The sequence below is a fragment of the Antechinus flavipes genome, chromosome 2 (assembly GCF_016432865.1).
Source record: "Antechinus flavipes isolate AdamAnt ecotype Samford, QLD, Australia chromosome 2, AdamAnt_v2, whole genome shotgun sequence".
NCBI classification, from domain to species: domain Eukaryota; kingdom Metazoa; phylum Chordata; class Mammalia; order Dasyuromorphia; family Dasyuridae; genus Antechinus; species Antechinus flavipes.
Genome location: NC_067399.1, coordinates 617,752,625 through 618,014,991, shown reverse-complemented (window position 1 = coordinate 618,014,991; position 262,367 = coordinate 617,752,625). Strand labels below are relative to the sequence as shown.

Sequence of the window (262,367 nt, the reverse complement as noted above, 5' to 3'; positions counted from 1 at the left end):
ATAAATGCAAATAGTTTACATTCATTTCCCAGTGTTCTTTCTTTGGGTGTAGCTGCTTCTGTCCATCATTTATCAATTGAAACTGAGTTAGGTCTCTTTGTCAAAGAAAACCACTTCTATCACAATACATCCTCATACAGTATCGTTGTTGAAGTGTATAATGATCTCCTGGTTCTGCTCACTTCATTTAGCATCAGTTCATGTAAGTCTCTCCAAGCCTCTCTGTATTCATCCTGCTGGTCATTTCTTACAGAACAATAATATTCCATAACATTCATATACCACAATTTATCCAGTCATTCTCCAATTGATGGGTATCCATTCAATTTCCAGTTTCTAGACACTACAAACAGGGCTGCCACAAACAGAAAATTCACTTTCAATGGGAAGATGTTCTGAAAACCCTAAGGTCTACTAAAATGATAGTGGAAGTCAAGAGTTTAAATTTGGGTTCTGCCACTTACTAACTTTCTCACCTAATGTAAATCATTTAACTTCTCGAGGCCTCAGCTTCCCCATTTATCAAAGGAGATTTGGATTATTCCAAAGCCAGTTCTACCATTTATGTTTTGGGTTACTCTTGGCTCAAGTAGCTTTTTCTGATTTCTTGCCAGGTATGTTGACCCCTTGGATGCTGCTGTTCTCAGCAGATATTTCTCCAACCTTCTGCTTCAGCAGCAATTAATGGGCAGCTGGTACTCCAACACTTTTGGTAGCTGTTTATGCAGACAGATGGGGGAAGGACAATTGCCCTTCTTCATTCACTGATAGCAATCATATGTGGAGAGAGTTGGACTAGCAAAATATGTTTGCACCCAATTTTGAAAATAGACATTTTTAGGCTTAAATAGTCAACTTTTGTATACTATTATGCTATATTTGGAGCCTGAGATCCCTCATAGCCTTGTAGTCTTGGACAAATCACTTAAAATTTTTTTGGAGATAATCTGGGTTAAGTGACTTATCTATGGTCACACAGCTAATAAGTCTGAAATCAAATTTGAATTCACGTCCTCCTAACTTCAGGATTGGTGTTCTATCTACTGTGCCATTTAGCTGTCTCAAATCATTTTATTTTTATGGTCCTCAGATTTCCCATCTGAAAGGTATTCCTTTCTTGTTTTTTTTCTTCCTCTTTACTTAGTGAACTCACCAGAGGCAACATGGCTTCCTGGATAGATTCAAATCTCAATTTTGTCCCTTACATCTATGTTACCATTACTTAATTTCTGCAGACCTCAGTTCTCCCATCAGATAGCCAATATAATATTTTCCTTATTATTTCTTTTCTTCCCTCTTCTCTAAGCAAGTAACATGACCACTAGGATGGACAACAAAGTAGATAACAACTCTGTCCCATACCATCTATGTAACACTGAAAAGTCATTTAACCACTCTGAGCTTGAATCTCCCTTTCTGTTAAATAAAGAAATTGAACTCAGTGATCTCTAAGCATCTTTTCTGATTAAGCACTTTCTGGTCCTAGATCTATTACCAACACCTATCTCCAAGTACTTGTCAAGCCCATTTGCTGTTCTCTGAACTTAGGGTTCCATCTGCCATCTCACTGCTTTTGAGCAGCCTGCCCTCCCCTCCTGGAACATCCTTCCTCCTCACCTTCACATCTTAGACCCCTTATCTTTCTTCAAAATTCAGTTTAAGTGTCACCTGTTCTCATAGGAAATCCTTCCTGAACTCCATAATCACTAGTGCTCTCTCCCTTCCTCTCCTTCCCCAATTTATCTTTCATTAATCTACATTTATCTACATCTACTCCTCCTACTCAATTCCTAATTTCCAGAATCTCTGCACCTTTTCTCCCTCCTTTTATGTCCAGGACCTAGCACAATGATGTTCACATAGTAGTCACTTAATAAATGAGTTTTTAAATGAATTGAATTATTGATAGTGCCAACTCTAAAGTGTATCTGTTCTCTGTTGAGGTTCATAGGCTTAAAACTATAAGAATGCTGCACTAAGATGATCAGTCTTAATAAAAAAGACAAAAACTATAGTTGAAAGAGACCTGAGTATAATCCCTACCCACATATATAAGTTTCATGACTCTGAGCAAAACATTTAACTTCTCTGAGCCTCAGTTTTCCCATCTGTAAAATTTGGCCTAAAATAACTTACATATCTAGTCAAAGATATTTGGATGGAAGATATTGTGTAAACCTGAATGAGTTATGAAAGTGTGCTATTATTCTAAAATCCATTCCTCTGCTTTCAGAGAGTGTCATGTCTAATCTGTCCATACTAATGAACATCTAAATAAGGAAAATAAATATTTTTTTCTTTGATAAGGAAAGTAGTTAGATGGCTCAGTGGATAGAGTGCCAGATCTGAAGTCAGGAAAAGTCATTATTGTGAATTTCATTCTGGCTTCAAATGCTTTCTAGCTGTATAATCCTAAGCAAGTCGCTAACCTGATTTGCCTACGTTTCCTCATCTGTAAAATGTAAGATCAGCTAGGTGACCCAGTAAACAGAACATCAGACCTGTAGTCAGGAAGACTTAAGTTCAAAACCAGCCTCAGACACTACTGTATGTGACCCTGGGCAAGTCACTAAACTCTGTTTGTAAAATGAGCTGGAGAATGAAATGGCAAATCCCTGTAATATCTCTGCCAAAAGAACCCCAAATGGTGTCACAAAGATTCAGACAAACGAAATGATTGAACAACAAGGGCACTGATAAGAATACTGAGCAAGGCAGATATTGGAATATCCTTCTCTAAAATTGGTTGACACTCTTTCAAGAATTTCGATTTAAATCAAATAACCTATGCATGATCTTTCTAGCTTTGTCATGACAAGACACTAAGAAGGATATGCATATGAACTCCAAGTAAGCTATCAGAATTCTTAAACCGTTTTCTTTCATTATGGAACCATAAGCAAAACTTGACATCTCTCTTGCCATCATTCAATGGGTCTTAAATCAACTAGACTTAGTATACCCTAGCACAATGGAAAATATGACAGATTTAATCAGAGAATCTGCATCAAAATCCCAACTCTGCCAATCACTACTCTGTGTGATCTTGGACAATGACTTAATTTCTCTGGTCCTCAGTGCACACATCTCTAAAGTGAGAGGGGTCAGATTCAATGACCTCCAAAGTTCCTTCCAGTTTTAAATACATAATATTCTGGTACAATCCTAGGTAACTTGCCTCATTCTTTACACAAGTTAGTTTGCTTTGAGACGTTGGCTATCTGGAACAATGATTATATAGGAAATCATTAAGAATAAAGCAAAGTGGAATGTTAACCTTGTCTGGGCTTCCTCAACTAAAATTCAACATGAATCTTCTTTTGCCTAGAGTAGAACAAAAGAAGCAGATAATGTGCAGACTCAATCTGTCAGAGAAAATTGTAGACACTCATTTTCACTGAACAACATTCATTAGAGGGACATCATGGGAGACCATTACCAGTGCAATTCTTCTTCCATACCAAACAGATTGTATGTAGACCTATTCATAGGGGGAAAGGGCCCTGGCCATATATCCTAGATATTCCCAGGGCAGAACAAAAACAAAAGGCCACACGCTGTCTTATGCCACAAGCTTCACTTTCAGAGTAACTGAAAAGCTTAATTTCCATGGTTTATACTCTGCTGATATCTCTGGACTTTTAAATAGCAGATAGAAAATAAAGAGATGTTGTTATGATGGATATGTTTTCCCATAGAAAAACTGGGTAGAAATGACCATTTCATTTCTCAGAAAGGAAACAGCATAGTAAAATATATAGGTAAAACAAAGAAGAAGGGAAAGCTATCCTTTTCTTTTCCCTCTTAGGATTATAAATCAGGGAGCCTTAACCTGACCTCCAGCATCTTGTTCTAAGAAAACTGGGACAGGAAAAAGAATCTGAGAGATAATAACCTTGACTATACTACATTAAATTAGTAGGTTAAATTAGCAACAAAGTGATATGCTGTACTACTTAGAGGGTAATCAATTATCTCAAAATTTGGGAATTAGAATGGGCTTCCTTCAATAAATTTGAATTTCATCATTTATTGCCATTTTATAGATTGGAATACTGAAATCTCCAGTAGTGAAATGTCTTGCTGCAGGTCAAATTTAAAATGCTCTAATTGGTCTAAAGGGCAACAGTGAAAACACCAGGCTAAGGAAAGCAGGCACCAAGTAGTAGATATTCTAAGGAGCAAAATTTTGTTTTGAAGAACAAGAGACATAACACCAGGAAGAAATGAAATGACAGTTATGAGAATTAGGGCAAAACACTAAATATCACCCTCATGTCCAATTGGGACAATAATCAAGAGTGACTTAAGCCACTTAGGAAAAAGGGTTCAACATTGGTTGAGAACCCAAAAAAGGTTTTGTTTCAGGCGGGATGGTCACATCCAATCCCAAATATTTTGTAAAGCAGAATCAACCACTGACCCTTCTATATCTGACCCTTCTATATTCAGTCAAATCATGTGTTATTCCTCTGCCTGACATAAAGGGATGTGACAGTACATCTTAAACTGATGTTTTCCCCTAAGCCAAGGGTGCACGCTCTCATTTAAGCATCCAGTAATGAGTTAAATGGCCCATGACTTAGTAATTGACATAATAACCTGCAGGAGGCAAGTATTATGGCTTTTTTTTTTAACTGAAATCCTAGGTTCTTCTAAGTCTGCTCCAGAGAAGGACATTCATATCAGAATTTTAAAATTTCCAGTAAACAAACTGCCTGATTTCAAAAAAAAACAAAACAAAACAAAACAAAACTAAGGTCTTGGATGTCATAAAGGATCATAGATCCAGAGCTGTAAGAGATCTCACAAGCTATCTAAATTAATATACTCATTTTACAGATGAGGAAACTGAGACTTAAAGACTAGATGATTTGCACAGGGCAAATATAGATAGTATCAGAGGGGAGATTTGAACTCAGGTCCTCTGACTCTGATGCCAGGGTTTATTCTGCCATACCATTCCATCTAAATTACACATTTTCTAGATGATGAATGCAGGAATGAATCTGATAATTTTTTTTCTTTCTTTCTTTTTTTTTTTTTTTTTTTTGCTGAGGCAATCATGATTAAACAACATTCCCGGGATTAAACAATTAGGAAGTGTTAAGTGGTTGAAGCTGGATTTGAACTCAGGTCCTCCTGACTTCAGGGCTGGTACTCTATCTATTATGCCATCTAGCTGCCCCTAAATTTTTTCTATAGGAAACTTCTCTTTGCAAAAAAAAAAAAAAATAATAAAATAAAATAAAAATAAATCTCAGCCTCCACAAAAGAACTCAGATAAAGATTCAGGAGAAAAAACAAAAAAAAAACAGGAATTAATTTCTACTATCATGACTAGAGAGAATCTACAGAAGAAGAAGGAGCCTGACATGTGGCACCTCTTGGTGCTTGAAGAGAGAGGGTACAAGAATGAAAACTCTCTCTCATCCTACTTCCTCTCACTCTGTGTGCTGCTTGTGCCACATTCTCATATTATACGAATAGAGAAGATACATACATATTTTTGCAACTCCTAGTTCTTTAATGAGAACAATACATAAAATCATCTCCATTTTTTTTTCTTTTTTTTTCCTATATAATGTGATATGACTTAGAATGGGAAAAATGTAGCCTCAAAGTGTGTTAGCTGTGTGACTGTAAATAAATCAGTTATCAAAATGGAGCTACTAAGAGCACCTATCTCTCTGGATTGTTGTAAAGATAAAATGAGATAATATTTATAAAACATTATCTAATCCTCAAGATGCTAAATCACCAAAGCACAGAATTTTAGAGTTGGTAGACCTTGATGGATCTGATGAAATTACTGAAAGAATCCCTACTCCAAGTGTTCATCCAATTTGAAGATCCCCAGTGATGAGAAGCCCATTGGTCTCCTGGAATATAATATTCCTCTTTGAAATGTCCCTTGTTGTAAGGAAATATAATAGATCAATATCAGCTACACATCATCTTGCTACTCATTCCAACCATGTTCCCTCATACAAGGGAGTATTTTCTGTTTGCCAGAACATGTCCAGAGGGTATGACAAATGGAGGAAACAGAATCTGGGCCCTCTGAAAATTCAATGGTACATTTTCATTGTCTAATCTTTCTCCTGTGGTTTTTATATCTACAGCAACTATCTGGACAAGAAAAAATGAAGCTCCAAATTATGGCTTTTATATTTCCAGTTACCCCTAAATCCCCAACTAAAGATTAAAGGATTTCAGTGTACTCTCCCACCTCATGGCAAGTTCCCATACTGCATCAGAAAATTCAAAGAGAAAAATTCCATTCCCTTAGCACACTGACTAATCAGGTCTCAGGTGATGAGTGATCTTGTGGTGAGCCACAGACATGTCATCATAAATACTCATTTTTATGATAAAGCCCCAAACAACTCTAAAAAGCCAGGAAGTTGTTAAGTATAAATACTCCAATTCCTCTAGCCTCTCTACTAACAGAAAGAACAAATTTCCTGTTTCAGTTTCTGTTTTCTTCAGCTTTCTTCTCAGTACCATTCCCGAGCATCTAGACCAAAGTGAAGAATAAGGGAGCCATAGATTCAAGCAGCAACCACATTAATGGCAAGAAACTGTCAAGTAGCAACAATAGTTCCCATTGTTAGAATGTTGTAAAGATTACAAAGTACTTTCCTTGTGTGGTAAGGTCTGAAGCTCTGGGAGATTAAGACCTGGCCATAGTCACACTGTAAATGTATCACAACTGGATATACTGGCTTCAAAGTCAGTGAACTCTCTGCAAAGAAGTATCCTGGCAAAGAAGACTATTGATAACTAGATACAAAAGTATCTTCTCCTGACCTTTCCTGGGGCAAGTATGTGATACAGTGGATAGAATACCAAGTTTATAGTCAGACAGACTCATCTTCCCAAATTCAAATCCAGCCTCAAATACTTCCTAGCTGTGTGACCCTGGACAAACTACTTGACCCTGTTTGTCTTAGTTTCCTCATCTGTAAAATGAGCTGGAGAAAGAAATGGCAAACCACTCCAATATCTTTATCAAGGAAACCCCAAATGGGGTCACAAAAAATAAGACACTATTGAAAAATGACTGAATAACAAAGACCTTCCCTAACAATTTAATTTACACGACATTATTCAGAATGAATAACAATAGCCAAGATTTATATATCATTATATTTTAATATATATAAGCTATATATATAGGTTGCTATAGATACATAGGTTACTATATAAATATGTATGTGTGTGTAGATATATATACATATATATGTGTATATATATATATATATTTGTTATTATATGCTAAGTACTGTGTAATATCTTTTATCATTATTATATCATTGATCCTCACAACCACCCTGGGAAATGAGGTGCTATTATTATCCCCATTTTATGGTTGAAGAAACTGAGGTAAAATGCAGGTAAATGAATTCTCCAGGGTCATACAGCTAGTAAGTGAAAAGTTTATTTGAACTCAGGTCTTCCTAATTCCAGACTTGGCACTGTATCCACTGCGCCACCTAGCTGCTGCAATAATTAGATAGAGGGCTACCATCTAACCCTGTACCAAAGATTCCAAAATCCTAACACATCTTCAGTACCCACTATAGGGTACAAAATAAGTTTGTGCTCATTTGATCCTAGCTTCAGTTTCTACTTGAACTAATTAGCTTTATTTAAATCCATGTAGCTAAGAATTAACTCCTTACTCCCACCCATAGCCATCCACCAAATGCAAAGTTCTAATCCCCTGGCAAACTGGTTGAAAATAAAATATACATTATTCATTCTAAAGCCATCACTACTACTGAAAAACAGCTCAGAGAATTGCAGATGGTAGTTATTAAGCATATGAAGAGTTGTGCATAATAGCAATGATAGAACTCAAAAATTCACTACATTTGACATGACAGCCTCTCAAAGGAACCAGCAAGTAAGGTCCTAAGGATAAGAAAGGTGAGTTCCACTTTTTTATAGCCACTTGTATTTCTTTGGTTGATCTCTTTCAATATTTTCCTAATGTTGGTATCCCCAACACAGCACAAATCTTGGTTTATAACTTTAAAATATTTCACAGAATCCTGGGATCCGAGTTGAGACGTGGCATAGTATAGACACAGAGAATGGAAGTTAAAGTCAAGAAACCTAAGTTTGGGAGGGAGAAAAATTTGGAATGCAAGGTTTTGCAAGGATGAGTGTTGGTAACTATCTTTGTATGTATTTAGATAAATAGATATTTTAAATTTTTTTTAAGAAACCTGAATTTGAATCCAACCTCTTACAATTCACAAGCCATATAATCTTGGGCTTGACTTCTGTAGGCCTCAGTGTCCTTATCTATACAATGAGGAGCATGGTTAGATGATCTCTAAGCCCTTGTCCAGCTTTGAACTTCTGTAATACTCAACCTGAGCTTTTGTCCAACTTGACCTAACTTCTGCCAGATACGTAAATCACTTCTTACATTTAAAGAGATCTATTTTTAGGTTTTGTTTTTGTTAACACAGGCATGTCCTTGGATTGTTCAAACAGAGAAATGTTTTAAAATTACTTCTCAAAACTAAACTATCAACATGAGTTGCCTAAATAAATTCTTCATAGCTAAGCAATCTCAAGCTATGGGTATAATGCCATACTTATCTAATAGTTTAAAATATCTCAGATATGTGATTGTCTTCTCCAGGCTCTACTTGTAACTTTCTCCATCATGTTATTGTAGCTTTCCCAGCACCATCCAAAAGCTCACTCTACCTACTTTAGCCCTTTATTCTGATTGGTCCATTCCTCAAAAAAATCTCCATCTTAAGGAGAGTGCACAGACCAGTCACATTTTCATTCCTCTCCAGGCTCCACTTCAGTATCTAGATTTTCTCCACAAAGCTTCCCCTTCCACTCCTTTTCACATTCCTTTTGTTTTATCTTATACCACTAGAATGGAAACTCATTAAGGAAAGAGAAATTTTTTCTGCTTTTACTTGTATCCACAACTCTTAGTACTTAACTTAGTACCATCACCTAGTCCATATTAAATATCTTAATGAATAAAATACAGCTCTCAGCAGTCAAAATGTTGTAAGGTTTATATACTTTTTATGAGTTACATGTATTTTACTCATGGAAAATCTCAGGCAAAATAATGAATAACTGAATAATGAATAACTGAATAATTATTCAGACATTATTGACTCTTTTTAAAAACAATTCTTACTATGTAGGTGATCTTGCTTCCCTGTTCTCAACAAAGTAGAAGCAGAAAATTGTAGGTATAAGAGGGAGTGCTAAAGGACAGAGGGACAAAAAGGAATGTGACAGAAGAATTATAAAAAGCACATATAAGAATGACAGAAGCAATTTAGGGTCATTTAAGTGTAGAGGCAAATATCCCAGGAGCTACCAATAGCTCCCAAAGCCAGCACTATTAGGGGGCAGTATGAAAATAGATGCTACATGAGTCAATTGTGTGATTTGGTAACAAAAAACAAGAAGGTTGAGGGGAGAGTTTATTAATAGAAGTATTAAGAGAAGTCTAGTATGAACAATTAGGGGTGTGATCATCTTGCTATGATACACGCTAGCCAAATCATATCTGAAATATTGTGTTCATTTTAAGGGACCACATTTTAGCAGATCAAGGCAGATCAAGATAAAACCATACTAAGGTCTGGTTAAAGGAAAACTGGAGATATTTAGCCTGGAGAAGAAAAGACTTTAGAAAGATTATAATCCCAACATTCAAATACTTAAAAGGCTGCCATATTGATAAAGAATTGAGTACGTTCTGCTTAGCTACAGAGGTCAGAATGGGACCAACCAATAAAAATTATAGGGTAGTAGATTTTCACTTGAAAATGGAAATTTTTTCCAAAAATTATAGGTGTTATTTTCAAAAATAAATTTTCCATCATCAAATAGAATAAGTACTAATGCTACAAGTTGGGACTGGACAAAAAATCCTTTTGACTCAAGAGTCTGCAGTTCTATGTTCATATGAGGATAGAAATATTTCCCTCAGAAATTTTTTTTCTTATTTGGCACATTTAAAAGATTAGAATTTTATTATCTAGAAAATTCATACCACCATAATATCTCAGAATTAGGAGAGAATTCAAAAGCCATTTAATTTAAATGTTACAAGAACAAGGCTCTCCCTGAAGCAGTGGAATTAAACTCAAATGGAAATAGATCCCTGCAGAAACATATTGACTTAGAAAATCTCACATTAATATTATCTATGTTGTATTGTGTTTTTATTTCAATCTGATTCTGCTGCAGCATTCAGAGTTTTACTGGAGGGATATAAGTTTAACACTCCCATATCATATTCAACAAATGGTCATGCAGCCTTTGCTTAAAGACCTCCACTGATAGAAGAACCCACTATATCCTAAAGCAGTCCATTCCAATTTGGGATTGTGCCAACTATTGGGAATTTTTCTTACATTAATCTTAAACTACTGTAACTTCTACTCATGATTATTCCAGTCTGCTGAGGACAAGTAAACCAAGACTAACCCCTTCAAAGTTTTGAAAATAGACATTATGTGTCCTCCAAAAAATAAACCTTTTCCATTTCTTCAGCTTGTCCTCATATGACATAAACATGGGAGCTCTTGGAGTCATATATAAAGTACTTTTCATCCTTACAATTATGTGTAAATAGGAGCAATTATAGTGGAAGTAGTTGTGGTTATAGTAGTAGTATTAGTAGTAGTGGAAATAATATTAGTAGTAATAGTGATAGTAATGATAGTAGCAGTAGTCATTGGTGGTGATAGTGGTGGTGGTGACAACAGCATATTTTTTATGCTACCATTTAAAAAAATTATCCTTTTCCCCCATGGAATTGACATAAAAAAGATTCAGGGGCAACTATTATCCTACTGCTATTCTGTTATATTTCATTTCCGAGAACTATTACACATTTAGTTAAAAAGAACTGGATTCTTGTAATTGAATAAAAATATTAGGATGGAAGGTCATCTTCAATAGCTTACTCAGTGTAACTTCAATAGAAGATAGCACAACCAGAATCACCATCCTGTCCCCACAAAATTTTTATTTCTTCTACTATGTCTCTATATTTTGCAAGCTTCTCATTCCATACAGCTTTGAAATTATGCTTATGCAATCAAATTACATCTATTCAAAATGTTCTTAAGGCTTTTATACATTATGATAGGTCTAAATGATTATTGATAAAAATTCAGTCTTTGATAATACTTTAGTTTTAGGATTCTATTGGTTGAGAAGCAAAGAATATTTTAAGGTCTATATTTATAATATGGGGATGTTTCATCTATCATGACATAAAAGATGCTATATATTTAACATACATATAACATATAATAACCCCAAGCACGAGGTCATGTCATGTATATATTCAAAAGATGCTAAATTTTTACAGCCATCAGTGTTAAGTGTATCTATATTGTTTCTTTGTGTTGATCATTATCACACTCCTTTAGATATTCATCAGTTTATCAATGTCCACGGGTGGTACCCATAACTGAATGGCCTTGTGGTCTCCCTAGATCATATTAGAACAAGATAGATGATCACTTCCCAATGAGATTTACATCTCATTGATTCAACTCAATGTTCTAGCCTGTTGAGATATTAGATCTTTAGATCTTGATTCTATTATCTAGCATGGTAACTATACCTCCTAGTTTTATGTCATCTAGAATCTGATAAGCATACCATCTATGTTTCTACCCAGATATTGATTTTTTAAATGGCACATTGCACAAGGCTAAGCATAAATTCACTGGAGATATTTCACAGGAGGCCTCCTTCAACATAGATATCAAACCATTAATGACAATACTTTGAATCTGGCTATTTAACTAGTTCCAAATCTGCTTTACTGAACTATGTTCTAGCCTATATATGTCCATCTTTCCCACAAGAATAGCATAGGAGACTCTGACCTTTCTTCTGCTCCTTAAACAGAGTACTCCATCTTTCCACTATGCATCTTCACTACTGTCTTTCATGCCTGGGACTTTCTCCCTCCCCATGCCCACCTCCTGGTCTCCTTTAAGATTCAATTAAAATACCATCTTCTGCAAGAAACTTTTCTGGGTCTCTCTTAACACTGATACTTTATATCTGATATTATCCGCAATTTATCCTGCATATATCTTGCTTGTACATTGTATAATTGTCTGCATATTGTCTCTCCCATTTCAATGTAAGCTTCATGAGAACAAAGGCTTTTTTTTTTAACCTTTCTTGATATCCTTAGTACTTATCATAGTGCCTGACACTTAAAAGATACTTAACAAATGCTTGTTGATTAACCTAAGACTCACTGTTCTACAGGTTTCTAAAGCTTCTCATAATCATATAATACATGCGTATTTTGCTGGCATGAGATTTAGCAATAGCTTTTGTTAATCCATAATCAAATGACACAGAAAAAAATAAATATTTAATGCCCCCATTTCTCTGCATGCGTGGTTGTTTCTGTTTCCCCTTAAATCTATAGGGTTAAGAGAGGATAGCAAATTTCCACATAATTAAAAATCAGGTGAAGAGAGAACAGCACCCAAAAATCTATGGCCTAGTCTCCATTTCTAATTCAGTTAAATTCCACAGTTATCAACTGGGCACCTACTATGTCCCTAGGACAACATAAGTCACATCATACAATATCCCTATTTATGCTACAATTGTTCCTCCAGGAAATAAAACTCTTCTACCTACAAGTAATGTCTTATTCATTCCATCAGCCCATTTTGTAGAAGCATGTGACATGAAATCTTCATATCCCATCTTTGAATTTACAAAAATCAAATGTGGAGTCTCTATTGGAGAGGGAGCAATAAAAACTTTTAAAAACCACTCCTTTTTATTCTATTCTCAGATAGAGAAGTAAATAGACTCTGTTCTTTAGGATTAAGAGTCCTTCAATAGATAGTAAGGAGTAAAATATGTATCCATTTTCAGTATCAATCCAAGATGTCTACTCAAACATTAAATTGTGCATTATCTATAATAAGTATGTTGAGTAAGTATGCAGATCTGGATACATCATGCATTGTTTAGCCATGAACTGTTTTACCCAGATTCCATTTCTACAGGTCTGAAGAATTTCAAATACTTGCAGAGTGTCTGCCTAACAGACTGACATATGTATTTTTAAAATAGCCTTGAAATTCATTCCATCCAACACAGCCAATAGATTCAAACACCAGAGCAGTCTGGAAAAGGAAGAATGATCCTGTCTTACATTTCAAAAGTAGTCAGTGAATTGGTTTGTTTTGAGAACATACTACCTCCTGGATACTAAATTAAAACACACAATTAGATTTCCATTAAGTTACAGCAAATTCTGCTGAATTGATCTAAACCCCCTACATTCCTATATGACATCATGCTTTAAAGGCTCAGCCTGAACATAAATACTTAATGTAATAAATACAGTCTGAAATATTTGATCTACTTGGCAGTTTAATTGATCTACTACAGAGACTGACAGGAAAAATTAAATTAGCTCTGTCTTATCTCTGCCCATAGCACATTTTAATTGCAAAGGCACTTCAACCACAATTTTGGTTACAAATAGAACTCTTTTGCATGGTTATCATGTCTTAATGTTCAGATAAAATGGAAGAGAACAGATAAGTGAGGATGCATGCACTGAATTATTTGATTTTTAGTTTGTTTTTTTCTTTTTAGCTTAAGAAGTTTTCTTTTTCTTTTTTTTTTTAATATATTAATATCTCTCTCTGGGTCACAACCCCAACTCTTCTTCATTTCACAGAAAGCAGTGTTTGGATAGGAATACTCAAAAAAGCCCAAAATATTTTCAGTCACAGATTTTGAGATGCAATGATAAAAATTAACTCGATTTTCCAATAAGCAAAGGCCAAACAAAGCCACTTCTATCTATCCGTCAGCCAATTTGTCAGTTTTTTTTTTCTCTCCTTTTTAGGAGCAAGATTTTATCTGGTCAACACCCTAGCAACTGGTTGCAAGATGAAGTATTTGGGTCAATCAGCCAGAAATATAGTCAGCACAATGCCAGAATGCCAAAAAAACATTTACTGGATTGACCAGGAATGTTATTATCTGCCCAGCTCATGTGTACATAAACATGCTTTTACAGAATAGATAATTGCTTTTAAAAACAAATGCCAATTGTATACAACATAATCTTATACTAGAAGAGTTAGGTTGTAAAGGTTCTACACAGTTCCATCTTTAGATATCTTATCTAAGTAATATTTAGTTACAGTCAATAGAAAGGACATTGACATCCAGAGGGACAGAGTGTTTCTCTGGCAATAACAGAACATTCTTATCAGTTTGACAGGTCAGATATATTACAATTAGATCTCATCAAGCCATCTACAAGCTGCAACATTCTCTACCTAAACTCAGCTCTCTCAAAAATAGAGATCCTTCCCTATATCTGAATATATACAAGAAATCTGCCAGACTCAGCTCCATACATTCCAGTGACCCATTGATTAGTAAGAAGGACAAATATATCCCTGCCCATACAAAATGGCTTATGGAGAGGGAAATGGGATTTTAAAAGCTGAATAATCCCACTCAGTTTCCTGTAAAGATTTCTATAAATGGGATAACTAGAAGTAGAAGTAGGGATAATTGTGGAAAGATCCTGGATTCCAGTCCTGCCTCAGTTGCTTTGAACAAGTCACTTCAGTTCTTCCTGGGCTGGTGTCCTCTTCTATAAAATAGCCAATGGATGGATAGAAGATATCCTGGATAACTGTTATGTTTCGTTCTAGTTCTGACATGTTAGGAGCTTCAGTTCTTTTATCATATATACAGAAGACGCCACTATTATCAGTAAGACATGAGCTTCAGATGGTTTGGGACTGGAATAGATTTGTATCAATCTAACTATAACCTCCTGGTGACAACTGAGCTCACAAACTTAATCTACTCAGCATTTCATTACCTTTCTGACTTCCAACCAACTGAGCCAACTGGCCCCATAGAAATCTATGGACCTATTTATCCAAACAATGATCATCTGTACTACTACTGAATAATAATGATAATAATAAAAATAATAGCTATCATTTATATAGCGCTTATTATGTACCAGACACTGCATAAGTGTTTTACAATTATTATCTCATTTAATCCTCACAATAACCCTGGGAGCTAAATACTATCATTACTCCCCATTTTATAAATGAGAAAATGGAGATGAACCAGTTAAATGACTTGTCTAGAATCACACAACAACTAAGTGTCTCAGGGAAGATTTGAATTGAGGTCTTCCTGTCTCCAGACCTGAAGCTCTATCCACTGAGTCATCTAGCAACCTTTATAACCTACTTGGATATCTTTGAAGGCAAAATTGTCACTTAGGCAGCTAGGTAGCTCAAGCCCTAGAGCTTGAGTCAGGAAAACTACGGGGTCAAATCTCACCTCAAACACTTGAATGCTGTGTAACTCTGAGTATGGCATTTAACTTCTATCTGCCTCAGTTTCTTCAGCTGTTAAATGGGGACTTATAATTGCACCTACATACATATATATATATATATATATATATATACACACACATATAAAATAAAAGGGAAAAAAGAGATATACAAATAATAAATATAAGAATAAAAGGAGATAATATTCATAGTGTTTTATGAATCTTAAAGTACTATATAAGTGCTATTATTGTTGTTGTTGCTATTATTATTATTATTATTATTATTATTATTATTATTAGGAGCTCTACAGTCATATTCATAGATTGCAAGCTGAAAAAGACTGTAAAGGCCAGCTATTTTAATATCTTCATTTTACAGATGGAGAAACTGAGGACAAGAGAGTTTACATGACTTGTCCAGAGTTACACAGATATTGTGGCAAGTCTTTTAATCCCCAAATTCATCACTCTTTCCCACCAAACTGCACCATACAAGGGGGAGTATGTTGACTTTGTATGTTTAAGATTCAGTTGTGCCCTTGAAAGTCTGAAAACTGCTTCAGAAAGAAAAAAGTTGATATTCTATGGAAGAGGCAACAAAATAAGGAGATATGCCTCACTTCTAATCCAGATTAAGAAAACCAAACCGACTTCCTTATCCTTCCCGATCTTATGCAGGTCTCCACCATCCACTGAAAGTTCTCTCTAACCAACAATTTCTAAGACCCGTTGATTGCTGAATATAATACCCTTTCTCAGAAGGATTTACCTTTCATCTTTCTGTAGCTTTTAACATTTTGATAATCCCTTTTACATCCTTCTTTCCTTTCCTCAGAATCCTTTATTGAATCATTATTGATGTCCTCTGTTCTAGCCCCTCTACACTCTCTCCACTCTTTCTCAATGATCTTATCAGTTCCTAACAGTTCAATTGCTATTGCCTTGCAGATGATACCCTTATCTCTGGTTCCATCACTGATCTCTTGCAAAGAGTTAGATGGGAAGAGACAGCTAACCCAACTTCCTCATTTTACAGAGCAAGATATTTCCACATAGATGACCTATAGGCATGTTCAACTTAATATGTCTAAAACAGAATTCATTATCTGCTCCCTAAATCTGCCTCTCCTCCAGACTTTCTAGTCTCCATCATCCTTTTAGCTGCCCAGTTTCAAAACTTCAGAATTATCCTCAATTCTTTCCATTGACCTCAAGCCCTCCATTTCCAGTTAGTTGCTAGTTATGTCTATTCTACTCCACAGTATCTTTTGCAACCACACCCTCCTCTCTACTCACATTCCAACCCTTTTATGTAGTTCATATGTTCATCAGCTCTCAACAGAACCATTCAGTAATGAAGAGATTACAAGATTTCTTCAAGTTTTGTAGACTTCTTTCACCACTCTTCTTCATACAGCCTCCATTTCATCCAGACTAGCCTCCTGATGGTTCCTTCAACTCACTGTAATATTTCCTACTTTCTTACCCAACCCTAGAATTCATTTGTTCCTCACATCGAGGTTAGGTTGCTGGGCTTCCTTGAAAACTCAATTCAAAGAACACTGGGAAATGAATATAAACTGCTTGCATTTTTGTTTTTCTTCCTGGGTTATTTCTACCTTCTGAATTCAATTCTCCCTGTGCAACAAGAAAACTGTTCAGTTCTGCACACATATATTGTATCTAGGATATACTGTAACCTATTCAACATGTAAAGGACTGCTTGCCATCTAGGGGAGGGGGTAGAGGGAGGGAGGGGAAAAATCGGAAGAGAAGTGAATGCAAGGGATAATGCTGTTAAAAAAAAATTACCCTGGCATGGGTTCTATCAATAAAAAGTTATTAAAAAAAAAAAAAAAAAGAAAACTCAATTCAAGTGTCAAGTCCTCCATGAAGCCTTTTCAGATTCTTATGGTTGCTAGTGATTTTTCCCTCCTTAAATCATCTTGAATTTATCTATTTCCATGGAAAACACGAGTTCCTTGAAAATGGGAATTTATTTTTGACTTGTGCCTTTCATCACCAGTACCTAGCACAGTGCTTTTTACACAATGGAAACATAATAAACACCTATTGAATAGAAGGTAAATTAAATAATAGTGCCAGCAATTTGTTTTTCTCCTACTGTGGCTAGGTTAGTAACATTCAGGTCAATTTGATTACTTCTTCTTTTCAATATAAAGCATGCTCCTTGGCCAAATATTGACAGGCTGCCATGCTGCCAGGAACAGAAACCAAGGCCTAGTGGACTTAACCCTCATCTCCAAAATTTCTATCATATGGCCTTACTGTCCTGATAAACTGCTGTCTCAGTCACTCACTACATTTAGACCCAACTTCAGATCACTTCTCAGGCAACATTCTTCATCAACCATCATTCCATGCTTCATATCCTTGGCCTGTCCTTTTCCTTGTTCCCATTAAATCACACAGAACCACAAGTAAAACAATTTTATCATTATTCATGGAAAGGAAATAGTATCAACCTATTGGATTAAATGAAATCAATCTCACTCAGCATCCCACCAATTTCCCAAAAGAAAATATATTCCCCATCTACCATAATGCTCATGAATGTATTGCTTCTCCCATTAGAACGTAAACTCCTTGAGGAAAAATATTTTTTCACTTTTTGCATTTGTAATCCTAGCATTTAGCACCCTGTTGTTGTTGTTCACTCATGTCCAATTCTCTGTAACCCTATTTGGGGTTTTCTTGGCAACAATATTGGATTGGTTTGCCATTTTCTTCTTTCTCTCATTTTATTAATATGAAAATGAGGCAAGCTGGGTTAAGTGACTTTGCCCTGGATCACACAGCTAGTGTCCAAATCATTTAAAACTCAGATCCTCCTGACTCTAGGACCCAGCACTCCATCTACTGGGCCACTTAGTGCCCATTTAGCACCTAGTAAGCACTGAATTTTTTTTTTGTTCATTTATTCACAAAATGCTACTGGCCTTGGAATCAGGAGGACCTGACACTTAATCTGGCCCCAGGCACTTAATACTTCCTAGCAGTGTGACCCTGGCAAAGCAAGTCATTTAATCCCAATTGCTTCAACCAAAAAAAAAAAAAATCCATAAAAAGAACATATGTACTGGATCCAATTCTAGATAGTGTTATGAAAAGAACAGTGAACTTAGAACTGGGGTATCCTGGATATAAACATTGCATTTACCATTGACTAATCACATGATCTTCTGTTCTTCTTTCTTTTTAAAACTGAGAATATTACACATTAGCTATTTATCTCATAGAATCAACTAAAATTGTATACATAAAGTAAAATATTAATATTAGCTATCATAATTCTATTCAGAAGGGTCTTGACACATCCCACTTCCATTTTTTTCTTCATCATATACTGCTTCTATTTCTCTATCCAATGACATCTCCATGTTTGCATTTGATACCGTGTGATGAAATCCCCGTAAAATGCTCACAGCCACAACCATGAGAGCAAGCAATCCAGGCAAACTGCCTATCCGTCTGCTTGGGAAAGATGGGCTTTGATATATGACATGATAGCACTTTCCTATCAATGGCACAGCAGTGCTCCACAAATGGAGGGAGAATAGGGGCTATAACTCACAAGAAGTGGAGCCAGGAGTGAATTATGAAAGTCATTCCCTGGCAACTGTAATTATTTTTCTCCTTATCCCCTGTACTATGGATCACAGGTTAAAGGAAGCTGAGACCAAATATAATAGGCAGAGAGCTTCTTCTGGAAGCAGACTTCAAATCAGCTCTCACTTGCCCTGTGGCCAGGCACTTCCATTGCAAACTAGAGATCCCTGTTTATGCCCATTAATAACCTCCTCCGTATTAATGAATTGTGCATACGGTGCCATCCATTAAGGCAGTGTTTGGAAAATTCTTTGTGCTCTCAAAGTCTTTTTTCTTTCCTCTGGGCACACATTATTGTTATTCAAACCATAAACATAGCAGAGTCAAGCATCTTGTCTTTTTTTTTCCTGTGTTTCCATGAAAGGTTCAACAATAAAAGAATGTAATCATGAGACTCTATGTGCCAGTTTTAGAGAACCAATTTCTGAGACCTACCTCTTTAAAAGCATCAATGGGGAAAAAAAAAAAAAAACTTACCGCTATCTGTGCCATCACCCAAAACAACATTAAAAAAATCGTAGTCTTCTCCACATCCAGCCAACTGGGCTTAATGATAGTAACACTAGGCTTAAACCATCCTCACCTAGCATTCCTACACATCTGCACCCATGCCTTCTTTAAAGCAATGCTTTCCCTATGCTCCAGCTCTATTATTTACAGCCTTAATGATGAACAAGATATTTGCAAAATAGGGGGCCTGCTCATACTTCTCCCCATTACCTCATCAGCAATTATCTTAGGGAGTCTTGCCCTCATAGGTACACCTTTCCTAGCCGGGTTCTACTCAAAAGATTCCATTATTGAAGCCATAAACACATCTCACGTAAACACCTGAGCCCTATGCATGACTATAGTAGACACAATGCTCACAGCTGTTTACAGCATACGAGTTGTCCACTTTGCCCTCATAAAAGAACCCCGATTCTTTCCTATATCACCACTAAATGAAAATTTCTTAGATGGCTACAAATCAAGAAAATGGGGGAGAATACAAAAATTATCAATAGATAGAAAAAAAAGTCTACTCCTCAGAAAGGGGTACAATTCCTTCTTTGAGTTGGGAATGGGAAACATCTCAGAATAATGATAGCTAGCATTAATATAGCACTTTAAAGTTTATAAAGCACTTTACTAATGTCAATTCATTTGATCCTCACAAACCTAGAAGGTAACCATTATTATCATATGCATTTTACAAATGAAGAAATTAATGCTAAAAGAGACTATGTCACTTGCCCAGACTCACATTGCTAGTTTTGTCTGAAGAAGATTTTCCTGGTTATGAGTCTCACATGTTATCCTCTATAATACCTACAGATATCAAGGGTATAGACAAGAGCTATCAAATCACAAAGAAAGAAAAACTATTTTCAATCATTTCAGAAAAAAAAAGCTTCATAAAGTCACAATGAATAGAACATAAGGAAAAAACTCTTATCAAAAAGTGGAATAGGTTGCCTTAGGTAGTAATAGATCTGTAGATAGAACAGAAAGGAATCCTTTTGGGCTTAGAGTTGGCTTAGATGACCTCTGAGTTCCTTTCTAAATTCTAAAATTCTTGATCCTATAGTACAGCAATTTGATCTATTGAAAAATGGAAACGAGAACTCTAGTCAAGGCTAGAATGGCAGGACGCTGAGTGTAGAGAAATTTGCTTCTAGAAATGTTATCAACTATCCCATATCTGAAGGTCTTGTTCATAGAAGGGTCGATTTTCCTCTGCAGTATGACACTTAAGAGTCATATTAGATTCCAGAGTTTCCCCTCTAAAAATAATATGATTAGATGAAGATGGCTGTCTACACAGCCAAAATAAAAATGAAGAATTGAAAGAATTTTCTACATAAATTAAAGAAAAAGATACATATCTTACTCTCAACTATTTGAATAGTTCTTACAGAAGTATTTAAATGGTTTGACTTGGCTAAACAATTGTCTCAGTTCCCCTCATTAGAGACGGCGTCTTGGGATTCAGTATGTCAGTGCTAGGTTTGGCATTACTTCCATCCCGATTCCACCCTTAAATGTCTAGCTACTAGCCAACCCAGCCCTACCTAATGGGATAGATTGCTCAGAGGGAGGCGCTAATGAAATAAAAATAGTATCAGTTGATCTGATTAGAGTGTTTTAAGATTTGCTAAGAGTTATTTCAGTTTATTCTCTTAACAACCTATGAGATAGGTACTATTGTTATTTCCTTTTTACAGATAAGGAAACTGAGTCACAAAGAGACTAAGAGATTTGCCAGTGTCACATTGTAAGTACCTAAAGTGGAATTTGAACCCCAAGCTTTTGACTTCAGGTCCACTGTTCTACCTTGTTTCTTAAAGGTCTCTAGTGAAACATTCCCTGAGTACACACAGTCAGACTTTGGGAAGAGAGAGTGAGTTTCCTAAATCCCTTTAGCAACTTTCATCTAAGGACTCTTAGCTGATTCCACTAGGGGACAGTTTGACTATCCAAACTGAGGAAGGACGTGAGGATGGGAGAATAAAGATAAAATGTTAACCAGAGCAACTGGTTAGGCTCCGGGATAAATTTAATCTCATTCTTGACTTCTGTCACCATAGCCAGTCTGATTACTTTAAATTTGCCATTTTGCTCCCAAACTGAAAAAGATTAAATTTCCAAACAACACAGCCTGATGGATCTGGTAAGTTTTGAGAGAGAGTAGCAGCAGAATGGGAGAGTATGAGTCAAAGAGAAATGTCCATCACAGACTAAAACTGGTCCATGCATAGTCAAGGATCAATTAGCCACACATTGATTATGTACTTTGCAGATTATTCACAAAGCCTTTATCCTGTTCCTTGGACTTGGAACAGACTTTAGAGATAATCTAGTACAGAATTTCATTTTACAGATGAGAAAAATAAAGCCCAGAGAAGAAGCCCAAACTCACAAAGACAATAAATGATAGAGCTAAGGTTTGAATTCACCTCTGAGACTACAGATTGAATGTTCTTTCCATTGGACCACACTGCCTCCCTTCTCAGTTGATATTCACCAGAAAATGCAAATTAATCAAATTATCCTAAGGGACCAGGGTTTCATCATGAATTCCAAAGTCAAACAGAAATGAATTTTGGATTCTCTGCCCTTTCTATTTTCTGTACTACTTACTGTTCACCTCCATTAGCAAGGAAATAGAGAATGGATTATAAAAGCACTAGCAAGAAGCATTATAGGACTTTTTCCACAGGCATTAGTCCTAGCTAAAAGCAGTATGATAAAATAATAAAGGACTCAGTACAGTAGAAAGACATTGTACTAATAGTTAAGAGATCTAGAGTTAAACCGTAATTGTAACACTTAATAGCTGTGTGACTAGAAGTAGCTTCAACTCAGTTTTCCTCACCTTTAAAATGGGAATAATACCACTTGCACTATTTGTTTCATGACTTTGTTATGAGTAGAAAGTGTTTTTATAAACTAAAATTACTGTATACATAGAAATTATTATTAGTGTTCTTCTTAATTCTGAACATATTGATGGAACTTGGAAGAGTATTGCCTGAGAGTCCAGTAGCCTGAATCATCCCAGACTTTCAATCTACCTCATCTGTCCCTCAAAATTTGCTCTGTGGTTCCTTATGCCATGCCCTCCCCCCATTCTGAGGAATGGCAAATATTCAGAGGTGGCCCCATCTTGTCAATACTAAAGTTTTTTCTCTAAATACCATGACCATGAAGACACGTTGATACCAGCCCTAACCACCAAATGAGGGTTGTGGTAAATAAAAGAGAGTGACTCTACTTGACTAACATCACAATGCTTAAAGCTGATATGAACATATTTTCATGTGTTCAAAAAGTTTTGTTGTTGATCTAGAAAGTCTCAGTTGTGTGTTGTTGGGGTTTTTTCAAAGCCTAGAATGTTTTCTACGTGGCATTTAGAATAGATAGGTAAGACGTAGCAAGATCTCTCTTCTATCATCATATCGGTTAACAAAATGCTGAAGGCTCTGAACTATCAGAGAATGGGCGGCTCCCCCCAAGGCTCAATCCTTTTCCACTTCTTACCCCTCTGGAGAGGTTCCAGTGATACCTGCACCTTTGTCAGGCTCCTATTGGTTGTGGCAATTCCAAAAGGAAGGTGAGAGCATAGTAACTAAAAGTGTGGATAAATACAAGCCACAGTCTAAAATGCCCCAACATTAGAAAATTATTTCTTCAAATTAAAAAGACCCAACTCCATCTAAGATGTTCACAGAGTCTCAAGGTTTGAAAGAGACTTCTAAGCTAATTGAGTCCAATTCATATCTCCACTATCTCCAGAGGCTGCCCATCCCACTAGCGGACAGTTCTTCCTGTTTGGAGCTTGCTTATGACAGAGGGAGGCACTCTAAAACCAAATACATATTTCCAAGTTTAAAAGTCAGCAAAAATGATGGTGAAATCAATGGAAAGAAGCTCTTTCAGTGCCAAGCTTTAAACATTTACTTCAACCCAGATAACCCATAATATCTTAGAGTTTAATCCTTTGATTTTTTACCTAATTTCAGATCTCTAGAATGGGAAATAAAAAAGAAGATGATGATGAGATTGGAAGAAAGGATAGATAATGAAGGTTGGAAGAAATTCATATTTTGCTATAATCATCTCTATGGATAAGGAAAAAGAATGTGTCAGAGAAAGAACTATTTGAAGGTCAAACTCCCTCTTGTCCCAAAGTCATATTCTCTCCCTTCCTAATGAAAAGGATCGCGTTCCATAGTGTCAAGACAGTAGATAGAATTTGTCAGGATAAGACTTCTGGAGCAGGATGGAGCCCCCATGTGCTATCTTTTGGTACAAAATAAACAGTGAAGCACAAAGTAAAACTGAGTCCAATCAGCTAGAAAAGCAATCTGGTGTTGTGAAAAAAGCATCAGAATGCAAATCAAAAGACCTAGAATCAACTATAATGCTTGTTTGTTTTTTATTATATGTATGATTAAGAGTCCCAAGTCATTTTGAAATACATGATATTAATACAATTGTGAGTGAACTTTTATGACTAGGTTCCTCCTTCATTCTCAAAAATAGAGGAAGCTACTTATAAGGTACTGAGCAAACAGGGCTTTGAGGGAAACCAATCTTTCAAATGCCCTTCATGGTGTTCACTAGACCCAGAATTATATTAGACCTGGAGTCAAATTGTGCTTCTAACTACATACATATTACACACACACACACACACACACACACACACACACACACACACACACATTTTGTTACTGTTCAGTCATTTTTCAGTCATGCCCAATTCTTTGTAACCGCATTTGGGGTTTTCTTGACAAAGATACTGGATTGTTTCACCATTTCTTTCTCTAGCTCACTTTATAAAAGAAGAAACTAGCAAACAGCATCAAATTTGAACTCAAGAAGATAAATTTTCCTGACTCCAGGACCAGCTCTCTATCTACTGCACCACCTAGTTGCTTCCATATATATCCATAGGTAAAAACCTATTAATAGCTAGCATTTATGTAGCTCTTTAAGATTTGCAAAGTGCTTTACAAATATTTTCTCATCTGACCTTCACAACAACCCAGAGAAATAGATGCTATTATTATCTTCATTTTATGGATGAGGAACATGAGACAGACAGAAATTAAGTGACTCACCCAAATACACACAGCTGGTAAATGTCTGTGGCTGTATTTGAACTCAGGTTTTCCTGACTTGGGATCCATTATGCTATTTGCTGTGCTGTCTAACTACCCTCATGGGTACTTAGATTTCTCTAAGCCTTAATTTCCTCATCTGTAAAATGGGAGTGTTAACACCTATAGCATTTATCCCATAGGACTGTTGAGAGGATTAAATAAGATTAAGGATAAAAAGCATACTTTGTATAAGTGTAAGCACTACTAGCAGTGATTATTTATGTGGTGTTATAGAGACTTATTATTTATCATCATCATCATCAATAAAAATTGGTTAGGAAGTCCATTAGGGGAAACTAAAGTAATTCAGGAAAGAATTAGTGAGTGTGGCTTATAGTATATAAATTAGACCTGGCAATGGGCATTGAAATGAAAAACCAGGAAAATCTACTCACTATTCTTAGGTAGAATAGAGGTTAAAAGGATTAAATTCCTACTTGTTGGGGGAAGTCTGAGAGAACAAGAGGAAGTGGGTAGAATGAGTAATAAAATAGTCACAGAGCAAACCCCACAAGTACCACAAAACAATTGAGTATTAAATATTTGGACATTATTTAGGATATAACTACCAAGCTCATATATTTTCAACCACACGGAAATTCTTGGACTCTGACAGTGGTTTTTTTTTTTGCAAAGGTTTCTAGGGCATATGTGAAAATAATCACCAAGGAGATAAGCAATTGATCTGTGTGGGTATCTTTTCCCCCTGTTCATTTGCTGGTGCCAGTGCAGAAGTCCAGCTTTCCAGCCCACCCAGCGAGTCAGATCACTTGGGTAAGCTATCTGATGGCAAGTGTCCTTAGTCCCAATAACAGTTCTGTGCCTCATCCCACAGAAATTGTTAGCTTTCTGGTCCCCTCATTCTTAGACATTGATCAAAGAAACTCAACTACAGCCTTAACAGACCCATTACCTTTTCAATTTATAAGTCAAACCCAGGGGAATTTTGTTGGATGGCATGATGAGGTCCACATTTACATATAGGTAGATTAGACAATATCTCTGGGAGTACTACAAAAAAACTGGGCTCTGGATTCTCAAAGATTATACTAATGAAAAGCAGATCATAAGCAATTTTAATCTGTATCAATGAAAAATCACAGTTCTTTAAAAATATTGATGAAAAACAAAGGCATTTTCTCTTTTTCTTTTTACCTATCTTCTTCAATGTCTAACCCGACAATAAACTGCAGTCTGAAATCCACCAACAGCAAAAAACTATCTTTTTGAGTTAAGACACTCTATGTCTCTACTACTTCCCTTTTAAAAGGTTCTAGTCCTTAGGTGAATAACAGGGACATCTTAGTGTTAATGTACTGAGTCACCTAGCTAGAACTGAAACAAGAAAGACAGATTTAATGAATGGAACAACAAAGAAAAGTTCTACCCAAAATGAACAACCTGGGTTGGGAACTGCATTCAATTCCCTGAACTATCAGTGAGGTCACTTGAGTAATCAAAGAAAAGTATAAGGTCAGTAGATACTTAGGAATAGGATGATGAACAAATCCGGACTCAGGAAGGAAATGGATATGGGAAATAGAAGGCCCCCAAAAAGGGCCCTGTCTACTCCATGTTTTAAGCAGGATCAATCTTGATTCATCTCCTTCAAGGCACTATCTCCTCTATGAAATCTTTATTGATTCTTGATCTAAGGTCAATAAATCATTTTCCCTCTTGGGACCTCATTTTCCTTAGCTATAAAATTAAAAGACTGAACTAGATGATCTCTAAATTCCCTCCATGATTCTGAATGTCCCCAATTTTGCCAGGGGCTAACCCTGAAGCTCTAAGTGTTCTCTTCCTGCTGATGCTTTTCAAGAGCATCTTAAACATTTCTTTTGTCCACATCACTCCTTGTCTTGCATTTTATTTGTATCTGTTCATGTCATCTCCTTCTCCCTTTTTCAAATAGGACAGAGCAATGTAGGTTATTTTTGTGCCCATTAGGCATTTAATGAGTAAGGCAGCATTCATGCTGACATATAATCCATCTACATCAGGATTGACCAATTTCACATGAACCATATTCAACAAACATTTTTGCAAGTACCTGCTATGTTAAGTACTGTACCCTGCAGTAATTCAGATATAGTCCCTATTCTCATAGAATTTACAGCTTGTTAAAGAGATAGGATGCCAACACAAATAACTATAGTACATAATGCAGAAGAGATCAGTGAGGGAGGGGGAGGCATTTGAGTTCAGTTGTAATGGTTGGAAAACTGGGAATTTCTTCCCTTTTTTAATTTTAAAAAAAAAAAAAAACCTCAGCGGTCTGCTGATGCCATTGACAAATTCTAAGCATGGGACCCAAAAATAACTAGGGAGTATAGTGAGTAAAATGATATATTTAGAGTCAGGAAGATCTAAATTCAAATCCTGTCTCAAACACATATGGGTTATATGATCCTAGTCAAGTCACTTAACCATTTGGCCTACATAGGCCTTCCTGACCTAGAAGGCTGATGTAGACCCTGCATTCTATATAAACCGTGAGGTATTCCCCACTTTCCTTCTGTACTTAGAGTAGCCAGATGCCTACACTGTGCCTATCATATAGAGTAAATACAGTATCCAGCCCTGACTTCTTACAAATTTCTCCTCAACACTTGAGATAATATTTACAAAAGCTCTTAACACAGTGTCTAGCACATAGTAGATACTCTACAAATACTTGTTTCCTTCTTTCTTCCCTCCTTCTTTTTCCTTTCCCCTTTTTCAAGAGCAAGTGTGGCTTTCTATTGAAATATCCCTAATCTTACCTTTACAAAAATCCCTTGACTCATTTTTTTTCAAAATTAGAATCACCTCTCAGAGGGTTTTAGGAGTCTTTATTTAACATCCAGATCATACTAACACACTAACACACAAGCCAGGTCAAAGATGAGTTGGGGGGTTGCTATTAAATGCCCTCTTCCACACTTGCTTTTTCTTTCTATGGTAACTAAAACTTTAGCATTAGAGAATTGTTCCTTTGGGTTAAGATGGTACTATTCCAAGTATTCTCTTTAAAAAAAAAAAAACACCCCAGGGAGAGGTCATACATTAAATAGAAGGACATAGCAAAAAGAGATGGCAAAACATCCTAGTTTAATGACCTTGGGCAAAGGCCCAAAGCACCTCATTTGGGATGTGAGGTCAATAAGTCACTTCCCCTCAGTGGAACTCATTTTCCTTATCTGTTAAATTAAAAGATTGAACAAGATGACCTTTTAAGTATCCTTCCATGCTAAGATTTCATGATTCAGAGTATCTCCAGTTTTGCCAAGGGCCAGATCAGCTAACGCCAAGACCATACACATACATTGCCATTTAAATTTATAGTGACCTTACTTTTTTCCAACTTATATAACACTAATAAAATATGTTTTGTTTTTTTTTAATGTCTGAGGCTTTTGCTGAAACCCTATCCCTGTTGCTTTTATTCAGTTAGGAAAGCCAGGATTTCCCAACCTGGTGTATACACACATATTCCTCCCTAAGGAGGTATAAGAAACATGTTAAAGGAACGTAGGGAATATTTGGTAAATAACTATATTATATTGTTGAAAGTAATCGATCTATTTCTTTGCATGCCTGTGCATGGTAAATGCCAGAATTTACTTCCTCTCATATTGAATAGGAGGTATAGGTAAACCAAGGGGGACAGAAACAGAAAAAAGTTAGGAACTCCTGCAATACCAATCTATCTTACTTAGATCAGATGACATTTATAGCATAGCTTTCAAGAATTCTGATGGCAAAAGAAGAGGATGTATCACCCCACATCTCTATGCCCAGCTGTGCCCAACAGCCCCAAATGTCTCTAGCTGCCTATTGGCCAAGAAGGATAAATAGGGTGCCAAAATACTCCCAGTTTATAGGACAAAAGAAGGGAGAATCTGCTAAGGAAAAAAAAAAAAAAAACGTATTTCCTAATGTTCCTTCCTAACTGTTCCTTTTTCTACCCCAGTGAATTAATGAACTCTTCTACCCAATACTCAATGTAGCTCCAATTGGAATCAGCAGATCCATTAACACTAACAAAAATTTCCTCTAGCCCTTCACTACAGACCACTTTGCCCTTAAAATGTGCATTTCTGAAACACACCTGAAACCTGTTACTTCCTGGTGGCAAATGCTTAGCCACAATGCAATAGGTACCCAAAGGATAAGTTGCAAGTCTAAAACATCTAGTGATTTTTATTCTGCTTATGTGAATGCGGTCTCCATGGCACACTGAAGTCTATGCCAGGCAAAGGCTATATGAGGTATCCATTGATTCCAAGTACAGTCACCATCATTTTGAAAGGCTATAGCTAAAAATAAGAACAATAATTCCAATATGATAGACACTATTATTATAACATCATAAAGCATAAAAATAACTCTCTTTTATATTGTGCTTTATGGTTACAAAGCACTTTACATACTTCCCTAATTTGTTTTTTACAATAACCCTGAGAGGTGAGTAGTTTTCAATATTCTTAACCCTATTTTATCCAAAAGGAAATTGAAATTCAGTGAAGTTAAATCAGTTGTCCAACTGGGAAATGACAGTAGGGACATAACAGGGGGAAATGACAGACTAAGAAACGACAATGGGGACCAAGTCCAAACCCTGTGTAATTTCATGCTACTGCATTGTCCCCGGTCCAGTGACTCAAATGAGAATCTTAGATCCCGGACTCATCACCACTGACCAGCCTCCAAAGTATTGGTCTAAATTTTCCTGTTGCCTTGCCACTGATCAAGGGTGTTTTATAACTGACTTTCACCTGGATTTCCCAACTTAACTCAACAATTGAATCTAGTGTATGATGAAAATGCCTCTCCTCAAATAGTCTAACACTAAAAGAAAAAACTTTAAAGACTCTAGAACTCAGATTATTTCAATGATTAAAAAAAAAGGCCTGAAGGTAAAGAGGGCTACATACTTCTAATAACAATAACAATAGTAGTAATAATCATAAAATGCTTTCCATAACTTCCCAGGTGCTTTCTCAATTGGGGAGGGAGGGGAAGAAAGGAGAGAGTCTAGATCTCAAAGTTTTAAAAACAAACATTAAAAATTGTTTTACATGTAACTAGGAAAAATAAAATATTAAGTAGTAATAATAATAATAATAAATAATGATAGCTAAAGTTAAAAAGTTAAGTTAAAAAATAAGATAAAATATTTTGCTTTTTTTCTACAAAGGATTAGCACATATTTTGCTTGACATGGACTATATTCAATTTTAAAAGAAGATATGCACACACACAGACACACACAGACACACACACATATCCTTCCTGTGCTTCTGAGGAGCAAAGCCAACTTCATAGATAGTATAGGTAGGAGACTTCAAAGTATGATGTGAGGGGAGATGAAAAGACTTCCTTGCCCATAAAAATTTCCCCTACTCATTAATAGTAAACCTACTCCATATTTCTCTCTTAAAATGGCAACCATACCTAATAGGACTAAAACATTGAGTCTTTTGTACTTAGTGTTAATAAATGTAGCAGTCCATTCACTTGGTGAAAGGCAGGAGACACCTCCAGGCATGAGAATACATGGCCATCAGAAGTAGAAGAAGCATGAAGAATCAATTCAATTCTATCAACATGTAGAAGCACCTAATATGTACCAGCCACTATGAATTTCATAGTCAGAAAGTCTAACCTAATTTATCCTAAAATAAAATTTCCTCTACAACATCCCCAACAAGTGGCCATTTAGCTTTTATTTTAAAACCTTTAGGGAGGGGGAAGTCACAACCTTCTCAGTCAATTCATTCTACTTTTGGATAGCTCTCATTCTTAGGAAGTTTTTCCTAGTATCCAGTCTAAATCTGCCTCTTGGCAACTTCTATCAACTGCTCCTAATTCTGGCCTCAGGGGCCCAAATAGTAATAAATCTAAATCCTTTTCCAGGTAGTAGCTTTTCAAATACTTGAAGGACATTAAAATAGGAGAAAAAAATCGCTGACTGAAGCACATTGCCATGGACCAGTCCCACAGAGGAGTATAGATTTATTCTAAGGACAAAAGAGACAGTTTGCGAAGTATATTAAGAGCCAGCCTAGGTCTGGAGAACATTCTAGTCTTCCCTCTCCAATAAACTAACTATGTGATTCTAGAAGGGGCTGCCTAATATTGAAAAAGGAGTTCCCCCTCAACTGAGAATTCCCTAAACCAATGAAATGATAGCTCTAAACCCTAGTCCAGATCTCCAAAAAACAAGACCTATGCATGGGATAAAGATTATAGATCAGCACCATCTCCATTCAGGGTTATTTGCTTGGCTTAATGTGGGCACAATGTAAGAAGAATGAAAAAATGGTTGTTAAATAGCAGTGGAAATGGCACTGGCTCTAGAGACAAAGAATTTGCATTCAAAGTCTGCCTCTGATGCTTACTGGATAACCTTGAACAAATCACTTAAAATCCCTAGTGGTCAGTTTCCTCCTTCATGAGGAGAATGAACCAGAAGACTTCTGAGGTCATTTTCAGCTTTAGCTCTATGGTCCTATGAAGTGAAATCAATTAAATCAGGTGCCAGGAACCTAGAAGGACTAGACCTAAATAGCCAGGAAGCTAGCCCAGTAACCACCAAAGACTATCCTCATGCATCACTTTTCCACTAGTTTCCTATACCCATCGGAAACTTAAGGAATTTTAAAAAAAAAGAAAGAAAGAAAGCAAAGCTATCCTAGCCACAAAAACTCTATCCTTCTGATAAAAGCAACAACCACTAGATATACAGATCCTATTTTCAAAACTGCAGTGTCTTGGAATGCATAGACTGAATCTGGTATAGGTAGGGAAACTTTCAAAGAAACAAATAAAGAATGGCCAATGTTTTATGAAGAAAAAATAAAGTTTGTTTTTTTTAAAGAAATAGTTTTGAGAAATACTCAGTGGCATGTTAACAGACCAGTAGATAAGGAAGGTATGGCCAAATGAGACTGATCTCAAGACAAATTCTATCAAACTAGAGTGGGGCATGGAACAGAGGTGAGGGATTGGGGGTACTCGAAGATAGGGACTAACCAAGAAACTGAAGGTAGTCTGTGGTGGAGAATCCCATATGAAGACTGGCAAGGACTGGGTTCTAATCCAAGCTCTTCTATTAGCTATGGACCTGGAAGGCATTTAAACCTTCTGACTCTCTATTTCTTTATCTGTTAAATGAAGATAACAATATCTGTCCTGAAGATAACAATATCTGTCCTGCTTTTCTCACAGGGTTAACAGGAAGCTTTATTGCAAGAATAATAATATAAGAAATATAAGAAGAAAAAGAAGCACATTACAATAGAAAAGATATGGGTCAATGCTAAGCGATGATGGAAAATGCTGATCACATCCAAAGAAAAAACTAAGGAGTCTGAATGAGAACAAAGAATATGATTTTTACCTTTTTTGGTTGTTTTCTGTTTTTTTTTTTTCCTTCTTGTGATTTTTCCCTTTGTTTTGAGTCTTCTTTCACAACATGAGTAATGTGGAAATATACTTAACATGATTTTACATGTATTGCTTATTGTCTTGAGGAGAAGGGAGGGAAAAGAAGAAGGGAGAAAAACTTGGAACTCAAAATTGTATAAAGATGAATGTTAAAACTATCTTTGCTTGAATTGTGGGTGAAAAGAAAGTATTAGAGAGAGAGAAAGAAAGAAAGAAAAAGAGAGAGAAAAGAAAGGAAGGAAAAGAAAGAAAAGAGAGAGAGAAAAGGAAGGAAAGAGAAAGAAAGAAAGAAAGAAAGAAAGAAAGAAAGAAAGAAAGAAAGAAAGAAAGAAAGAAAGAAAGAAAGAAAGAAAGAAAGAAAAGAGAAAGAGGGAGGGAGAGAGGGAAGGAAAGAGGAAGGGAGGGAGGGAGGGAAGGAGGAAGGGAGGGAGGGAGAGAAAAGGAAGGAAGGAAGGAAGAAGGAAGGAAGGAAGGAAGGAAGGAAGGAAGGAAGGAAGGAAGGGAGGGAAGAAGGAAGGAAGAGAGAGAGAAGAAAGCAAGGAAGGAAGGACAAATCATTAGACTATATTCAAATGCAAAGTCTGATAATTACTAGCCCTAATCCTGTGACTCAAATTACTTAGATTCTCAGCTCAGTTTCCTCATCTATAAAATGGGAACAATAATATTTACAATACCTACTGCTGTGATTAAAGTGCTTTGTAAATCTCAAATTGCTATATAAATGTGGGCTCTTATAGAAAAGCAATATGGAATCCTCTTCTTGAGCAGCTAATGAATTACTGGATTATAAAATAAGAATATCTGATTGTTAATAAAGTTAACAGCTGTAATCATCTATGCTGACAAAGCATGCCTAAAATCCTGAAGAGGGATAGGATGGCACACCTAGAATCCTGATAACAAAAGAAGTTCTCTTGGATGGCCAACTCCTCCCTGAGGAGCCAGATTCCCAAGAGTATCCCTCTACTTACCTTTCAATGAAGCAACATGTGACAAAGCTTGAGCATAGGTGGCTGTGTTCAGGAGTGTTCCAGGTAAGCACGAAGGAAAGAACGGTCCTGTGGGACCCACAGTTCGACTCAGGCTGGTAAAGAAAGAAAATTACTTAGCAATGAATCAAATCTCTGTGAACTGCCACTCGTAATCCCAAGGGACTAGATTGTCTTCCCTTACCTCTGCTGGGCCTCCAAAGTATCCTTTTTGTTTCGAGTTTGTTCTGCTGGGGAAGGGGAATTGATGTTTCTCACTGGTGGGGTCACTTCAGTCATTGGCTCCTTGGGGCCCTCCTGATCAGAAGCCCCTCTTTCTGTTTTCCTCCATTTTGCTCTTCGGTTTTGAAACCATACCTAAGTAAGATATGATTAGAAATCATCACCACCAGAAAGTCAGGAAATTTGCTCCCCAAATAAGATCATGCTAATTTAAAAGGACTTCAATTCCCTAAAATTCTTCTTCTTCAATTCTGCTAAATTCTCCAAAAAAAAAAAAAAAACTTTTTCATTTTTAAATTCATTTGCTAGAGGTATGATTAAGTACAGTCACTTCATCTCTCTTTCCTTTCCATACTGCCAAATGAGGTGTTTTGAGTATTTTGATCAATAAGCAAGCAATTATTAAGTCCCTACTATGGGCAAGCACTAGATTAACAGAGATGGATTAATCTCTAATTCATCATTATTGGGGGGAGGGGAAGTTGAAAGGTAGAGTCAGTAATGCTTTTCTAAGGAAGCCTATCAAATCTCATCTAGTTCAGTCCAAAGCCATCCATAGAAATGAGCAAAATGTTCCAGTTCTTTACATTTTCTGACTTCAAGGATTTTAAGCAAAACTGTTTCTGTTCCCTTGAGGAGGATCTAATTTAACAGCAGCAGTGTAGTAACAGTAGTAGATATATTACTGTTGTTGCTATTATTACTATAATTATAAAGAGCATTTCACACATCGAAGGAGTTTAATAAATGTTTAGCAATTGATTGGCTGACTAATAGGTTGCATTTATAATACACACTGTAAGATAGACTGGGCAGATAGCATTCCTATTTTGAAGATTAAAAAGAAAACAAATTATAATTCAGATTTAGTGACTTCCCCAGGATCACTAACCCATACCTTCTCCTACATCATGTCTCTTTTCTCTATTATCATTTGATAATAACAGACTTTTCTGGCCTCCAATTTGGCTTTTCTTCTTTCTTCCCATCACCCCATTCCCATCATTGACATTGCCTTAAATTACTTTCCCCAGTCCCTATATTTTTCCTTTTCACACACCAGCTTACTGTTGGAATCCTAGAACCCCACAGAGCTTGGTTTGGACACCAACTACACTAGCATGTTAGCTTGCCCACATTGTCCCCCGATTATCATTCTCCTTCAACTCGTTTCTTTTTTTTTTTTTTTTATTTAGTTGGCTTTTAATTGCACATATCAGCAAACGTTGAATAATGATTTTATCTATATTCTAAATTTAGGGCAGTTAAATGCAAAGCAAAATGCAGGCACTTTCTTGCGTCTTAATTGAATGAAGGTCACAGCTATAACAACATTTAATTGAGCCATTTTTCATTATCATATTTTAATGACTTTGCACTGACAGTTCGCCGGCTTCTGAGGAAAGAGCATGATGAAGTCATTTATTTCCCTATTTAGTTATTGTTTGACAACATCAGCTTAGATTAAGACTCTGCTTTAGAGTGCATTAATCATATTTGAATGAGCAAGGGGTACAAATGTAAACATTTTTCCCATCGTGGCTGATGCCCGTGTCCCACGCTAACGCAGACCAAACAACTCGGTGCATCCATTGTCTGTTTGCATAATAGCCAACAACAGCTCCAACAACAATTCCCTGCCTCTAATTGTTACCACCCCTATCTCACCCTTGCACCTTTCAGGGAGAAGTTATGATCTTCCACTTCTGAATGCTCAATAATTGTCCCATTTATCTCAATTTGCAGTTCAGTCTTTAGGCAGCTATCGCCAAACTGGCATTTTAAAAAAGGACCTATAGTATCCTGGAAAAAGGAGATTTTCATTTCCAAATAATAATCAGTTTAATTTGCCCGCATATGACCAATGATTCATGTTCAGATTTAATAATCAGGATCACATAATCTGATTATAGGGGAAATAATTTGTTTACAATCCCCAATTTACTGCTCTGAATTCCATTATCTCTATTCTGCCATTGGGTTTTAAGAGATACTAACATGACCCAGGGGAACAAAAGGCAAACCATTATATTTCCTACAATTAGATCTTTGCATAGCCTTAACCCCAAGCCCCTGCATAAAAAAAGACTAGGAACAGCATACAAGAAACCCCATAAATAAAATGAATCCATAATTGTCCTCCTAGAATGGCTCAGTCCAGACAACCAAGCTTTAATATTTGCAGTTATTTGGGGTATCTCTTGCCCCTACCTATCTTCTGGGCTTAGCTTATTTATGCATGTCAATGTAATAAGTATACAGCTATTGAAAAGAAATCTTGGTAGGAGATTATCATGGTGCCCAGTTTACACTCCTCTTTGTGATTGTTTGCCTCCGCTATTTAGGGTTTTTTAAATTACAAACACATTTTGAAGATTCTTAATTTCGTAGCATTCTGAACATCAGGAAAAGTCTAACTTGATGCAACTTCTAAAAACCAGAAGAGGTCACACTTCCCATCGGAAGCAATGGCACTCTACGATGGATTAGCTCAGCCAGCCTTACAGAGTGTCCAGGGTTGCTTGAAGCATCAGTCTCAGTTTTTTTCCCCCCTCTCCAAAGCAAAGAAATGGATGTGCATTGATGTAATTTAGTACCTTAGAGACGCGGACAAATTAGTGTAGAACATTATCACTAGTTAATTATGAATGACCGATTAATCAACCTAATCTAATATTCCACATTATGTTGATGTTATTAAAGTGCATCATGAAAATGACAGATAGTCTTCATTTGCTTTCTTTGGCCAAATGTACACTCTGCATTCATGATGTCAAAAAAAAAGTTTGCCAGCTTTAATATTAGAGAGTTAAATAATTTAAAACAATGTTTACCTGCACTCTGGCTTCTGTGAGGTTGATTTTCATGGCTAGCTCTTCTCTGGTGAAGACATCTGGATAGTGGGTTTGGGCAAAGACTGCCTCCAGAGCTTCCAGCTGATTAAAAGAGGAAGGTTTATTGATAAGAGGCTGTGGAACAAGGATGGGAATAGGGACGAAGGATGCTGAGGTATAACAGTGGGTTGCTATAGGAGTTGGAGAACCCATTAAAAGCATCTCCTTTGGTAGGGAACCTGCTTCCCAGCTCAGACAAAGGAAATGATGGTGGGGAAGGAGTTATTACAAAATACCAGACAGCACCTAAAAATTCAATCACTTATAGTAGAAAGGCATATAGTAACACACACATATATATAATTGCATATATATTATAAATATATATGTGCAGGGAAATAATATAGTGCAGGGAAAAAACACTGGAGTCGACGGGCTTAAATACAAACCCTTGCCTTGATATTTGCAACCTATAGGGAGGGCTTAAGGGTTAAATTTAGGCTGTACAAAGACCTAATTTTAGGGAATATAACGGTTTCCTTTTTATTCCACAGGCACATGTAAATATCTTCTTAAAATGCAGTGGCTGAACAGAGATCAGAGAACTCTCTGGCTCTTAGTTTCCTCATCTATAAAATGAGGGGCTTGGGTTTTTTGGCCTCTAAGGTCTCTTTTAATTCTAAATTCATGATCCTATAACTTTGTGATTTCTAGACTACAGGTCTGAAGATCTGAATTGGAGTCCTGACTATGGCACTTGGAGAATGCTCTTCACTTCTCTGGGACTCAGTTTCCTCATCTGATTTCTAAGGTTTCTTTCATCATTAATATGATCTTTGTAAGCGTGTTAAGGAGCTTCCTCCTCTCTCTCATTTCTAAGGAGGAATTTGAACTTTGGAAAGATAAATCAACTTAACTCATAATTACACCCTGGTAAGTAATGGGCCAAGGCTCAAACCCAGGTCTCTTAATTTAAAGCCTAATTATCTTACTACCACTCAGAAATATACCTAGTGTATAATAGGTGCTTAATTAATATATGTTGACTGATTTTTTTGTACTAGTTTAACTATGACAAGGATAAGTAATTTGTTAAAGTACTGTTGGACTTTTTATTAAAATTCACATGGATTTAAAATCCAAGGGAAGCTTGTTGTGTGGTAAGAGCACTTTACTACATTTTTAACACTTAGAAGAAAAGACTACATTGACATAGTCTAAACACTGCTAATGATCTTTCACGACTCTTCTGTTCTAGCATCCCATGTATCTAAAGCTATCCAAAATCACTTTTGAATGCTTAGACTTCCTTCCTTCATCTTCAGGAGATCAACAAGTCAGTTCAAATGACCTTTTTAAAGTGTGTTTAGTTGGAGAAAATGGCCAACTAGAAAAGAGAAGACCTGGTCACTGATTTATCAAAATAATCATGGGACTTTAGGCAGCTCACAACCTCCCCAAAAATCAACTTCTTCTGATATCAAATGTGACTTCTACCTTGGGTTTTTTGAGGGAAACAAATGAGATAATGCATGTGAAAGCACTTTGAAATTGACAAAGGATCATACAAATGTCAGAGGTCACCATCATTATTGTTACAACATAGGTGCATGTCTTTATGGCCACCAAAAACAAAGATTCTGGTTGACAATGAAAATGATTCAAGGAAATGAAAAATTAGATTAGTCACATTATCTCATTTAATTTTCCATTTTCTCTTTGAACAATACAGAGATTCAATAGTTTTTCTTTATGTTTTTGTTGGAAAAGAAAAAATCAGGAGAGGCTAGCCAAAAAACTTCTTGAAATAAGGAAATAACACATGGTACCTGCTGAAGAGTAAAAGTTGTCCTATTCCTACGTTGTTTTCTCCGCAAAAATCCATCATCAAAATCACCTGTGGAGTGGTTGCCAAAGGGTGCAGTGCCTACTGAGAACAGAAAAAATCCACATTACAAGGAGAGCACCCAATTTCAAAACATGAGCCCTAAGGTTCGAGAAGAGTTATGGTACAATCATAGAGTATATACAAATCCTCATTGACCTTTTTAAAGTTTAATCTTCAGCATATAGAAACTATTTATTTTTCTTATTCAAAGAATAACTTGACTAAAAGGACTATTTGTTTCTATCTCATACCATGAAGAAAGTTATATTACCCAATTTCAAGAGGTCCATTTATTGGAAAGTTGCCTTTTACTATACTTATTTATGTATTTGTCACGTCTCTACCTCCTACATACTATAAGCTTCTTGAATGTTGGAACTATGCCTTTGTACTGCTAATGCCTTCCATAAGTAGGAACTCAAAAAATACTCATTGAATTGTTACTGGGTTGGTGTCTAACTTACAAATGAAAATGTATTTGGAAAGGAGGTAAGAGCTCTTGTAACACGTCTGGCAAATATCAAGACTCCAGTTTCCAGCTCTCTTACAGCATCTGAGCATTTAAGCTATCCCTAAATAATTGCATATCTATTCTAAAGACAATTTCTTGTTTTATATCTCTACATGTGGCAAGATTACAGATAGGAAAACTAATTTTTTTAAAAAAACCTTCAGAATTACAATAACTTTTTTCTTCAACTATCAGAACATTTAGAGGGTAAAAATTTATGAATGAATATTATTTACAATTGGTTACAATACATCTGTTGCACCTTAATGACTCTGTCACAACAATAACAGCAAAAAGACTTTCAGAATAATGGAATCAATGGCCAATATATAGTCTATAGTCTAAGATGGGAGCTCTTCTTCAGTGCAACAGCAAAATCAAGTAGAGACATGGGTAGTAACAGTTTTGGGCTTCCCTTCAAAAAGAAGAGGTTTTGTTTTGATTTCCTTTCTAAAGTATGGAAAGCTCCCAAAAAGTTGGAGCTGAACATGGATCTAAATGTACCTGCAGATCATTTCCCAAATATGTACAGTTTATTAGTTAGCCCATGATGGGGCCTTAGAAAAACAGGTAAGAATTTCTACATTTACCAAAGGATTTTTCACTTAGCATCCTGGGTTATTATTATTAGGATCAGAGGCAAATTTCATGGACAACACAATTCAGAAGTGCCACACATAAGACAAGGAAGGTTTATATTTTCCTTAATTCATAGTATTCCCTTGACTTTTATTTACATGTTATTGAATATTCAAATTCTTCTTAAAACAGTAAGCTAATTTAAGAACATTTCTCCCCTGGTTCATTCAAAATTTAAAAAGCAAAGCCTCCTATCTGTATTATAGTGCTGAGAATAAAACATTTTTTTTTGGAAACAAAACAAATTTGAGTTTTTTATGGTTCAGGGAGCCAAATAATTTCTTGAAACTAACTCATCAGTAAGCAATATTGACAATCAAAGTTCCCAAAGAGTGTGAACAAATGGGGAAGCAGAGTAACTTGTCCACAGTTCTGGGACTTATTTTTCTGAAAGTGTGCTTTGAATGAATAACATGAATAATCCTAAATGCATACATGACAGTGAAACAATAGCTCTAATTTACACCCCATTTTGAGGTCTACAAACATTATTTAGGGAATGTCTTCTGAACTAAAACACATCAACTTTTACCCTAAAAAGATTTCATGAAAGATAAAGGGATATTAATATTCCAAATGTTGATATTCATAGAATATTTTCCCTACACTAACTTAAACCAAAGTAAAAAGGTCTATTTTGCAAAATTAATCAGGGAATAAGTTTGCATAAAAGTAGAAAATGATTTTAAATAATCTATCCTTGTATTCTGTGGTTCAATTTTATTCAATTTAACAAACACCTATTAAGTATCTACTAGAATTAAAGTTTTAAGCTAAGTGCTGGATGAAAATAAACAGGGCAATAGGAGAAGTGGGACTAAGGACAGGAAGAGGGACATGAGCAAAACCTATATCTTTTCCTTCATCCAGAGAAAGGTACAGTGCAACCAATTAACTAGCCAGCTAGGGACTCTCTTTAATGCAGCATCTATCTTCACTATAAGTTTATGAGGTTTTGTCAAGAAATGACAAAGTTAGCATTGAAATGGACAAAATATGAAATATGTGTGGTTTTCCATCTTGGGCCATAAAGGAACTTAGCATTCACTGTTTGTCAGGGACTTGTATACTCTTCGGTTTTCACCAGAATGCTAGGTTAGCACTTTGTAATTGTTCCAAGTCTAGGCAGGTGCTTAAGAGCAGAGCATGGCACACTCAGTTAAAAACAAACCTTCCCCCTGTGTCTTTACTAGCTATTTTTCTGGCCAAACTGATTTAGCTTTATTTCTTTGAGAAGCCATTGTAACTTAGTGTACGAATATGTTCCATTATAAAAGGTGTGCACAAATATGCTCCATAGGATATGCTCCACACATCCCAAAATAGGAATATTATTTAAGTTTTTTCTTGTTCTAATAATCTCTGGCTTGCTGAGATGGAAAGTCAAAAGGGTAGCTTCAATCTAACAAAATGAATGTATGCAGAAGACGCTTATACCACGGATCCATATTTTAAAAAATAAATAAAAAACAAACATGTGACTATTTTCCCTCTGAAACCTTAATGGATTAGTGAATAGTCTTCTTGCACATTCATTTGATTTTATATGTCCCTTTAATTTCCCGCCTCCCAATAGGAGCACCAAACTGGTTACATGACATTCTTTTCTTATGTATTTTCTATACCATTTGAAAAATAATAACAGCCACATTACAGAATGTGGGATTCAGGTTACTGAAGCTTTAATAACTTTTAAAGAAGTTGTGAAAATGGATCAACCCTTAAATTAATAAGAGCTTTATTTTACCACTTACCTCACAAGACTGTTGCAAAGAAAGCACTACATAAGCTTGAAAGTGCTATATGAACATGAGTATTAGTCATAATAAAGAAAATAATAATAAAAAGTCCCTGCTTCTTGCCCTTATTCAAAGGATTGAAAGATGTCCTCAAAAGAGATAACCCCTCCAAAAAATGCTCATATTGCTAGAGGAACACTGAATTTGACTGTATGGACACACAAATACAAACACAGGCAGGCTCTCAATATAGATGCCACACAAAGGCATCAGCTGATAGCAATTTCTGCTTCCAGGACCTTAAAGGGCAAACAGGCCAGATATCTGGAGATGACAATTCCCTTCCATCTCCGTAAAGGGGAAGTGGAGGAAAGTTGCCAGCACTGAACAGTAGTTTCTTAAGAGACTTAACAGAAAAGCTCTTAAGTCTTTCCATCTGGGAAGCCGCTGTCCATGTTCTGTTGAAGGGAACAGAAGCAGAGAAGAATTGTTTTGCATGTTTTCTATAACATTTCACGGAAGGGATAATAGGCCAGGCTGGACTATGGTGCAGTCTTAGCCTTGTGGATTGTTTTCAAATTGGTTAAAAGAAAATAAGAAAAGGAAAGAAAGGAAACCCTCTTTTTCACACGCACACCTCTCAAATTAAGGGCTTGGGAGGGCCTGGGGAAGAGTGTCGGAGGATATTTTCACCTGTTCATGATTTATCCAAAGACCAACATCTACAGTAGAAACTGATTAAGTTCAAGTCCTTGCCCAGCCTCGTTCCTCTGCCCCATAGCCTCAATTCCACACACTCATCAGATGATTATATGATTATAAATTTGCAGCACAAAAGCTACAAAAAGCTTTGCAACCCCATACAACCTCTCCCCAACTCCTCTGCCCTAATCATTTTACAGACTGTTGGTAAAATAACATTAAAGATTTATGCTGCCCCTTTGGCTTTGGGGAGGAGCCTGGGCGGGTTTAGAAAGTCCCCCGATTAGAGGCGTGACACCAACATCTGTGCAGCGAGGGGGGAATAGGCTTTTCCTCCATAGCCCGGGGGCTGAACTGTAGGCTCCCTCAGCGGAGGAGAGGCAGGTGGCAAAATGTCACTCAGAGGAGGGAAAAGAGAAAAAGGAAAAGAAGGGAAGAGAAGGGGGAAAAGCAGAGAAGGAAGGACAGGAGGTAGAAAAGTATGAACAGCAAGAAAGAAGGAAGGAAAGGAAGAAAGGAAGAAGAGGAGGGAGGGTGGGGGAGGGAGGGAGAGAGGAGAGAGAGAGAGAGAGAGAGAGAGGAGAGAGAGAGAGAGAGAGAGAGAGAAGAGAGAGAGAGAGAGAGAGAGAGAGAGAGAAGAAGGAGGGAAGGAGAGAGGGAGGGAGGAAAGGAAGGAAGGAGGAAGGAATGGGAGGAAGGAGGAAGGAATGGAGGAAGGAATGAAAGGAAGGAAGGAAGAGAGAAGTGGGCATAGTAAACCTAAGAAAATACGTGAACTGCTAGCACAACCCTTATGAGGAAAGAAAAACTCAAAAATGACCCAACCGACTCTATTCCAATCCTCTGGTCCTTTCTCAACCTCTCACTGCTATCGCTTTCTCTTAAGGCTGGGACCTTACAAGAGTCTTGAGGCAAATTAGCCCTACTACCCCCTCCCCCCAAAAAATACACAATCCCCAAACATATCCTTTTAGGTTCCCCTCCAGCCCCACAAAGTTGAGTTTGGGGCTTTCACGCAGTCCAAGACGACAACACTCACCCTCTAACTGCGGAGGACAGTGGAAATAAAACATTGCAAACTGGGAAGCAGGTTCGGGCTGGGGTCCAGGGCTGCAAGGCAAATAACAGAGGTATTTTCTTGCCCATACTTTTCTTATGCTTCCCCGCCCCCTTGTTCTGCCCCACCCCCGCCCCCACCCCCTTTCAGTCTAAAAGTGGAAGGTTCAAGTCAAACTCAAACTGCACCACTTCCTTATAAATACCCCTACGAGGGGCTGGAGGGCCCCTGGTTTCATGAGGCAAAAAGGGAAATTTCCCGCCCTATACAGGGTCGTTGTGTCCCGCTAATGAGACACAGTTACCTTTTCTGCCCCCTCCCCCGAATTTCAAAGTTGAGAATTATCCACTTAACGGAATTTGTCTATGCATTCATCCTTCTGAGTGAGTCCAGGAGAATGGACGCTTTCTTTCTTTCATCTGTACATCTAACTCCCTAGGCAAACATCTCCAACCGAAAGTTCCCCCTCTCTTCCCCTCCCCCTACCCCCACCCCCGACTCCCGCGAGGGAGGGCAGAGACAGACACACAGTCTTCAGTGGGGGTGGACAAAACCAAGAGACAAACACTGAGATCTAACAGTATTATCTTTTCTAAACTAATAGGAGCAGACAGCAGCAGGGGAAGAGTCTCCTTTCCTTTCCTTGCTCATTCTGTGGTTCTCTTCTTTTCCAACGGTGTCGAGATACATCCTGGAAATCCGGTTCCATTTGACAGGCGGTTTCTGTTAAGTAACTAATATTAAAGGCATGTGAGGGAGGGGGGAAAGAGAAAATTAAAAATGAGGCGCCCCATACCTAATGCGAGTAGAGACGAAAGCACCAGTCGGACATCTATGCAGCGTAAGGAGCTGGGAATTGCCGGCTGCAGTCACAGAAGGACTCTACAGAGTTCGGGAAGTGGCCAGATGTCTTTATATCTGTCTACAGCATGATCTGCCTCTCAGCACTTGCCTTTATAATCTCACGCATAATTGGCCTTAATCTGATTATTTCCAGCGCTGTCTACAGTGAGTAACTTGGATAGGTCTATTGGGCCTTACAAATGGCCCACGTGGTGTTAAAAAAAAAAAATCCGTCATTTCTCAGCAAACATCAGGAATGTTGGTTTCCCCCCCCCCCAATAACAAATCAGAAACAAAAAATTATTCTATAAACATTTCTATTTCTCCTTGCTCCCTCGGTCCTCTGTTCAAGCTCCCTTAGACAGAAACCTTATTTAAGGGGGAGGGGGAAAGAGGGAGATAGCTATATATATTTATATAGAGTTTTTTTTTTCGGTACTTGCTCTTATGGCGAAGGCCCAGCGGCTCCCGGATTGGAAATTGACAAAGCGCCGGTAATTGCCCGCCGGATGGGTTTTGGGGGGACGCTTTGCACACGACTTCCCTTTCCAAGCGATCGTACAAAAGGAAAGTTTGATTTTGTTCTCAGCAAGGGGTCCTTGGATTTATGCTCGCTTCCAGTCTGCAAATGATATGCGGTGGGACCCTTCGCAATTACTTTTAAAATGCATCCGAGGCAGACACTCAGCGGAGAGAGACCGCCCTTCCCTCTGCCTGGGTGAAAATTAAACTCTAAAGTACCGAGTTGAAATTTTCAAGTCAGGGGCGCGGGATTGGATCAAATCACATAAACTGCAAAAAAAAGCAAGTCTAATGGCGTATAATTGGTTCTGTAATAGCATTACACAAGGATAATAGCCTGTTATGGCCCCCTGCACTATTAAGTGCTTCCCTGGCGGAAAGCCTTTATGATATTAAAGGGGGAATATAATGATATTTTGGTTATTAAATGCGTGTAATTAATTTATGCACCACTGAAAATAAAGTTGGTATTATGACCCACTCAAGATGCATCAGAAGATGCAAGTCAGACAACTGTTGATAAGTTCTGGTGTCTATGTTTCGTCTAGACTGCTGATTTTATTTTGGGACAATTGCTTCTTGGACAGACTACACAAATTGAATATTTTATAAACATTATGATGTTCTGTGCAGCAACCGAATAAAGGCACAGGAGCCCCGCAAGGTCTCGGAATCCTGGCGTGATCTTAAAGACACAGTATTTGGAACAAAAGAAATCGCGTGTCCTGCACCTATGTGTGTTTCTGAGATGTTGGGGAGGGAGACAGCTGAGCGGTTGTTTGCTGTTTTGGCATACACGGTGGGCCCTTTGAAATAAGAGCTCTTGAGGAGGTGCGGTTTAATTTAAGACCGTTTGGTGGGGTTTCGGCTCGAGGCGCGCCCTCGGCGAAGAAAACAAACTCGGCTCGACCTGGGGGGAGGTTGGCTCTGCTGCTCAGAAGAAACACTTTAAAACTCTTCCTCCGGTCGGAAATGGTAGGTGGAGTGGCTTGTGAGTGCCACATTTCGGGAGATTTCAAGCAGTGAGGGCGAGAATGGGACATCTTTCATACATCTTTTCTGAGGATGAACTTATATTCAGTCAAGTCGACAAGCTGGAGAAAGAGCTGAGGAGCTGACAAAGGTTTGGGCCAAAAGCGAGTTACTTAACTTCCAGGCTTCCTACTTCCTTGTGAATGGGCCCTCAAAGCGTTTTTCAGAGGTCTGTCTGCTTTCCCCACAGAAAAGAATAGAGAGCAGGGATTCCACCACCACTCTTAAACTCCAGGGACAGGACCCATTCAGTAGAGGCTCTTATAGCCAAAAGCCTAAATCTCCCCCACCTCCCACAGAAGAGGGGCTGAAATGAACACCTGATCACTACAACCCTTAATAAAATAGTCATAACTTCATTATAGAGCTCTTGGGACTTATTCGTCGTTCGGGGGTAGGCGTGGGTGAAAGACAGAGTTGTACCCTTTCTAGCAGCTTACAGCTGGGCGACTTTCACTTAGTCCCGAAGTCCTAAAGACTCAGATGTCTGTATAACAAGCATAAACGCTCCAAGCCCTTGTTTTAAGAGATGCGCGCTGTATAGGTGGACATAAATTACTAAGACCTTCATTAATTCCCTTTTCTGAGCGACAGGTTCGCAAGTAGAGCTAGTGAACAGCTCAACGAGAGTTGAACTATAGTATTTCTACCATTAGTATCCTATCTTTAGTAAGTAGTATTTTTCAAACCTGGGTTACACTTCAAAATCCGTTTAATGTTACTGAATTGAAGATAGGTTAGGCGTGATTAAGTTATCCCAATAGGAGTCTTCTTTAGTGCTCAGCCGACAGCGTTTCCGGGATGAGCTAGTTCAGTACCCTGGATAGAGCCACCCGTCTTTTCTCTTTTAATTTCGCCTTCCGAACTCTTGAGTCGCAGAAAAGGGGGAACAGAGGGACTCCTGAAACAGTTTGCATAACTTCTAAGAGGGATTAGTTAAACTCATAGACATTATATCAGATATTAATCCAAGTTCCTCTTTCCCCCCTTCTCCCTTTTGGGAAAGTTATATGGTAACGGAAGCCGTTTGTAATCTTTGCCTTTGTATGGAAATATCAAAGTACCAATACAAGCTGAAAACGGATACTTCCAGAGAATTTTTCTTAGTCTTGTTTCTGAAGTTTTTCAGACAACCAAAAGATTTTTTTCCCCAAACAGCTCTGAGCTTCCCCTTTCAAGGGAAACGGACAACCCAAGTGTATGTGATCCCACTCATTTTCCCTAATGGTCAACAAATCTTTCACTTGAAACAGACCACAGCCGAAAGTCTCAGAATCTGTTTCCCCTGCAGACACTGGCCCCCTTACATCATCCCATTCCTCTGGTGAAATCCGCTAAGGTGGGTGATCATTTCAAGTTGGATTCCCCCTCTTTTAGGGGCGTGATGTGAAGAAGACAAGACTGGAAGCTGAAAACGACATCAAAGTGTAATTTCTTCTCTTTGGCTTTACAAACACTTAGGACTCTACACAAGGTCCAATCCGTATTTTCTCTACTTGGCCACAAAAAGGGGGTGCTGGTAACTAAAAGGTTATTTTTCCTTTATTCATCTGCAATAAAATGTATTTTCCAATTAGCCAAATTTGCCGATTTGTCCCGCTTGGACACTCTTATAATTTATAACATAAAAGTGTACTTTCTTTATCTAAAGACCAAGGTGACTGCTTTTAATTTTCTCTAACCTCTTTACACTTGATGTTCACCAGACTCATCATGTTAATTGGCTTCATATACGGATCATCAGTTTAATGAAGAAATAAATCCTTTGTTGCTTTATGCCCCTCTGTTTTAACAGTGATTGCTTTAATGAAGAATGTGACGTGTTCCCAAATCAAAACTACAGGAGACATTAGAGAGTGGATTTTTTAATAGTATGAGTGAAATGCTTATTTAAAGTCAAAACCATGAAAATGTACTATTTCACCAGATAAACCCCATCACCACCCAGTTATAATGGGAAGCACCATCCAATTCTCTAGAGCCAGCAAAGAGAAAAGAGATTGTGCACTGTTCTATACTTTATACCACTGAAAGATCAAAGGTAATTATTGTATTTAATATAGAATGTCTTGTTAGCATCTTCAAATTCCCATCAGGAATCATCCCCTAGCTAATAAATAGGACTATGTGATTTCATCATCTATCTAACATATCAGAGAGAGAAGAGGAAAAATTGGCAGAGAGGGAAACATAATTCAACTTCCAAGGTTGTTTACTTTAAGTAGGATTTTTTACCACAAAACTACAGAATGGGGGTGGGAGATATAGCTATGGAATTTTTGATTTGGGGAAGCTTTTTTACAGACAGGCCTAATTAGAGAAGACACAGGCAAATCCAAAGTCTAGGATAAAAAATGGAAAATATTAGCACTATTCTAATAACAAAAGGGTATAGCAGCAGACTTATAAGAACCAAAACAAATGAAGTCAGGGGGTGGTGGGATGAGTTATGTATCTCTAGTATTAATTAATGGAGGAGTAATCTTGGTTTCTCTAATAGATATTTGATTTTTCTAATTTTAGTCTTTCTTCACAAAAGAAAAAAACATCATGAAAAATATTAAAAGCAACCCTCCCTCCCCCCAAAAAAGAGGGGGAAACTCCTGTAAAAAATCCTAAATTTTAAGTCTCTCTGCATCTTTTGGTTGGATTAAAAGTCAATTTAAATTGTTATCTAAAAAGTTTTCTGTACTGAGAAAACAAAGCTTTAGAAAATTAAAAGGATCCAAAGCTCAGGTTTGCTGTTTCAAACACTTTTTTCCCTTCATGGCATTTACTTCTAAACTTGTGTTCTTTTTTTAGGGATTTTGAAATTTTTGTAAATATCTTAGGCACCCAAATAAGAACACATATGCTAAATTTACTTAACATCTCAATTCTCTAGAGTGGAGTGATCAAAAGAAATTTTCACCAAACTCCCTACAAACATGCTTGACAGGCAATTTCAGGGTATAAAAGAAGAGATGGTTTTATTCTTATAACACTAAGGCTAAAGTAAATACAATACTCAATTGGTCATTGAAGTTTAGAGGGAGAAATCACTACTGAATTCCTAATAAAGTATTCTGGAAAGGCTCAGGTAATTTATCATTATATACTATAGTATTAATAATTTAATAACAATGCCTTATATTTGAATAAGGCTTTATAGTTTATAAATCACTTTCATATACATTATCTCTTTTGATCCCCAAGATAACCTTATAAAGTAGAAAATTAAGCATCATTACTCCATTTTATAGATCAAGGAAATAAGAGTCAAAGGTGACATATCTAGGAAATGGAAAATCCAGTTCAAGAATATAAATCTTTTGAATTATTTGTTTTTGTGGTACTTTCAAGATATATTTTAAAGAGCACCTGTTGTTTCCTCCAAAATAATATATGCATGTTGTATACATATATACATATATGCCACTGTTTTGTAGTTCGAGAAATTTCTAGTTACAGTTTTCACTAGTTAGCCTAATAGGATGAGGCCCCAAATGGGTGGCTGGAATTCCAGATAAGCAAATGAATGGAAATATATATTTAATGTGTGTGTATTCATTATAAAGATAGATAATTATATATCTATAAACATAAGTATCTATAGATGTAGATATTAGGGGAGAGATTCACATTTTATTACCAGGGAAATTCCATATATTTCGTTATTTTTATTACCATAATGGTAATCAAATCAATGGTCGCTTATTAAATGTAGACCAGCTTTAAATGAGTTTATCTGTGACTTCTTAATTAGTACATATGTGGAAATGGATCTATGGTATAAATATAAGGTGAATCCAGCAGGATACATGAGCTTGGGTCCCTAGTAAACTGAGAAATCTACATAAGTCTACATACTTCCAGATGGGACTTTTAACTAAACTAGTACCTTACAATAAATAATGCTGTCTGCTAGCTCTTTGATAGAAGGCTGTTTTATAGTTGAGTGTTATGACAAACTCCTTCTGGCCCTTTCAGTAATAACATCACTGCTATTACCACTGTCACCATGTCTCCCTAGCAAATTGGCTCCAAGGACATATGTCTAGAGGTGGAAGGGACCTTAGAGATTATTCAGCTCAATTCTCTTGATTTTCAGTTGAGGAAACAAGTTCAGATAATTTACAAGGTTTGCTCAGATAGCAAGATTTGGGTTCAAATCTTAGTCCTCTCACTTCAAGAGCTTTTTTCCATACAAGTTGCCATTTTTTACTTAATTCCATAAGATGATTCCCTTTTCTACTAAATTGCATTTTGTAACCAATGATGTCACAAGGTGACTTTTCAAGGTACTCTTTCCTCACATTCTAGATAAGAATTATACTAACAATTATTGAGATAATTACTGGTTCAAATTCTGCCATTATCCAAAGTAATGGCATGAATATGAGAGTTTTCCATAATAGACATGTAACAAAACCAGTACAAGAACAATACAGATGTTATATTCAACATGGTACTGTAGGAAAAATTCTTTACTTGGTTCTAGACACCTTGTCTCTACTCCCACCTCTTACACTAGCTATGTGAACCTGAGAAAGATGTTTTTAACCACTCTGAGCCTCAGTTTCCCCATCCATAAAATGGGAACAATTACTCACACTTCCTACTTCACAAGGTTAATGGGAGAAAAGTACCTTGTAAATTTTCAAGCATTTTAAAAATGTAGGATATTATTTACCTATAAGGAGCACAGACCAAATTAATTGAACTTAGGCAAATAACATTTATTAGATGTTTTCCCTTTTTAAAATATCTAGAAGAATGTCGATGCTTAATTCAAATACCACCTCTCTAAAGAGGCCTTTCCTGATTTCTGCCCTCCCCCCAGTTGTTAATGCCCTCCTCCAAAGAAACAAACAAACCTGATTTATATTTATTTTTATTTAGCCATCTATTGACATATTGTCACCTAATTCTCCACTCCCTAATAGAATGTAAGCTCCATGAAGAGTCAGAGATATGCTCATTTTTGCCCTTAAATCCCCAATACTTAGCACATTTCTGAGCACATAACAGATAATAAAAGCATGTTGAAATAAATTCTATGTTTGCATGAATTTTGAAAAATAAAAAGGTATTATATATATATATATATATATATATATATATCCAAAGAAGGTCAAAAATAAAAGAAGTTCTCCCATAAAACCAAAAGAAATAAATTCTAGGTAGTCATAATTTTCTGGTGTTGATTTTCAAATGAGACAGGGACAATTGTCCTAAGAAGTCTTGAATGTGATAAAAAAAAACAAGAACCACAAGACGAATTTTCTCTGCACACTAAAAATCTAAATTAATTCACTAACTAGCCTCTGGAAAGTATCATGAAGTGCTTTAAAGGTTGGATTCTTTAAAAGGTGCTTAGTCCACCACTGGTGCTCGATAAATATTAAATAATAAAACAAGTGTTCCTTCTGAAATGAATATTGGAGGAGTGATATTAGCTTGCTACATGAATTATTAGTTGGCAATACTAAAGCTATTCACTTACTAACAGGGCCAGATTGTATACTAGGCAAGATTGCCCTTGCCACCTCTGGGAACATCCCTGCTGCTCCCTCTATCTGGAACACCTTCCTCCTCCTCTCCAACTACCCCCGTTCTATGTGTCCTTTCAAGACCCAGCCCAAGTCACATGTCCTCCCCAGCCATGCTAATTCACCGTGATCTTTCCCTCTCCTGAATCCCCAGAACATTTAACTGTTTCTAATCATTCATTAGGCACTCAGCATAGACTGCCTGGGATTGTTATTTAACTACATCACAGGTATGTGGATTATTGCCCAAATAAAACTGCTAGATTGTCAGATTGCTAAAATGAAGGGTGGGGCTTATGTTTTACACTTCAATAAGCACAAAGTTAGGCAAATCTCTCACAATCTGATGTATGCAAAATGTTAATTCCACAAAGCAAATCAATCAAGGAGCATCTATTAAACTCCTGACACGTGTCAGGCATTGTGTCAGTTACTGGAGATAGAAAAAGAAAAGCAAAATTGTCCTTTCCCTCAAGGAGCTTATCTTCTAATGGGAAGTTGCCTTCTGAGGGAAACATGCTCATATATAGTTATATTTAAAACATGAAAACAAATCTAAAACAAACTAAAACAATTAAAAGGCAAGTCAATAGAAGCTGGGAGGACCAGGAATAACTTTGCAGAAGACAGCATATGAGCTAAGTCATTAAAGAAGCCAGGAACTCCAAGAGATAGAGATGGCCAATATCCTGGTCATGGAAGACAAACAGGGCAAATGCATAGATAAGAGACAGCATTTCTTATGCAAGGAATAGGAAGAAAATAAGTATGGTAGTACTGTAGAGTTTGTTATGGGATTAGAAAGGAAAAGGAGTGGGTACTGATTGGAAAGAACTTTATATGCCGAACAGAAAAGTTTCTATCTTCTCCAAGGCCAGTAGAGACTTTATTGAGTTAAAAAGTAGCAGTAAATGACATGGTCAGACTTACACTTTCAACAAATCACTTCAGATACTTGTATGGTTGAATAACCAGATCCCCAAATGATCCATAATTAATGGATCAATGTTAACCTAGAAGGAAGTTACTAAAGTGCTCCCCTAGGTTCTGTCTTTGGTCTTGTTCTATTCAATATTTTTGTCACTTAGTCAAATAAAGGCATAAAGGACATATTTCATAAATATGTAAATGACATGAAACTGGAAGGGATGGTTAATTACAGACTTGGAATTCAAATTATTTGGACAGGTTAAAATTATGACCCATATCTGATCAGATGAAAGTTGATAACCACAGGGAAAGGGACCTGTATGTGTAAAAATGTTTGTGGCAGCCCTTTTTATAGTGGCCAGAAACTGGAAACTGAGTGGATGCCTATCAATTGGAGAATGGCTGAATAAATTATGGTATATGAATGTTATGGAATATTATTGTTCAATAAGAAATGACCAGCAGGATGAATACAGAGAGGCCTGGAGAGACTTACATGAACTGATTCTGAGTGAAATGAGCAGAACCAAGAGATCATTATACATTTCAATAATAATATTATATGAGGATCAATCCTGATAGAAGTGGCTATCTTTGGCAATGAGAGGATCCAAATCAGTTCCAATTGATCAGTGATGAACAGAACAAGCTATACCCAACCTAAGAACACTGAGAAATGAGTGTGGACCACAAAATAGCATTTGCACTCTTTCTGGTGGTGTTTGCTTGCATTTTTAATTTTCTTCCCAGATTATTTTTACCTAAATCATATTTTTCTTATGTAGCAACACAACTGTATAAATATGTATATATAATACTGTGCTTAACATATACTTTAACATATTTAACATGTATGAGACTACCTGCCATCTAGGGGAGGGGGTGGGAGGGAAAGAGGGGAAAAGTTGGAACAGAAGTTTTTGCAAGGGTCAATGTTGGAAAATTACCCATGCATATGTTTTGTCAATAAAAAGCTATAGTAAAAAAAGAGAAAGTTAATAGCCAAAAACAAAAACAAAAAAATCCTACTTTGGGTCTAAAGAATCAACTGCACAAGTCCAACATAAGTGAGGCATGCTGAAGAATAAGGTTCCATTCAACATGATTGAAATCTTCCTTGATTTTTCCTGATGTTTTGAGGATACCAGCAAACACTCTGGCTATCCACCTGTCATCCCTATCAGTTCCATGAAGACATCTTTAGCTCCTGATTTACTTCAGAGTTCTTCACAAGTTATATGTTGGAACCTGTTCACATCAACCTTACACTTCTTTGAGATAGCCATTTTTAATTCTTTGGAAGAAATTATATTTCATGTCAGTTTTTTAAATCATGTCATAATATGCATATAATGTGTGATATAGCAGCAGTGGTAAATACTAAAAAAAAAATTAGTATTGAGAAACATTTGCTTTTATGAGAAGCTTGGGATGAATAAAGAAGTTTTGCCATTTTCTTAAGGCAATAGAGCCCAATCTCCTCATCTGCCTCCTCCTTCTGTTCAACTCTAGACTCAACTGTCTTTGTTGATACATATATTTATGGACAAACTCTACAGAGTGCTAATCCAAATGCATATTGAAATCTGGGGAAAATACATTCTTCATGTACTTCATCTTTCCTGTATAGATAGGCAGACCAAACTTCTTTGAATTAGATTGCAGATCTCTTCCAGAAAGTATTGCAATTTTCCGATGCTTGATGTAATTGGCCCATCATACACAAACAGGAGCTTCTAAAGGACTTTGCCATGTACAGGGAATGTTTCTTCAATGAGAACCCTGTGTTGGATCTCTTCTACTATATAAGGTCAGAGACTTTTAGTGAGCATTAAAAAAAATTATTCTAGGGCAGCTATGGGGTGCAGTAGACAGAGCACTAGCCCTGAAGTCAGGAGGACCTGAGTTCAAATCTGTCTCAGACACTTAATGCTTCCTAGCTGTGTGGCCTTGGGCAAGTCATTGCCTCAGAGAAAAATTATTTCATGCTACTTTATGATTCTCCTAATGTTACTATTAGATGGACATTGAAAGAAATTATTTCTACTGTTATATATTCCAAGGAATGTTGTGTGATTTTGATGTATAAATGGACACACTTTGAAAAGGAGCTTTTAAGGCAAAGTTGTATTCTATTGAATCAAAAGGGATTTTTTAAATTTTATTTTTGTGATCAACAAACAAAAAGGACAATGAAATCTTATATTCTCTACATATTTCAGGTAATTTCATAATTGTAAAGATATAGTCCACTGTTGAATATTATTTTAAAAAGCCTATTTGGTTCCTATGAATAACCTCATCAAGGTTTTCCTCAATTCATGTATATATTACTTTCATAAAGATTTTATATGGACCGGAAAGTAGATATAGATTGGTTGTTATTATTGTTCTCTTAGTTACCTTTTTTTTATTATTATTAAGATCTGAGATTTGGGGTTGCTTTTCCTTCAGCTTTGGTGTTTTCCTCTACTTTAGATATCTTGTATCAGTCCTTTGATGATTTCACAATTGTATTGTTCTCAGGACAGATCTCCATATTCCTTGTTCACAACATGCTACTTTTCCCATCTTTATTTTCTATTGTGCCAATTCTGCCCTTTCTATAAGCACATCCAGACTCCATGTTAGGGTACAAGTGTGGTGGTCCTAAGAGAAAATAGTCCATCATAATACTTTTTGCAAATATTTTCCATTTTTCTTCTGTTTATCATCTTCCTTCTATCATCCTTGAATGCTCTTGGGATGACTTTACTTAGTTGGATGTCTTGCCAAGCTTTCTTTATATTGGTTTTACCCTCCACTGTTTCTGCTTTATGAAATGAGATTGCTCATAATCACCCATTATCCTTCATAAGATTTTACAAACACATTTATATTCTAAATCTTCACTGCCTTTGCCAAATTCCCTTTCTGTTTGGCAAATAAGTCAGATGTTTGCTGACTAAGACACTTTCTGGGCTCTTTAGGGCTCCAATTGCTTAAACTTCTAAATAAAATTATTATAGTTGGTGTCAATTTCTACTGTCTCTTTGCTATTTTTTAGTTTTCCATTACTCATTTAAATAGTTTAGGGTTAAGTTATTTCATTTGTATATCTTTTTTCATTATTCTCTCCTTGTCTTTTACTAATTCTGATCTTAGTTATGCCAAATCAAGGGTTTAACAGATATATTTCATATTAATAAGAATTCTTTTTCTGTCTGTTAAAATGGCATCTGTTTTATTTTTCATGGTTTTACTTAGTGTTTTCCAGGTCCTATGCCAATTCATTTTTTCTGAAAAAAGGGGTTTTGTGATAGAAATGTGAAACTTCTATGTACAAATCTTTGACTTCTTTCACTCTGTCTTCTGTATTATGTTTTCCCATATATTTCTCCCCATTCTCAACATTTGCCAACTTTATGTTGAATGTACTGATTTAATTTGGAGGGTCTTAACAGTCTTTCACAGAATTTAGATTACTCCATCCCCAGCAACCATGTTGATTTATTTGTTGTGGATCAACCATTTTCAAGCATGTCCCAACTCTTAGTGACCTCATTTGGAGTTTTCTTGGCAAAGATACTGGAGTGATTTGCCATTTCCTTCTCAAATATGTTAATACAAAAGCTATAATTATTTTCATGGACTTTTTTTTTTTACAAATAATTATCAATAGTACTACAATACATAATGACCAAATATTCCATGAAATAATGTTTCTTATTATCTTTAAGATTACAATAAGAAGCAGAAAAGAGCTGGTAAATGTTTAATATCTGGGATCTCAAGAGGGGGGAAAAGTATGCATACCCTTTTAAGTTTAATCTGAATTATTAACACTTTCTTAAGTCTAAGCAATCAATAAATCAAGCCCTAATTTGTGGCAATTGCCTATTTCTGACATATAAAGGATTACATTGAAAGTTTAACAATCAACTAGTAATCTGTCCAGAGCTTGCTCAGCACACTCTTAAGTAAACCCCCCTGTGCTAACTCCTTTTTTCTTCTCTCTGAGGAGCACCTGGAAGCCATCTTTCCAGTTAAGTGAAACTTCATTTTTTATTCAGGTTTTGTTATAGTGAGAGAATGTCAAGATTATTATGACTCAGCTTCTCCAACAATATGCCCATTCAGTGGTCACTGAACGATGATCTCATAGTCAAAGTACCAACAGACAAATAAACATTTATTGATGTCTAAAAACTCTGTGATTCTTAGTCCTCTCTTTCCCCTTTTTCACCACTCATCTACTATCACTGAAGAAGCAGAAGAAAGTGCAAAGCACTGAGACATTTTAAATTTTATTTTGTTCCATCATTGTCAATCCCCCCAAATAAATAAATGAATAAATAAAACTTCTCCAGCTCATTCACCTACCAAAAGTGTTTCCATAGTTAGAGAGGCTGACTTTCAAACAACAGACTCCATGTCTGGCCGGCATATTCAAAGCCTTTTCAGCATAGTAGAAAATTTACAATCTGCTGGCCTGACCTTCAAGAACCCAGGCTCCTCAATTGATTTCCCAGCTTTGGTAAAGGAGGCAGTTCCTTCATTTACTCTCTCTCTCTTACTGGCTCACTCTCATTTCCAGAACCATGATCTCTAAAATGTTTGTCTCAGATGGGAAAGTTGAGGTATTCAACCACATGAAAGTGAGCAAATCTTCATAGCCAGAAGTGAAAAAGTACAAGAAAGCCATGAACTTCTTCTGAACGAAGACAAGAACATTATACTGGAGGAGAGCAAAAGGATCCTGCAAATTGTGTATAATCTTTAGCTACCTTTGTTAAGATATCACCAGAAAATGAAAACCATATCACCAAAGAGAGCAAGAAAAGGGACCCGGTGTTCATCTCCTGGGCCCTCCAATGTGGAAACCTCAAGAGCAAAATGATGTACATGAACTGCAAGAATGCCATGAGAAAGAAACTATCAGGGTTTGAGCCCGAATTACAAGCAAACTGCTATGAGGAAGCATGCAGGGATCTTTCTCTGGAGAAGGACCTCCCACCTCTAGACCCCTGCCTTCAGCTGCTGTGACCCTTGATCTACCCAAGCCCCAGGAAGAGATGCGGGATAGCAGAAGGGTTAGCAGGGAGAGGGCTATCTCTTCATTTCATTTGCCATCCTCAATCCTCCCCCCAAAATTTTGTTCTTCCCAAATCTCTTCTTGATTCCTCTTGAATTGAAGGAGACCGAGCTTCCCGGGAACTCCTAGCTTAGAGAGGGACTTGTATTTTTTTTTAACACTAATTCCTTCCTTTCCCCTTTACATCTCCAATTCTCCCTCCTAGTGCTGCCATCTTCTAACCTTGAGAGCAGCTTTGTGTTTATCCGTTAGTTCTATGTATAAATAGAATATTTTAAAGATGATCTCTCCCCAATACAAGCTCTATTTCCTCTCCATTCCCTTCCCATTAACATGGGAATAGCATAGTCAATAAAAAAGAAAGTTCAACTATTTTTTCAAAGGGGTGATGAGTTTTTGTTGTTATTTGGCTCTTGTTGGACAAAATGACTAAAATGGAAATGTTTTACATGATTGCATATGTATAGCCTATATCAGATTGCTTACCATCTGAGATGGGAGGAGAGGGGAGAAGAGAAAAAAAATTTGGAATTTGGAACTCAACTCTTAAAAAAAACACCTAATATTAAAAATTGTTTTTATATGTAATTGAAAGCAAAATATTATTTAATTAAATTATTAATTATTTAATTAACAAACTATTTCATTAAAATATTATTTTAAAAAAAGAAAATAAAAATAAACAAAATTATTTAAAAGGGAGATGAGGGAAATAACCCAATCTCATCTCCACATCACAACAAGGCACTGAACTAGGATTTGGTCAGAGTATAGTGGAGTTAAGTACAAAATACATACAAAGTAATTTTGAAAGAGAAAGCAATGGCAACTTGAGGTGAGGAATGAGAATCAGGAAAAGTCTTATACACTAGGTGGTATTTGAGTTGAGTACTGAAGTGAACTAGGAAATCTAATGGGCAGAGATAAGTAGGGAGATCCTTCTAGGCATGAGGTACAGTCCTGGTGAAAAATACAAGGTAACATACACAGATCAGCAGGGAGTCCAATTTAGCTGGAATAGAGTGTGTGTAATGTGGGATATTGTGAAATCAGTCCGAAAAGACAGATTGGAGCTAGGCTGCAAAGGACTTTAAATGCCCGAAAGAGGAGTTTCTTCTTGAAGAAGTAGGGAGACAATGAAAATTCTGGGAGGAAATATAGGGACTGTTGGAGACTAATTTTATTTATTTCACAATTTGATGCCCAGATTGGGGGGAGGAGAGGGAAAGGGGGAGCAGGGATTAGCAGCCCTGCTTCATGTCATGGATGGAAACCACCAAGGAATAAAATCCTCTCATTCTGACCCTTACTTAACCTCAAAGGCAGGCTAGACCTTTCCTTGATGGTTCCTTCCAGGAATATTTAGCAGACTCAGATCATGTAAAGAACTCAATAAAATCAATCTGAACCATGAAGTCAGCACCACAGCAAAGCAAAAACAAAAACAAAACCAATCAATGTCAATATACACTCTTAAATGCACATACATCTATTAATGGTATTTACAGACTAAACTCCACATAAGAAACTGGAGTTCTTTATAAATATCCTGAAGATCATTTTCTGACAATGGAAGAAAGAAAAAATGGCAAATATCCTCATTTTACAGCAAAAGTTAATTAAATAATTAGTTATTATAATACTGATAATCATTATCATTAATAATACTCTAAATTTATACCAATCCTGGGTTTGAAGTCTTTGTACCAAAAAACAAATTTTAACAGGTCCCATAAAACTGGGAATGTTCTAAGGAAGCACCCAACAGATTATATTTTCTCTCTCAAAGCCAGCCTAGCTAAGCCCAATAGGGCTAGCTCCTTTGTCTAACCCACTAGGGCAACACAAACCTTTGTCTCGGGTTAATTAATTTAGGGTCATAAAGACATGAAAAGTTGGACTTGTTTGAAATTTAAAGGAATGAACAAAAAAATTCTTTAAAAAGAGCTGAGAAATCATTGGAAGAGGTACCAAGCACAAGGAGTCAACAACAGAACCAGATTAAAATATAACTGAGACACATTTAACAAAATAATAAAAATGTGGCAGAATGTAGACAATATTAATAGGAGGCTTTCTAACTCAATATGCAACTATCCTTACACACAGTTTAGTGTCCCCTGTTTCTATTCGAGTTTGACATTACTGATTACTGTGCTAGTGGAAAGCCCAAACTGGGAGACTCAAAAATAGGAAGTGAGACAAAAGATACATTTTGTCTAGCTCACTATTTTGTTGCAATTTAGACTTGATTGGAAATACTGATTAAAAAAAAACTTGTTGAACCAACTAACATTTGAGATCCTACTATGTGAATAATAAAATCAAGATGATGAAGCTCAGTTCTTCAAATATCCCTCTATTTGGATGCTCAGCCTTTCTCATTTGCTCTGCTTTTCTCTTGAGAAGATTTCCAAGAGGAGGAGAATGTAGAGTAAAGGAGGTAATGTTGTGCCTTCTCCATTATGCTGAGAAAAGATGTGATGGTAAAGAGAGACTATAAAATTCTGTTATTCTCCATTCCTTCCTCAATGTGAGAACTATTCTAATTTGGATTATATCTTTGCTTTTACTGGCTGATATTCACACTCACTTTTTAATTTTTTTAAATTATTTTATTTTTAATTTATAGAATGAAACAAGCATTTCCATAGTCTCTCTCTCTCTATATATATATATAATATTTTTCATTCTACATAATATATTTCCATATATTATTTTTAAGATGATTGCACATGAAGCTATTAACCTGTTGTTCATAATTTGCTATTCCTTTAAATATATAATAAATTTATCATGTAAATTATTTATTTTTTATACCTTGACTGGGTGAGGTAGAATGCTAGAAGGAGTCCAACAAAATGTTGTCCTATGGCCATATCTATGAAGGTGTGCTGTCATGATTTTCCACCCTAAAAGAGTAGAATTAAGATGACCATTCCAAATGCATCTGGGGGCATTTGGTAATAAGATGGGGAAGGGAATAAGCTTAACAAATATTTTAGCATCTACACGATGTTAGGTTCTAAGAATAGACATGGATGGGAAATTTTCAAATGGATTGTGTTTCAAAAGGATGGAGATTTCAAAAATAATTTATTATCTGTATAGATCATATAAGCTCATGGAAAACACAGTAACAGAAATATTAGAAAAATTATATGATATATAATGAATCACAATAACAATAAGGCAGCAAAGTGGTTCTGTGTGTAGAATACTCAGTGTGGAGGTGAGAAGATTCGTCTTTCTGAGTTCAAATCTGACCTCAGACACTTACTAGCTGTGTGATCTTGAGCAAGTCACTTAATCCTACTTGCCTTCGTTTCCTAATTGGTAAAATGCTGGAAAAGGAAATTGCAAATTACTCCAGAATCTTTGCCAGGAAAAACCTAAATAAGACCACAGAGAGTTAGACATCACTGAAAATGACTCAACAATAACAAAAATAATAAAAGAAACCATAGGATGAATGATATATAGTGTTTAATTGTTATGTAGGATTAAGGAAATTAGTACCAAAATGTAGTATGTAGACTATGAATTCTAAAGAAGGAGCTGAAAAAAAGAAATTAGGGAAGGCTTCATGGTAGAAGCAGCACTCAAAATGGGCTTTGAAAAATATGTAAAAAGAAAATTCATGACATTTATTTTATATATTTTTCTTGATTTTCAGCTCAAGATTTTTGGGGAGTTTTAATGACTTTAATGATTAGTATTTTGTTTTTCATCAGCATGTTGTTTGTTCATGTTCTTTGAATATTGTTACACTTGGAAGTGTCTTAAAGTTATTAATCCATTCTTAAAAATCCTAGATATCAGACCATTACAAAATATACTAACTTTAAATATTTTCCCCAATTAGTTGCTTTGCTTTTTATTTTAAAGTGATTGCTTCTGTTGTGCAAAATAGTTTTTTCTTTATGTAAATAAACTATGATTTGCATCTATTTTTGAAAAAGAAGAATATGTAGAACATGGAGATAGAACAGAAAGTTAAAAACAAAAGACATAATTTTTCCTAAACCAACTGCCATTTTTTTTTCCTTTGGTTTTTTTTAATGTTTTTGTTTGGGATTTTTTTTTTTTTTTGCCAACAACATATGTTTCTGCTTGACTTATAAGTAAAGATCATAAAACCCTAGGGATAGAAAAAGATTGTCATCACATCCATCCCTAAAAGGTCCAGAAGGGATTGTTCTTTCAATTGATTTTTTTCCAATTCCAGATGAATAGCTTGAGTTTCCAGCATCTCCCTTGGGAAAGTATGCTATAACCTCCTATTTCTTATGGTCAAGAATGTTCATTCTTGCTCAGTCTCACAGTTTTCCTTATGTCAGTATTTACTTCAGTTTCCATTCATGGCTTACACTATTTCATTCTATTTCTAGAATGAAAAAAAACTGTCCTTCTTAAATACAAAAAAGCTGCAGAGAATAGAAAAAAAAATGCCTCGTTGATTTAGCAATGGCAGCCTTAGTTCATTGCAACAGTTGCTACACAAAGAATAACTTAAAGGGACTAAATTGTAGATTGGTGTATCCTTGATTTACCCAAAGCAGCAGTTTTTCAGCTAATGGGGACTTTACATTTTTTCCTACATACTACTAGGGTCTTAGAATCATCAGTCTGAAATTTATGATTCAAAAAGTCTATTGTCCAATCACAAAGTTGGATAAGACTTTAAATAAATAACCATCTAGTTCAATCTCCACTCTAGAAAGGAATTCTATTTCAATATTTCTGTCAGATGGTTGTTCAGTTTCTCTGTTTAAACACTTCCACAGATAGCTAATTCACAAGATCTATTTTCTATACAAAATTTAATTGTCAAAAGGTACTTTTTCAAGTCAAAAGGTGCTTTCTCAAAATCTACTTTCCAAAATGTTTACTTATTAGTCTCATTTCATATCTTTGAAGCTCTTCAAAATAAAACTAATCCTTTATCCAAATAAAAGCCCTTCAAATATTTGAAGAGAATAATTATTCTCCCTGAATTTTGTGTTCTCATCTTCAGGTTAAACAACTTTAGCTCCTTCAAGTATTTTTAATTTTCTTTATTATATAAATTGAATTTTTATCATTATCATCATATTTATAGAGCTACTACTATATGCTTCTACTACACTAAGTGTTATACAAGTATGTATTTGGAATTCACATTTTATTTAATCATCCATATGATAATCATAAAACAGCAACCTTTGGTAATCAGAGAACTTCTGGCTGATCTCTCTCCTAAGATCTTACCCCTGTCAGTGTATAAAAAGCAAGTTTGACTGTTATCCACAGAATTCCTTGGGGTTTTTTATGCTCCTTGTGTTTTTTAATGGATAAGAAAGCTTTGGTTCAGTTGAAGTTTTAACCTTCCTGCCTCTTTTCTTATGGGGTTCATAACTAGTTTTTTCTTATTTGTCCTTGATTATGTTTTATGCATGTACTTTTTAATCTGAGTTCATCAAAGATCTTCCTGCAAACTCATATTATGTTCTTAAAGGCTATCCAACTTCATTCTATGTTGGAATTATTCTTCATTATGACTCCCATCTTTATTGTGCCAAAATTCTCTCCATTAATGTCATCAGTCATGAAAGCATACCTAGCTTTTCTCCTTTTTTAATCTACTTTCCTAAAGTCCATAACACATTCTGACAAAATACTGTGGTCCCTTTCTTTTGTATTTAAAATTCTGCAATCACACCCTCACTTTCCCCAAGGTTTCCATCAGTTCTTCATCACCAAACAACTTTTCCTTTTGGACCAGAGTACTGATTAAAAGTTCCATTTGTCCATTCCTTTACATTTTGAGAGATGAAATTGTTGGGAAGGAAGAAACTTATCTGCCTTCAGCATAATAATATTTCTGGCACATACCTATTATAATTAAAATTCTTTACCAATCTTATATCTTGCCCCTCTGCTAGATTTGTCATCTAATCAGGAAACCAACATTCAGATCCTCTCTCTGACTGATCAGTCTGCAGGACAATGATTGTATTACTTTCCTTTTATAATCATCCATGGTATTCTCCACAGGTTCTAAATCCAAGTTCATGCATACCTATATAGGTGAATACCTTCTTGGATTACTATGCTGCTCCTTGGATCATTCCATTAGATGAATTATTTTTGCCAAGGTACCTTGTTCTATTTATATATTTTATTTGTGATTGTATTTCACTAAGTCTCAGTGATACCTATGATATAATATCTACATTTGTATGTCACAATATTGAGTTTATTTTATTTGTAACTCATCCAAATATGTGGACATTTTCATTTAGTTATCCAAAGTTACTCAGAAGTAAGGATCAGAGCAAAGACTTGAACCTATTGAGGCTAAAACTAATACTCTTTTCTACCATTCCACCTATCACTTGAGGACTCAAGGATTGCCTTCAACTACTTCCCTTTTATTTTTGCCTGAGTTAATGGATATTCTTCCTGTATTTCAACTTATTGTGGAGATGTGAATAGGATGGAAGCTTTCACTAATTTTCCCAGGTTTCACATAGCATTTAAACATGGGAACATGCTTAGAATTTGAAACATGCTTATAAGAAAGCACTCTGTTGGGGTAAATACCATCTGAATCAGGTTGATTTTGGTCCACTTTCCTTTATCCATGAACATTATTCTTTAGCTCCCATTCAGTCACAGCCACATCCCTCAATTGGCAGATTCCTCATCCCTTTTTATTCATCCCTACCTGTTTTGAGCAAATTATCAAAATAAGCCAGAACATCCTTTTCTGGGGTAGCTATGACTGTTTAGGACTACCTTGAGACAACTAATTTTGCTCTGTAACAAAAGCTACAATAGCTAACATTTATATGGTACTTTAACTTTTGCAAAAGCTTTACACAGATTATTTCATATGATCCTCATAATATCCATCCAATACATCTATTGTTATCTCTATTTTACACATGAGGAAACTGAGGCTGAGAGAGGTAAAGTGAATTTCCCAAATTCACACAGCAGCTAATAGCAGGAGAGAGATCCACTACATCATTTCGCTACCTAATCTCCATGTAACCCATGCTAGAAAACTGACTATAAATATTCTCCATTTACCAGGAGATAAGATTCTTTGAGTTTAGTAATTTAGATTCAACATGTCTATTGACTTCTTAATTAGGAAGAGCATCATATTTATTGGAGAAATCCAAAAACATCAGTTGTTTTTCCTTCTCTTATATGTAATATTATTCCAGGCAAATAACTATGGAAACAGATTTCTCTCTCCCCCTTTGTAATTCTCTTCTTTCTGACTGCCTTTCCTTTGGACAATCTGTTCTCCATAATGTCATTTATAATATAAGCACTTTAGTTTATAATCATGCCTAGTAGCCTAGTGGTACCACATATCCATTTCCAAATGGTTTGATGTGGATGAGAGGATCTGCTGTGAGACAAAATTCTGGCATATTTATTAAAAACAACAAAAGTTGATTTATTTACTTTATAGTCATGCCTCCCAAATGAACATATACATATTTAACCTTTGGATTCACATGAAATCATAGCTAGTGCTCATCCTCCTAGCTCATTGTCTGACTTTTTAACTATGAAGGAAGGAAATTAAAACATAAATTCCAAAGAAAAGCCTAAGTTCTCTCTTTCTTATCATTTTCTCATTGTATGATTTCCACAAAGATGACCCACAAATCTATATCCTTGGTCTGATGAAGTGTTCTCCAATTGCACATTTCTACTTGCATGTTCAAAATTATGGTATATCCTTCAACAACAATACTATATAATGATCAATTCTGATGGACCTGGTCCTCTTCAACAATGAGATGAACCAAATCAGCTTCAATAGAGCAGTAATGAATTGAACCAGCTACACCCAGCAAAAGAACTCTGGGAGATGACTATGAACCACAACATAGAATTTCCAATCCCCCTACCCTTATCTGCTTGCATTTTTGATTTCCTTCACAGGCCAATGGACACTATTTCAAAGTCCAATTCTTTTTGAACAGCAAAATAACTGTTTGAACATGTATACTAATATTGTATTTAATTTATATTTTAACATATTTAACACGTATTAGTCGACTTGCCATCTGGAGGAGGGGGTGAGGGAAAGGAGGGGAAAAATTGGAACAAAAGGTTTGGCAATTGTCAATGCTGTAAAATTAATCATGCATATAACTTGTAAATAAAAAACTATAATAAAAAAATTATGATGTATCTTCCCCCCCAAAAGAAAAAACCTCACTTCTCTTGACTCTATTATCTTTTTCCTATGTTTATAACTTAATTATTTTGACTTTTTCTCCCCTTCACTTCTTAAATTCAATCAATTATCATGTGCTATCAATTTCATTTTGTAAACATCTCTCAAAATCACCCCTTCTTCTCTAGCTCCACTAGTACTACCTTATTTCCCATTCCCATTCTCAGTCTTCTGTAGTCCATCTTTCCTGCCATAAACAGATCTTTCTAATGTACAAATCTGGTCACTCCAATGCTCAAACATAGCTCTCTACTTTCCTCTGAGTCAAGTACAAATTCCTAAAGTTGGCCTTCAAAACCTTCCACAACCCAGCACAATTGTACCTTTTCAGCCATTTTAATAATAATACATATTCTAGCCAAACTGGACAACATCCTTTCCTCCAAATATGCAGTGCTTTTGTTCCCAATCTAGCATTTTTACTTAAAATTCTCTTTTTCCTTCTCTTTACCTATTGCTTTCTACCAATTCAAATACCACCACCTTATAAATACTAGTATAGCGATGAACTTCCTCTTCAGATTTTACAAAGCACTTTTAAAAAAAATTAATGAGTGTACTTACTACCCTATTTGGGTGTCTCCTAGACTGTTGTATCTTGTATGAGTAATAACACTTCTCAATAACATGCAGTAGCTTGAGCCATGGTATTAAAAGAAACTTAAATTCTTCCTTCTAGAAATGCTGCAGTGTCAATATTTCTGAGCAAGACAAAAACTCTCAGCAAAATCTACTAAGAATTGCTATTTTCAAAAATTACAGAGATCTCTTTGGAATCTCAGAATCTTAGAGATGAAAGGACTTACAGTAGCCATTTAGTCCAGCCTGCAACCAAGAAGAATATTTTTACAATATAACCAATGATTTAATTTCTCTTTGTTTCCTTAAACAAATTTCAGCATGTTTAATATACTTTATGACCCAGGCTTTTCTCAAACCTTTAGGCTGGCATGAGCTAAGTCCTAATCCTAGGGATTAATCCAGAAGGTTTCATCTTTCTTGTTTGCTGTCTGTCCCAACTTGGAATTACTTCAGCAAAATCTTCAAATAAAACCTAGATATAGTTTGTGGTTAGTTCCCATTCAGACACTCCAGGGAAAAATTGAGAAGAGAGGTGAGGTGAGGAAGGGAGAAAAAGGGAGGTTGCTAAGACTACATGGCTTTCACTAAACAGGCCAAGCAAATTTACTTAGGCAGTGTTTCTTAGGACAGCAAACCATTTATGATTCCTCCAAAACACCCTTCCCTACTGCACAACCCCACTATTCTATCCTTAAGGTGCCAAAAGAGTGAATTAACCCATAGTCTACTAAGCAAAAGTCAATAATTTTCTGTGCACTGACATATTCTGGCACTGTGTCACCTAACCTACTCAAAACTAGGTTGATCTCTTTACAGATTATCCCTTGAATTGACTCAGTTCAAGGGGTGTGTTGGTCAAATTAAACTTAGAGTAGAAGTTGTGTGTGGTAGATAGAATTTTCTCTTTCTCAAGGCCTTTGGCCTTTTAGTTCACTTTTTTGTAGGTACAGCAAAGGAGGACATATCAAAGCTCACTCCTTCATTCTGGCCCATCTCTCTTTTTTCCAGTTCCAATTCACTCATCTCTACCTTCCCTAAAATCATGGAAGTTGGACATCTTTTATTTTTGAAGTCATTAATTCATGAGACAAGTTAATAAACCACAAAAAGTGCACCTTCGTACCAAAAAAAGGGACTTCTACTTAATTATAATTCTAATTACAAGAACTCAAGTCCTCATTTTCCCCCCGACATTATTATGAACCTCATTTCCTTACAAAGTCCAGGATAAACAATTCCAATATATTTTGTTTTAATTATCCATGTTTAATGGGCCATAATGAAACTATGTTGAGCAGCACAGAAAAGAAAATAATTTAAAGTGTGCAGAGGGCTCGATTGCTGGCTAGTGTTAAGTTCCCTGTTCATATTTCACTGCCTGGAATCCCAAGAGCAGATCTCTAATGCTCAGAAACGCCATCACTTATTCATCTACTTTTCCGGCTCCTCTTCAATAAAGATCTTTCCTTTGGCTCAGTCACTTGCTATCCCAGCAGCATCCACCATTTTGAAGAAACCCAATGAGTCAGAGTCCCAACAAAAAGGGAGTTCTGATATACAGACAGAAAGACAGAAAGAAGGAGAGAGAGACAGAGAGAGAGAGAGAGAGAGAGAGAGAGAGAGAGAGAGAGAGAGAGAGAGAGACAGAGACAGAGACAGACAGAGACAGAGACAGAAACAGAGAGAGAGAGGAGAGACAGAGACAGACAGAGAAAGAGAGAGAGAGAAAGAGAAAGAGATAAAGACACAGAGAGAGACAGAGATAGAGAGAGAGAAAGTACATTTTTTATACACACACACATACATATATGTATACAATATCTTCTAGACCCCAGTTATTGTTCTCATGGGCCACCATGACAAGAAGAATTTCCTTTTCAGCTTAAGTGTTTCTCCTCTCTCTTCTTATCTCCTTCCTCATCCAAATATTTCACTGGACTTGTTTATTTCTAGACTAAGCACCCTTTTTTTTAGAGGTCTCAATTCCACAAAAATCTCTCATTAGGAAAAAAAATGTGGCATAGTGTCTGGTTTGGAGATGAAAAGATCTGGGTTTGAGTTCTACATGTACTTTTCACCATCCATGTGGCAATGCTATTTGTTATTTATCTGTTCTGGTGCTTGGTTTTCTCAGCAAAATAAAGGAGTATGATTTCTAAATTGCTTTCTAATTCTTTTTTTTTTCTGAGCCAATTGGGGATAAGTGACTTGCCCAGGGTCACACAGCTAGGTAATATTAAGTGTCTGAGATCAAATTTGAACTCAGATCCTCCTGACTTCAGGGACTGTGCTCTATCCATTGCACCACCCAGCAACCCCACCTTCTCATTCTTAATGTGTAATTTCATGGCATTTTTAGCCACTGGCCAACCTAAGTATTTGTACTCTCACAGCTTCAGCATAATGTAATGGACAAAGCATTGGACTTAGACTCAGGAAAAAACCTGGGATTAGATTCATCTTCAGACACTTGTTACCTAAGCAAGTCATTAATTCTCTAAGTCCCTTTCCTCATTTGTAAAGGGGAAATAATAATAACAATAATAGTGCAGGGCTGTTGTAAGGAATAAGTAAGACAGAGTACTTCAAAACCAGCCAATATCAGGTGCCCACATCAAAGAAGGTGCTGGGCTCTATGGACAAAGCCGAATTGCAATAACTCGAAAGAAATATGAAGTGCAAATTTAGAGACATCCAATGTTCAAATGCACTACAGTTATCCCTTCTACATCACAGGGGTTATGAGACTAGAACCCCCATGTTTTGTAACAGTCTGCCAAAAAAAATTTTTGACCTCCTTTCATACCAAAGAAGTCTGAATTTTTTCTTTTTCTTTTGTGGGATATTTGCATTAGTTTATTGTAAAATTCGGATTAAGCATTTGGTCACAAGCTCTGTGTTGTCTCCTGGCCTTCATGAGTTATCTGTAGTTCCCACAAAACACCCCCAAAATTCCCCTTTGCTTTTTTACTCTTTCCAGTGATGTATCAAAATTGTGGTAGGAAAAATCGTGATGTGAAAGGGATAACTGTGTTTGTGCAAGATCTATAGTAGAGCCTTCCAAGCTTGTATTGGTCTGTTCAGCCACAGTTTGGTGGCTTTAACTGATGACATTTTGGTACTTTTTCAAACAACTACCAAGTATTACTATCAAACTGACAAAATATTATACTGATAATATTACATCCTTCACACGTTGTCTATAATTCAAAGAAATCAAAGTACCATTTGTTTTTCAAATAGTCCTGTGAATAGTCCCGTGTCCAGAAGCAGGCACTATTATTCTCAATTTACAGAGAGGGAAAGCTGAGGTTTGCTGACTTGACCCAAATCTGATCAATTGGTATAATCAGGTGCTAGCTTAATAGTCTTTCCACTACATCCCTCGAATTCTCTGTTTTCATTTAATATCTATTTTGTAGGATCATGTTCTCAGTTTTTATTAGCAGCTTTCTTTATCTCCAATTCAGCTTCTTACAGATCTGGTTTTCAGTTTTTATTAGCAGCTTTCTTTATCTCCAATTTAGCTTCTTATAGATCTGGTCCAAGTTCTTTCAGATTCAAGAACTAAAGCCCTTTAGTGTATGCATGTGATTAAAAACAGACTTTTCTCTGAAACTGCTGATTTCCATTCATTAAAAGGCAAAGACTAAGGCTGGTAGAATTGTCATCAGTCATTACTAGAGATTGAAGAATTGGGTTTTAGGTTACTGAGGGACTATGTGGCCTTCACAGCAAAAAGATAAAGTAAATTGACTTGAGATAGTACTTCATAAGACAACAGATCACTGTTGCTATCTTCAAAATTTCCTTTCTTACTCTGTACCTCTACCTATCTGTTCCTAAGATGTCAAAAAAAGTAAGCTAGTCCACAGCTTACTGACCAAAAATCTAAATATGTACTATGGTAACTTAGATTTCTGAGCTCTGTTCTTACCTATATTCATGGTCCAAGATCAGAAGTAGCTTGATGGTTTGTCTCATTGAAAGGAGATCGTAATAAAAGACTTATAATACCTTGGTATTTGGAAAGACCTCAATTCAACCTCTCAACCAATGCAGAAATACCTTTAGCAGAATGTTTTCAGTGACAACTGTTAAGGAATTTTTAAAAGACCACAATTCTGATTGGCAGGTCAGATTGTTCAAAGTGTTTATTAGACAACCTATTGCTTAGGAATAGTCTCTGCAAGATTATCTCATGGGTCCTCAGTACTATAAAATTTTTAAATGCATGCATCAAAAGGGGAAGGAGAGCATCAAGAGTCAGACTTCTTGAATTCAGAAATTAGGATGTCTTGTAGATGCTGAAGCAAGGGAAGAACAAATAGCAGTTGGGGCAAGAATGATACTTAAGGTGACTTACAGATCACTAATAGTTTTAATGAAAATTTAAGCTTACTGCTACCCAAAAAAACTCACTGTATTCTCTGGCAGCTTATTCTGTTGTTGCAATTAATTCTTATTTTAAAATTCTTCTTTTTGTCTTCTTGTTTTAGGTTGAATCTTGAAACCTATCCTGAACTTATACTGAAATTTTTTTTTTCTTGTTTTAGTTTGAATTTTGGAACTTATACTGACCCTATACTGAAAAAAAAATCTGTTCCTTGGTCTTCAAAAGATAGCAGTTAATCTTCCCCTTAAATTTCTCTCCTTCAGGCTAAATGTCTCTATCTCCTCACAGAATGTGATTTTTAGGCCTTTCATCATTCTGTTTACCCTTCTCTGACACCATCTAGTTTGTCAGTAAAAGAATGGTCTTCTCAGGAAGTTCCTGGGAAATGTAATCATGTGAGACCTCCTAGAAGAGGAAAGCAGAACATGACAGATCCAAAAAATAGCTGCTACTAAACAGGGAATTCCATGCATTTCACCAAATAATTATTAAGCACCTATTATATGCAATGTTCATGATGCAAAAATTACAAAAGGAAATATCAATAGGAGAATTTTCACAAAAAAACATTTTCAAGGTGATGAACCTAGAAGTTTCCTTACTATAATCTACTTTGTATTATTCTTATTTGTATATATATATTATTAGATTGTAAGCTTTCTATGGACAGGAACTGAATTTAATCTATATTTGCATCCTACCACTATATATAATGTCTTGAATAAAAGATGCTTAATGAACATTCTTTCATTTAATTACAAAGGCAATGCTAGTGCTTTTAAATGGAAAGTACACTCAACTTGGAGACAGTATATCAAGTCTTATGTGTAGTTTTGTTTTGTTTTGTTTTTTGGCTGAGGCAATTGGGGTTAAGTGACTTGCCTAGGGTCACACAGCTAGTAATCACTAAGTGTCTGAGGCTGGATTTGAACTCAGAGCCTCCTGAGTTCAGGGCCACTTCTCTATCCACTGAGCCATCTAGCTGCCCCCAGTATATCAAGTCTTAGATCTGAACTGCCACTTATTAATTGGGTGATAATAAGCAAGTCATTTTATCCTCATCTTCCTCATTTAAAACATGGCTAACAGTCTCTTCCCTGCCAGTCTCACGAGGTTGTAAGAATCAAATGAGATCTTGAATATGAAAGTGCTTTCCATGTTCTAAAAATGTTCAAATGAATTGGTGATCTCCTCAACAAAGAAGCAAACTGCCTTGATGGAGACTTCAGGATTTAGAGATGATGGGCATTTGGGGCAACATGTAAGACAGCAGTAGGGAAAGTGGAATCTCACGAGTTGAAAATATAGCTGAAGCATTGAATGACTGTTCAGACAGCTGCTGAGGTATCCTGACCAGTGGCCTGAAGTGCGGCATTTTTCGAAATGTGTTGTGTTACTGTGTTACTGAATGGATGGTACAGCATCCGTATGAGTTAATACCTGACAAGTTTTGTCTGTACAGCCCAAAAATCGCCAGTTTGACAAATGTGGCAGCTGTGTGCCTTAAAAATATTAAGAGCTAACACTTTCCAAACATCCTTTTAAGGGGGGTGGTGAATTAAAAGAGCTTATAAAGTAGTGAAGAGGATTTTCCTCACTGAAGAGAGAAAAGGATCAGCAGTCAAGCAGTGGGGAGAGAAGAAGCAATTCTGTGTGAAGAAGCAGGTGCCCCTGAATAAGAGAAAAGGAAGGGGACAAATATTTAGAAAGCACCTACTGTGTGCACTGTGTAAAGCACTTTGCAACTATGATCTCATTTGATTCTCATAACTACTCTTTGAGGCAGATGCTATAATTATTCCCATTTGGTAGTTGAGGAGGAAACTGAGACAAACAGATTAAGTGTGTTGGCCAGGTCACATGGCTAGTAAGTATGTAAGGCTGGATTTGAATGAATTCAGGTCTTCCTGACTTCAATTCCAGTGTTCTGTTCATTGCACCATCTAACTGGGATTAGTAACTGAAGCCTTTAGTCATGAGTTATGAATTTCATGAAGTATAAGAATTTTTACTTTTCTATGTTTCCCTTCAAGATTCCTATATATATTTGCCAACTCTATCATTACCTTAAAGTCCAATAATGAGAAAGTGTGGATTCAATTTTATGTCTTTTTAATCTATTTCATTACTTATGTATTTTCTGTAACATGTCATATTTATAATATTATTATTTCTTTTACTTTAAGTAGTAAGTAGTCATGTTTTAGATCTAAAAGTGTATTACTGTAAATGGCTGGTTATATAGATAGAAATCAGTGGATGGGGGCTCAAGAGCTAGCTAGAATTATAAGTAGAGAAGCATGAAAGTACTCAAATATCAGTTTGAAAATAAGTTGAAGGAATCATCTAAACTTAGAGGGTTAAATTATTTCTCATATATACAGGTAAAAAATTGTGAGTCCAAAGTCCTGAACAGTATGGATATTGACTATATCTCAATATAGCATCATATTTGCCTCATTAAGTCTAGAATGTAGTGGAAAGCCCATAGGATAAGATCACTCCATTATGGCCATCACAAGCATATTTTCTGCTGGTAAAAAATTTTATGGCAAGTATCTCTATTAAAGGCCTTATTTCTCAAATATAAAGAACGGAGTCAAATTTACAGAAATACAAGTCATTTCTCAGTTGATAAACAAGCACTTTTCAGAAGAAGAAATCAAAGTTATCTATAGTCATATAAAAATGCTTCAAATCATTATTGATAAGATAAATGTAAATTAAAACAACTCTGAGGTATCACTTCATAACTCTCAGATTGGCTAATATGACAGAAAAGGAAAATGATAAATTTTGGAGGAGATGTGGGAAAATTGGGACACGATGGTAGAGTTGTAAATTGATCCAGCCATTTGAAACTATAAATATTGGAAGTACTTATAAAATGATGCATAACCCTTTGATCCAGCAATATCACTACTAGATCTGCATTCTGTATACCAAAGAGATAAAATAAATGGAGAAAACCTATTTGTACACAAAAGAATTAAGATTATTAATAATCATATGAAAAACTGCTCCAAATCATTAATAATGAGAGAAATGCAAAAATAACCCTAAGTTTTTACCTCGTGCCCTGCAAATTGGCAAAGATGACAAAAGGTATAATAGTGTTGGAAACATTGTTTAAAAAAAAAAGACAGACAAACTAGTGCATTATGGGTAGAGCTGTAAGTATAAACAGTTTGAAAAGCAATTTGTAACTATACAAGTAACTAAAACGTCCATATCTTTTTATACAGAGATTCCACTCCTAGTCTTATACCCTTAAGAAGCCATCAAAAAGAATTAAATTTCTATGTAAAAAAAAATATTTATAGCAGCACTTTTTGTTATAGCAAAAACTATAGAAATAAAATAGGTGTTTATTGATTGGAACACTAAATAGATTGTAATATATAAATGTAATACAATATTACTGTGCTGTGAGAAATGATGAATACAGAAAAGTACTAAAAAAATTACATGAATTGATACTGAGTTAAGTGAACATTAAGTGAAGAATTTCACAAAATTTCACAAAAAATCAAAAGTAAATGTTGCAAAATGTGTAAAGAATTAGCAGGACTCCAAAAAAAGAGACAAGAAGATTCCTTAACTTTACTACAGAGGCTGAAGACTCATGAGTGTGATGCATTTTTTTGCAGACATTTTTCAATGTATTAAATAATTATGCTTATTTTTTCCTCTTCTTTTTCTTTTTTTGTCTTTTTAAAAATACTATTTGTTATTGGGATGGTTCTCTAGGAAGGAGAGAGGGAAAGATTCTGAGAGAAATCAAAGTAATATTTTTTAAATAACAACTTTCTCTTTTTAAAGAAAGAGAAAGTAATTTGTGAAATATATAATCTACTTAAAAGCAGTATGAAATGAAAACTCCTGTTTCTTACATATAACTCTTTGTATTTCTTTATGTGTATGTTATGCTTTTATTTATTGGGGAAGGGGTTTCAGTTGAGTTTTTTTTTAATTTAATAGAATAAGAGACAGTATTATAGGAGTCTCTTTGGGGTAAGAGTTGAACTAGATGGCCTCTGAGGCATTTCATAATTCCACATTTCTATAATTCTGTAAGTAGAATTTAGTCAAGAAGATATAAGAAAGGTTTTGTGATAATTAAACTGAAGGAAAGTTCAGCGGCTCAATAGCTCACACAAAGAGAAATAATGAAAACAAGCCTTGTACCAGAAGAATAATTTGTATTATAATGACATTGTAAAATCTCTTAAAGACTTAAAAACTCTGACCAACAACATGAACAACCATGATTCCAGAGAACTAAAAATGAAGCATTCTACTCATCTTCCAACAGAGAGATGATAGATTAATACACTAGCTAGGTGGCACAATGGATAGAGCACTAGATTTAAAGATAAAAACTTGAGTTTAAATCCAACCTTGGGCACTGTGTGACAAAGGGCAACTCACTTAATCTCTGTCTGCCTCAGTTTCCTCACATACAAAATGAGGTAATAATACTATTCATCTTACAGTGTTCTTGTGAAATAAGATAATATTTGTAAAGCAAAGATTTTTCCATGCTATGGAAATTCTAGCTATTATTATAGGCAAAATGAGATATATATTTTGGATGTGATAACTAGAATTTTTTTTGCTTAAGTGTATCTATTACAAGTGTTTTTTCCTTCTTTTATAAAGATGGGGAGATGAGAGGGAAACAAAACAAATGTTTTTAATTTTTAAAAAATATTTATTAAAAAAATTCTTGTTCCTGAGAATATATGGAAACTGTATGGAATGCTGGGAAGACCCACTGGGAAAGAGTTTCTTGAAGAACATTCACTGAGGAGTGATAAAAGATAAAGAGACCAGAGGAAGCCCCTTCTTGGACACACTTCCCCACTGACATCCACTATCCTGGTGAGCATTAGGCCCATTGGATACAGCAGTCCAAATGCAAGCATTTTACAGTTATTGAAAGAACACAGGATCACTAAGACAAATAAATATAGATAACATAAGACTTAAGAGCTGTCAGGGGAAATATAACTTCAGAGAAATCATTTTACAACTGGAGTTTATTAAACTTTCCATCTCTTGTTCTCTCCAAGATAGGAACCAAGATAGGTGAGATAGAGGATCTTTGTGCTGGAGGTAAAAGGGTTGAGAGAGATTTCATAGGTCTCCAAGTTCTAAATCAGATATGACAGGAACAGTCTCAATATCCAAGCTGTGCCTTACACAGAAAAATGGCATTATTAGAATGGAAAGTAGATAAACTAAGACTTGCAGCAAAGTCTTAATTAAGCAGGATCCTCAGGAATTGTGTTCTCATTAGAATTTTCTGCGTAACTGATACCTAAGCCAAAAAAAAAAACCCTTTTTTTATTTCAGCCCTCATTACTGAAAACTTTTCTAAAGCTTATCAGTTCATTTCCTTTTGCTAACTTTAAAAAGTGTTTATTGAGCACCTACTACTGACCATCTAATACAGAACACAATGTTAGGCATTGAGGAATGCAAACTTTAATTAAATTACTTTCGAATATAGGCTAACAGAGGTATATGACTCATATACCAATAATTATGCAACCAAAATGTTATATGATCATTGCATGAGAAATGCAAAGTAAATGCTATAAGAGGTCTCACGGGGAAGGCTCTTTACAGACCCTGGAGATCAGAGAAATCTTCTTGGAGGAGAAGGGAGATTTTAACAGGTGAAGGTGGGAGAGTATTTCAGGAGTAGAAAGGGAATAACTGTAAGCTTAGAGGGAAAACCACACAGGGTATGGATGAGGTATGGCAAGTGGTCCAGTTTGGACCCAGTGGACCCAGGAAAGAGTGGGTCCAAGTATAGGCTTGAAAGGTTAGAAAGATAGAGTGCTGACACATTATGAAGAACCTTGAATACCAGACAGAGTCTGAAGTCAATTTAACAGATAATAGGGAACCATGAAAGGCTTTTGAACAGAAGGATAACATGATCAGATCTTTGCATAAGAAAAATTTAACTGCATATATATATATATATATATAAAATCTTCTTAAGAGCAGGTATCAATTTCTGTGTGTGTGTGTGTTTGCATCCTCAGGGCCTAGCACAGCAATTTATACATAATAGGTGCTTATTAAGTACTTGCTGCTTGATTGATAGATTTAAGGATACATAATTTTATCACTGGGGCAGCTCAGTAGGCAATGGATAGAGCAGAGCCAGGAAGCCTCATCTTCCTAAGTTCAAATCTGGCTTCAGACACTTACTAGCTGTATAAGCCTGAGCCAGTAACTAAACCATATTTCTTTTAATTTCCTCATCTGTAAAAATGAGCCAGAGAAGGAAATGGCAAGGCACTTCAATATTCTTGCCAAGGATACCCCAAATGGGGTACACACTGAAACAACTAACTAAGAACAATTTTATCAGTGTGAGCACTCCCTCCATGAGGAAAAATCAAAAGGATTCCAATTCCTCTAAACCCTAGTAGAGCATTTTCCTGAGTTGAATAAATAATCATAAAATTTAAAGCTTTAACAGACAGCTTCCTCATTTTTCAGGTCCAGAAGGGCTGACTTTCCCAAGATCACATAAGAGCAAATAATAGTCAGATTTGAACTTTAGTTCTCTTATACCCAATCTAATATTCCCCATTGCTTTTTATTGCTTTCTTCTGTGTTTGTTTGCTTTTTTTTTTTTTTGGGGGGGGGGGGAAGGGGTTGTTTTTAAACTGATTTGTTTTATTTACTATGGCAGAGTGATTAAAGAGTCGACTTTGCTATCTAAAAGACCTGAATTTAAGTCTTATCTCTGACACCCACTGGACATATAGCCCCAAACCATTGTATAAACACTACTCCAAGCCCTTTTCTAAGACTTTAAGTTTCAAATAAAGTGCCATCTTACATTGGGGGAGGAATTTCCTACCTGAATCTTCCCTACACATATCACTGATCTAGTTCACTTTCACTAAAAAGACTTTTCACAGTTAGCTATTTTATCTTTCATTTTGGTTGTCTAGATTGCTGTTCTACATAACTATTTAACTTTTGTGGCACCAATATCAACCTTATTCCCAATAACTTCTTCTATTTCAGAGATAAAAATGTTTCTTTTATATGCAATTGAATTGCCATAACTATGATGGATACATATCTTATATGTTTTTTTTTCCAGTTTGGTTGGTTGTTTGTTTATTTGTTTTTACATCTAAATATATAATTCAGTTGAAATTGAAAATGGTATATTGTTCAAGGTGTGGATTTAAATTTATTTTTGCCAGATGGTTAACAATTTTTCATTACTCTATTTATTAAATAATGAATCCTTTAAAAATCTAAGTCACTTTTTCAAGTGAAAACTATTCCCCTTCTAGCATTAAAGCATGCATTTTCCCAACTTAATGTGAATGAACTTAATCAAATAAATAGAAACTTTTCTCCAAAAAAACAACTCAAAGAATTGGACTTTTGATTAAGAGGTAAGAAGGAGAAGTCATTTTGGAATATGATGATAACTGCAAGAGGTCAGGTTGGGTTGGAAGCAAATCCTGGGTGGCATTAGATAAATTATATTCTGAACTGAATTGGTGCAACATACATGATAGATTGCATATTACTTGCTTTCTCAATGGGTGGGAGAAGAGTGAAAGAAGGGAGAGAATTCAGAACTGAAAATTTTTAAATTAATGTTAAAAAAAATAGAATTGTGTGAGCCCCTTGAGCAAAGGGGCTGAGTTTTGCCCCCCTTTTATATCCCTATATAAAAGCGCTAAATAAATATTTGCTGATAAATTTAGGAGGTAAAGGGAGAGTGCAGAACCCTAAAATAAAGGAACCTTAGAGGACAAAGCGGGAACGTTCTGACACTGAAGATAACTTTCCTGCTGCCCCTAGGTTTCTACCAAACCCTGTCTAAATTATTTCTTTTTGCTTACTAGCTTCTCCAACCAATTCCCCTAGGCCCTCTTACCTTCTATTCTTTCTTCTTGTTCATGCTGACATCTGTTGCTTTGGAGTCTTAAAATTCATTTCTCATTTGACACAGAATCCCAAGGCACACGAGAAACCACAATTGGTGATGTTTAGGGTTTAGAAACAACCAAGAACAAACTCCTGTCACTACTATGCATCTGGAAGTTTGTATACCAGTCTGCTAGATTGAGCTTTCAGAGACTTGGACTTGAGGGTATTGATGACATCACTTGAGGGGAAGTTTACAGCAAAAGAATAGATGAAGTGTCAAGACTATGAGCTACTTAAAGAAATATAAAAAAAATACTAATGTATCTCGCAATCTGAAAGCACTTTTTAATCATCATGGGGAAAACAGAGATTGCTGGTGGGGAATGATCCAAATCCCACAGATAATTTTTAAAAACGTTGAATGTAAATGTAAATGTAAAATGTAAAATGTAAAAAAAAAAAACCTCACTTACTCTGTTCTTTTAAAATCTGTATTTTCTACACTTGACTTGCTGTTTTATACATACAAAACATTTACTAAGCACCTATTTGGTGAAAGATAAGAGGTGGCCATGGGATAGTGGAGAGAGGTTCAGCTTTGGAGTTAAGAAAGTCTGAGTTCAAATCCTGCCTCTGAAGAAATGGCACTAGGAAAAAAATCAACCAAGAGTTTAGTGTCCCTAGGCACTAAGTTGTTTGTCCTTCATTCTAGTCAGGGAGGGATGCCATAACATATAAATGAGTTGGAATTGAGGGAGGGAGGACTGTGAAAGGTCACCAGGTTCACTTTCTCCTCCAGAACCATATGGGTCTAATGGCCAGATATAGATCAGCATGACTGGAGATGGCTCTGGGTGAAGCAGGAGACATTGGTCTTGTTAAGCTAAGGTCTTTCCTTAGAGTCTCAATTTGGCTGAGACAATACCAATTCAGTGTTTAAGGCTAAGTAATAAATGAGGCAAAGATAGAGAGAATCCCCCTCCACTGATGAAATCACAGATGCCAATTAAATATGAAACTAAGAGGATACTTGCTTTTAAAGAGGTTTTATTCTTCCCAAAAGTATCTAATCAGGAGTTGTAGAAACAAAATTTGCAGAATTTCACTTTCTTTTCTTTTTTATTTCTAATGGGAAAATGAACCTGAACCATCCCCTGCTTCTCTCAAGATGCCATCTGGATCAAGTCTCCCATTTCATACTTGAGGAAATTAGGACCTTGAAAAATAAAGTGACTTGCCCTGGAGGGCAAAAATGGCATTTGAACTCAAGTCATCCAATTTCAAATCCAGCATTCTTTTTTTCTGGTCTAATCTATTTTCTTACTCTACACTCCCAAAAGGAGAAAAAGGAGAAACTAAGGAATAAACAGTGAATTTCTGGTTTCTTCCTTTTACCTTTCCCCTTAAATTCAAATCTAAGGTCAATATTTGGAAGTGGTTTTTGTCTGACCTCAGTTATCTGTAAAGATCCTGGGTCAAAACCACAAGAAATTTTTATCAATTATCATTGGCACTCATCTCCTTTCCTTTGGAAGGTGTTTGTTTTCATGGCATCTATTTTCATCTTCCAGGGAGGGATCGATCTGTATATTTTATTATGTCAATTGCTTTCCCAGCAGTTCTACTTTGGTAGCCATTTTATCCATTCTATTTATTGGCTATGCCCATCATTTCTCAATCTCCTGGGCATTTGTAATTATAACAGAAAAGTTTTGCACCCTTAGGACAGACAGTGAATCAAAAAGGATATAAAAACAAGAACCAGCCATCCACACATACCTACATTACTCTCCATATGAGCCAATAATGAATGCTAATAGTTTGCAGGTAGGTGGCACTATAGTGGATAGAGAACAGGGTCTGGAGTCAGAAAAACAAATACAAAGTATTTGTACAAATGAGTACAAATAGGGCCTCAGATACTTACTAGCTGTATCTTTCAGCCTTATTTGTTTCAGTTTCCTCATCTATAAAATGAGCTAGAAAAGGAAATGGCAAATCACTACAATATCTTTGCCAAGAAAACCCCAAAAGATGTCACAAAAAGCCAGACGAGATTGAAAATGACTAAACAACAATAGTTTACAAATGGGAGTTTCATATTTTGTGTCAAATCAAGGCAGAGAAATTTGTGAACTGTTGAAAGTAAGAAAAGATTTATTCTATTAGTAAAATAAAATTTTAATGATTTTATTAATCCTCACATGTATAGCAAATTAAAATAGCTGATCTTCCTTGGAAGAATGAAATATTTTTATATGTGCATTTGTTGGGTTTATTCCCTTTTTAAATAGTATTTTATTTTCCAAATACATACAAAGATAGTTTTCAATATTCATCTCTGCAGAAATATCATTTTTAAGAATTAGTTGAATCCATGGATATTTCTTCCAGTTTTTTTCTGATAAGAGGGATCCTTGTATTCCCAGAGGCCATTAAGAGTTGATACAATTACCACAGTAAAGAAAGAAATACAACTCTTATCAAAACCCTTATCTGTGTATGACCAATCAATTCCAGAAAACAGATGGTTGTTGTCTTTGTTCTTGAAAAGGACCAAAAAGACATCATTATGTTAGAGTCAATTTAGTGTATCTAACTGTGACTGATCAGACCAATATGCTCTGCCACAAATTGTATACAAATAGTCCCTATGAACAATTGGGGTAGAGTCTCTTACTTTGTACATCTTACAATTCTTCTAGACTAATTCAATTTTGTTTTGCTCATAGAGCCCAGCCCCTTCTCTGATGAGGGCATGCCATGCTGGGTGGTCCTGTGCCAGTATCTCCATGTCATACAATCAATTCTAAAGTTCTTAAGAGTGTCCCTTTATCATTTTTTATGAACACCTTGTGAGTGAACTCCCTGTGGAAGTTCTCCATAAAATAGTCTTTTTGGCAAATATTCTTTTGGCATTTGAACAATGCGATCAGCCCAATGGAATTGTCTGCAGTAGATCTTGAATGCTTGCTGCTTTAGATTGAGAAAGGACCTCAGTGTCTGGTGCCTTATCCTGCCAGGGGATCTTCAGAATCTTCCTAAGGCAATCCAAATGGAAGTGACTCAGTTTTCTGGAATGGGCTGGGAGATCGTCCAGGTTTCACAGGTGTACAACAAGGAAGCACAGCACAGTAGTTCTGTGACCTCCAGCTTAGTAGTCAACTACCTCTCCTCCCACACTTCCCTTTGGAGTCTCCTAAATATTGAGCTAGCTGGGGCAATGCATGTGTCAGCCTCATTATTAATATGTGCAACCCTGGAAAGTGTACTTCCAAGGGAAGTGAACATATCCAGGACATTGAAAACCTCTTCATTTGCTGTAACCAATGGATCTGCATATGGATGGTGTGTTAGCGGCCAATGGAGGACCTTTGTTTTCTTGGTGTTAATTGTTAGACCCAAATGAGCATAAGCAGCAGAGAAGCAATCAATCCAAAATTTGTTGCATCTCAGCTTCGGAGGCTGCACTGAGTGCACAATCATCTGCAAACAAATATTCATGTACAACACTCCCTCTTCTTGAGTTTTGGCTTGCAGCCTTTTCAAGTGGAAGAATTTACCACAGTAACTGACTTTGTTTTTCCTCATGGAAGGTATTTGACGACATGGCTGAAAACATCATGTTAGAAAGCACGGGAGCAAACACATTGCCTTGTTTTCATTCCATTGGTGACTGGGAAAGCTCAAGAGCACTGTCCATTGCCCAGAAGCTGAGCAAACAGGCCATGATGAAATTGATAAATACCCTCATCTAAGGAGAAATTGACAAATACCCTCATCTGCAAGTAAAGAATGAGATATATTTTATCAAACATGAATCATCTGCAAAAAAATTTAAAGTATAATACTAGCTTTCTTGGTTACCTAATGCAGCATACAGCACGTATTTTATGGTATGCATTTAAAAACATTGTTCTGAGAATGGGCCATAATCTTTATCAGACTACTAAAGGTTGAAAATTTAGGCTTGGTATCAGAGAAAACTTTTTGTATTTTTTTCTTTTAAAAATTTATTTTATTTTATTTCACACAAAAAGGTTAAGATTTCCTGAACTAGTTTGTCTCCCAAAGCACACAATATTCTATATCCTCAGTTTTCCCCAAATTTTACCAAATTTCTCCTCTCTAGAGCCTTAGATCTACTTCTTTAGTTAAAAGCTCTGCAAAGCAATTATGCAATTTTCTTTTGGGGGCTTGTTTTCTTTCATACCATTTCAAAAACTTAGAAGGGAGGAAAGAAGGAAGGAAAGAAGGAAGGAAGGAAGGAAAGAAAAAGAGAGGAAAGAAGGGAGGAAGGAAAGAGAGGAAAACATAAATCAATGAACAAAACAGATTTATAATGAGAATTATATATAATGGCTATAATCAGCATATATAATGGGCATTCATATTGTTTATTAGTTGAATTAAATAAGGAAAAGGAATAAGCATTTGTATAGTGCCTATCATGTTTCAGGTACAGTGCTAATAGGCATACAAATATTATCTCATTTAAAAAATAAAATGAGGTCTCTTCTAACTTTTAGAAATTGTTATTAACTTCTAAACATCTGCAAGCCCCTTACTGCTGATGATTTTAAACACATGTATCTGCAAAGATTGGTCAATAACATCAATAAGATGCTGTCTTCTGAAGGCATAGGTATATAGGTACTCAGTGAACACTTGGTTAGTTGGTATCATCCATTCTCGAAGAGTACCAAAAGGACATTACCATGTTAGAGTTGAATTACAGTGACCAACTGTGGCTGATCAGACCAAAACAAGCCCAGAATGCTCTGCCACAGGTTGGACACAAATAGTCCCTTTGAACATTTGGGATGGATTCTCTAACTTTGCACATCTTACATTTCTTCTAAGCTATTTCAATTCTGTTCAGCTCATAGAGCCCAGAAACTTCTCCAAGGAGGGCACTCCATGCTGGGTGGTCCTGTGCCAGTTATCTCCCATGTCTTAAATCAATTCTAAAGTTCTTAAGGGAGACCATGAGGGTGTCCTTTTGAAGCAGGAATGTCAGTAAGACCCTTACCAGGTCTTTCCTCGAGATATTCTTAAGAAGGAATAAACACTTTCTAAGATAGAGATTTCACACCAGCAGTAGAAAAACAGAAAATATGTTGACAAACTAGAGCTTTTGGGCCAACTCTCGTTGGAAAATGAGATTTGACATGAAAATGATTTTTTCATAGCCCTGCACCACTAAAACATCTAGATCTATGGACCTCAATTTGGAGCAGATTGATTAGGGAATAAGCATTTATTAAGTGCCTACTATATAACCAGGCATTCTGCAAATATTTTCTTATTTGAGGTCATCTCAAATATCTTATCTGATCCTCACAACAACCCATTCAGGTAGGTGATATTATTGTCCTCATTTTATAGTAGAAGTAACTAAGGCAGACAGAGGTTGAATGATTTGCCCAGGATTATATAGCTAGTATATATCTGAAGCTGCATTTGAACTCAGGTCTTCTCAACTCCAAGTCTATCATTTTATCCACTGTACTACCTATCTGCTTCTATCATATATGTATATATACATATATGTGTGTGCTGTGTTTATGAATGTATATGTTCATATTGTAGAAATATATTAATAAGCAAATATAGATAAATATGAATACCCTATCATACTTCATATGTTTGTAATGTGTATGGTATATAAATTTATAAATATAATTGTATTTATATCATATAAATATACTATATTCATGCATATATAAACTAATATATGTTTATTATATATATTTAAATATATAGAGAAATATATGTATAAATATGTGTAAGTAGATAAACATGGTCCATTTATTAAATGACTATTATAAACCAGTATACCAGACATCATGTTAAGTACTGGGAATACAAATACAAGTAAACAAATTAGCCCTTAGAAACTTTTAAGTTCCTCCAAGATTCTACAGGCTAAGAAGGAGCCACCACCTGGCTCCTCAGAAAACCCCAAAGAGACCTCTACAGGTTGAGGAAGCACCTTTTGCCCTTCCTTGTTCCAGTTGTCCAGCACTGGACAGAGTCAAAGCAATTCAGAAGACAAGAATTAGATTTAATCTTCATTTTGCATATTACCCCTGACCTGTTTTAGCAAAAACATGCATTTATTTAGAAGGATTTAAGTCCTCTTATTCTCTCTAGTAAACTCAGGTCTCAGGAAAACTAGCTCAGGACCTTTTTTCAGGTATTTAAAATAAAAGGAGTTCATTCATAATGAAGCATCAGAGCAATGAAGAAATTTGAAAATCCATGAAAATAAGACAGGATTTCACTCATGTCTAGTCTCCCCTGCTAATCCTTTCTCTTTTCCTTTCTAAAAATCCCTATAGGGTTATAAGATAAGGTTTAAGGACAAGGAAGTCGCTTAACTTCTCATCAAATATAAAATCTTCTGGCTTGGCCCTCCCCACCCTTCCAGCTTCTTACACTTTGTGTCTTTCCACATACTCTACAATCCAGCCAACACTAACCTTCTGATGCTGTGACCTTTTGCCGGCTGTCTCCCATTCCTGGAATGATCTGTCTCTTCATCTCTGCTTCTGGCTTCCTGTGACTTCCTTTCTTCAAAATTGACCTCAAATTCCATTTTTTACAAGAAGATTTTCTCAATCCTCCTGCAGGCACCTATTCACAATCCCTTCCCTCTGAGATTTCCTTCTATTTACACAGCGTATATCTCATAGATATGTAATTGTTTGAATATTTTCTCCCCCATCAGATTATAAACTCCTTGAAGGCAACATGTTTTTTGCCTTTCTTTGTATTTCTTGTGCTTAGCACATAATAATTACTTAACAGGAACAGCTACACAGTGCTATAGGACATAGAGTATTGGGTCGCCCTCATCTTCCTGAGTTCAAATCTACCCTCAGACATTTACTAGCAGAGTGATCCTGAGTAGGTCACTTAACTCTATTTGTCTCATTTGTAAAATGAGCTGGAGAAGGAAATGGCAAACCCCTCCATGTCTTTACCAAGAAAATCCCAAATGGGAGCGAGAAGAGTGGGACACAATTGAAAACAATCACACACCAACAAAAGCAAAAATGATAACACAATAACAGAAACTCTCTACAAATTATAGAAGAATATAATAACAATAATACTTTCCATTCGGATCACCATTTGCAATTTCCAGAGTACTTTCTGTCCATTTTGTCACTTGATCCTCACAATCTGTGATGCAGAGAATCACAATGTTCCTTTTATAGTGGAGAAAAATGAGATTTAGAAGTAGTAGAAATGTAGACTTTGTGTCTTCTGGCAAAGAACTCCCAGTAGTATTGCCATTGTCCATGTGGATTCTCCCATTTTCTTTCTGAGTCATTAGCTGGAATGACTCAAAGAGTTGACTTTCATTATTGGCAGCTGCAGCTATCAGCCACCATATCTTTATACTGTTTGAGAACTACATTGTTAAAATCATCATAATACAAGAGATTGATGGAATTGAGTTTTCTAGGGACACAAGAAGGCCTAGAGACATTTGGGTCTAGCTTGAAGCGAACTACAAAGGACAAGAAACATGCATGATTGGAGGCCTCTGCCCCATGACCCAAGGGAAATAAGCATTTTCCCCTGCAGTAGTTGGCTTGGTATCCTTTAGGTGAAATGACCCATTTTGACCATCCTATTTTCTCAAAATCAACATAGAGAGGAGCCCTCTGGCAGCCTTTTGGAACAGATTCATTCTTAGCGATGCTTCTGGCCTTCCGAATACCACGACTAACACTGAGGTTCCGAGGCAACTCAGGAAGTCCAAGAGACTCCAAATAGCTGGAATTCATCTGTCCATCCAACCGAAACACTGCCAAAAAGACCACAAGGAATTACTTAGCCTCTTGAAACTGAAGAGGCAAAAGACAAAGAGAGCTTTTAATGATAACTATGGTCTTCTGCTCACATATTTTCTTAGCTCCCATGGACTATCCCCATTTTTCTGTACTCAACTCTTAAATCTCTTAGTCCATTTCCACTCCCCTCACTGCATCCTACTTTCTTTCTCTCTGAAGATTCCTTGGGAAATAGGGTTAGTTCTAAAAGCTCACAAGGAAGACATGATGGAAAAGAAGAAATTGGTTTGTAACTCTGTCTACTCCAGTCATTATTCAGATACTGTCAGTTTCTTCAAAAAGCTTGACTAGAGGGTAAAATACAAAATCAGCTAGACTGACAGTTTTTAACATGGGATTTATTAACTTGTTTACTATATTTAAATATTATTGATTTTTTTGTAATTCTATATATTTCATTTTGTTAATTCTAAAATATTGTCTTGAGAAAGGGCTTTAGGTTTTATTAGAACTACAAAAGAGATCCATGATTTAGAATAATGCTCGTTTTCTTTTTCTCACCAATCTTTTTCCTGTACCATCTCAAAACATGATACACTGTGCCTCCCCAAAAAACATTTCAGGGAAAGTGTTCTCATGAGAATTGAAACATTTGTTTTCTTGCTAAGCTTTGTGCCAATGTGAACCCAGGCATAAATTCTGCACCAAATATAATTTGTTATTTAAATAAACCAATCATTCAATAAGTATTGTTAAGTGCCAACTGTGCATTAAGTACCTTAGTAGGCACTGCAGATTCCAATATAAAGAATGTGACAATATCCACTCTTAAGGAGTTTATATACTAATAAAGTTAGTATATAGCTAATATAATATAATATATAATATAATATATAGATCATATATTATAAACTAGAAGTTTATTATAGAAATGATTATAGGAGAAGTTGTTAGAAGTTGTTATAGGAGTTCACAGAATATTTTCTGAATTTTTGCTCCCTAGCTAAGATGCTGCTCCTGACCTAATATCAAGCACGCAGGAACTTTTGTGTTATTTTTCCACAAGTTAGGATGAATTTGTGTTCTTCCCTCCATCTATCCTTGCACAGATTCTCTTATGGTCAGTGACCTATAATTTTTTAAATGGCTGACTAAGGATTAGGTGTGGATTTTGACTATGGAGCACAACAAAGTTAACTGACCCACTTAGAAATACAGCTCCCAGGCTTGACTCATAGTTGTCCAATAGGATGGAACCTACCTAACTCAGCACATCTGCTCCAAGATGCTATTGTCATTCTAGCTCTCCCACTTTTTTTTCAGTCTCTTTTCCACATCCAACTTCCCTGACTTCTCCAACTTAAGTTTCTCTAACATCTCCTCCATTCAAGGTGGGCAAGAAGTATTGTTTCACCATCCCCAGAAAACGTAAGATTTGACATGGCAAGACAATGTGTCTGGTATAAGAATGGGCTGGGGGACTAGTGTTACTGACTGACAGGACAGTACATGGTTTTTATGCGTACTTGGTGGGGGTCAAATGGCAAACACTACTGAAAAAGCCAACAAAATGACCTTCAAAGGAATCCTTACTCATTGGGGGTGCCATGTATCCATTTCTGAGAGGTCCCTGGTCTTCGTTTTGAGTGAAAAGAACAAGTAAAGAATTTCTGTTTTCGTTGTTTTTCCACTTCCGGTCAGTTCTATGGTAATTATAATTCAAGGGCGGGCCGACATTCTTTGTGGTAAGTACCAAAAAGCTTCTGTCAGACAGATTCCCATGAATCCAATCATTTACCTAACAACAAAGCAAATATAGCACATTGTTCAAAATGCTTGACTAGAGGGTAAAGTAACAAAATCAGCTAGACCAACAGTTTTTAACATGGGATCTATGAACTTGTTTTATTAATATTTTGATGACTATATTTCAATATTATTGATTTTTTGGTAATTCTATATATTTCATTTTGTTAATTTTAAAATATTGTCTTGAGAAAGGGCTTTAGGTTTTATCAGAACTACAAATGAAATCCATGATTTAGAGTAATGCTCTTTTTCTTTTTCTCACCAATCTTTTTCCTGTACCATCTCAAAACATGATGCATGAGAGGCATAATTGGAGAAGTAGACAGCAATTTACTGGGTTCAAATCTGTGACCTATGAGTGAACATGGGCAACTCACAGAACCCATCAGCTCACCAGGGAACTTTCCAAGATTACAAGCAGCAAGTGACTTGCATTCCTACATCAGTGGAAGGGGATTGTGCATCAGAAATTCTCTCATGCTAATGAAATCAAAGGTCTAGCACCATCACAGAATAAATAAATTAATAAATCCATAAAAATACTCAGACTGCTCTATCATTCATTAACCCAATGCTGACCTGAGAAGAGACAATGTTCTGTTTTTCTCTTGTATTTGTGAATCCTAGACATTCTTACTCCATTGTCTTAGAATGGCCTTATTTCTGAGCTCCTAGCTATAATTTAAAAGTTTATTCTTTTTCTGCTTACCGTCTGAGTGACATCAAATACCAACCAGCCTTCTGATCTCAGAGACAGATTCCTGGATTTAAGGAGACTACCTCGCTCAGCCTCTGGTGTGGAACCTAAAAGCTCATGGACTTCCACCTGGAAACACAAAAAGCAGACCAATAACTATGTGATAATTATCACCACTCTGTACTCAGAAATGACACGTGTATGTACATATACATGCATGTACGGGCATAGAAATGCTAGATAAACTCAAAGATTCTTGTTAGAATTTTGAATTAAAATAATCCTGTCATTCTAGGACTTTTTCCTGTTAAAACTCTAAGACACCAAGAAATTATCTAATTGGTTTGAGGGACTAGGGTTCTTTTTCTTCTTTGAAGCAGATTGCTTTTCCTTTAGTATCTTATAACTATAATTAGTCTCTAAATTCTGACAAACCCCACTCTAATATTTGTCTCCTGGCTCCAAGTTCTATTTAGATGACACTACCTATCTTTCTCTAATGCTCAGCAACAATACACTGAACAAGTCAGAAAAGTTCTATAGAATAGCACATAAACTGCTTTTTAAAATATCTTCATACTATCAAAATACAAAAAAGAAGACGCAAGATGTAAAAAGCTGGCCATGGAATCAGGAATACCAGTGTTCAAGGCCTACATCAGGCATATATACTGACCATAGACAAATCACTTAATCTCAGTACACCAAGTATTCATTAAGATGTGTAAATTACTCTAATCAGGACATGTTTTCCATGACTACACCTGTATAGCCTATATCAAATTACTTGTCTTCTCAATGAGAGAGAGTAGGGAAGGAAGAAGGGAGAAAATTTGGAAGTCAAAGTTTTAAAAACAAATGCTAAAATTGTTTTTACATGCAAATGAGGAAAATCAATACTAAATAAGTTGTAAGAGAAAAAAATTAAGTTACAAGTTGTCCTATATTAGGGGAAGGAATTTCTATCCTGATTAAATTCTATCCTAGATTAAATCCAATTGCTCCTCCTGACACCCTCCAGAGTCCCTTCTCCCAATTATATTCAGTGTAGTTATGACCATCATATACCAATATTCTACTTGTAGACTTTACAGATACACTTATGAGCATTTGACATAATTGTACTTTTTATCAGATCAAAAAATTAGTTCTATCTCTATGATTTGGGGGTTGATAGTAATGTTTTCTGATGAACGAAAATGAGACTAACAATTTCAAATACTTGTAACATCAATCATCATATCACATAACTGATAGTAAGACATAATAGAAGGAAGGTTGAATTTGGAATACAAGAACCTGGCTCCCCTATTTAGTATTCATGTTAACTTGGGTAAGTGGCTTGGTCCCTCCCACCAGGATCTCAATTTCTTCATCCATAAAATAAATCTACATTTAACTAGAAACTTTAAGGCCCTTTCCAATTCTAGTTTTAATCTAATAATTAGATCTGGTACTTACTCTACTATAATGAAGAGGCTTGTCTTCATTCAGGAACTTTTGTGATTGTCTGAATTTAAATACATGGAGTTCAGCTCTTAATATCTTTTCATATTTACCAACAGAAGAGAGGTTGAAGAAAAAATGAGAATGATTGATATGCACTGCAAAAGATCAGTGAAGGAAAGCCATATTAATGAGTATCCCTTATGGAATTTCCAGCAGTCTTTGGTGTGTCAAGGGGCATCACGTCAATGAATGTCAAGATTCAAGTATAGGAAAAAGAAATATACAGGCAACCATGTTCAAAGAACCATGAGTAAAGTAATAGTGGACTGTCAACAGAAACAGTGACATGGTTAAAGTAGGGTGAAAGAAATTGATTTTAAGTACCCTGGTGATAGCTATTATTCCCTGAGATTTTATTTATTTACTTGTCAGATACTCAAAACCTCAATTTTCCTCAATCTTCCACATCTCTCCTCCCCTACAGCTAAGAACCTCTAACCTTATCAAGAAAATGAAGGCTGCTAGTTATAAGCATGCTTTTTTCCTTTCTTTTCATCTCAAAACTCCTAGATATTCCAGTTTCTGACAGTGTGGCAACACTTTCTGAAAAGCTAGCTCCTTTTACTTATGCCCTTAAATCCTTCCCTTCACCTATTCTCCAGAAACTGGGTTTTTCAGCTGGCCCCACCCTATATAAAATGTTCAGCCTCTCCTTATCTATTAATTCCTTTCCTACTACGATCAAACCTGCCTAGGTCTATTTCTTCCTTTAAAAAAACTTCACTTTCTCCTATTGTCTTTTTTTTTTAGTTATTAATTTTCAACATTTACCTTTAAAGATTTTGATTTCTATTTTTTCTCCATCCCTCTCTCCCCTCCCAAGATGACAATCAATCTGATATAGATTATACATGCACAATTATATCAACATCCATATTAATCATGTTTTGAAAGAAGAATCAGAACAAGAGGAGAAAAGAAAAAGAGGGGAAAAAACAATAAAAAATGAAAATAGCATGCTTCAATCTGTATTCAGATTCCATAGTTCTTTCTCGGGATATGGATAGCATTTTCCGTCATGGGTCTTTTGGGATTGTCTAGGATCACTGTATTGCTGAGAAGAGCCAAATCCATCATAGCTGATCACCACACAATCTTGTTACTGTGTATAATATTCTCTTGGTTCTGCTTACTTCACTCAGTATCAATTCATCTAAGATTTTCCAGGCTTTTCTGAAATCAACTTCCTCATCATTTCTTATAGAACAATAATATTCCATTACTTTCATATACCTTAACTTATTCAGCCATTTCCCAACTGATGGACAATCCACCAATTTCTAGTTCCTTGCCATTACAAAAAGGGCTGCTACAAATATTTTTGCACACACGGGTCCTTTTCCATTTTTTTAATTAATCATTTCTTTGGGATACAGACCTTTGCTGGATCAAAGGATATAAACAGTTTTATAGCCCTTTGGGCAGAGTTCCAAATTGCTCTCCAGAATGATTGACTCAATTCACAGTTTCACTAACAATGCATTAGTGTTCCAGTTTTTCCACATCCTCTCTGATCCTATCACTATCTAAAGCAAGTGACCTATAGCTTTGCTCCCTTTCTCATATCCCCACTATCCTTCCAAATGGACATATAAATGCACTTGTCTCCCAATCACTTCATGACCTAAGTGGCAAAGGGCACAGAGGATAGGGTCTGTAATCAGGCTTAAATTCCAAAACAGCCTCAGCCACTTTGCAGCCCTATAGTCCTAATCATCACTTAATCCCTGTCACCTTGGTTTCCCCAACAAAAAAAATGGGTAGAACACTAACACCTTTGTTTAGTGTTGAGGATCAAAGAAGATAATGCTTGTAAAGAACTTAGCAAACAGGCACAATGTTGTTCAGACATTCAGTCACATCTAACTCTTCTTGATTGCAAGGACCACAGGACATCACTACTGTCCATGGGGTTTTCTTAGCAAAGATACTGAAGCAGTTTGCCATTTTCTTCTCCAATGGATTAAGGCAAACAGAGAAATTTGTACAGAGTCACATAGCTAATAGTCACATATGTCACTCAATAAATGCTTTTTTTTCTCTTTTCTTCCTTCCTTCCTCCCTTCCTCTTCTTTCTTTTCTTCATCCCATTTTTTTCCTTTCTTCCCCTGCTCTTTCCTTCCTCCCTCCTTTTCTTCTTCTTCTTCTTCTTCTTCTTCTTCTTCTTCTTCTTTCTTCTTCTTCTTCTTCTTCTTCTTCTTCTTCTTCTTCTTCTTCTTCTTCTTCTTCTTCTTCTCTCCTCCTCCTCCTCTTCCTCCTCCTCTCCTCCTCCTCCTCCTCCTCCTCCTCCTCCTCCTCTTTCTCCTTCTCCTCCTCCTCCTCTTTCTCCTCCTCCTCCTTTTTCTCCTCCTCCTCCTCCTCCTCCTCCTCGTTGTTGTTGTTGTTCTTCTCCTCCTCCTCCTCCTCCTTCTCGTTCGTTCTCTCTCTCTCTCTCTCTCTCCTCTCTCTCTCTCTTCTCTCTCTCTCTCTCTCTCTCTCTCTCTCTCTCTCTTTCTCTCTCTCTCTCTTTCTCTCTCCTTCTTTCTCTCCCTCCCTTCCTTCCTTCCCCTGTTCAAGGCTTTCCAGAGTAAATCTTTTTTTTAAATACTATCATTCAATACATGCTTATTTTTTCTTTTCTTCCTTCCTTTCTTTCCTTCTTCCCCTGCTCCTTCCTCACTTCCTTCCTCCTTTCCGCATTCCTCCCTCCCTAGAATTCAATTATATAATCTAACAATAACAATAGCTAGCATTTACATAATGCTTTAAGATTTGCAAAGTATTTTATAAGTATTCTCATTTTATTCTCACAATAATTCTGGGAGGGAGGTGCTATCGCTACTCTGTTTACAGATAAGAAAACTGAGTCAGAGAGTGGTTTGCCCCAAATGCCACAGGAGTCAGTGTTTGAGACTGCAGGTCCCTGGAGTTGATTTGATTTACATTGAGATCTTCCCGCCTTCTGGTGGAGTTCTATTCCAATGAACCATCTGGTTTGCCTAGCAAAATGGTAGATCTCTTTAAATGAGCCAAGGAGAAAGAGCTAGGAAAATGTGAAATGAATCCCATTTAATACCCTCAAGCCTAAATCAAATTCTGCACACTCACCTTTCTCCTCAAAACTTCTCACCATGTTTCCTATCAAGATGCCTTCGGTCTTGCTGATACCACTGGGGTGAGCCACCCGGCGGAATAAATTAGTCATGAATGTGGGGGGTCTCCGGGGACTCCCAGATTTGTGGTCCAATTCTTCCATATTAAAGAGATGCTCCATCTCATCGATTAACATTTTCAATTTCCAACTCCTGTGTGGTGCGGAGAGGATCCCTGAGCAGCAAAGTAGGAACAGGAGGCTCTTCCAAAGCAAGGCAATCCCCATTGTGCCCGGAGGGCAGAGCCCACATAGAGGAGAAAGCCAGAGAGGCTTGAGCAGGCAACTGAATGCCTCCAGTAGGGTTTTATTAAGCCCCCGAGCAGCCCCAGGGCAAGGAGTGGATGTTTGTGGCTGTTAAATGCCTCCAATCGGGCATTTCCCATTACATTCCCATTACAAGGGCCAGATTAGATTCCCCTCAGATTAAGGATCTGGACAAACTCTGCAAACTGATCACAATCACGTATTTCTCAAAAGGCCAAAGAAAAGAATTCTTGGATCCTGGCCAGTCCAAGAAGGGAGAGTGCACATTTCGCTTTCATTTCCTGAACCAAGATGCTCTAGGGGAAGATGGCACTCTGCTGTCTGAGAGCCAGAACCCCAAGAGTTTGTACTGTTATTTCATGGATTCTTATAGGAAATGGAAAAAAGGAGAGCTCTAGGAACTAAGAAGTGACTAAGATCTTAGTTAGTGGCAAATGGCTAATGGGACCACATTCAGATCATTTTTAGATAGAAAAGACAAAAAGTCTTTTCTTTTGGCTGATAGATGGCCAGCAGTAGTCTAGTAAAATGGGCTGGATTTGGAGTCAGAAGAAGCTCATATTTGGAATGCTGCTCTACTCCCTGTTGCTTGGGGGCTCTTCAAAGTTTTTTCCTTCTCTATATCAGTGGACTTGATTGATCCAACTATGAGCTTTCCATTTACTGAGATAATTCATATATTACGCCAAATCTAGATGCTTCTACCTTAGTGACTCAGCACCAAGTACGAGACATTGACTCTATAAAAGTATCATCATACCCTTGACCCAGAGATTATACTCCTAGGACTATACACATTTGGTTCATATGTACAAATATCTTAGTAGTTTCAGCATTATTTGTGAGAACAAAAAAATAGAGGGCAAATGTCCGAAAAGTGGGGGAAAGATGAACAAATTCTGATATAGGATATATTGGAATTTTTTGCACTATACTATTAAGATTTAGAGAAAATAGAAGACTTGTATAAAGTAGAGAAGAGAGAAGAAAACATGAACAAAAGAATAATATACATTGCCAAACCATAAAAATTCAGTCAACTTGAATGGATATGAAAATTCTAGCCAAATTTTTCCTGGAATGTAGTTTGTTGATGGGAAGGATTTTATAGAGGTAGAAGGGAAGGAGTGGGAGAAAGATGAGGGAAGAAGTGATATTGTAACAAAACAAAAAATATCAATCAATTAAAAAGAAAAAAGTACATAAAAGGGTTTTTCTTCTTCTTCTTCTTCTTCTTCTTCTTCTTCTTCTTCTTCTTCTTCTTCTTCTTCTTTTAATAATTATAACTTTTTATTGACAGAACCCATGCCTGGGTAATTTTTTACAACATTATCCCTTGCACTCACTTCTGTTCCGATTTTTCCCTTCCCTCCCTCCACCTCCTTCACCAGATAGCAAGCAGTCTTATCCATGTTAAATAGGTGACAGTATATCCTAGATACAATATATGTGTGCAGAACCGAACAGTTCTCTTGTTGCACAGGAAGAATTGGATTCAGAAGGTAAAAATAACCCAGGAAAAAAAAAACCCAAAATGCAAACAGTTTACATTCATTTCCCAGTGTTCTTTCTGTGGGTGTAGCTGCACTTCTGCCCATCATTGATCAATTGAAACTGAGTTAGATCTTCTCTTTGTCAAAGAAATCCACTTCTATCAGAATACATCCTCATATAGTATTGTTGTTGAAGTATATAATGATCTCCTGCTTCTGCTCATTTCACTTAGCATCAGTTCATGTAAGTCTCTCCAAGCCTCTCTGTATTCATCCTGCTCGTCATTTTTAAACAGAACAATAATATTCCATACCATTCATATACCACAATTTACCCAAACAATCTCCAATTCTTGGGCATCCATTCATTTTCCAGTTTCTAGCCACCACAAAAAGGGTTGCCACAAACATTTTGGTACATACAGGTCCCTTTCCCGTCTTAGTATCTCTTTGGGGTATAAGCCCAGGAGTAGCACTGCTGGATCAAAGGGTATGCACTGTTTGGTAACTTTTTGGGCATAATTCCAGATTGCTCTCCAGAATGGTTGGATTCATTCACAACTCCACCAACAATGCATTAGTGTGCCAGTTTTCCCGCATCCCCTCCAACATTCATCATTATTTTTTCCTGTCATCTTAGCCAATCTGACAGGTGTGTAGTGGTATCTCAGAGTTGTCTTAATTTGCATTTCTCTGATCAATAGTGATTTGGAACACTCTTTCATACGAGTGGAAATAGTTTCAATTTCATCATCTGAAAATTGTCTGTTCATATCCTTTGACCATTTATCAACTGGAGAATGGCTTGATTTCTTATAAATTAGAGTCAATTCTCTATATATTTTGGAAATGAGGCCTTTATCAGAACCTTTAACTGTGAAAATGTTTTCCCCATTTGTTGTTTCCCTTCTAATCTTGTTTGCATTAATTTTATTTGTATAAAAGCTTTTTAATTTGATATAATCAAAATTTTCTATTTTGTAATCAATAATGGTCTTTAGTTCATCTTTGGTCATAAATTCCTTTCTCCTTCACAAGTCTGAGAGGTAAACTATCCTATGTTCCTCTAATTTATTTATAATCTCATTCTCATAAAAGGGTTTATTAACCCTTTTTGTTTGTGTTATGAACTTCTTTGGCAGTTTGGTGATACCTACAGGACCCTTCTCAAAATAATACTTTTAAGTGCATAAAATAAAATAGGATTGAAAAAAATTATATTGAAAATATTATAAAAAAAATCTCATCAAAATTTTGGACCTTAGGTTGAAAGACCCTACTTAGAATTTGGAAAATAGGGAGAGAAAAAAAGGAATAATCCATTTTTAAGCTTATACTATATGACAGGCACTGTGCAAAATGCTTTACAAATATCTCATGTAATCCTTGCAACTTCAAGGAGATGATATTATTATTCTCATTTTACTGTTAAGGAAACTGAGGCAAGCAGAGTAACCCCTATGATAGGGTCTGAAGTGGAAATGTCTTCTGGGGCAGATCTTTTTGACACTAGACTCAGCACTCTATCCACTATACCATCAGTTTATAAGTATCCATATAATTAAATCATCCTCCAAGGGCTTGTTTTCTAACTGCCATGACTTTTTCCACTGCAATTCTACATAGCTAGAATGTTCTTCCCCCCTTCTTCACCTGCTAACTCACTGCCTACTCTTTCAGGCCCAGCCCAATATCCATGAATCTTCTCTGATCTCCTGGTCAGTAATGAGCTCTTGGCCCTCAGACTAAATTTAGCAATTTGTTTGCATCAATCTGATGCACTGAACACATTTTATTTTGCAACAAGCATTGGATAGGAAATTAGTAAACCCTGAAGATGTAACACAGACTAATTAGTCTAAAGGAAAACCTTCACTTCACTGAAACTATGAAAACAGGGACAGATTTGATTACCAAGGTCTAATGGAATGTAATGGAAAAGGAAGAGGAAGAGACAGGGCCATTAATTGGGTTTCAAGAAATGACCACCTCAAATGCAGTTCTAGCTTCCAGGATTTCATGGGATTAAGTGAAGGCCATGTGCAGGAAAGGTGGTGAGATCAAACGAGTCAGAGATTTGGAAGAACCAAAGCAGAGAGCATTTAGTACCTTATCACAGCAGAGACAAAATAAATCTCTATTAGTTTAATGAGCAAAATTGATTTGAGGAAGGGTGAGATTGGGGAAAAGAACTGTAGGAAGAAAGCAGGGGCCATAATCAAGTGCTATTTCGTAGCTTCTTGTACTGAAAGTTGAAAGGAACTTTAAAATTATCAAACCTAATCCTCTGATTTTAACTACTCTATCCCTCTCTTATTATCTAGTTCATCCCAGGAGGAAAAGAAGCAGAGAGAACTTCAGTGAATTTCTGAAGATTAGAGTTGGTAAGTTGTCTCCCTAGAATTCAAACCCAATTCTTCTGAGTGCATACCTAATGCTCTTATTACTATTTCCAGAAAAAAATGATCTGCCTCTCCTTTCCTCTCCCTCCGTATCTCTCTTCCTTCTCCCTTCCCTCCCTCTCTGTCTCTGTTTGTCTCTTTTTTCTCCCTCTTTCTCTGTCCTTCTCCCTCTCCCTTTCTTCTCTTCTCTCTCCCCTCCCCTCCATTTTTCTTTTTCTTACATTATTTGGGGAGGGGGAAGAGAGACAGAATGAATACAAATGGAAGAAGTTGATGCCAAAGGGAAATCTGATATTTTTCCCTTCACCTAGGAAGCCCAAGGGAAGAGTACCATCTGATAAGAATGCATGGTCCCTGGGTGAGGCCTAGAAGCAGCTTTTAGGATAAAATGATTGTAATATTTTGCAATCTAAACCTGGATTAGGAACTGAGATCTTCCTGCCTAAATCAAAGGACACTTAAAAAGTGTGTGAAGTGAAGTGAAAGAGAGATTCTGAGAACAGGTATGATAGACTGGGAAGAACACTGCTTTTTGAATCAAAAGGCCCAAATTTGTTTTTTGTTTTGTTTTGTTTTGTTTTGTTTTTGTTTTTTTTAAATTTTATTTAATAATAACTTTGTATTGACAGAATCCATGCCAGGATAATTTTTACAGCATTATCCCTTGCAATCACTTATGTTTCGTTTTTTTCCCCTCCCTTCCTCCTCCCCCCCCCCGAGATGGCAAGCAGTCCTATATATGTTAAATATCTTGCAGTATATCCTAGATACAATACATATTTGCAGAACCAAACAGTTCTCCCGCTGCACAGGGAGAATTGGATTCAGAAGGTAAAAATAACTCGGAAAGAAAATCAAAAATCAAATAGTTTACATTGATTTCCCAGTATTCCTTCTTTGGGTGTAGCTATTTCTGTCCATCATTTATCCAATGTAACTCAGTTAAGTCTCTTTGTCAGAGAAATCCACTTCCATCAGAATACATCCTCATACAATATCGTTGTCGAAGTGTATAATGATCTCCTGGTTCTGCTCATCTCACTTAGCATCAGTCCATGTAGGTCTCTCCAAGCCTCTCTATATTCATCCTGCTGGTCATTCCTTACAGAGCAATAATATTCCATAACATCCATATACCACAATTTACCCAGCCATTCTCCAATTGATGGGCATCCATTCATTTTCCAGTTTCTAGCCACTACAAACAGGGCTGCTACAAACATTTTGGCACATACAGGTCCCTTTCCCTTTTTTAGTATCTCTTTGGGGTATAAGCCCAATAGAAACACTGCTGGATCAAAGGGTATGCACAGTTTGATAACTTTTTGGGCATAATTCCAGATTGCTCTCCAGAATGGCTGGATTCGTTCACAACTCCACCAACAATGCATCAGTGTCCCCGTTTTCCCGCATCCCCTCCAACATTCATCATTATTTTTTCCTGTCATCTTAGCCAATCTGATAGGTGTATAGTGATATCTCAGAGTTGTCTTAATTTGCATTTCTCTGATCAATAGTGATTTGGAACACTCTTTCATGTGAGTGGTAATAGTTTCAATTTCTTCATCTGAAAATTGTCTGTTCATATCCTTTGACCATTTATCAATTGGAGAATGGCTTGATTTTTTATAAATTTGAGTCAGTTCTCTATATATTTTGGAAATGAGGCAAAAGGCCCAAATTTAAATTTTGGGTCTGCTACATGCAGCTAGGGAGTACAGTAGATAGAGCATGAAGTCTAGAATCAGCAAGACCTGAATTCAAATCTGGTGTCAAATATTTAATAATTTTGGGTGATCCTGGTCAAATCATTTAACCCTGTTTGCCTCAGTTTCCACATCTATAAAATGAGCTGATGAAGAAATGGCCAACCACTCCAGTATCTTTACCAATAAAACCACAAACAGGGTCAGAAAGAGTCAGACACAATTGAACAATAACAACTTATTACCTTCCTGAATTTGGACAAACATAACAATAGTTATGTGTGTGTGTGTGTGTGTGTGTGTGTCTAGATATATATGATGCATGTAAAGCACTTTCATATTTACAGAGAGTTTTATAAACATTATCTCCTTTAATCCTTGAAAAATTCCAGTGTGGTAAGTATTTTTGATATTCTTAAATTCATTTAACAGATGAGGAAATTGAAGCACAAACAGTTAAGGGACTTATCTTACAAAGTTATTAAATGCTGGAAGCAAGACTTCAATATGCGAGTCCGTCTTCTTAAAGCTGTACCACAATGCCTCTCATATTAATTTCTTTGGGTCTCAGTTTTTTCTTGTTTGAATAGAGGTGATTAGAATAAATGATCTCTAATTCCCTTCTAGAACTTGTGATCCAATAATCCTTGGACTTCTCAAATGTAACCCAATAATCTGCAGATGGGTTGGGTTTAATGAATATATAATGAATGAATTTTTTTTGAAGTCATCCTAGGCAACTTTCAAAAGAGGAGGCAAGGGTCACTTTCTGAATAACTTACTCTTGGCCATCAGCAAAAGCAGCTTTTCTGAGTGCCTTTTTATGCCTTTTCAAGGGTAAAGAGAAGACATGTACTCAATTTCTTTCAAAGCAGTAGTACAGGAAAAGTTCTGTTCCCTTTGTACAAAAGATATCTAGATAAGGATTTCCTGATCTGAGATGGAGGAGATGGGCATAAGGTCAGTTGTCCATGTGCCCAAAAGTACACAGATCTCTCTGGAAATGGTTTCATGCTTAAGAAGGGCTATGGTCATTTGTTACAAAAATCTCAGGGCTGGAAGGGAGCTCACAGGTCACTGAGGCTGAAGCTTTCCCTAGATACTAATCCTGTCACATCACACTAATCCTGTCACATCACAGCTGGACAAGTGAGGGTCCAGCACTGAAGGTCATCAGTGAGGAAGAACTCACAAGCACATTCCACTTTGGAATATTTGGAATTGCTAGGACCTTCTTTCTTACCTTAAGTCTAGATCTGCTCTTTTTAAGAACTTACACCCAATTCTTTTAGTTGTGCCCTTTGGAGTCAAGTAAGATAAGTGTGATCCTTTTTCCTTATGACAGTCCTTCATGTTTCTCCCAGGCCTTGTTTTATTCAGTCATTGTCAGTGAATAACAAAGCATTTAAGTGATCACTAGGAGCCAGGCATTATGCCAAATACTAGGATTGCAAAGAAAGGCAATATTAGGTACCTGTTCTCAAGGAACTTATGTTCCTTTTTTAAAATTTTTAATAATAGCTTTTATATTTTCAAAATACATGCAAAGATAGTTTTCAACATTCACCCTTGCAAAATCTTGGGTACAATTTTTTCTTCTCCCTTCCTCTACCCTCTTCCTCTAGATAGTAAGCAATCCAATATGGGTTAGACATATATAATTCTTCTATACATATTTCCACAATTATGCTAAACAGAAAAAATCAGATCAAAAAGGGGAAAATAGAGAAAATAAAGGAAGCAAATAACAATAAGAAAAAAGATGAAAATACTATGTTGGAAAATACTGTGTTGTGATCCACACTCAGTCCCTACAGTCCTCTCTCTGGGTGCAGATGGCTCTCTCCATCACTATCTATTGGAATTGGTCTGAATCACATCATTGTTGAAAGGAACTGAGACCATTAGAGTTGATTATGCATAATCTTGTTGTCCCTGTCTTAACTTCACTTAGTATCAGTTAATGTCAGTCTCTCCAAACCTCTTTGAAATCATCCTGCTGATAATTTCTTATAGAACAATAATATTCCATAACATCCATATATATACCCTAAGTTATTCAGCCATTCCCCAGCTGATGAGCATTAATGCAGTTTCTAGTTCCTTGCCACTATAAAAAGGGCTGCCACAAACATTTCTGCACATTGTGGGTCCTTTTCCCTTTTTTATGATTTCTTTGAGATAAGCCCAGTAGAGACACTGCTAGATCAAAAGGTATGCACCATTTGTAGCCCTTTGGGTATAGTTCCAAATTGCTCTCCAGAATGATTGAATTCCACCAACAATGTATGTGTCCCAGTTTTCCCACATCCCTTCCAACATTTAAGGAAATCATGTTCTAACAAAGGAAGACAACATGTAAAAAACTATTTACATGCAAAATATATTCAGTAGAAAGTAGAAAGAGGAAAGATAGGGAGTAGGGTGAGAGAGTGTGGAGAACTAGAAAAACCTCTTACATTTACTGGAATTTGATTTGAGTCTTGAAGGAAATCAGGAAAGTCTAGAGGCAGAGATAAGGACAGAGAGTATGTCCCATGACAAGGGACAGTTAGTGCAAATGCAAGGAAAAGGAAAAAAAGATCAGCAAAACAGTCAAAAGATAATTGGATCACAGGATTTAGTAGAGACTTGGAAAACATCCATGATTAATGTCCATGACCCGGGTAAGATACAACAAAGGAAGTGAAAAAGAAGTAACCAGAAGGGGAGGAAAAGAATCAGGGGAATCCAGGAGAAGGTCAACATCAAAGCATCAAAGGTCGAATAGAGGTTGAAGAGAATGAGGATTGAGAAAAGATCACAGTGATAACTCTCTGAAAGAGTTGTAATCAAATGATGATGTCAAAAGTCAGATGGTCAAGGATTTAGAAAATGACTTTCTTCAAGGCATTTAACCAAGAAAGGGAGGAGGCTGTCCCCTCACTTCTGCCTTTTAGGAGCTTTCTCTAGTAGAAATGAATCCATTCTAGTGTGGAAAAGTGGGAAAAGGTTCTGGAAGACTTTTATGTTGTAAGTCTGTCAAGTCATCCTTTCTAACCAAGCTCACATCTGTTAGGTAGGAATGTCATTGAAGGGATTCTTGTCTTGATTAGGAAATTAGACTAGAAGGGATTCTTAATATTTTTGTGTCATGAACACACTGTAAGTCAGATGTAACCTGTGGATCTTTTTGGAATGATATTTTTAAACCAAATTGTATTGTAAATGAAAGTGATTACATTGAAAGATAGTTACCAAAATATAATTTTTTAAAAGTTTATGGCACCATTGTGTAATGCCTTCATTTTCTCATTAAAATTTTCTGTCTCCAACAGGATGATTTCAGAAAGGACTGGAGAGACTTACATGAATTGATGCTGAGTGAAACAAGCAGGACCAGGAGATCATTATATACTTCAACAACAATACTATATGATGATCAATTCTGATGGACGTGGCCATCTTCAGCAATGGAATGAACCAAATCAATTCCAATGGAGCAGTAATGAACTGAACCAGCTACGCCCAGCAAAAGAACTCTGGGAGATGTGTAAGAACTATTACATTGAATTCCCAATCTATATTTTTGCCTGCCTGCGTTTTGTATTTCCTTCACAGGCTAATTGTACACTATTTCAGAGTCCAATTCTTTTTGTACAGCAAAATAACAGCTTGGTCATATATACTTATGGTGTATCTAATTTATACTTTAATATATTTAACATCTACTGGTCATCCTGCCATGTAGGGGAGGGAGTAGGGGGAAGGAGGGGAAAAGTTGGAACAAAAGGTTTGGCACTTGTCAATGCTGTAAAATTACCCATACATATAACTTGTAAATAAAAAGCTATTATTAAAAAAAATTTCTGTCTTGAAAAAATATCAACAAGATTTATTAATTAATTGGTTATAAGAATAAGGAACAATGAGACTATAATAAGAATAAATATAAATGTAAGAACTCCGAATGAGTTCTGGGAGACCAAAACTCTTTGATGTCTCTTTAAGATCTACCTGGATTATGGAACTTAGGTTGAGAATTCCAAAAGTAAATAAACCATAATGTCCCTTCCAATGCTAAAATTCTGCGCATTTCAGTTTTATAAAAATCCAGATTCCAATGAAGCCAACCTCATTCCCTCAGGTGACTCAGGTGATTTTGACCTTTCTCCAATAATTCCTATCTTTAATTAAATATTAATTTCTCCCTGGAAAGAGAGGAAGAGAACTATAAAAGAAGATCTGTATATACATTTATATAGATATGTGTATATATAGTCAGATCACTCACATATTCAAGCATTTTTACATTTTTGTTTTTCTTTCTCAGAAAATGTTAAATGCATTTACTTTGGGGAGTATTTTTGAGACAGTGAGGTAGTGCTGGACCCAGAATCAGGAATATCTGAGTTCAAATTCAACCTCAAGATACTTGCTGTGTGGACCCTGCTTGATTCACTTTCTCTCTGCCTTCCTTTGGTTTCCTCATTTACCAAATAAGGATATTAAGAGCTTCACAGGGTTTTTATGAGGATCAAATGAGATAATTTTTATAAAAGCATTTGCAAATCTTAAAGCATTATTATTATTATTCATTACTAAGTGCAAAGTAAACTCAGTCTGGGGTGAGTAGAGGGAGTATTTTTTCCCAAAATGACTGATACAAAACCAAAAGCAACCTGTAAAATTTATTTTTATTTGAAAAAAAAAAGAAGTTGTATGGGACTAAACTTAGTTGTGTGAGAAATAGATGTATTTGAAATATGCTATAAAGGGAAAATTGACAAGGCTTGTTGATTAATTGGTTATAAGGATAAGGAAAGACAATAATATTATAATAATAAATATAAGAAGAATTATAAAAACTCCTAATGAGTTCTGGGGGACCAAAACTCTTAAGAGTCTCTCTAAGGTCAATTATTAAGCAATTTTAAAATAATTAAAATAGCTCACATTTATCAAGCCCTATAATTAATGATTTATTAACATTTCCTTCTTAACAATCACATAAAGTAGATAGCTGTATGACCATTACCAAATTCCTTAACGTCCCTGACCCTTGGTTTCCTTAGTTATAAAATGACCTGAAAAAAACAGAACAAAAAAAAGTACTAAGGAGTTGCTATCCAATATATAAGAAGATAAGAAAGCCTCCAGCTACTCAACAAACAAGTCGCTTGGCCCAGATGAATGTATGTTTATTTCTTAAAACTTTATTTTCAATAAACAAACATTTATTTTTCTTCCCTCCTTGTGTCATCACTATCAATGGAAAATGATAAAAAAAAAAAAGTAAAATAAAATTCTCATTGACTTATTCTGGATCATTATCATCAGTTCTCTGAAATCATGAATGGTTGGTGCTTATATTGACTGGTATTCTCAAGGTTTTCAAAGCTGTTTTCTTTTTTAATGTTGTTGTCATTTTATTTTTCTTGGTTCTGCTTGCTACACTCCACATCAGTTCATACAGATCTTCCCAGGTTTCTCTTAACCCATCGATTTCATCATTTCTTATTGGAAAACAATATTCCATAACATTCATATGCCATTCAAGGGTCTTCAAACTTTTTAAATAGGGGGCCAGCTCACTGTCCCTCAGACTGTTGGAGGGCCGGACTATAGTAAAAACAAAAACTTTGTTTTGTGGGCCTTTAAATAAAGAAACTTCATAGCCCTGGGTGAGGGGGATAAACATCCTCAGCTGCCGCATCTGGCCCACAGGAGTAGTTTGAGGACCCCTGCCATAACTAATTCAGACATTCTCCAACTGCTAGATAACTCTTTGGTTTCTGGTTGCTCTAAATCTTTTTGTATATTTTTCTGCCTTCTTTAATCCTTTTTTTGGAGGGAAGAGGAAGAGGTAAAGGCCCAATAGCAATATGACTAAATCAAGAGATATGTAGAGTTAAATAACGCTTGGATCAAAGCTCCAAACTGTTTAACAGCATGGCTGGACCAATACTGTGTGATCCTAGGCAAGACATTTAACCTCTCTTTGTCTCAGTTGAGAACTGCAAAATGAGGACAGTAACAATACCAGGTTGTTGTGAAAATAATATTTGTAAAGTGCTTAGCATAATGTCTGGCATATAGTAGGCACTATATACATATTTATTCCTTTCCCCTTATATAAATTAGGGTTACAGAACTGGCCCAAGAATGCTCAGAACAATATTCAGGAGCTAAGATTTCTAAAATTCTAAATTCAGAGTTAATTCCATAATATCATCAGCTGCTGAAGATTTCAGATTTCACAAAAGGGTTCCAGCCATATATAGCAAGAGGGCATATAAACTTCCTATGGGGTCCTGGGATCTTATATCAGGATTTGTTATTTCTATTTTATGCATGTTCCAATGCTTAAACACAACGACTAACACAAAGGAGCTTAACAAATGTTTGCTGACTGACTGATTGCTCCCCAAGTATTATTAACAATCCCTATGCTCTGAACAGAAGTAAGATTTGATTGGGGGTCAGAGAAAATGAGAGGTGTTTTCAATTCCATTTCTACTTCATTCCTCAATCCTACTCCAATTCTTTAAAAAAAATTATCAAATGTATAGCTTAAAACTTTGGATGACATAATAGTAAGATAGATGAGACTGGATATGGAGATATTTTGGAGATAAGTTTTTAAAGTTTTAGTTGCAGCTAAAAAGCCAGCTTCTCCAAGAACTCTTTCCCAAGCTCCATTAATGCTGGTGCCATCCTTTTGTAGATTACTTCCACTTTATCCGGACATAGCTTGTTTGTACATAGATTATATATTGTTTTTCTCATTAGATGCTGAGCTTCTTCAGTGGAGAGCCTGTTTTGTTTTGTTGTTTTAATTTGCTGCAGTTTTTGCCTTTGCATCCTTAATTAGTTACCATGGTGACTGTTATTTCAGTTCTATCCAAATCTTCATGAATCCATTTGGGTTTTCTAGACAGAGACAATGGCCTGATTTCCCATTTCCATTTTCAGCTCATTTTACAGATGAGGAAACTGAGGTTAACAGGGTGAAATGTGTCAAGGGTCACACAACTGATAAGTGTCTGAAGCCAGATTTAATTTCATCATTGTGATGGAATACTATTGTGCTATAAGAAATGATGAGCAGGATGGTTTTTAAAAAAACCTGGGAAGACTTACATAATCTGATGCAGAGTGAAATGAGCAGAACATTTTGCTCAATGACAGAGGACAATGAACAACTGTGGGAGATTTAATCAAGACAAGGATTCAAGACAATCAAGAAAGACAATCAAGGAACCCATGATTAAAAAAAAATGTTATCCACCACCAGAGAAAGAACTGATGAACTGATAGTGAATTGAAGCATACTTTATTATTCACTTTTTTTTTTTTTTGCAATATGGCTTATGTGGAAATAAGTTTTACATGACTCCACATGTACAATTGATATCATGTTGCTTATCCCCTCAACGAGTGGGAACAGGGCTAAAAAAAGGGACAGACTTTCACTCAAAAATTTTAGTGAATTTTAATAATAAATATATATTTTAAAGGATATTTTGCATGCCCTATATCACCACTTAAAATATCCCTCGTACTCACATACGCAGATATTCAAAATACTCCTTCACTTCACCCCTACATCTCTCATTAGTAGAAGAGAAAATGTAATATAGCTTCCAGGTGAGAATCTGTCCAATGTGAATGAAGGAAACTGATTGTCCTTGAAGAGGGGAAAAGCTAGAGATTTTCTGACTCTTTGGTTTTGAATTAAACTTGCTTTACATCTCTAGTTTTTAAATTAACAGGCTAACCTATCCACACCCTGGAGGCTAATGCAGAACTACTTAAGTATTCATCTTAATGAACTTAATGAAGTGATTTTCCCCACTACCTTTTCCCAAAACCACTAAGCCAATTTGAACTATGATTCTTGAATGACTACACTAGCATCCAAATTCAGGTTCTGTAAGATAGATATATACTTAAATGGGTAATAAATAGGAAAGGAATCAGAGGAGGAAGAGAACAATTCTTTTCTTCTTTTTAGGAGAACTGCCAGCTACTGAATAAACTGGGAAAGAAGAGCTTTTTATTAAACACCTTCTATGTGCCAAGCATTTTAAATATAATATTTAATTTGATCCTGATGACAACTTTGTAAGCTAGTGTTGTTACCATACCCATTTTACAGATGAGAAACTGAGGCACACATTAAGTTAAGTTGACTGGCCCAACATCCCATAAGTAGAAAGTATCTGATGCTGGTAAACTTTAGCCAATGCTCCAGTGGAGGCAAACAATGGTTAAAAGACTGGGCTTGGGGAGATTTCTCTAACTGCTCACTTAGCATCTAGGTCCATCTTTCCATGGGCATTTCTTCTTATATTCTGCCTGGTTTTGCCCTCTGGAGCCAAAAAGAAGTCTAATTCTTTTCCCATATGAATGCTTTCAGATATATTAAGTAAGCTATAATTCTCTCTTGAAAGTGAACATCCCGAATTTTGTCAATCTTCATATGGCACGACTAGAGACCCTTAACCACCTTACCTGGCCTGCTCCAGATGCTCCCCAAGTTCTAGATCCTTTCTAAAATGGAGACCCCAGCACTGAGTCCACTCTGCCCACTCTTGTCTGACTAGGGCAGAAGGAGGACTCCTATCCCACGATCCTCTTCAAGAACAAAGGGCAAACAACTAACTTCTAATCATGCTCATTTCTTTTGATTACTATTGAACTCGACACTGCTACTTTGCTATTTCTCCTTTTTATGAATTTCATAAATTCCCAATCAGATTAAAATCCCCTCAAAGTCAAGGATAAATAAATAAATATATTTTATATATATATATATATATTTATACACATATATGTGTGTATGTATTTATATGTATGTTTATATATATATGTTGTATATTTGTATATAGGTATGTGTGTATATATATATATGTGTGTGTGTGTGTGTATAGAGTGTGTATGTGTGTGTAAGTGTATCTACAGAGACCCCCCAGAACAAGACCTAGGGTTAGGAATATAGGCAATTGCTTACATAAGAAATAGGGCATGAAATGAACACTTTTTATATAACCCTTTATATAGCAGTGGATGAAGTTCTAAACTTTGCCATGTCAGAGCTTTATACAGTGTCTAACACAGAGTAGATGCTGAATAAATATTTGTGATCCTGATGTCATTAGTGAGATCTCACTTAAAATCCTTCCTCAGGCACTTATAGCTGTCACTTAATCTCTCTAAGTCTCTGTTCCTGTATCTGCAAATGAGGGTAATAATAGTACCTACCTCACAGAGCTGATATCAAACAGATGACATTTAAAATGTTTAGCAAACTTTACAGCACTATATAAATATTATTATTTATGCCATAAAATCAGTTTTTTTTTGAGGCTTTCATTTAGTGGTATATGGTTTGGTCCATTCTCAGAAGAATAAATAATAAGAGCTTCTACAAAGTTATAAAAATAACTTTGTAGAAAAAGGAAAGGAAGGCATCCTTGATTTTATCTAAAATGGCACAAAGTTGCTTCTAACTGGCCTCAGGCTGGTATGGCTATGCCATTGTTTTAATTTAATACTGGACAACTTGGATCCTGAAGACAGCTGGTTGATTTACTTTCTCCAGCAGGGAGCACATTTCTCTTATCTTCCCTTTTTCTCCCCACAAAACAAACCAAAATGAGACAAAAAGAAGATGGCAGCCCTTCTAACTCCAGGTTGAGTACGCACTCTGGTCACTTACTAAATGAAAAATGATTGAGTGGACGTCCCTTCTTGTTTTGGTTATCAACTATTTTTGTGTTGACTCTTGAATCATAAGGGATCAGCCAGGAGGTGCTGGTCCTGAGGTCTCAGTTCTATGAGAAGTGCTCCAAATCAGTCTTTTGTACACAATGCTTGGTCCATAGTAGCACTTAATAAATGTTTATCGACTGACTGACACTATTAAGATTGTAGAATGTTAGAGATAGAAGGACCTTATTGAACTATCTCTTTTATCTCGTTTATATATGAGAAGCCTGAATCTCAGAGAAGTAAAGATACTTGAAAGAAGCCACAGAGATTATAAAGGAGGAAGCTAAGTTTTAAATTCAAACACTAATTCTAAATCCAACATTCTTTCTATTAACTATTAAGTGAACTGAATTGAATTGGAATAGAGAAAATTGATTCCTCTAATCTAAGCAAAACTAGAGCATGAATTTCTAATTCAATATTTTATATGCTTTAAAAAGAAAGAGAAAGCCCCAAAGTGATACCTGAATTTTATATTAAAACATGTTCTAATTACCTTCACTTGTAATATTTGCCTGACTGCAGTGAGGGATCACTCCAGTTAAAAAGAGCTAAGATATTTTCCTGGCTTGAATCAAGGTTGCTTAAGGCAGAGAGAGGGTTAGGAAAGCTATCTTGCTCCTGCTTGATATGCTATGACTTGGACAAGATTCTCATGCCCATTAAATAAGCAAGTGGGTAATGGAGTTCTACTTAAAATCAGCAGGAGACAGTTATATCTTCAGCCTCTAGAGCTTTAAATGGAAGTTTATCTTAACCACTGATTTAACACAAAATGAGACTTGAGCCAAGGAATTCAGTTTCACCAAGAATATCATGTCCATAGAGCCTTGGTTTCTACAAGAACAGGAAGTCTATGAAAAAAGAAACACCAACAAATGTTGATACTGGTGGTATTTTCCCTATAAAGATTCAATATGAAATTATAGATATCAAATGATTTTATATGCAATCCTTGTATAAAGGCTTAATTTCCTTATTTTGTCAATATAATTTGAAACAGTGACAGATACCTTTGTGGGAAATTAGGGAAAATAAAGTAAGAAGAGATAAGGAGAAGATGATTAATAAGAGGAGAGTTGACTGCTACTCAAGTCATTTGAGGGACATGATGGTGAGCCTGGGGGAAGAAAAGATAATAGCTATTTTTAAGTATATAATATAAAAGAGGTATTCAATTTCTGCTACTTGGACCTAGAGGATTCAAGCTAGCTATGTGAGGAAGGGAAAGGGAAAGAGGAGGTTGGAGGTAAGAAAAGGGAAGATGCATTTATGTAACACTTAATATGTGCCAGTCACAATGCTAAGTGCTTTACAATTATCCCACTTGATCCTTACAATAATCCTGCAAGTTAAATTGCGATTATACCCATTTTACAGTTGAGAAAACTGAGACAAAAAGGGTTAATTGACTTGCTTAGGATCACAGAGCTAGAAAGTATTTAAGGCTGGATTTGAACTCAAGTGTTCTTGACTGCAGAGGGGGCCCTCTCTCCATGCATCACTTGCCTGCCAAGGTGGAAAGAGGCAGTTTTAACTTTGAGCTAATAAGGAAAAATTTTCCAACCATTGTAATTATGCTAAAGTGGAATGGCCTCCTTTCAGAAGGCTAGTATAAGATTACTGAGTATTTATATGTTGCTATAAGGTTTGCAAAGTAGTTTCCCTGTTCTCTCATTTTATCCTTACAACAACCTGTGTTGTTATCATCCCCATTTCACATGTGAGAAGGTAAATGACAAATGAGGCAGGTAGAACTCAAGTCTTCCTGACTCCAGGCTCAGACTTTACCCCAGTGGTCAGAGGTGTTGGGACAGCAGCTGCTCTCTGATGAACCCGGAGCCGGACGACACCAAAACCACAGAGGAATGCCCCATGCAAGCATTCTTACAGTTTGGAGTTTGACACCACCGGGAGGCGCCGCCTTAAAGAGGAAAGCTCTTATTGCTACGGAGAATCAGCAGCTTCTGAGCTGTCCTATTGTTTTTTGGGGGTAGCAGGGGGTGCCATAGGACATACAGTACCAAGTCTGGAGTCAGGAAGACTCATCAACACGGGTTCAAATCTGGCCTCAGGCACTTCCAGGCTGTGTAACTCTGGTCAAGTCACTTCACCCGTAATCAAGCTAGAGAAGGGAATGGCAAACCCCTCCAGTATTATTGCCAAGACAACTCCAAATGGAGTCATGAATAGTTGAACATGACTGAAAAATTAATGACCACCACCATATTGTTTCTGATCTAGACCCACGTGGGAGTCTGGGTAAGATCCAGTTTTTCACTTTGTGGTCATTTCTACATACCTCCACCAATATTCTATTCCACTCCAATCCACCTTGTACTGATGTGCCTATATGAGCACAACTGCTTGCAATGGGGATTAAAAAACAATAGAAAAAGAGTTTCTGCCCTCAAGGTAAACACATACATACTAGGAGATTGCTCTGTTATTTCCTGAGTGTAATCTTGGGCTTTCAAAGGTCACATCCAAGAAGTACAAACTCTGGCAGGTGCTAATAAGTCAGAGAGATCTGAATGTTGGCTGAGAAAGGGATTCTGGGTCTGTTGTTTGAAAACCACCCCAAATTCAGAACATGTATAACCTTGAAAACTATCTACTAGACATAATTCTTGTTTTTTCTATGTGAAGATCATCTGTGAAGAAATTGAGGATTGTGCCAGTGATATAGCTCTCAAACATGTGAAATCATGGATTCTTGACTTATTATTAAATCTAATTACTATTTTCTAATTATTAATAATTAGAACAAAAATTAGTTTTCTTTGAAGGAATTCAAGAAGGTATCTTTAGCCTGTTACCTGAATAGCTGATTTAAGACCCCTCACTTCCTATGATTCTTCTTTCCTTAAAAAATAACAAAAAAAAATTATTGTCAACATAGACAGTCTGCTTTCAAAGATGCTATAAGACATAGAGAACAGTTTCTTTTATAGTAACTTTCTACTTATCACAGTGTCAAATTGTCTCAGATCATATATTCTGATTTGATTGGGTCAACCAAAATATATGAGGAAAGACTTTCTAAACTTTGTTAAGTTTTCGAGGACCTAAGCATAAAAACTGTTAGGGAAGTTTTTATAATACTAACCATTCCTTAAACTTTCCTCCAATGCATTTTATTGAAAAAATTATCATCTTTCTTATTTTCTAAATTAGCATCAATTTTCATTAAAGCACAACTCTCTTTTAAAAAGATACAAACATACCTCAAAAGAGAATGTAGATAATGATATTTTGGCCTTAAAAGTTTTTTATTTAAAAAATAATTATTAATTCAATAATTGGGGGGGAGGAAGGGACCTGATTCCCAAATTATAGTGGAAGTTTTGATAAATCCATCACTTTGGTAATAGACTTCTTGATTTTTTATCCTGAATCTAGTAATACTTCTATTTAGGATACCAGGCTTGTGTAGAGATTAGGACCATTTATTATTCTGTTGAGTGTTTAGACTAAAGAAAATAGATACAAATAAATTTGAGTTTGTTGTATTACATTTCTTCTCTCCTCCAGAGCTAATGATTAAAACATTTACTAGTATGCTTGTGGATATTAACCATTAGAGTTGGGAATATCACCAATTTGTTACTTTACATTTGAAACATAGCAGAAGTCTACCTAAACTTACTTATTGGATTGTATTGGGTGCTTTTTTTTTTTTTTTTTTTTAACCTGTGTCGAATAGCTCAATTGATTAGATCAGTAATTTCACTTCTTCTGTCCATAATACACCTACCTTGTTCCTGGGATACACTAATTATCTCTGGGTCTAGATCCCCAAACATACATATTTCTATACACACTACAAATATACCAGTATTTTCTCCATCAGAATCCCAGTTTTTCCCCAACTCCTTACCTCAGTGATGTACCTAAATTCCTCAATGCAGTCTTTGGGGAAAAAATCTAGAGTAGAGCAACCAAAGTCATAAATTTGCCAAAAAAAAAAAAAAAAAAAAGAGGTAACCCTACCTCTAATCAACTAATGTAATCAATGTGTGTCATTGATTACAAGAGGGAAAGGAATAAAGGAGTATGAACAGCTTAACATAAACTATCAACACTAGTCAGCTAGTGGAAGAACTGAGAGCCACTAATAGTTACTACTATCATCTCTTGATAAAGGAGATTCCTGCCTCCAATTCACTGCTTTAAGGGGGGGAAATCCCATTGGGCATGAAGCCAATAAACTGATTCATCTTGAGACAGAACAGTTCTGCAACATTATATGAAAACTAATCAACTGTACTTTTCAGGATCATGATAAGCACAAGTCTATAAGGTCAGTTAAAGCTGTATGTTTAAAAAAATTGGTTTATCTTAATTATACTGACCAGTAGTGAATGTACAGAGGATCCATTGAAATAAATTACATACAGATGGGTATATCTATATCTATGCATATCAGAGAAGTTTGTTTAAAAAAAAAAGTTGTGATTAATTTATGTGGACCTACAGCAAGATGTGACTCAGAAAAAAAAAAACTCAGTCAAAAACAGGCAATCCAATGAGATTCAGAAGTACAAAAACCAAAAAGAAGACCTTGAAATTGCCCTTAAAAATTGGAAGTCAAATCATGAGATAAGTAGAGATGGATATTTTTTTTAATTGCAAGACAACAATTAGGTTAAACCATATGCACTAATATTATCTAGGAGAATTAAAACAGAATAAATTGAAAGTTGAAGTGTACCTTTTTCCTTTTACCATTTTAAAACAAATTTTTTTGTTCTTTGGTCTTAGAATCTTTCCTTCCTTGGATATTTTCTATTAAAACAAGAATGCTTCTGTTTCAAGGTTCTCTAATCTCAGACCTCCCCATGCATTGAAAATTTGGTTTAGAAATCAAAACCAAGTTTTATTACTGACAAGTATTTCAAGTGCTAATTTTCACGACCAAAGAACTAAACAAACATAACCTCAGTTAAAAGATCAGATCAGACTTTATCCAAGGATTGCACTGCCTGCCATAAAGGTACTACTACTACTATCTACTCTGGCAGATCATCAAGTTTTTTAAAGTAGGGCAATATAAACCTACAATTCTCATGTGGTTTTCTTGACAAACAAAACACTCCATTTTTATATTTTTATGCAGTTATTTCAAGATTACTTTTAAAGTATGTGATGCCATTTTTATATAGGAATTGAGAGAAAATGTAAGGAATAGTAATGGCAATGCAATCTTGTCTTTATACTAACATGTGAAATACATAATACTTTTTATTATAGGCTGCACTTTGCAGACTAAGGGGCACAGGGTTTCAAAATTAATAAATAGGAAAAACAAAATGATGATAGCCAAAATTCAAACTAAATCGATATAGGAGTTCCTAAAGACTTGATAAAGATACTATAGTATCTCTTCTCTCTTTCAAACAAACCATAACAAATTTAAATATTCTACACTGAAAGAATGAAGAGAGGAAATTATGAATTTTTCCTCCTTCATTTGCCTCAAGACTAAATTAGAGTTACGAATTTACTAAATAAATATTCAAATCTGCAAATAAAGATTTTTATTCTCTCTCTTGAAATCAGCAGCATATACAAAAAGGCAATCTGCAAAATTAATGGATTTAGAGTTCAGTTATAAAACATGCATACCAATATATTTTCTACAGTGAAGTTTGAATTTAATGTGTAAGTAACTGGCACCATAGAATATGGCTGCTTGTGTGAGTCATAGAGATGTAGTGAATACTGTCTGTCCCATTTTGTGAGAGATTTAATCTGTTATGGCAAAGTTGGCTAGCTAATCTTAATGTTAGAATAATCTTTCTATATATCATTCCTTTGTGTGAATGCTGTCACATTTTAAGCTCTCTGAGCACACCAACTTTGTCTTATCTTTGTATTTTCAGCACATAAGATACAATAGGTATTCAATATACATTAAGTGAATCAATCCAAGAGCTTGTGATGTCTTCTGGCTTGTTTTGGGTAGGAATTGCTCTATGAGAAACCTTTACTCTCCCCCTTAACAGAACAGAAAGTTCAATAACCAGAAACCAGTAGTTTTTAACAGATCATTTATATTATTGTCCCTCAAAAAAAAAAAAAAAAGTTCTTTAGCAAACAGGCATCAATTTAGAAACTGGTGGCTATTTATATCTCATCAGTAAGGACTAACCTGAATAAATACAATTTCAAGATCAAATCCTATTAGCATTCATTAGCAAAAAGTACATCCTAGTCTTCTGTATACATTAAATCTCAACTTCTTTTTTTAGACTTAAAACACATATTCCTATACTTTTGGACCAACTTTGCAGTTAATTGCAAATATTCAGCTCCCATCAATTTACTCAGTCACAATATTGAATGTACGATATTCTTGATTTGTATTTTTCCTTCTCCTCTGAAATTTTTATTATTTCAAAGGAAAAGCTGCATAGTAGGAGATGGCATGGAAAAGTTAGAGAGGATAAAACTACAAAGACTAAAAACACAATGTCTGAAAAACTGAAAAAGACAAAGACATAAGTAGAAAATAAGTTTCTACTTAAGTAAAAAAAATATATTCTTAAAAGAACTGCTTTGCATCTAAAAATGGAAAATATGTGTTAATGGCTTTAAACCATTACAAAATAAAGGAATAATTTTATAGGTTATTTTCCCAAGAAATCAATAAGCATTTATTAAGTACCTATTATGTACTAGATACCATGTTGGTCCTCTTACAGCACAAAGAAAAAAATGAAATAGTATCTGCCCTCAAGGAATTTACATTCTAAGGGTGAAATAACATGCACAGTGATAAGCAAATACAAAATATATGTAACATAAATACAAACTAATTTCAGGAGAGGAAATCATAAGCAATAGAGAGGCTTAAGAAAAGTCTTCTTTAGGAAAGAGGCAGTGTTAAGTTCTTCATCTGAGAAAGAAATTAGGGATTCTACGAGGCTAAGATGAAAGGGGAATGCATTCAAGGAACAGATGTCAGCCTGTGGAAAAGCAGAAGCAAGAGATGGCATGTCTTGGGTAAGGAATAGCAAAGAAGTGTTAAGCTGGACTATAATAGACTGCATAAAGGTAAATAATGTGTGGAAAGTACAGAAAAGAGCTGTAAGTCATATTGTAAAAAGTTTGAATTCCAAAAAAGAACTCTATATTTGATCATCAAGGCAATTAGCTTTTTGATGGGGGAATGGTCCTGATTGTAGGGTTGTTGTAGGTTATCACTTTGGCAGCTATAAAGAGAATGGATTAGACTTGAGGCAAGGAGAGTAACTAGGAGACTACTGCAGTAAGACTAGGCAGGAAGTGAGAAGGGTCCAAATTAATGTTCTGACCCCATGAGGAAAAAGAAGAGGATGGATGTGAAAGATATTACAAAGAATCATCAATAAAACTCAGCAACTGACTGACTATATTGGGTGAAGGACAGTGAAGGGTCAAGAATGACTCCAATAATGGCTAGAATCTTACCCCTCCACAGAAATAAGAAAGTTAGAGAGAAAAATTGGTTTTGGCAGAAAAAGAATGAATATTGTTGAACACATTAAGATCACAAAAAGATAAAAAATGTCCAGGACAGCTGCAGAATGTACTCTAATTGAAAGGATGGAATAGGGATGATGATGAACTCACAAAGAGAACTAAGAAAAATCAGACAAGTAGGAGAGAAAAGAGAAGCCGGGGTAAATAACATTCAATACATCCAAAAACTGAATATTACTAAGAAAAAGGGCCATCCAACTTGGTAATTAAGAAAGCATTAGAAACCCAGGAGAGAACAATTTCAGTTGAGAAATGAAGTCCAAAGGCAGACTGCAAAGAGTGAGAATGGGAGTGGAAGCAAGAAGAAAAGGGGTTCATGGAACAATGGTGTAAGGGCTGTATAAGGGCTGTATGAGATATGGGAAGGCCTTGATGTGTCCACAGGTCACACAAGAGGAGCCAGTAGATGGGGAGAGACAATGGAATATCTCTTACCCATCTGTGTGACTGAACTTTGGGTTCCTGTAAAATGAAAAGGTTGGCTTCAATGGAGCAATCTACTAAGGTTGGCAAAAGGGGATGCCTATGAGGGCATCTGTGGAGAAGCTGGGTGAGGAAATCCAGGTCCCAAGAGAAGAGGCTGGCCTTGGTGAGGCAAAGGACAGCAGCGTCTTCATCAGAATGTAAAAGAATGGAGAGGATGAAGATGTGTCAAAGACTATTGAGAGGAAAGAAAAAGGAGCTCAAATAAACAGCTCTTTTGTCAGCAAGGTAGGAGATACAGTCCTTGCGTAAGGTTTCAGAAGGAAAGGAGATGATGTGAAAGACTTGAGGAAAAAAAGAGGTTTGAAACAGCTGCCACAAAGAAAGTGACAGTGAGTCAATTAAGGAAGAGTAAAAGGGATGTTCTGGATCAGTGAGAGCCAAGCTGAGATGGATAATACAAATAAATCTGTACTGGAGCGGGTTGACATAAGTTGCAAGATTTCCTCCAGCATGTGAACAGAAGTCAAAAAAGAGACAGCAGTGGTAAACCCAAGGTTTGAGTCTGACAAATCATGAGCAGCAACAGGGCAAGGGATCTGAGAATAAAAGACAATGTCAAGTTGAAATTATTTTGCTACACACAGGGTCAAGGTTGAGAAAGGAGAAAATGAGGCATTTGAATACCATTAGTAAACATGCTTAGTACAGTAAGTGAATAAAAATACACAATAATAAAATATGTAGCAAAATCTATATACATTTCATTGTTGGATTTTCAGAAGAAAACAAAAATCAAGAGATTTCACCAAAGTACAAACTTTCTATTATGAAATGCTACCAAATATACATTCAGCACCTTTCATCTTTATTAAGCCCTTTAATTTTTGAGGCATTATTGCCATGTTTACAGATAGCTAAACTGACAATTTAGAAACTTGCACAAAGTCACAGTAGATCAATAGAAGAGGAGAAATGAGAATTTTACCTCCCAGTTAATGATAAAAACTTGACAGCATTTCTAATTAGAAGAAAAGGTTATGGTTTCACTTGGGTTTACTGTAAAAACCAGGAAAGCAATGAGCTTAAGAAGACAATTTGCATGTTTGGGAAAGGAAAAAAAAACATTCACAGCTATTATATTTGCCATGAATATTTTTGTTTTACAGAAATATTCCAAGTATCAGGAAGATATGGCTTATAAACTTCATTAGGTTCGCCTAAACCCTAGTATAACTACTTAAGGTTTTAGGACTTTCCAACCCTAGTTCAAAGAGTCACTTGGCATTGTTTTTGTCTGAAGCAAATGCATTATAATTGTAGTTTCTGATAACTTTCTTCTAGCTCTTTGTAGGAACTATAATGTATTATCTATAGTTTTCATTCTATAGTATTAAAAATACTTCATAATTTATGGGGAAAACAATAGTAGCAATTCATAAAACTAGTAATAAAATGGTTTGGGGAGAAAATTACTTTTCTTGATGATAAATTTAAAAAACACTTTAAAACTGAATATCAAAATAATTATTACTATAACATATTAGTAATCTAATTTGTGAAATAAGACTGATCAAATGTGACAAAAGGTTTTTGGACCAATAAAAATAACATAGTATTCTTGTCACCATACTTCATGAGTTTTATAAATAATAAACTATGATATTTTCCCTGATATTCTTTCATGAAAGCTCACAAAATATACAGAACAAAGGAACTTCAAAATATAAGTGTTAGATCCCTGAAGACAAATATGGAACTTACAAATATGAAAAGGATATATATCAGATCCTAGTGTGAAAACTTCCTACACCAATTTACCTCAATAGAGAAAAGTTCCAGAAAGTGGTCACCTGAGGAACATGGAAGTGAAGTGATTGATCCTGGGGCTCTGACAGTGAATAAAGGCCAGAGGCAGGATGAAACCTCAATTTTTCCTGATTTCAATTATACCATGCTGTCTCTCTGCTTCACAGTTCTTATTGCAATTTTCAAAAAATATTTTTTAATCAGCATCATAACTCTTAGCCAGCATCATAACAATAGTTTCAAAAATTGGATAAGAAGTTCTTCCTTAAAGCTGCAGTTATGAGGTAGATTCAATAATAAAATAAATATAAAGCGGTTTGTGTTTATATAATTTTCTCAAATTATATACAATACATATGTTAAATAAGACTCATCTACAAATTTCAATGATAAAAGATTCTTGGGTTTCATCAGCAGAACTCGGGCTTCAGCTTCCACACACCTTCACCATTCACACCTCGATGAAACGTGCAAAGATTTCTCAGAAGTTCTCGAAACACACACGATTGTGATGTGGATAACTTGGATTCAAATTCCTGCAGAATCTCTTGTGTGCTTGCCTGTCCATCAATGCGAGCCTGGAAAGCTATGAAGTTCCTCATTTCTACCAAAAGGTCATCATGCTCTGTTACAGTGGATAATGGAGCAGAAGCCTGCTGAAGGTTCACATTTTCATTTTCTGGTCTCTGTGATAAAGTAAGATGGTTTCTAGTTCTCATGCTAGCTAATAGTGATGATGAAGCTAAAGCACCAGATGAAGATTCTCCATCTTCTGTTTTCCCACTAAAATGAGTTTGAGTGGCATTTTTTAAATCAGCATCCTAAAGAGATTTTTAAATAAAGTTAAAATCTGAAAGCAATTAAATCAGTTAAACCAGAACATTTTAAATTTAATTCAAAATACAAAAGGCACGCCAAAAGAAAAATAAAATTACTAATTTTATTCTTTAAACCAAAGTCTACCTACATTCCTAAGCATTATCATGAAATTGGAGTCAAATCCAGATGATATTAGAATTTTTAAATTTAGTTTAACAGAACGACCATGTCCCCAAACCATATCTTAAGTACTGAATTTTGGAATCCTGTACAATGTATATTAAGCCTGAAAATTATCACTACTAATAAAGTTAGAATGGTCAAAACACATTAGGTGCTATAGCAACAAAGAAAAACTTTCTGGAAAGCCTTTGACCAAATTCTCACTGTTAATTATATTCAATATGTCACCTTCTTTTTCCTCTTGAGGCAACTGGAATTAAGTGACTTGCCCAGGGTCACACAGTTAGGAAGTGTTAAGTGTCTGAGATCACATTTGAACTCAGGTCCTTCTGACTTCAGGGCTGGTGCTCTATCCAATGCACTACCTAGCTGCCCCTTCAATATATCACTTTTAATAATCTTTGGGGGTTTCTATCATCTTGTATGAAGTTGGGGAACAACCAATATTTTACAATGATACATTGTTCTGGCAAAATAATTAAGTTTTCTTATTAGTATTGTTCTAAAAATAGGCCATATTCCTAAAATGAGATCTCACTTAAGTGGAAAAAAATGCATACCCACTCAGTGAAAAAAAACAAAACAATTAAATTTACTTGGTGATTTTGTGTAAATAAGAGACTAGAAAAAAGGGAAGTCTACATGTAGATAATTCCTCATTTGAGGTGATTGAGGACAAAGAGGAAAAACAAAAATTGAATATAAATCTCTATTTTCTAAGCTATCTTTGGGGTTTGGGAACTTCAATTTTTAAATTATGAAGATGCTTGCTCAACTTATCTTTCATAAAACTGACAGAAGTATTTGAGTGAATAGCACTCTAGGAACAGTAACAAATTTAATAATTTAAAGATCAAGTGATTTCTGACGCTCATATGAAAAAGTTCTGTAAACCGCAAAGATCACACATTTGAAGGATGTATCAGCCCCCAAAATAATCACATGGAACATGTTCACTCATACCCCATCATGCCCCACAGAGGTAAATAGGGTTCATTACCTGACCCTTCTGTTTTGTAGGCTTTGAAGAAGGCTGAGGAGCAGGCAAGCTAGGATTCCTTTTCTGTCCAAATCTACTCCTAAATAAGAGAAACGTTTGCATTTAGTGTCTTGGAGCCAAAATATCCAAACACCCCCCTCTCAAGAATTCCTTTCGGGAATTTTCAGTTTCCTGGGAAGCTGAGGTGGGGTGGGGAAAAATGCCATGCCTTGTTTCTCAGGTGGCCCTCCTTAGAGAGCCATCTTCTGCTTTAAAATAATACAAAATGTCCACAATCAAATAGGGGTTACTAAAATAAATCTAAATCCTGATGGCATCTACCTTCGACACCTGCTCTGACATTTTAGCTTGGGTATGCTCCTCTCACAGAGCACACTATCTCATCAAAGAACCAACCAGCATTTATTAAAGGCTTACAATGTGCATGTGGGGCCCTGCCAAGTGACACAAAGAACCTGAGAGACTAATGCTAGAGCTACAGTTCTGGGTATCTTTTCACAGAAGTTATAACTGCACTCATGGGAGATCACCAACCAAGATGGATAAGGAGAAAGGAAGAGAAGATCTAGCAAAGAGTCTTAAGGGACCATCATTGAGCATGGCATGGATCAGGACACAGCCAAGGAAACTGCACTGACCAGACAAGAAAGGCCAGAAGGCATCACTAATCCCCAGAGAGGAGAGAGTACTTAGGAGAAAGCAGGTTAGGGTGCCAAATATTACCCAGAAACCAAGAAGGATTAGGACTGAATGAAGGCCATTAGATTATTGTCAGTGATTAAGAGATCACTGATACCTATGAGAATGTTACAGAAACCAAATTGCAGAGGGTTTAGAAGAAAGTGAAAAGGAAGTAAAATCACTTCCTATAAATTCACCAGGAATTCAAGCTGAAAAGAGGAAAAAAGTAAGGAGCATGGCAGGACCAAGGCTGGGAGCAGTGTGTTTGTAGGCTGCAAGGAAAGAGCCAGTAGACAAAGCCTGAAAACCGGAGATCAATGCTGCGAAAGAGAAAAAGAATCAGAATGAAGGGTAGATGTAGAAAGGCTGGTCTTCACAAGTAGAAGGACCATCTCTTCTTTAGAGACTTAAGTGGAGCGTGTCAGAGGAACATGAGATGAGATCTAAAAGAGGGTCCTCTCTGCCTATTTCCTCATTTTTTTCTGTGAAATGATGCAAAGTCCTTAGTTGAGAGGGAAAGAAAAAGAGATGGCATTAGAGGGAATCAATTAGAGAGAGGAAGAATATTGCCCTGCTGCAAGGAAAGTTCAGTTTACATTAGAATAACTGATTATTGTAAATTGGTTAATGTTCTTAATTTTAATTAATTATGCTCTAACTTCTGTCATCCACTTTTATTGAAGAAGTATCCTTTTTAATAATAGTTTCTAAACTGAGGAAAGAAAATAAGCAACATAATGGAATGAGCTTCCTATCTGCTCCAACTCTAAAATGTAAGTTGGAGGAAAATTGAGTCTTTGTAACCCTACTTCTCAATATCACTCAAACCAGTCTAATAACAGACCATAAATAGTCAACTGTGTTTAGAAGACACAGTTTTAGGAGTAGCAATTTCCACATTTAGGATTTACATATAGTGACATGAGATGATCATGAATTATCTTTCCAACAAGAAAGCAATATTTGGAATTGTTTCTAGTATTTAACAGGTTTGGAGATTATTGAGCCATGAAAATGAAGAAGCAACATAATACAGTAGAAAAAACACTAAATATGGAGTCAGCGGATTCAGGTTCGAATCCTGCCTTTCTTACTTAATGAACCTCTTTAAGTCTGTTTTCTCATCTCTAAGGAAAGGAATTGTATTAGAAAGTTCCTGAATCTATGACCTGAGCAGTCTATGGGTAGTAAGATCTCTTACTTTCCTCCAGCCGGTGCACCTGACAGACCATTACTGCCCGTCCATGTGGGCACCCCAGAGACAGCAGTCAAGCAACGCTGACGAGACATCTTCAGTGCTTTCAATGCCTCCTGGGCTACTCGATTTGCCTCTGCTTCCACTAATACGTAATCCGGACTGGAAGCCTCCATAATAGCATCATGTTTCATGACACTGTGAACTCCTACTAGGGAGACAAATCAAAACAGCAAATTGAAATAAGAGCCCATGCTTGTACATATGCTAGTTATGGTACTGTCCATGCATTTTTAAAAGGAAGGTAAAGATCATGTGCTCAAAAAAATTTTTTTAATTCCCAAATTTTAAAACTCCTTTAAAAAAACCTGGAATGTCCTCCATGAACTCAAGCAAAGTGAAAGGTATTTATTGTATACAAAGTAACAGCAATTTTCTAGGATGGCCAGCTATAAATAACTTTGCTTTTCCCAGTAGTACAATCATCCACAATTATATTGAAGGACTTATGATGAAAAATCTTATACATATCCAAAAAAGGAGCTGATTGTGTCTGAACATAGACTGAAACATTCTCTCTTTTTCTCTTTTTTTAAACTTAATTTTTCTTGAGGGTTTTTATTTTCATTAGGATAAGAGATTTATGTTTTCTTTCACAACTTGACTTCTATGGAAATGTTTTGCATAATTTCACATGTGGTTTCTTAATTGTGGATGGAGATAAGGGAAAGAACCTTTAGAACTCAAAAATTTTAAAAAACAAATGTAAAAACAAATTTGTTTTAAATGTAATGGGAAAATATTAAATAAGTAATTTTTTTAAAAAAGAAATTCTTTAAAAATGAAATTTGAATCTCTTGCTTTTATATAACATTTATTTCCCAACCATCCAAAGAGCCATATCTTTTAATAAACAATAAAAAATAGAATGAAAAAAAAATTCAGCAAAACTAACACATCAAATATGTTCAACAGTATATACAGTATCCCACAATTCTTCAGGAGTATTTGAGTGATTATAATTATACTTCATTCACATCTGTTTGTTATTTTTCCCATTTTCATTGCTGTGGTCATTGTGTAATATTTTCTCCTGGTTTTTACTTCCTTATGCATCAAATTTATTTGTCCTTAGTGTATATAGCACATTTGAATAGTGTCTGCCTCCAGAGAAAGATGAACATTTAACATTTAGCCGGTTTTAATAGTTTTATTCATTAAATTAAGGAAATTAAATCATTTGATTTTTAAATTTTAGCAACTAAATATTATTTTTAAAATGCAAACTTATCATATCAAATTTTGAGACTTCCAGCAAACTCAGTATACATATTTAAGATTTAGTTCATTACAATGAAATTTACTAATTTCTTAAAGATATATAGAACAATTCTGAGGAATGTTCTAAGATTAGCTATTGAAGGATATACATTCTTATTTGGATTATTATATTTGTTTTTTAGTTAGATTTTTTCATTTCCTTTATCTCAATTGTTCTTTGTAGTTTTCTGTTTCTAATCTGCCTTAGATGGGGGGATCTATTTGTAATCTGCTTTGAACTAGGAAATCAGTGATCCAAGCTTGTTATAAAACTTGTGTCTAAAATTGCAGTAAATAAGGTTATGAGTGAAGACCCAAGGGCCTTCATTAAAGACCATTTACTTGTATTTGGAATTTTAGCTATGTTCTGGATACCTGAAGCTGGCAAATAAGTGAAAAAACAGTGAATAATTAAGTCTAAAATTTTAAATCATAATCATTGGTAGGTCGCAAATTTTTAAAAAAACATTAAAAGCTGAATCATTTAAAATTAATTTCTAAGATTAGGTATAACATGCAAATTAACTGGTTACTATTTTTTCACACAGCATCATAACCATTTAAAGTCTTGGCTATCTTTGTAAACAGTTTATTGCTATGAACTAAAATCCAATTTTAAAAAAATTATATTTCCTCCAAGGTTTTAGAAAATATTAAAGGTAATTTTCTTTTTCTTTTTTTTAAAGTTTGATGACTACAACTATTTTCAAGGACAGAAAGAACTAAAGTATAGGAGGGTAAATGTTTTGGGGTTAGGGTCTGCACAATGCTTTCTGCTCCAAGCTTATATAATAAATAAATTGCTTCCATTTCCTGATTGTGGCACCCTTATGGTAAACCCAAAGAAAAAGATTACCTGATCTTTTGAAAAGCTTTTCCAGAACATAATCGTCATGCTTTTGCTCATTTTCCTCTTTTTCCTCATCATGCTTCTGGTACTGTTTCTGTTTAACAAGGTGTGGGATGCGTGTTCCTTCAAACTTGGCATCTTTGGAATGTTTGCCTGTATGAGAGTTCTGCTTCTGTCCTTTGTGCTTTAGAGTATCCTTTCCTTCCACAAAATGATGTTTTGTTTTTGACTTGTGTTTACAGAACCGGTTCTCAGTCTGCTCACTCTCAATGCTGCCATCTGGTTTGGCCTGCAAGCTTTTCTTCTCATAAGGAAGCTGCTTTGTATCTAAACCTTCATCTCCAGTAGAACTGAAGCTTTCAGTGAAACCCAAAGAATTTAATTTTTCCTCATTCCCTAAAATTGTTACAATCTTTGATGATTCATCTGATGTGGAAAATGTATTTATAAATGCACATTTATCTTGTGTTTGCATATTATCATCTGTTTCTTTTTCCTTGTATTTTTCTTGAGACAAATCTGCAGTGGATTCAGATATGTTGGCATCAGATAAAGTGCTGCATTCTGAAGAAACATCTGCTTGGTTCACACCTTCTCTATCAGCAACAGGAAAGGAGTTAGGAAATTTTCTTTTTGAATGATGTTTAGGTGCTTGAACATCGGAACCAGTTCCTAATTTATGGAATTAAAAAAGGAAAAAAAAATCCTTATATTAAATGAATTAGAATTATACGGCTTTTAAGTGATTATTTTATACAATACCTGCAAAAATAGCACTAGTTTCAGTGCTTTGAGATTCATCAGGACTACTGAGAGTAAACAGCTCATAAAGATCATTGGACTTGAAAAAACGTCTTTGTTTGGGATCTTTCAGTATTCTGTTTGTCAAAAACTGCTTGAAGATTTGCCTAAAAATAGAGGGGAAATTTTGGTATAAAATAATATTAAGCTATACTTGAGAGCCTAATTCTTAAAATGCAATAGAAATCTATAATAATTTTACCCAATAGAGTTCTAAAGCAGTGGGTGAGAGGTGTTACAGAATTACATTATTAACCATTACAGTCAATTAACTATAAGAATTTTTACTTTAACAATTACATTAACATTAACAGGTAAATGATATTCCATATTATTTACATTCAAAATAGAAAAAAATTTCAGCTATAATGAAAAAAGTTTTCCAAATTCAAAGAATTTTTGAATTCTAAGTAATACATTTTTCAAAACATGAGGAGTCACTATAAAGGAATGCAGTAGGTGTCTAATGTTCATTATTTCTTTACCAATTCAGAACCATACTTAATAGAAGAGGTCCAGAAGAATCCTCAAGTGTTCCTTGTAAATACCAGTACTTTGCATTCAGACTTTCTGCTTTCTTTCTTTGTTCATTTTCTAAAACTTTGAGTTCTAAATTCTCTTTCCCTTCTGTCCCTCCCCCTGGTGACAAAGCAAGCAACCACTATTCTTAAGAAGTCATGCAAAATATATATCCATATTAGCCATGTTAAAAAAAATAATGTGAAAAAATATGCTTCAATACCATACTCAAGACTTTATAAATTCTACATTAGAAAGTAGATATCATTTTTCATCATGAGTTCTTGAAATTCTTTTGGATCCTTTCACTGATCAGAACAGCTAAGTCTTTCAGATGATCATCATTATATAATATTGCTGTTATTGTATACAATATTCTTTCCTGGTTCTACTCACTTCACTGAGGATCAGTTCATAGAAGTCTTCCCATATTTTTCTGAAACCATCTCACCTTTTCATTTCTTACAGTACAAAAGTATTTTATCATAATTATATACTATAAATTGTTCAGCCATTATCATGGTTACTAATTATCTCTATGAGAATGATGCACAGATCTATGTATCCAACCAAACTATTTTGTATTTGCACTTATTTTCTTCATATTTATAATATATATATAATTATGTGTGTATATATATATATCCTATATATCATTTATTTCTATATTTGTTATCTTCCCCATTTGAATATGATCATCACTGAAAGCTCATACTATTTCTGTTTTTGTATTTGTATCCACATTCTACTCTCTTATCATTCTACTTTTCTCTACCTATTGCTTGTCTGGTCTATCAGGGAAAAAGAGAAAGCCATTGCACCTTACATCAGTGTCTTTCCCATTCCTTCTTTTTCAGCTAAACACTGTTACCTAATGATGCTGCTAATCTCTATCTGAACTCATGCCTCAGTGATTAACAACACTGTTCCCTCCTACTAAATGTTCCTCATCTCAGTGTTTCAGAACCCCTACCATGCAAATGTTTTTCTCTGTCCCCTATCACTCATTTATTCCCTATAAATTCCACTTTAAAACTGGTCATCCCTTGTGTTCTCTGAGAAGCTCTACAGATAACCAACTTATTTTTTTTTTCAAACCATTTATTTACACATCCTACTGCTGACAGTTTTCCAATCCCAGCCCAATCATTTCTCTCTCCTCCTCAATAAACTTCAGTGGCTCCCGAATAGCTCCAATTACAAAGATACAGTGCTGTTTGGCATTCAAAGCTCTTTATATTCTAGTCTCCTCCCACCTTCTTTACACCTTCCTCCCCAATAGGTACTCCTTAATCAAATGACATTGGTCTCTTGGCTGTTCCCCAAACAGAGATACTCAGTCTCTTAGCTTTAAGCATTTTCTCTAGCTGTGCCTCATGCTTGGTGCTCTTGATCCTCTGCTCTGACTACTGACCTCTTTGGCTTCCTTTAAGTTTCAAATAAAATCCCATCTTTTATAGGAACAGTCCTTTTGAATTCTGGCCTCTCTATTATTTCCTATTTCTCTTGTACATAGCTTGTTCTGCATGTATCTGTTTGTATATTATCTCCTCTCATTGGACTGCAAACTCCTAGAGGGCAAAGCCTGTTTTCTTTTGCCTCCTTCCTATCCCTTGCACTCAGCCCAGTGCCTGGCACCTAGTAGGGCTAAATAAATACTTATTGATTGACTGATGACCCCGCAGCCTTTGACAATACTGACAACCTTCTTTTCCTTGGCAATTCTTCTCTAGGGCTTCATGACCCCGCTCTCTCCAGGTTCTCCTCTTACCTGTCTGGCTATTCTTTCTTGGTATCATTTGCTGGATCTTTATGCAAGTCAGACTTGTGGACCATGGACATCCCTCTGACCCTTTTTGGTTCTTCCTCAAAAGCCATTTTGCTTGGCAATTTCAACAACTCATATGGGTTTAAATATTTTATGCTGAACTATAGCCTAAAACTAGTCATCCATCTCTAACATCTCGCCTAATCTCCAGTCTTTTATCTCCTACTGCCTATTGTTCATCTCAAACTGAATATTCTGTAGACATTTTAAATTCAACAAGTCCAAAATTAAAGTCATCATCTTTCCCCTTAATTTTCCTAGGGCTGCATGGGCACCCCCATTCTCCCAGTCATCCAGCTGACTTCTTTCTCCCAACACTAGGTCTTTTACCAATGTCTATTCACTGGACTTCTGTAATATTAAGCTCCCTGTTGCCACCACTCGGTTACAGGCTGTCATCATACAAATGTCTCATGACCGGACCCTGCCCAATGTCTCTCACCACTGCAGCCTATTCTCTACTCAGCTTTCAAACTGGCCTTCCTTAAGCACAGCTCTGATCACCTTACCACCCACCTCCAATGAATAAACTCCAGAGGCTCCCTCTCACCTCCAGAATCCATACAAAACCTGTTTGGCTTTTGAAGCCTTTCAAACTCCTGCTGAGTTCTTCCACATAGAGAGGCTTTGCCCTCTAGGAGTTTGCAGTCCAATGAGAGGAGGTAATATGCAAACAAATACATACAGAGCAAACTATGACAGGACAAATAGGAAATAATAGAGGAGCCAGAATTCAAAAGGGCTGTTGCTGTAGAAGATGGGATTTTAGCTGGAACTTAAAGAAAGCCAAAGAGGTCATTAGTCAGAGCAGAGGATCAAGAGCACCAATTATTCTCTGCCTTTCCCCCAAGTATTCTGCCAAACTGTGACACAGGTCTCCTTGTATCATTCATGTGTGCATTCAATGCACAAGACACACTGTCTCCCAACCAGGCCATTTTCACTGGCTATCTCACACACTTGAATTCTTTCCCGTCTGTCTCTTCTGCCTCCTAGCCTCCTGGCTTCCTTTAAATCCCAACTAAAATCTCATTTTCTACAAATAGCCTTTCTTTCTTGATTCTACTAAGTATTAGTGAGTTCCCTTCATTATTACTTCCAATTTATGCCTTATATAGTTCCTTTGGTCATAGATGTTTCAATGTTGTCTCCTCCATTAAGCTCCTTGAAAAAGGGGAACTATTTTCTGCCTCTTTTTTTTTTTTTTTTTGTATCCCTTGTACTTAGTACAGTGCTTGGCACATAGATAATCTTTATTAAATGACTGTTATTTATCCATAAGTCCGTAAATAAAATCATTTTAAAAGTTTTACAATTTTGCAATGGCAAGTTAGCCTATTATCTTCTTCTAGTTTAATTCTGTCCCAACTTGCTGTACATTTTTGCTGTCCAGTCAAGACATAAATATATCTCATGTTCCCTATCCAGCTGCTTATTATATAATATGGACACTAGTCTTCAAGTAGCCCTAACTCTTTTGAATGGTTATAGAGTTGTGGATCTATTATATTCCAGAGCTTAACTGCAAACAGTACAGAGTGACATATTCAGGATTAGCAGGAGAAAGTCACTATCCATATAGAACTCCTTTTAAACTTGGACTCCAAACTTGATCTTCTCTATCTTAATGGAAAATATTGTTTCACTAGTATACCTACATCCATCTATTTATGTTTGACTGATAGACCTGAGGGTTAAACAAAATTATTTCTGTTGTTATATTTTCCAAAAAATCACAAATAATTTTGATGTATGGATAAAAGCTCCTTTGGAGGATGAAAACTTTTAAAGTGGCATTTTGTTATATTAAATAAATTATTTTTTATAATCAGTACATAGTAAATATAATGAGATCTTATGTATATTTTCTATATTCTTCAGTTTATACAGCAATTGAAAAGACAGTGTATTATGGAATAATACCTGCATAAACTTGCCCATTCTCCAGCATACCTGCCACTGACGATGTTCTCAATTTATGTGTAGATAATTCTCATAAAAACCTCATGTAGATGGAAAGATAAGCTTATAGACCAGTAGTTAATGATCTTCTTCAGGTCATTTTTTTGGTTACTAAAATTAGAGTGTTGATTTTTTTTTTTCTTGAGACCTTTGGTAACTTGCCCTCTTTAAGATACTTTGTGAACTAAACCGTCACTATTCTCACAATTGTGTCACCTCAAACTACAAATATCCTCTATATTCAACTTGTTCTAATTCAGCTGCTTTTCTTATCTTCGTTTTCTTTAATGCCATTGCTGACCCTATTATGATGATAATGCGTGATGGCTCTACTGAATTTGATAATGAAAAAAGTTATGAAAACTTTTAAAGATTTTTTTTTCAATTTTCTTCTGTTTATTATTCTTCAATTTCCATTCTTTAAATATATACACGTAAAACTTCCTAAAACCTTAAAGGCATAACAACTATTCCAATAAAGTGGAATGACATTAAGATAACAACCTGTTCCCCTTATCCATTTAAATTTTATCTAAGCTCTGAATTGGGACAGTCATTGGAAAGCATTTTGAAAAACAAACTGAAATGCTAAAATGACCCTAGAAATCCCACTAAGACACCAAAGGACACCTCAAGATAGATAAAAGTCAGAAGAGTCCTGTCTATTATTTATGGTAAATCTCATGATAGCAAAGAACTAGAAACAAAGTAGGTTCCCATAAATTAGCAAATGCCTGAGTAAACTGAACTATGGATTTAATGGAATATTTTTGTGTCATAAGAAATGACTGTGAAGATTTAGGTGAAAAAAACAAAAGACAGTGTTTGCACAGGGAACGAAACCAGGGGAAAATTATAACAATGAAAATGGAAAAAATAAAAAGTAAAGGAATGTGGTGTAATCACAATCAGAAGAGCTGAAAACTTCATTGTAGAGGTAGGGGATGATCATGAATATAGAATAACACATACACACAGTCATAGTTAATATACTGGTAGTCTTGCTGCCTTTTTTTTTCTTTCTCCTTTAAAATATTTGTTATAATGGCAGGTTTGCCAGAGGAAGGATATATTCAAAAATTAATGTAACAAAAAAGAATTAGTTTTTTAAAATAATGTTTCAAAGTCTTGGCAGATATGCTTTTGGTTTGATTCCAAATATACCCAATTAAGTTAGAAAACATTAGTGAGAAAATGATTGTTGATTCTGCTGACCTGTGATAAATCTTTTCTTCAATGGTACCTGCAGTCAGGAGCCTATAAACAGTCACTTGTTTCTTCTGGCCTATTCTCCAAGCACGCTCTCGAGCCTATAAAGACAATATATCATCTCAACTGAAGCTTAAGTCAAAGATAGTAAGTAGTGTCCTTCCTCTCACTCTAAAGTTAAAACAACATTTGAGAGAAATAAACAGGTCTGTCACAAATAAAGATAGGCAACTTATAAAACCAAAACTGTTACATTATGACCTAAAACCTGCAATTCAGCAATTCAAAATTTTATCAAGCATATTCCATTATTTAAAATATAGCAAATATAGAAAAATCTTACATTAATGATGAATTTATTTGATTATATGAGTCAGGCAGAAGATATTTTCCTAAACATATATTAATTGTGCACAGCTCCCAAATTTCAGGAAATATTGCTATCCTCAAAGCTCAAATATAATTACTAGTACTCTACACTGAAGCAATCCAGTGGATAGAGTTAAGTATAATTAAATTATAAAAACACATACAGAAATCTGAGCAGACACAATTAATATCATATTTCTTATAAAGTTAACATAAAAATAAGCTCCTTATCTTTAATTTTTAACATAACAAACCTGCGTGTCTGTGCTGGGATTCCAATCAGGGTCATAGATAATAACTCTGTTTGCTCCTGTTAAGTTGACTCCTATTCCACCCACACGAGTGGTAAGAAGAAAGACAAATATGGAAGTGTCCTGTAGGCAAGAGATACATTTAATTTAATATTTAAATTTAAGGTTAGTCACAAATGTTAAATCTACTTTTTTTAACACTAGTTAATATCCTGCGGAATTCTGGCAATGAATACTGTAGCAATTGTGCTCTATTTTACTAACTGATAAGATCTCACCTCATTGAATCTCGTGATAAGAGGCTGTCTTGAAGCTATTGTAGTAGTTCCATCCATCTTGAGATAGGAATATTCTCGTGCTCTAAGAAATACTTCAAGTAGATGTAGCATCTGTAAGGGTATTAATGAAATAATATACAATAAATGCTTGTAGATATCTATGCATCTTATATCTTCCATTCAGAAGCTGCAAGGTAGACAAATATAACTTGTACAAGTAAAACTCGTACTGTGTTGAGAGACTTATTGCACTCTTTCAAAAAAGTTTGTTGATATTTTTAATTCTTACATCAACTCTTAATTTCCAAATATACTCTTCCATCCCTCTATTACTTACTAAATCAGCCCTCACAATAGAGAATAAAAAAAAAAGCATTCCATATCCATAAATCCTCTACCATCATAAAGAAGAGAGATAGTTATGCCCCAAGATATATAAAACAAAAGCATTCTTTCACTAATTATTTATTCTAGCCAGTTTAATAAAGAAAATTACATTTATTTTGGATGATCACCTCCCTTCTAGAGTTGTATTCACAGAAGTTAATCTTTAAGAATTATGAGTTTCTGATTTAGACCTTATATACTCACCTGTCTTGACTGAGAAAACAATAACACTCGATGACCTTGCTTGTGCCATATTTTTAGCAAAGATTCAACCACTATCATTTTTCCAGAGCGTTTCCAGTACCCAAACTGGTCAGCTTCCTCTAATTCATCATCTAGAATACCTTTTATAATCTTGGGACCTCCAGAGAAGAGATCAGGGTGATTGCATATTTTTCGTAATGCTACAAGTCCTGAAAAAACCTGAAAAAGAAATAAAATTCTCAAAGCAATACACTTCTTCATACTAGTGTTTTACAAGAAGCAAAAGCAGATAAGATATTAATATGCAGGAAATATTAAACACATTTCTCAGCATCAGCAGTCACTCTTTTCAACTCATGTACTTTTTCTTTATAAAACAATACCTAGTTTCTGTTACAAATTTTGTCAGATTTTATCTACTACTGCTTAATAGAGCCTCATTTCATTTCTGTGGTATCTTTATTCAGTTTACTGATGCTTGAGCATGCTATCTAGTGGTAAATGAGGGAAACTGCATCCTCTTTTCTAAAAGGGCCCTTGTAAAAAAACAATGGAATTGTTTTTAATACTTTTGCTTATTCCAACTGGGAGTGGAAGGGGATTAAGTTCAGAATTCCTTGGATATATTTAAGAGACTTGGGCCATGAAAATCACTTCCTTGTCCTACTCCCCAAAATCCAATATGGCAAAATAAAATGTATAGACAAAACAATACGGTACAGCAGGAAGAACAAAAGTCTAGAAATCAGGAGATCTCGGCTCATGTCCCAACTCTCATGTCATTGGCTCACTGTATGACTGTGGGAAAGTCATTTAATCTATAAGGTAAGGAAGCTGGGCTAAGTGATTTCTAGATGCTTCCTGCCATGAAAAGTTCTATACGTTACGTTTAGTGTATAATACATTAATTTTATATCAAATTTATGGCAATAACAAAACTGGATTCTTTATGTGCTATTTATAACTTATAGTACATTAAAGACAATGTCTTTCTTTGTCTCCCTCTCCCCAGCTGTCTGTGTGTTTTCTCTTATACAAAACAGGAATGAGGCTGAGCTGGATGCCTTCTGAAATCCCTTTCTAAATCAAGACTCTTATGATCTATTACATAGTTTTGGAAGAAGAACAATTTTATAACTTGAGAGTTAAAGGCATTCTGAAAAATTGATTATTTGGTTTATGATCTGTTGCTAATTATGTTTATAATACTTTGTGACAAAAATCACTTGCAATGTGAAAGTCTATTTGTTAAACAAGGCAGAAGAAACAAGTTCTGCCTGTAACATCTGTATATACTGCATGATTCAAGGCCCTAAATTATCTGGCTTTAGTCTTATCTCACACTCCTCCCCTTAATATGCTCTACTTTCTACACAAAATGGACTCCTCTCTATCCTTTGTTCATATACTGTCCTTTCTCACTTCCGTGAATTTGCTTAAACCATACACTATTTCTATTATGGACTGAAATATAATGATCCTCTTTGTAACTGGGGATACAAAGCTGAGGAAGAGGGGAAGACATGCATGAATAATTGTGATACAAGGGACAGGGAAAAAGAAGGCAAGGACAAGGTCTAAGTAAAATAAGAACAGCAACTAAAGAAGGAAGTGATTAATTTCTAGAGTTATCAGGACCGTCTTAATTGAGGAACTGTGAAAGATTTCAACAGATAAAGAGTTACAATTACATAAAAATGGAAAGATGGGAGAATTTTTATGACATTTCCAAAAAAATACAACTTACATTACATTAATAATAATAATAAAGGGTTTTGAATAATTTATGTTATTTAACCTATATAAGGAACTGAAACCAAAAATGTAATTCCTACTCCCCCAAACCAGGATATTCTTTATAAGCAAAAAAATGTATTAAGTAATGGGATCTTTATTTCATAATCTTTATTGAATGTAGCAGACAACATTACTAAAAAATATATTGAGAAAAGAAAGAAAATAATCACTACATGGAACTTTTTTTACTCAAGACACGAAGTCCACTAGTTCCATAATCCTGGTTACCACAATACCATCTGAGGAAGGAAGTCAGATTGGAAAGAGTCTTTGCATTTTTCTATTATCATCCAGTGTTTCTTGAAGACTAAAATGGAAGCATGGCCAAAGTGGATAGAGAGGCTGAGGTTCAGAATCAAAGGGTCTGGCTCAATCCTACTTGTAGGCTCAAAACCTACTTTCTTAGCTGACTTTGGGTCAAATCAGTTACTCCTCTCCAGACCCATTTCCTTTCTAAAATTTAAGGGTTCCTTTGAAGTCCTTTCCAACTAAATCTATGATCCTAAAAACAGGTGAAAGCATTTGTAGGATTCAATGTTTAAAAATTAATTTCAAAGCCTGGTAATTAATTTCCTTTTCCTCATTAGAAAAAAAAATAGGTGTAAAAGAATCAATCCCTTCTTTGAATATGCTTATTGTGCCAGGTGAAAAGATAAACCAAAACTGTCAGATGATTTGTCAGATACCTCTAATCCTGGATATGTATCATTATTTAAGCAAAAACGCTCTTAATATAGGAATTAGACTTTTCTGTCCCATCCCTTAAATATTTTGGATTGTATTGCAATGCAAAAATAATTGCATGCAAAATTCATTTTTACACTAATTTATACTAATTAGTACCTAAAGGACTTAAAACTTGTTATTATACTTAAACTTCAAAATTCATTAATTCCATCTACTGTGCCACCATAAGAACAAAAAGAACTGTTATCCAACAGTTTAAACATGAATCATCTCCAATATCTCAAAAAACTAGCAGTATTTGTGACTGAAATGATGAAAGCACTGCCTATAGTCATTTTTCTTTTTTAACAGATATTCCTAAATTTAAAAGATTTCTCACCTATAGTGAGAACTGAGACCAAACACACCCTAAATTGAAATAACCAAAATATAAGGATACCAGATTTTTCACCACAGCATCAAATACAATCTAGCAGAACACTCTAAGCTAAATCTGAATTTTAATGATACTTCTCTGATAATGGAACGTAACTAATAAATGGCTAAAGCATTAATAAATCACCAATGAGAATCTCTTCAGAATACTAAAATTCAAAATGAGAATGTACAACTAGAAAGACATGGACATATGTAAGATATTTCAGAAAATAAACAACAAATATGCAAATTATTTAGATATTTTTCTATTCTAACCAATGAATACTAAATAGAAACTAAGATAAAAACTACAAGAAAAGATGATAGCATTAAAACTTAAGAAATACAGATATGTTCAATCTAATTTTGGACAATTTTCTTCCCAGTATTCCCAGTAATGCTTGTCAAATAGAAAGTTTTTTCCCCCTTGTAATTTATGTGCTTAGGTATATCAAAGATTACCTTTTTAAGTTTAATTTGTATAATTCATCATCTTATCTTACTTTTCTATTTTTAAAGCCACACAAAAATATTTTGATCAGTTATCTAAAAATGCTTGTTCTCTACTTAAAAAAAACAAACCATAGTCCTTGATATTTTAGATCATTTTCCCCCCAAATGAGCAACATTTTGTCTAATCCAGTAAATGAACTATTTTGATTATTATGTCCCTTAATTTATAAATTAATTTATGTAATATCATTGTTTTTGCATGTTAAAGTCATAAGCACTTAACTAGCCCTCTAATTATAAAAATTCTTTATTTCTTTAAGGAGTATTTTATAATTTCATCTGTATATGTCTCAAGTATATTTTGGTTGATTAACTTACAGAAATTTTATAAATTTTGTATTTATTGTAGTTGTATTTCCTTTTCTATTTTTCCTCCTGGGTTTTTGTTTTATATATTCTGTAATTTAGAGAAAGAAAGAGAAAGAGAGAGAAGGAAAGAAAAAAAGAAATATAGACATGGAGTATTAAGGGCAGGAAGTTACCTTCTTTGTTCTCTTTTCTACTTCCTATTCAATATTTTGATTTCCTCTCCTCTTTGTCTCCTGGCATCCTTTAAGTTTCAACTGGACTCCCAACTATGGCAAAAAGTCTTTTTCAACTTTCCTTTACCTTAATACCATCTCTCTAACTCTATCTCTAATTTATCTTTTCTTGTTTGTACATAGCTGTTTGCAAGTTGTCTCCCCCAAAAGACTGTGAGGTCCTTGAGAGTAAGGACTTCATTTTTTTTTGCCTTTTTTCAGTATCTTTAGCAATAAGATACAATCAGGAGTTGGCTCACATTACTCACTGATAGCTGACTGGCTCTAAAAGTTACTAGAAAATGATTCCGCCTTTTCTTCTAAGAATCACACAAGAGTTCTGGCAACAAAAAGGTGATCCCACAAAGACAAGCCTTTTGTCATCAGGGCTCCTAACCACCAGTGTACAAGAGATCTTTTAAAATGCCCTTCTCTCAAGGAGAACATTATCTGAAGAGACTAAGGGAAAAACAGATTAAATAATGTAAAAATTAGTTGTAGCTCCAGAAAACCACTGATGTTAAATAAGTATTACAATCCATATTTTGAGAAGCAAGAGCCCAAAGAAACTAACTTCTTTAAAAAATTAAAATCTAACAGGAGATTGAGCAAGGGCCAGAATTAATATCTAAGTGTACACACTACATAGTCTTTTATACTCATGTATAAGAGGATAAATAGCAGTACTGAAAACCAACAAGCGTTTAACTGCCATTATTTTTACTTTTTCTTTCTAATATTATTCCTTATATGTACTAATACTAAAGTTTAAGTTCTGTTTTCCTTGCTATTGATTAATAAAAAGCATCTGCTTTACCAATTGCTACAATACATTTATCACTGGAAGGTAACACAATGGTTTAAACTGTGATGTTTTCCACTGAGCCAAATTATCATGGATTCATTCTAATATAAGAACCCACAATTACTATGGAATGAGTACAGGAAAGGAACAAAGTATTAACTGTTGCTTTACTTATGGCAGGTGCTATTTCTAGTTAAAACTGGTACTGAGTTTATTCAGAAAAGAAACTAAGGCAAAATCCCTATTGTGATGGCTAGTATTTCTCTTCTCTAAAAATTGATACTCTAGTTCCACTGTGTTAGTTTTGGTTGAGCTTATAATGATTGTATCAGTCAAGCTATTATAATAAACTCATTACTATTTAAAGTGCTTTGGGATTATGTGAAGTATGAAAGGTGTTATAGGAAACCAAATTCCATTTTACCTCATATCATTTTTATAACAGGATTCTCCTGAGAAGAGAATATCTATTAATCTCTGAGTCCTGAATTTTATGTTATTATTGAGAGAAGAATGACTTAATAATAGCAAGACTAGAGCAAATATTACTAAATTCTTTTTACATGTGGGGCATAATTTGGACTCCCTTTGGATGTAGAAATCAGTTGTTTTTTTTTTCTCTTGGGCCATTCACTACTTCAATGGTGTGATTTCTTCATCTAACCTGCATTTCTCCATTAAGAATGCTGTAGACTTCTTTGGAATCTATGAAGGTTTGATATACTTTACGTTGTTCATCTGTCAAGCGGCAAAATAAGACCTAAAAAAAAAAAAAAAAAAAAAAGAATAAATACAAATGAAAACTTTCAAATTGTCAAAGGAAAATGAAATTAAAAAACCAAGGGAGATTGCATTGGTGTAAGCAAAAATGTTTACAATTAAAAAAAAAAAAGACAACTTTAAAAGATTATGAACAATTTCCAAAATGTAAGTGATTGTTTTAGCTGCTTAGAAATGACTTTGAGGTACCACTACACCCTCTCAGATTGGCTAAGATGACAGGAAAAGATAATGATAAATGTTGGAAGGGATGTGGGAAAACTGGGCCACTAATACATTTGTTGGTGGAGTTATGAAATGATCCAATCATTCTAGAGAGCAATATGGAACTATGCTCAAAGGACTGTCAAAATGTGCATACCCTTTGATCCAGCGCATGCCACTACTGGATCTGTATCCCAAGGAAATCATAAAGGAGGGAAAAGGGCCCACATATGCAAAAATATTTGTAGCAGCCTTTTTTATGCGCTTTATGTTTTGAATTTATGTAGCAAAGAACTAGGAAATCAGTAGATGCCCATCAATTGGGGAATGACTGAACAAGTTGTGGTATAGGAAATTAATGGAATATTATTGTTCTATAAGAAATGATGAACAAGCTAATTTTAAAGAGGCCTGGAAAGAGTTACATGAACTGATGCTGAATGAAATAATAGAATCAGGAATACATTGTACATACTAATGGCAAGAATGTGCAATGATAACTATAAAAAGCTTGATTCTTCTCAGCGTTTCAGTGATACAAAGCAATCCCAAAAGACTTTGGACAGAAAATGCCCTCTGCATCCAGAAAAAGATCTAAGGAGACTGAATGTAGAATCAACACATTCACTTCTTTTTTTCTGTTTTTTTAATTTCTCCCATAGTTTTTCCCTTTTGCTCTGATTTTTCTCTCCCAACATCATTCATAAAGCAATATGTATTAAAAATAAACTTAGTACCAAAAAAGAAATGTCTTTAAATTTTAATAATTGATTTAGATTTTAAACTTATTAATTTTATAAAATTACATTCAATTAGATAACAGAAATAGACATTTTTTTAAAATTAGGCTGCCAAGACTGTACACTTAGACCAGGAAAAAAACTATACATGTTTAAATAGTTGACAAATAAAGCTGATAGCAGCAACTTTCACAAATTTTGGAGATGTCTCTTAAAATCACTTATTTCAAAAACTCTAAGATTATAATCAATATTTTTAATATAAATATAATATAAATGATTTTTAAAATCTTAGGCCTTCTTCAAAATCTTAATTCAAGCTTTATTGTAATTCTGATTATCCCAATCTCTACTAATTTCACCTTTCTTGGGACAAACATATGATGTTTCTCCACATAGCAGAACAATTTCACACTCTTCAATGATTGTAAAATAATTATTTTACAATCATTTGTATGATGTGTATTAATTCCCCCAATCAGATTCTAAGATCTTTGAGAGCATACTTTTCTTCATACTTTTTAACTGTAATTTCTCCCCTTTTCCTCTCCAGTTTCTTCTGATAACCTTAGGCTCCTATTCCTTCTTATTGGATCTCCCATCTTTTTTCCTTCTCAACTCTTTTTTTCTCATCTATTATTTTATTTTCAGCTTTTCTTGACATTTTCTACTTTTTTTTGCTCTTTCACAGTATTCTGTTCTTGCTACTTTCAAAAGCACATTTGTTTAAGTGTATTTGTGTCTATACAAATACTACTACAGGATTTAGTTTCTTTGAGAAAAGAGCCACAGTCCTTGAGCCTATTTGTGACTGTCTATCTTTATTGCCCCATCCTTCATCTTGCAGAGTAGCTTGGAGGAGGAAGCTTTAGATTATAGAATCTAGTTTTCTAAAATCTTGTTTACGGGACTTAAAATCATGTGATTTTTGTAAGAGGAAGAAAAATTAACAGAACCTCTTTGGGGTAAAGGGATAAGAGATGGCAACAAGGGCTACCAGCTGGTTGTGACTATCAGGCTACTCTTCTGGCTACAGAAGAAGGAAGAAGTGAGACAAACCTATGCATAATGAGCTGTAAACAGCAAAAGTTTATATGACTAGTTTTAAAATATGCAAAACTGGAATAACCCTTTTTACTTCAACCTAAAACTTCCAAAAAGAGTCTCTAACACATATAACTATTTATCTTCTAATAATTCTTCATGTCATCTTTTCATGCTTTACAATCCTTTCCAGTTCGCTAACAAAAGGTGTTTTCTTCTCCAAGCTTATTTGAGCTTAAAATATCTTTTCTTACATCCCTTTTGGCTTTTCATCTGATTTGTTGTTCTTAGAGAAACATCTCTTGGCCAGCTCCAGCTTTCCTGTTCAGTCATTTATTTTTAAGTTCCAACCCTCCTCTCCAAGTAGAACAATCTAATTCCTTTCTTTTACCATTTTCTCTACTCTGCCTCCAAGTATATTCTGAAAAAGCCACAAGCCATCAAGGAGTATGCTTTCACTTTCTGACGTTAGCCTTTCCCCATGTCCCACAAAGTTTTCCTCCTTTACTTCACCTTCTTACTTTTACGTTTTTCTTGAAGTTACTTCACCCCTCTCAGTTCTGGCTTATTCATTTTGGTAACGAATGAGTTTACTGAATTATATCAATTGCTAATTTTCCCAGCAACTTCTTTCAAGGGTAAAAAATTTTAAATACCCTTCATAGTTAATTTTCAATTTTATAGAGACAAATATTCATCTAGAGAACAGTGAACTCCTTGAGATATACTGAGATATAAGAATGAGTTATTTAGAGTAATCAAAGGCTAAATTATTTAGTAACATGTATTCATATTAGAGTTGAATGAAACATTCATATTTGACTTAGGAAGGTTTTATTTTTTAAAATGCTATAATATTTCAACCTTACAAACCTGTTCATTTTTATCTGGCAAAGAAAGGCTCATTTTTACATCTGACTTCATTCGACGCAGCAGATATGGGTTTATGGTATCTCGTAAAACACATGCACATTTATAAGCAGTTTTAACCTTTAATAAAGGAAAAATGGAAAGAAATTATTATTGTATATAGTGTAAGTAATATCACTACTCAAAAAATTGTTTTCAATAAAAATGATTAAGTCAACAATTCCAGAAAACTTATGTAATTATAAAATGGCACAATGATCCCCCTCACCAGACTTTCTCAAATTTAGGGTGATGTACAAATTAATATGTGTAAAGTCTTTTATTTAATTAACCACAAATGCATAGAAATAATGGCATCATTTATGCTCTATTATATTTTTGCATTTTACAAAAAGATTCTAAATCAAAGTTTGATATGGTTATAAAAGAAGTATTACAAGGGGAAAACTCCTTTTAAATTAATCTTTGCACATAATTTTATAATTGATCAAAAGCTAAAATACAACTGTCAATCTTCAAGATTGAAGATCAAAAGCTAACTCTAGTAGCAGGCTGCAGCCAGGGGAGTTACTCAGACAAGAAGATTACTGCCCACCTGAGACTGAAAATAAGTTAAAGAAAATCCCTGTGATCAGAGAGACAAAAAGCTACTCTGACCTTAAAGGGAGCATATGGTTCTATAATGGATCACAGCTACATTAGACAGGTATTAAATATAGATAATGGCTTAAAAAACACATAACCCAGAGAAAACCCCACCCACTCCTAATTCACTTAAAGCAAGGAATTCAATAAATTATTGATATAATTTTGAAAAATCTAAATTGGCTTTCTAGTTTAGTAAATTACCAGTCAATGGAAGAGAAAGAATCTCAACTGGAATTCAAGTACCTGAAGTACTTGGCTTTATAATTCAAGATAATGGAAAAACTTCAAAGTAAACATGAAAAAAATCATATAAAAGAAAATACTTATAATGCAATTCCAAGAAAAGTTCATACATCCTTTACTACTTATCCTATTTTTTAACTAGGGAAAAAATAACTAATGCCAAAGTTTCCAAATTAATAGGGAATCTGTATTTTTGTCTCTTCATTCAATATATCATTCATTTGTTGATGAGGATTTTACGCTAAAAAATAAGTCTCAATATGTCTTAGTTGCTGTAAACAATATGTCAATCGTGAAAGTGATGACTTCTGTAAATTTAGTTTCTTTTAGTTTCTCCAGATATATAAAGCATAAATGATAAATAAGCATGATTTCAATTATATTTTCTATGTGATGTAGTATTAAGAGCACTAAACAAAAAAAAGATGAACTTAGTTTCAGTCCACTTAACAGAACCTTGAACAGATCATTAAGCTTCTGTGACTAAGTTCCTTCATCTGTCAAATAAGAACCTAATGAAGATGTTCTCTCAAGTTTTTTCTATATCTAAAATTCTATAACTCGGTATCTTCTTTAAAAAGGTGTTGATAGTGCATCAAGAGCTCATAAAACAAGTTCTCAAAGATGAACTACTTATTTTAAAAACCAGACCTGAAAATACTGGAATTATATATTTTTAATTATTCAAATAGTTCTCTAGCTAGTTCTCTAAACAGAAGTCTTTATTCCACTTTTTTTGGGGGGAGGTATATAATCTTCTTCCCATTTCTGTTCCTTTTCAATATTTGATGAGACCATTAAGGATAATTCAGTTTCCATTAAGGAGAAACAGGTATTCTCCAAGAAAGGAATATAGTAAAGAGAAGCAACACAGATTCAGGAAGTCCGGAGTTCAAATCCCATCTCTGACACATTCTAGCCAGGGGAACCTGGGCAAAGGCATTAAACCCATAAGTGCCCCTCAGCAACTCTATAAAATTCTAAAATGTCCAAAAAGCACCAATCTGCATTTGTTGAGGAAGCTTCTCTTCAGGAATTCTCCAAGGCCAATGAAACAGACAAGTCCCTATCTGTTGTGCTCCCCATATGGAGAGTCAGCCTCAAGTAGGGAAATAGTACTAGTAGTTAGGGATACCCTGAAATATCCCACTGAGATATTAAAAAGTCTTGAGTTCAAGTACTGCCTCTGATACTCGTACTGACTCTGTTCATTGCCCAGTCACTCTTTGATCCTTTATTGACAAATAAGTTGCAGATTTCAATGAAGGAAATATAAGTGACTGAGACTTTCCTACACTGCCAAAGTAACAAATCCAATGCCTCCCTTGACAATCCCAATTCACTCCACTTCTCAAGCAAATATAATTATTTTAGGTTTTCTTTTTCTTAATATTTAAATGGAGTTTTAAATACTCATTTTGAATTAAAAAACCTATGATACTAAAAAAATTTCATTATTTTTATCTAATGCCAATTCAAAGGCTTAATTTTATGTTATCCCTCCTCTGATTATTTAAAGTGGCAAAATCCCATTTTAAATATTAAAATCTTTGACTGTAAAATACCAATATAAAGCAAATTAGAATATATGCTTCCCACCACCAAGAAAAACTACCTTCTTTAACTTAACAGCTAAAAACTATAAATATTTGTTAGCCAAATAACTTACCTGTACAGGAGAAGCATTTGAATACCCTCCCATGGTAATTGGAACAGAAAATTGTTCCATGAACACTGGCAATGTCCCCAATTTTCCCGGGAAGACAAAGTCAAAGAGAGACCATAATTCTTTGAGGTTATTTTGCATAGGAGAGCCAGATAAAATAATCCGATGAGGAGTACGAAACTGTTTTTTTTTAAAGACAAAAATAGTTGAATTAAAGAAAATATAATTTCATTTTCCTAAAGTTATGTTTTAATATACAAGAAGATAATTTCCCAAAGAATATTTCCACATACTAAATCTATGCCACTGAATATCAACTTGGGTTTTTCCGCTACTGTATTTAAAGATTTTCAAATTAACAAAAAGGTAAGAAAATAAAAAGGATAAGGCTCTCATTTTAGTTCTAATAATTATAATAATTTAAGCTAAATGAAATTCAAAGTTAGACTGGAAACTGAGTGGATGCCCATCAGTTGGGAAATGGCTGAACAATATAGTATATGAATGTTAGGGAATGTTATTGTTCTAAAAGAAATGATGAGCAGACTAATCTCAAAAAAAGCACAGAAAGACTTGCATGAACTGATGCTAAGTGAAATGAGCAGATCAAGATCATCATATACAGCAACAAGATTATGTGATAATTAACTGAGACAGACTTGACTCTTTTCATCAATGATGTGATTCAAGGCAACTCCAAAAAACTAGGGATGAACAGAACTATCTGCATCCAAAGAGAGAACTATGAAGACTGAATATGGATGAAAATATAGTATTTTCACCTTTTTTGTTGTTTTCTGGCTTGTGGTTTTTTTTCTTTCTCATGTTGTTTCCCTTTTTGATCTGGTTTTTCTTGTGCAATATGAAAATTTTTTTTTTGTTTGGGGGGCTAAGGCAATTGGGTTAAGTGACTTGCCTAGGGAAGTGCTAAGTGTCTGAGGCCACATTTGAATTCAGGTCTTCCTGACTTCCAGGCTGGTGCTCTATCCACTGCACAACCTAGTTGCCCCTCAAATGTGGAAATATATTTGGAAGAATTGCATTTGTTTACCTATACTGGATTATTTGCTCTCTAGGAGAAAGGAGAGGAAGAAAAATTTAGAACACAAGGTTTTATAAGGGTGAATGTTGAAAACTATCTTTGCATTTTGAAAAACAAAAAGCTTTTACCAAAAAAAGAGCCTGAAAGTTAGATTTGCTCATTCTACAACTGAAGAGCAAATATAGTAATAATATGGTTTTTAAAACATATCCAGCATTTTCTTTTCTTTTCTTTCCTTCCTTCCTTCCTTCCTTCCTTCCTTCCTTCCTTCCTTCCTTCCTTCCTTCCTTCCTTCCTTCCTTCCTTCCTTCCTTTCTTTTTTGCTGAGGCAGTTGGGATTAAGTGACTTGCTCAGGGTCACACAGCTAGAAAATGTGAAGTGTCTGAGGCCAGATTTGAACTCAGGTCCTCCTGACTTCAGGGCTGGTGCTCCATCTACTGTACCACTTAGTTGCCCCAATATCCAGCATTTTCGATTCATTATACAAAGATACATGGAAAAATCTTTAGTGAGTCAGGTCTAACTTATCACCAATAACTTACAAAGTTAAGTGACAGACTAAGTGTATATATTTAAGAGAGAGAGAGAGAGTGTGTGTGTATGTGTGTGTGTGTGTGTGTGTGTGTGTGTGTGTGTGTGTATAATTGTAGCAAATGTGAATAAGAGCCTGAGAGTCTCACTGAATGCACAAAAAACTAAAACTACAAAAAAGCCTTTTGAGGGAGTACATGCTCCCTGAATTTATGTCAAGAAATCACAAAGGATGAGAAGATTTGAGCACACTCTGTTCTATACAAATGACATAAATACCTAATCCACATGTATAATTTTATAAAATCAATAAAGCATTTGAAGTATAATATGAAAGCATGGGAAAGATTCTGCTATCTGGCAGAACATCAGCCAAAGTGGTTGAGTTTTGAATGAATCATAATGCATCTCCATGCCTGAAGTCAGGAAAATCTGAATTCAAATCCAGTCTCATACTTGCTAGCTATGTGATCTTGGATAAGTCACTTAACTCTATTTGCCTCAGTTTCCTCATTTATAAAATGAACTGAAAAAGGAAATGGCAAACCACTTCAATATCTTTGCCAAGAAAACCTCATATGGGGTGACAAAGTGTTGGATAGGTCTGAAACAATGAACAATAAATGTGAAATACCCTTTATTCCATTTTAAAGGGCTATACCTGTTTGCAAGCAAGTGTAACTGCAGCATTTGGGTTTCGGATTTTATGTCCCTCATCCAGGATCACATAATGCCAATCATGATTATTAATACTATCTTGCATCAGTCGGATGTAGGAATATGAAGTAATCAAAATTCCATGACATCTTGCAATTTCTCGAATAAGTGTCACCTAAAATAGCAATAAAATGTTCCTGTAAATTTATTAGCAGGAGCTATAATAAGCAAGAATGGTCTTTCATTCTAAAGGATTCCAAAATACTTCTTGTTTTGTGCATTTAGCATATTACTTATGTGTTTATTAGTAGGGACAATTTATTCAATACTTATTTTATCATAGAACCAACATTGCCCCATGGATCAACAATTAAAATGAGATCAATATAACCATAAAAATCTTAAGATAAACAATAGAAAACTTTTCACATGCTATCACAAAAGTTTCCAACTCTTCAAAATGTTCTTTGCTTTTAACCTCACTGCATTTAAGGAAACAATGCCAGGCAAAAGAGAATTATTAAAAAAATAACTGCAAGTTTCCAGAAAGACTTCAAAGCCCCAAATAGTCAGAAGAGGGAAATTGTATCAAGTCATTTCAATTCAAGAAACATGATCAGCTGGACTCAGTCCTGCAGTAAAACTTGCCCCAAAATTTGCCCTGTCTTTTCTATTTTATGGTCTTTCCCACCCCAATCCCCAACTCTCAAGTGAAAAGGTAAAAGGTAAAAATTACCTAAGCAGAGATCCCAAAATAACAATTACACTTCAATTATACTTCCTCGCACAAATGTAGGATGTATTTATAGTTCTGATCCCTACATTCAGTTCAGACCTGTTTATATCTTTTGGATACAGTTCAAAGTCAAGTTCATCTGTCTGTGGTAGAAAACAATGTATGTTAACACAAAAGATACTTATATCATTCAAGTAACAAACATTTATTAGGTGCCTACTATGTGCCAGGAATGTAAAGGCAAAAATGAAATAGCCCCTGCCCTCAAAGAACTTACATTTTATCAGGGAAGACAACATATACAAACACAAGTATATACAAAAGAGATGAAGGTTAGTAGAGGGAAGAGAGACAACAGAAATTCTAGAAGTGGGAAATGACAACTAGGAAAGGCCTCTTGCAGATCAGAAGGAGGCCAGGGAAACTAAAAGATGAAGGAGAAAAGAGAGTGTCAGTAAAAAGGCAAATGTAAGGTTAAAGGAATGGGAAACAATCCAATCGAGCTCTAATGTAGAGATCTCGTAGTGCAGGAAAGTATAAGAACATTGAAGAAGGGCCAGGAAGGAGTTGAGTTATGAAGAGCTTTTTAAAAAACAGAAACTGTTATTGATATCTCATTAACACTTAAATTTCCTCCACTATCCTCTTCTTCCCCTTCCCAGAGAGTGATCCCACGTAACAGAATTTTTTTTTTAAAGAAAAAATATTAAGAGAAAGATGAGGGAGAAAAATCTGAAAATATATGCTATGCTCTATTTCCATGACATTCCTATTTTTGAAAAGCAGTGGGTATCTTCCAAGATCCTGACTTTGAAGTCATGCTTTTTACAGGGAAAAAATGCTTTTTTCCCTGTAATTTTCTAATATTCATTTCTTTTTATTCTCTTTAACATTTTTTATTCTAAATTCAAAATTCTCTCCTCCCACCAAACTCTTCCCAAACCATTGAGAAGGAAAACAATGAAACCCTTATAATGTATGTGAAGCATGCAAAATTTATTTCCATATTAATCATGTTTCATCCCCCCCCCATGAAAAAGCAAGAAAATAAAGTTTAATATGCTTCAATATGCACCTAGAGTTCGTCTGTTTTCTCCCTAGAGATAGACAGCATTCTTCATCAGGAGTTTCTTGGAATTCTCTTGGATCATTCATTACAAATCAGGGTAGCTAAGTCTTTCATAATTCATCAATATTCACAATATTTCTGTTACTATTTACAATGACCTGGTGCTACTTACTTCACTGTGCATGAATTCATATAGGTCTTGTCTTTTCTTATCATTTTTTACAACTAATAGTATTCTCTCACAATCATATATTACAATTTATTCAACTAAGTTGAATTCCCTAACTGAGAAACATCTCTTCAATTTTCAATCCTTTGCCACCATAAAAAGAGCTGCTATAAATATTTTGAACACACAAATAGGTTCTTTCCTTCCTTGTCCTTTGATCTCTTTAAGATATAGACTTATTAGTGGTATTACTGGGTCAGAGAGCATGTTCAGTTTGATAGTCCTTTGGGTAAAGTTCTAAATTATTCTCCAGAATGGCCGGACCATTTCACAATTCCAAAAGTGACTTAGTGCCTGTTTTCCCACATCTCCTCCCATTTCATTTTCCTTTTCTGTCATGTTAGCCATTCTAATAGGTGTGGGCAGAGATATGAGTGGAGAGAATGGGAATGGATACAACAGATAGTATGGAGGAAGAACCGAATCTTGTCCTTTCTATTTTCATAATCCTTCCTTGTAAACCTCCTCTTATCTTCATACTGATAAGCCTCCAGTTCAGGCCTTCATCATCTCTCAATCAGATTAGCGCACAGCCTGCTAATTAGTCTCCTTCCTTTAGGTTTCTTTCTCTCCATTCCTTTACCAGCAACCAATATTTCAGACTTATTTTTTAGATTTCTAACTATTTGTGACACCTCACAATAACAATTGTCATTTTCAGTAGACAGATGAGAAAAGTGATATAATGAAGTTCTAAGACTGATTTAAGATCATAAAATAAAACCAAAAGATATTATTTGTTTGTGTTAAGTGGACAAAATATGTAATTTAACTTCATAGTTTCCTTTTTAAAATATTTTTACCCTGGTATTCCCAATTATCTCCCTCATTTCCATTTCTCCCTCATCACAGAACTCACAACACAGACCAAAAAAGCCCAGCTTTTAATACATCCAACAACTTCTTTAATTTCCAGAAGACAAAGAAATGCCCTAAGTTGCTCACCAACTCTTAATTTCTCAATCCAGACTTTCATGGTTTTTGGTTCTCATTTCTACCAAAGCATTTGGAAAGAGACAATGGTTCTTATAAATCATTATGGCAGGTTTGGGCAATAGGGTAGATGAAACATAAGGAAAATAAAGGGCTTCCATATGAAATTTTCTACCTACAACATTTCCAAACTGATGAAATAGCAATGTATGTGTACCCAAAGCTATAAGATGAGTATCTCTTAAACTGTTTTCATGATTCAAATAATGTAAGAGACAAAATCAGAATTCAGATATACACATACAAGTAATACTGGGAAATGATGTTGCCTCTCAATAGGTTCATAATCATTCATTCATTTCTAGATGACTTTATGATAAATTCCTCAGCATTGGCTTTTGAGAAATATGTATTTTCCCATTATAATCACAAGGAAATCCAACAAATAGGCAAAACTAAATTGACATTTCCTTCCCTTCCCTTTCTTGCCCTTCCTAAAAAGCAAGATAAACATTGCTCTTAGTTAAAACACTGCCTCTAAGGGCATTAACTACATTTTGGAGTGGAAACACATCACGTTTCACCTGATTCAATATCCATATTCTCCAATAGTATGGAACTACAGTCTCAACAATAGTATATTGCCACAGACATCTCTATCCAAACACTTAAGACAAATCATCTCGGGCGATTTCAAATTAAAAGCTTGTAAAATATGTAACCTCTCCTAGTTTTTGCAATTAATAGGGTACGTCTGCAATTAGCCTGACTTACTGAATGCAGTACCGTTGTCATTAAAAGATGTCTTGTGAAAGCGCTGCTGTTATTATGGAGGCTCAGGAGACCAATCCCTCCTAGAGGGCAAACAGTGGACTGGTAGAAAACAACAGCCATAAATCACATTGTCAGGTAGCAGAGAGAACAGGAGTGAAACATCGGCACATGAAGGCCATTCACTGTAAACACAGCACAGCAGCTTCCCAGTCAGGATTTACTGAACCTGTAATTAATTAAAATTTCCTTCAAGCTAAATCTTTAATAAACAAGGATTTGTGCTGACAATGAAGAAAAAAAGTCTCCAGTAACACAATTTTAACAATAATATAACAAAAATATAAACACACCATTTCCCATTTATCTTATCAGGTGTACATTTACTCTTATCTAAAGTAATGTAAGACAAGCAACACTATGCTATACTATCATTAGTTGGCATGGAACATGTTTATTTTGCTTTGTTTTAGTGCTTAGCTTATTTTAGGGAATGAGACTCTTTTGGATGTGAATTTGCTCACTTTTAGCCTACTTTCACTATAACCTCTTATAAGGTTCTAAAAAAATTATATCTTTTATGTTCTAGTACCTGAATCTGTAACAAAAACATGGTAATACCTCAAGATAGTCATTAATAGTTGACTATATTCCACTGATTTTAAGTTCAAATAGTTGTAAATTTTAATGACAATTGTTATTCACAAATGTTTGACATTAAAATCCTTATAAGGCACTAAAAAAAAATCTTGTCAACTATTTTTTAATAAAAATGGCTTTTTTCATCAATATTTTCACTTTCATAATTAACGATTAAAACTAAGTCATCTATAAATTAAAATTGACATCCTTTGTTCCTACTTCTCTATGTATAAAGAGTTTCAGAAAATTACTTTTGTTTTATTGAGGTTAAAACGGGCATCTTTTCTAATATAACTTCAGTTATATACAGTATCAACTCAATTAGTAGAGCAGAACATAAATGGAGGTAATACAAAATAAAAACACAACAGTAAAACAATTTAGGATCTAATGAATAATTTTGAAAAGAGTATGGGAATGAATTTAGATATTTCTTGTTTCTCTGATACTTGCCCACAATATGGTCTCTTTTTTTAAGTCTTCATGATGAACGAGAGAGCAACAATGTAGATTAAGAAACAAAACAGAATCTGTTTAATGAAAAAGAACAAATAATTTTGTATAAAAGAAATTTTTGTAGAGAACTTTTCTTTAGTCTCTTTCCCAATCCTACATGTTACAGCCAGCTAAATAATGTCAAGTTGAAACAATGAGAGAGAAAATAATAAGATGTTTGTATGCATAAGTAGAAAGCTCAAGTGAGTAATGTGACCAAGTAAAGACAGTCCACTGGGTGATAGGTTTGGTCAGCAACACATAGTAGTTAGAAATAAATGAAGTATAATGATAATTTATAAAGGAAAAATAAATGCACACAAATACATTTTACATGTAAAGTATATGAAAATTTATACAATACACATATGTATATAGAGACACATATCTACATATACTTCGATTAAAAAACAGCACAAGAGATTTACATGCCAGTAAAAGAAAGGAATAGAATAATATGATTATGTCCTTGCCCCTAACATGAAAAAAAAATCAGAAATTTACTGCATTTCTAAATGGATTATAGGTTGTCAAAAAGTATATAATTTTAATACTACTGATTTTGAAAGAAGTCATGTATGAATGTGTATATGAAACACTGCTTTCACATGTGCAAATGCTAGATGGATCTGCTTTACTTCTTTGAATAAATGAGCCTCATTTATGTGCAAATAATCAGCAGCTCAATTCAAAAGGCTAAGTCAATATTTTGGAATGAAACAATGGCAAAGAGATTATAAAAGAAAAATGTGTAAATTCAACTAAAAAGTAAAAGTTTCTAAAATGGCTGTTTAAGAATGATATTGTTAGAAAAATATAAATGACAAATCCTTATAGCATCTTTTCTGGATACTCACTCTCTTCTCCCTAGGTTTTTGTGACACTATTGAATAATGATTCTTTTCCTCTAACCAATCCATCAGTAATCTTTTGCAAGATCATCATTCAAATCCTTGCTCCTAAATACCCTATGAATTGAGTCTTGACCTCTTCTGTCTCTAAACTATTTCTTTGAATATCATCAGTCTCATGAATTCCAATATTATCTATATATAGGTGACTCCAAATATACATATTCAGCCTTCATTTCACCTGAAATCTCTAACTGCCTGCCATCAGTTTTGAATAATGTGTCATAGACACTTCAAAATCAATATATCCTAAGCAGAAACTGTCTCGGTCTTTCAATCACCTGTAAGTAATCCATGCTAATAAACTCTGAAATTTTCCTTATTTAAACAAAATTTATCGTCACCACATATGTACCTCTACCTTACAATTCCAAACTGTGTGCTCTATTCTCACCACAACCTCCAAGCCCTCCATTTTTCAATTCTTTTCTAGGTCATGCCCTAAAATGATTACACCAGTGTGTCAAATTCAAATAGAAAAATAGGCCATTAAACCATTTATAAGGAACCCTATGAGTACACATATTAACATCATATTTTATTGCATTTTCATTTTTTGTTGTTAAATATTTTCAATTTACATTTTAATTTGATTTGGACCTTACTCAAGAGTGTTGTTGCCTGTGGACCAAATACTTGACATATCTAGAATACCCTTTTTTCCTTTCCTCATCTCGACTCCATTGGTGAAACCAGTTCAATTCTGCACTGTCATCTCCTGGCCCCTTATCCTGTTACCTATGTCAAGCCTGTCTTGAATTACTCTAATCAACTGCTATCTTCACTCCTATGCACATGCTGCTGGAGAAAATAATCACAAAGCAGTGTTGATGGGGTCCATTGTAAGTTTATAAGTCACAAAATCTTTACTGGGTTCTCCTTGCACCAAAACATTTCCTTTACAAGTCTGAATAATTCAACATACCATCCACCATAACTTATTATTCAAACCTTTTCATCCCAATTCACACCTCCCAGAGCTGCCCACTTTTTCTCAGCTGCAAATCTTAGGACTACATGGAGGTAATTTGTTGAGACCCCCCTTTTAGTCCCTTACTCATTCCACATCACTTTCTCCTCCTTATTCCATCTCACACAAAGAGGTAGCCCTTCTCCTTGTCAAGATAAGCTCTGCCTACATGCATTTTATTCCATCTCCTCCAGTAGACTGCCCCCTCTATTACTCCCTCACTCTCAAAAATTCTCTATTTCTCCCTATCTATTGGTTCTCTACTGCTTAGAAACATGCTTATTTTGCGTCCCCATTCCCCTCAAACCTCATCTGTTCTGTCTATCCTTACTAGTGTCCTACATCTCTCTTCCCTTTTTGCAGCTAACCTCCCTAAAAAGATCATCTGTAAATGATGAGTACACTTCCTTTCCTCTCTCTCCTGAATTCTCTGTACTTTGGCTTCCAAACTTATTATTCAGCTTAAATTGCTCTTTTCAATGTTACCACTTGCCAACTTAATAGACTCTTCCCAGACCTCATTCTTCTTGACTAATCTGTGGCCTCTGACACTGCTGAGGACCTTCTCTTTTTTTTTTTCCTCTAGGTTTTGGGGATACTGCTCTCTCCTGCCTCTCCTTTTCCCTTATCTGACTGCTCCTTCTGTCTTCTTTGCTGAGTCTTCAAACTGCATCTGCTAAAACAGAATATACAGCCAAGACGATGCTCCATTCTCTACTTTTTCCATACTATTTTATTTGGTGAACTCATTAGCTCTCATGGATTTATTAATGCATTCTCAGAACTATTTTTCTAACTTTAATCTCTCTCCCATTCGCCTGCCTCCTATCTCTGACTGCCTATTAGACATCTCAAACTGAATGTTCCATAGACATCTAATATAGTTACATCAACATGTCTAAAATGAAATGTAATACCAAGTCCCCAAATTTTCCTCTTCCTAATCTCCCAATTATTGTTGAGATTACCACCATCCACCCAAAATGAAAGAAAGAAAAGAAGAGGAAGGGTTAGGGAAAGGAGCTGAGAAGTCCCACAGACACAAAAAAATTGTCCAGAATACTTTCAAGTGAATTTTAAAAAGAACTGAATTTTTTGGTGGGTTTTTTTAAACAAACCTCATTTCCATTTTGAAACTAAATTAATTCTATTAATAAACTAAATGTCAATAAGGCAGATGTAATAGAGGAAAAAGTTAACAAAACTTAGTGAAAATACTGGATTTTATTGGTATATTTCTCAATATGGCAAAATGTTAAAGGATTTTTTTCACTGAATATCTGCCCCTCAAGAATTTATAAATTCATATAGGTGTACTTAATGCAAAAAAAAAAAAAAAACTTCATAAAGAGCACATATTCTGGAAATGTTACTTGAAAATGTTTAATTACATAACCATTTTTATTAAATTAAGACTTATTTGTAATCCAATACTTTTTTAATGATAGCTATTTAAAAAACCACAAATGGGTACAGTCTGACCAAAGGACTAGACAGTTTAGGCTTCAAAGGACAAAATGCAATTAAAAAGCAAGAATATAATAGAGCCAGTGCTCTATCGTAATTCTCAATGTAGTAGATTGATTTTTTTTTCAATAACTGAACAAAGGTGTTTATTGCAGACATTTCAATCAACAAAGTACACAGTATCTTATTCAAATGCTATTTCTAGAGGCCCGATTTTGTTAACAAAAGCAAATTTAATAATTCAAAAAGCATTTTAATGCACTTGTGTACAAGATATTAGGTATAAAAAGTTAAAAATTAAGTAGTTCCCAAAATTAAGAAATTCATATCCTATTTGGATTATACATCTACTCAGATCAATACAAAGAAATCTCAGTAGGGTGTAAGGAAGCACTAACAATAGGAGGTAATTAGAGGAGGTGACATCTGAGCTAATCACTGAAGGAAGGTGGGAGTTAGAATAGGTGAAGGTTAGGAGCGAAGCATATCAGGCATGAAGGGCAATATGTTAAAAAGCACAGATAAGATAGAATGCTATGTACAAGAGGTCAGCAAGTAGGCCAGTCTGGTGGAGTATGCAATGTTGGAGGGAGTATATATAATGTGAAATAATTACAGAATCAGATAAGCTAATACAAGATGGCAAAGGATTTTAAATGCCAAGCAAAAAAGAGTTGTCTTTTATGCTGGAGGTAGCAAGAAGCCACTGAAGATTCTTCCTCAGAAAGCTACACGGTCAAACCTGTGCTTTTAGAAAGATCATTTTGGCCATGCAGAGGAAGATGCAAAGGAGAGGGGAGATTCTGGGACCAGGAAGACCAATTACACAACTATTAACAATTGCTCAAACAAAAGATGACAAGGGTTCGGAACTGTTACAATACAGGTAGAATGAAGATGGTGATGGGTAAGAGAGCTACTGTAGAAGGAGAACGAATGAAACATTAAAATCAATTAGATGGGAGGATGGGGACAAAACAATGAAAGTTACAGGTGGGGGACTAGACGGATTGGGGTATTCTCTCCAGAAACAGGGAAGACAGAAGAAAGGTCAAGTTTAAAGAAAAAGATAAGTTTTATTTTTAATATGTTGAATTCAAGTTCCCTCTATGATACTCAGATGGAGATATCTACTAGGTAGTTGATAGGCAATTGAAACTAATAAGAGAGATGAGTGTGGCATTGATTTGGGATTAATCTTCCCACAATGATACTTCAACCCAAGGGAGATAATGACAGCACCAAGAGAAAAAGATAAGAGAGTGAAGGGGGAAAAAAGATTTTCCAGAACAAAGTCTTGAGGGTAAAATCAGACTTAGAGCTGAAAGATGGATGACACTGCAGCAAAGTATACAGAAGAATACTTGGACGGGGAGAGCAGGAAAGTGCAATATAATGATAACTCATAGAAGAATGAAGGAATGATGGAGGAACTAAATTCTTACTATATACTAGATATACCAGGCACTAAGTACTAGGGATGCAAAAAAAGAAAGGAAGGCAGTTTCTATCATCAAGGAGGAAATATTTTGTTGAAATTCAGTGTAACTCATTAAACATTGTGAGCTCCTGGAGAGTAGGTATTATTTTATTTTATTTTATTTTATTTTTGTTTTTTGCATCCCCATCACTTAGCAAAGTAGGCACTTAATAAATGCTGAATGAATGAATGACTTTAAATCAAGCCAGCCACTCCATCACTCAACTAGCTCATTGGTTACAATAGACACATTAAAAATATCCCCCAAAAGTATTGGTACCAATAACAAGGTCAATTTTAAGGCAATTTGAAAATATCAGTTTCTCTAAGGATCATAATATAGAAATATAAAATACAAGAGTAAAAATTTAGAATATATATTTATTTAAAAACATCTAAATGAAAGAAAAGTTAGAAGTAAAGTCAAAGGATTTAAAATGATACTGATATCAATATTACCTTTTTGTTTGCATATGATCCAGTTTCATGTAAAATTGCAACTCTAAATGGAGGCCACCAAGTGTGAAATTCTCTCACCCACTGATGCATTACTGTTGTTGGACACACAATTACAGTTGGACCCAATCCCTCAAATCTGTAATAAAAACATTCGATCAGAAAATACTGCTATGAAATAAAGACAACAGAAATTTGGTGTTTAATTAAAAACAAACCCAACAGGTTAAGTTAAAAAAAAATTAACCATGGAAATTGACTGTGACTTTCTTTAATGAAAAACAAAAAAAATCTACTGGTTCATCCCTACATGAGGAAAGGGAAATATCAACAATTCCTATAACTGAACAATTAATAGATATAGGTATCAATGTAGAACCAAAAATGAATAAAGCTCTTCTTTAAAGTAGAAACTTTAAACTTTTTTCTATGGTATGGAACTCTCTTAGACACAAAATATGTGTTATAATGAGTAAAAATACAAACAAATAAAAAATACTTGACAAAAACCTTTTTTTCTTATTTCATTACATAAATGCAACAATGGTTCAGTCGTTTTTCAATTTTGTCTGACTTTCCATGACCCCATTTGGGGTTTTCTTGGCAGAAACTATAGTTTACCATTCCCCTTTCCATCTCAGTTGGCAGATGAGGACACTAAGGCAGACAGGGTGAAGTAATTTGCTCAGGGTCACACAGCTAGTGAGTGTCTGAGGCCAGATTTGAAGATGAGCCTTGCTGACTGCAGGCCCAAAGCTATACCCACTATAGCTGCACAAAATGATAGTGGGAATTTATTAAAGTACTTTAAATCTCACAAAGTATCTCTACACACAGGATTTCATTTGATTTTCACATCCCCTGAAAAGAAGGTATTACTATGATTATTGCCATTATCCCTAGATGAGAAAATTAAGTTTCAAGGGACAAACTGGTCATAGAGATTCTGTGAGAGAATGGATTCAAAGATTCTCCTGATCCTAAATCCAGCATCTCTTTCTGTACTACACTGCCACTAAATAATATGGTAGACTCTAAATAACTGGATTTTCTAGATGCCTGAAATTCACTGCCTTCCAACAATAATTCAGGAAACAATAAGTGCTTATAACTTGCACGTTATTTCGTTAGACACTTGGGACACACAGTTCCTTTCCTCAAGTACCTTACATTCCACTGAAAAGATTCAATTTTTATATGTAACTTCTGTATATGTAACAAAATAACTTCTGGAGACCTTTGGGACTCAGGAGAGATCTGTAGGAAATGGCATCTGAACTGGACCTCGAATGAAGCTAGGATACTAAGCACTCTACAGAGAGCTTAGAGGCAAAATATGAGGAGAGAGAGCATTCCAAGAACAGAAGCATATTGTAAAAAGGCATAGAAAGGAAAGGGCAGATTTGCAACAACCCAAGAAGTCTAAACAAGGGTTAAAAAAAAAAAAAAAGATCCAGGATGACGATCATTTGTTAATAATAACACATCTACAAAAATTTTCTTTAACAAGGGGAATCTGCCTTACAGATATGGTAGCGATAGCCTTTGAAAAATGTATGGAGAAATTAGTATGGCAGAAATTAGGCAAGGACCCATACTTAACACCACATACCAAGATAAGATCAAAATGGGTCCATGACCTAGGCATAAAGAACGAGATTATAAATACATTAGAGGAACATAGGATAGTTTATCTCTCAGACTTGTGGAAGAGAAAGAAATTTGTGACCAAAGATGAACTAGAGACCATTACCGATCACAAAATAGAAAATTTTGATTATATCAAATTAAAAAGCCTTTGTACAAACAGAACAAATGCAAACAAGATTAGTAGAGAAGCAACAAACTGGGAAAACATCTTTACAATTAAAGGTTCTGATAAAGGCCTCATTTCCAAAATATATAGAGAACTGACTCAAATTTATAAAAAATCAAGCCATTCTCCAATTGATAAATGGTCAAAGGATATGAACAGACAATTTTCAGATGAAGAAATTGAAACTATTACCACTCACATGAAAGAGTGTTCCAAATCACTATTGATCAGAGAAATGCAAATTAAGACAACTCTGAGATATCACTACACACCTGTCAGATTGGCTAAGATGACAGGAAAAAATAATGATGAATGTTGGAGGGGATGCGGGAAAACGGGGACACTGATGCATTGTTGGAGTTGTGAACGAATCCAGCCATTCTGGAGAGCAATCTGGAATTATGCCCAAAAAGTTATCAAACTGTGCATACCCTTTGATCCAGCAGTGTTTCTATTGGGCTTATACCCCAAAGAGATACTAAAAAAGGGAAAGGGACCTGTATGTGCCAAAATGTTTGTAGCAGCCCTGTTTGTAGTGGCTAGAAACTGGAAAATGAATGGATGCCCATCAATTGGAGAATGGCTGGGTAAATTGTGGTATATGAATGTTATGGAATATTATTGCTCTGTAAGGAATGACCAGCAGGATGAATACAGAGAGGCTTGGAGAGACCTACATGGACTGATGCTAAGTGAGATGAGCAGAACCAGGAGATCATTATACACTTTGACAACGATATTGTATGAGGATGTATTCTGATGGAAGTGGATTTCTCTGACAAAGAGACTTAACTGAGTTTCATTGGATAAATGATGGACAGAAACAGCTACACCCAAAGAAGGAATACTGGGAAATCAATGTGAACTATTTGATTTTTGATTTTCTTCCTGAGTTATTTTTACCTTCTGAATCCAATTCTCCCTGTGCAGCGGGAGAACTGTTCGGTTCTGCAAATGTGTATTGTATCTAGGATATACTGCAACATATTTAACATATATAGGACTGCCTGCCATCTTGGGGGGGGGGGGGAGGGAGGGAGGGGAAAAAACAAAACATAAGTGATTGCAAGGGATAATGCTGTGTAAAAATTATCCTGGCATGGATTCTGTCAATACAAAGTTATTATTAAATAAAATTAAATTAAAAAAAATGTATGGAGACAGAAAATCAAGTTTAAGAACAACTAGTATTCCAAAAATACATAAAAAGCAGATATGTAAAATAAAACTGCAAAAATAGATGGGAGCAGATTGAAAAGAGCTTTAAGTGCCATGAGGAAGAGGATACTTTATTATAGCAACAGGGAAATCAAATCTGCCTTCAGAAGACTATTTCTCAACTATTATGGAGGACATAGTGAGATAGAAGAGAATGAGAAGAGAGATCAAAAGATGATCAGCAAAAAATGAGGAGTTGGGTAATAAATGACGAAGGTGGGGCAGCTGGACAGAGCAATGGGGAGAAGCCTGGGGTCAGAAGAAGCCTCAGACACTTGACACTTCCTAGTTGTGTGATCCTGGGATTAAGGCCCTTAACCCCAACCAGGAGTTGGGGTCTTTGTCACCAGGAACAACGCAGCAGCAGAGATGCATGTGTGGGCCAGCAACATGGTGGCCATATGAGAAGAGAGAAAGGGATAGACATGACAGCTAAGTGAGGCAGACTCAGCTACTGCCAGAGGTGTGAGATGAGGAAGAGGGGGAAGACAAGGATGGTGACCAGGACCGGGTTGGGGAAACGTGATGCTTTTTGAGCATGCTGAGATGGAAATGACCAGAAGGCCCGGAAGGAGTCCTGGGTTGGGGTGGATGAAGCCCTGGCAGGCTGATGAGAACCCGCTCAGAAGCAGAGAAGAGGGCCCTCAAGAGAATCCTGGGGAAGGCAAGGATATGACAAAAAATGAAAAAAACACGCCCTTCCTCACTCAAAGAGAAGTTTTCTCCTCACAGAACAAATGGCTGCAGGTTAGATGAACCCACTGGAGTTAACTGCTCAGCCAGTGCCACTGCCATAGACCCTTGTGGATCACATGACAATGCGAAAGTGATAGGGGAGAGAATCGGGGGCTCTACCAACACCCCCATGCACGGGTACTTTTGTACTGAGAGGAGGGATGCGAACAGTTATCTTTCATATGGTTCTGGGGACAGCGATTCTCTCCCACCAACCTTGCTAGGTCTACATTGGATTTCCATCAAAAGATGATCTGTTCGGCTCTCCTCTCCCAAACAATGATGAAGTGTAACATGACTAATGTCGATGCAATTCCTCAAAAGTTCCCTGAATTTAAAACCTACTTTCAAATAAACACATGTACATTTTTGAGGCTTTAAACCAATCTTTTTACATCTAGATTCTATAATTAAATAACTATAAATGATTCAGCTTTTAGAACGTCAATTAAAAAACTCTAGTAAAGGATCTCCAGCTTTGGATTGTTATTTTTTCTGTACTCTCAGTATTATGAGAAAACTGAGATATTGTAATTGAGTCCCATTAAGATGAAGTAGCTGGACCCTGGAAACAGGAAGAGAGGCCACTAATAAGCACATGCTATAAAATGAGCCACCATTTCCAATTCCTAACATCAACACGCTAAAAGATAGAAAATTATCTCAATACATTTTGGTGACTAGCAGCAATTCTGATCAGATTTAATAGCTTTTATTTAATCTTTGCCTGTCACTGATTGCCTACTGAATCTATGCCTCAGTCTCTTTACCTACATGCTAGAAATGATGTCTACTACCTGTATTTTGCCAAGTCTTTTAAAAAATTAATTTGAGGAAGTAAGTCATGTATTCAAATCATAGTAATGATCCTACCAGAAATGATCTGAAAGTGCATCAAAAATCTGGGCTACTATATTAGGAAAAAAAATTTACTAAGTGACATCCAATAGCCTGAAACAGTTAACACCAATTTTAAACTCATTTAAAAAAGATAACATCCTGACTGGCAAAAAAGTTTTTAATTTTTTGTTTTGTTTTACTATACATATGTTTCTCCTTTTTGATACAATATTTCTTTTTTTTAAGACCACCAACTGCTGAAGCTCACTTTTTTTCCAAATCATACTAAAGATGAGATATATGTAACTTTTTTTATTTCACTGGATTTGTTACCTTTAGTCTATAAAAATACACACAAGGAAATATGCATTAGCTTTTTGATATCCTATGAAGTAGAACTTAGCAATACCATTATACTTAGTTTCTTTTTTCTTTAAATCTTGAACATGAAGTAGTTATCCAGCATCACAGGACAAAGGCAGGTATAAATTATTTTTCTTTTGTAATTTTCCATGGCAACATGGGCACATTTAAGGGGACTGTGCTCCTGAGTATATCTCCATTCATAAATAGCCCAGTTGTTTGGGTGATATATAACCACATTCACTGAAGCCATTTCCACCGATACTATTTTAATAAAGATGATCTGGGCTATAATCCAATATGCCATGCTATTTCATTATGGAACAGAGGATATGAGCATTGATAGTTAATTGATTACAGCTGCTCCTCATTATTAGTACTGACTTCAGCTACTGATAGAATTGCTTCTACTCAAGAGAAAACATGTTTTAATTTTTATATCCAAACAGCACTGTAGGGAAGACTTTAGGTTTCTTAGGCCCAAAAGATCAGATCCATACAAGTTCTTTAATGTTGGAAGAAAAAAACAAAAATTCAAAAATCACTATATGGAGTATTTACAGAAATTAAGTCATCAAAAAAGTCTCACTGAAGTACACAAGCCAGTGGAAGTACTAATTCTGAATAAAACATTCAATTGTATAATGCTAAATTACTATCAGTTATGGAAGAGAAGGCACCAAACACCAAATTTTCAGTAGTTTATAAACAGTCCTTTCAATTTTTTCCCCCACTGATTTTATATGAAACGCAAATTTATGATTAAAACTTCAAAGGAAATCCATTTCATATCAGTCAAATATAGATACTCTTTTACTCATGTGAGAAGCCAATTACTAAAAAAAGTGATCTAATTTAGATTACCGAGTTTCATAATGGAATGTTTTATCACAATTTAATCTATCACCACTTTTGTCTATATTAGCTGTCTTTCAATTATATTTTTTAAAAACAAATTCTTCATGGCCTATTTATTAGATTATAAAAATAGTCTATTTCAGTATATAGGATAATAGTTATTTGATTTCTATATTCTATCCAAATGAACATAATTCCTCTTAGATAATATTGATCACCTATTTTCGGATTCTCTTGAGATGAGCTTTTAAAGTGTCAATTTTCATGTAATTCTTTAAAGATAAAAATAAAATTAAAATAAGAATATTCTCCATTATTACGATTTACCCAGCAGAATAGATAATAGGAATAGAAGGAGTAAAAGATAACCAGATAAATAGCAGTTTTCCAAAGAAAACAGACCTACAAATATTGTTATATTGCATACTAGTCATAAAAGAAACTCTGGATAGCTGCTTCCAATTTCCTAATCCAAGTCTCCAACTTTCCCCATGAATAGACTTTATACTTCCTGTAGTGCACACCTGGTGTTTTGCCAGAACAAATATTTTAATGTAAAATTTAATAAATGGAACTAAAGGTATTATATCTAATTTAAAATTCCATATTGTGTAAACTATTGATATTAATGTAATTGAGTTTGTAAACAATCCATTTGTGGAAGCTAACCTTAGACACTGTATTGACCCAAAATATCTAGTGGGGCTCATCTGCAAAATGAAGCATCAATGCCTGGAATTCATTAAAAGTGTTACATGTTTAATTTCTCCTGCCCTACAGCTCCATTGTCTCGTAAAAATTTTCCTTTGATGTCCCCCACTAAAAGAATTAAAGGAATATTGTAATTGAAATGTCATCAATAATTCACAAGACCCTCCTCCACCAGCAATACATCTGATGAAATATTAATTGAGCTCCACAGACTGACAGTCTGCAGAGGAGCACTTGCCTGTAATTTGAACCACGAGTCCTGATCTTGCTGTAGCTCAGACCTGCCAAGAAGGCAATTATCTGGATGGTCTTGCCCAATCCCATCTCATCTCCCAGAATTCCTCCTGCCTGCTGGCAGTGCAATTCCCACAGCCACCTAACACCTGTCTGCTGGTACCTATAACAACATGCACCAACAAGAAAAAAGAAAAAGGCAAATGTTTGATAATACTGATCATAACAGAAAGTACTCATGAATTAATCATTTGGCAAGATTCTAGTACCAGTTACAGAAACATGTTGGATGTGTTTTACATGAGTGCTGTATTTATAAGGTCATATATTATTGATGCACTTAGCCATAATATGTCACAAATTTGTTCTTTACAGAATACTAAAACATTTCTAATTAAACTGACAGACATGATAATTAGGAACTACTTTCATTTTTTTTTTTTTTTTAATGTTAGGTCTAACTTGGTGAGTTGCCTGCTAAGAGATGAAGCTTATTATCACTATCTAACTTCAAGATATTTTTTTATATGGAAAGTTACATAAAAATTTTAAATAAGGAAACAGTATTCTTATTTTCTCTCAGGCTAATAAAAGACCAAGATAGGCTATATTGATAATGCTTATTTGCCATATATTCAAATAGAAATTCAGTTAAGTGAAATAATATTTTTCAATAAGAAAAATTAAATGAAAATCATTAATAATTTTGAGCATTAGATAGGGTTTCAACAAATGGAATATGGTAAATAATTATCAGGAGTAAATTTATTCTGACACTATTATCAGGCTTAGAAGAGAACAGAGAAGATAATTTAAAGACCTGCAATAATTTTAAATGAAAAGTAAGCACTATATGAAGTCAAAACCTTGAAGATTAATTTGGTGAAAGGCCTTTTATGTTTAAAAGCAAGATTTTATTAAGTATATTACAGAGTGCAACAGTATCAAAAATTCTGGCTCATTTTTAGAGTTGGTACAGATAATAGAGGAAAAAGAAATATGTTTTCTGGTGAAAGGATATGGTCTATTTTCCTCTGCAAATACTGAATAAATACAAAAAATACAAAGAACAAAATTAAGAAAAAGTTGAAAGTAAAAACAAAATCTAAAAATAAATCCACTAAAACAAAAAGGTTAAGCTTTTTTAGACTTATTAGCAAAATAACTGAACATTTCTTTATAAACAGGAATTTCCTAGTTTCTATAGTTTTTGCTATTCATTACCATTATGCCTACTTGAAATCTGACACTAAACTTAAGTCTGAATCACAGTTTTAATTTATGTCATATTCCTGCCAATGAAATTTACCATGAACTTTTATTTCCCCTTTTATTTTAGATATAAGTAACAAAATTCTGATATCAGCATTGTGACTATGAAATAAGGAAAGGCTTTTATTAGAAAAACTACTTCTCATTAAGTTTGCTGGCAAAAAAACAAGTTACTTGGGATGGCAAGTAACCTGATAAACATGATTAGATTTCACAATAAAAACAATAAAATCAAAATAGATAACAATTTAGAGAGAATACATATAAAAATTCTCCTCAGAAAACAAAAAGCAAATTTCATTTAATGTATGTTAGACTATCTACAAAACCAAAAAAAGGGGAGGGGGATCAAAATCATAACAAATTACATGTCAATTGACTGCCCAAATTTTTTAAAGAACATATGTCAAAAATAAGGCATGGTATACAAAGCATCATGACTCTACCACTGTGCAATCTCAGACATTACTTAACTTCCTCAAGTTTCAGTCTCATCTATAGAACAGAATGATGAAGTCAGACCATCTAATATCTACTTCTATCTACATGTTTTATCTTATCAGGAAAACAAAACACCTGATCTGGCTGGCTGTGCTTGAAATGACAGTTAAAAAAATTTAACATTTTACTAAGCAACCATAATATATTGAGGCCCTTAACATACATCTTTATATACAGGAAAGAATATCATAAGGATAATGTGAAAGAACTGTTCTACAGTTTTAAAGGCAGGAGTAAGCTTAGATTACATAAAAGCAATTTCAGCTATTATTAATTAAAACTGTGAAACTGTAATATCTTTTATATCATGGCACGTTGTTATTTGTTTCTGAAATGGCCATAAAAGTACATTTTACAATCACTGCAAAAGAAATGAAAGATATTTATAACACTATAGAAAATAAGGCAAAAATATAGCAAGTGACTATTCTGATATTTGTCTTTGATTAGCTACCTAATTTGTGAATTTGTAGTAGATTCTACTATATCACAATGAGGTTTTAATTATCTTTCACAAATTTCAATCACTAGAGGTCAACTATAAATTACTTGCACAACATTTTTATACTAACCTGGGATAAAGTATTTAATTTTAAAATAAGATATGTTTTTACTGGGGCTGGAAGGACATTTAGAAGATGAAACTTTGACCTTTCAATGTTGAATCATATCAATAAATGACTACAGATCCAATTTTCAACACAAATCTTTAAAATTTAAATATATGGTTGAAATTATTAACTACTCTACTACACTAATTGTTGAAACATTTAGTAGAGGGATTATTCTACTCTGAACTCCTTTCCCCTGTGTATTGCACTATGCTCTGTTAATTTAATTCCAATACAGTAAAGTTGAATACAGTAAAAGTACATTTACAGTTTAAAATTCAATTAGCTTGGCTAAAACTTAATTATACAAGAGAAATGAGAAATTTATCAGCTTCATTAATTCTTTCCCTTGCTAGACAAAAAATATAGAAGGTTTATTATGTTTATAAAATATTTAAAATTCCATATTTTCAGAAGTAAAACAGATTCAAGGACTATACAATTAAACTAATGAGAAAATATTTGTATTGACTGCCACAGGAGCCACATTCTAACTTACTTAGAAAGTAAAATTAACTACGAACCATATTTTTTAAATATTGACATTTAAATCAAAATAATCATTCACTTGATTCTTCTGATTTTATGACAGAGGACATTTAGGATTTTATGACAGAGGACATTACACAACTAGGGACATTATACAAATAGGGACTATTTTCCATTAGTCAGGTTACTATGATTTTTGTTGGTGGCAAATTTTTTTCTCTTGTTTTCTTTTAGGTTCTAATTTTATCAGTACTATTTATTTGTACTTTGCTTTTGTTTTTAAATTATATTATTGGGGCTAAATTAAGAGAACATTTTAGATGAGAAGACTATTGCTGTCAACAAGTTATTCCTTTATCTTTCCACAGCTGACATTTTGTGGTCAATGAACAAGCCATCATCTCTCAAAAGTAAAAAATTCTTAGTTTTCGAATGCATTAAAATTTAAAATTCTAGTTCTATTTCTTCTCCTAACAACTTTAGCTACTTTTTTTGTTGAATGAGGGTAAAAGACTCATTCATCTTCTCTTTTTTCATACTCCCATTCCAAAACAACTACTCAGATCAAGAAGAAATAACAGACAATATGATTACAGATGTATGGAAGTAAGGAGTGGAACTATATCAATGCCTATTAATAGTAAGCAGACATCTTGACAGAATGATTGTCAGTTAAATCTCCACGAAAAATTAATTTTTAACTGTCTCAGAGTTTTTTCTTGAAAAAAATCAACTTTTGCTACAAATAATATCCAAGAATTAAAGGTACAAATGTGTTACTGCTTCAACTTTCAATCAAAGTACAATTAGAAAGGCTATCTAAAGTAGTTCGTGAAGAAAATCTCAGGGGGTGATGATAGTGAATATTTCTTTAGTATTTGCATTAATCATCTAAGAATTACAGTTGCAATAGAATTGGGGTCAATACCATTGTCCTATGTTCCTTGAGGCACAGTCGATCAAACTTTGGTCAATGAAATTTTAAGCAATTTCAGGCACCACCTTAATCCTAAAGACATCATCTCTCCTATTAGGAAAGTATTCAGATAAAGCTTTGAGAACCTCAAAGTACGGTTTCACATGCAGAAAAATGATTTTGTAAATTTTATTTTAATACTAAATCCTTGAAAGGCTATAGCTACAAAGAAATTCAACTTAAGAAATTTGAGATTTAGTTCCTTGGACCAAGGGAAAAAACTTTTCACTGATAGCTGCTTCATATTGCCATTAGCTTCTGAACCAGATCTGTGCAAATTCATCAGCTAACAAACAAATTCAATATTCACTTTAGTCAATTCATTATCATCTAATTTTAATGAATAGCATTTGGCATAAATTTAGATTTGACTGTGTTTATATTTGTAACAAACTGCTATAAATGGCTTTGGAGACCACAGGTAACTACTATGGTATTCTTTAAATATTTATTTGTATATATTAGTCTGATGATACAATATAAATAAAGAACCATATAAAACATACTTAAAAAGCTTTTTGAACAAAAAACCTGGCATTCTAAAACCTTCTTCAAATTCAGCATCACTTTCCTCAGATTCTTCTTCAGCTTTTCTACGTTGTTCTTTGTCTTCCAACCTCTGTTTATTCCACCTCCTACCGTGCAAGGAGAAAAAATATGTTTCAATGAGTATAGTTACCAAAAGTACATCTAAAGCCAGATGTATTTATACAATAATTATGTCAAAAACTAAGAAATTAGATCATGAAAGAAAAAGCTTCAAAATTTCACAGTTGCCATCATTACCTAAAACACTGAATTCAGGAGAAAAAACAAAACAAATCTCTCTTTACACTCATTGCTTCTGTCTCAAATCAATTCTTACCTTACCTTACCAGTATTTTCAATATGATTTCATTCAACTGGGAAAAATAATTCCTCCTATTTCAAGGATTAAATAGAAGAATTTCTCTAATAGTTCCTAAGACAAATTAATTTAAAATTTTTGTTTTGTTTATAGAAAATGTGAAGTGCTCCTACAAATAATATGGCCATAAAAATCTATGTAATTATGCATCTCCAAAATATAAGCCACTATAACATTATAGTGCAATATTTACTCTCTGCCACCAAAAAGTCATTTTAATCATGTTTGATCTGTGCTTTCTATTTCTGTATCTGGCCTACCTACACTATAAAAATTTAAGTACTATATTACTTTGTAAAGTAAATATATAATCAAAATAAATTAATTGTAGGTTCATATACTGTTAAAACAATTGAGGAGACAATTATTTAATTTAGAAACACTACTTTCACCCAAAACTACTGAACTTAAATAAAAATAAGTTCCTTGAATAAAGTATTATTTTTTTAAAAACATTTTATAAACATATTTTGTTTCCACATCAAATTCATTTCCAAATATATCTTTCACTGAAACCAACTCTCCCCAAAATCTTTGCTTTATTCGGAGTGTCATTCCTTATAAAAAAAGACAAGAGAAGAAAAAGATAGTTCAGAAAAATTTACCACCACATCTACCAAGACTGACAGTATATTCCCATCCTCCCCTAAAATGCAGGGGAACTGCAAAAAAGGAAAAAGTGTATTTTTTCATCTCTTTTCTAGAGTAAACTTGGTCTTTAAACTATGCAACATTCAGTTTTGTTTTATTTTGTTTTTTTCCAATTACAATGTATGATTACAATTGTAGTCATACATTGTTTTTTTTTAAATGGGTTCTGCTTACCTCATTTTTGTACTTTTATATCAATCTTCCTTTGCTTCCCTGTAGTCTTCCTATTCAATCCTTTCTTACAATGCAGTAATATTCCATGACACTAATTTAAACACAATTTGTTTGACCATTCTCCATTTAGATGTAATTTACTTTGTTTCTAGTTCTTTGTTGTTACAAAAAGTGCTGCCAAAAGTATTTTGGTATATATGAAACTTTTCTTTGAGTTCAATGGGGTATATGATAGGCAGGGGATTCTTTCAGTCAAAATATGGATATTTTATTCCCTTTCTTAATCTAATTTTAAAAAGCTTTCTAGAATGGCAAGATCAATTCACGGCTTACTATTAATTATTCCCCTTTTTGTGCCCTCTTTGCAAATTTGCCAAATTTAAGATGAACTCTCAGCAACTTAAATTTGTTATATTGTTAATAATTTTGCAGCACTCTTTTATATGGTTACTACTTTGCAATTCAGTTTAGAATTCTTCAACTATTCAGAATCTAACCAATTTGAAATTTCAGAAAAAACACTGTATTTTTTAATCTTAAGAAGAAAATTAAATGTACTAATAATTTAAAATTATGAAACATGGCAAGGTCCTTTTGCATGCAACAATTATTTAGCAAAACAGCTTTTCTATCAACATGACCACAGAAGCAACTTTTCAACTAAAAATTAAAAATTTTGGGATATTCACAAAACACTGAAGTTTTTTTCTTTTATACATTTTTAAAGTCAAAAGCCCATTTCCTCAGCACATAATTGAAAAAAAGAGTGAAAGCTTTTAGTCTCACCAACTGAGGCTAGACTTATGACTAAAATAAAGAAATAGAAAGTTGACTTTATTTTTGTAAAAACAGATTTAATAAGAAAATAGGTAGAATACTAAAATCCACCCAATTGACAATGGGAGAACAAGATAGAATAGTTGAATAAAAATAAAGAAAGTGTAATTTAAATATATTTTTATGGAGACATACTATAAACTTCCCAACAGATGGAAAATATGAATGATGCTTTCCTAATACAGATTACAAAGCCCAAATAAAGGGAAAACATAAAGCTGACACAAAACAAACAGTAATAGGGACTTTAAAATCAAGATGCTATTTTCTTAATGGATATTTCTGCTAAAAGCTGAGCATTTCAAAGACTTTATGTGAAAATTTAAGTTGTCCAAAACTAGCAAAAGAAAAATGGGAAAAGTGAAAGGCAAAAAAGAATGGAATTGCTATTTTAAACTTAATTTCAAGTCTAAAGAAAAAACTTCTCAGATTTATTAATTAAGCATTTGTCCTTCCTAAAGTTTAAAATGACAAGAAAAGATAATGTTAGATATAGTGAAAATTAGTTAAAGACTTCTAAGTCTTTAAGAAATCAGGTTTCAAAAAATTCAACAACAAAAATCTATGTGCTGTCCAGTTCTAAAACAATACAAGTACAAGTTAATATAAAGGAAGACTCTAACAAACAAAATTCTGTCTATGCAATCACAAATTTTTCCTAATGAGGAAGAAAAAAGGAAGCACATCATAAGAAAGTAATGGGCCAGTAGAGGAGTTTTTGATTAAGCTTAGATTCTTTTAATGTCTGGTACAGAAGTTGGAGGGAAGTACACAATTAAAAATAAATCAAGGACCAAAAAAAGAACAAAACTCCAAGAATCACACAATTGAAGTTCAAAATGAGTTATGAATAGTTATAAATGATGACAAAAAGTGCTTTTAAACTTTGTTCTGAGCAAGAAGAAACCACATGCAAGATGAAGAGAGGTATAACATAATTGTTGATTCTGTTGTAACATTTTGTAAAAAATACAGATTTGTACAATTCTGTCTACATTTTCAGTGCCATACCAATCAAACTACTAAGAATCTTTATAGAGCTAGAAAAAAATTAGTAACAAGTCATTTGGAAGGTCAAAAGGTCAAGAATTTCAAGGGAATTTTTAAAAAATGCAAATGAAGCTAGTTTAGCTATACTGGACTTAAAACTATATTATAAAACAGTGATCATTAAAACCATTTGGTACTGGCTAAGAAATAGAATAGGTTAGGTTCACAAGTCATAATAGTCAATGGCTATAGTAATCTAGTATTTGATAAACCCAAAGACTTCAGCTTCTGGGATAAAAACTCACTATTTGATCAAAATTGCTGGAAAACTGGAAAATAATATGGCAGAAATTAGACACTGACCAACACCTAACATCCTATCCAAGATAAGTCAAAATGGGTTCATGATTTAGACATAAAGATGATTTTATAAGCAAAGAGGGAGAAAAGGGGATAACTTCACCTCTCAGATCTGTGAAGAAAGAAGGAATTTATGGCCAAAAAAGAATTAGAGAATATTATGAAATGCAAAATAGATAATTTTTATTATATTAAATTTAAAAGGTTTTGTACAAACAAAACCAATGCAGCCAAAGTTAGAAGGGAAGCAGAAAACGGGGGGAGGGGGAGAGGGAGGGGGAGGAGAAATTTTATATCTAAGGTTTCTGATAGACTCATTAAGAATACAAGCATTTTCCAATTGATAAAGGGTCAAAGGATATGAACAAAAAATTTTAGATGAAGAAATTAAAATCATTTCTAGTCATATGAAAAATTTTTCTAAATTATTAATGATAAATGTTAGAGGAAATGTGGGAAAACTGAGGCTATTTTCTGTTAAAGTAAAAAAAAAAAAAAAAAAAAAAAAAACAGAATCAAAATGAATGCCCAAAGGCTGAAAAACAGTTGAAAAAAACTTTTAAATTATGTAATAAAATATTATTGTACCATAGGAAAAAGTGAATATGAGGAAATGAGAGAAACTTGAGTAGACCTATATGAACTGAAATAGTTAGAAAAGCTAAATCAAAAGAAGATACATTGACCATAAAAATAAAGGAAGACATCAGTAGATAACCTTGTAATTCAAATTAATGTCATGACCTATAATGATTACAGTCGACTAATGGAAATCTCTTTTTCCAGAAGAATGTTGAAAGATTATGGACAAGAACACTACAAACAGTGCCAGACAAAGGCAACATGTATATTTTGCCTATTTTTGCTACAAGGATCAACTCTACTTGGGAAATGACAGTCATATATAAGAGGAAAAACATTAATAAACATTAAAAACAAAAATTCATCATAGTCATGTCTTTCAAGTGTTTTCTGTGTCTTATATTTTGCACTGCAAAACAGGATGGTCTGACATACAAGCTTACCCTGGGGGAAATACACACATCAGAGGGAGAATACATCTACATAGACAAAGATAGTGAAGAAGCACCTGAATTCCAAGCCACAATATCTTGTAATGACAGGTCATCCTGTTCTTTATACCTCCTCACATAGTATCAGCTTCTGCATAGCAATATCACAAGAAACAAACTTGATATACGTTTCAGAACTATTTCCCTGTGACTTGACTACCACACTTTTGTTGCTATGCTTACAAGACTATAGTAAAGGAACTTATATTTATTTATATCTTCTAGTTATCTGGCACATAGCTCAAAAAAAAAATTGCTAGCTGATTTTAGGGGTTTTTTCCCTCCTTGATGTGGAGTTAAGGCTCCTAGAACCTTTATTTGAGGCCAGGAAATTGGAAATAGCAGTGCTTACAAACCAGCATTCTCAGTCATCATTCAAGAAAGCAAACTGTATGATAAGATGTGACCTGGCAACAAATGGCTCTTGCAAGGGCCACACCTACATCTACTGAAGACCTAGAAAATAAGTTCTTATCATCAAAGTCCTCAGCACTGTCAAAATAGCTCAACATCAGAAACTAGTAAGATTTTATCAATGGAAATGACTTTAAATAAGAAGCATTACCATCTGCTTTGCCACTGTACTCTAAGAACACTGGGACCTTTGCATACAACTTGTAGCTAAAGCCTTCCAGGGCCTGTTTCTCTCATTTAAATGTGAGCTCCTTGAGAGCTGAGGCTGTCTTGCTTTTCTTACATCTCAGCATTTGGCACAGTTCTGAACACAATAAGTGTTTAAAAATGCCTTATTCATTCACTCCTTCATTCATAAAACACCATTCTGTAAATTATAAATTATTCCAAAACATCACTATACCAGTAAAAATACTGAGTACTGCAAATTAGATACTTACCTTAATTTTAAAATTCTGCAATAAAAAGTTTCTACATATATAAAAGAACATAGTTTTATTCATAATTGCAAATGCATCTTTTTATTGGAGAAAACAGGAACAGGGAGGCTCAGTAAGCTGTCTACATAGAGAGAGCAGACACCAAAGCCAAGATCAGAATCCAAACTATCGAGTGGCCAAAAAATTAGAAATGGAATTAGAAATGTCTCAATTAAGTTACTTTATCCAAGAAACAACAAAGAGCAAATATAAAGAATCAGTAACATAAGCAGGCTGAGTTATATTTTGTTTAAATTAGGGAAAGAAACATACAAAAATATCTTCCCACCCTAGTGGTAAAAAAAAAAAAAAAAAGAAATCACATAATAGTCACAGCTGCAACCAAATAAAATGAAGGAGGCATGTTGTTCATTGGCAGCTTTTCAAACTACACAGACTACTATCATATTCAGTCCACCCTCCAAATCTATTGGCATCCTTCTACAAGGAAACTTAGCAATAAAATTAAAATACTGATCAAGAAAGAAAATTTGGTATGAACAGTGAGCATATTCCCTGGTTTCCCAAAAATACTTAAAGCAAAGTTACTAGGCCCCTAACTGGTTTCACAAAAAATAATTCATCACAAACAAGTAACTCTGACCAAGGGAAAAAATACTAACACCACATATAGCATAAATAGTTTAACTGCAGAAGTAGTCCCTTGCAGTTGTACTGTATTGATACATTTTGTCAGTGCCAATAGTTAAAAAGAGTAAAAGTAGTTGCTTCATTTTGCAGCAAATTTTCCCCTATTTAGTACATATTCAAGAATATATAAGCATAACAAGAGTGGGGGGGAGACAAAGATGGCAAATACACACACACACACACACACACACACACACACACACACACCAATGACAGTTCAACCATTTTCAAAGAGCACTTATAAAATGTACACTGACAGTTTGCTAACCCATTTGGCTTTTAGTCTACCTTTTGTTATGTTCTATCCCTCCTTTTGGTTGAAAAAAACAAAAAACAAAACCCTTAACAAGATGTATGTCGCTTTAAGGATCTCATGCAGAAAAGGCCAACTGCATCTACAAACTAGACATGACCAATTACAAAGAAAAATTTGATTAGGGATTTTTTTTTTCTAAGGGAATGTTAATTTTTTAAAAGTGCTACTGGTCGAGCCTTCAAAATTTTGTTGGAGCAAGATATATGCAAACTGGACAATCTGCTTCCAATTAAGTAGTCATCTTGGCTAGAATCCTCCTCCTTTTGTTTTTTGATCACCCCAAAGGAACATGTTCTTTAAAAAAAAAACAAAAAACTTATTTTTCAGGAATATACTCATAACAGTCTCATAGAGTCAGAAGATAAGTAATTTAGTCATTTTTCTCCCACAATCTCAAATTGTTTTCCAAAATGGTTCTGTTCACAGCCTCTCCCCCTCCCAACAATATTAAAACTCAACTGAAGTCCTATGTTCAATAATAATTGTGTTTTATAAATAACTTTTGTGTTCTCAAAGGCTATGCTTGTCCAGAGTAAGTTGTAACATGTTCAACCAAGCCAGAAAGGCTTCTGATGTCATCATGACCCCCCTTAGCTAAATCTAAAAAGGAATCACCAAAAAGGTGGCTATCAGTAATATCAGCCTGGACCCACTTTGTATGCACATACCAATGGTTAGTGAAAATAATGCATCCAAGAATTAGTCATATTATTCAACTGTGCACTAGAAGTTACATTTATATGTAAAATACAGCAATTCCAGCCAAATGGAAATATGCAATGAAAAATATTAAAACTAAATCTTTAAAATTTGTTTTAACAGAAAAGGATAAGGCTACTTTGAATCTAGCCCCTTCTCCAGTTCTAAATCAATTTATCTAATTATTCTTAGTGTTGGCTTCTATCCTTCTTTCCTATACAAATAGGATGATATACATTACCAAATATTTTATAATAATATAGGTAAACTAAGGCTGAAGTTGTTACAAAATCACAAAGTAGTTATAAAAAGCATAATTTTCTGTCTTTTCTTTGTAGCTAAGTTTTTTCTTTGTAATTTGGCATCATTCATTTTCATTCATATTATTTTTCAAGTTTGAAAGAAAATTACTTCTAGTAATTAAAATTAAAAGATGCATGGAAACAGTAAAGTTCTTAATAGTTTTTAATCCATAAAGTAAATAGCAAAATGGACAATTATTTACATAAGAAAGAATTTTATCTTATATATGACAAAAGCTAAAGAGTAAGTGATCAGATTTTACTTTTGATTATATTTATTGTATATTATATATATATATATATGTTTTTAAATATATTCCTAGAAATATAGCTTCTTCTATTGTGTGTAAGGGTAGGAGAGCAATAAAAATTAATTGTTAATTGCCCCCACAACTACTTGTAATATGTTACAAGTTAATTTTTTATCCCTAAAAAAATGAGGCTTAATCAAATTATAAAGAAAACTCATCTTTTTTGAGAACAGATCATTAAAATAAAAAGGTCTACACAACTAATGCTTATTTCATTATTCCTACTAATAATATTAATGATAATATTTACTTGACAATTATTTTTCCAAATATATGATTCTCTTGAATTCACATGATTTTCATAAAAACACATGTTTCAAATATTTTAAAGATCATGGGATCAGATTTAGAAGTGAAAAGAACTCTTAGAACCCATCTAGTCCAATCCCCTCATCATACAGAAAAGGTATGAGGCCCAAAGAGATAAAATGATTTACATTTATCCATTTTGGGGTAAGTCATTATGTCTTCCTAAGAGAGATGCTTTATATCCTCAATTAAACACTATTAAAATGAGATATTTATAAAGCCTCAATTCAGTGTCAGCATATAGTAGATAATAAGTAAAGGCTTATTTCATCTCCTCCACTAACCTATTCTGAAAGATTTCAAAAGTTTTAAGTGAAAAATTAAAATGAATGTGATTGGCAAGAAGTCTTCAAACCTATGCCTAGAATAAAGACCAATAGGTCAGAATTCATCAACAAATTAGTTCCCTCAAGGATAACTCAAGAAGAAATTAAGAATTTTTATTTATATTACTTTGTTTCTTCAAACAAAGTTTCATTGATTTTTTAAATGTAGCTAAATTTCTTGCTGTGCCCTTTCTCTCATCTCAGAGACATCCTACATTACAAAGAATTTTTTTAAAGAGAAAAAAAATCAGCCAAATAGTTAAGTTGCAAAGCTAAGATTTGAACTGAAGTCCTCTGAATCCAATCTACTACTCTTGCTATTTATTACATCACAGTTACTTCTGTTTTTAAAACTGTCTGGAATTCTTCAAATAAAACTAATATGATTTTGATCAGTGTCAAATGTGAGAATCTGTCATATTTAACTTTTAGCACCATTTTATAAAATACTGATTTTAAAGTACCTTTTAAAACCTAAAATTCCCAAGCCACCTACTTTCTCATAACCAAGACAGTTGCCTTTTAAAGGTAATTACCTCTTTTATCAAAGCATACCATCTTTGTAAACAGAAATTTGAAAATATCAAATTAGATTCATCTTCAATTATTTGCAACTTAATTTTCACCAAAAATGTAAACATTTTCAGAAAAAGTTGTTTTAGAATCTTCCTCCCTACCTCTCTGAGATCTTGGATTTCATCCCTAGGATCCAATGTTCTGATTGGTAAGGCTTTACCTTGTATTGCTTAGAACTCTTCTCCATGCCTCTTACAATCATACCACTTTCCAGCTCCCCTTTATGTAATGGATTCCCCTATTAGAATGTAAGGTCTTTGAGGATAGTTACTATCTACCTTGCCTGGATTTGCTTCCCCAATTCTTAGCCCAATGTCTGGCACAAAAAGTATTTATTAAGGGTTTACTATCTATATACTCATTAAGAAATTAATACAAGATTAATCAATACATAACAATCATTAACAACCCACAGAAAAATTATGTGCTTCTTATATATCAAAGTGCAAAAATATCAAGTAATATATTTAAATAATAAATCAACAAAAACACATAGTCTTCAAAGTATCAATGAGTTCACATAATATGACCTTATTGTATATAGCTTTACTTTCATGTTGTTAAGAATCACTGACCCAAGAGCAGTTTAAATCTGTGCTGGTTGTGGAAAAAAAAACCACACATCATGCAGTTAAATCATTCTTAATATAGTATTACATTTAGATAGCAAGCTCATTTTGCACTTATTGCAATACCCAAGAAAGAAATCCTACAACAAACAGCACAGTAACGAGTACAATTTGATTTTTTAAAACTACATTCAGGCATCAAGCTGGGTATTTAATATAGTTTGAGTTTCTGTAATGTCATATGTTTTCTATTTCAGACAGCTAAGAATTCCTTAAAGATGATTCTAATTTACTAAATTGAGATACTCAGTGTTTTATTTTTCTTATCTGCCTTTTTATGGTCTATCTGGGTAGGTTTAATTGGTATATACTAGCAGATGAAATACACACAGTTAGTAGCATAGACCTTACATAGTAAATTAAGACTGATGCAGACAATTATGCACTTGAGCTTAGAATGAAAGGTGTGTTCATCAAGTGAACCAGAATCAGTCTTCATTTGTATCTTAGCTTTGTCAACCTGCTCTCTAGGAAAATATCTTTAAGGGAATATCTGACTCCTTTTTTTTCTACTTTTAAAATACAATTCCCCAAAAGAAAAAAATATTAAGGTAACAGAATTTCTTTAGGAAAAATGAATTTTATTAAACTGGTGACACAGAAAAGTACCATCTTTTTAATTTGTTTGTATCTTTTTGGCTAAATTTGGTCTGGAAAATATGCTGTATCTAAGTTTCTCAATCAGTTTTTAAATGAGTAGGGAAGTCAGGAAATACAAAATTAAATTGAGTCTTTGATTTAAAAAAAGACAATCACATTGACTGTGGCAAATATAATCTCCTAAATTCAAATAAACTGGCTAGTTTCTTCATTATCCTATTACATTCACTTATCATATGAAGACTGCTAAAGATAAACATTTTAAAGATTTCATTAAAATCATATGATTATACAATACAGGATATTAATCCTAATGATTAATATTAATCCCGATTAACTCAAAAAGCAAATTAGGTAGTTTCCAAATGCAAAATGAAGTGTACATAAAGATGTTGCCACTGATAGTTTTGTGAACTTTCTTTAGAGTTAAATAACTTGGCAGAGTTCATATTTTAACTTCTCTTTGTCAATGAATAATTACAGACTTATAATAAAGTAAAATTAATGCAGAAAATTAGAAGTTTTTCAAAATATTATGGATATGATGGGGGGTGTCAAAGCTAGTTCCAACAAAACCGTTTAATTTTCAATATATTTATACTTCAGAAATCAGCAATCATTTCAAATCTGGGCTTAATTTATTGTATAGATTTAAATAAAATGTATGAATAATAATACAATTAAACTTAAATGAACATAATTTTCCCTCCCTACACCCACACCCAAACCATGATATTAGCCATTTGCCAGCATACTCCTCTCTATATTGCTTAAACCTTAAACTCATAGTATAGTAGAAAGCTCACGGAATGAAGTTATCACCAGAATGCAGGTCTGATGACCATAGGATAACAATAACAACAATTCTAATAATAGACACATATACATAGTGCTTTAAGATTTGCAGACTATGTTAATTTTCTCATTTAAGCCTCATAAGCACCCTGGATACAATAATGTAATAGAATTTTACAAAGGGATTGTTTTTGAGTCATTTCAGTCATAACTGACTTTTCATGACCCCCATTTGGCTTTTTCTTGGCAAAGCTACTGAAGTGGTTTACCATTTCCTTCTATAGCTCCTTCTGTAGATGAGAAAACTGAGACACAGGATTAAGTGACCTACCTAGTGTTACACAACTAACAAGGATCTGAGGCCAGATTTAAACTCAGGAAGATAACTCTTCCTGACTCCAGGCCCAATACTGTCTCCACTGAGTCACCTAGCTTCCCCTAATGCTTATTATTTATTAAATTATTATTTTTTATTAGAAGAAAAGCTTTCAGTCTTATATTGCCATCACTATAGCAGACCTTTGATGATCTCTGAATCTGTTCTTTTCTACCCTCTTTTCTACCCTAATCATGATAATTTTGAGCCCTATCAAGCCTTATTTCTGAACTATGATAGCTGTGTTCAAGAATCTCAAGGAGTTGCAGGATACAAAGTAAATCCACATAAATCATCAGCATTTTTATACATCATTAACAAAATCCAATAGCAAGAAATACAAAGAGAAATTCCATTTAAAATAACTGTCGATAATATAAAATATTTGGGAATCTATTTGCCAAGGGAAAGTCAGGAACTATATGAGCAAAACTACAAAATACTTTTCACACAAATAAAGTCAGATCTAAATAACTGGAAAAATATTAACTGCTCCTGGATAGGTCGAGCGAATATAATAAAGATGACAATAAAGAAAAATAAAATACTGTTTTAAAAAAGTAACTGATTAAAAAAAAAAAGAAAAAAGTTAAAAACAATATTTAGTGCTATATCAGACTCCTAAGAAACTATTTTGATGACCTAGAAAAAATAACAACAAAGTTCATGTGGAAGAATAAAAGGTCAAAATTTCAAGAGAACTAATGAAAAAAAAATAAAATGAAGGTAGCCTAGCTGTACCTGATCTAAAACTATATTACAAAGCAGTGGTCACCAAAACCATTTGATATTGGCTAAGAAATAGACTAGTTGATCAGTGGAATAGGTTAGGTTCACAGGACAAAATAGTCAATAACTATAGCAATCTAGTGTTTGACAAACTAGACTCCAGCTTTTGGGATAAGAATTCATTACTTGACAAAAACTGCTGGGAATATTGGAAATTAGTATGGCAGAAACTAGGCAATGACCCACACTTAACCACATACACCAAGATCAAAATGGGTTCATGATCTAGGCATAAAGAATAAGATAATAAATAAATTAGAAGAACATAGGATAGTTTACCTCTCAGACCTGTGGAAGAGGAAGGAATCTGTAACCAAAAAAGAACTAGAGGTCATTATTGATCACAAAATGGAAATTTTCTATTATATTAACTTAAAGTGCTTTTGTACAAACAAAACTAATGTGGACAGGATTAGGAGGGAAGCAATAAACTGGGAAAACATTTTTACAGCTAAATGTTCTGATAAAGGCCTCATCTCCAAAATATATAACTGACTCTAATTTATAAGATATCAAGCCATTCTCTAATTGACAAACAGTCAAAAGATATGAACAGACAATTTTCAGATGATGAAATTGAAACTATTTCTAGTCATATGAAAAGGTGTTCCAAATCAATATTGATCAGAGAAATGCAAATTAAGACAACTCTGAGATACCACTACACATCTCTCAGATTGGCTAAGATGACAGGAAAAGATAATGACAAATGTTGGAGGGGATGTGGGAACACTGAGACACTAATACATTGTTGATAGTGGTGAACGGATCCAGCCATTCTGGAGAGCAATTTGGAACCATACTCAAAAAATTATCAAACTGTGCATACCCTTTGATCCAGAAGTCTTACTACTAGGCTAATATCCCAAAGAGGTATTAAAGAAGGGAAAGGGACCCATATGTGCAAAAAATGTTTGTGGCAGCCCTTCTTGTAGTGGCTAGAAACTGGAAATTGAATGGATGCCCATCAATTCTTTCTAAATCTGATCTTTCTTCGTGTAACAAGATAACTGCACAAATGTGTATACATTTTGTATTTAACATATACTTTAACATATTTAACATGTATGGGACTACCTGCCACAGGGGATGGGGTGGAGGGAAGGAGCGGAAAAGTTGAAACAGAAGCTTTTGCAAGGGTCAATGTTGAAAAATTACCCATGCATATAAAAATGTAAAAAAAAAAAAATTTCAAGGGATATCACATGGAAAAGCAATGGATGGAAGCTACTAAAAGACCAAGTCAGGGTTGATGGCAGGACAAACTTCACACCAATCAGACCAGCCCAAAAGTGATATGGGTTGCCATGGAAGTCTTCAAGCAGAAGCTGGATGACTACTAGTTGAGTATGTAATAATGAGGATTCCTTTCATATGTACTAGGCCACTAAGATCCCTTCCAATTTTCAAATTATGTGCATCCATGATTATTACAACAGCCTGCAAATTATTCTACCTCCTTCTCAAGTTACCTAGCTATATGAAGTCACATGAATCTCTTTCAACTACCTTTTTATTTATTATTACATACAAACACAAAGAAAGAAAAAAGAAACTTTCAGTGGCTCCCCCATCATGAATGAATGAAGCCCAAATTCCTTAGCTGACATTCAAGGTCCTACATAGAGTTTGATTTACTCCATCTCCCACATGAACCCTACACTCCAGTGGCTCCCCCATCACGAATGAATGAAACCCAAATTCCTTAGCTGACATTCAAGGTCCTATACAGAGTCTGATTTACTCCATCTCCCTCATGAACCCTACACTCTAGTCAAACTGTACTGACTTAAATCACTGCTCTTTGATCTATAAAATTATTCAGAAAGGGAGGGAGAAAACTTTTAAATGCAAAGTTTTACAAAAATAAATGATGAAAACTATCTTTACATATATTTAGAAAAATAAAATACTGTTTTAAAAAAGTAACTGATTTAAAAAAAAAGAAAAAAGTTAAAAACAATCTGTTTCAATCTGTACTCAAAAAAGTTCACCAATTCTTCTGGAGGTCAACAAGAATTTTTCATTGTTCTCTGAACACTCTCATATTTTTGCTCATGTCAATCCACTTCCCCATTCTTATCTGCTAAAATCCTATTTTTCCTCCAATACTCAAGCCAAATATTATCTCTCTAAAGATACTATCATCAACCCAGCTGGAAGTAACCAATTCTCTATACTACTACTGCATTTAATTATGCCTCTCATAAGGTAATTGTCACTTACTGCCTTGTATAACCACACACACACATACACACACACACACACACACACACACACACGTGTGTGTGTATATGTGTGTGTGTGTGTTGTGTGTGTGTGTATATATATATATATAGTCAAAAAAATCATTGACTGAGGGTGGGGGAGGCACAACACAGGAAGGAAATAATTCTAATATTGATACTCCAAACCAGGATCCTACAACTTCACACCCTTACCCATGACCCTCTAAAGCAGGGGTCCTCAAATTTTTTAAATAGAGGGCCAGGTCACTATCCCTCAGACTGTTGGAGGGCCAAACTATAGTAAAAACAAAAACTTCGTTTTGTGGGCCTTTACATAAAGAAACTTCATCCCTGGGTGAGAGGGATAAATGTCCTCAGCTGCTGCCTCTGGCCCGCGGCCGTAGTTTGAGGATCCCTGCCCTAAAGAGTTCCTGACAGTCCTTTTCAGGAGGTTCAGAACTGAGGAGGATATATACAGACACAAAATAGGAAAGCCTGCTGTGAGGCCAGAAGAGCCATTTAATACAGGAAGTCTTTTCTCAGGGACAGGTCACTGAATATAGCCAGAGCTGTGTGATCCTGGGTAAATCAATTAAGCTCTTTGAGATTCAGTTCTTCATCTATAAAATGGAGGGCATGGACTAGATCAGGGGTAGGAAACCTTTTTTCTGCCAAGGGCCATTTGGATATTTAGAACATCATTCATAGGCCATATAAAATTACCAACTTCAAGATCTCAAGAAGTAAGGGGCTGTAGTACCTAGCTTTCAGCTCATCATTGCCAGCAGCTGCCTTAGCAAATGATTTTCACAGGCCATAAGACATTCTGCACCTCTGGACTAAATGATCTCTGAAGACCCTCCCAGCTCTAAATCTATGATCCTGTGATCCTTAAGCTACACTACCCAGTCTCAGAAAGCAGAAAAAGCCAGCCTCCAGGCAACTGTTCTTGCATGTAAATCATTTCAGCCTCCATGCTTGATTGTATCCACCTGAACTCAGACTATGATCTGAGTTCTGCACCAGAGACAATATCTGATCCAATTTGTGAAAATGATCCCTACCTATTCATTTTGATCATTGAGTAATAAATAACTCACACCCAAACACCAGCTCCACTAGGCTACCAGATAATTTTCCCACTCCCACCTACTAAAACAAAGTAATCAATGATTTAACATAATTTTGTGGACAATAAGTCAAAAACTGTGATTATGGTTTGCTCACATTAATCAATCAATAAATAATCATCGAATGCAGCTCTTGTCAGTACTCACCAACTCAAATATATACAAGAAAATAGCTTAAAAAATAAATATTGTGAAATCCAGAAAAACACTGTAAGATCAATAATATCCTAGAGTCTATCTACAAATATGTACATACATTAATAAAATCCTATTTCTTAGCACTGGATTTGCAAATGTTCTCAGATTCCCACGACATTGCCAAAAATATCTCAATATCTCAGTCTCTCAGTCTTTCTCTTACCCGTCCTCTCCCCTCCCCACCATCACCACACACACAGAGTAAGTTTTCCTCTCATGAATGCTGACAAGCAGCTATGTGCTGAATCACTGCACCACCTAGTGATTACACCTAGAAACTGCACTTTGCCCAGAATCTGAGGACACGAAAAAAGATAATTTGTTCTTAAAAGCTACAATTCCTCTTTCCTCTTAACCCATAACTATCATTTCATACCCATCACTTCCTGCTTCCACAATCACCATAAAAAGAAAGGAATGTATGATGGTATACTTAAAGAACCCTAGAGAATCAACTAAAAAACTACTAGAAACAATTCACAACTTTAGCAAAGTTGCAGGATACAAAATAAATCCACTAAATCATCAGCATTTTTATATATTACTAATAAAGTCCAGCAGCAAGAGATAGAAAAAGAAATTGCATTCAATATAACTGTCAATAGTATAAAATATTTGGGAATCTGCCAAGGGAAAGTCAGAAACTATGTGAACACAATTAGGAAACACTTTCCACACAAATAAAGTCAGATCTAATCAGCTGGAAAAAATATCAAGTGCTCATGGGTAGGCCAAGTGAATATAATAAAAATGACATTACTACCTAAATTAATCTACTTATTTAGTGCCAGACCAATCAAACTCCCAAAAAATTATTTTACAGACCTAGAAAAAATAGTAAAGTTCATCTGGAAGAACAAAAAGTCAAGAATTTCAAGGGAATTAATGAAAAAATGCTAATGAAGGTGGCCTAGCTGTGACAGATCTAAAACTATATTATAAAGCAGTAATCATCAAAATCATTTGGTACTGGCTAAGAAATAGAGTAGTCAATCCAGGTTAGGATCATAGGACAAAACAGGCGATAACTATAGCAATCTAGTATTTGACAAACCCAAAGACCCCAGCTTTTGGGATAAGAACTCACTATTTGACAAAAACTACTGGGAAAACTGGAAACTAGTATGGAAGAAATTAGGGTTCGACCCACACCTAACACCATATAGTACACAGTATCAGCAAGATTATGTGATGATCAGCTGTGATAGTTTGGCTCTTTTCAACAATGAGGTGCCTTTTCAAGGCAATTCCAAATGAAATCTAAAGAGGTTCATGATTTAGACATAAAGAGCAATATTATAAGCAAATTAGAACATGAGATAGTTTACCTCTCAGATCTGTGAAGAAGGAAAGAATTTGTGTGCAAAAAAGAACTGAACTCATAAATCAACACTAGACAGATCATTTTGATTATATTAAGTTAAAAAGTTTTTGTACAAACAAAACTAATGCAGACAAGATCTAAAGAGAAGCAATAAATTGGGAAATCATTTTTTTACATCTAAGGGTTCTGATAAAAGGCCTTATTTCTAAAATATATAGAGAATTTATTCAAATTTATAAGAATCTAAGCCATTCTCCAATTGATTAATGGTTAAAGGATATGAACAATTTGCAAATGAAGAAATTAAAACTATTTTTAATCATATAAGAAGATTCTCTAAATCACTACTGATTAGAGAAATGTAAACTTAGACAATTCTGAGGGACCACTACACACTTCGCAGAATGACTAAGATGACAGGAAAAGACAAGGTTGGAGGGGATGTGGGAAAACTGGGATATTGATAGATAGATGTGGAATTGTGAATTGAGCCAGCCATTCTAGAGAGAAATTTGGAATCATGCCCAAAGAGCTATCAAATTGTGCATACCCTTTCATCCAGCTGTGTTTCTATTGGGCTTATCTCCCAAAGAGATTTTAAAGGCAGGTAAGGGACCCACATGTGCAAAAATGTTTGTGGCAGCCCTTTTTATAGTGGCAAGAAACTGGAAACTGACGCCCATCAATTGGAGAATGGCTGAATAAGTTATGGGATATGAATGTTACAAAATGTTATTTTTCCATAAAAAATGATCAGAAGGATGATTTCAGGGAGGCCTGGAGAGACTTACATGAACTGATGCTAAGTGAAGTGAGTAGAACAGGAGATCATTGTTCATGGCTCTTTGCAACAATAAGATGACTGATGCCAGTTCCAATGATCTTGTGATGAAGAGAGCCATCTACACCCAAAGAGAAGACTGTGGGAACTGAAAGTGGATCACAACATAACATTCTCACTCTTTTTGTTGTTGTTCACTCGCATTTTGTTTTCTTACTCATTTACTTTCTTTCTTTTTTTTTTTTTTGGATCTGATTTTTCTTGTACAGCAAGAGAATTGTATAAATGTTTATACATGTTGGATTTAACATAAATTTTAACATGTTTAATATATATTGGATTGCTTGCCATCTAGGGAAGAGGGTGGGGGAGGAGAAAATCTGAAACACAAGGGTCAATGTTGTCAATTATCCAAGCATATGTTTTGAAAATAAAAAAGCTTTATTAAAAAAGAGAGAGAGAAAAATATGTTAAATCTGGGAAGCCCATCTGAAACTAAACACCCCCATAGAGTAAATGGTTGATATGGGATAATCTAAAAGATTGGGTTCTAAAAGATTGGGTTAATCCCCATTCTTCAACACCAATATAAAAATAAAAAATAAAATTTGAACCTGTTATATTAAATATATGAAAAAAGCCAATCCCACTAGGTATGCAAACATTTATGCATTTCTGTGTCCAAGAATACATTCATCAATACATTTTGGGGGGATAGTGATAAATGGTCAATTAAAGCCATTTCTAGTCACATGAAAAAATGCTCTAAATCACTACTGATTATAGGCAAATGCAAATTAGGACAACTCTGAGATACTACTTCACACCTCTCAGATTGGCTAAAATGACAAGAAAAGATAACAATAAATATTGGAGGATGTGAGAAAATGTAGACACTAATCATTGTTGGAGTTGTAAACTGATCCAACCATTCCAGAGCGCAATTTGGAACTATGCCCAAAGGGCTATCAAACTGTGCATACCCTTTGATCCAGCAGTGTCTCTACTGGGTCTGTATCCCAAAGAGATCATAAAAGAAAGAGACACACATATGTAAAAATGTTTGAAGCAGCCCTTTCTGTGGTAACAAGGAAGTGGAAATTGAATGGATGTCTATTAGTTGGGGAATAGCTGAATATGTAATGGACATAATGAAAGAAATGATGAGTAGAGTGATTTCAGAAAAGCTTGAAAAGACTTACATGAACTGATGCTGAGTGAAGTAAGCAGAACTAAGAAAACATAGTACACAGTATGAGCAAGATTATGTGATGATCAGTTGTGACAGATCTGACTCTTTTCAACAATGAAGTGTCTTTTCAAGGCAATTTCAATAAACTTGAGATAGAAATGCCATCTGTATCCAGAGAGAGAACTAAGGGGACTGAATATGGATCAAAGCACAGTATTTTCACCTTTTTTGTTATTGTTTACTTGTTTTCTTTTTTCTCATAGGCTTTTTCCCCCTTTTGAACTAATTTTTCTTGCACAGAATGAAAAAATATGTAAATAGGTTTAGAAGAATTCCACATATTTAACCTGTATTAGATGGATTGCTATCTTGGGGAGAAGGGAGGAAGAAAAATTTGGAGCACAAGGTTTTACAAAAGTGAATGCTGAAAATTATCTTTGCATGTATTCAGGAAAATAAAATACTATTGAAAAAAATATTTTGGAGATCAGGTATAGGGTGCTCTCATCTAGTCCCTGCTACTGGAGAGGATGAGGCTGCGAAATCTCTGAGGTGAAGTAGGGCTGAAATCTACTGGATGTTCAACACTAAGTCTGCATAAATATGCTGAGCTCCCAGGTATGGGGACATATCAGATCGACCAAAATGGAGAAAAGAGAGCAAACCAGTCCAGATCAGAAATAGGAGTCTGTGCTGATAAGCAATGGCCTGGCAAAATGGTCACTGAATCAAATGAAAGTAAGACCATCCAGCTTCAAAACATTTTTTTTTGGGGGGGGGGGGAGCCAGTAAGAACATTTGTTTTGATTTATTACACATTTTTGTTGCAAGAGTTTTTTCTTTTCTTTTCTTTTCTTTTCTTTTCCTCCCAATGAGGAAGAAAAGTGAAAGGGGAAAATTTTTTTTAAGGAATGCACTCATCATACTTTCTCAAGAAATTTTTGTTCTATATATACCATTCAGGTGATTTGCTATTATATATGTTTTATGATATGTAAATATTTAAAATTAAAAGGACTAAGGCAATTTTGATGTACAAGCTTTGTCTATATAAATCAGTAACTTGGATAGGCAAGGATTTCATAATAGTGCATACCATAGTATGTTGTAGTTACAAAAGAAAAACAAGCAGACAACTTATATTTAAAAGACTATACTAAAAAAAAGTTCATATGGAAATAAATCAAATATAAATTTGAGGTTTGGGGATTTATGGTTAAAATGAATTAAAGATGACAAATTTAACCCTACCCATGAGAGAAAATTAAATCATGCTCTTTAAGTCCTACAATCTAAAAGATCTTTGTCAGTTCCTCTTGCCTAAAGGAACACTGATAATTTAATGAAGGAGAAGTAGAGGGAAGAGGCAGGAGGAAGCTGAGTAATGGTAGAAAATGAGCACTTCCACTTGACAGCGCAAGTTAGACTAGTCCCTTAACATCTTGCAAGTTTTATTCAGGACCATGAAAGTCCAATTGGCCCAACCAAAACACTTCTAGTATACTGAAACTAATTTAAGAGCTGCAAACTACCACTGCAAAAACCACTCATTTTTAGCAGAATGTGTTTTTTTTTTCTTTTTAAATAAACATACACGCAGAGTTTCAGTTCCATAAATCTATCCCAAAGATTTATTATAGAGTCAGCTGGATATAGTAGGATGACAAGACTCCAGAATAATGTGCAGGGTTAGTGAATAAATGTGAGAGATACAAGTAGAGATATCTATTGTTCTTATTCAAATCCCATACCTATGTCAAAGTAGTAATAGTCCAAGACAGACTAAAAAAGGGAAAATGTTTCTCTCATGAGCTGTTGACTCTCAGAGTAACAACAAGACAGAACTTTTAAAAAACCCAAAAGAAAAATAAATCACCTTTCAGGTTAAGCAATTTACTTCTCTCAACAAAAAGATCAATATTTGAGACAAATACAATTAATCTCAATATTCAACTTTATAAATGATAAATAAATGTATCCATATCTAAATTCTCTGATGTGAAGAACTCCACCTCAGTTTTCCAAGGAACCCTGAAAACCACTTGCTAACAGATGCGTTCATGTGGTCAAGATGAAAATAAATATAAGTCAATATGACATTATATATTAAGTGAGGAATGAATAGAAATAGCCATCCCTTAAGATAACAAGAAATGAAAATGAATAAAACTATTAATTCATCTTTATTTTTTCTTCACATATACATGGAAATAACAATATGGAACATCTGATCTTCTAATTCACTAAGCAATCTTGATTTTATATCACTGACATTATAAATGATATTAATTAAATTACTCTGAAGAGACACATATTACTTCAAATACCATGTGTGTATTTTGTTAAGATTTTACTTGGTACCTAGGATCAAGTTCCTAGAGATCTAAGACAAAATTCTTAGACCTTTATTTTCTCATAATGATATATTTTAAGAAAAAGCCATGTCTAACATCTTTTACCAAAAGATACAAAACATAATAATGGGACTGTTGGCACAAAATGACCCAAATAATAGTCTTTACCTAATGAAAACAAGTCTGACATGAATGTCTACAAAAACAGGCAGCATGGCAGGTGACTTGAGTCAAGAAAGCCAGGGTTGAAGTTCTTTACCAACACAAAGCTATGTGACTATAGTCAAGTTACATAAACACTCAGTACTTCTATGTCCATAAATTATAGGTGAGCTACAGATAATTTATTGTTGGAAGGCATTTTCCAATATGGAGTTTCATACACCCAAGAAACCACAAAAATTAAAAATATAAACATATTGGAGTAATTCTGGCAATGATTCTGGTCAGTGGTTGACTATTATATATCAAGAAAAGCTTTCTGGAAAAGATAATCCTTGAACTCCAAATTACAGGAAGAAGCTATGGAATTAAGTACAAAGAAATCAAGTTTTGTTAAGTATTTGGAAAAGTCATGAAATAATAAAATCCTAAGAATGGGAGGAGGCAATAGGGCAGAGAGAGAAGAAGCAATCTGAGCCTTGGAGCCATCCTGTAGATGTGAAATAGTTGATTATGACATAGGAGACATCAAAGATTTGTTGTAAATGAATCTTAAGTTTTAGAGGCAGGATCACTTGCCACATTTATAGAGATGCCCTACCAATTTTAAAGCAGAAAAAAAAAGTGTAGTTAGAAACAGCCTGTTAAAAAAAGATTTGATACTTATCAGAAAAAGAATACGCTAAGGTAGAAATACATTGAAGAGCCATCCATTTTGAATCCTTGCAGTTTAGAGTGGATAGTGTTAAGCAAAATAACCAAAAAAAGCTATAAAAACATTTCCCCACAGCTTGATGAAATGTGCTTTTTTGGATATATATTTTGAAATCTTATTTAAGAAAAAAACCTCATTTTCTGTGTTTCAAAATGCGTAGCTTTATACTGATCATTTATCACCAAACTATTGCTATGTTAAGTAATCCTAAAGGTCTTTTTTCTCACCTAAGGGAAAACTGCTATAATTTCAACCAGCTATTTGCATAAAAAACTGAAAAACTATATGGAACAAAGCATAAATAAAAGTGAATGATATTTTTAAAATGTTCTTAATACACTTCTCAATTCTGAATATTTTACTTTCTTATTGCATCTCCCAGACTAAAAAGTGTCTAGGGGTATTAGTGTAAACATTTCACTATGGACAGCTGCAGTTTAATAGCTACAATAACTATAGTTGTGAAATTTTAAGACAAGGAATGTTTTGGTGGCAATTAGAGTTACTGGCATTTCTGAAATTCATTTAAGATATTATTCTAACTTTAACAAAAAAATCATTCTAGGATATGGCTTTGATAATTTCGTTTTATAATTTTAACTTAAGAACAAAATTTGTTTCATTGAATTTAAGCAAGCATATTAAAAAGTTTTCTTCACAGAAGACCTACTCTGATGTCCCATAACAAAATGGAGGTAATTCTGGGTTATCAATGGTTATGTCATACAGTAATAGGCACAGGCTCTGGCCATTCCTAAAATACCAAAAATGTTTGCGTACCCACACAGATGAAATCACAGATCCTTAAAACACTGAAGTTTAATCATGATTTAATCAAAATAATGATCTAATTTTTAAAAATTAATGTAATAAGGAAAATAGGTTTTTATTAATACCATTATTCTCTCTTTACTTAAAAATCCCCCAAATGTTTACCCTGCTTATTCTTATCTGAGCAATATTCCACAACTTAACCACAAATGCTTCTATTAAAGGACTTCCTAGCACAACATGGTCTTTTGCATAACAGATGCTTCAAAACTTTCAGATCCTTCCTTTTGACATAAATATGTTTGTACAAAAAAGTAACTCCAAAGTTAATAATCCAATTCAATATATGTTGAATAATAATTTATAAAACTACTACTGCTTGAAAAAAGACTTACTAGTTGTGCAAAGAAAGATAACTACATCCTCAAGTATTAGATATAATACTATCTATTAGATATGATAATGGGGAAGAGACATTAATAACTTTGATGTGAAGGAGAGAGAAATAAAAGCAAAGGAGAGGTTCAATAAAAGTACTACATAACATCTGAAAATAGAAGAGATCAATATAGGAAAGGAAGTTGGTTATCAGGGAAGGCTTCATGAAAGAGGCTCTTGAAGAGAAAAATGTCACAAAATGGGGATGGTAAAGCAGAAAAGGGAGTCACTGCAAGCAAGGGGGTTGCATGAACAAAGGTATGGAAATAACAGTACTTGACTGGAAAGAGAGGGACAAACAGCAGTCATGCTTGATTATACAACACATGGAGAGAAATAGGACAATTCAATTTCAGTTTTTCTTAACTCAAAGTCCAGTCCTCCATCAATGATTACCAAGCTGCCTCAGTAAGCTATGGAAAGTCATCCAAGGTTTTAGAATAACAAGACATAGCATGCAGATTTCTTGAGAAGATTTCTCAATCAATAAATGATAGATAATTGAAAAGAAAATAGACTGGAGAAAGAAAAAAACAATTAGGAAAATTTGGGTAAGAAATGATAATAGCCTGAATCATGGTGGATACAGCGGTAGTAAGGAAAGAACACGGCAAATGATTGGACAGAGTGAAGAAGTTGCAGAAATAAAGACAAAAATATTGTGAAGCGGAAAAAAGAAATTAAGGACAAAATCTTGGACTATACCAAGTATGGAAAGAAAATGAGGAGCCACCAAAAGAAATTGAAAGAGTGAACAGAGGGACAGAATCAAGAATCCTAAGGGTAGTGACACAGAAGCCAAGGGAATTGAGGCTATCAAGAAGTAGAGTAATCCACTAGATCAAATTCCTCAAAGAAATCAAGATGAAGAGAAGAGATAAAAGGCCATTAGGCTTAGTGATAAGGGAATCAGTTACCTTGCTAATGGAATTCATACCGAAAAAAGCTGATGAAAAAGTGGATGAAGGAAGTTAAAGCAGTAAGTAAAAATGACTTTTAATAAAGAATTGACAGTGAAGGAAAAAGAAAGATGGGATAATAGCTTGATCAGATGGCAGTCCAGAAAAGGTTTTGTTTAGAATAGCCCCATATATGTCTTCAGGGTGAAAGGATGCATCTGACAAAAATAACTTTGTCTTAAAATCCCATTCTCTGTTCTACAGGCTGCATACCAGCATTCAGTTCCAGTTTATATCTGCTTTTCAGCTGTTTCACTGGGAAAAACACTGGCTCAGGAAGATGGGTAATGATGACCACCAAGAGAGAATGACTCACAAGGATTAGAGGTCTAGTCAATCAGCTGTGTCTGAAAGCAGAGATCAAAGAACTTTCCAAGCTGCTGCTGCCATATAATGATGCAACATCTTCACCATCCCCCATCCCATGTGCAGCCCATCACACTATCTGCAAAATCAGAATCTACAATCCTGCAATTCAACCAAGTGTTCTCACAGAGAAAAGCCATGCCAACATGGCCAAAGGAGGCAACACCCCCAATCACTAGCTTCAGTCAAAGCCCCTCAAGGGGCTTTCTCCCAAGGTTCTGTTCTGGGCTCCCTTTTCTTTTCCCTCTATACTCCAGTTTCTTAAACTGTAGGTCGTAACCCCTTTTGGAGCTTTGAAAGTGAATGGGGGGGGAAATCACAAAAATTATGATTTATTATCAGTAACTGATTTGTACAACTTTTTAAAGACCTATATCCTCAGTCACATACACACACAAAAAAAATTCTTGGGCGAAAATGGGTCACGAGCAGAAAAAGTTTAAACCCTACTCCATACTACTTCACTTACGGATCCCATCACCAGCCATGGATTGAAATACCATTTCTATCCTGTTGATTCTCTAATCTTGCTTTGCTGTCCTAATCTCTTAACTCCAATCCTGATTTCTTGAATTTTTCTTGAATCTTAAAATGCCTTTCAGACACATCAAACTGGATGTTCAGCTAACATCTTAAACTTAGTATGTCCAAAATAGAACTCATTATATTTTCCCCTAGGCCCTCCCCTACTACTATTTTTCTCCCCACTTCCAGTTCCTCAGGCTCACAACCTAACATTGTTCATTTTCTTTCCCCTTAAGCCCTCCCCTACTCCTACCTTTCTCCCCACCACCTTCCAATCCCCCAGGCTCACAAACTAATGGTGTTCCAAGACTCCTCTTCCTCACTCATTACTACATCCAATCTGTTTCCAAAGCTGTAGAGTTCACCTTTATAATACCTCTAAAATGCACTTCCTTCTCCCCTCTGACTGGACCCCACCACTCCAGCACAGATCTTTATCACCTCACACCTAGACTACTGCAATAGCCTCCTGGTGGCTCTGCTGCTTCAAGACTGTCCCCACTCCAATCTATCCTCCATTCAGTCTCTAAAGTGTTTTTCCTCAAGGAGAGGTCCAATTATGTCACCCATCCACCATCTCACTCCCACTACTCAATATACTTCAGTGTCTTCCTACTGTTTTCTAGGAACAAATACAAAATGATCTGTTTGACATTCAAAGCTCTTTTTGGCCTAACCCTTCCTACCTTTCCAGGCTTCTTAAACCTTACTCTTCAACAGGTATTCCTCAATCTAGTGACTCTGATCTCCCAGCTGTTCCACAAACAAGACACTTTCTCTCTCCACTTTGGCTATCCCCATGTCTGGAAAACTTTCCTTCCTTTGCTCCAACTACTGACCTCTCAGGCTTCCCCTTAAGTCCCAACTAAAACCCCTTCCTCTTAAGCAAGAAACCTTCCCCATTCTTTCTTGATTCCAGAGCCTTTCTTCTGGTATTTACTATTTATACTATAAATACCTTGCTTTGTCTTTATCTGCAAATTGTTTTTCTCCTTAGATTGTAAACCCCTTGAGATCAGGGATTATATTTGTTTCTTTTTGTATCTTTTGTGTAATGTCTTACCACAGTGCATGGCATATAGTAGGTGCTTAATAAATGTTTACTGGTTGATTTATATAGCATCTACTATACACAATGTTTTGTAGATATTTAAATGCTTGTTGAACTGAATCTAGTAGCTAGGGAAAGACTAAAGTTAAATGAGAAACAGAATTTTCAGCAGTGAAAAAGATAAGATAGTTCAAAGATAATAAGCAAAAAAGAAAAGAAAGAAAAAAAAAGATAGGCTCCAAAGTTCAAATCAAAAGTTATTTTAATGGGCATTTTCAAATAAATAAAGAAATTATCCTATACTTGTTTTAAAATAGCAGTATTTAAATTTGACGGATGTCTTTAGTATCTTTAAATAACAGATCAGGAACATCAAAGTAATTAAGCAGAACCTTGAACTATAAAATACCAAATAAAACTTGAAACCATGACTCATGTAAAATTTAAGTTATTATCATGATCATGATCATCATTATTATTGTTATTTAGCCAAGTCAAGGCAAAGGTATGGTAAGCATAATTAATTTTCCTTGTCTGAAAATTGTTTATTTACCACAAATTTGATGTAACTTTAATGTACTGAGTAAGCACACCAATATTCCATTTAACCTTATCTATACAAACTAAATTACTATGAAATCAAAGAAAGTTATTTCTCCTAGAAAAAAATGAAAATTATAAAGAAAGAGAAATTCAATATGTACCTTCTTTATTTTCTAAGTATATTTCCAGAATTAACAGTTCTTTATAATACTATATGTAACTTCTTTAAAATTAAATTCTAACACCACCTCACTTATTTGGATTTGTTGGAACATGAGAAACTCTACATAAGTGAATTTCTCAGATACCTGAAATCTACCTCTTTAAGTGCCACAATCAGTATTTTATCCATTTTTAATAATTTTTTCCCCAAAATGAATGTTTCTTTAACTTTTTCTTGATTTGATCCTTATCCTTACCATCCTCAACCAAAAAATGAGAAAGCTGGCAAGATGATCTCTAAGCATTCTTCAAGCTCTAGGTCTGGGATCCTATGATCAAATATAAAAGTCATTTTCCTTTCTCTTTCCTTGCTGTCAAGCTATTAAACGTTAATTTCTTCTATAGGAATGGGTCACCCCACAGACGTCCAACAAAATAAAATCGGAGGCTCTGACATGACAGCCTACTTCTCAGATGTGTTCAAGATAATTGACGTTAACTGAAATCTGACCTCCAAGGATAATGCATAATAATTTCAAAAATTTGAAAGGAAAAGAATTTAAGTATTATGATTTCCATTTTTCAGATGAGGAAATTAGGACACGAATATTAAATAACTTGCTCATCATTATGTAGCTAGTAAATAAACAGGATCCAGGATAGAACTAAGTAATATCTAGTTCTTAATTTTTTATAAACTTGAAGGAGTCAATTTTCAAATACAGAAATGGAAAAAAAATTGCATTATGAAGCAATATGGCATAATGAATACTATTAGACTTGGATTCAGAAAGATAATAATAAATAACAATGGCAAAACACTTAACTTCACTGAAGCTGTTTCCTCATCTGTAAAACAGAGCTAATAAAACCTGTAAATAATTACTCCACAAAGTTATGAGGCTCAACTGATGTATATAAATATAAAGCATTCTCCAAACCTTGAATACTATTAAAATGTTAACTATCATTACTGTCATTGCTGATGCAAAAACTGGCTATACAACTTCATAATTTAGCCACTAAATAACTCCTAAATAAGTTCAACTTAATGACTAACCTTAACCGTTGTTTATAATAATTTCCATCTCCATCATCTCGGCACCTCTTGATTTTGCCATTTTTTCCTATGGATTCTTCTTCTCCAGAGCTGGGAAGATATTCATCATCAATTTCCTCTGCTGCAGTTTTATTCTGCTGCCTCCTCTGCTTGGAGACACATTTCAATGTATGATCCTGCTTATGTGTAGTATGGAGTGCCAGTTCTTCCTCTTCCTCCTCTTCTTCCTCCTCCTCAGGTATATACTCTGAATCTTCACTTTCACTTCCTTGATCATACTTGGCCTTCTTTGATTCCAATGTTTTCTTTTCCTTTAGAAATTCTATTTTACCCTGGAACTGAACAGCCCTCTTTTGAAGTTTCTTAATATGCTTTTTCAAATGCTTATCTGTTTTCAACTGCTTCCCATTGGTCTTGTTCTTTTCTTTTTTATCTGAAGTTGGGATTGTATTTGAATCAACTGAAGTCTGAATTTTCTTTTTTTTCTGTATGCATAGCTTCTTCCTCTCAAATGATAATTTTGCCTGATCCGCCAAATATTTTTCAAAGTCTGATGCTTCATTAAGCATTAATTTTCTAGGCTTTTTCTCTTGGTTCTGAGGGATTTGTGTACCAAAAGGGGTCATCTGACCAGTCCGAATAAGCTCTTCCCATTCAGTTTCCTGAGCTGGCATGAGCATACTCCCAAGAGATGATGGCCCAGGCTCTGAAAGATTAGAGAAAACTCATTTGTGTTTTGGTATAAAATGTGCTATGTCTGAATATTATTAGTGTGGGTCTTGGGATGAGACAGAAAACAAAGTCAAAGAAATAAAAGTTATCATTTATGGCAGAAAAAAATCAACATACTTCCCCATGTACTGACATTTTTACATACTTTGTATACATGTACATACAGAGTAAAACTTCACAAGTTTCCTTATATTTTATGTGTGACATTTAAAATAGCCCTATTCACAATGTCCAAATACTGTTATCTTGAATACTAGAATAAGGGAAAAATTGTTATCGTGAACCTCTCCCCAAATACTATATTATATATATCACATCCACCCTCATACTTTATTCTAATAATGACATTTTGATTCACATATGCACATAACAAAATCATAAATTTCTAAATCCCATGAAGAGTTTATACTATAGTTTGAGCTAGTCAAATGAAAACTAAAATACTACATTAACATCCATATATCATGTATTAAGAAAAATGACAAGTTAGATATTTTCTAGAGAGCAAATGAAGAAGGTGAAGGGATGTGAAATAATATCATACAAATGCTGGGGATATTTATCCTACAAAAGCAAGGATCCAATTGCTATCAAATGTTTGAAAGGCTATCATAATGAAGAGTCATTAAAATTGTTCAGTAGAGTATTTTAAGGCCAGAATGGGGAACAAATGACAGAAGCTACAAGGGGAAAGAAATTTAATTCAACTTATAGATTAGTCTACAAAATTAGATTCTGCCTAAACATAAAATCGTCTGCATATTGAAATATTGAATTCAATATCACTGACAAAGGTCAAATAAAAGCTACATGACTATTTCTCAGGTATACTATAGAACAGATTTATATATCATGTGGAAAGATAACTAAATCACAAAATCCCAGAGTTGGAAGTGACCTCAAGGGGCCAGCTTATCTAACCTATACATCCAGAAGAACCCCTCTACTTCTGTTTGAATAGTTCTAATCCACTACCATCAGAGGCTATCCATTCCACTTGCAGAGAGCCAACCTTCTTAGAAAGTTTTTATTTGTTTTAACTCTAAATTTGGCTCTTTGAAATTTAACATATTACTTCTAACTGTGCTTTCTAAACCTAAGAAGTTTACTCTTTTTTCTACTTGACACTCCTTGAAATGCCTGAAAATAGCTATCATATATATGCATCTTCTGAGGGAACATAACTGTTTCCCTTCAACTAATTTTCACGTGACATAGATTTTGAGATCTTACCCTGTCCTAAGTGCCCTCCTCTGTTCACCCTTTAGATTAACAAGGTCCTTTCCAAAAATCTGACACAGAATGAATGCAATACTCCAGAGGAACAAGAAGGGGAAAATGGAATATTATATAGAAGGAACAGCAAGCAGGGCTGTTTGTATAAAGTTTGTATAAAGAGCATAGTGCATGAGAAGGAGTGATGAATCTTAAAAATAGAATATTATTGTACTATAAAAAATGATGAGCGCAGTGATCTTTGGGGGAAAAAAATGGAAAGACTAGCCTGAAATAATAAAAAGTTAAATGGAGAGAACCAAGAGATCATTGTATATAGTAACAGCAATATTGTTTTAAGAATAATTTTGATCACATAAGTTATTTTGGCTATTATAAATACCAAACTAGCTACAAAGGGCATATCATGGAAAATGCTATCTGCATCCAAAGAAGGTATTGATGAATAGAAGTATGTATATAATGGTTTTAACACACACCCCTCTTAAGGATAATAATCTTTATGGCAGGAGGAGAAGAAAAAAAAAAGGAAAAAAGAAAAAAGAAATTTACATGATGACTTTATTATAAATTTAAAAGGTATAGCAAATAGTACATAATGGATTTGCAGTTTCATATGCAATCTTTTTTTAAATTACACTATGTTATGGAAATGTTTGTTTTATCCAATAAATTAAAAATTAAATAAAAATTTAAAAATAAATAGGAAGAACTTTGAATATCAAAATTTTATTTTTTTACATTAAAGACAAGAGGGATCTACTGAAGCATCTTAAACATAAGAATGACAGATTTGTACTTAAGGAATATCAAAATGGCAGATATGTGAATGATGGATTAGAAAAAGGAAAGACTAAACGTAGAGACCCATCAGCAAATAGTCCAAGTTAGAAGGAATAAAAGTCTAGCCTAGGATGGTTTGGGTATAAAGAGAAGATGAATTCAAGGATTGTTGGCAGTTGGGGTAGATAGGAGAAAGAAGAGAACAAACAAGTGAAGCTATTATACTGTATACCTCCGTGACTGAAAGAAATGATGGTGGCCTTATCAGAAATCTATAAATGAGGTAAAGAGATGGATTTAAGGGGAGAGATAATGAATTTTGCTTTATATATATTGAATGAGATCCGTATGATATATCCAGCTGGAAGTATCCATCTGACATTTGGAAATAGGAGCCTAGAGCTCAGGAGTAAGGAGGAAAGATAAGGAAATCTGAAAATCATCTGCACAGAAAATATAACTACATATATGGCATTTAATGTGATGGCCAAGAAAAAGAGTGTAGAGAAAAAAGAGAAGCAGAGCTGTGAGGTTGGAACAATTCCCAAATATTAGTCAACCCACAATGAAAATTAGACTAGTTTTTCCTTAAAAGATATTGAAACAACCTTCAAGATTTAAATGGCTAGGGGGAGGGGAAGGCAAAGAAAGAATATTAAGTGCCTCCTATGGCCAAATACTGCACAAAGTATTTACAACTGTTATTCTATGTGATCCTCATAATCACACTGTGAGGTAGTTGCTATTATAATTCCCAACTAGCAAGTATTATAAAGTAAAATTTAAACCCAAGTTTTCCTGACTCTGTTTTTGTTTTGTTTTGTTTTTTTAAGGAATTTGCTTAGAAGAATTTGCTACCAGGCTTAGGCCCAAGACTTCCTCATCCCCTGAGGACTGGAAAAGTTCCAGCCCATCTCAAATACTTGGTAGATGGACCACTCCAAGCAATTCAGAGAGAGAGGAGATTTAATCTAAACTGAATCACTTTTCTGTGTCTACACTTCATATCCTAGTCAGATTTCCCTCCAGGCTATAAATCTGTTTGTTAATTGAATGACTTCCGGGCATCCTATTTCATCATTCCTAAACTACCAGAAGATGGGGATGAATCCAGTCCAAACCAAAATCTCTTTTTAAAGTGATCCTTCTACCCCGGGACCCAGTTTCTTTGTAAATGAACTGATCCAGAAGATTTTTCCATGTGGGTTCCTCAATTTTTTGAAGGGAGATTTATTCCAATTATAAAAGGAAATCATAAAATTATCACTCATCTGGCAGAAGTTATAACATTTATTAAAAATCACTACAATATCAAAGCTCTCAGGCAAACTTAGGAACTGTTTTTATAATTCCTCGTTATTTCTTCTTGACACCATATTGGTCTACTGTATACATCAAAAACAACATGGATTCCATTTCTGCCTTCTTAACCCAAATCCTCTCCATATTTTTGACAATTTTGAGGGGTTTTTTTGTTTGTTTGTTTGTTTGTTTTAAGGAATTCACTTAGAAGAATTTATTTATGTTCTCATCCCAATTTTGGTGAAGACTTTCCATGTAGCCTTAATCAAGTTGATGTTACCTAAGTTCCTCTTTGAGAGAAAGTAAGATAATGCTTCCTAATGCATTACAGGATATAAATATGGCTTATTTAATTTTTGAAAAAAATTTAATAATATATTTTATTACTTCATATGTATAGTTTTCAAGTTTCTTCATAAAAACTAAATTTTAGTGCTATGGTCAAATAGTAATTGTTTCTTTACAGATATTACAAAATTTGTTAATTTGTTCTTTTAAATACAGTTATAAGAAATCAGATACTCTTAGAAGAAAACTATTCTTGTGTCAAATCAAGGACATTTAACTAAGACCAATGGGAAATAGATTCCTCTGTATTATCTTCCAATTTCGTATCACTTAGCTTACAATACTATGAAACATATTTGCTTTATTGGGAAACAATGTTTTTGTACACACAACATAGACACACATATATATACATTCCTGTGCTAATGATTTCCTATTAATAATAATATTATAATTTATCTTTAATATAAGGATCTTTACGTATTTACAAGTATGACCAAAATGGAACTGACATTATTCCTATAACATCGCAATTATCTTATAGATAGGGAAAATAAACCCTGGAAAAGTTACATGATACTAACAAAGGTAGAAGAAACCAAAGATATCAACTTCACATATATTGATTGCAAATTTTTTCAATCTACAATTTCTTGATATAGTTCAATGAAATCAGTCCTCTACCACAGATAATAGAGCTCTTTAAGAGAAGTGTACACAGAACTCATTTTTAGTTTTCATGAAAAATATCCATTAATAAAATATCTTAAGGGGCAGCTAGGTGCAGTGGCTAGAGCACCAGCCCTGAAGTCAGGAGGAACTGAGTTCAAATCTGACCTCAGGCACTTAACACTTCTGAGCTGTGTAATCCTGGGCAAATCACTTAATCCCAACTGCCTCAGCAAAGATAGATAGATAGATAGATAGATAGATAGATAGATAGATAGATAGATTAAATATCCTAACATTTATTTCTCACAATTTCATGGTGGAAGGGATCCCAGAGATCATCTGGTCTAACGCAAACCTAAAGATTTATAGAAAAGGTTTTTCTGCAAAGGTATTTCTACAAAATCCTTCAAAAATGGAAATCTAGATTCCACATAAATAAAATACATAGACTACACATAAGGTAGAGAATATACTACTTCCCAAACAACTGATTCAACTTTTAGGAAGAAATTTTTCTAACATTAAACCAAAATCTGCTTCTCTGAAAAGCCCATTCATTATTCCTTGGTTCTTTTTTTCAAGAACAAACACAAGTCTAATTAATCAGTCTTTGATCTAAAGGTCTTTCAAATATTTTAACACAATTCCCATCTCTCCTTTTCTTCCTCCTCCCCAAAAATATACCAAATTTTCTCTTCTCCTGGTTAAACATCACCAATTCCCTTAACTAATTATTTATGGCAGAGTCTTCAATCCCCTTACCCTCATCTGGACATGCTTTAATTTACCATGTATTTGTTCTAAAACATAGTACTTAGATTGAATACAATACTCCAGAGTGATGCGGATTATAACAGGCCTACCACCTCTCTTATTCTTAACATTAAGTTTTGGTCTGCTATGAGATATCACCAATTCATAATCAAGATTACAGTACTCTAAAACTCCTAGATCTTTTTCAAATGGAGTATTATTTAGTTATATCTTATCCCCTCAGTCCTGTGCTTATGCAATAGACTTTTTAACTACAATATAAGATTTTACAGTTACCTTTATTAAATTTCATCTTATGAGATTCAGCTCTAAGGGTATTGATCTAGAACTAAAAACTACCTCAGAAGCCACTTAAATTCATCTTTTAAATTAGTGTTGAGGAAAAGGAAGCACAGAGAGGTTAAGTGATTTGTCCAAATAACAGCTGAAATTCCAATGTAGACCTTCATTTAAAATACAGTACATTTTCCCTTGTACTATACTGCCTCTTGATATCATTTCAGCCTAAAAAGTTTTTTTTTTGGATTCTGTTAGCCAACTTATTAATTATCCTTCCCAGCTTTGAATTAACTGCAAACCTAAGTGTGTCATCTACGCCTTCATTCAAATCACTGACTAAAAAATTCTGATTATCATAGTCTCAAAGGTAGATCAGTAAGACACTCCACTAAGAACCTTCTTCCAATGTGCCACTGAACTACTTAAAAACCTTATAAAATATACTTTATCCCTGGCCAAGAGCCAATCATGCCTATAATTTAAGTTATAATCCAGAATCCTAAATTCCCATTTTAGATGCTAGATAATTAAACAATAGTTTCTTCCCAAAAATCTACCTAGTTTTTCCATTATCCAAATTGCTTCTAACTTCTAAATTTTTCAATTACTTGTCTACAACTTCATAATCCCTAGTAACACCTTTCAAGTTTTTGGAATAATTTTCAAAATTTAACAACAACAACAAAAAAAAAACCCTGAATAATTAAAATGTATCCTTCCAAATAAGGCAAATTGATGCTGATAGTTTATCTTCCCCCTTTCTAGAATATATAATTAAGACCACTTTTCTTTTTCTTCAAAACTCTTAATGTCTGATCTAGCACAAACCACTAAGAAATAAATTGTGGTCACTGATATTCAAGAGCTCAAAAATTTGAGCCACTTCAGCCTAAGAAAATTGCAAGTCATAGAAATACTAATTAATATTCATTAATATATCCTTTTCTTCATCTATTTTATAACTAATGCAAAAAAAAATTTAAGACACTCAGGATTAAGTGATTTGCCCAGCATCACACAGCTAGGAAGTGCTAAATGACTGAGGCTGGATTTGAACACAGGACATCCTGAATTCAGGGCCAGCATTCTATTCCCTGCATCATCTAGCTGCCCCTTGCAAAAGCTTTTTAAATGCATCCAAAATAATTCTAAGAAGGGTTCATGTCAAAAGGGATTCTACATCATCTAATAAGAGCAGAATGAAAAATAATCCTAAAAAAATCCTACATGTACCTGAAACTAGATTATTCAGAGGCATTAGAATTAAGAATACTTGGGAAAGACTTCCTGTAAAACTTTTAGTTGGGATTTAAGAAGTCAATAGATAGAGAAAAGGAGGAAGAAGATTCCAGATTTGGAGGACAGCTAGAGAAAATGCCTATAGATTAGAAATAAGTGTTGTTTGTGCAACAGCAAGGAGACCCAGATGGTTCTGAAGGGGAGAATAAAGCAGGTAACCTTGCATTGCCACAGCTCTCCCTCACTAAAATCCAGCTTACTTGCATGCCATGGCAGCACCTCTCTGATGTTATAGTCCTCTTCAAGAACAAAGGATAAACAACAAGAAGATTGTTCAGAACTACCTGGGACCTTAGGAAGAAGAGAGGCTCAACTAGACAAGTTCATCCCTGGTCTTAAAATAGGGGAACTCTTTCATTTTTAAAAGTCTCCTAAACTTCCTGGAATTTCTCAGCCCCACCAGACTTTCTCTGGGGTCCTTATGACCAGAGATGATCTTAGTTCACTTTTGCTTTCACTCCTATTAGAGTCTTCACACCAACTAGAGTCAACTCTATAGCCCCTATACATCTTTAGATCCTTGATTGCATCTATAGTCTCCTGAAATGGACATTCTCTTCACCACTGCAGCTGGTAAAAAGAAGTTACTAGTTCAATAACCTCTTATGAAACTTACTAGCTATCTGACATGAACTACTTAATCTCCAGAGGCATCAAGTTTCACTCATTATAAATGAAGATGTTGAAATAAATGGCCTCAGAATTCACTTCTAGCTCAGTATCTAAGACAACCATAAACACCCTCCATGGAGAATTTATTAGGAGCATTGAAGGTTGTTTAAATAGGTTTTCCATTGCTTGCAGTTCTATTCTAATCTTCTCAAAGCTTAAGGATGCTTTTACACCTTGTTAAGCAGCCTTCTCAAGCTGGAAGATTCCTCTGTCCCTTCCTCTGCTTGGTCAGCTCCAAGAACTTCTATTTGAAGGAAGCGCTCTAATCAACCAAATTCAAGTCTTTCTTCCTTTCTCTACAGCCCCACCCTCACCCTACTTTGGACTTCATGACCTACCATGTACTTCTCTTCTCAAAACCCTCAACAAGGCACCCTATTCTTCTACCTGCCTTCCCTCCCCCAACCTCTGTGAGCTTCAATCAGCAACCTAAGACTTTTATCTATTGTTTGTGCAAGGTTGCAATCTACACAGATGGAAATAATGCACAGGAGTATCCTAATCTAAAAAAACAAAGATCTTTCTCATAGTGACTATCTTGCATCTCCATATTTAATGTAATTCAGGGATTAATTATAAATATTAGTTTGTCAAAAGAAAATATTAGGATATTAAAATAAAATCATCCTTAAACTTAGATTTAAGTCACTACCCATTTCAAAATAAACCACCATTAACGATTTATGATAAAATGAATTTTAAAATGTCACATTTTAGAATCTGATAGGACCACAAAAACAGGTGAATTTTAGTACTAGAAACAAACTATCAAAAGAAAAGAAAACACAGGACAGGGGCATGACGGAGTGATATCTCAAGCTTTAAAGATCATACCTAGTGATTATTTTTCTACCCACCAAACCACTTTAAAGAGTTATTTGTGGGGTAGCTAGATAGCCCAGTGGATGAAGCACCAGCCCTGAAGTCAGAAGGATCTTAGTTCAAATCTGGCCTCAGACACTTAACACTTAATAGCTGTAAGGCAACTCACTTAATCCCAATTGCCAAAAAAAAAAAAAAAAGTTATCTGAAAACATCAACAATTATTCTTTTGCCAAATTTTGGATAAAATAAGAAAAAAACCCATGCAAGTAATTTCTTCTCAGAGAGTTAAAAAGCTATGAATCATAAGTTTCTATTTCAAGTAGGATATAATAGTGGCTACTAAAATCAAAGAAAAATTATTGCAAAGTTGTATAGTTTCAGGATAAATAGGGACTAATAATGATTTTAAAAAATAAGATAATAGAATTTTATGTGCTTATACATTTCTTTATGTAAAAGGATTTTTGTTGAATATGATCTACTTCCCATGAAATTATTAAGAGTATTCTGACTATGGACTGATGATGCTATACTTATACAATACAATTCAAGTAAGATGTTAAATCAACTTCCTTAAATTACTTGCAAGAAGGTATTAAGATTATTTTACCAAGCACAATGGCTAGTGTATCCAGTCTCTAAAGTACCGAGCAAGAATCTAACTTTCTCTCTTTAAAAAACTATATAATTTAATAGTCATGCGTGACTTTGCAAGTTAAGAGAATTTTTCTAAATTTATTTTGGCAATAGAATTTTCTCCAAAGCTTTTTTTTTTTTTTTTTAAAGTTGAGCTTCCCTTACAGCAAACTGCTTCTGCTTTAGATATTCCCCCTCTCGTACTTCTCTTAAGGATACTCTGAGACCTGACTGGATCCTCTCTCTGTAACCCAAGTCTCAAAATAACAGTATTACTAATGACACTGACAAAAACTCTTAATTCTCCAGCTCAATTATCCTTATTATTTTTCTATGACAAAGGCAGGAGAAAAATAATAACAGAAAGAAACTTTTGTTCTCTCACCTTCATCCTCTTCTAAATCTACAAGATGTTCTTCAATCTCTCTCTCTGCTCCACCAAGTATAGCTTGAAGACGTTTTTGTTTGGCTTTAATCTTCTTTAGTTGTTTTTCCTTGAATAACAAATATCCAAGTTAGAAAAAGTATGAGGGAAGTTTCTTTCTCTTAAATTCAAAATATTAACATAAGTATCTATAAAAACTTTGAAAGTGGAACAAGAGGAACTTCCTGCACATATATTCTCAACTTCAGATTACTTCAAGTAATTGTCTTATCAACTACTGATACTCAAAATATTTTATGCAAGATTATCATTCCCATGCTATAATCATCAAATTGACAAGTAAAATATGATGATATGAAGCTTTAGAACTTGGTACAGAATAGGCTTGAAAAGTATATTTTCACAATACCAGGCTCTACTTCTCAAGTATAATTTCAACACTTATTCCAAGAGAAGCATGACAATTAAGTAATTAACCTGATGAAATGTGTAGTTGTAATCTAATAGTAAAGTATTTCTATAACACATAGAAGCACACTGAAATCTTTCCACTATAAAAAGATCATCTAAGGAAGGACTGAAACCAGCTCTGGTGGATGGAGTAGCCATACTAACAAAAATAACCAATCCTTGAAGTATTAGTCTTCTTCCTAACATCTCCGTTTTTACCTCATCTCTCTATACTTGAGAATACAAGGCTCCACAATTGTACCTCCATCCCTGTACAGAGATAACAGGCAGAGAGCCAGGGAAGAAATGATTTCATGGGTCTTCCTACCCCAAACCTTTGGGATATAGGCTTGAATCAAACTTGAAAAGAAAGGCAATCCTGAGACTAATTACCATGTCTCAATCACTTATAATTTTCCTCTGTACATTACTGCCTCATAGTACTTGCTAGACTTCTGTTTCCCTCCCTTTGTCTCCCCTCTTCCCCCTCTCCCTCTTCCTTTCTCCATCTCTCTCATTTCAAGAAGCCTCACTCACAACTTTGCATTCTACACAGAGAAATTACTGAAAGAAAAAATATATAAGGACTAAGTTGAATTGATTTTATAACTCTGTTTGAATCACTGTTCTTCAGAAAGTAAAGCTGAAATTTTAAAGACTGAAAAAGTTCCTAGAATGGCAAGCAGCTCCAGGTCAAATCTTCCCTCCCATATTAGCAGGGAAATAGTTGTAAGTTTTATTAGTAAAGAGGGGATACAATTTTTTATAATGCTACTGTACTGTCACCCAGCGAAATGTCTGGTTCATGGATAAGTAACCCCACTCCTTGCTGCTCTCTCGTCTAACAACATTTTTCTTCTATCAACCACTTGCAGGGGATATTTATGCCTAACAATTTTGGGACCCATTCAACCTTCATTTGTTTTCCTAAAATCAACACTATCTGCATGGGAGAACCACCTGATACATCTACTTAACTTCAACTATCACAAACTCTACTTATAATCCTGATCCTTTCTCTCTGAACTAAGTTACCACAAACTACTTACTGTGAGAGTCTCACTTCACCCACCTAACTGACCACTTATTAGATACCTAAACCAGGCTACAACTTGGTCATTTCTAACTGCTGTACTATCTCCTCCAGTCCAAGAGAGTATCTTCACCATTTCTTCATATGCTGGCTTTGTAAGCTGACAAGCAGCCACCTCTCTTATTTCCCATTCCTTCCCAGAACTTCATTCTACAATACCTTTTAAGAACGTCATAACTCACTGTGTCTAGAAATTCTAGCTACCACAGCAAGTCAAAAGAAACTGGGTAAGTGATAGAAAATCAGAGATATATTAATAAGGTCAGTTCTGAGTGACAGAAAATGAGCAGGAAAGTAAGGTATGCTAGGTCTGTGTTTGCACTGACAGAAGAAAAATAAAAGATTAATCAAATCTACCTCATTAATAATAAATCTGCTTTGAGAACAATAACTTGTCAGCCCCTTTTAGTATACAAAAAATAGTGAAAAGGCAAAAACACTTAGGCCTAAATGATACAGTGAATTTTTATGAAGATATAGGTAATAGTAAACCTAAAAGTGTTTCATATCATATGAACTAATAAATAAGTATTTATTAAGTACTTATTATGTACCATACTCTATGCTAGACATTGGAGCTACAATGTCTCGTAGCTCCTTCCTTCAAGAAATCTATATTTTATGGGAAAAGACAAATACATACATAACTAAGTACAAAAAAAACAAAGATGATGAGAGGAAGAGAGAGGAATTATGGTAGGTAGGGAATCAGAAAAGGTCTCATGTAGAAGGCAAGAGATTCCATTAAATCTTGAAGGAAACTGGGAATGCTGAGACTCTCATACGAGATAGGAAAACAGTACATAATAGAGCAGGGGACAAAAGTATTGAGTGAAGGGAGAAAAAGGTGTGTGAATGTGACAATGAGTAAGTCAGAAAGAATATACTAAAAGAAAAATAAGTGGTTAAATCTAGGCTATCCATTCCAAACCAGTATAAATAAACTCAGTGAAGAAATTCTGTTTCTGTGTATGTTCAATATATTAATGCAATGTTATGGATGAAAGTTAAATATCAGAATTTTTAAAAAATTTAAGTTAACTACAAATTGACTATTTGAAATATTATATAGATTTTGGACAATATTCCATAAATGAGCAAATCACTTCACATGGCATCTTTTTTTAATGCTAGAAAACAATAAAAGCTTTTCTCCAATCACCTTGTTACATTTCTGTCTCTTTACAGAATCTAGTTTTCTGTTGACATCTTTGTTGTTGACTGCTTGAGGACTAAGATGCTCAATAATTGTATTAATTTGCTTTAGAGATGTTGTACATGACCTGAAAAATAAGAAAAAAAAATTATTTTCTACTCTATTATAGCTATTTTTCAATTTTAATGACAGGAAGATGCTAAAAAACAATAATATTCCACAGTATATTGAGTAGATATAAAATGAATAATAAACTAGAAATCTTACTGTTAGCTACAAAAATATTTGAAAGGATCACAGGCAGTCCAAACCTAGTAATTTTTATTTCTATGGCTATTTTAATTTCAATACACAGCAAAAAAAAAACAAACAAACAAACAAAAAAAAAAAAAAAAAAAAAAACATTAACTTATTACCATTTGTAAAGCATATAAAAGGAAGTCCATTATACTATTAGAAAGCAAGTATAAGTTTTAAATATTCATCATGGAAGACAACTGAATTGGAAATTTTTGTTTTATTTTAGTATTTTATTAACCAACTCAAAACAACTATTTATTAGAGTACTGCATCTAAACTATATGTAGTACAAAAGACAAGCATGATGTAATCAGCGGTGTCAAACTCACTTATAGCCAAAACCAGATTAAAATATAATTGGGAAGTGTTAAATGAAATAAATAACAACATAACATAATATAGATAATGTTAATTAACATTTATTAGAGTACTGCATCTAAACTACATGTAGTCTTCTAAGTCAATAAGCTGCCAAACCGCCCTTCTTTCTATGAGTTTAACACTACAGGTACTTGGAATCAGAATGACTGGAATCAAATCCCAACTCTCATAATTTTTACTATGTGATCATGACCAAACCACTTTCACTGTCAACCTAAGATAACTCTAATCATTTCATAAGTGACGCATGAACCCTGTACTAGTGGAAGGAATTCTCTTACTAAGAAAATCACAGAACTCTGAATAATCTAGTCACAGGGGTCCTCAAACTATGGCCTATGGGCCAAATGCGGCAGCTGAGGACGATTATCCCCCTCACCCAGGGCTATGAAATTTCTTTATTTAAAGGCCCACAAAACAAAGTTTTTGTTTTTACTATAGTCCGGCCCTCCAACAGTCTGAGGGACAGTGAACTGGCCCCCTATTTAAAAAGTTTGAGGACCCCTGATCTAGAACATCTGAATAAAAATGAATAAAAATAGGCTTTAATTTGACACTCATTTTTACTAATTCTTTCCTCAAATTTTCGTTATTCTATTTTGAGAAGAAAAATTCATTGTCCAATGTATGACAAATAGCCATCTAATTTTGTTTCTAAAATAACTGGAAATAATATTTTAATTTTCATAACAGATCCATGTAATTTTTATACTTGTGTCTTTATGTAATATTTGTAATATATGTAAAAATTGTGATAAAAACATTAAAAAGCTTTTAGCTCAAATTCAAAATCTAATGAGAAAGAACCTTTAAGCTCATCTACTGCAACCCTTTCTAATACATGAATACTAATTTTAACATTTCTGATAAAGTAGCTATCCAGTCTCTAAATACTCACACCGAATGATCAATAAATGCTTGTTGACTTACTAACCTCAGTATCACTTAGGGAGTGGCTCATTTCATTTATGTTGTAGTTTTTCCTTTCTGTTACACAGAAACTTTAAAACTACTGTCTCCCCAAGATCTAGCCTTTTCCAAGATAAATTAGCACCATTTTATTCAGCTGTTCCCCAGATGACAGAAATCCACTACTCAGGTAGCTTTCTTCTAGACATATAAATTTGAGCATTTAGCAAAAGAGAATGTTTGAAGGCCTGGCAACAGAGAGTGAGTCAATTCAGAGAAGGGCCACACAAAAAAACTGGAAACTGAATGGATACCCTTCAATTGGAAAATAGCTGAATAAAATTGGCATATGAATATTATGGAATATTATTGTTCTGTAAGAAACAACCAACAGGATGATTTCAGAGAGCCCTGGAGAGACTTACATGAACTGATGCTGAGTGAAATGAGCAAAATCAGGAGATCATTATACACGGCAACATCAATATTATATAATGATTAATTCTTATGGATGTGGCTCTCTTCAACAATGAGGTGATTCAAACCAGTTCCAACTGTTCAATCATGAAGAGAGTTATCTACCCCCAGAGAGAGGAGTGTAGGGACTGAGTGTGGATCACCATATAACATTTTCACTCTTTTCATTGTTTCTTACTTGCATTTTATTCTGCTACTGCCTCTTTTTTTTTTTAAACTGGTTTGATTTGATTTTTCTTGTGCAGCACAAAAATGTATAATTACGTATGCATTTATTGGATTTAACATATATTTCTACTATGTTTAACATATATTGGACGACTTGCCATCTAGGGAAGGGTATGGGGGAAGGGAGGGAAAATTGGAACACAAGGTTTTGCAAGGGCTAATATTAAATAATTCCCCACACATGTTTTGAAAAATAAAAATACTTTTTAAAAAAGAGTACCACAAAGAACCAGCAGCTCAGGTACAACCAAAAGCAGAAAGCAGAACTGAGTTTTGTTTTTTTTTTAAATAGTATTTTATTTTTCCAATTACATATAAAGATAGTTTTCTACATTCATTCTTTTTCTCCTTCCCTCCCTTACCCCCTTTCCCAAGACAACAAGAAATCTGATATGGGTTGTACATTATACAAATAATTTGTGTTTTTTTTTTAATAATAATAGCTTTCTGTTTTTCAAAACACATTCAAAGGTAGTTTTCAACATTCACCCTTGCACTGGGTAAATTGTGGTATATGAATGTTATGGAATATTATTGTTCTGTAAGAAATGACCAGCAGGATGAATACAGAGAGGACTGGCTAGACTTACATGAACTGATGCTAAGTGAAATGAGCAGAACCAGGAGATCATTATACACTTCGACAACGATATTGTATGAGGACATATTTTGATGGAAGTGGATTTCTTTGACAAAGAGACCTAACTGAATTTCAATTGATAAATGACGGACAAAAGCAGCTACACCCAAAGAAAGAACACTGGGAAACAAATGTGAATTATCTGCATCTTTGTTTTTCTTCCCAGGTTATTTATACCTTCTGAATCCAATTCTCCCTATGCAACAAGAGAACTGTTTGGTTCTGCAAACATATATTGTACCTAGGATATACTGCAACATATCCAACATATAAAGGACTGCTTGCCATCTAGGGGAGGGGGTGGAGGGAGGGAGGGGAAAAAAATTGGAAAAGAAATGAGTGCAAGGGATAATGTTGTCAATATAAAGTAATCATTAAATAAAAAATTAAAAAAAAAAAAAACATTCACCCTTGCAAAACCTTGTATTCCAAATTTTTCTCTCTCCCTCCTCATTTCTCATCTCCCCTGAACAGCAAATAATCCAATATAGATTAAACATGTTCAATTCTTCTAAACATATACCATATTTATTATACTGTGAAAGAAAAATCAGATTAAAAAAGGAAGAAATTCGGGGGGGAAAAAGTAAACAACAAAAACGGTGAAAATCCTATACTTTGATCCACACTCAATCTCCATAGTTCTCTCTCTGGATGCAGATGTTTTTTTCCATCACCTGTCTACTGGAATTGCCTTATTTATACAAATCATTTGGAATAAAAGAATACAACAGGGCAAAGAATCACGTTTTGTGGCATGTCACAAGGGGCCTCCTAAGTTGATAATAACTTACTTATTAATTAATACACTCTGGATACAGTTGTTCAACTAATTATGAATCAACCTAATTCAACTACAATCTAGCCCAAACCCCAATTTTTTCCATCTTGTCCACAAGGATATCAAAAGAAACTGTCTCAAATACCTTGCTGAAATATCTACCAATTCTAGGGCCATGCAGGACAGCAAAGTGATATACTGAACAGAGTTCTGGGCCTGGAGTCCCAGAAAGACTAATCTTTTGATATGAACAATTTTCAGATGATGAAATTGAAACTATTTCCACTCATATGAAAGTGTTCCAAATCACTACTGATCAGAGAAATGCAAATTAAGACAACTCTGAGATATCACTACACACCTGTTAAATTGGTTAAAATGACAGGAAAAAATAATGATGAATGTTGGAGGGGATGTGGGAAAACTGGGACACTGATACATTGTTGGTGGAGTTATGAACGAATCCAACCATTCTGGAGAACAATCTGGAATTATGCCCAAAAAGTTATCAAACAGTGCATACCCTTTGATCCAGCAGTGCTACTACTGGGCTTATACCCCAAAGAGATACTAAAGAAGGGAAAGGGACCTGTATGTGCCAAAATGTTTGTGGCCTGTTTGTAGTGGCCAGAAACTGGAAAATGAATGGATGCCCATCAATTGGAGAATGGTTGGGGAAATTGTGGTATATGAATGTTATGGAATATTATTGTTCTGTAAGAAATGACCAGCAGGATGAATACAGAGGGGCTTGGAGAGACTTACATAAACTGATGCTAAGTGAAATGAGCAGAACCAAGAGATCATTATATACTTCAACAACAATACTGTATGAGGATGTATTCTGATCGAAGTGGATTTCTTCAACAAAGAGATGATCTAACTCAGTTTCAATAGATTAAGGATGGACAGAAGTAACTACACTCAAAGAAAGAACACTGGGAAATGAATGTTAACTGTTTGCATTTTTGTTTTTCTTCCCGGGTTATTTTTCTGAATCCAATTCTTCCCGTGCAACAAGAGAACTGTTCGGTTCTGCAAACATATATTGTATCTAGGACATACTGTGACATATTTAACATGTATAGGACTGCTTGCCATCTGGAGGAGGGGATGAAGGGAGGGAGGGAAAAAGTCAGAACAGAAGTGAATGTAAGGGATAATGTTGTAAAAAATTACCCAGGCATAGGTTCTGTCAATAAAAAAAATAATAATAATAAATAAATAAAAAGACTAATCTTTCCGAGTTCAAAGCTGGCCTCAGACACTAGCTGAATGATCCTGGGAAGTCACTTCACCCTGTTTCCTCATCTGTAAAATGAGCTGAAGAAGGAAATGGCAAAGCACTGCAGGTATCTCTGCTAAGAAAACCCCAAATAGGGTCACAGAGAGTCAGACACAACTAAACAGCTAGAGCCACTTCTCTCATCTACCAGTAATCCTCCCCTCAAAAGAGTAGTTTTGTAAAACTTTTTTTAATTCACCCATCCTGCCTCCCAAAGACCACAGCTTCTTTTTCTAAGTGTTCCCAAACCATCTGTTTACTAATCTGTTTTACAATTTTGTTAACATTAAAGTTCTTTACAAGATCTACCTTTTTCCCTCTTTAAAAAAAAAAAAAAGATATCAAGCTTATGTCTTATGCTTCACTTTTTCCAGAAATCTTACCTAAAAATTACCTCAGTACCTTGGGATAGAATTCATCCATGTCAGGAGACAAACTCATTTAGAACAGCTAAGTCATCTCTTATATCCTCACCAATCTTAAGTTTTATTTCCTTTTTACTAAGTTTGTTCTACATTTTCTGGTCCAAATATTATTCATCTTGGCATAGTAGATATAAAATAATTCTATGTCCTGTTAACAAAATACCATCTGTCCCAAGGAATGGATTCTGTCCCTTTCCTATTCTTGTTTCAAAGGAACCCAAAATAACAATCTTTATGGTATTTAACATTTTCTTATGAGTTTTAGTTCATCCTGAGCATTAACATTCAAATCTACCAAAGATCCAAGAAATTCTTCTGCATTATCACTGGTTCTATTTTTATACTTCCATTGTTTGTAAATGTCCTTTGTAGATATGAACTCAAAAAGTTCTCTGTACAAAGACTCTTTAAATGTCTCTACAATATGAATTATTTGTGAAAGTACAATCAGAATTTCATTTTTAAGAACATCTCTAATATTATCTTATTTGATCCTTCAAAAAATTTATCTATTATTATTCTTACTTTATAAAAGAGGGAATTGATGCTAAGAACTTAAGTGACTTGCCCAGTATCTCACAGCTAAAGAGTTTTGGAGGAAAGATTCAAATGCAGATCTTAAGACAATTCATGTCCTTTATCATTCTGCAATACTATGTGCTCTACATGTCCATATAAATTTTCTTTGAAAATCTAAGTCTTTATGATGAAAATACAAACGAGGCCTATGAGTTGAATAAAATGAGAGTTCTTGAGTAAGGGAAGGTTGAAGAACTAGCTAAAAATGGAATACAGGGATCCTTTGTTGACATCTGTGTAATGACCGTGCTCGCATCCAGGATACCCCAGAATCAGCTGGAGTCAGGATAAACAAAAGTCCTCAATCTTTATTCTTGGTCCCCAGACTCAGGATTGAACAGGATGGAAGCAGAATCTTCGCAACCACCTTTTCCTCGTCTACCCCGAGAATGTGTGTCCCTGGCTAGCTTTACTCCACCCCCTAGTCCCTTCTACAATCTTCTATACACCAATCACTGAGACAGTACGGATAGTGGAAAGGACCATTTTTCAAGCATATGCCCATAGAGTATTGTCCAATCAGAAGTTAGCCTCTCGGATGTCCCGATCTTGGTGCATAATTCCAGCCCTCTACACATCTGGGTATAGCTGTTATTGACTGACAAGTCTATTGCCCATAAATGTTCTGGGTCACAGTTTCAGGGCTGCGAGAAGTTCTTACAGTTGGTCACAAGAGAGCACAAGAGATGCGGGAAAACTGGGACACTGATGCATTGTTGGTGGAGTTGTGAACGAATCCAACCATTCTGGAGAGCAATCTGGAATTATGCCCAAAAAGTTATCAAACTGTGCATACCCTTTGATCCAGCAGTATTTCTATTGGGCTTATACCCCAAAGAGATACTAAAGAAGGGAAAGGGACCTGTATGTGCCAAAATGTTTGTGGCAGCCTTGTTTGTAGTGGCTAGAAACTGGAAATTGAATGGATGCCCATCAATTGGAGAATGGTTGAGTAAATTGTGGTATATGAATGTTATGAAATATTATTGCTCTGTAAGAAATGACCAGCAGGATGAATACAGAGAGGAATGGTGAGACTTACATGAACTGATGCTAAGTGAAATGAGCAGAACCAGGAGATCATTATATACCTCAACAACGATACTGTATGAAGATGTATTCTGATGGAAGTGGATTTCTTCGACAAAGAAATCTAACTCAGTTTCAATTGATCAAGGATGGACAGAAGCAGCTACACCCAAAGAAAGAACACTGGGAAACGAATGTGAACTATTTGCATTTTTGTTTTTCTTCCCAGATTATTTTTACCTTCTGAATCCAATTCTCCCTGTGCAACAAGAAAACTGCTCGGTTCTACAAACATATATTGTATCTAGGATATACTGCAACATATCTAACATGTAAAGGACTGCTTGCCATCTAGGGGAGGGGGTGGAGGGAGGAAGGGGAAAAATCGGAACAGAAGCGAGTGCAAGGGATAATGTTGTAAAAAAATTACCCTGGCATGGATTCTGTCAATATAAAGTTATTATTAAATAAAAATAAAAAAAAAAAAGAGAGCACAAGAGAAGCACCTGCACTTGTGGCTACAAGAAAGCAGGGACCCTTCCTACATAAAGACCAGAACACAAAACAGGATCACACTATCATGGAAGCACTAAAAACTGAAAAAAAATGAACAAAATAAAAAAAGCACTTAAACATAAAAAGCTCCCACAATGGCAAAGAAGACCAAGCCACAACTTCAAAAGAAAACAACAATATGAAAACTCCTATAATCAAAGCTTGAAATAAAAATGATATTTGGCCATAAACTCAACAAGAATTCCTGGAAGAGTTAAACAAAGAGAGAAAAAAAGAAAATAAATGGGAAAATAAATGACAATGGTGCAAAAAATTATGAAAATTATCAAGGTGGTAAAAGAAGTACCAAAAATATTAATATTAATTAAAATTGGCCTAATGATAAAAGTACAAAAATTCATTTTAAAAAGCAGAATTGGCCAAATAAGATAAGAGGCACAAAATCTCAATGAATAAAATAATTCTTTAAAAACTAGAAACTGGACAAACAGAATTAATGACTTCAATGGGCATCAAGAAACAATAAAACAAAATCAAAACAATTAAAAAATAAAAAAGTAGGAAATAGGAAAAACATCATTGGAAAAACAATTGACCTGGAAATAGATCTAGGAAAGAGAATTTAAGAATGATTGAACTTACCTGAAAGCCATAATAAAGATAACAAACAAACAAAACAAAACAGACATCATAGTACAAGAAATTATATAAGAAAACTTCCCTGATACCTTAGATCCAGGGGATAAAATCTTCCTAAAAGAGATTCCTAAAATGTAAATTTTACCAGAAATAGTATGATTAAATTCCAAAATTCCCATGTCAAGATAAAAATACTGTAAATAGTCAAAAAGGAACAATTCAAATATCATAGAGCCAAGATTTAGAAGTTTCCATATTAAAAAAAAATGGAGGGCTTGAAATTTGATATTCCAGGAGCCAAAGGAGCTAGCATTACAACCAAGAAAAATGGAGTATAGAAAAACTGAATACAGTCAAGGGGAGAAGGGAGGGTAGTGAGAAATGGACACATAATGAAACAGAATTTTCAAGTAATCCTCATAAGAAGATCAGTACTGAACAGAAAATTTGACATTTAAACATAAGACACAAGCAGGAGAAGATAAACATGAAATAGAAATTATAAAGGCCTCAATAAAGTTAAACTGTTTAATTTATGTATGGGAAAATAATACATGCAATTCCTAAGAACTTTATCATTACCAGGGCAGTTAAAAGTAGTCTGCATAGACAGGGGGCACACACCAATTATGTTAGGATTGTTTCGAAAAAAAAAAAAAATTAAGGGTTAAAAAAGAGAAATGGAGAAATCAAGATGGTGAAGTAATGCCAAGTTCTCCTTCAAATCTTTCCAAATTCTTTTAAATAATGACTAAACAAATTTTAGGGTATCAGAATCCACAAAAAGATGGAGTGAAACAATTCTGCAACCAAAGATAACTTGGAAGGCCAGCAGGAAAGGTCTGTTGCACCAGGGTGGGCGTCTAATGCAGTCTTGGTAAAGGCTGCTTCAGTACAGAGCTGGCCCTGGCCTACGCACCAGCAAAATAGGACTGGGCCTTGGCATCTCTGAATCAGCGTCACTACTGGCAGTTTCCAACCTCTCAACCCAGAGACATCGAAGATGACTTGGAAGATCGGCCTCTCAATAGGGTCTGTCTCACTAGGGTGAGAGGGCCTTGGGAAACATCACCCCAGAAGTGTACCTTGGCAGCAGTGGTAGTATCAGGCCTGTAGGGATTTCTAAAAAGAGCTGCACAAAACCCCTGAAGCTTGAGACATAACCCCTTCCACCCTGGAAATAAAGGCATTCTTTACCAAGGAGTTAAAGCCAAGTAATAGATAGGGGAAATAAGCAAACAACAGAAAAAGATTCTGACCACAGAAAATTACTGTGATGGTTAAGAAGAGCAAAACAACACTTAGAAGAAGGTTACTAAGTCAAAGTCCTACATCCAAAGCCTCCAAGCAAAATAAAAATTGGTCTCAAGCCATGGAAGAGCTCAAAACGGACTTTGAAAATCAAATAAGAGAGGGAGAGAAAAAACTGAGAAGAGAAATCAGAGTGCTGTAAAAGGAAATAAAAAAGCCAATGAGGAGAAGAATGACTCAACAAACAAAATTGGCCAAATGGGGAAGGAGACACAAAACTTCAATGAGGAAAATAATTCCTTAAAAATTAGAATTGAACAAATGGTAGTTAATGACTTTATGAGAAATCAAGATACAATGAAATAAAAAAAAATGAAAAAAACAGAAAACAATGTAAATTACCTCATTAGAAAAAGACTGACCTGGAAAACAGATAAAAGATAATTTTTAAATTATTGGTCTATCTGAAAGTCATAATCAAAAAAAGACATTCTCTTGCAAGAAATTACCAAGGAAAACTGTCCAAATATTCCAGAATCAGAGGCTAAAACAGAAATTGAAAGAATCCACAGATCACCTCCTGAAAGAGATTCCAAGAGGAAAACTCTGAGAATATTATAGCCAAATTCCAGAACTCCCAGGTCAAGGAGAAAATATTGCAAGCATCCAAAAAGAAACAATTCAAGTAAGAAGACTCATAATAAAGATAACACAAGATTTAGCAGCTTCTACATTAAAGTGGGGAGGCTTGGAATATAATATTATGGAAAACAATGGAGCTAGGATTACAACCAAAAATCAGCTACCCAGCAAAACTGAGTATAATATCTTAGGGGGAAAGGTAGACATTCAATGAAATAAAAGAATTTCAAGCATTCATAATAAAAAGACCAGAGCTAATTAGAAAATTTGGTTTTCAAATACAGGATGGACTCAGGAGAAGCATAAGGAGGGAATCAGGAAAAAGAAATCAAAAGGAACTTAAGGTTTATCTGTTTACATTCCTAAGATGATAAGATGATACTTATACCTCATAAGAACTTCCTCATTATTATGCCACTAGTAGTATATATAGACAGAGGGCACAAGTGTGAGCTGAATATTTAAGGATAATATAAAAAATAAAATAAAATAAAGAGGTGAGAGAAGGATATATTGCGAGAAAAGGAAAGAGAGAGGTGAAATGGTATAAAATACCTGCCATAAGAGGCAAGAAAAAGCAGTTACAAAGGAGGGGAAGAGAAGGAGGGGAGGGGGAGTGAGTAAACCTTACTCTCATCAGAACTGGCTTTAAGAGGAAATAACATACACATTCAACTTAGGTATAGAAATCTATCTTGTCCTGCAGGAAAGTAGGAGGGGAAGAAGATAAGGAGGAAGAATGATAGAAGAGAAGGCACATTCAACATAATAACTGTGGAAATATATATATAGGAATTGCACATGTTTAGCATTTATTAGATTACTTGCTGTCTAGGGAAAGGAGTGAGGGAAAGGGAAGAAAAAAAATTTGGATCCCAAGGTTTTGCAAGGGTGAATGCTGATAACTGTCTGTGCATATGTTTTGAAATCAATAAACTTGGGGCAAAAATTTCAACAAGATTTAAAAAAAAAAGAGAGAGAGAGAGAAAGCATATTGAGGGAGGAACTGATCAGAAGCAAAACACCTGAGAAATGACAGGATAAATGGAGAGAGAGACAGGGGAGAGGAATATAATTGGCAATAGTAAATGAAAACAATTTTGAAGCAAGTTTCTCTGATGAAAGACTTTTTTTGCAAATGCATAGGGAACCGAGGTAATTTTTTTTTTTTTTTTTTTTTTTTTTTTTGCTGAAGCAATTGGGGTTAAGTGACTTCCTAGGGTCATACAGCTAGAAACTGTTAAGTGTCTGAAGCCAGATTTGAACTGTACTATCTAGCTGCCCCCGAGTTAATTTTTTTAAAAAATAAGAGCCCATTCCCCAATTGATAAATGATCAAAAGATATAAATTATGGCCAATGGCTTATAAAATCATGTTTAAATGATCATCTATGAATGACTTTGCTATTCTCAGCAATACAATTACTATTCTAAAGGACTTATGAAAAATACTATTCATTGTAAACTATTTGCATTTTTGTTTTTCTTCCCGGGTTATTTTTACCTTCTGAATCCAATTCTCCTTGTGCAACAAGAGAACTGTTCGGTTCTGCACACATATATTGTATTTAGGATATACTGTAACCTATTTAACATATATAGGACTGCTTGCCATCTAGGGGAGAGGGTGGAGGGAGGGAGGGGAAAAATCAGAACAGAAGCGAGTGCAAGCAATAATGTTGTAAAAAAAATTACCCTGGCATGGGTTCTGTCAATAAAAAGTTATTATTAAAAAAAAAAAAGAGAGAGAGTAAAGGAAAAAAAAAAAGAAGAAAAATACTATTCATGTACATAGAAAGAACTGATAGCTCTGAATATAGATTGAAGCTTACTTTTTTAAACTTTATTTTTCTTAAGTTTTTTTTGAGGGAGAGAGGAATGTAAAGGATATCTACACTTTTGTTTTACAACATGACTAATATGGAAATGTTTTGCATAACTTTACATATGTCTTCTCAATGTGAGGTTGGAGTGGGGAGGGAGGAAGGGAGCAAATCTGGAATTCAAAGTTTTAAAAGCAAATGTGAATGTTTAACCTATATATTAAATTACTTGCTGTCTAGGGGAAGGAGGAAGAAAAATTTGGAACACAAGGTTTTGCAAAAGGGAACATTAAAAACTATCTTTGTATGTGTAGAGGGCCACAGATAGTGAAGGAACTCTGGGTAAGGTATAAAACCTTTCAGCCCAAAAGGAACCTGCTAAAAATGTCTGGTTCAGCTCCCTACCTCCCCTAAGAGCTCTTCATCTTCTTGGGAAGTCAGGAAGTAGTGAAAATCTGTGTTGTGATTGAAGCAGAGTGATACTAGGCAGAAGAATGATACCAGGCGTCAAACTACATACAATAGCAAGTTGTTTATGTGATCCCATTTGAGCAGTATATACTTAGTGTATGCCCAGCATTGTTTTGGTTACATAAAGTATGAGGGTATAAAAAGGAGAAAGAACTGGGAATAACTAGACTCCATATTTCCCCCACCCTCGGAAGTTATGCCTCATCACTTCTCCACTAAGACGGCATATTTTAATCACCCCAGCTTGGGGGCTCTAGAAAGCACAGTATGTTTTGTCACCCCAATTTTGGGGCTCTAGAAAGCAGGACACAATAGTATGTATTTTGGAAAATGAAAACCTATTATAAAAAAGTTTTAAAATTTTATTTTATATATAACTGGAAAAGTTTCTCACAGCTGGGTATAAAAATCTATTTTGTCCAGTAAGGAAATAGGAAGGGAAGACAAGGGAAAGGAAGTTGGGGAACCTGGGAATGACAAAAGAGAGGGCAGATTAAGAGAGGCAATGGTCAAAAGCAAAACAAACTTTTAAGGATAAAGAGAAAGAGAATAATAAACAGAAGAAAATAAGATGGGTAGAAATATTTAGTAATCATGAAAGGGAATGGGACAAACTCACCTATGAAACAGAAATAGATAGCAGCAGAATGAATTGGAAACCAAAGTCCAACAACATGTTGCTTACAAGAGATACATATGAAACAGAAAAGAAACAGTTAAAATATGGTGATGGAGCAGAATCTATTATACTTCAGCTGAAGTAAAAAAGTTAAGGATACTAATCATGATATCAGACAAAGCAAAAACAGACATAATTAAAAGAGAATCAGAAAAATTACATTTTGATAAAATATCAAAAAATTTTAGAGCCTGTTTCTCTGATAAAGACCTCTTTTTGCAAATTAAAAAAATTAGTTCTTGAAAATCATCTCAAAGATCAAAACCTTGTGACCTTTTTTATCAAAATAGAAAAGAATGCCTTGCCACCTAAAGTTCTTAGAATTAGCAGAGGACAGTAAATATTTCTACTCAATACTAAATTCTTATATGTTTTGCCTGATTGCACATATAGAAAGTATATCAAATTGCTTGCCTTCTCAAGAAGTAAGGAAAGGAAAGAGAAAGAAAGAAATTTTGAATATCAAAAGTTTTAAAAATGAATATTTAAAATTCTTTTTACACATAATTAGAAAAAATACATTAAAATTTCCCAAAATATATACTGAATTCCTGATGCTTTAAGAAGGCGCATAGACAGACAGACAGACAGATTTTGTGTATATGAGAGACTGAACCTCCCCATCTTACCCAAAGCAACAATACAGGGGCCTGATCCCACTGCTAAACATCAGAGAAACTTTGCCCTGCTCTATTTCCTTTCTAGGCCAATTTGCTCCAACTCAAGCAACTTAATGGCAGCCTGATCTAAGAGGCTGTATCATATTAGAGCCAGATTTAGTACACACACATTAGCTTTATCCTTCTGCAGCTCAATGCTCCCTAATTCAAGTGACCTACCAGCTTTAGTCACAGATATGTGACACCATGCTCAGCCAGTATGAAAAGATTTAATTTATGAGGTGTGATTTTGTTTTTTTTTTTGTTTTTTACACCTGAACAATTCCAAAAGATTTGGGATAGAAAATGCCATCCACATCCAGAGAGAGAACTATGGAGATGGAACGTGGATCAAAATAGAGTTTGCTTTTTTTTTCTTGTGGTTTTTTTCCCTTGATTTTTACTGTACAACATATCAAATATGGAGATACGTTTAAAATAGTTATACATGTTTAACTCAAAAAAGATTGCCTGCTATTTTGGGAATGGGGGAGGTAAGAGAGAGAGGAAGAAAAATTTGGAACAAAAAGTCTTACAAAAATGAATGCTGGAAACTGTGTCTTGGAAAAATAAAAAACTATTGAGGGGAAAAAACAAATAAACCACACTTGATACTATATTTTTGTTTTTTCAAAAGCTAAAAAAAATTTATACATGGCCTTCACAAAGATTCTATATGTTTTTAAACTTTACTTGCTTAGATTATAGAAATGACAAAAAAAAAAGTAAATGGTATTTAACGATAAATTATTACACTGCTGAAACATATACTTAAATGTATTATACTCTTATTTCAGAGCCTCTGACAAAACAGTTATCATAAAATCAGAAAGTAAACTATGTTCATTACATAGCAGAATCAGAATCCACATGTGCTAAGAGATGAAAATTCAATATGCTTTAAATGCTATTGCCACAGAGAATCTGGGGCTAGAATTATGAGACTACTTTATATGATTAAACAAAAAACATATACAAATCAAACAGGTATATACTGAGGAGGTTCTTTTACCTGACTTTATGCTTCATACATATGTTCTACATGTCTTAAAGTTCTTAGGCAATTTTTAAACTTATAAATTTTAATAATTTTCTTCAGTAACAAAAGTAAAAGTAACAGCTAGATGGTTCAGCAGATAAAGAATCTGCCCTGTAAAAGCCGAGTTCAAATACCACCTCAGAAACTTATAAATTTTATTATACATCCTTAAGAGAAGGATTTTACTACCCTATATACAGCCAATTGCTATTATAGCATTATTTCTAAAATACAGGTTTCGATTTTCATAATGCAGATTAAAATTCTATCTGCCTGATATTTAAGCAATTTTGTATGTTTATATTTTTTCTAAAGATTTTTTAAGAAGATATTCTGAAAGAACAATTATCTCTTAGGATAACAGAATCTAAAAGTTGAACATATATTTATTTAAACTGAAATTGAAAATGAAATATTTATTTAAAATGCAAAATGAATAATCTTGACTATATTAAGCTATTTCTAAATTAAATACAATCCAGATTCAACAAGCTTTCTACCACACTTGTAGTTTACTTAATAATAAAACACATCAATATTCTCCCCAGCTTAAACTTTTATAAAATAACTGGAAAGAACAAAGTGCTTTTCCTCCAGTTAAAAAAAAAAGACCATGGCAGATGATGATGATTGATACTTCTCAAAAAAAAGTGCAGGGTGGTATAAAGAGGACTTGTATTTGATGACAAACAAGGTACCAGGTTCAGCTCAGTCATGTTTTAAGGGAGAGAGGCAGGGTTAAGACTCCTCAGTCTTCTCTTAGTAACCTAAGACCCCTTCCACCATAGAGTCTATGATACCATGAATCAATCATTAACACTAAAAACAAATCTGCAAGTCAAAAAAAGAGGTTCAATAGAAAATTAATCTGTCATCATCTTAACTTGTTCAGGAGAAAATTCAATAAAACTTAAAATAATTACTAAATTCTATTTTAAATAGTAAATTTGAATTATCTCTATTTTCTAAAATGCTATGGCTTTTTAACTTTTTCACACCGTTCTTAAACAGAAACTCCCATATTAAAGACTGTATTAACTTACCTGAGATCATCTAACACTGAATGGTATTCTTTTTCTGCTTCAGCTAATTGAGCTGCCCTGTTAGCTTCATGAATTGCTTTATCTACTTGTTGAAGCACTCCTTGTTCTAACACATCTTGGTCATAGACATCAACTCCCAAATCTTTGAGTTCAACTGCTTGAGCACTATGTTCTACAGACTGAATTTGTTGTCTGTCTATGTGCAACACTGGCGGTCCTTTTCTTGGGACTTCAAACATACCAACCACTGAAGAAGTGGATGGCCTATTATTAAAAGCAGAAGGAGTGAAACTTTCTTCCATTTTATCAAGAGCTGCATTGTCTTCGGGACCAATGGTAGTTTCTTCAGCATTGTTGAAAGATTGGCTATTTAAATCTTTCTCTTGAGTTTGACCTGAGTGTTGAGTATCTTCGTTTGGCATCATTTACAGAATATCTGAAACAAGAAATTTGCAAGTTAAATAATTATTACAGTAAAGCTTGAATATTTTATCTTCCTTGTTACAGAAAGGAGAAACTTAGTTTTTTGAAAAGTCAAATAATAATTGTGTAATTAATCATTTTATAAAGTCAGGATTTTAAATCCATACAGATTTTCTTTAAAAGTTGTACTGGGCTATGATTTTGAAACAAACATAACAATAGCACACACTTTGAAAGTTGGTCATCTAAAACAGGGCTTCTTAAACTTTTTCCATTCACAAACTCTTTTCATCTTGAGAAATTTTTAAGTGACCCCAGGCATATAGGTATATAAAATAGGCATACAAATCAAACATTTACTGATAATAAATCATGTCATAACCCTCACATAAACTCATACAACCCCATTTGGATTCGCGACCCACAATTTAAGAAGCTGGGATCTAAAGTACTAAGTTACATTATAGTTTACAGTCTCAATAATAAAAGTCTATTTAGTTGACAAGAAAGTGGTCAATCTGAATCACTCAAATTGGCATTTTCACTGTGTTGTGCCATAAACAACATTCTAGATTTTAAAAATCAACATCTAAATCCAAAAAGGGATTTTAAAAAAAAGTCTAGTAGCATTCTAATACTAACACCCCCATAGGCTGATCATCATAAATGGATATATGATGAGAAACATCTTAAGACAGTAACAGAACAATGTATGACTCAAAAAACCTGAATTCTAGTCTTAACTCTACCAACTACCGCTTGTTCGACCCTGAACAGGTTACTTAACTTCTATAAATCTTTTTTTTTAACCTATAAAATGAAGTAATACTATTTGTCCTATCTATCTTACCGGATGTTATGAGGGAGAGGGAAAAAAAAAAGTACAGGAAAGCAGTTTGTAAGCTGCATTCTACCAACAAAAGAGATTACTCATCCCTAGAATCAGAGTGGCTAATTTCAGATGCTTTCAAAACCACTACTGCCAAATAACACTTCAATATCTAATGTTGCTAAATCTCATTAACAGAGACATCCTAACATACAATATAGGCAAACTGGTCTACCCCAAGTGTCAGTAGGTCGTTTTTATGAAACAACAAAGTTCAGTAATGCAGTATTTTAAATGAAATAAAGCTCAGTAATGCAGCTCTTTTCACAGAAAAGCATAAATTCCTAAAATGACAGAAAAGGAAAATTCTTATATAGATAATGTGGCTTAATGTCCTCATTTTACTGATGAGTAACCATAATTAAGTGTCATAAGGTGGGAATAGGCGCATGAAAAGTGTCCTTCGAATTTACATAAGCTCCGCCTTTCAATTGAATTTAATACCATCACTGCGGGAAGGGGGTTTCACCGGCGCGCTATGCTTTTAAACCCCGGGCCAGGCAAATATCAAAGTCCTCTCAATTGCCGGGTGCTCCATTAACTACGGATCACTATAAATTAACTCTTACTTGATCCGCCCACTTTGGTCCAAAGTGTGGAGGACCGGACTGGGGGATAGGGGTGAGACGCTGTTTTGTCGCGGGTGGCAGGGACAAGCACCGGAGTCTCCAAGTGGGAGTCTTCCCACCGATGCTGAAGTTCAGATGTCACTAGAGCGCTGTCCCGGGATTGGGGTCCCCCCGCCCGGAAGCGACGGGGGTGGGGGTGGATTTTGAACCCCACACACACACACACAGTGGGGGCTCCCGGCCCCGTCTCCTCCCTCCTCCCGCAGCCGCGTCAAGAGCAGCAGGCCGGGAATCTCAGACTCCGGCCCGGGGCCGCGCCGGACAAAAGTCTGCGGCCGCTCCAGGTTTCCTCAGGTCTTGCCCGGGCAAAAACAAATCCTCGCAGAGCCGTCCGGCAGTCCAGACCCAGGGCGGCGCGGAGACGGGGCGGGCGACGAGAAGTGGAGTCCCGGACCGCGCGAACACTCACGAGAGCCCTGAAGACCCGGATAAAGGAGCTGCCACGGCGCCCGCCAACGCCGGCCGCCACCGCCGCCACCCGCAGCTGTGCCTCAGGAAGCGGACCGGACACCGGGGGAGGCCATGCGCATGCGCAGGAGGCGGAGAAAAGGAAGCGCATCAGACTCTTCTGACCACGCATGCGCGTCCCCACCTGGCTCCTTTTCACGTGGGTGTGTGACGACGCTCACAGGGGTGTGAATAATAATGTGATATGAAGGAAAGGACAGGAGCGCGCTGGGCCAGAAACCAGAAAGCCCTGTTTTCACAAATGCAGTCTCAGATATTTGTTAGGTAAAATGAGGACAATAATAACACCTAATTTCCAGGTTGGTGTAGGACCAAATGAGATAATATTTGTAAAGCATTCCCCATAGCGCCTGGCACATAGTAGTAATGTTAGTTCTTATTATTAATGAACAACAGAAAAAACCGCAATATCAGGTGTAGCAATTTTAGGTCTGCCGGTCCCTTTAAACCTGATTTATTAAACACCTTCCAGACACGTTGTGGAAAGCTTTACAACTATCTCCTTTGATCCTCACAAAAAATCTGGAAGTTCTGTTTTTCTGCCCATTTTGCCGGAAATCAACAGAACCAAATTGATTTGCCCAGAGTCACAATCTGGTGTCAATGTCTGAAGTCACTCAGACTTCGCTGAGTCCAGGACCATTCATTGCACCACCTCCAGGATCCTCACAGTAAAGGAAATATAAATGCTATTCCCTTTTCACAAATGAGGAAACTGAGGCAGATAGTAATGAAGAGGCTCATCCATCATCTCACTGCCAAGAAGCATCTATAGGAGTCTGCATCTGATCTTAATTCCAGATTCAGAGCTTTACATCTTGTCCCATTCAGACCTGAAGATAAATGACAGTATTTTTCTGGATGAAAAATGTGCCTTTTCCTATAGGGAACTTTTGATCAGGAGGAGTTGAGCTGAAGGTTTCCTTAAGGTCTATTTAGTGTTTCTAGTGTCAGCTCTTTTGAGATTGTCTGATTATGTCAGTCCTGTCTGACTTTTTGTGACTCCATTGGGGTTTTCTTGGCAAAGACATTATCGTGGCTTGCCATTTCCTTTTCCAGCTCATTTTACAAATGAGGAAACTAAGGTAGACAAGGTGAAATTACTTGCCCAGGATCATAGCACTAGTAAGGATCTAAGGTAAAATTTGAATTTAGGTCTTCTAAACTCCAAACCCAGCACTCAATGCACTGTACCATCTAGCTATTCAGAGCTTCTGAGAGCATCTTCTCATTTTACAGATTTTGTCTGTCTGCAGTAATTTATGTGTTGTCTCTTTATCAGAATGTGAGTTCCTTGAGGTCAGGTTTTGCTTTTACCTTTCTCTTTACCCCCCCCCCCCCAGTATTTAATAAATGCTTAGTATTTATTTACTAGGCATAATATTTAATAAATGCTTATCGGTTGTAAAGTAATCCATTATTGGATATTGCTTGAGAAAACCTGGAAATTGTTATTTCTATCATCCTCACCCTCAGTGTCATCTTCAATCTCTCCCTCTCTACTTAATCATTTTATGCTGCCTATAGACACGTCCATATCACTTCTATCCTAAAAAAAAAACAAAAAACAAAAAACAAACAAACAAACAAACAAAAAAAAAACCTTAGATTTATTCTGGCAGCATTGTCTACCCTTCTCAGCTAAATTCCATGACTTCCCCCACTCAAAACTCAGCAATCTGACTAGATCTGACCTCATCATTAAACTGAAAATCCTTTATCCAAAGTCACCAACGATCTCCCTCACGCTTTTAATGTATACAAAAATATTTATAGAGGACAGTTTTCAATGAGGATCACCCCAAGTCTTAGGCACCCCTCCTTATCCTCCAATCATTTGTACCCTTCCTGCCCTACAGATGCCTTCTGCTGGGTTCCACATTACTTGATGTAATTTATTCTTCTATTCTCTTCCCCTCCCTTAACAGAACCATAATAGCTGATTTAGAATTGTAAAGCATTTAGAAATTCTTATTCAAATCCTTTACTTTACATATGAGGAAATTGAGGTAGCTAACAAGTTGGCAGAATCCAGGGCTTCTGACAGTAAGTCTCCTGCTCATTCTACTCTGCCACTTTTCCCTAAAATCTCGCTTTTCCTCTCCCAATTCAACCTCCTTCTGTTCCCAACAGGTCCGAAATATCTCCTTTTTCTTGGTTCCTCCTTTCCCTCATTTTCCTTTTCTATCCCTTACTCCTAGTTTTAATTAAAGACACTAGTCCTTTTCAGGATTATATTCTGCCAGTGTCTCTCAGAGATCAAAGACTTTCAGAGAGGCCCAATTCCAAATATGCCTGCATTATGAAGATAAAACATAGAACATATCTTAGAGAGGGAAGAAAACCTAAAAATCTCTTGACAACCCAATGGCCTTTTCTCACACTTTATCCTTTTCAACATCTAGGCAATTTTGGAAACTACTCTCTTTGGAAAATTCTCTCCTTTCTAGGTCTTCAGGTCCTCTGATTCTTCTCCTACATGTATGGCCAGTGCTCTTCTTTCCTCCTCAATACTATCTGGTAAATGATCTCATCAATTCTATCATCCCTATTTATATGATTCCTAGAACTATCTATCCAACCCGAAACTCTCTCTTCAGCCCTATTTCTCATATCACCAACTACCTTGAAGACATCGCAAAATGGCAGACCTATAGCATCTCAAACACAACATGTTCAAAGTAGAATTCATTCTCTTTCCCACCTATCTTCCCTTTTTTTAGGAGCTTATTTTAAATTAGCTTTTCAATTAATAAACATTTATTTTTTATCAGTCTATCCCACCCCCACTGGGGAGAAAAAAAACCCCACTACTTGGTATAGATTGTCATGACCTTACATCTGGACTATAGCAATAGCTTTCTGATTGTTCTTCCAACCTCAAGTCTTTACCCACTCTTATTCATTCTCCTCTCAGCTGCCAAAGTGATCAATTTAAAGTATAGGTCTGACAATTTTCAGATGAAGAAATTGAAACTATTACCACTCACATGAAAGAGTGTTCCAAATCACTATTGATCAGAGAAATGCAAATTAAGACAACTCTGAGATATCACTACACACCTGTCAGATTGGCTAAGATGACAGGAAAAAATAATGATGAATGTTGGAGGGGATGCGGGAAAACGGAGACACTGATGCATTGTTGGTGGAGTTGTGAACGAATCCAGCCATTCTGGAGAGCAATCTGGAATTATGCCCAAAAAGTTATCAAACTGTGCATACCCTTTGATCCAGCAGTGTTTCTATTGGGCCTATACCCCAAAGAGATACTAAAAAAGGGAAAGGGACCTGTATGTGCCAAAATGTTTGTAGCAGCCCTGTTTGTAGTGGCTAGAAACTGGAAAATGAATGGATGCCCATCAATTGGAGAATGGCTGGGTAAATTGTGGTATATGAATGTTATGGAATATTATTGCTCTGTAAGGAATGACCAGCAGGATGAATACAGAGAGGCTTGGAGAGACCTACACGGACTGATGCTAAGTGAGATGAGCAGAACCAGGAGATCATTATACACTTCGACAACGATATTGTATGAGGATGTATTCTGATGGAAGTGGATTTCTCTGACAAAGAGACTTAACTGAGTTTCATTGGAGAAATGATGGACAGAAACAGCTACACCCAAAGAAGGAACACTGGGAAATGAATGTGAACTATTTGATTTTTGATTTTCTTCCTGAGTTATTTTTACCTTCTGAATCCAATTCTCCCTGTGCAGCGGGAGAACTGTTCGGTTCTGCAAATATGTATTGTATCTAGGATATACTGCAACATATTTAACATATATAGGACTGCTTGCCATCTTGGGGGGGGGGGGAGGGAGGGGAAAAAACGAAACATAAGTGATTGCAAGGGATAATGCTGTGTAAAAATTATCCTGGCATGGATTCTGTCAATACAAAGTTATTATTAAATAAAATTAAATTTTCAAAAATAAATAAATAAATAAATAAATAAATAAATAAATAAATAAATAAATAAATAAATAAATAAATGAGTGAATAAATGAATAAATAAATAAATAAATAGATAAATAAGTAAATAAATAAATAAATAAAGTATAGGTCTGACCATGTCATTACCCCTCTCAATAAACCATTACCCACCAGGACTAAATATAAAATTCTGTAATTGGCATTTAAAGCCTGGCACAATCTGGTCCTTCCTACCTTTTCAATCTTCTGATATTTTACTCCTTTCTACGAGGATCTCACTACATTGAGTTGCCTGCTGTTCCTTTCCCACAGGACTCCATCTCTCAATTTAGTGACTTTGCCTGCCTCATGCCTGAAATTCTCTACCTCCTCATCACTATCTCCTCATTTCCTTCCAGCATCAGATCAAATCCCACCTTTTATAGGAGACCTTTCCCAGTCCTTCCCTGTGAGCTCCTTCTCCTCCTTGCAGGTATCTTTCTTCCAGGATTGCTTTCCCTCTACCATGAATTTATCATTTATGTGCGTTATTATTTGAATGTTATCTCCCCATTGGAATAAGCTTCTTGAGGGCAAGGATCATGTTTTTGCCCTTCTTTATATTCCCAGGGCCTGATCCATAATAAGTGCTTAATAAATATTTCCTTATTCTCTCACTGAAAATACCCTCTATTCATGTATATGATCATCAAGATGACATATCATTAAGATTATATATGTAGATGAGTAAGCATATAATGTAAATCAGTGATTGTTGATACCTCAATTTCCCTTTTGTGTTATTAATAATTATGAATAAACAAATGAGAGCCATTCCATATCTTCCCCTCCTTCAGATACCTTTCATATTGATCCCTCAATCTCTTCACAATTGTGTCTCTTCCAACATGGATATCCTTTATATACACTTGGTCCAATCTGTCTGTTTTTCCTATCTTTGTTTCTTATAATCATTCCTTGCTCCATTATAAACATATCAAGAACTGTGATTCTAGCTTCCAATTGTGGTAGCTCCATCAGAATAAAAAATATTTATTATCTGATGCTGAACGAAGTGAGCTGAAAATAAGGAGAATATTGTACACAGAAAGCAACATTGTGTGACAATCAAATATGATAGATTTTGTTCTTCTCAGTAATGATTCAAGACAATTCCAATAGACTCGTGATGAAAAGTGTCATATACATCCAAAGAAAGAACCATGGAGTATAAATGCAGATAGAAGCATACTATTTTCACTTTTGTTGTTATAGTTTTCTGTCTGTGGTTTCCCCTTTTTGTTCTGATTTTTCTTTTATAACATGATTAATGTGGAAATATGTTTAGCATGATTGTACATGTATATTACCAACATCAAATTGCTTGCTGTCTTATGGAGGGAGGAGAAAAAAGGGAGAGAGATTAAGAAAAATTTAGAACTCAAAATCTTATAAAAATGAATATTGAAAACTATCTTTATGTGTAATTGAAAAAATAAAATACTATTAAGTACAAAAAATGAAAAAAGAAAAAACAGAAAATTTATTATGATAACTTTTATAAACCTTTTTCATTTTTCTTCTATTTGGTGTCTTCTTTCTATTTTTATCCTCAAGGACCCTTGAGATGACTTTCTTTAATTAGATCACTTAACAAAATTTTAAAAAATTGTTTCATTACCAAGCATGATGATATACACCTCTAATCCCTGATGCTGGGAGATTGACACTAGGGCATCTCTTGAATTCTGGATTTATGAACTTCATTGAGTTTGATGTCCATTTGATGTCTACACTAAATTCAAAATTAATATGGTGATCCCCGTGAGGTGGAGTGAGGAAGAGAACTAGGAGAAAGACACCAAGTTGCCTAAGGAGGGTTGAACTTTCTCAGTCTAGGGGAAAAAGAATGTGGTCTTTAAAAAAATTTTAATAAACTAGTTTTATCCTTCTTATCTTTCTGCTTTATAGGGTGATGTTGCTCATAGTTATCCACAATTATTCATTGTAAGTATTTGCAAATAACTTTATATCCTGATCAAATGTTGCCTTTGTCCATCATCTCTCTCTATTTAGTAAGTCAAATGTTTGTTAACTAAGGCTCTTTCTGGGCTTCTTGATCTTTGATATTTTTGTAGCAATATATTTCCAATGGTTAAATATCTATATAAAATTTTTCAATGAGGTATTTTCCACCGGCACATCAAAAGCATTGGAGATTGTAATGTTCTCTGGTTCAGTTTCTTGGGGGTCTTTGAAGCAGCCTTCATTTCAGTTCAGTAATCACCACAAGAGTAGCCAGAGGTTAAAGTCCAAATCCTTTATTATCTCTTTGCCTGGTGCTGGGCAGATTAATGGAGAGCCTTTCAATCTAGCTTTGGTCTTATTGAGGGAAATGCAGGAGGCCAGACCAGCCACCAGGAAGATCGAAGATCAAATTGAATTTCTCTTTTTGGTTCTGAGCTCCTGCCTCCAGTCGTTTGTCTTCTCTGTCTGCCTCTGAGGGTTTTCTGAGTCTCAGTTTATATGCTGTACACTGAGTATAAACCAATCATTATATCACTAGGAAACCATTATTTGTTGTTAGATTAAATCAATCATACTGAACCATGCTAAACTAGATAACCTCTCAACAATTCCACTTAGTACCTTGTTTCAAGTTCTGGCCCAAAATAGGAGATAACTTGAACAACATAACAGGAATAACCCAGTTAAATGACATAAACATTTGGTCAGGCATAAAACAGGATGGTGCATTTTTATCAAAGGTGTTATCAACATGGTTACAGAGGTCCAGGACAGAGTCCATGTTGAAGAGAGAGTCTCTATAGATTTGTAAATAAGCTTGTGTTCATTGCATCAAGCCAGGGAACTCTATAGAGCTCTTTGGAAAACATGTATAAGCCCTCAAAATATCTTGATCTCATTATCCACCTACACAGGAAACTAAGTGGATAGACAATGTTCATTACCCTGATTGTGTCATTTGGATTAAAAATCTAAAGAGCTTATACCTATATCTGGGACAGGTAAAACAAATGTACAACAAGCTGGGCCACGAGTTGAAAAGAAGAAAGAAAGGAGGTGACAATTGGTATCCACAAAAAGGTAATGAGGAAACAATCCTATAAAGCATGAAAAGAAAAGACACCTCTATTCAGACCTGTGTGTGCTTCCTCCAGCCCTACCTCAAACTCATGGAAAGAATGTTCTGTGAATCAAAACTCCTAAACCTCAGAGGAAAATAAAATGAATTGTCTGCTTTTCTCTTAAAGAAAGAAATTTGCAAAGTTCTCTTAATGATGACTCTAAGTTTCTCATGAAAGGAAAGACCTATTCTTATAATGTCAACCCAACATTGGTATTTCTGAATGGCAGCAAAGTATGAAAAAGAGGAACATGGTGGGTGAGTGAGCAAGCAACAACTTATAACCCATGGGGAATGTCCAAAAAAAAGATGATATCAATGAAATATATGGGTTATTCCTATGTCAAGAGATAATAGAGCCAGTTAATGGGCTCTCTTACAACATCAGGAGAAATCTAGGAATGTTGGAATTGGGATCTCTGGGATATTGGCCATATACCTATGATATAAAGGCCATGGACAAAAATCATGCATAATGACTATAACTATGCATGGGTTATAATATACATCACTGGAGGGAATTTTCAAGCCAGTGAGGTCACAGAATATCCAGAGAGCCTAGCACATATTAGATGCATATTAAGTGAATTAAAACTTACAGTGACAGGCAACTTAACACTTAAGCAACTCATTCTTCTCCTATAAGATTGGAAGTTTCTGCCTACATTTAGTTGAAATCTTTCCTTTTGAATCTTGCACCCTTTGAGCCTAGTTCTAATTTCTGGGACTAAACAGAATGAGTTGGCTCTCTTATCAGCTAAAAGTCCTTAAAATATTGAATACAACTCTTGAATATCTCCATCTTCTTAATTTTCTTTTCTTCGGGCTAAATATCCCTTGGTTGGCAAGCTTTGTTACTTATTTTTTTTAATTCTTCAGAGACTATTGGATTCCATGTTTTGCCACCCATAGCAATGGAATGCTCGCATTACCACGGTGGGTCTTAACTTTTGTGGAAAACTTGGAGTCATTAAAAGAGCTTTGTTGTCCCCATGATATTCTAGTTGTTGCCCTTTAGGCACTCTCCATTTTAATCTTCAGTAAGCTGGTTTTCATTTGACAGCCTTGTTTCACTCAGGGCTGCTATTTGGATGTAATATCTGCTGAATTCTCTCACAATAAGAGATATTCATCTTTTAGTTCTACTGGATTTCTTGTTGTCCATAAATGCGCATACCTATACCAAAGGTGAATCAGAATAGAATTATCTTTGCAGAAGTTTTTGTACATTTTTGTGTGTTTTGACTTTAGGGATGGGATCCCTGCTTGCCTTGGTAAGCAGGTCAGAGTTAAGGTGATTGAAGCAGAAAATTTGGAGGCACCTTTTCTAGCCCCTTCCTTATGTCAGGAGATGAGCAATGCAGCCCTTAAAAAGGCTGCTCAGATACTAGGAGACTGGTTTGAAAAAAAAATGATAGAGAAATTCAGAAACTGCTCAATGAAAAATGAGAACTTCATAGAATTTACCAAAAAAACAATTCATCTATCTCTTTAAAAAGCAGTGTTTGACTCCATTAAAAGTAAAATACAAGTGAAGTTTAGAGAGATGCAGAATTTTTGGCTCAGTAAGAAAGCAAATGAAATTCAATTTTACATTCACAGTAGCAATTCAAAGCAGTTTTATGATGCCCTGAAGACTATTTATGAACCAAAGACCTATGGTCCCTTTCAACTATCATGTGCCAGATATTGCACTAACCATAGAACTACTTCCATCTACCATTCCGAGTTCTCTCCTTTACGACCAAACAGAACAAATCTAATAAACCTTCTTAATACGAAAATCCTTTAAGTATTTGGAGAAGCTATCGTGTCACAACTTGTCCAATGTCCCAATTTTTTTCTTCTCAACACTAATTATACTTAATTAAAGCAACCTATTTTTATTTGGCGTAGCCTTGAAGATTCATTATCTTAGTCACCATCTTCTAAACTTTCTCCAGTTTACAACTATGCTCTTAGAAAATGGTGATTGGAACTGGCCACAGTACTCCAAATGTAATCTGATCATCAGGGTGGGTTGCAGCAAAGAAGAGTAGCTTTTTCCTTCTGGACATTGGTGGATATTATTTGCCTTTTCGGAAGCCCATGTCATATTCTTGGCTCTTCTTGAGCCAAAAACCCAAGATCTCTTTCACAAGAAATGTCAAACCAGAGCTTTCTCATCTTGGATTTATGTTGTTGATTTTTTTTAAACCCAATTGTCAGCATTTGCATTTATCACCATTTCATCTATTAGGTCTGGCACATCATTCTAATTTGTGGGGATCTTGACTTTGGGCTCTGTCCCAATTTTATGTCATTTTAAAATAGGTCAAATGTCCACTGAATTCTGAGTAAATATTAATTGACTTCCCTTCTGCCTTTTGTTCTAGCTGACGAATATTGACACATGCCTCCCCGTCTACAAATGAACTATTAATTCTGGGACCAAATTCTACCCAGGATAAAAAGAGAATTAAAATTTTTGGTCTATTAAAAACCAAGCAGTATTGTTCTGTAACTCTCAGATCAAAGTCGTCACAGCACAATATACACAGTGTTTTTTATGAAGTTCCCCAGTAAATATGTGAGGGCCTTGAAGAAGATACTTTTCTACTCTAAAATTCTCCTTTGTACAACTATATAACTGCTTATGTAGAAAAGAAACAAACATTTACAAGGCCAAAATGGAACTCAAGGAAATATAATAGAACAGAGAACACCAGTTTAAGGTTACTTATAAACTGGAGAACATAAAGCATTGTGGGGATAATCATAATGGAAGAGAGCCTTGAATCCATGTCATAAGAGGATTGGTTGAAGAAAATGGATATTATAGCCCAGAAAAGGAAAGACTCAGAGGAGCCATAATATCTGTATTCAAGATTTTGAAGGGCCATCCTCTAGGAAGAAGTAGACCTATTTTACTTGGGATTTTCAAATAGAGGCCAGATGACCACTAATTATGATATTCCTTTGGAATATGAGTTGAAATAGATGGTCTAATCTAGATCTCTTTTAGGGCAGCCAGGTGGAGTCATAGTGCCAGGAGTGGAGTCAGGAAAACTCCTGTTCCTTAGTTCAAATCCAGCCTCAGACACTTGATATGTAACCATGGTGAAGTCACTTAATCCTGTTTGCCTCAGTTCTCTCATCTGTAAAATTAGCTGAAGAAGGAAATGGCAAATCACTAAAGAATCTTTGCCAAGAAAACTGATTCTAAAAGGACAACAAGTTGTAAGCATCTGATTTTAAAATAGATGAAATTAAAATCTCAAAATGTAAATTGGCTTGCTTAAGGCCACCCATTTATTAAATCAGATTTTACACTCAGTTCCACTGACTCCAAATTTGTCTTCTTATAATTTCTTCCCATTTCTGTTAGTTATGATTTTTAAGGACAAGGACCAATCGGATGCATCTTCCACAGGACAATCTTCCATATACCTAAAGATAATCACAGAGATCTCTTTGAGCAAATTATTCACCCCCACTCTGATAGTCTCTAAAGAATCCTGATACCACTACTAACTACTTAGGACAGGGGTTCTTCACCTTTTTTTACTGTATGGACTCCTCTGGCAAATAGTCAAATCCTAGGGCCCTCTTCACAAAAGGATGTTTTTAAATGCATGAAATAGAATGCATAGATTTGTGAAGAAAACCAGTGATATTGAAATATACTTACTGAAATGTTAAAAAAAAAGTTCATTGATCCCAAGTTAAGAATCTTTGAATTAGAGAAACCCTAGAGTTCTATAATTCGCCATGTCATTGGTTTTATGTTTCCATTAGTTTTGTTTTAAACAAAGCCATGAGTTAGCTTATGAGTCTCTTTTATGTTCTCCATGAATCTGTCACATCAGGATATGATGCTTTTCCTCAGAGTGTTTCTCATATATGATTTCCCTATTTCATTAGCTGCTCAAGAAATGTTTGTTGAATGAATAAATCAATAAATAAAAATGTACCTGCATAGAGGCATCTGAAATATAGGAGGAAAAATATTGAATCTGGTGTTACTTGTTCTGCATTTGGTATAACAATGGGCAAGTCTCTTAAATTCACCTACATTAATATCTATATGACTGTGGGTTCATGATTTAAATTCCCTGGGCCAAGGTTTCTTTCTCTATAAAATGAGGGGATTGAATTAGTTGGCTTCTAATAACTCTTTCAGATTGATGCTCTATAATCCTTGGGCCTCCATTTTTTTTCATTTACAAAATCCAAAGGTTAGAATAGTTTATCTCTAAGGATCTTCCTTGCTTTAAATCTTAGGATCCTTGACGGTATGTAGATTACAATGTCTATATTAGGTCTAAGTCTTACTATGCTCAATAAGTACCAATAAATTAGTTAAATTTAGTGGCCAATTACTTATGAAAATTTAATTAATTTCTAAATAGCATTAATGATACTCACCATAATGGAAAAAAAAATAATTGATGTATTAATAATTACTCATCCCCTATTCCTTCTCTATCTTCTCAATAATTTCACCAATAGATTTGCCACTTGAACCATAAACCACCCTTCTTCCAGACAAGTCTTGCTTCCCACGCTCGTACAATTCTTCACCTCACTCTTACCACAATCAAATCATTGTTCTTGGAAAGTTTTTGTCACGCTACTTTCCTGTGGCCCCTTTCCAGTAACTTTCCTGCCCAAAGTTTCCTTCCCACTGGCCACAACTCCTCCACAGGTGCTATCTACCTCTAGGTACATAATGCTTAATAATTGATTTCCCCACAATCATTCACATTCACACAGTGCTTTAAAATCTGCAAAGCATTTTTTACAAACACTGGGGTTTTGAGACCATGATCATCTCATCTCAGTTTGACACATGAGGAAACTGAGGCAAGTATTGATTAAGGGATTGGTTAAGGTCCCAAGCCTAGTAAGCTTCTGAGGTCAGACTTAAACCTAGACCTTCCTGACTCCACTCTGCAATAGTTATGGCAGTAAGGATGAATTCGGAATGCTGTCATTTGCAGCACATTCAATCTGTAGTTAACCTTAAGACATAATCACATCTGCCACACAACCTAAAATTCTTCTAAAAACCTAACTTACTAGTTAAAAGTAGGAACAAGAATAATTATTCTATTCACAATATCCCTAGAAAAAAAAAGTAGAGATGATAGAGCATAAAATATGGAATCAGGAAGACCTGAATTCAATCTTAGCTCAGATATTTACTGGGCAAGTCATTTAACTGCCTCAGTTTCCTCATCTGTAAAATGGGGATAATAACAGCACCTACTTAAAAATTGTTATGAAGATCAACTGAGACAATATTTGTAAAGCTCTAAGCATAGAGTCTAGCACAAAGTAGGTGCTTACTAAATGTTTATTTTTTTCCTTCCTACAGCTGAAAAAAAAAAGATAGAAAACACTGTTTAGTCTAGAGTTTTGATTTTGCCCAGTCAGAGAGATGGTGAAGTTTTCTGCAATTACTCAGTGATTGGAATAGCTTTTCTGGGACCATTTCTTTTTTTTTAATTATAGCTTTTTATTTACAAAAATATATGCATGGGTAATTTTTCAGCATGGATAATTGCAAGACCTTTTGTTCCAACTTTTCCCCTCCTTCCCCCCACCCCCTCCTCCAGATGGCAGGTTGACCAATACATATAAAATATGTTAAAGTATAAGTTAAATACAATATATGTATACATGTCTGGGACCATTTCTAATCTTAACACTAGTTTCAAGCTGCTTCCCCTCCAGTGATGACAAATTCTGGTTCCATTTCTTATTTCTTCTTTTTTCCTAATTGATATTGGTCAAAGTTGGCCTCTCTACAGCTTCTAACCATAGGTCCTTGTTCTGTCCTTTAGGGACAGGAGGAATATGCCCAATCAAATTAGTTTGATAAAAAAGTAAGGAGTAAGTTGTGGAAGCCATGTATGCTCTCTTCTATAGTAGACCCCTTTTTGCCCAAGAAATTTTTATATGATCCCAGGTAGATGAGTATATAAAATAGATATACAAAAAAAACCTCTTACTGATAATAAATTATAATTTTGTGACCCCCACATTCAGTTACATGTCCATATGGGTCACAATCCATAGTTTAAGAAGCTTTGTCTATCTACTTACTACTGTTACCTTAGCCCATTATTTTAGCTGCAAAGATAGTAGCAAGCTGTGGGGTTTCCCCGTCATTGAGTAAGAGCAGCAACATAATAATAAACTTAGGGGAAAAAAACAGAACAATGTATGTTTCTTCAGCAAGATTCACTATTCTGTTTCCCAATTATCTTCCTCCTTTCCTCTTTTTATCTCTCCTTCCCTCCTTCCTTCCTTTCTTCCTTCCTTTCTTTTCTATCTTCCTTCCTTCCTTTTCTCCTCCTTCCTTCCTTCTTTTCCTTTCTTTTTCTTTTTCCTTTTCTTTCTTTCTTTCTTCTTTCCTTCCTTCCTTCCTTACTCCTTCCCTCCCTCCCTCCCTCACTCCCTTTCTTCCTTCCTTCCTTCTTTCCTTCCTTCCTTTCTTTCCTCTATAGATTCTCTGTATCTTTTCTCTCTTAAATTAGCCTTGTCCAGGTACCATCACTTTCATTGCCTCCCAGATCCCATTTTGGCAGAGGAGGTAAAATAGTGTGGGCAGGTGGAAGAAGAGTAATTATGCTGTTCAAAATGAACTAGCAAGACTGGGAAATTAAATTGTATCGGGCTTTCTCTCTCCGCTTCTAGTCTTGAGGGGTTAGTTGAGTGGATGCTGGCAACGCATGGCAGGCATAGCTCAGAGCACAGCTGTCAGGTTTGGAGGCAGAACTGGATGGCTGCAGAGGCAGCATTCAAGCAGATGCCTACAAGGAAGCTCAAATAGGATAACAACTTGGAAGGAAAGCAACTCAGTGCACAGTTCCCATAGCCAGTAATTAAAAGGAAGACTCTTCATTCTGGTTGACAAGATTTAAAGGGACAGCAGTATACATTTCCATTCGTTTTCAGCCACACAACCCAACCTTACAGCTTTGTCTTGTCTAGACCTTTTTCTTTTATAGTTTTTGAAGAGGGAATAGACTATCACCCACGGCACTTGGGGTTTAGTTCATTAACACATTCACATCATCTCAAGTTCCCAGAAACGTTTGGGGCTCTGCTGGTCTAGGAGATGTCTGGAACATATCTGAAATTTGTATTCTAAATACTACTTAGAAGGCTTCCCCTTATTCAGCACACATTAATGTGTGTAATTTTTGGTTAACATATGATACAATTTGCACAATATGCTCCTTTTATCTTTGGGATAGTTTGGATATGACTTCTAGGTTTCCCTTGATAATCTTACTTCCTGTTATTGTTCCTTTATACTGGCTACTCATAAACTTACTATATGGACTAGAATGAGATCGAGGTGGACAGGGAGACCAGAACAAGATACAATTTTCACACAAAGAGGAAGGAAGGAGGAAGGAAAGGAAGGAAAGAGAGCTGATACAGAATCTTTTTTATTCATGACCCCTACTTATTATTCACCAGATAAATCATCTAGAGAAAAAAAAAAGACTGAAACATTTAAATTATAGGAGAAAGAATAGGACAAGATAACTTATAAAACTAATTTTCTGGGCTAAGTTGTCAGCTTTTATAAGATTGGTTTCATGTATTCAGCCCCCTTGCACATTAAATACAGTAAATATTATTGAATAAATATTTTAATAAGAGAGTCAGCATGCTGTGGGCAGCTAGGTGGCATAGTAGGTAGAGCACTGGGACTGCAGTCAGGAAGACCTGAATTCAAATCCAGACTCAGAAACTTTGGAACTGTGGGATTCTGGCCAAGTCACTTAACCCTTAATTTCCTCAGTGTAAAATGATCTGGAGAAGGAAATGGTAAATGATTTCAGAATCTTTGCCAAGAAAATCCTAAATGGGATCACGAAGACTCACACATATGACTTAAACACGTGGACAACAACATGTTGTTATAGAAAGTGTATTGGATTTGATGTTAGAAGGTCCAAGTTCAAGACCCACCTTGGCCACTTGCTACTAATATGAACTTGGGCAAAGTTACTGAAACTTTATGGATTTTGGTTTCCTCATTTGTTTAAAAAAAAAAACCAAACACACACACACACACACACACACACACACACACACATATATATTCCAAAAGATTCGCCTGAATCTATTTATCCAACAAACCATAATATCTGCAGAAGAAAAAATTCAAATAGTTGACCGTATTTTTAAAATCTTAATTCTTCTATCTTTTAGCGTATGAGTTCTTCCTAGTCTAACTACCCACAATTGTGTGAGCTGAATGTTTTCTGATAGAAGATGAAAAGAAAATTGTTTAATAAGAAGGTGCAGTTCTTTCCTCTAGTGAGAATAACTCCAAAGGGATTCTTTGGGGAGCATTTTTCAAACATCTTCTTACCAGACTATATTTTATGTGCCTTAGTTATTCTTCTAGAACACATATGAGATGGATACACTTGCAAGCAATTCCGAAATGAATTCTAGAAGATAGACTCGTAAAACATTCAGGTCAAGTGGCTGGTCCCTGGTATTTCTGGCAGGAGTGGAATTCCAGCTACAGCAGTCAATTTGTTGCTTCTCTTGGTACCACAAGCAACTGAATCTCTTTGCAAGTCATTCCAATGTAATCAAGATAATAAATTATGATATGGGAATGTTGAATTATATCAAGGTAATTTGGATACCTGAAAGGCAGCAGGACCCTTTTTAATGGATAATACTGAGCTGTCTTGTTTAATTCTTTCCACAGTAACAAACACAAAGAGGTTTTCCTAACTATAGAAGGAGATAAAGCATATTTACTGTAGCTACAATTATTTTTACTGGAATTTTTCTACCTAGAACATACTAAACCCAAGGTAAGCATCAAAGATTATACTCTGAGTTGATGGGGATAATGGGTCAGTTCTGAAAGGACCTTCCCTCAGCCTGCCATTTGATAAGCTCTTTATTTAACTAATTATTCTCACTAATTAGATGTTGTTTTATTCTTTTTATTCGTGGAAATATAAATATTGACAGTACCCTTCTAAATTCATGCTCTGGGTGAAAAAGCCCCAGTCATCAAGCCCTGGTTCTGGATTTGAAATTTGTTTTCCTTTTTGATGCCCTCCTCTCCCACACTGTCAAGAGAAATTCTACATATAGTTTCAGGATATTCATTTGGTACCCTTGGTTTTACAAACTCACCATTTGCCCTATCCCACTATCAATAAGAAGGTGCATGCTTTGTACCTCTGAAGTATTTCCTGCTTTCTTCAGAAGGATGCCCATTCATCCCTCCTCCTTCATTATTTCAGTTTTTCCTTTTTCTTTGATGGCATAGCAGTGATTAGAACCTGCTCTATTGTACACCTAGAGCAGTGTGATTTATGGGAACCATACTGACATGAAAGGTTTCTTATTTCTGGAAAGGACTTCGTAAAAATAAAGGAGCCTAGGCTTTCCTTTTCATTAGAAAAGAAGGCAAATAATATAATTTCAAAGCCTGACAAATGTTCAACACTAGAGGGCATCATTCACATGAAGAAAATCAGAAAGACTAAGATGAACCATCAGTTGTAAAATTGTCAGCACCAAAAAATATTTTTGATCAGTACCCTAAAAAAATACTTCTTTTCTAGGATGGGATTATTCACATAAATATGCAAATTGCATATTATACATGGCTCTATGCTGATGAGTATAAAGGTATCATTCCACCGTTTCCCCAAGGCTAGAGAAGCAAAATTTGACCGAGATGAACAAATGGTGTAGGCATCTGTAAATAAGAGAGAATGCATAAAGTTCAATCATATGCCTCTGGTAAATTTCCCTAGACAGATAAAATAAACAACCAAGGGCAGCCTTCTAAACAAACAGAAAAAACTTAGCAGCACATGCATTTTTCACCAACCCATCTTTCCTCCACAAGGTACCTGTAATGAATGAGCTGGGTATCTTCTCCATTTATCTACCACAAATAGATATTCATTGAAGGTTGCTCTGTAGGGACTCGTATCTATATCATTTGGTTGCTGTCATGCAGAAGATAGATTAGACTTTCCGATCCCAGAGAGCAGAATCAGGAACAACAGGTAAAAGTTTGAGAGAGACAGATTTAGAAAGGGATTTAAGGAAAAATGTCTTAACAATGAGAGCTTTCCCACAATAAATAGGATGTCTTGGGAAGGAAAGAAACAAGCATTTATTAAATACCTACTGAATGCATGCTGTTACAAATATCTCATTTATTTCTCACAGCAATCTTGTGAGGTAAATGCTATTATCATTCCCATTTTATAGTTGAGGGTAAACTGAGGCAAAGAGGTTAAATGACTCCTCTAGCATCAACCAGCTAGCAATGGCTGAGGCTGGATTTGAATTTAGGTATTCCTAACACTAATCCCATCCCCACCCTACTCCCAACTCTATCTACTGGGCTGAGGCAGTAAATTTCCTCATCCAAGAAGTCTTCAAGCAGGAATTATATTTGCTAGTTATGTTGTAAAGGAAATATTTCTTCATAACCTAGGATATTGCCTCCAACTCTGAAGTGTTATATGATCCATGACTTCATTTCATGTATTATCATATTTCAACCCATAGATCTACAATTCCTGGGAGTTGTTTTTAGGGTGCCAGAGTTATTGCAAGGGATATATAAATCAGTATACATATTAAATACAGCCATCTTTATTTAGTTCCCACAAAATATCCAGTGTGAATAATAGACTTTGCAACATTTTAACAGATTTTACATTCAATTATGCTTTATTTTAAAATGTATTTTTGTGATTACAATTATACCTAAGGTACATTTGGGCACCTTACCCATTCCTATTTCACTATTCACAACTGATCACTTGTTTACAACCACTAACTCAGCTAATCTTATTACACCCCTCCCTATTCCAGGTTGAATAGAGCCAATTCCACCAAAACCTCCCTCCTCGTGTGTGTGATTTTTCAAAGCTTCTTTGTAGTTCTGAGATCACTAGTCAATTTTATACTCAGAGTCCTTGTAGACAGCTTTCATTTACTCTACTTTGGAGGGTTTTATAAGGCAATTAGGGGGACTATGCCTGGGGGTCACACAAGTTAAGTGTTTGTAAGAGTATTTGAAGTCAAATTTGAATTCAGGTCCTCCTGACTCCAGACCTGTGCTCTCTCCACTGCACTACCTAGCCGTCCCTCATTTACTCTATTTTCCGAGCTGGTCTTACTACTCTCTGTCTCCTCTGTTCTCACATATTAAGTGAGACTTTTCAGACTGACCCCGGCTTAGTTTTTCCCCCAAGGCTTCTTTGAAAGTTTTAGCTGAATGTTACTATCAATGCTTTCTGCTCATTCCAAGAAAGACTGGTATTCCTAAATCTTTTCTTCTGTTCTATAAGCAGAAAGAAGAAAGAAAAAAATGTCATAAACAAACTGAATCACCGGTTTTTGGTCTGAATCCTGGTTCTGCTATTTATTAGCTATGTGACTAGATAAGTTACTGATCACTGTGACTTCAGTTTTTTCATCGATAGAATGAGCATGTTGGACTTGAAAAGAGATGGCAAATTCAAATAGAAAAATCCCTGGAGGCTGCATATTAACTTAATTTTAAAGTGTGATGTTATTTATGTTTTATTTATTTATAAATATTAAAAATATTTATTTGTTTATATAATATTGTTTATATTATGTTTATATTGTTATATAAATGTTATTTATTATACTTTATTTTGTGCAACATTTACCAATTACATTTTAATCAGCTGCTCAAGGTTTTTTTTTTTATCTCTAACCTATGACCTTATGAACCTAAGCTCTGTATTTGTCAACATAACTTTCCTTTGGCTATCTTTCTCTCAACAAAAGACAGGTTTGACTGCTTGATCAGATTTTCTTGTTCTTTGATCCTTTACCCTCTGAAGATATAGTGTAAAATATTCCTAATCTATGTGATTTGGAGATCTACGAGATCTAGAAGAGATAGAGATAATTATAAAGACTAAATGTGGATTGAAACATAGTATTTTCACTTTTTTGTTGGTTTGTTTGTTTCTCACAGCTTTTTCTCTCTTGGTCTGATTTTTCTTATACAAAATGACAAATATGAAAATATGTTTAAAAGAATTTCATATATTTAACCTACATCAGATTACTTGCTGTGTTGGGGAGAGGAGAGGTAAGAGAGGAAAGGAGAACACAAAGATTTATAAAAATGAATATTGAAATTTATATTTACATGTATTTGGAAAAATAAAATACCATTGAAAATGGACATCATAGGATTTATATTTTCATCTTACATAATAGAGAAAAGAAGCCTTTAGAGATTAATGCCTTATCTAATTCTTACATCCTAAATCTATAGGACCTTTGAAAGCCTGACTTCTTGGATTTCTTTGACAAAGAGATCTAACTCAGTTTCAATTGATAAATGATGGACAGAAGCAGCTACACCCAAAGAAAGAACACGGGGAAATGAATGTAAACTATTTGCATTTTTTTTTCTTCCCAGGTTATTTTTACCTTCTGAATCCAATTCTCCCTGTGCAACAAGAGAACTGTTTGGTTCTGCAAACATATATTGTATCTAGGATATACTGCAACATATTTAACATATATAGGACTGCTTGCCATCTAGGGAAGGGGGTGGAGGGAGGGAGGAGAAAAATCAGAACAGAAGCGAGTGCAAGGGATAATGTTGTTAAAAAAAATTACCCTGGCATGGGTTCTGTCAATAAAAAGTTATTATAAAATAAAAAAATAAAAAGAAATCCTGACTTCTGATAGAGACACCATGACCTCACAAAACTTAACATTTTTAAAACAACCTTAAAAGAAATATAGCAAAGATTATTTTTTAATTTTTCTTTTTTTGTTTATTTATTTTAACATACATTGTTTTATGAATTATGTTGGGAGAGAAAAATCAAAGCAAATAGGAAAAACCATGGGAGAAATTAAAAAAAAAACACAGTAAAAAGAAAAGAACATACCATATAGAGATTTACATTCAGTTTCCTTAGTTCTTTCTCTGGTTGTACATGTCATTTTCTGTCCAAAGTCTATTGGAACTACTAAGAAGAACCAAGCCTTTCAAGGTTGATCATTGCACATTCTTGCTGTTATTGTATACAATGTATTCCTGGTTCTGCTTGTTTTGTTCAGCATCAGTTCATGTAAATCTTTCCAGGCCTTTCTAAAATCAGCTTATTCATCATTTTTATAGAACTATAATATTCCATTACCTTCATATACCACAACTTGTTCAGCCATCCTCCATTTGATGGGCATCCCTTACTAAAAGAGCTGCAACAAACATTTTTGCATATGTGAGTCCTTTTCCCCCCTTTATGATTTCTTTGGAATACAGACCCAGTAATGGCATTGCTAGATCAAAGAATATGCTCAGTTTTATAGCTCTTTGGGCACAGTTTCAAATTATAGCAAAGATTATTAAATAATTTTAACATATCTCTATTTCACTTTCAAAAATACATATGTACATGTATATCATTGAAATATGATACTTGACAGATTTAAATGATGTATTTATCTGCATTTCAATTTGTGCAAATGACAATGTAAGATATCTCCTACACACACACAAAGACAGACAGAGGGGAGGAAACAGGGAGGTAGGGAGCGGGAGAGAGAGAAAGGAGAGATCGGCATACACAGAGAGACATAAACAGACAGAGAGAGAGAATCAGAGGGAGAGAGGGAAAGTGGGTGAGAGACAGAAAGAGGGACAGAGAAAGACAGAGAGAAAGAAACAGAGAGACAGAGTCAAAGAGGGAGAGAGAGAGAGAGAGATGAGTGAGAGATGAGAGAGAAAGACACAGAGATACAGAGAGAGACAGAGAGGGGGAGGAATAGAGACAAGAGACAGGAAGACAGAGAGACAGAAAGAGACAGAGAGACAGAGAGAGAGAGAGAGAGAGAGAGAGAAGAGAGAGAGAGATAAGTGAGAGATGAGAGAGACAGAGACACATAAAGAGAGACAGAGACAGAGAGAGACAAAAAGACAGAGATATAGAGACAGAAAAAGAGAGAGAAATACCTAGATATATCTGAAAAATAGGCAAAATGATAAATCAACTTGACAATGTGAGCTCATTATTTTAACAAGCTTTTATGTTTCTTTAAGGTATAAACACTGGGAGAGAGATACTGGGAATATTCCTATCTTCCTTTTGTAGATGAGGAAATTAAGGTTCAGGAAAGTTCAATGACTCTTCAGACAGATGGACAGTGAGTGTTATTCAGCCATTTGTTTCTGTTTAGTCATTCAGTTCTGTCCATGAGGTTTACTTGACAAAGAGACTTTGGCATTTCCTTTCCAGTGGATTAAAAAGAGATTAAGTGACTTGGCCAGAGAAGTACATCTAGTAAGTGTCTGAGGCTGGATTTGAACTCAGACCTTCTTGTCCAGCCCAGAGCTCTATGTACTGAGCCATCTAGCTGTCTCCAACCATCCATCCCTCCATATGTACATACTTATATGAACATACACAAACATACATACATGCGTGTGTGTATAATTTCATTTGACCTGTATAACATCGACACAGTTCTTCCATGTTACAGACGAGGAGACTGAGAAGTTAATTGACTGAACCACACTGGGACATCTAAGTAAGGCAAAGTGACTGAAACTTGGGTCTTCCTGACTCCATGGCTTGTGTGCTCTCCAGTGCCCCAGTTCACTGCCTCAGGCAGCAGCCAGCAAAGATAGAGGACTAGTAATTAATCCCTGTTATCTAATTAACTATCAATTAGCAGCTAACTATCCCAAGATGATTCACCTGCGATTCACCTGCCTATCTGAGCCTCTCAGGATGGCAATGGCCATCTGACCATCGAGTTATCCCTTGTCTTAAGCCTTGTCTTAAACTCTGAGAACCTGAGATTCAGCTAAGGTGGGACCAGAGTCTCTGAGGCCTTTTCTAGCTTTTAGAGGTTTTCACTTTTCTTGAACTGATCCATCCATCTAGTAAATCAGCAAATTCAAGCTCCAAACTAAGAGATGAAGGACATGATGTGCTAGGAACATGAAGCAGAGATTGGCAGAAGGAAATCATAATTGAAAAAAAAAAAAAGGAAAAGTAGGTCATAGAATGGAGACAAAAAAAATCAAAGCAATAAAACTATGTAGGAGTGTGGGGCATTGCTTGAATGCAGTGAATAGATCATGCTTCAGTGGACCTTAAGGATGGCACTTTCCCTGTGAAACAATTCAGTACTTTGGGAGGAAAACATAAAAACAGGAAATGAAAATAAATGGAGTTAATGCTACTGCAAAGGAAGAAAGAGTTTTACAAAAAAATGTCCAAGGGTATCAGAAAAAAAGTAGCAGACTAGAGATGGAATTGTAGTGCTCCTCCACAGTCTGAGGAAAGTAGGTTAACCTAAAAGAAACAAACTAAATTAAAATTTTAAAACATTTACTAATTACCTCTTGTATAGAAAATGCTGGGAGCTGACCCACAGAATCAGAGAATATTAGAACTAGGGTTAGTTCTTAGAGATAGTATAGTTCAATCACTTAATTTTACAAATGAAGAAACTGAGGTCTTAAGTGTGTGAAGTATAAATGCACTGGGACTGGATTTAGGTGGATCTGAATTCAAATCCTGATTCTGACACCAGCTGTATGAATTGTTTTTTTTAAGCCTCAGTTTCCAAATCCATAAAATCTTTTATAACATCACCTAGGGCTGTTTGTATCAAACGAGACATTGTAAGCAAATCTCTTTGCAATCCTTTAAAGACATTGGGAATGTTGCCAATTGACATCACTTCCCTATCATCATCATCATCATCACTAGGTATCAGAACTTGTACCAAGACCTCTTAAGTCCAGGTCTAGAGCTCTTTGCTCCACAAACCAGTTTCCAATGTTCTTCACCTTCATGGACGTTCTTACCAAGAACTACACTCTCCTGATCACTATATCTTCATGACCCCATTTCAGCTGGCATATATTCCATTTCAGCTTAGGGATGGCAGCCCAGCAGTATAATAACATGGTTCAGCACTTCCTAAAGGACAGCAGCATAGCTCCTGGCACATGGAAGTGCTTCATAAATGTTTGTTGCCTGCCTTTCACTGGTCATATCTTGACAAGCAAGAATGAATCCCTTGATTTATTAAAAGCTATTCCTAATATATTTGCCAGTTTTCTATCTCTTACCATACTGATAACCTCAGAACATGAGTACAGTGCAGACTCTTAGAAATGTCCCTACAGTTTGAAGAATCTCAGAAATAATATGATGAAGAATGGGGAGGAAAGAGCCCTTGGGCTCATAAATTTCTGGCTAGAAATTGGGACCAAAGGGAATATCTGGTTTTTCACTTTATATAGTTAAGAGACAAAGCCATTTCCCCAAGGTCACATAGCAAGTGAAATGGAAGAGCTGGGATTCCAACCTTAGGTCCTTGACTACAAAGTCACCATTTTTTCCTCTTGTATCTCGTTAATGAAAGTATTGCCCCTGGGTCACTGAATCTTCTTTCCATACCCTTTACACTGTCTACTGTGGGTGTTTGTGAACCCACCATCCCTTTTCTTATTCTTAAGGATCTCAGCCAAGATAGATGCTGGCTAATTTCTCATAAAAATCCTGTAGCTATGGTGTAGATTAGACATTACCTAAGACCCTTCTGTCTGCTGTCTCCCATGGCCCCAGTGTGCTTCATGCTTTCTGACACTCATTTCATACTTTGAGCTGTGATTTCTGGTTGCACAGCTAAAAGAAAATTGCACTGGGAAGTCTAGTAATGTGCTTCCTCTTGCATTTCAGCCAACCATACCTGCAGTTCTGCATCGATGTAAGATTTCTGCTTAGAGATCGACAGATTTCTCAAGGTGCTTTTTAAGACTTCCTGGTTTATGCTGGCAAATTGTTAATCAGTCCATGACAGCATAAATAAAATTAAAGGGTTTAATTAAAACTAATGAATGAGTGAATGGAGAATACATGGTATGTTCTACTTGGAGAGGCTTGGTGCTGTAAATAATTAAAATGTCACAGGGAATGAGATGTTTTAGCAGAAGTGTCGGGGCAGCAAAAACAGGAGCACAATGAACTAACTCTCTCTAAGTTTGCATTCTGCAAGTTGCCTTGATTGGAGCTTTGTCAAATCCATAGTGACCATTTCCTGAGCTCACTTTCCCAGATTCAGTGCCCTCCAGGTGAAGACTCAGGACACTCTGGGACTTCCTGAGAGGAGGAAAGAAACAGTCCCATTGTACTCTGCCCTATTCAGGCCATATTTGGGGCATGGAGCTCAATTCTAGGAGCCATACTTTTCAATAGAACTCTGATAAGGTAAAAGATATCCAGAGATGGCTGATTAGAATAGTAAGAAGATTGAGAACTATGATAGATGAGCAGAAGGGAAAGGAACTTTAGATATTTGGCCTTTGTAGGCCTTTGTTTCTCTTTGTAGAGAAGACTTTGGTAGGGGGCTAGCATCTAGAAAAGGTCTTCAACTAGCTCAGTTCATCCCCCAAAATAAAAAATGGAAACTGGAGGGAGGAGCTTTCTACTTATCTGCCAGAGCTGTTCAAAAATGAAATGAGGTATTTCAGAAGATGGTGAGTTTTCCATCCCTAGAAATATTTAATCACAGGAGAGATTAATGCTTGTTAATCAGGGGGATTCCTATTCAGATATGTGTTAAATTAGTTTGCCTCTGAAGTCCCTTCAAAATCTGAGATTCTGTGATTTGGGGGATACCTTTCCACATAACAAACTAGACACCCGAGGGAAACCCAACTCCTGCCTGCCTGTGCCTTACAATAATATTTTGACTTAGAAAACCAGGGTTTAAATTCTGACTTTGGTCTTATGAATATCATGAAACTTCTCTCCACCTCAATTTTCTCATCTGTAAAATGAGGGTGTTGGACTAGATGAATTTTAAGGTTCTTTCCAACTCTAATCTCTGATCCTATGATACTATCCTTATCTGTCCATTTTTTTAGTTCTGTGTCTCTTTAAAGAATTTTACTCCAGCTCCCATCATCCTCTATGAAAGTCTCTTTTCTTTTTTTTTAAACTCTTCTTCTTGCCTTTTTTTCATGACATACATTCCTATAGTTTAATAATTCTTCTTAGAAAGCCCTTTCCAATGACTTTCTTAGAATTAGTGATCTTGAAGTCGTGATCCCTAGAGTAAAACTAAAGGAAAGCAAATCGATAATGGAAGGTTCTGTTTAATGAGGGAATGAGTTAGTTCCTCATCATTACAAGGTTTTCAGTGCAGGTTAGATGACCATTTATCACGCACTTTACAGAAGGGATTGTTGATATTGGACCTCATTCTCTCCCAGAGACTTTTTAATGTTCTCTAATTTTTCCTCAAGTCCAGGCTAGAGACCAGCAAAACCCTCAAAGAGATCTGGTAAGAGCAGATACCTTCTATAACTCTATACATATTGTCATAAAAATGCAACTCATTCAATATTTCCATCCCACACATGGGTTAGACACCAGTTAGCCATTTTTACTTGTCTTAATTTTTCCATTTCAGAGAGATTATATTACTTTCCTCTGTTCTTCTTGTTATTCACATCTTAAAAGCTCAGTAAATAATCCTGTGTCATAATTCTCTCAATCAAAGTTTTACAGCATTTGTGGTAGAATTAGGAGTAAACCTAGGAACTTTGCTTTCAAATTCTTAGTATACCTAAATAGTATTTTTTCCTGATGAATGGATGTGTTTCTGCCGTGGTGTAAGGGATAGAGTGCTAGCCTTGAAACCCCATTAACATTCTGTCTCTTACACATTACTCTTATGACCATGGACCCAGTTAACCTCTCAGAGACTCAGTTTCTTTGTCTATAAAATGGAAATAATGCCTCAAAGAACTATTATGAAACTGAAATAAGACAAAGAACATAAAATGCAACTCCAACTTTATAGTGCTATATAACTATTTCAAAAGAGGAACTCCTTTGGGTGTGGACAAGACAAGATATTTCAGGGAAATGGTCCATTTGGAATGATTCTTCCACAGCCATCCTATTTGCTGGGAAGTTTGATGATTCTCTAGATGCCAATGAGAAGAAAGAATATCAATGGCAAGTTGCCATCATTTCTTATGAGTGTGAGTCAAACTCACCTATGGCTCTTGAGCGTAGCCTGTTCAGAAAGCTTATTTTATTCCTCTCTCAGGACTAAGAAGTAAAGGTAAGAAAGCAAGAAACGAGAAAGGGTTTTACAAATGGAATTGAACTGAGTAGAGAGGAGGCAAGAAAGGACTCTGAAGAAATTGTCAATGGAACTGAATCTTTTCTGGCTCCCCTTTTATCTTTTCATATGTAAATATTAGGTTAAACCAATTATGCAACCAATGTGCAGACTCTTTTGAGTACTTTCTATGTACATGACAATAGACAAGATGTTAAGGATGCATAGCACAGTGCCTGGCACATAGTGGGCACTTAATAAATGTTTATTGATTGACTAATTGATAGAGAAAGGCATGCTGCTGTAACCTTCAAAGGGCTGAAATTTTAATAGAGATTAAAGGGATATACATAGTCAAAGTGTGGCTATTTAATGACTTGCCACTTATCCATTTATATTAAACATCACATCACACCTACATTTGATAAAAGGGACTCCAATCTTGAAAACAAACCAAAAGGTCAAGAACTTGTTCTCTAATGTCCATATTTGCTATAGGGAAACATAAGAAAAATAACATGGATAAACAGATATTCTTGAATTGGTTTATTTAAACAAATGTTTTTTATATCTTCATTTTTTTAATATCACAACTATTTCTTAATATACTCTTCTCTTCCCCTCTCCTCACATACCTCCTTTGCAACAAATAAAAATAGTTAAGCAAAACCAACCAGTACAGCAACTGGGTCTGCATATGTCCTGCCCAGTACTTGAAGTTATTTGCTTTCTGGAATCACTCTTGATCACTGTATTTGTTCAAAGTTCAGTTGTTTTTTTATTTTCAGTGACACTAGTTGACCAGAGCAGTATATCAATTTTCCAATGGCATGTTTGCCCGGGTTCTGGACAATGGACAATGCTCTCAGGCTTTCTCAGGCACCAGTGGAGTGAAACCAGGTTGTGTGCTTGCTCCCATGCTTTTTAGCATAATGTTTTCAGCCATGTTGTCAAATGCCTTCAACAAGGACAAACATAGTTTCAAAGTCGGTTACCTCACTGATGGTAAATTCTCCAATTTGAAAAGGCTAAAGCAAAAACTAAAGTGGAGCAAATGTGGATGCATGAATTTTTGTTTGCAGTTGATTGTGCTTTCAATGCACACTCCAAAGATAAGATTCAACAAAGTCTGGATTGATTCCCTGCTAATTTTTTTTTTTTGCTAATTTTGCTCATTTTTTTCCCATTTTTGCTAATTTAATTTGTGCTAATTTTGGCACAATTAACACCAAGAAAACACAGGTGCTCCATCAGTCAGCACCATGCATATGTGGAACTATCAGTTATAGTAAAATGGAGAGGTTTTAAATGCTGTGGATAAATTCACTTACCTTGGCAGTATACTTTCCAGGGATGTACACAATGATAATAAGATTGACACACGCATTGCCAGAGCTATTCAGTGTTTGGAAGGCTCCAAAGCAAAGTGTGGTAGAGGAGAGTTATTAGACTGATCACCAAACTGAAGGTCTATAGAGCCGTTGTGCTAATCTCATTCTTGTATGTTTGTGAAACCTGGTCAGTATATCAGTGCTGTGACAGGAAACTGAATTTTTCTTCTATTTGAATTGTTGTGGGAAGATTCTGAAGATCATCTGACAGGATAAAATACCAGACATTGAGGTCCTTTCTTGACTTAAACTGCAAAGCATTCCAACTCCACTGCAGAAAACACAACTTCATTGAGCTGGCCACATTGTTCAAATTCTAAATGTATACTTGCCAAAAAAAAAAAACTATTGCAGGTCTCTTTTAAGAACATTAGAATTGATTGTAGAACATGGAAAACACTGGTACAAGACAGCCCATCATAGCATGCCCTCATAAGAAAAAGTGTTTTGCTGGAAAATGAATGGATGCCCATCAATTGGAGAATGGCTGGGTAAATTGTGGTATATGAATGTTATGGAATATTATTGTTCTGTAAGAAATGACCAGCAGGATGAATACAGAGAGGACTGGCGAGACTTACATGAACTGATGCTAAGTGAAATGAGCAGAACCAGGAGATCATTATACACTTCGACAACGATATTGTATGAGGACATATTTTGATGGAAGTGGATTTCTTTGACAAAGAGACCTAACTGAGTTTCAATTGATAAATGACGGACAAAAGCAGCTACACCCAAAGAAAGAACACTGGAATACGAATGTGAACTATCTGCATTTTTGTTTTTCTTCCCGGGTTATTTATACCTTCTGAATCCAATTCTCCCTATGCAACGAAAGAACTGTTCGGTTCTGCAAACATATATTGTATCTAGGATATACTGCAACATATCCAACATATAAAGGACTGCTTGCCATCTAGGGGAGGGGGTGGAGGGAGGGAGGGGAAAAAAAATCGGAAGAGAAACGAGTGTCAATATAAAGTAATTATTAAATAAAAAATTAAAAAAAAAAAAAGAAAAAGTGTTTTGCCCCAAGAGCAAAGAAGAATTGAATTAGCTCAGAAGAAACACAAGATGCACAGAGTTAGAGAATCCACCCCAATGTTAATAGAAACGATTACTATGCAACTTGTGACAGAGCATTCTGAGCTCATGTGGGTCTGATCAGCTACAGTTAGACACATTAATTTGATTCTAACAATAATGATGTCATCGCTTTGAAAATGAAGATCACAATAACCAACCATTAGGGTTCTCCTAGTTCTACAAACACCATTCGGCATCAGTTCATAAGAGTCTTCCTTCATTTGATTGAATTCTCACACTTATTATTTATTTCAGTTGTGAGATATAAGACCTTGTGTTTTCACAAAAATATGCAAGTAAAGAGAAATATCCTATGAAGACAGCATCTTCTTGTAGATATTTTATCTTAATTTATAGTTAAAACCAAATTAAATTAGTTGAGGGTCGTGAAGACAGGAAAGTAGGATAAAGTTTATTGCTTAGCTATAGTACACAAGCTTAATTGCTTTATGAATATTAATTTCTCCTTCCCAGGAAGAGCTGAGGCTCATTTTAATGATCATGTGATTATAAGATGGGAAAAGGAACATATTTTGGGGTAAGTATGTAGGAGACAGAGTGGGAAGTTGTACCTCTAAAGTATCCAGCAAATGGGAAAGTGGGAGAGACCCTGAGGAAATAGGAATATAACGCTTGATCTTCCTCTCTCCTAGGACTCACCCATTTCTACAGATATGCAATAACATAACTTCATCCCTTTCTGAGTCCAAGAGATTTATTTCTTACAGAGTACATTATGTTTCATTACATTAATATGCTACAATTTGCCTAACCATTTCACAACTCATGGACATCTACTCTGTGCTAGTTTTTGTCACCACAAAAAAGTGCTAATCAATTGATTTTTACATATGAGGAACTTTCTGTAGTAGTTAACTTCCTTGGGGAAAACACCCAATAGTAAGATTATTGGGACAATTGATATGAAATTCAGTAACTTTTTTTTCCATATAATTTCAAATTGTTTTCCAGAAGCAACTCATCACTCCCTGTAAGTTAATATACCTGACATCTTTAGGCCTTTCTGATATTGGCCATGTTCATCTTTTATTTTTATCTTTTTTGTAATTTTATGGATATGAGGTGAAACTTGGATCACTTTATTTTGCATTTATCTTAGTAATTTGAAGGATTTTCCCATATGGTTGCTAATAATTTACATTTTGGGGGCAAGCTGTCTTTCTTAAATTAATGTTTCACAAAGGAGTAATTTCCTCAAATATATGATCAAAGATTTCCCCAAAATTTCCCCAAAGAGAAAAGATAAAACTCACTGACCTAGAAAAGAACAAAGTTTCAACAAGTTTGTAGGTGGCAACAGCAAATGACACCATGTGGTCAAAGAAAATGAGGACTGAGGAGAGCATATTGGATTAGACTTCTAGAAACCTCAGACAATTTTCAGAAGGAGTGTTAAAGATAGAAATTAGATTACTGAATAGTGGGTTTCAGAGCTACAACTAAGGACTGGCCACCTGAACTTTGTTCCAGTGTGAGAAACTTTGAGGGTGATGATAGCAATGTCTCATGTTATGTCCCCACCCCCCTGCTCCACTGCCACTTGGTCCCATTCCCATTACAGGAGTCTAGATCACATCTTGGGAACTCTTTTCCTTCCTTCCCATATAGTAGCAACTTTATGGTATTCTGGAGCACACTTCTACATCTAGAAGCCTCAGGACCTACCAACTCTTTACCTCTCCTGCTTGTCCCAGGTACAAAATTGCTGGTCATGGTTCTAGTATATGGAGAAAAAGAGCAAATATAAATTTTGTGAGGGAAAAAAGAAGGAAGAAGGAGGAGGAAGAAGGAAGAAGGAAGAAGAAGAAGAAGAAGAAGAAGAAGAAGAAGAAGAAAATAAAGGAAAAGGAGGGAGGAAAAGGTAGAAGAAGGAGAAGGAGGATGGAGGAGAGAGGAGGAGGAAGAAGAAGGAGGAAGAGTACAAGGAGGAGGAGGAAAAGAAGAAGAAAAAGAAATTCTCCTCATACCATTATTCCTCCCCTTTTCTTGCCATATCTTCAACTCTGGAGTTTCTAATTCACTATTATAAAGTGACTGAGCTGAGACTTTCTTCCAGGCATTCCTGCTTCAAACCATTTGATCAGCAAGCCAAACGCATCCCTGCCTACATCAGCCTTCTTGCTGCATCTCTTCCCATTGCCCAACCTGAAGCAGATGCCCTGTGCCAGCAACACAGCGGGAGGGCTTGGCTAGACCCTCCACCTCGTGGCCACAGCCGTTCTTAGCACGTGCATCATCTCAGATCCCTGCTGAGCAGAGAATTCCTTGAGCATCTAAGACACCGAACTCTTAGCCTGATGGAAGTCATCGATTGAGGAAGCAGCTTGCCTTTCATCCATCATTGTGAATGGGAATCATTTCCGGATTCAAACTGTCTTTTAAAGATGCTTTTATTGGTTTTATGATTAGGTCAAAAGGACAGAGCTTTCAGAAATGTTTTCCGTCTGTGATAGAAAAAAGTCTTTCATGGCAAAGGGTTAAACCACTGCAAAGTGAGCTGCCTAGTGAAAAGCAGCTTGCTTGAAGTGCTCTCAGTCAACAAACAATGCCCTCAGCATTACCCTTGAAAAGAAAGATCGTTTTTAAAAATTGCATTTTCAGTACTTTTTCTTCTTTGCAAAACCTCAAAAAACTCTGAGCTTGGAGCTAATCTCCCCATGACAATTGTAAGATCATCTATTTAGAAGTAGAAGGAATCTAACTTCATTAGTTTACAGATGTGGGAACTGAGACTTAGAAGAGGTAAATAAATTGACCAGGGTCACATGGGTAGTAAATAATAAAAATGAGATTCAAAACAGAGCTGAGATTCAACCCAGTTCTTTTGGCACTGATTCCAGCACCCTTTCCACAGCTCCAAATTGTAGCTTTTCCTTTCTATTTGAAGAAAGGAGGCTGATATCAGTCACATGTGAATTTACATGAACCATAAGGATAACTCAGAGATTCCAACCAAAAAATGGTGCCATTTTAAAGATTACATGAAGGACAAACACAAAATCTCCATTGTTGATGATGAAAGCATAAATTGGTCAAATCATTCTGCAAAACAACTTTGGAATTATGTGACTAAGATCATTAAATTGTATTTACCCTTTGACCTGTTGATCTCTCTGCTGAGCATATTGCTTCCATGGGGCCAAAGATAGGAAGAAAGGTCCTATATACATTGAAACATTCATAGAACCACTTTATATTAGCAAAACAAAAATAAAAACCTGGAAGCAAAAAGAGCACTCATCAATTAGAAAAATGGTTTGCTAAATTGTGGTATATGAATGTCATCAAATAATATACCATAAGAAACTATGATTATTAAGAATTCAGAGAAACATGGGAAGACTTGTATGGACTGATGCACAGTGAAGTGATAAGAACCAGGAAAATAATGGGCACATGGAGTACAATAGTGTAAATGATCATAAGTTGAATTCTGTGTATCTATGGGATAATCATTTCAACATATCCAGTAGACAATTTAGTGATATATTGGACTGGATCTTCAGAGAGCAACTAAGATTATAATTATATATATATATATATATATATATATATATATATATATATATATGTTGTACATATATGTCAATATACCTATAGGTGTGTATATGTATATAATACAATGTTCACTTATATGTATATATACAGTACATATGTGAGTATATATCTATATGTATATGGGCAATATCTAGACAAAGATACCATTTAAATCCATGGGTGCTAGTGAGTTTACCAATGTACAGAGTAAAAAAGACACTAAAATGAAGCCATATATCATGGAATAGTAATCACCAATCTCAACCTCAAAAATGAAATGAGGAAATGTACCTCCCTCTTTTCCTTGAAGGACTGGAGAACTGTGGATTCAGCTGAACATTGGATATTGATTTTATTTAATATTTATTTATTGGATATTGATTTATTGATTGATTGAATTATTTACTGATTAAGAAGAGAGGCAAATGTGTTAATGAATCAATCAATTAATCATTTATTATATTACATAATATATAATCAATCATGTTACATTATATAATCAATAAATATTTATTAAGAATGTATTATGTGTCAGATTCTGCTCTCAAAGAGCATATATTTTATTCAGAGAAATAATCTGTATATCATAAAATGACTGCCATAAAAATCATAAGCATAAAAATTCTAGTTTTAAATGCAGGGGGGAAACTGCATGAATACTGCTAGAACCTTAACCAGGTTGGATAACCAGGGCTTTGACTCAGCAAGCTATCATCCCTCAATGATGCACTTTTTCTCCATGGAAGTCGTCCATCAGTCTGTGCTCACTAGATCAAGATCCACCAAACCTGCATAGGGTCCCATCATTGTGGAGTTTCTTTTCCTGGAATCCATCTTCCTTCACTTCTCTGCTCCAATTCTTGCCTCCAGAACAAAATCAGCTGAGAACTGGGAAGATGGGAATACAGAGAGGACAGAGTATGCTACAGTTGACCCTAGCAAATATCTTATTAAATTGAAAAATTAGACATCACATTAGTCCATGATTTTATACGTTCACTGACAGTCCTTCTATTGTTTGATTGGGGATTTAAATCCAGTGCTGCCTGAATTCATATTCTGATGTCCCTGCTGGAGAGTGGGCCCAGATTTAGTTTGTAAATTCATCTTCTGCTCCCCATCTGAATTTGGCCTGGCTGTATGAATTCCTAGTTAGAGCTCTGAACAATGTACCTACTTCTGTATTTTATTCAAGGCCCAGTCAGCACTCAATATACATTCCATTTTAACTTGACACAAAAGGTAAAATGTCAAGTTTCATTAATGGCTACAATTTCATAGTACTTTGGTCACTGAAGAAAATTGGAACAGAGATAACCTAGTAGAGAATTTATTTCAATCCTCAGGGATCAACACAAATTCATTGATTAGTTAACATATCAGCCAATGTCTTCTCCAATATAATACAAATGTTTTAGATTTTTATTATTGCTCTTAAGAAAATCTCCTTTACCCTAATGGGTTCCATAATTAAGAAAGTTTCCGTGATTTTCTTTCCAATAATTTCATCCCAGTACTCCTCATATGTCTTACACTATTCTGCTCTGATTACATGCCAGAAACCATTGAGTTTTTTGCTGATTGTTTATTTCATTTTAAAAATTATTTTTAAAAAAATCAAAGGGGACAGCTATGGCACAATGCATGGAGCACCAGCCCTGAAGTCAGAAGAACCTGAGTTCAAATGTGACCTCAGACACTTTAACATTGCCTGGCTGTGTGACCCTGGCAAGTCACTTAACCCCAATTACTTCAGCAAAAAAATAAAATAAAATAAAATAAAGGCATGTATGTATGGAAGCAGCAATATGGAAGTGAAACAAATCAACACATCAGCATTGTCTGGCTTCATTCTATTACTTCTCCTCCAAGAGATGGGAGGCATGTTTAGTTAGCAGTACTTTGGATTATGATTGGTCAAAGTGATCATAGTTCTGAAATCTTTCTTTTATTTAAAATAAATTTTAGTTATATTACTTATATCACCAAAATTTTCCCCAATTTCCCTCTCACTGTTCCCTCCCAGAGAGTCATCTCCTATAATAAAATTTTTTAATTATTTATTTATTTTTGCTGAGGCAGTTGGGGTTAAGTGACTTGCCCAGGGTCACACAGCTAGGAAGTGTTAAGTGTCTGAGGCTGGATTTGAACTTATGTCCTCCTGACTTCAGGCTGTTGCTCTATCCACTGCCCCACCTAGCTGCCCAAAAAATATTTTTAAAAGAAAAAAAAAAAGGAGAAACAAAAATCAGCACAAAATGACCAATACAGTTCTTATGTCTTGCAAAACTATTTCTTTTATATTATTATAATCATTGTGTACGTTGTTCTCATGGTTCCACCAAAACTTTATTCCTTTAAACAAGTTTAGCACATGACATTTCAAAATAAAAGATAGTGACTTTGATGCTTTGCAATTAACTGTTTGAGTCGATAGGAAAGTAATGCAACCAATTTAGCATCGATTCCATAATTTTCTTTGGCAAAATTCCACTTCCACAAAGTAGCAACCATAAAAGGAACTACTGGAATACAGCTGGGACCAATGACAGACACTAAGGACGAATTATAGACACAAGATCATATCTTCCCTTTTAGGAAGGATTCTCTTGCTGGGGATGGGAGAACAGAAGCACAAGAATGTAGCTCTGAGTGTGTGTGATATAAAAGAATGGAAAGGCTGGCTGACACAATTTGTACAGCAGAGAAAACACAAGCCTCAGCAAGTATCCAAGTGAAAGCAATTTGGAAGTGGTCTCGGGGAGAGCAATTCCCTCCCCAACAGGTAAACAAACCTAAACTGAAGCTTTTTACACAAATGATTATAAATAAAAGCAAAAATTTTGTCAAAGCAATGGCGTACCTGCAACATATTGGCCCCTTGGTGTCATTTGAAGAAAATTAATGCGGAGGGCCAAAGAGATAGAGTCGGCAATATGTAAGGCTCCAGAGACTTGCTGGGGATTTTGCTCCTAGTGAGGCAGAAATAAATGCTCCTGGCAAACCTTAAGGGAGAAATAAGACATGTGCATAAGTAAGATTAATCAGCAAAGCTCCCGTCTACCTAATGAGTCATCTTTGACATCATAATACTTGGGAAAAAAAAATACAAGGTTGCTACATGTCAAATCAGTGTTACCTCAGACAAAGAAAAATGAGGGAAGCCGGAGACCATAGCAACTGGACAGCTTTGTGAAAAGACAGTTAATAGACATGACCAAGATATTAAAAAAGAACCAAAAGACTCCAATTTCTTTATTGCTGTATTAATGACACCTAGTACAAGAAGCCCATCCAGATTCCCTCTAGTTGTTAGCACTTTTGTAATGAAGTTATTTTAATTCTATATAGTTGGTAGTTACTTGTCTGTATGTGTATTGTATTTCTCCAATCTCTTGAAGGAAAGGATTATATTCCCAGAATTATCACAATATCTTGCATATTTTTTGTGTGTTGGTTTAAATCTGTTATTTTGTCCATATGTCTGGTGTGGAAACCCTGTTTACCAATGAAGCAACTTACTATTTACTAGAAGAACTAACTATGTACTAAAAAAAAACTAACAATTTACTTGACATTTATCATTTTAGATAGTTGTCATGGGGGCACTTAGAGATTAAGTGCTCAAAACCACGGAGCCAGGATGTATCAAAGACAGGACATAAACACAGTTTCTTGACTCTAAGGTCTATTCTACGCCAGTGCTTCCTAAAATTTTTCCATGAGCAACCTCTTTTTGCCTGAGAAATTTTTACATGACCCTGAATACATAGATATATAAAATGGATGTAGAAATCAACATTAATGGTAATAAATCATAATTTCACAATCCCCATACATTTGGCTATAAGACTCCATATAGTGTTTAAGAAGTTGGGATTTATTACAATTTGTGAGTGATTGATAGATATTTGTTGACTTGAATTGGTTCTAAATTGGACCTTCTCAGAGGATGAAAACAAGGATAATGATCAAAGATTATCCTTTCTTGTACAAAGGTAAACAAAGTTTGAGAACTAATTCATTCTCTCTACATTGATTTTTTTCTCTCTATTTCCCTTTTCTTTACCTGAAGGAGAAACGTAGAAGAAATCTTCTGAATTGTGTCTATTTTTCAGCCAAAATAAACCCTTAGCCCAATCTGGCTTGAGATTTAGTGCCAGTTTACCAAGAGATTTATAAAATAAGAGAAATAGCATGTTAGGATTAGCAGAACTTAATTAGATAGATGAAAAATGAATTTTTTGGTTTTTCTTTCTCTCAGATATCATATAATCTTAACTACTGTCTAAAGTAGAAATTCTCTCCACTCTATCCCTTAGAAAAAGTTATCCAGTCTTTCATTATACCCTGATTCAAGCACAGTCTGATCAAAGAAACCAGGTGAAAATTCATCCTCTATTTTGAGACACAAAGTGACTAAGTTGCTGACAAATGATAAAAAATTCAGTCAAGAGCTTAAAACAAACATCCACTTTTCCTGATGTATAGTAAATTTTGTTCCAGTCCATCATTTTTATTATGTGTATTTGTTTTTTTAAGTATGTTTCTTAAAAGCAACAGATTACATGTTTGGAAAGGTTGTTTTCTTAATCTGCTACTCTTTTTCATCTTACTGGAGTGTTTACTCCATTCACATTTAAAATTATGAGAATTAGGATTCTATTTCTGACATTTGTCTCTAATATAGATTTTTTCATCCAAGTAGATTTATTCCTCTCAAAAAAATTATATTTTGTTTCTTTAGTTATTTTAGCTTAATCTATTTTCAGATAATCCCATTCCTACTGATTCTCTTTTCATCTTCAACCCCCATCCTTCTGTTTGTTACCCCCTTTCCCTAGTTTTAGAGTTTTCTTAACTTATTATCTCTTT

At 35.1% G+C, this 262,367-nt stretch overlaps 2 protein-coding genes across 3 annotated transcripts in view; both read right to left on the bottom strand.

Annotated features, from left to right (window-relative positions):
- Positions 1–42,765, bottom strand: part of DRGX (dorsal root ganglia homeobox) — a 45,732-nt gene extending 2,967 nt beyond the window's left edge. Inside the window, exons 1-5 of one of the 2 annotated variants that reach the window (XM_051973977.1) lie at positions 42,673–42,765; positions 37,984–38,081; positions 36,155–36,256; positions 33,283–33,455; positions 33,081–33,193 (exon numbers count right to left, since the gene is read on the bottom strand). In XM_051973977.1, the coding sequence (XP_051829937.1) occupies positions 33,081–33,193; positions 33,283–33,455; positions 36,155–36,256; positions 37,984–38,081; positions 42,673–42,706 (520 nt within the window). In that variant the 5' untranslated portion in view covers positions 42,707–42,765. Of the gene's footprint in view, positions 1–33,080; positions 33,194–33,282; positions 33,456–36,154; positions 36,257–37,983; positions 38,085–42,672 lie in introns of both variants that reach the window. The other variant, XM_051973976.1, reaches the window with a different exon arrangement.
- Positions 42,766–114,387: 71,622 nt separating this feature from the next.
- Positions 114,388–225,244, bottom strand: ERCC6 (ERCC excision repair 6, chromatin remodeling factor). The gene is made up of 21 exons (XM_051981881.1): positions 224,698–225,244; positions 222,817–223,252; positions 207,027–207,147; positions 204,322–204,430; positions 194,439–195,144; positions 166,422–166,550; positions 162,071–162,229; positions 155,295–155,430; positions 145,137–145,307; positions 142,905–143,081; positions 140,348–140,464; positions 137,371–137,466; positions 131,967–132,185; positions 131,376–131,486; positions 131,101–131,220; positions 130,484–130,578; positions 124,921–125,066; positions 124,165–124,830; positions 121,995–122,199; positions 120,113–120,191; positions 114,388–118,931 (listed from the first exon to the last, which is right to left on the bottom strand). The coding sequence occupies exons 2-21, from the start codon at positions 223,239–223,241 to the stop codon at positions 118,521–118,523; spliced, it is 4,398 nt and encodes a 1,465-aa protein (XP_051837841.1). The 5' UTR covers positions 223,242–223,252; positions 224,698–225,244; the 3' UTR covers positions 114,388–118,520.
- Positions 225,245–262,367: the final 37,123 nt, after the last annotated feature.

What these genes read in the sequence shown, in the direction of transcription:
- ERCC6 (XM_051981881.1), bottom strand. Translation starts at nt 223,241, where the DNA reads ATGATGCCAAACGAAGATACTCAACACTCAGGTCAAACTCAAGAGAAA. An exon ending in TTGTTCAAAAAGCTTTTTAA is followed by an intron (nt 162,230 to 166,421) that starts GTATGTTTTATA and finishes ATGTTGTTATAG; the next exon opens with GTACCAGCAGACAGGTGTTA. An exon ending in TTACACTTGCTTGCAAACAG is followed by an intron (nt 143,082 to 145,136) that starts GTATAGCCCTTT and finishes AAAAAAAAACAG; the next exon opens with TTTCGTACTCCTCATCGGAT.